A 246,007-nucleotide genomic window follows, 5' to 3' on the forward strand; every position below is an offset into this window, starting at 1 on the left:
AAAAGGCAAGAAAACAGATTTTCCACTCACAACCTCCAGATTCAGGAATCAACTGTGCTTATATGTTGACTTTGGTCTAAAGAAACTGACTTGGACTTTTGAACTCCAGGGCTGCAAGAAAATAAATCAGTGTTGTTTTAAGTTATTAAGTTTGTGGTAGTCTGTTACAGTGGCATCAGAAAATCAGTACACTCACAAACACAATAGGCAAAAAAAGTAGTATATTATGTATGATTGCATCTACATAAATTAAAAGATAGACAAATCAGCCCTTGCTGGCGTAGCTCAGTGGATTGAGCTCGGGCTGCGAACCAAAGTGTCGCAAGTTCGATTCCCAGTCAGGGTACATGCCTGGGTTGCAGGCCATGACCCCAGCAACCGCACATTGATGTTTCTCTCTCTCTCTCTTTCTCCCTCCCTTCCCTCTCTAAAAATGAAAATAAATAAAATCTTTTTAAAAAAGATAGATAAATCTAATCCATGGTTTTATTAGTCTGAATATAGTCACTTCTGGGGAGGAAAAAGACAACAATGTTAAGATGGGCAAAAGGAAGGCTTCTGGGATGCTCATAATGCTCTGCATGTTGGTCTGAGGGCTGGCAATGTGAGTATGCTAAATTTGTGAAAACCCCTATATGTGTATTCTTCTATGTGTATGGTATATGCAGTTTTAGAATTGGTGCCTTTTCAACATTTAACAATCTGACAGTCTGCTAAAAAAGACAGATATATATTTAAAAAGGTGGGAAAAACACTCACTGAAAAATAACTTTATTTCTCAAGAATGCTAAAGATCTATTTCACTCTCTAAATGATTAAAAAATATCAACAGACAAGTTAGTGACTTTAAATGCTAAAAAAAACAAGCTAACAGTAAAACACTGCTTAATTAGCTTTGTTATACCTGGACCCTAGGACTGTAAATTACCAAAATACAAGTAAAACCCCATTTTCTAAAATAACAGTAAACAAAGGAGAAAGTCAGGTACTACATAGCAAATGATCAAAATGTCTTTTGGGCCTAAGATTCCTGAAACTAGCAAAAATGTTAGTAACAGAAACCTGCCATTAATCTATATAGATCATTAAATATAAAAACAATGTATAAAACACATCAGAATTTTATTGCTTGAAGAATACAGCATATGAAATCACAAGAATGTCCAAATGCAAAGTCACTAGGCTTCAAACATATAATACATTATCAGATGCAGTAAAATATTAATTAACCTGAACTCTGCATCAGAAAAAAAAAAGGTATGGAAAAATATCTAGGTTGTTTACTTAAGAAACAGATATACTTAAAATAGCAAGTATAAGGATGTTACAGTACAAATTAGAAAAGCCAACACTCATTAACTTATTGTTTCTCAGACTAGACTACCTTTGGTGCTTAAACTTCAAAAAAAAAAAAAGATCCCTTCTATCTTGTCCAAAACACTTCATAGATAGAATATTAACTTCAACTTAAAAACATTCAGCAAAATTAACCTTTTTCTGGCATGAGGAAACAGTATTTAATGAATGTATAACAGTATTTCACTTTTTCTAAAACTGCAAAATATGATTGTTAAGAAATCTAATACTTGTAAACTTTACTTACTTAGCTCTCCAATTAAAATTAGAATCCTGGCAGCCACAAACTATCCTTGGGCTTGGTGAATATAGAAATTTAAATGATTTGGCAACTGACAAAGAAATTGAGATTACATCATACTATCTTAAGTGGCTTTTTCATTTTGTTTCCAAAATACAAACAAGATGCCATTTCTTCAACACATTGGATTCCTATAAAAATCATTACCATACATTCTTAGAACCAAATTAAAGCTTCCTCCCTTTTAATGAGCAGGCTGAAACTACTTTTTATGTTTCATATAGGACTGATTAGTTATTACATGCCTTTTAAAACAAAACAAATCATTTTTTTAAAGCTATTGCTCTATGATGGAGACAATGATGCCATTTCAAAGGAAGCATTGGACACTGCAGGACATCTAGTCAAGAAAATGTAAGAGTAATGCTAAAAACAAATAATAAGTAAACTATAAGTTAAATTACAAAAAAAAAATCCCTCTTTTATAGCAAGCATGCTCATTAACTTCCATTCCTTTCCCCCAGCAAAGGTTTGAATATTCATTAACCTCAGTTAAACTGATGGAACCTAGGCAATTGTTTCACAAGTTCCAATAAACATGAATAGACTAAGCAAGTAATACTATTGACAATTATTGGAGTGAAATAGTAAGAATCATGACAGTCCTCAAAACTGGACAGTCTTTGAAATGTGATAGTTTAGCTCAAGATGAATTAAGCCATAATAAAACAGTAGTTTTTATCTCTACATAAAACAAAATTGAAAATATAACCCACCAAATTTATACAACTAGTATAGAATATACCCCCCTTCCTGTTTCTGAATGTCGTTTTGAAATTTTTTCAAACAAGTATATTTATTTGAGTGTATATGTGTTGCTGTATATATATAGCCTGTAGATATACTCATTTTAAAAGACAAAAAAGTCAGCTATTATAGAATTGAAGTCTTTGTTTTTTTTTCACCAATCTGATCTAATGTCTATTGCATTGCACAGTACCCCCAACCCAATAATTTAAAATTCCCAATTTTTAGTTTAGTTAAAAGGGCAGAGGAAATGAAAAATGTAGATTTAGAATTTCTGTATAAATTTCACTATATTTTTATAAACTTGAAGTTTCCTTTAACACTGTTTACTGATCAATAAAGGACTCACTGCTATCTAAAATCTCATAAACACCATTAAAAATTCAAAATTGATATTATACTGAGCCTAAATTTTCAACAGCTCAAAGAGACAATTTTTACATGAATAGCACACAATAGATGAAAGTTAACAGCAGACATCCCTAGAATACCAGTGGTGAGTCCACCAAGATGCATACAAAATTACAGATAAGCATTTCTTTCACTGTTTTCTTGTGCAGAGAGAAACATTTATAGAGGAAACAAAACCTCAGCTGGTGAATTTCAGATATCATCATCATCTTCTTCATCCTGAGAAGATCCTGCCTGGTTAGATGCACTGGCTGAGGCAGCAGCAAGCTGTGCTTGTTGGGCAGCCAGCTGCATTTGAAGCCATTCTTGCTGGGCCAGTTCTGCTTGTTGCTGTCTGGCCTAAACACCAAAAACATAAAAACAAATAATTTTTTAAAAGCCTACAACATACACACTTTGCTTAAATGCAGATTAAGTCAATTGCAGACTGAGTCATCAAATCTGGATATTTCCCAACTACTTATACAGGGTAGCCCAAAAGGTGTACAGTTGTGAGTATATAAAACTGAGTTTATTATTGTAGTATTTATTAATTATGATATTATTTTCCATATGAACTATAAACCTACTTTTGCCCTATCCTGTATAATGCTGTACATCTGAAGAACAGAAGGAACTCTATGAGGCTGATTCTCTTATAGATAGTCACCCTTTATGTCACATAATTTATGACCTTTGGTTTAACTAGAGAGGCTGAAAAAGTTGACAGAAAAATCACAATATTCTCTCTTTGGTTCCTTTACCTGTGTTTCTCTCTCCCTTTTGTTTCACTTGATTCTTCTGTCCTCTCAACTTATGATTTTGATGTAAACACTTTTCAATCCACAATTGTTTTGATAGTTTTGAAGCTCTCTAGTACAGTACCCCTAACTCTTAGGGAAAAATACAATACATAAATGCAATAGCTATCTTGATATTTCTTTTGAGTTTCTATCACAGCTAGTGATATATACATCTCTGTAAACATACATTTCTCTTTTTCTGTCTCCTTCCTTTCTAAATACACATATGTGCACAACTCTCACACACATTCCTATATACACATTAGTGAAAAGATACTGACCAAGTACTGAATTTAAATGGGATAGTTAAAATCCATTCATTTGATATATCTATCCTCTATAACAGGGGTATCAAACTCATTTTTATGGGGGGCCACATCAGCCTCACAGTTGCCTTCAAAGGGCCAAAATAATTTTAGGACTGTATAAATGTAACTACTCCTTAACTGTTAGGGAGTTGAGATTACAATTCAGCCCTTTGAAGGCAACCATGAGGCTGATGTGGCCCTCCATGAAAATGAGTTTGATACCCCTGCTCTATAAAAGCCACAGGAATTTAGAAACCAAGATGCATACATACGCAGTACATGCATTGTGGCAACAGATAATATTCCTTCTCAATTTACATGCACTGTCAACAACAGATGAGACTCTTCCCAATTTATTTTCATCCATTAGCAGAAAAACCCCATCAAGGGAAAAAGGGAAAAAATAAATGTTCTTGAAAAGATCATATAATTTCCCATTAAAAGCTATCAAAACAATGCTGTTTCTCCCTCTCTGACTTTCATCACAATTGTTCCTTAAGCGGGGATCATACCCTCCTTTATGCATGACTGATTCCTAGTCATCAATTAAAACACAAATCAGGCTTTCTTGCTCTATTTCCCATATGCCATAATTCTCTATGCATTTCCATAGTTTGTTCTCTAATTATCTAAGTATATATCTTTTTTCTCCACTAGACTTGAGAACAGAAACTGTTTTCATATTCATTACTGTATTCCCAATACATAGGCCCCCAGTATTTTCTGAGTGAATGATTCGTGAAAAAAACATGATGCACAGTGTAAGCTCTACACGCCTAACTTTTCTTAATAATCTGTTATGAATTTATTATCCAAATATTCTTAGAGGAGAATTTTAATCAGATCATTATTATACCATATTTTTCAGACTATAAGATGCACCCCCCCCCCAAATTTGGGAGAAATAATGGTTGTTAATACTGCTGTTGAGTTCTGTTTACACTTATATTGGTGAAATATTATGTCATTTATGTTACTAAATAGTTTACCCCATTTTTTGCTTCAAAAATTTTTTTCCTATTTTCCTCCTCTAAAACCTAGGTACATCTTGCCCTGGCTGGTGTGGCTCAGTGGATTGAGCACCAGCCTGAAAACCAAGGGATCACCAGTTAGATTTCCAGTCAGGGCACATGTCTGGGTTGCAGGCCAGGACAGGCCCCCAGTGGCGGGCATGGGAGAGGCAACCACACATTGATGTTTCTCTCCCTTTCTCCTTCCATTCCCCTCTTTCGAAAAATAAATAAATAAAATATTTAACAAGGGAAAACAAAATAAATAAATAAAACCTAGGTGTGTCTTATGGTCTGAAAAATATGGTACTTTTAAAAATCACTTACTGGTAATTGTTACCATTTAAGTCTAAATTTCTCAGCCTGTAGTTCAAGGTACTCCAAATTACTGCCTACTCTAATCTATTGCTCTAATCTTTTTTTTTGTACCATCTACCTTGTACTTAAAAAAAAAAATCTAGAACATAAAATGTTTCCCAAACATACACCATCCCTCACATTTTTGCTACCTTTACTCATGCTGATATTCATTCTATTTGAAATTTCCTGATTTTCACTTACTAAAATTCCACTCTTTCTTCAGATTAAACCAAAATATTATTTTTCCATTAAGTTTTTTCCTGATTCCTCCCAGTAATATTTGGGTAGTCTAATCAGGAGATAGAAGTAACACTAGGTAGGAAAACAGAAAAATATAATATTTGTTAACCAAGTATAAAGTTGTTAACTAGGTAAGTGAAAAGGCAAGAAAAAAAACACAAAAGTATCATGCAGGTGGCAACTAGAGAGAGCAGCCACCAACCCTCAAACAGAGGGACAAGGGAAAAGCCTGGAATTCTTAAAATTGAGGAGCTTAGAGGAGCAACCCATGGAACTAAAATCCAGACCTCTGAAAAAGGGGCATAGATTGACTGGTACTAGAATTTCTGAGCTTGGAGGAGAGCCCCAAAGTTTGAGAGTCACATCCTTGAAGAAGGAGATGAATGTTCAGGCTGGTTCTGTATGTATTAGAGGATCTGTAAACTATATTCAATTCCTGCTGCAGGAAAAAAACTGATGCAGCCAGGATTGCTAGCTTGCTCAAAGGAACTCAAAATTAACAGGAAGTAAAAGAAAGAAGTCCAAGTGCTGCCTTCCTCCTCCAGCCTGGCAATCTCCCTCAGAGCTCCACTTCTGGCAGTAGAGTCTAACAGTAGTAAGCTAGAAAGGAGGAAATGCGGTTCGGGGAGTACTGGGCCTTGTCACAAACTGGAGCTTAGAAAGGTGGGTTTCAGGCTGAGACAATGGCTTAGTAACTGGCACACACCCATAACCATCAAAATTGAGTATGACGTCTCTGTACTTGGGTTCTTTTTATATCTTCCTCATGAAAGCAGTCAGCCTCATATTACAGTTGTTAGTGTACCTGTATTATACCTCCCCCAGAAAAACTTCTTTTGTTCAGGAAATTACAAACCATACATTGTCTCTAATAACTACTTTTCCCACTTTTATGAAGAAATATGGAAAATAGTTATTCTAACACACAGGCATATTTACTTTTATGACAGGAATGCCCAGAGTTCAAAATAGACTAAGAGTGCCTCACAAAAAATGTTTTAAGAGTTCATAAGAAAATTGTAGGGCAAAATAAATATACGAATTTATCAACTTAAGAATACCTATTTTGTGGCCTAATCAATTTTAAATACATATAATTTCATAGCACAGAAAAAACTCAAATAATACCAAGTCTCTCCATAGGTTTTATTTCAAAGGTGCATAATCTCACAGTTTATTCAATGATCTGCAAAGGCATGTGCTGGTTATATTTAAAATTTAACTGACTTTTAGGTACCATGGCCCCATATCATCTTCCATACTTTTCTCTCCAAACATGAAAGCATTCCTATGCCCTCAAAATCATTCTTGACTGATAAATTTTATTTATATTCATTTCCACAAATTAAAGTTTTCAATAATATTAATTCCAATTTCCTTTTCCCCTCCTGCCTCTTACCCAGTCCATCCCAAGTATTTTCTTTCTGAAACGTGAGTGCGAGAGGTAAGTAGGCATATACTTCCTAATTCATGTCTTTTGTTGGAAGTTTTTATTCTTTTAAGATTCTCACTTTCACATACTAAAATGCCTCATTTATAATTTATAGTTAACTTCTATCTTGATTTTTAATGTTTCCCCCTTTCCAAATAATTGCTGCTAGCAGTAAAAAGACAGCCTCAAATAAGGCTACTATTATGTATTTAAAATAAAGTCTAAAAGAAGACATGAAATAAAAGTGATGAAAAGATGCTGTATTTACTTGTTAGTTCCTTTCAGATTTAGGACCTGAGTACTTTGTGCTCTAGGGAAGAAGTACTAGGCAGCTGCTAAAATTTTACCTCTGCTAATTTTCTTCACTAGACCAAAGAATCTTCACACACAGATCAGGGCAAGAAAAAAGAGTCACAAGGAGGGGGAACTAAAAAGCAGATGACAAGGAGAGAGAGTGAAGATAAATTTGTCAGGCAGTCAATTATTTCTTTCATTCATCTTTTTGCCCTGGAAAGGATAAAGCATGATCCACTTAAAAATTCCAAAATAAATTTAAGTAGATAAAATGGTAGCTAGAGAATTAGCATGGTATTGTAGAAAGAGCACAGGTTTTGGAGTCAGAAAATATGAGTTTGAATCAAGACTTTAACACTTCCTAACTATATGAACTTCCCCATTTTATTTGTTTAACTCAATCCTTCTTAGTAAACTAAGCTCCGTAATGGCAGGAACTATGTCTCTTTTGTATGATGCTGTAAGCCTCGCACTTAGCACTATGTCTGGTAAATGGTGAGGACTTTAGTATAAATACCTGTAGAACAAATGAATGAATAATCTCATGCAAGTTGCTCCATCTCTGAGTCTATTTCTTAATGTATAAATAGATATAATAAAATTTATATTATACACAAAAACTCTACAAAGTGCCCTGACCAGGTGGCTCAGTTGGAGTGTTGTCCTGAGTACACCAAAAGGTTGCAGGTTCAATCCCCAGTAGGGGCACATACAGGAGGCAACCAATTGATGTCTGTCTGTCTGTCTGTCTGTCTCTTTCCTTCCCCCATGCCCCTCTTCCCGCCACCTTTCTCTCTCTCTGAAAAACAAAATAAATAAATAAACAAACATATCTTTGGGTGAGGATTAAAAAACAAACAAACAACCCTCCGCAAATATGTTAAGTATCTAACAGAGCATCTTTTTCCTTTCATCAAATATTTAATTTAGTACCCTCTAAGTGATTTGCAATAGTAAAGAATCAATAAATGATAGTCATTAAGGGTTTAAAAAAAATCATTGCTCCTTCTTTGCTACTTTATATTCATATGGGTTATAACACTGTTTGCATGTGTTCACAACTGCCCCAGACTTAGAGACTTTACCGAGTACATTCATAGGTTATCTCATAACTTGTTGTGAGGATTAAATAAAACAATAATTAAATTACTTGGTAACATAATTAACACATGGTTAGAACTCAATAAATGTTAATAAGCTTTTATTTTCTTATTATGGTGCTAATCTAGAATAGATTACCTAAAATGACACTTCCCAGTTCTAATAGTAACTTACAGTAATTGGTAGGAAATCTTATTTCTATTCAACCCAAAACTGTCTTTCAATTTCAAATGAGAGGCCAGATCTTAGTAGGGGGTAAAAACAGCCTCACTTTCTTCCTTGGTTTTTTTTTTTTTTAAATAGGGGGAATATCAGTACTTTGATACTAATCCTTGACAGAACTATATAAAGTAAGAAAAAGTTTTCTCCCTTTCTCTGCTTCATTGGCCCTTCAAAAATATTTTAAGATTAGAGTGTTTTAAAGGTGTATTAAAGACCTAATTTAAGTACATGGTAGATGTAAAGTAGATGGTAATCAGATTTTCCTTTTATGCCATTCATCATAAATTTTGACAGAGTATTTTCTCACCAACCCATCATTTTCTTTTTTAAAGTATATTTTACTGATTACGCTATTACAGTTGTCCCATTCCCCCCCTCTTATTCCCCTCTGCCTTGCACCTCACCTCCCAACAGCATCCCCCCCCTTAGTTCACATGTCATACATGTGAGTTCTTAGGCTTCTCCATTTCCTATACTATTACCAACCCATCATTTTGAATCTTAAGAATATTTAGGTTTACTTTTCATTCTTGTAAATAATCATTCTGCCTGGAAAAAAAATCAAAGTAAAATCTCAGTAGTTATTTACAGTCATTCTCCTTAGAAAACAAATTGCTATAAATGTTTACTTTTACATGAAGTAAATAACTGTCCTAATAGAGTCAAACTGGCCATGTCTAAACATCAGACTCTGTGATGAAATAATCAGCCACAGAAAAAAAATCTTCTGGGGTATGTTGATTTAGGAAATCATTTAAGAAACCAGTCTTATTTCTATTAGCAAACAGGGTAAGATTCAGATGAAAATAATTTAAAATGCATCACTTACTTTTGCAAATAATTCCTGTTGCTGCCTCAATAACTCTTCTTCAGGGATGCCAAGGTTTTCCAAACGAGAACTGGCCTTTCTTCTTTTTAATGCTACAGTCTTGCATTCTTGTAAAACTTCTTTTACTTCACTAATATAAGAGCCAAAGCCCAAACTTTCTAGGGCTAGGGAAATGAAAATATGAAAACATGAAAGAATGATAGAACATAACTTATCCTCTACATATGGCATTTTAAGTTTTTGTGGATTTTTTTTTTGAGGAGATTGTTGTTTTCCAATAATTTTACCTATTTTTTAGTTGCATAGCAATTATCAGGATGGCTATGATAAAATATTTTATTAACATTCTTAATATGAGATTGGAAATTAGTTAAAACTTAAGAAACATTTCAAGTCACAAGCCTCCTTCATTTTCCCTTTCTTTCTGACTAATTTTTAAAAAACCAAAACTTCCACTTCCTGTGAGGAAAAAAAAGTCCAATGTAAGAACACATAATTTTAGTAAGAAAACACTTTTCCTATGCCACTCATAGTAAATCAAACATCATTAAGTTAATCACTTTCTCAAAGGACAGAAAGAAAGCAAATATTTGGAATATATTTGTTAATAACACATATTGTGCCTTTTGGCTTAGAAAAAGAAAGCTTTGGTAACACATGTTCTAAATTTCAAGAGGATAGGATGAAAGAATAGATAAGTTCTTTTGTCCAATATACCAACAGAAACTATTTTTAGCAAAGACACTCAAACTGCCAAGTTAAGAAATACTGGTGGAAATAACTTAGGAAATTCAGCACTTATATTCAGCCAACAAGTTTCTCTTGAAAAATTAAACTTAACAGGAAACACTATTAAAACATTTCAAGTGTTGTGGCAGAAAAACTGGGATAAAAGACAATTGTAAGGATCGAAGACATGTTAATAAAAAATTTTTACACTTAAAAAAAAAGTTTTACAAGAAAATTCACTCTTTAAATGCTTTATATAATTGAGAAAAACAAGGCATAAAATTTCCTTTTGGCTCATGGTATTTAAAATTATATTGTATAGTCCCATATGTTGAACTAAGATCCTAAAGGCATATTTTTGTTTTCTGAGCCAATGATGAAATAGAGATAGTGAAAAACACAGTAATGAACTTAATTTAGTTCATCAGTTCTTGTCATCTTTTAACAATTATGATGAACCAGACTGCCCTCAGTAAAGATGCCCTAAATTCTAACTTCAGGGATTTGTTCTTCAGGGAGAATACCAAATATACCTTTACAAACCCACATTCCCACTGTAAGCTGTAGTTTTAAGACATTAAGCCCTGGCTGGTGTGGCTGGTGTGGCTGCTGTGGACTCAGTGCCAGCCTGTGAACCAAAAGGTTGTTGGTTCAATTCCTAGTAAGGGTACATGCAGGCTAGGGTTGCAGGTCAGGTCCCCAGTTGGGGGTGGGCAAGAGGCAACCTATCAATGTGTCTCTGGCACATCGATGTTTCTCTCCCTCTCTTTCTCCCTCCCTCTCTCTCTAAAAATAAATAAATAAATAAAGTCTTTTTTAAAAAGACATTATTAATGATTTCAACTTCACTTCAAATGTTAAACTAGTTTAATCTTCTTTAGAAATAATCCGATGCCACAAAGTAGAGTACTATTATTTGAATTTTAATGAAGTTAACCCACTGACCCCACCTTGCCACTCAGAAAACTTCAGTAATGCATTATTCTGATTCTGTATATCAGATTAACCACTGTATAATTCTTGGCCTGAAGGAGGTTGGGGTATAGTGGGAAATTAAGTGAAGGTCAGGAAGCCTGCATTTTTTAACTTGAATTAACAGACTGACTATTTTTTAAGTGTTATTGATAGATGCAAATGGTTTTTTTTCTTTTTTAAAGGCACAAGAATTATAGTGTATTTTCAAAAATATTGACTGGAGACAATACCAAAAGAAACCAAGCAAATGGTTTGGATTTCCTGTCACATTCTACAGAAAATCTTACTTCCTTAGCCCTCTACCAAAGTCCCTCAGGATCTAGCCCACCAACCTTTCCAGCTTTATGTCTGCCATTATTAAATCCCTGCATACTTCTACTAAATCTGCCTGCTCAGTGTTTTCCAGCAGGCACCAGTTTCCCACATTCGTGCTGACAGTAATGCGTTCAAGGCCCAGATCAAATTCCATCTTCAAATTAAGCTTGCTTGATCCTCCTAGACAGAAGTAATTTCCCCTTTTTAAAATCAGATAGATGTAGAATTTCAAGCTTTGTTGTCACTACATTTGTACTGTAGGACCTTGGTTATGTTGCTTAACATCTCTAAGTTTCAGTTTTCCATCTCTAAAATGAGAACAGCACTTGTTCCATAGTATCTTCCTACACCCAGAAACAGTGGAGTGACTGTTAAGCATACAGGCCAGAAGGCTGCCAGGGACTGACCCCCTAGCTCTACCTCATATTAGCTGTGTGACCCTACAAAAGTTCCTTCACCTTTGCCTGTAAAATAAGAGTAACAGTACCTGTATCTCAGCAGATCAGGTTGCTGTGAAGAATAAATTAATATAAATAAGGAGCTTATAACAGAGAGTAGCCCACAGAAGGAACAAAATAAAATATTCATTATTATATTTGTATTAGTTCTAGGGTTACAGGAACCAATAAGTAATTAATTTAAGGCATTTAATACAGCGTCTAGTACATAGGAGTAGCTTAACTGACTTAGACTATGTATTATTCATATTTATTTTTCCCTTACTCATAAGGATACAGGACCTAAGTACACATATAGTTATGCATTATACACCTAAATTCATGTTGAACAAGTATATTTAAAATATAAAATAGTAAATTTACAAAATTAACAAATGAACACAATGGACAGACACCTCTTTGAAATGTTATGAATTACTAGACTAAATATTTATTTGAAGATTTTATTTATTTATCTTTAGAGAGGGAAGGGAGGGAGAACGAGAGAGAGAAAAACATCAATGTGCAGTTGCTGGGGGTCATGGCCTGCAACCCAGGCATGTACCCTGACTGGGAATCGAACCTGTGATGCTTTGGTTCGCAGCCCGCCCTCAATCCACTGAGCTACGCCAGCTAGGTAGACTAAATATTTTTAAAAATTCATTCCAAACTACCTTTAAGCATAGGGATGTTTTTTAATAAAAATTAAAAATTCACCTTTAAAAACATTTAAAGAGCACTGCTTTCAAAAAAAAATATGCAAGTAAATCCAAGGTTAATATTTAATATTATGCAATGACCTGCTATATACAAGTACTATATTCTTAATAAAATGATTTAACAGGAACAGCCATAAATTTAAATTAAAAAACTAAATTGACTTTAATCCAAATTTTAAATACACTTTGGCTAACATATTAATAACTGGATATAGTAACTTCTAAACAGGAAGATATATTACATCATTTCTTACCATGTAATAGTAATCATTCCCATTTCACACAAAGGAGAATCTTAAAGGATAAAGGAAATGGCTCTTAAGAAGGGTCACTGTCTATTTTCATGCAGATTATTTAATGCACAACAGTACCATATCTAAGGAAGGCCATTCATACTGTAAACATCATAGATTTGTATGTTTACAATATAATGTTATAATTTGTATGTTAAAATATGTGCTTTTTTTGGCAGATGGTAGTCAAGGTTTTTAAGGAAGGAGTGCTTTTTTCCTAATATGTACAAAAGGACTTTATGAATTGTTCATGGCTCTGGCTCTAAGGACCTCAGAGTAAAAGCCAAAAAAGAAAAATAATTTTTAAAAAAGTTGTGGATAAAACACACACATTACTTGTTCCTCTGAGGTTCTGGCTGCTACCCTCTGCCATTTATCTTAAAACTATACCCACAAAAATGCATGGTATATTATGGGAAAAAATTACTTAGCACTCCTTTCAATTTGAAAGAGAGATGTTAATAAGATACCCACTTAGAGGAAAAAAAAAAAAAACAACTTCCACCAGCAATAATAATTGTAATACAGGCTTATCTTATTGTGCAAAAATGATGTAATCCGGAAAGGTTTTGTTACAACAAGAATTTGGTTTATGAACTTTATACTTCAAAACATAATGCATTTTTCATTAATATAAAATAACATTCTGTAATTTCTCAATTTTAGTTGGTTTGTATGTTGGAAAGGGAGGCATGTGATATAGTTCACTCAAAACACGTTAAAAGGGCCTTGGATGGTGTGGCTCAGTGGATTGAGCACTGGACCATGAACCCAAAGGTCGCCGGTTCAATTCCCAATCAGGACACATGCCTGGGTTGAAGGCCAGACCTCCATTGAAGGTATGCAAGAGGCAACAGATGGATGTATCTGTCACACATTGATGTTTCTCTCCCTCTCTTTCCCCCTCCCTTCCCCTTGCTCCAAAAGTAGATAAATAAAATCTTTAAAACAAACATTAAAAGGATGTAGGCCAAAGTGACTTTTTGGCTTATTAGCCTGGCAAGGTTTCTGAAGACCCTTATGAACCATGTCCTCTATGGTATCACTACTCCTGGAAATTTGGGACAATGAGACTGACAGCAGAGCGGGAATCAAACATCACTCGTCTTTACACACTTAGCTGCACCTAGCACAGTGCCAAGTACATAGTAGTATCCAAAAGCAATTGTTGAGTAACGGAAGAAAAACAAAAGATATATCAATTTTAAGAAAAATAGTAAAATCCTAACTTGAAAAAGTACTGATTATGTGATAAACTGTACGGTGCAAATTACATGTGTCTCTCAAGAAAAAATATCAGTATGGATGATTATTTAAGGAATACAGTCTCATTCTCATTCTCATTATTACCACAACTCTGCAATCACTCAGATCCTCTGATTTCAAAACTACTTCACATCCACTTTCCAAAACAGACTGTGGTTTAGGCTATAGCAAAGCTACTTAAAGAGTAGTAGTCCATAGACTTATGCCAGAATTGCTTGTAATGTTCCATGATAAGTAAAGTATGAAAAATCAAAGTAAGCATTTAAGAAACTTCACAGCAAAACTGCAACTATACGAGTGATGGATGTGTTAACTAGCCTTATTGTGGTAATCATTTCACATTATACAACCTAAGAATATATAATCATTACATTATACAACCTAAACTTACATAATGTCATATGTCACTTATATCTCAATAAAGGGGAAAAAAACCTTTATATTTCAATTTGACAGAGTAATTTTATGTCTATTGAATGTAACAACAGAAAATATAAACATTTATTTATACCTTTTTTCTTATTTTTCTAGTGATCCATTTTTATTGTATTTTACAAAAATATCAGTATGAGAGGAACTAGAATTTTTAAAAAGGGACTCAACATAGATAGCTTGGAGCAACTCAATCGCTGAAGAAGCAATTCTCAAAGACTTTTTCAAACTTTCACTGCTTTCAGTTACTATTCTCATAAATGTGAAAAAATGTACCAAGAAGTTAAATGTGCAGAAAGAAAATAATACCACTTAAAATACTCTTGCTTACACTTTAAGGTTCAATATAACAGACTTTCACCTTTGTATTTTAATCAGAAACATTATATGAATTTTTAAAATTATTATTTATGCCCTGGTTGGTGTGTCTCAGTGGATTGATTGCTGGCCTATGAACGGAAGGGTTGCTAGTTCAACTGTGGGTTCAATTCCCAGTTGGGGCACATGCCAGGGTTGAGGGACAGGTTCCCGGTTGGGGGCAACTGATATGTCTTGCACACTGATGTTTCTCTCCCTCTCTCCCTCCCTTCCCCTTTCTCTAAAGGTAAACAAATAAAATCTTTTGAAAAAATTATTAATTATTGTAACATATTTCCTGTAAGGTTCTCAACCCTGACTGACTCTCAGTAAATTGCAAGTTATACCTGAAACCATTAAGTATTATTTATACACAAATGGGGAAACATTTAACAGATATGCCTAAGGTGAAACACTTTCCAGTTGCAGAACTTGCAGCTCTTCACTCTCAGTGTCAACAGTGTCTTCCATAATGTAACAGAACATGTTAAAATTCACTGAAGAAGATGTGTTCATTGAAACCAGCAATGGAATAAATGAAACACTTTAGAACTCCTGCTATTTGTGTATCTGTGATCATCACTATGAAGTCTATTTTCTTAAACTTGAAATAAGCAAGACATTCAGAAAAATAATTTAAATTTAACTTTATAGTTATAGCATTTCACAGATTTACTGGCAATAAAATTAACTTCAGCTTTAACTTGAATTTTACATAACTGATTCAAATGCTTAATTTGCTCTGACAAAATAAAGCAAAGTAGCAAGTGAACAAGTGAAATGTCCTGAAGCGAAGTCTAGCTCATTAAACTTATTAGTTAAATCTCCAAACTTCAGCCCTGATCAGTGTGGCTCGGTTGGTTGGGCATTATCATCCTGCAAGGCGAAAGGTCTGGGGGTTGATTCCTAGTCAGTGCACATGCCTGGATTGCGGGCGTCTGAGAGGCAACTGATCTATATTTCTCTCACATCCATGTGTGTGTCTCTCTCTTTCTCCCTCCCTTCACCCCTCTCTAAAAATAAATGAGTAAATTTTTTTTAAAAATCCCCATACTATTTTAAAATGAAAATATTATTATTCCACTTGGATATACCCTATATTCCCAAATAATCAGTGCTGACAGAAAGTATAAAAAATGTTATATCTACCATGATTTACTTTGCTTTCCAGAGTTAGTCTGTAAAACCACTTTAAACACCTAAAATGTACACACATTAAACATTTCTTTTTTTTAAGATTCTATTTTTTTTAAGAGAGAATGGAAGGGAGGGAGAAACAGAGGGAGAGAAAAATTGATGGGCAAAAGATACATGAATGGGTTGTTTTCCAATGCCCCTAACTGGGCACTTGGCCACAACCCAGGCATGTGCCCTGACTAGGAACCAAACTGGCGACCTTTTGTGACCTTTCAGTTCACAGGTTGTCGCTCAATCTACTAAGCCACACTAGCCAGGGGTTTAACATTTCTTTAAAAAAATGTAAGCTCTCAAGACCAAAAAAATCTTTAAAATTATTAATATGGAACTAATATGAGATTATAAATATATAAAATCTATTCCCCTAATTGGGGAGGATTTGGGGCAAAAATGGTACCTTATCCACTAAACAATGTCAGTGTTACAGGGAAGGAAAAGATAAATTTATAAGACTATATCAGGTCAATACATGATTTTTTAAAATAAATCATACTCAGTACACAAAGGAAACTTTTCTTTGGAACTTCCTGACTTATCCCATAAACTGAATTATCATACTCCAAGTTGAGGCATTTAACACACTGCTTGCTACAGCTGCACTTTTATTCCATCATGTCAATCAGAAATCTAAATATATCCTAGAAAAGAATAAACTCTACCCAAGACGACAGATTGTAATATGTTATTAGGTTTGGAACAATCCTCACTTCTGTGGTATAAACAAATGTTTAAGCAGATCCTTTAGAAATTTTTTGCAATTTTCATTAGAAAGGCAATGTTGATAGAAGAACCTTTTTCTTTTTTATGAGTTGTAAAAGGAAATTATAGCTATCTGTGTTGAATAATCTTGTGAAGGACTGATGACAACAATCACACATACAGTGTAAAAATAAAAACACAAGAGGAAAAATAGACAAATTGGCCTTCATCTTACTTGTCAGTGTATTCAGCATACCAAAAAAGTAGAAAAAAAAATAGTAGCTTAAAAATCAAATATGCTTTTTCCTAGGGATTTATTTTCTCCTTACGTACTAAAACGAAAACAGCAGAGTGTATTTTAAATCTACCTTCCACACATCATTAAGGACAGAAGTGAATCATTTAATCCTTTTGTCAATATTGACAGTAAAATATTGGATATGGGGAATATGAGCAGATGTGTTCTCTACTTCAGAACAACAGGAAACTCACCCTTTGAAAAGTTAAATTATAAAAATAAATCGGCAGACATCCACTTGTCTACCAAAATGATAAAGATTAATCATGACTTTTTCTTCAAAGGAATCAAGAAATTAATAAAATTTTAATTGGATTATTACAAGAGACAAGTTATCACCTCAAGCAGAACAAAACTACTTTTTTTTAAAGAGTATATATAAGCACTTCCCAAAACATTATGACTAGGACATGTCTCCCCATCCCTAAAACAAATCATCGGAATGTGGTCTTCAAGTCCCTATTACGGGACTAAATCCTTTTTAATTTAAGAGAGGAGAAATTGTTGAAACTTTCAGAAGTGCTGTTCAATAAAAGCTTAAGTGTGTACATCTAAATGGTAATGGCAGCAGGAAAGAACACGGAAATGTTCCATGAAAAAAAATCTATTACAACCTGATAATACAAGCTTTAAAAATGTATCTCCATAGAACAAGGGAAGCTACACTGAAGGAAAAGAAAAAGAAAGTAAGAAAGAGAAAGAAAGAAAAGAGAAAAAGAAAATCCACCCTTTTTTTTACAGAATAGAACTGGAGTGCTTTTGGTAACTAGGACCATTAAACCATTTTTATTAAAAACATTCTTAATATATTGATTTGAGAGAGAGAGAAGAAGGGGAAAGAGAGATGGAGGGAGGGACAGGGGAGGGGGCAGAGACAGAAAGAGACTGAGACAGAAAAAGACAGAGAGATAGAGTAATCAGTTATTTTTTTCTCACTTATTGACACATTCATTGGTTGATTCTTGTATTGTGTGTGTACCCTGACCCGGGATGAACCTGCAACCTTGCTGTATGCAGGAGGGTGCTCTAACAACTGAACTACCCGGCCAAGGCCATTAAACCATTTTTAAAGCAAGAAATATACTCTTTTTTCAACACCAATAAACTTCATAACGTTGAACACATTCATGTTAAGATTTTTTTACTCGTATGCTCACAAAGTTCAACTTTTTCCCCAAACTAGTGAAAAGATGGGTGAGGAAGGGGTGCTGTCCCCCCTCCTGCTGGAAGTTCCTGTCTGAATTTCAATTTTCCAAGGGAGCACTTCTGGGTTCTTTTCTCAGTTGTCATGGTCTACATTTCACTGTAGGCAAGCGATTTCTCATTTGTCATGTCTAGGTTCCACTTTAGCCAGGCAAAATTCTTTTTTCTTCGGCTTACCTGGCTGTAGGAAAATTAAGACTACTAACACTTTACCTGTGGGGATGTTAGCTAACCTAAATGCTTACAATCCTTACTCGCTGGATTAAAAGTACCACGAGAATGCTACACAGGGATTTTTTTAAGGCATCCGCTGCCTCCATGCCCGCGTGGTTATTTCATTTCCCAGTACAGATCACGGGAGAGGCATCAAGGCTTTGACATGCACGGGTGAAGCGACTAGAAAGCTGTCTCCAGACCCTCATTTAAACAAAATCCCACACGTAACACTTACCTTGTATGACATGCTCTGGCGAGATGGTCTTTTTTTCCGATTTGTTGCAAATCTCATTGGCTTCAGAAGATATAAGATGAATGAATTCAGTGCAGCAGTTCACCACCAGCTCCCGGGCATCGTTGGCCACCCGGACATTAGGAAGAGTCTCTTTGATCATCTTATTGATAGCAGCTCTGGGTATAGTCAGATCATCATCGTTGCCAGATGAGGAAGCCATCGTATCTTCCTACCTCTTGCGCTCCGTCTTTTAAAAACTCCCCAGTTCTGGTCCACTACTCCACAAAGATTTTTCAAAAGGCCGCCCTCAGCGTGATCCCAGAAGCACTACGAGTAGAGGGTGCAGAAAATGAAGGGGTAGAGGGTTGGCACTAGAGGGCGGGTAACACCCGTTTGTGAGATTTGGGGCAAGGTTGGGAAAAAATCGTGGGGCCAAGGGTTCTGGGGACAGCACTGCCCAAGTCCGGAAAGGAAAGCAAGGTGGTCAGGAATTTGAGCACCGGGGAACCACCTCGGTGTATCCTCAGAGAGGAGGGCGCTGTCGCCAAACCGGTCCCCAACGGCGCCGGAGCACAGGCAACGTCCAGGGACACGGGCCTTGCTGCGGTACCGGTCGGACACACAGAGGACTTGGCTCTACAGAGCCCGAGCCCCCGCTGCCGCCGCCGCCAGCAGCCGTTGCCGCCGCTTCGGCCAAACCATCCTTCCGACACCCACGCCGCCGCCTCACAACATGGCCGCAGCCGCTGCTGGAACCCGGGCGGGCGCCTGGGAACGAATTGGGACAGAGTCGGGCACAAGGGAAACGGCACTGGAGGCCGCCGTAGCCGTTTAGCCCGGACGCAGATCGTGGGAGCCGAAACCGCGGCAACTGTGGACCCTCAAGAGGCCAGGGAAGAAGGTTTGGGGGAAGCCTCTCCCGACACCCTTTGCGCTACCGGAAGCCTCACCTCCCCCCCAGGCCCCCCTCCCTTACCGACCGAGTTCCGGGCGTGACTGCTACCCTTCCCCCACCCGGGCCGGCGGGAACCGCTGGACTTCACGGCCCTCCGCTTCTTCCTGCAGCGTCCTGCACGCCCCTGCAATCCTGAACCTGTACGGAGACCGTAGCGGGGCGAGCGCGCGCCTCCCGGTACCGGAAAACTTCGAGCACGCGCTTGCTCTGGGGCTGCTGCACCAGACTGTGCTTTGGGTAGGCGTTCGCCTCAACAGCTGGGACCTTGAGACCCTCTCTCTCCCAGCGATGTTCTGGGACAAAGGAGCGCTGGATTTCGTTAAAAGAAACTTTTAGCTGTTCCTCAAAGAGCCGTAATTGGGATTGAAGAAAAGCGAGGCCTGGGCTCTGGGGAAAGCGGAAACCCGCGTGCCTGCCTGTTCAGCACAGTCCGGAGGAAAAGCTTCTGATGGTACCTAGTAGACGTTATTGGGATCAAAGATCTCAGTTGTCCTCCACAGTTTCATTTTATGGGAAACAAAACATGCAGAGAAGTGACTTGGCGCTCCAAGTCACTACTAATGGCTAAAACCGGAAACTGGAAACGATACCGTGCAGTGGAAATAATGCGTTGCGTACAATGAGCCACATTAAGAGGTTCCAACTTAGCCATTATTCATGGTATATTTGCACTTTGGCTTCTGGAGAGGGGGCGGGGGGGGGGGAGTGTGAAAGTAAGCAGCTCTGAGCTTTGCGTCTGTCCAGAGTTGACTAGTAATATCAACGTGTGTCAAGTTCTTCACAAATATTGCATTATTTTTTTAAAAATTAAGCTTGTCACATTGTCATTTGGAGGAAGAGTCAATGAATAGTGGGGTGTTGCAATTTCTAAAAAGTAAGCCAGACACCATTTAAATCAGTTTTGCACTTTAGTTAATCAGATACATTATTCTTGATACATTGAACAGCAGCGGGCTTGTTTGAAATGTTTTCTTTAAACGATTTTATTTAAGAAAGACCTAGATGTGGTACCTCAAGGAGACCTTGGTTAATGACACTTTTTTTTTTCCATTTAGCATTTTCTCCAGTACATTTGTGGGTTAATTTCTAAAGTGCAGATGCTTCTTCAATGCTGCTAAGTTTAACCAAACCATTTTTTTGATAAAACAATCTTAAAATATTCTTCAAAATAGGAATGCCCAGGTTTTCAGCTAAATTTACAATAACTTATAACATTTGTAATTTGAAACTTAACATTAAAAAAGCAAATAATACTAGTGTTTATGTTCATTTGTCATTGCTAACACACCAATTGCTAGTTGGTGGTAATACAAATTAAAAATAACTAACGTCTATTTTGTACTGCTTTTATGATTAGCACTGCTAAGCACTTAAGTATTATTTAGTACTCAGTAACCTTATTTAATAGATACTGTTTTAATCTCCATTTTACAGATAAGAAAAGGGAAGCTGGGAGAAGCTAAATAACTTTCCTAAAGTCAGTGTAGCAGTTAGTAGTCTAGAGTATGTTGTAAGAAGGAACAACCCCCAAATCTCAAAGGGTTTATTTCCTGCTCATTTTATGGGTTCATCTTGAGTCTGCAAGAGGATTTCTCACACAGTAATCACTAAAGAATCCACTGGAACTGTTGGGAAGAAATAATGAAGGTGCCTTGAAATTTAGGCTTTTGACAGCTGGAAAGAGTGAATTTGTGTTCAAAGTAATAAAGTTGTAGAGACAGAAATTGTTCTGGGAACAGTGAGGAGATCACCTTAATTGAAGTAAAGCATTTGTTTACAGTAGTGAGAGAGAAGTAAGAAAGCCAAATACACAAGGCACCAGAAGTCATGAAGTAACAGAAGCCAAGAAATAGAAAAGTCAGTTGTAACAAGCAATAGAAGAAAGGTAAGAAGCTTGCTTTAGGCCTCAAAAAATGTCAGAGCTCAACAAAACTGGATCACTAGAGTGTTAGTGTATTCTGCTTTTTTTTTTTTTTTAAAGATGTTATTTATTTTTAGAGGGGAAAGGAGGGAGAGAAACATAGATCCATTACCTCGGTCGTGCCCCCAAGTGGAGATGTGGTCTACAGCCCAGGCAGGTGCTCATCCACTGAGCCACACCAGTCAGGGCTGTATTTTGCTTTTGAAATGGACAATAGACCTCCATGAAACATTTTCCTATGCTTATTTAATTCCTGTGTATCTTCATAATACTCTTCTGAAATTCCCTCTTTTTTTTGTTTTTGTTTTTTTTTGTTTTACACAACTTGAAAGGGCCCAACTCATTCAAAGGTTTTGGCTTCAGATTTGGGTTTGATGCCCAACCTGCCACTTAACTAACTTGGACAGGGTATTTAAGCTAGAGCTTGATTTTTACTCTATAAAATAAGGATGAGAATACCTACTTTACAGGGTATTTTAAAGCTCAAATTACATAAAATATACAAAATATTTAGCCCAGAATTTACATGCTAAATAAATAGTGATTGTTGTAAAAAAATTATTATTGCACTGATGAATATTGCTCATAGGAATGGAATAAAGGAATTTAAAAGAAAGGTGATTTCAAAAACTTTCACAGAAAGAATTGAAGGAAATTTATGGTTTGGATCCAAGATAGTCAAGGAAACAGACGAGTCAGGTACAATTACAAGATTTTTATCCCCAGAAACGGATTAGGGATTAGGGTGGTGCCATAAACAGCAAAACTGAAAGGGAGCAGTTTAGAGGCAGGGTGCTTGCTCTTGCATGTTTGGGTCTGAGACAACAGTAGGCATTTCAGGAAGTGACATAGGCAGTAGAGAAAATAGCATCTGATTCCTACATTCATTCATCACCTGAGTGTTTACTGTCCTAAGTATGCTATGGAAGAAATAAAGGTAACTATAACATTATTCTAGTTTTTAAGGATCCTACAACCTGTTGGGAGAACCACAATATAAAGAAGGAAATAAAATACTGTGATAAACATATAATCTAAGAGTGTGAAGAGGAAGGATTGATTAACACGCCACTTGTGAGATACAGAGGGCTTCAGGGAGGACTCAACATTTTAACTGAGCCTTAAAGATTGAGTAGAATTTTGACAGAGAAGGAAAAGATATACAGCTGAAGAAACACAAAAGAATGTGGTATGATATGGAAAAATCAAGTAGCCTAGAGTGGCTCTGTCTATAGGATTTGTAAAGAGGAATAGTGGGATGAGCTGCAAGAAAAGTAAATTAGGCTCAAAACAATAAATCAGTGCCTATTATGTATTCCATGCCTTGCTAATAATTTTCATATTCACTTTATCATTTAATAACCATACAAAACAGGTTTTTTGATAACTAGGAAACCCTTTTTAGAGAGATTTACTAATTTGTTCAAAGTCTCACAAATAATAGTATTGAAGCTAGAATTTGAAACTAGATTGTTGTTTAACTCTGAAGCTTAGGCTATTTTCAATGGTAACTATCTCTAAGTTTTTAAAAAATGATATTTTTATTTTAACACCTTAAAATTAAAAAGCACTTTCACATGTATTTGGTCTTTATTACTAGTCATCAATCTCTTTTTGTAGATGGGAAAATCAAAATGCAGCAAGGCTATCCAAGGTCACAGAGTGAGTAAACAGTAGATTGGGAAAGCAATCCAAGCTTTCTGAATCTAAAGCTTCAGATCTCTCCAGGATCATTTTGAGGAGTCTGGAGTTTCTTCTGTAGGCAGTAGAAAGAGCCAGTGAACATTTTGGAGGAGGATGGCATACATGTTTAAAAAGATTAGTCTGGGATAGCATGTGAGATGGACCAGAATGGAGAAGACAAGGACACAAGTTATTAGGCTATTGCAAAAGCAAGTTGATAATGAGGAAGACCTGAACAAAGAGAGTTCAGTGATTATGAGATAGAGGGAACAAATCAGAGACATTTGGAAAAAGAATTTACTCATATAGGATTTAGCTCCTAACTGCATGTGCAGTGAGGTAGGAGAAATAAGTACTGCAGGGGGTAATGAGTGTCTGGTTTGCTCATCCCTCCCTGTCTCCCCAGGGCCAACACAGTTCCAGGCACATTTTAGGCACTTAATGAATATTCATTAACTCTGAAAGTGGGTGAGGACCTTTAAGGATGAAAGAGTGAAAAAGAAGTCCAAAGACAAAAAGCAAAAAGAAGAAAATATGTCAAGGAGTACTTGATAGGAACCAAGAAAGCAAAAGTGGAGAGGGAACTGAGGGGAGGATTGCAAGACTGAGATACCAGAGAGGCACTGTTAGAAGAGGATCAGACACTGTTCCTGCGGTAAAAGATCAGTAGAAGAGAGCAGATGTCAACATGCAAACAGTTAAGAGAGCAATAGTGGAAGAACTGGAGCCAAGGAACATAGAATATACTTTCAAAAACTTTGATGGTGAAGGGAAAGTGAGCAATGGGATGACCGTTTGAAGAAATGGGGCCAAGGAAGAATTGCATAGGCTAGAAGACACATGTAGTTCAAGTGAAAAAAAGCCAGAGTGGGGTAGATTTAAAAAAAAATAAGAAAATAAGGGTTTAAGGAAATGAAGGTGGATGAGATTGAAAAAACACAGATGGAGTCATCAGGATTAGATGTACAGATCTGGGCATGCTTCACACAGGAGAGGTTGAAGACAAGATTATAGGCGAGTGATTAGACAGTGATTGCAAAAGGGGATGAGCAGAAGACTAAGGGGATCTTTAGAAAATGACCACTGGCAAGGACAAAGGAGTGATCAGAGAAAAAACAGGAGTTGTACAAATTCACTTGTCATATAAACTGATACACTAACTGACAGACTTCGAGAAAAGTAGCCAAAAGTGTCATGTGTAGCCAAGTAGGGAACAGATAGTGTTCTCCAGTGACATGAGTACAAGCAATTCATGAAAACCTTGGAATTCCTTCTATTAGTTAAAGCTGATAAATTTCCACGGGTCAACTTTGCAAGTAACTCAGAAATTTTAAGGTAAATGATAAATCCCCTGGTCTATAGGTAATAAATTTAACATCTGATGCAAATCAATTTTTCTTTCAAATGATGTCAATTTTTAATTAATTCAACCATGCTAATTCAGTTTAAAAGCATTTGAAGCAGATGAAACTAGGAAGCCTACTTTTGTAAATCCCACTTACTCATTTACACACTTGCTTTCATTCAACAAATGTTTATTGGGTGTCTAACATATACTTCGCTAGGTACTGGGGATATGACAATAAATAAGAAAGACACCATCCTAGGCTTCATACCTAAAGAAATAATACTAAAGAAGGAGGAGGAAGCTGTATTTTGTCACATTGTTGACAATAGGAAAAAATAAAAATCTAATAAATGATTATGGTATGACTGAAGAATTATTTAATGTAACTGAAGAACTATTAAGTAGGCATTAAAATTATTATGTATGAATATGGTACTTTTCCTCTCATATTAAAGCAAAATACAACATTGTTATTAGAACTATGTAAAAATACATATACATCTTGGTAAAGGCTTATAGAAACATGTAAAGTAATTAGCATAGGTGTGTTGGAAAAGAGAAAAATACTGGTTATTTTCCATCTTTATGATGGAATATTATTTTATTTTAAAGTATATTTTATTGATTATGCTATTACAGTTCTCCCATTTTTTTCTCCTCTTTATCCTTCTCCACCTGGTACCCCTCCTCTAGCATTCTTCCCCCTCCTTAGTTCATGTCCATGGGTTGTACATATTAGTTCTTTGGCTTCTCCATTTCCTATACTATTCTTAACCTCCCCCTGTCTATTTTGTACCTACCATTTATGCTGCTTATTCCCTGTACCTTTTCCCCCATACCCCTTTCCCCTTCCTGCTAACCCTCCATGTGATCTCCATTTCTATGATTCTCTTCCTGTTCTAATTACTTAGTTTGTTTTCTTTTTAGGTTCAGTTGTTGATAGTTGTGAGTTTGTTGTCATTTTACTGTTCATAGTTTTGATATTTTTCTTAGATAAGTCCCTTTAACATGTGATATAATAAGGGCTTGGTGATGATGCTTTAACTTGATCTTATCTGGGAAGCACTTTTTCTGCCCTTCCATTCTAAATGATAGTTTTGCTGGAAAGAGTAATTTTGGATGTAGGTCCTTGCCTTTCATGACTTTAAATACTTCTTTCCAGCCCCTTCTTGCCTGCAAGATTCCTTCTGTGAAATCAGCTAATAATCTTAATGGGAACTCCTTTGTATGTAACTGTGTCCTTTTCTCGTGCAGCTTTTCAGATTCTCTCCTTTTCTTTAATCTTGAGTAATTTAATTATGATGTGTTTTGTTGTATTCCTCCTTGGACCCTACTTGTTGGGGAGACTCTGAGCCTTCTGGACTTGCATGTCTATTTCCTTCACCAAATCAGGGAAGTTCTCCATTATTTTTTCCAGTAAGTTTTCAACTTCTTGCTCTTCCTCTTCTCCTGGCAACTCTATGATTCCCATGTTGGAACATTGAATGTTGTCCTGGAGGTTCCTAATTCTCTCCTCATTTTTTAAAATTCTTGTTTCTTCATTCTGTTCCAATTGAATGTTTATTTCTTCCTTCTTTTCCAAATTGTTGGTTTGAGTCCCGGTTTCCTTCCCCTCACTGTTGGTTCCTTGTATATTTTTCTTTATTTAACTTTACATAGCCTTCACTTTTTCCTTTATTTTGTGTCCATACTCAATCATTTCTGTGAGCATCCTGATGACCAGTGTTTTGAACTCTGCATCTGATAGGTTGGCTATCTCCTCATTGCTTAGTTCTTTTTCTGGAGTTTTGATCTTTCTTTCATTTGGGCCATATTTCTTTGTCTTGGCACACCTGTTACGTTGTAATGAGTGGAGACTTAGGTGTTTGTCAGGGCAGGGCAACCCACATTGCTGCGTTGTGGTGCTGTATGTGGGAGAGAGGTCAGAGAGAGAGAGAAATGGTACTTGCTCCACTCTTGCCCCACTTTCAGTCACTTCCCCTGCTTCCCACAAGTGAATTTCACCCTTTCAGGTGCTGTCCTGGTGCTGATTCCGGAGTAGGTGGGCTTGTGTACATTCTAGGACCCCTTGGACCCCTCCAACAGACTCTCCTGAGAGACTTGGGAGTTTCATCTGTTACCACAACCCTCACAGATTTTTACAGCCAGAGATTCTGAGGCTTTTTTTTTTTCAGTGCTGGAACCCTGGGTTGTCTGGTCTGCCTCGCTCTTCCATAGTTCCTCCCGGTTCTTATCCACTGTGAATGTGGGACCACCTGGTTCGCCAGCTGCCTCCTCACCACACGTCCTCTCCACCCAGGCTGCCTGACTCCTACCCTCCTACTGGTCTGAACGAATGTTTCTTCTTTAACTCCTTGGTTGTCAGACTTCCATACAGTTCAATTTTCTGGCAGTTCTGGCTGTTTTTGTTTTTAAATTTGCTGTTATCCCTCCTTTGGTTTTGTGAAGTGTACCTACCTATGCCTCCATATTAGCCAGAGGCCTCTCCCTAGTTATTTTACTTCTAATTTTTCCTTAGAGATTTTTGTAAATTTTTAAATAATCTAGGTTTTGAAATGTCTTATACTAATCTTTAAAAGAATTATTTATTTTCAGAGAGAGGGGGAAGGAGAGAGAGGGAGAGAAACATCAATGTGCGAGAGATATATTGCCTCTCATGTGCCCCCAATTGGGGACCTGGCCCACAACCTAGACATGTGCCCTGGCCGGGAATTGAATTGGCGACCTTTCAGTTCGTGGGCCAGCACTCAATCCACTGAGCCACACCAGCCAGGACATTATATTAATCTTAAAACATTAGCAAGTAGTGAGAAATTTTATGTTGACTGATTTATAAATATCTCTATTCTTAATAATTCACAGTCGGACTTGTTAAAGCCGTTGTTGGATTTTAAATCTATTTAGTGCAGGGGTGTCAAACTCATTTTCACCAGGGGGCCACATTAGCTTCTTGGTTGCCTTCAAAGGGCCGAATGCAATTTTAGGACTTTATAAATGTAACTACTCCTTAACTAGGGGCAAGGAGCTTGGAGCTGCCGCCGGGTAGAAACAAGGTGCCGGGCAGATAAAACCAGGTGGAATGCTGGATTCAGCCCACAGGCCTTGTGTTTGCCACATGTGATTTAGCTAGTAAAGTTCTCAAGTTCCTTATTCCAGGTGAAATCTAAATCACAGATATTGTACCAGATATTTATTGCCACAAAAATTCTGCTAACAAGACACCCCAGAGGTCAGTGGATTTAAAACAATAACCATTTATTGTTTCCTACAAGTAGAGGTGTTGTCAGTTGGGCAGTTCTTTTGGAATTAGCTGGGCTCATTCGTTTTCTGAGTCAGGTGTGGGTGGGGTAAGTGGCTCTCCTATTTTTGGCTGGACCAGCTGTTTGTATCAGGTCTAGAAGTTCTTGGTTCTTTCCCATGGTCTCTCAGATTCTTCTAGCAGGTCAGCCTGGGCATGTTCTCGTGATGAAGTGGACAATGTTTACTCATTTACCCATTTACTTAATGAGTCTCCTATGTGCCAGACACTGTAACAAGGAACTAGAGATATAAAGTTAAATGGGAAGCTTCCTTCTCTATTGAGGAGCTTGCCATCTAATGGGAAAGACAAACAAGAAAACCAGGAACTACAATGCAATATTGTTTTAAGTGCATGCTTCTGGCATGACAGGCCCTATGGGTACAGTGGAGGACCTTCCAAATCAAAACAGGTAAGTATGGAGTGACCATCTTAAGTGTTGTAGAGGAGGTAACACCTTTTCCCCCAGTGGATTTCCAAGGGGAGGTAATCCTTGAGTAAATTTTCAGGGAGAAGGGAAAGGGAATTTTGTGCAGGGAACAGCAAAAGCTCAGTGAGACAGAAAACAGCATTCTTGGTGAACTACGATATTTTGGTGGCGGGAAAGGAACATATGATAGAGTTGCATGAGAGAAAACTATTCAGGGAACTGTAGTAGTTAAGGTTCTTGTGATTGCAAATAGCAACTCCAGCTAGTTAAGCTGACTTTTCCAGAAGGATATTGGGGTATCTTACAGAATTTTGGGAATTGTTAAACCAGGAAATTCAGTAGTAGGAATCCATAAACTGTCCTCTTGGTGGACTGTAAACAACTCCCATCTCTTTGCATCTCGATTCAAAATTTCTGTTTCCTAGGAGAGCAAGTCTGGCCATTTGGGGGAGATTTCTACTCCGATGTCAGTCATGACTATCCTGCAAGTTACATGTGTGGATGTTTGTGACTATTCTGTCCCTATGCTGGGGAGGGAGGTGTCACTGTGAGCTATGTGGCTGGTCCAAGAGATATCTGTTGTGTTTTATTATTTAGTTGCCTTTCCTCGTGTGTACAATGACAAAAATGTTGCCAGCCTATTTGATCCAGCCTTTAGTACAAAAGCCCCTGCGCTTGCCCTCTTTCCAAGCTCAAATGTATATCCAGCTGGTGGAACATCTCTGGGTTATTGTTCTCTTAGTCCTGACCTCGGGATATGAAATGACCATTCTTCTTTCAGGTTTGGAACAGTCTCATCTAGATGTGGTTCCTCATGGTCTTGAAATCCAAGGACTAAGTGATGAGTGTAATTACTACCAGTATACTCTGTAAATAGGTTTTGGAGCCAGAGATGGCAATGGTTGCTACAGAAAGAAAGGAAGGAAATGACAACAGTTGTCATTTTTATTTTAAGAGGGAAAGAATAGGGTAATTTTTCAGTGTTCAGCTATTCTCACAATATATGCACAGACTACTCATTCTTGCTATTGTAAATGAGACTGTAACTGATAAATATGACTACCTATTCCAACTTTCTTTGCTTGCAGCTAATGTCATAGCTGACTGAAGACTTTGCCTACTAGGGTGATTTAAGCCTTCGTTTCTTGAGATCTAAGCCCTTGGGAATCATCAGTGTGAACTGTGTCAAACTAAACAAAGGGAATGTAGCAGATTGGAGTACAACTCTGAGGTTGAAATGACTGGGAACCAATCAATATTTGTTCAATAAATGGTCTCTACTTTACAGATGATGAAACTGAAGCACAACAAATTTATATTAAATCTTAAGTGACAGGATTTAAACCCGTGCTGTGTGGCTCCGGAACAACCCCTGTACAGAGTTATGTTATACGACATCTGCACTCTCAGTGGGGAGACGGAATGTGGGCGCTGGGCCTTCCATATCCAAGACTTAGTCATGTTTTGGCTCTTCAACTTTAACTAGCCTTGTGACCAAGAACAAGTTACTTAATTTATCTGTTTCAGCATTTTTATCTATACAATGGAGGAACCGTTTGAGCTAAGATGTTGGCTATTATTAACTCAATAAAAACTTAGTGGGCATACTGTGGTAGGCACTGTATGTATGGTGGCATATAAGATAGACATAATTCCTGTGCTCATGGGTCTTTCAATAAAAAGGACCTGCACTGAGCCATAAAATAGAAATAGCAATGTGTGGTCCATTCATCTGCCTCTCTCTCCTTAGGTTATGAATACCAAGACTGATATATGGGAACAAAACAACGACTATGAACAGAAGAGGACAGATCAGGAAAGAAAACAAGCCTGGAACAATCAAAAGTAAAGGGAGCAAGACAAGGAGTGAAATCAGAAAAATTTCCAAGAAAAAGATTATCACCCAATTTTCCTAAGCCTAGCATGTAAGTCTGGATTTTACAAGAAAAGGAGAGGGAATTGATCAAGAGATTCTTGTCATAGAACAGAAAGTTAGTAGGTGAAATGAGAAATGATCTGTGTGAGCCCTGTGGAGGTAACATGGTAAATACTCTCAATATACTGTAAAAAGTGTGATTAAAGGGAAGAAACATTGAAAGAAAATTATCCACATGTGCTGATTTGGAGAACAGCCACACTTTGTAATATGAACCAAGAGATAAAATCAAATTTGTTTCTCAGTGGGGAAACATAAGCCTTTTTTCAGGCTGTATTCCTCTGCTACCTGCCTTGTTTTCTTCACTATAAATGAGCATTGGGAAAAGAACAGGCTTTAGAGATTCTGCCCAAGCAATTCACAGACCGTCTTCTTGGTAATCACTAGGTAGCTCTTTTTAATTTTTTTTTCAGTAAAGTTCACAGGATTTAACCTTGGTTTTTGATAGCAAGTATTATTTTTAATATTTATCAAGCTACCAAAATATCTCTAAAGTTATCTTAGAATATATGTAGAGAAGGAAAAGTGAATATATACATGTATATATGTGTATATATGTATATATATGAACATACAGATATTTCAATCCTTAGGGTGATGTAAATTCTGCAGATTTTACTTATGCACATTATTTTGTAATTTGACCTAAATAATTATCAGGGTAAGACCAGCATTTGCCATAATAAGATAGTACATGGATTAATTGACCAATTATAGTATTTTCAGCAGCACCTCATGGCAAATGGCTTAATTGTGGCTAAATTACAGGCAAAGTGATTGACAAAAATTGTTCCCAAGTAAATCTCAGTTTGCAGTGTTCATCATCAAACTTGTCATCTTTACTAAAACTAAAGGTAAGGTTATTGTTTAGATCAGAAATACCTGTTTTTGTGATTTTTTTTTTGTTTAGGCTAAAGGGACATCTATAAGTACAAAGATAAATCCATCTTTCACACAGATACCTTTTTATGTGTTTGCAGTTTCAATTTAAAGGATAACAAGTTTATTTCAATTTCTATGGTGCAATTATGTTGACTGTATTGGGAAAACATGAACCAATACATTTAACTTTAAGATCTATAGCTAATTATAAAAAGTCATGTATATGACATTTTTTGAGGATTTCAAATTCAAAAATAATATTTAACTTCTGAATAATATATATTCATGCATATATCATAATAATATAGTAACAATATCTTATTGACTTACTGAGCAAAATATGATCATAAAATATGTCATTACAGCCCAGAAACACAGCAATAAAAATTTAGATCAAAATATCTAACAACATCAATCTATTAGCAATGATATTGTTATAAAATATTTATGACACTTTGATTTAAAAAAACCTGAGATTCATTCAGTATCCTTTTGGCATTTGAACTGACATCTCTTCATCTTCTACACAATTGCTGATTCAGAGAGTAAATGGTTAGATCTGTCAGGCAGCTTTATACTTTCACATTAAAATTCAATATTATTTAGACCCAAGTAGATAGATTAAAAAATAGCACTTCTGATCAGGAAGGAAACGTATAAATTATGAAGTAAGTGAAGGAGTCACTGGCCAATTGTTTGAAGAAAAAAATACACCATGTACCAAAATAAACGCCTGGTGGGTAAAGAGTTTAATGTAAAACTGAATCCATAAAATTACTACAAGAAAATATAGAGAAATACTCACATAATCTTGGGAGTAGGAATTATATTGCATGAAATGTAAAGTAAAAGGATGACTTTTAAAAGGCATGAAAAACTAAAAAGTGATTTTAAAAATCACCAAAAAATTAAATGGCAAGTACCAAATTGAAAGGAAACAAAAATCTTCTTCAAAAAGTTGAAGGGCAGTTGCCAAACTGGAATGGAAAAAGGGACAAAGGAGTAGGAAGTCTTACAAATCAGTTAGAAAAAGATAAATAGCTAAATAGAAAAATGGGCAAAGGACTTCTGCAGGTAAATCAAAAAAGAAGGAATAAAAGTCAAAAAGATAAATTTTTTCATTTTTGTCAGTAATAAAAAATGCAAATTAAAAAGATTAAAACACTACCTTTGCCTATCTAATTGGTAAGGATTATTTTAAAAGATAATAACCTGTATTAGAATACTACATCTGTTCTCCATTGCTCTTTGACAAAATATCTGTAAAGTACATACCTTTTAACCAGCAATTCCACTTCAAAATAATGCTAAGGAAATAATTAATGATATGTGCCATAAGATGTTTACTGCAATTTCCTTCCTTGCTCACCTTCCTCTCTATCTTCCTTATGTTTGATATTGATGAAAAAGGGAAAAGATTAAAATGTCCCCCCAAAAGGAGACTGGTTAAATTAAGTATGGTAGATTCATTCAACAAAAAACCCACAATATTTCACCAATAAAAATGACCAACCACAGTAAATGTATTTGAAAAGATGTTCATAATATATTGTTAATAAGGAAAATCAGAATACAAAGCAAAATGTACTGGGGGAGAGTCTTTTCTTTCTCTCTCACTCTTGCTCCCTCCCCACCTCCCACCACCACTATACACCTACACCCACATATATATATATGCTTACTGGAAAGGTATTGGAAAAACATAATTAACTGTGGGAAGGGACATTACCAGATTGTTAAATGTTCTTCTTTTCTCCAGTTTTATATTATTTTCTAACATCACTACAATGAACAGGAATTAATTTTTTGATATGTAAAACTATTTAAAAATTAAACATATAATGTTACTTAGTGGTTGCCTTTTCAAAATATATATGAATCATCAGTTAGTCAGATGGTTATATATGCTTTAATTCCAACATCTTGATAATTGTGACATAAAATTGAGGGAAATTTGTTTTTAAGATTTTATTTATTTATTTTTAGGCAGTGCGGAAGGGAGGGAAAAAGAGAGGGAGAAAAACATCAAAGAGTAGTTGACTCTCACACACCACCTACTGGGGACCTGGCCTGCAACCCAGGCATGTGCCCTGACTGGGAATCGAACCAGCAACCCTTTGGTTCTCAGGCTGAACCAAAGTGGACTGGTGTGACTCAATCTACTGAGCCACACCAGCCAGGGTGAAAATTTTTTTTGAATCCTAAAATGCTATAGAATTGGCAGATCATTTTTCATTTCATAAGGTATTTATAGCCACTATTTTTGTTGTTACTATAGCAATGTTTTATACACATAATGGCTGAGGTTAGGAATTTGTGTCCTTAAAAACATATCAGAATAACAAATCTGAAGTAAATAATGATTTCCTCCTTTAACAAAGATGTGGGGAGAAATAGAAGGCAAGAGGCTCTGTGTTGTCATGGGGATGACTAAGTTTTCGATGGTACAAACCAACCCCATTCCAGCCTCAAGGTCAGTGACTCACTAGCTCATAGGGAAGTCAAAATGACTGAAGTACATACCTACTATCTGTGCAAAGTGATTTTCATTACCCAGAGAACTGCTGTAAACTATTATTCAGGGAAATTAAAGAAAAACAATCTAAATTAGTATTTTAAAAATTATAATTGGGCAGTATTTTAAGATGCATAAGAAGGAAAATTCTTATCTAGGTCACTCCAGAACTGTTATGTACAGTTTAAGAATAGATACATATACTAATTAAAATCATTAAAGTAAAAATTGAAAAAACTTCTGTTAGTACTTCATTTACTTTTTAAAACAGTATTTCTTAAAATAATCCCCAGGGTAGTCTTATAATTTGTTACTTTTTATTTTTTTAGGTTTTTTTTTAAGATTTTATTTATTTATTTTTAGAGAGAGAGGGAAGGGAGAAAGAGAGGGAGAGAAACATCAATGTGCAGTTGCTGGGGGTCATGGCCTGCAACCCAGGCATGTGCCCTGACTGGGAATCAAACCTGCAATGCTTTGGTTTGCAGCCCACACTCAATCCACTGAGCTACGCCAGCCAGGCGTAATCTGTTACTTTTAAGCATCTATGTTAAACTCTGGGGCCAACCAAAGGATCCTACAGTCTAGTGGAGAAGCCAAGATAGCCATTCATCAATTCATTCATTCATTCAGTAAAATGTATTGAGAACTTACCTGTCCCTAGCAATGTGCAGGGCATTAAGCATTAAATAATACTTAAAACATGCCTCCTACTCTCAAAAGCTCACATTTAGAAGGAGAATTAGATTTGTAAATAGACCTCTGTTATCAAGCCAATTTCAGTGATTGCCAGACCCGCTGTTCCCTAGAAGAACTCTGGCTGTAGCCCCTGAAGAATGAGTAGCCCTGGGTGATCATGTTCAACACAGACTAATCAACTCACTTCCTTTTGTCACCTGCTCTCCCTGCCTTAGTTAGGAAAAAAGTGTTGGGCCAAAAAGTTCCTCCCAGAGAGGGCCAGGGTAGCAATCAGGTTTTTTTTTTAGTTCCAACATGGGATACAGAGGGTGATTTAGTAGTTGATAGTAGGAGCTGAAATTGAAGCTGAAAGGGTTCATAGAGACCACTATAAGCCTTCAGTAGATCAAAGTTATGAAAAAAGAGAAGCATTGCAGTACATAATACAGAGGAAATGCAGAGGGAGTTAATGGTAGCAGCAAAATAGGAAAAACAGAATTGTGGTTACCTCTATGGTGAAGGATTAATGACCTATAGCTGAAGAAAGGCCAGTTCTATTAACCAGGTTTTAGATCTGTGTTGTTCCCTGGAAGTTTATTTAATGTAAGACAATCCTTAGCATATGGCATTAAGGAAGAAAAATAGGATTCAAAGTTTCATAGAGACTTCTGGTTTGGCCATGACAGAATAATGCATTTACCTTCCCACAATAAACAACAAAAAAACGATGAAATAAATGAAGCAACTGTTTTCAGACATTAGACAGTAGATAACAGAACTGTAATCCTTGAGAGAAGGGGAACAAAGGAGGTGTTGATTACAGAGCAATAGCAAGGGAAATGTTATATATCTATTTAGGAATAGTTTGCATGAATCCTCTTAATATTCACTTTATTTCTAGAATCATCCATATATAATACTGAAGCTCTCACATGTAATCCAACACTAATGTACTATGATAGTGCATCAGTGTAATATACAAGGTCTGTCTGGAAAAAGTCCAGCCATTGTTAATATAACCAGAATGGTTTGCGTGTCATCAATGTAGAAGAACTCTGGCTGTAGCCCCTGAAGAATGAATAGCCCTGGGTGATCATGTTTGGCACAGACTAATCAACTCACTTCCTTTTGTCACCTGCTGTCCCTGCCTTAGGAAAAAAGCGTTGGGCCAAAAAGTACATAATACAGAGGAGAATGGACTGGAATGAGCATGCATGAATTATGATGACTTCACTGTACTAGTCAGTGGGGGCAGTAGACGCCACTGAGTAAGCATGTGGCCATTGCTTTTAAAAGGACTGAGTGAGTAGAGCAACGAATCTGCATGAAATTTTGCATTAAGCTTGAACATTCCTCTGCAGAAACTATTCAGATGATCCAGAAGGCTGCAGCTATAGGCAACTGGTGACTGGCACCTTGATCATGACAATGTGCCTGCTCATGCATCAAGTCGTGAGCAGAGGTTTTTGGCACATATATGAGTATATATGCATATATACACACAACAGAATATTATTCAGCCATAAAAAAAAACAAGGAAATCCTACCATTTGCAACAACCTTGAAGATATTATGCTAAGTGAAATAAGCCAAAGACAAATACCATATGATTTTACTTATATATGGAATCTAAACAAACCAAACCAAAACCAACAAAACCCCCTACCAAATCATAGAAAAAGATATCAGATTTGTGATTGTCAGAGGCAGGGAAGAGGGAATTGAAGGAAGATGGTCAAAAGGTACAAACTTCTAGTTATGAGATAAGTAAGTACTAAGGATGTAATATACAGCATGATGACTATAACTTACACTGTTGCATGGTATAGAGGAAAGTTGTTAAGAGAATAGATCTTAAGAATTCTCATCATAAAAACAAATTGTTCTTTTTTAAAATTGTATCTATATGAGATGATGAATGTTAACTAACCTATTGTGGCAATCACTTCACAATGCATGTAAATCAAATCATTGTGCTATACACTTTAAACTTACATAGTGATGTATGCCAATTATTTCCTTTTTAGAACAATTTTTAAGAGTTTAATTATTTATTTTTAGAGAGAGGGAAAGGAAAGGAGAGAGAGAAACATCAGTCAGTTGCCTCTCGTGCACCCCCTACTGGGGACCTGGCCCACAACCCAGGCATGTGCCCTCATTGGGAATCACAACAGTGACCCTTTAGTTCTCAAGGCATCACTCAATCCACTGAACCACACCAGCCAGGACATCAATTATTTTTCAATGAAACTGGTAAGAAAGATATAGGCTGAGATTCTGTAGCATAGAATCACTTCTCTAACAAGTTGGAGGTGAGTGCTCCAGTCTACTGAGGGTGTGGGTGTATGCTCCATGAAGTTGTTCAGGGTCCCAAAGTCCTTCAGTGTTTTTGCTCTACTGTCTCCTAGGGTATTGTTCTCACTTACATGTCCTAATTGGGTTTGAATTCCAGCCAATGGGGAAGCAGAAAGAGAGGCACTCGAGGGCCAGCAGTTTCCTTTTAAGTAAATGATGTTGTAGTTGCAAATCTCATGGCGCAATGGTTAGAACTTAGTTTCATGGTTGCACTTGATGGCAAGGGAAGCTGGTAACATGGATAGCCTGGGAAGCCATGTACTCAGTTAAAACTCAGTTATTATAGAACAAAGGGATTTGGGACAAATGACATGCAGGCATACACAAGGCATAGGTGTAATTTGGTTTAGTTTTGGGGGGAAGAATTTTGGCAATATGCATTAAGAGCCAGGGCAACATACCTGGGGTTTGGCTTTAGAGAAATTTATCCTAAAAAAATAAGTATGTGCATAAAGATTTGGTTGTAGGAATGCTCATTGTAGAGTAATGTTAATAAGAGAAAACTGAAAACCATCTAACTACCTCATTGTTTACTATGGAGGAATGTTTTATATGTCCCTGAGTACTGAGGGACAATATCACCACAGTGACTAAGCCAAGAACCATAATACTTATAGGTCACCATTCCATGCTTTATCTGTGGCCATCAGACTTTGAGTGCCTACTCTGTGCCTCACCCTGCTCTAGAATTTTTACAAGCTTGATTTTATTTAATCAACCCTGCAAAGCAGGTGTTAATTTATTAATAAGTGGAGGCTCAAAGAGCTTAAGGAACTTGTTTAAGGTCAAACAGCAAATAAATGATGTGGTTAGATTGTAATTCAGTTCTGTCCAGTTCTTCCCACTCTGCTTCATTCATTTTTCTCATCTGATTTGCCCAGCAGGATTGCTGAGTGGAGCACATTGCTAAGGAAAGTGCAGTGTGCACACCATAGGGTGACTCTGGAGGAACAACTGTTTCACAGGACAGGTTTGTGGAGACAGAATGCTTAACGCTAAGCATTCATCAGGATGTTTGTTTACAAGTAGAAGACACAATCTTGAACTATTTTAAGTAGAAGAGGGGAAATTGTAAGAAAGTAGGGGTGTTTCACTGAGCCCAGGGCAGGGATGTAATTAACCAGGCATCAGAAGAACTAGAATTGGAATAAGAAGGTCAACAGAATTCAGAGAAATCACTACAAGGTGGGTGGGAACCCCCATAAAACAAGAACTATCTTCTGGAGGGTGAGCCCCTTGTAGCACAGGCTTCCCCCATTAGTGAGTGTTCTAGGAACCCATCTGTATCAGTGTACCAGCTGGCATTATCATGAGAGGCTGAATTTGGCTTCAGTGAATTTTTTGTAAACTCAACAAAATTTGCCCATTTCATGATGGGTGATTTATGAGTGCACCTGCCCATACTGTGCTGATTGTCCAGCAGTTTTTGATGAAACAGCATGACCCCTGTGCCCCACCCTCCCTATTCACCCAATACCCCCCTGAGCAACTTCTTTTTGTTTTTCCAGATGAAAAATGTCCTCAAAGGGAAACATTTTGTCAATGTGGAAGAGGTGAAACAAAAAATAGCAAAAACACTAAACAGCATCAAAATAGACAAGTTCAAAAACTGTTCTGAGCAGTGGAAAAAATATCTCAATAGGTATATTGCATCAAATAGAGAGTACTTTGGGGCTGACAGGATGGTGGCACAGTGGGAGAATATATTGCATACCACCTCCCAGAACCAGACTGGAAATAAAATTAAAGAGGAGAACAATCATCTGAGTTAAGCCAAAGGCTACTGGAAAAAGACTTTTAGCTAAAACTCTGATGGACTGGTAGGAAGAACAGGGACATTTTAAAGGGGCCAACTCCCACACACAGGCAGCAGGCAGAGGTGGCAGGGTGATGGACAGGAGTGGCGGGACAGTTGTCCAAGGTGGCAGCATGGCTGTGGGAGCTACCCCTTGAGAATAGTAAAGCCAGGACAACAGACCATGCTCCCAAGCACAGAGAGCCAGTCCCGAGATCAGCCCACAATGCATTATACACCAGTGAAAGGCTGCAAGGGCTCTCTGTGCTGAGGAGAGATAAAAACTGCTGGAGAAAACCCCACAATCTTTCTTTTTCCTTAAAGGGGCAAAGCACAGGTTTGTGTCTGTGGTTACTTACCTTGGGCCCCAGCAAAGGGAGGGTGGCACCGACTGGAGTTGTGCAAGGAGAGGCACGAGTGGGAGCCAGCCTCTGGGGAGAGGGATGGGGGAGCAACTGTAGGACTTTTAGGGCCCAGATATACCTGGACTCCACAGCAGCCATCGTTCTTGAAAAGAGCTAGCCCCTTTCAGGGAAAAATCAATTACCTTACCTTGTGGGATACTGCTCCCACCACCCTCTGAAATCACACTCACTACACCCTCTGAAATCCTGTTCATTCCACCCTGCACAGAAACTTTTTCAGTTTCTCTCTGTCTTGGTATTTTGTGTTGTTTTTTTTTTTCTTTTCTCCCATCCTGCACCTTAACCCTTGTTGAGGAGACACCAACATAAACAGACTCAGGGATTGTCACAGACTGGCTATAGGATGCAGCCAATCCATACACTTTTCTGGGAAACAGACTGGTGCTTCTCCCTCATGGGGGAACCACAGACATACCCTCCCAGCATCCGGCAAACCAAAAATCTGGGCTCTGGAGGCCTACTAGGTGCCCTACTCTGCTGAGTACAAGAAAATAATCCTGGACAGACTCAGACTAGTGGCTTGGGGGAGGGGAAACACACCCAACATCTTCCCTGAAGTCTGAAAGGCACCTGCCACTGGAGATCTAGGAATCACAGCCCCCATTTCTGCCAAAAGCCCTCTCAGAAATAGTTGGGTCAGCAACTAGTCTGATTGACAGCAGGCCAGCAGGCCAGCAGGCAGAGACAGGCAGAGGTGGATCCTGTGGTGACTTGCTTTGTTTGCTGACAAGACCATAGACCCAGTGCTGATAAAAGCCAGCTTTGCAGAGCCACTTGGCCCACTCTGGGGGCAGCTATGCCCAGAGGATTGAGCCACAAAGTGTGGATCACTTGTAGCATTGAAAAGGCTGCTGAGGGCCAGACAGGGACAGCACCTGACATTGGCTTACACCAGATTCAGACATCAGAGTGGTAGCGAAAGGGAAAAACTAGCAGGCAAACACTAAATTCTGCTTGGTTCAAACAGACAAATCCACTTGGTTCTTTTTTCATTATATTTGCTATTGTTTATTTTTTCACAGCCTTTTAATTATTTTTATCTATTTTTTCTTTTTCTTTTATTTTTGGTACTCTCGTTTTTCTTTCATATCTCATATTTTACTCTTATCTTTGATTATGCTTTTATTCCCTTCTCTCCTTTTGTTATTTTTGTTACTTTTTCTGTGTTCCTTTTCCCCATTTACATCTTTCAATTCATTACTAGTATTTGTTCTCTTCCCCTTTATCATCTTATAATCACTTTTCTTTCCTTTGGTCTTCTCATATTCCTTTTCCTTTTCCCCTTTCTCTATTATTCCATTTCTCCTCCTGCTTTTATTATTCTTTACTTTCTTGTCTGTGATATTGCTGTTGTGTGTGTGTGTGGGGGGGGGGTTGTTGCTTGTTTTTGGGTTGTTTTGCTTTGTTCTGCCAGCACCTATACAACAGTATACAAGACATGGTGGGCACTGAGCCTCTTGGTCAGCCAAACCAAGGGAGTTCCCACCAACAAATGGGCCAATAATAATCAAGACCCAAATACATCAGGAGAGTCCACATAACCCAGATGAAGCACATTTCTAGAACATACACATCAGGAGATTGAGGAGTCTGCACCACAGGGTCCCCCTGGACTCCTAACACACAAGGCCACTCCACAAGACAGAGAGTCAAAGCAGATGTATCTAATACATAGAAACAAGCACAAAAAGACAACTAAAATGGGGAAACAAAGAAAGAATCCCTAAATGAAAGAAAAGGTGAAATCTGCAGAAAAAGAGCTAAATGAAATCCAGGCAAGCAATTTATCAGACATAGAGTTCAAAGTAATGGTTATAAGGATGTTCAAGGAACTCAATGAGAACTCTAAGGAACTTGGTGGGAACTACATCAGCATGAAAAAAAGACATAGAAACCTTGAATAAGAAACCAGCTGAAAATGAAGAATGTAGTACTTGAAGAATACACTAGAAAGAATAAAAAACAGGCTAGACAAGCAGAAGATCAAATGGCAAGTTGGGAGACTTGCTGGTAGAAAAAAACACCCAGTCAAAGCAACAAAAAGAAAAAAGACTCAAGAAGAATGAGGATAGTTTAAGGAAGCTTTAACATAACAGTATTTCCATCGTAGGGATACCAGAAAGAGAAGAGAAGGAACCTGTTTGAAGAAATAATGATAGAAAACTTCCCTAATTTGTTGAGGGAGAGAGTCATACAAGTTCAGGAGCACAGAGTCCTAATCAAGATGAACCCAAAGAGGCCCACATCAAGGCACATCACAATTAAAATGGCAAAATTTAAAGACAAAGAAAGAATCTTAAAGGCAGCAAGAGAAAACAGCTTTTACCTACAAAAGAGGTCCAATAAGGCTATCAGCTGATTTCTCAACAGAAACACTATAAGCCAGAATGGACTGACATTAAATATTCCAGGTAATGAAAAGCAAGAACCTGCAAATAAGAATATTCTATAAAGCAAGGCTCTCATTCAAAATGGAAGGCAAAATAAAGATCTTCCCAAATTAAAAAGCTAAAGGAATACATTTCCACCAAACCTGCATTGCAAGAGATGCAAAAAGGGACTGTGTTAAGAAGAAGAAATAGAGAGAGAGAGGAACACAGGTACAAAGGAAAAAAAATGACAATGAATAAGTACCTATCAATAATAACCTTAAATGTAAATAGATTAATTGCTCCCATCAAAAGGCATAAGGCAGGGGAATGGATAAGAAAACACAACTCACAAATATGCTGTCTACAAGAAACCCACCTCAACAAAAGATTTACACAGGCTAAAAGTGAAGGGATGGAAAAAAGTATTCCATGCAAATGAACATTTAAAAAAAAAGCTGGAGTAGCAATACTTACATCAGACAAAATAGACTTCAAAACAAAGGCCATAACAAGAGGTAAAGAAGGTCACTGCCTAATATTTAAGGTGGCAAACCAACAAGAGGATATAACCATTGTAAACATATATGCACCTAATATAGGAGCACCTAAATATATAAAGAAAATCTTGGAGAACTTTAAAAAAGAGACCAACAGCAATACAGTCATTGCAGGGGATTTTAATACCTCGATATCAACAATGGACAGATCTTCCAGACAAAAATTCAACAAGGACACAATGGCATTAACACACTACATCAAATGGACTTAATTGATATTTACAGAACATTTCATCTGAAAGAAGCAAAATATACATTTTTCTCAAATGCACATGGATCATTTTCAAAATGGACCACGTGGCAAGACACAAAATAAACTTTAACAAATTCAAGAAAATCATATCAAGCATCTTCTTGGATCACAATAGCTTGAAACCAGTAATCAACCTCAAGAAAAAACTCAAAAACATTCAAATACATGGAGGCTGAATAGCATGTTATTAAACAATGAGTGGGTTAACAATGAGATCAAGGAAGAAATCAAAAAGTGCCTGGAAACAAATGAGAATGAACACATAGCATTCCAAAAACTGTAAGACACAGCAAAGGCAGTCCTGAGAGGGAAGTTCATAGCAATACAGACCTACCTAAAAAAGAAAATTTTCAAATACATGACTTAACCCTGTATCTACATAACTAGAGGAACAACAACAAACAAAGCCCAGAGGGAGTAGAAGGAAGGAAATAATCAAGATCAGAGCAGAAGTAAATAATATAGAGACTAAAAAAAAAAACACAAAAGGATCAATGAATCTAGGAGCTGGTTCTTTGAAAAGATCAATAAAATTGACAAACCCTTAACTAGACTTATCAAGAAAAATGAGAGGAACCAAATAAATAAAATCAGAAATGAAAGAGAAGTAACAAGAAGTACAAAGGACTGTAGGAAATTACTATGAACAACTATATGCCAAGAAATTGGACAATCTGGGCGAAATGGATAAATTTCTAGAAACATACACTCTTCCAAAACTGAAACTAGAAGATGCAGAAAATCTGAATAGACTGATAACAAGTAGCAAAATTGAAACAGTAAAAAAAAAACCCCACAAAAAATAAACGAATAACAACAACAACAACAAAAAACTACTGGCATGCAAAAGTCCAAAGGGCTTCATAGGTAAATTTTACTAAACATTCAAAGAAGAACTAACAACTATCTTCCTCAAACTACTCCAAAAAAATTCAAGAAGAAGGAAGACTCCCAAACTCATTTTACAAGGCCAGTATTATCCCCAAACCAGATAAAGACACAAGAAAGAAATACAGGCCAATATCTCTAATGAACATAGATACTAAAATCCTCAACAAAATACTAGCAAACCAGATCCAACAATACATATAAAAGATCTGACTTCCAGCAAGATGGAGGAATAGGTGGACGCACCGTACCTCCTCGCACAACCAAGATTAGAACAACAATAATTTACAGATAGAATAACACTCAGAACTGATAGAGGATTTATCTGAATGGAAGTCGGACAGCCAAGAAGTTGAAGTAGACCCATATATCCAGACTGGTAGGAGACGACGAGCTGGGCGGGCCTGGGCTGGCGCAGGTCAGCGGCACGCGGAGGTCAGGGAAAATTTGGCGCGAAATCGGCGCGACAGCCATCCGGGGTGCAAGAACGCAGTGGTGATCCCTGAGTACGCAAGCTGCGGCTGGCGGACCCAGTGAGGCAACGATTGTGGACCAGGGCAGAGCTTGCAGCCCAGGATCCCAGAGAAGGGTTTGAGCCCAGGAGAACAGAACTACCGCCATTGTTCCCTCCCGTCCCCGCTCCCACCCCCGCCCCCACATATAACGTCACAATCTAGAGACTAGGGTGCCCAGCCCCGGTGAACACCTAAGGCTCCACCCCCCACCGTAACAAGAGCGACCAGACCGGGAGGAGAGACAGGGAAAGACATAAGACATGTTTCCAACAGAACAGATCAGTCCCCCCAGGACTCATCCTTTTGAGCGACCAAGAAATAGCCAATCTATCAGATGCACAGTTCAAAACACTGGTGATCAGAAAGCTCACGGAATTGGTTGATTTTGGGTGCAAATTAGATGAAAGGATGCAGGTTACCATAAAAGAGATGCAGGAAGATATATGGAGGAGAGCCAATAGTGAAAGGAAGGAATCTGAGTCTCAAAACAATACAGTGGACCAGAAGGAAGATAGAATCAACCAAGTAGGAAAGCATGATGAAATAAGAATTCAAAAAAAAACGAGGAGAAGCTTAAGAGCATCCAGGACACCTTTAAACGTTCCAACATCCGAATTATAGGGGTACCAGAATGGGGAGGGGAAAAGCAACAAATTGAGTACGTATTTGAACAAATAATAAAGGAGAACTTCCCCAATCTGGCAAAGGGAACAGTCTTCCAAGAAATCCAAGAAGCTGAGAGAGCCCCAAAGAAGTTGGACCCAAGAAGAAACACACCAAGGCACATCATAATTACATTAGCCAAGGTAAAAACGAAGGAGAGAATCCTAGAAGCAGCAAGAGATAAGGGGACAGTAGCCTACAAAGGAGTTCCCATCACACTGTCAGCTGATTTCTCCAAAGAGACCTTACAGGCAAGAAGGGGCTGGAAAGAAATATTCCAAGTCATGAAAGACAAGGAACTACATCCCAGATTGCTGTATCCAGCAAAGCTCTCATTTAGAATGGAAGGGAAGATACAGTGCTTTTCAGATAGGGTCAAGTTAAAGGAGTTCATCATCACCAAGCCCCTATTTTATGAAATGTTAAAGGGACTTATCTAAGAAAAGAAGATAAAAGACATGTATAGTAAAAGGACAGCAAACTCACAATTATTAACAACCACACCTAAAGCAAAACCAAAAGAAACTAAGTAAACAACTAGAACAGGAACAGAACCACAGAAATGGAGGGCACATGGAGGGCTAGCAGCAGGGGGGTGGGAGGAGGAGAGAGGGGGAAAAGGTATAGAGAATAAGTAGCATAGAATGTAGGTTGAAAATTAGATAGGGGGAGGGCAAGAATAGTACGGGAAATGTAGAAGCTAAAGAACTCATAAGTATGACACATGGACATGAACTAAAGGGGGGGAACGTGGGTGGGAGAGGGTACAGGGTGGGGGGGAGAGAAGGGGGGAAATGGGACAACTGTAATAGCATAATCAATAAAATATATTAAAAAATAGATATAAAAGGTCTACACCATGATCAAGTGGGAGTTATTCCAGGGATGCAAGGATGATACAATATTTGCAAATCAATAAGTGTGATGCATCACATAAACAAAATGAAAGACAAAAATTACATGATCATATCAATATATGCAGAAAAAGCATTTGATGAGATCCAGCACTCATTTATGATAAAAACATTAAGCAAAGTGAAGGTAGAGGAAGCATTCCTCAACATAATAAAGGCCATATTGAAAGACCTATTACTAACATCATGCCCAATGGGCAACAACTAAAAGCATTTCCCTTAAGATCAGGAACAAGACAAAGGTGTCCACTTTCACCACTTTTATTCAACAGAACTGGGAAGCCTAGCCACAGTGATCAAACAAGAAGAAATAAAGAGCATCCAAACTGGAAAGGAGGAAGTAAAACTGCCATTATTTACAGGCAACAAGATAGTGTGCATTGGAAAGCCCTACAGGCTCCACCAAAAAACTACTCGACCTAATAAATGAATTAGGCAAAATACTGGGATACAAAGTCAATATTCAAAAATTGGTGGCATTTTTGTACACCAATGATGAATTATCAGAAAGAGAAACTAAGAAAAAATCCCATTTATTATAGCAACAACAAAAAAATTACCTAGAATAAACTTAAAGAAGGAGGGAAAAGACCTATAGTTGGAAAACTATAGGTCATTGTAGAAAGAAACTGAGCAAGATAAAAATAAATGGAAGCACATACTCCGTTCATGGAATGGAAGAATTTACCTCATTAAAATGTCCATACTATCCAAAGCAATCTACAGATTCAATGCAATTCCTATTAAAATATCAATGGCATACTTCACAGATCTAGAACAAATATTCCAAAAATTTATATGGAACCAAAAAAAAGACTCAGAATAGCCTCGGCAATCTTGAGAAAGTAGAACAAAGTTGGAGGAATCACGATACCTGACACCAAACTATATTGCAAGTCCACTGGAATCAAAACAGTCTGGTACTGGCATAAGAACACACACATAGATCAATGAAACACAACAGAGAGCCTAGAAATAAACTCTTGTCTTTATGGTCAATTAATATTTTACAAAGGGGGGATGAGCATATGATGGATAAAGACAGTTTCTTCAATAAATGGTGTTGGGAGAAGTGGACTGGTACATGCAAAAAAAAAAAATTAAACTAGACCACCAACTTACACCTCACACCAGAATAAACTCAAAATGGATAAAGGATTTACCTGTATTTTTTGGACTATAAGACGCATCCCCCCAAATCTTGAGGGGAATAGGGGTGCATCTTAGAGTCTGAATGTAGCTTTACATTTACATTGGTGAAATATTATGTTATTTATGTTATTAAATATTTGACCTTTGCTTTAAAATTTTTTGCTTGAAAAATTTTTTTCCTATTTTCCTCCTCTAAAACCTAGGTGCATCATATGGTCCAAAAAATATGGTAAATATAAGTCATGATACCATAAAATTCTAGAGGAAAACATAGGCAGTAAAATTTCAGATATCTCGCATAGCAATATTTTTATCAATATATCTTCTAGGGCAAGGAAAAAAATGGGACTACATCAAGTTAAAAAGCTTCCGCACAGCTAAAGAAACCAACATCAAAACAAAAAAGGAACCAATTGTATGGGAGAACATATTTGCCAATTATACATCAGACAAGGGTTTAATCTCCAAAATATATAAAGAACTCTTAAGACTCAACACCAGAAAGACAAACAATCCAATTAAAAAAATGGACAAAAGACCTGAATGGACACTTCTTCAAGGAGGACATACATATGGTCCATATACATGTGAAAAGATGCTCAACATCACTATCCATCAGAGAGATGCAAATTAAAGCCACAATGAGATATTACCTCACACCTGCCAAAATGGCTATCATTAATAAATCTCAAAACAAGTGCTGATGAGGATGTGGAGAAAAGGGCACCCTAGTGCACTGTTGGTGGGAATGCAGACTGGTGCAGCCACTGAGGAAAACAGTATGGAGTTTCTTCAAAAATTAATAACAGAATTGCCTTTTGACTCAGCTATTCCACTGCTGGGAATACACTCTAAGAATCTCAAAACACCAATTCAAAAGAATTTATGCACCGTTATATTTATAGCAGTGCTATTCACAATAGCCAAGATTTGGAAACAGACTAAGTGTCCATCAGTGGATGAGTGAATAAAAAAAACTGTGGCACATGTACACAATGGAATACTATGCAGCAGGAAAAAAAAAAAGAAAGAATTCCTGCCATTTGTGACAGCATGGATGGAACTGGAGACTATTATGCTAAGTGAAATAAGTCTGTCGGTGACAGACTTATATGACAAATATCATATATCTCAATTATAAGAGGAATGTAATGAACAAAATAAACTAATGAGCAAAATAGAACCAGAGGCATGGAATCATGGAATAGACTGACAGACAGCCATAACAGGAGGTGGGAGGTTGAGACTGTTTGAAAGTAAGTGAAGGGATCAGTCCAAGAACATATATGAGGGACCCATAGACATGGACAGTGGTGTGAGGATTGAGTATGAAAGTGGGAGTGGGCTGGGTGGAGGGGGAAAAGAGGGAAAAATGGAACAATAGTAGTAGCATAAACAAAAAAAAACATTAAAAAAATAAAGGTGATTGTGGAAACAAAACCTTCATGATTCTTAGCTCTAATAAGAAAACAAAAGGAGAATATTTTGAAGGTGTCTTAAATTTAAACATGTACAAATAAATACACAATTCTTGATAAATAAATTCCATTTTTGGGGGTCCCCCCTTGTATTTCTCACTTCATTGTTTTCCTCAGCATCTGGCCACATGGCAGAAGGCAGACAGCAGTCACAGTTCCCAAATTTAGTTTTACAGATCCAGGCACATGGAAAGACTTATTCTTTCCCTCTCATCCTCATTCCAAATTCCCTGGAAGGGAATTGGCACAGTTTGAGTCAACGGGATTTTTCCAGTCCAATCACTGTGGCCAAGGGCTGGGCGATGTACATAATTCTACCACAGGTGAAGAACTGGTTAAAGGGCTTGTTGTAAGCTGTCTAGATTTTCCAGAACATTCCCTGGCTGGTGTGGTTTAGTTGGTTGGAGCGTCATCCTGTATGCCAAAATGTTATGGATTCGATCTCCAGTCAGGGCACGTACCTAGGTTTTGGGTTCAATCCCCAGTCAGGTGTTTACGGGAGGCAATCAACTGATGTTTCTCTCTCTCATCAATTTTTCTCTCTCCCTCCCCCTTCCTCTCTCTCTAAAATTAATAAACATATTTTTAAAGGGTGTTCCAGAATGTGTCCTCTACACATGGATAGTGCTATACAGATAGATCTTACGGCTGCTGGCAGGAATGACTCTCCTCCCTTGGAGAAGGCATATGAGCTGAGGGCAGCCAGGCATATGATTGTCTGCAGTTATACACATACCTTGTTGAGATGTCTCTTGACCTTGTTGGAGGTCAGACTAAAAGAGAATGGAAAGGGGTATTGTTTTGGGGGGTATTTTTTTGCGTTTTTGTTTTTTGTCTGTGACTTAGTTACCTAGAAAAATAAGCAGTTATCTTTCTCTACAAGTGACAGTGACAAATTTGGTCAAAAGGATTAATATTACCACTTAAACATCTTGCCCAACTCATTTGATGATAACTAGTTTAGTGATTTTTAAAATTTATTTATTTTTAGACAGAGGGGAAGGGAAGGAGGAGAGGGAGAGAAACACCAATGTGTGGTTGTTTTTCAAGCGCCCCCCCACTGGGGACTTGTCTTGCAACCCAGGCATGTGCCCTGACTGAGAATCCAACCTGGGGCCCTTTGGTTTGCAGGCCGGCACTTAATCCACTGAGCCACACCAGCCGGGACAGGTGGTAACAAGTTTAAATGCTTGTAAATGGGCTGATTAAAATAATCTATTCACTAAAAAATTCAGAAGTATATTCTGGTATTTCTAGTACCACTTATAGAGAAGTAGTAAGGGTTTGTTTGTTGTTTTCCCCAGAAACATCTGGTATTCTTACAATGTGCATTAGTCAAAAATAGCACTGGAAGAAAGACAGAGAAAGAAGAGACTCAGGCAAGGGAAAGACTGGGATAGCATTTCTGGCATATTGAAGAAAAAGTCCTTTTTTAAAAAATCCAAAAAGTCATGGATTTGGATAATATACATAATTCATTTTGAAAATTATATCACCAGGCCCTGGCTGGCGTAGCTCAGTGGATTGAGCGCGGGCTGCAAACCAGGCATCGCAGGTTCGATTCCCAGTCAGGGCACATGCCTAGGTTGCAGGCCATGCCTAGGTTGCAGGCCATGACCCCCAGCAACCACACATTGATGCTTCTCTCTCTCTCTCTCTCTCCCTCTCCCTCTCTCTCTCTCCTTCCCTTCCCTCTCTAAAAATAAATAAATAAAATCTTTAAAAAAAAAAAGAAAGAAAATTGTATCACCAGTAAATGGGTTGTGCAGCCTAAATGGGTATGGAGACAAGAGGTAAAACTCTGTAACCCAGGAAGTCATTGTAACCTAGAAAGAGATTTAGAATAAGTTATGTGACAGCCATTTTCTGTCAAATGAGGACAAAGAATTTTCAAGCTAGACTCCAATTTGAAAGTCATTCTTTTTACATAAATAGTTTAAAAGACATTCACCTCTTCTTGCTGTGGGAAGAACACTTTGCAAAAAATAGTAGCCACATCCCAAGAACTGGCAGAAGGCATTTTGCAGAAAGAATTGAATCCTACTTAGCAACACCACTGATAAGAATTTGACACACAAACATTTTGGTTTCATTTTAAATGTCTCTTCTTCCAGGAAGCCTTTTCTAATCTCCTTATACTAGGTTAAAAGCTCCTGCTCTAAATTTCCACAGGATTGCAGATAGCATGGGGCCTACTTATACAAGTACATTAAAATTTATCTGAAATCCAAATTTAACTGAGTATTCTGCATTTTATCTGACAACTGTACCTATAGTTCGCCTTATCTTTTTTAAGCACTTACTGCAATTCATTGTGACTGCTTATTAAAGAGAGTAAGCTCTGGAAGAGGAGGGACTATTTTTATCTGGTTTGCTTTGCATCGCTAGGGCCAAGCATGGTGCTGGTCACGTAACAGGCATTTCATGAAAATATATCGAATGAAAGAAAAAGTTATTGCAAATGAACACAAACTATAGAAGAAGCATTTTTGTAGATGTTTATAAAGATTCAGATTCAACAAGATACACATCTTAAGGTGAAACATCTTGAGATAAAAACAACTGATTACACAAAAGAGGATTAACTGAATCTGGATTTGATTAATGCAAGAAAAGAAGACATCCTATTAGACTAGACCAGAAATAAGTCCCGAGCTATACTGGCTATTCATTGAGGAGAAATATAAATCCCTCCACTGAATATTAATATGGTTTGCTAGTATATTCTGGAATTTTGCTGAAATTATCTAGTGAACTTTTTATAGTGGTCACTCCATAAGGGGGACTCAGCCTTTTTCCAGCTATTTCCAGTCATTGTTATTATAAAAAGCCCTCCTGGTGTTGTGATACTCGAGCAGAGGAGGACGAGTCAGACACACCTAAATGACTCTTGTGGAAGGGATTCTGCACCCTAGAGTAAGAAGACCCAGGGGAGCAGCTGACATTAAGCCTCTTTATCTCAGTGTGGTATGTTATACATTTCACTTGCAAGAGGAGAGTGCCAGATTATTTCTCAGTTTTCTGGGTACACAATGAAGCCAAATGAATTGCTTCTTATTTCTAAAACATTTTTAAGGTATATTTACATATCACTCAATTCCAAGCACTCAAATATTTCTTATGCTGTTTAGTCGCCCTAAGCAGAACTTTCCTTTCATCTGTGGTAAAATTAACTCTCTGACTACTGCATGCTGGCATCCCCCAGCTGACCCACTTTTCAATACACATCCCTTGGCTGCCCACACTCATGCTGCATTTCCTTCATCCATTCATGGTCCCACTACTTCGTGCCCTCTCCTCCCCTCAAACCTTCAGAACCTCCTCCTGCCCTCATTGACAGTGGATGATCTTACTTTCTATTTCATCGTAAAAGGAGAAGCCATGAGAAGAAAAATGGCACAAAAAGGAAAACCCACAATGTTCTTTTGGGGCCTGAATTTTGGACCTCTTCACTCATTTCCCCTCCACGCCAACTCTTACCAGACTCCTGGCCATTTTGGCTCTAATCTGTTGGGCCAAAGCTATTTTGATATAGGAATAGAGAAGAAAAGTAACAGATAACTAATAAAATAATGATGTATTTGTAGATTATTTCAAATAGCTTATGTGCCCCCCATACTTACATTAGAAAATTTTCAAAGCGTTTGCAGGCAACAAGGTGGATAGTGCTTTCATTAAGAAGTATGGCAGAGCCCTGGCCGGGTGGGTGCCTCAGTTGTTTAGAGCAATGCCCCCCACACAAAGACAGCTGTGGGTCAGTCCCCAGTCTGGGCATGTACGGTAGGCAGCCAATTGATGTCTCTCACATTGATGTTTCTCTTTCCCTCCCCCTCTCTCTGAAATTAGTAAACATATCCTCTGGTGAGGAATTTTTTTTTAAGTATAGCAGAATTATTACTCTCATCCACCTCAATCCCGAAGAGCCTCAGAGCTCTGGCTAAAGAGGTTCCAGGAGGTCAACCCAAATGCCGTCCTAGGACCATCAGATGGCCTCCATTCACTATAAGACACTCGATGTACATTTACACAGTGGCTTCCAGACTTTTAGTTGTTGTTCTTTTCCACAGTAAGAAATATATGTGACATGGAGACACAGTACACACACATATACAGTGACTGATGACTGAAACAAAAGTTTCACTAGATAGTACTTACCTTTACAATGTGGAATACACTCACATTTTCTGATTTATTTTTTCAAATGCTGATTGTGATATAATAAATATATTTCATTACTCACTAATGAGTCAAAGCCCATGGTTTGGAAAATACTTCATTAGGGCTAATTAGGTGTTAACAGATAAAATCTTTAGGATTCCATGAACAAATAGGTGAACATTAATCAAGAATCCACTCAACTAGAATGCGCTCCTGCCCCCACCCCCAACAAAAGGGCAGCCACATGATTAACTGCTCATCTAAGAATAAATGACTCATATGACTACTTGTCTTTGTGGTAAGAAGCAAAGCTGATGTCAGAACAAATAAGGCAAAATCAATTAGGAAAAGGGAACGGCTCCTTCCCTCCATCTTTTTGTCCACCAGCACAAACACCACTATTTAAATAACCTCTGTATTAGAAAAGGCTGATAATGAAGCCATGGATTGGAGTAAGGGACAAGATTAACTGACTCCTAACTCCCTCTAACCCTAAAACTTTATTTCTTCAGTAAGCATTTACTAATTGCCCAGTGTATATGCCAGCCACTGTACCAGGATACGGAGACCCAACAGTGAACACGACAAACAATGCTGGTACTGTTGAGAAGCTACCATCCAAGATGAGGAGACAGATAACAAACAAACAAATAGAATACAACTAAGTTTTGAAGGAAATAAAGTTCAATGATAGAGAATAATAGGGGTGACCTACTATTCTTCTTATCTGTTCTTATTAGTTATGATACTATTACTATTACTGTAAAAGTAGTAGTGATGTAAAAATTATCATTATTATGACAGAGTTGTCAGGAAAGGTCCATCTGGGAATGTGACATTTAATCTGAAACCTGAAGAACGAGAAGGATCCAGCTATGGACTGAACCAATACAGCCTCTCCAGGCAGTGGAACAGCAAGTACAAAGGTCCTAATCAGGATATAGATTTTTAGGTCATAGCAACTGACAGAGGACTGGTATCACTCAGGCAGATTCAGTGAGGGAAGAGAGCACAAGATGAGTTTGGAGAGGTGGGCCGAACAGGATCTTGGAGGCCAGAGTATGCAGTTTGGATTCTGTTTTATGTCAAATGGGCAGCCATCTAAAGAATTTAAACAAGGAAGCAATATGACATCATTTTAAAAGAACAATGGATATTGTGTGGACAGTGTTAAAGGTAGGGAAGAGTAGAAGTATGGAAATTGTTTCAGGTGTCCAGGCAAGAGGTGATGGGGGCTTGGATTATGGTGGTGGTAAATCTAAAATCCTGTTTTGTGTGCAATTAATTGGCAATAAGAAAAAAGTCCTAAATGTTGACTTGAAAGTGTTGCCTATTTTGCACACATTTTTCCATCTTTGTTAAATAATTTATACCTAAGGGCCTCAAACTGTGTGTGTGTGTGTGTGTGTGTGTGTGTGTGTGTAGGAGTTGGTTGAGGGTAGAAGGACTGTAGGAAGTTCAGACTTAGTGGAAAGAGGAGGCTGAGGCCACACCACTGTGTAGAGTAAGGCAGAGGCATGTAACTTGCTGCTCCCTGGGAATTCCGCCACACTTGGGAAAGTGTTAAAGACATTGTATAGTCCCATCTTGGTCAAACTGGGGGAAAGAAAGATGAATAAACTATACGTTTGCTTTGGAAAGTGATGCTTTGTAAGATATCAGAGCAAGAGGATATTATTTGTATGAGGGTCTCAAAGCCTCAAAGCCTCTTGGAAAAAATAACAAGAATTTAGGACTGGTCAATCCCCTAGAATACCATGATTTTACTTCCTAAACCACATAAGAAGAAAGAGACTTTTTCTAACAATTTGGTGGGGCGGGGGGGTGGGGGCGGCGAGTGGAGGGGTTGGGCAGGGAGGGGAAGATGGGGCTGCCAGGGAGGGCAGGGAATTCATCTGAAGGTAGGACACTAAGAGATGCGGCTATCTGCCTGTGAGGAATTACTTATTATGACACCAATGAAAGCTTCTTTGGCCTCCTCTCTGAAGAAACTTGTTTTAAAGTCCTTAACAAAAAGACTAGTGCAACTGACAATAAAAAGGCTTAAATTGCATTAGCCTGAAGCCTAGTTTACAGCTAAAATGCTGTATTAATCACCAGAAGGAAGGGGTAGGAGCCCCACCAATTTTGAGCAGAGCCCCCACGGGACTAGGAGAGACTGCTGAAGTCTTGGCTGGAGCCCCAGCAGGAGGCTGACCCTGCAGGGGCAAGAAGAAAGTTCTCAGGGCCCATGAGACTACTTGGGGCCCATGCGAATGAGAGAAACGTGAAAGTCAGGTGTCCTTACAAAAAAAAAAAAAAACAACACAGAATGGGAACTTAGAGCCAAATACCACGGATCTTATTATCTACATACTCAAAAACCCCAAAGCACAGCCTGAGAAAATAAAGGTTACATTTGGTGGGATTGAGTGAGAATTGCTGCATCCTAAAGCAAGCTGTGGAATCTTCTTTGGAGATTTACAAGAATTAATTAAATCAATATTTAGCCTAGAAATAGTTTACATCTAGATCTGCTTGAAAGAGAGAAAATAGATCAGGGAAATTCCCAGCCCCCAACTGCTGCTCAACAAGAGAGAACAATCATAGTCACACATTCAGAGTGATATTGTGTTCCTTCCTTTCTCACACGTGGTTGACCAAATGTAGGCAACTCTGAAAATAAGCTCTCTAATCAAGATTTCAGATAAGGTGCAGATTAAAAGAGGTTTCAGCAATGTTTAATTTCTTTTTTTTAAGATCTTATTTATTTACTATTAGAGAGAGTGGAAGGGAGGGAGAAATTAAGGAAAACATCAGTGTGTGAGAGCTACATCAATGGGTTGCCTCTCGCACACCCTTAACCAGGGAACTGGCCCCAAAACCCAAGCATGTGCCCTGACTGGGAATTGAACCAGTGACCTTTTGGTTTGCAGGCCAGCACTCAATCCACTGAGTCACACTAGCCAGGTCATCAATGTTTAATTTCTTAGAGCTCCTGGTTTTAAAAGCCCTTTGTTAGGCCAGGTGCAAGGGCCCTACAAGTGTGTACCTGACCAGTTGCTGTAGCATGTTGATGTCCATTCTGGCTCTTTAGCCACACTTGTAAACATAAAAATTTTCCCCAAAAAGCAAGTCAAAAGCCCTCATGAAGTTACTGACATGCTATAGCACATAGAAACACATTTGGCTTTCTAAAATATCTCAGGAATGAATCACACATGTTGTTTTCCATTTTTGGAATGGACAAGAGCTAGTTCAGCACGTCCAGCAGTCTTGTCTGGCTTCCAAAATCTGTGTTGCTGTGTACATTTGTGCATTTCTCTAAGGAAAAATAATTTGCAGTACTTTCATCTGTCAGCAGTTCCTTGTTTAATTACTCTTTGCATCACCTTTATAAATTCACATCTAGTTCACAGCAATACTGTGGAGGAGTAGTATATGTGAACCAATAAAAATAAATAATGAAAAAGTGTTAGAATGGCATTTTAAGAAAACATTAAAAAGTTGAATCAGAAAATAAATTTTGCAGCCAAGATATACCTTGAATACAACTTTTTGTTCAAATGTAAAGAACAAAAAACACATACAAGAAAATTATGCCGATTTAATTCTTGCAAAAGACATAGACTTTGCCAATGGAAAAGAGAGACAGAAGCATGGATATTGAAACATGAATTAAATTCTTGCAAAACACCAATACTTTATGATGGGAAACACAGAAGTGTGGACATGGGACATGAGAAGGACTTACTTAAGGCTATAATGAAAGGACACGGTGACAGAAAGCATTGACATTTGTCCTTTCCTAAACTGATCCTGTGTTGTCAAGGCCAGATATAGCAGACCCTCTAAAGAGACAGAAGAAAACAAAAACAAAAACAAAACAATGGATTAAGGGAAATCAGTATTAGGCCAGAGGTGTAACAAATGTGACATTGGTGTTTTTAAAGCCAATGCTATCTAAATGGGTAAAAAATCAAATTCTTTGTCCCATAAAATTACTTTTAAAGAAGTGTTCATTATAATTGAAACAACGAAACTTTCAACTATTGATTTCTTTAAAAAAAAAAAAAACATTCCAAGAGAGTCTGGAATGATTCATTACCCTTCTGAAATCTCTACCTGCTTCTATCAGCCAAACACTTTATGTCCCATATCAAAGGGAAGACAGTTTTCATGCCTCTCCCTACCTTCTCTCAACCTACTTGTAAAATAAGGAAAGAGCCAATTTAAACGAACATTTATCATGTATGTATTTTCAAGCCTACAATGTGCTAAGCACTAGAAAAATCAGCTGTGAAGAACACAGACAGTAACAGTGCCCCCAAGGAGTTTACATTCTAGTGTCACATATAAAAAGGAAATGAGTATGAACTTGAACTTCAAGTACTGATAAGTGTTATGAAGAAGCTGTAACAGGATATTGTGATGCAGGTGACTGGGGGAGATACGGTGCAACTTTAGTTGCAGGGGTTGGGGAGGCCTCTCTGCAAAAGTGACATTTGGGTCATATTTTACCACCTAAATGATAAGAAGGAGAACCACATGGCCCAGGGGAAGAATGGAGGAAGACGCGAGCAGACAGGCAGATAGAGCAAGATCGGGTGGGCTTCACAGACACTGACAAGATGTTATTTTGATTGCAATGTGAAGTCTTTAGATGGTTTTAAGCAGACAATTTATATCACTTGACTTACACTTTACAGAGATTACTCTGGATGGTATGTGGATGAAGGAAAGGCAATGAGGGGTCAAGAGTGCAGCTGGGAGGCCAGGGAAAGGTGAGGGCTAATGGTGGCATTGACTTAGGCGAGGAGAGTGGAGATGAAGTGAAGTGGTCGGGTTCAGGAAATATTTTAGAAGATGGAGCCAGAGTGAATCTGATTTTACAGTAGATACATACTGATGGACTAAATGTGCTGTGTGAGGGAAAGAGAAGAGCCAAGGAGGGCTCCTATGTAGTACCCTGAGAAACTTAATGTACATTTGCATCATTTACTAGCAACAGGAAGGCTGGGGGAAACAGACTTAGGGTAGTATAGAAATCAATAGCTTTGTTTTGGCCATGTTAAAATTGTGATGTTTACTAGACATCCTAGTGGATATGTTGAGTAGGGACCTGTATATACACATCTGGAGCTCAGGTGAGAGTTTTAGGTCCAGAGATATAAACTTGAAAGTCATCAGTATATCAAAGTCTTTGAAGCAACAGGACTAGATGAGATCATGTAGGGGGACAGTATATATAGAGAAAGCTGAGGACAGAGTTCTGGAAACTCTAACATTTAGAGGTACATGAAGGTGGCAAGGACTCATGGCAAGGTGACGGCTGGAGGACCAGGGTGGGCAAGACAGCAGCTGGTGGACCCAGCGAGGAGGCAGCTGGTGGAGTGGGTGGTCCCACATTCCCGTGCAGATAAACTGGGAGGAACAACTGGGGAATGAGACAGACTGCAAAACCCAGGGCTCCAGTGTGCAGAAATAAAGCCTCCAAGCCTCTGACTGAAAATACCAGTGGGGGTTGAGGCAGCAGTGGGAGAAACTCCCAGCCTCATAGGAGAGTTCTTTGGAGAGACCCACAGGGTCCTAGAATGTACACAAACCCACCCACATGGGAATCAGCACCAGAAGGGCCCACTTTGCTTGTGGGTATTGGGACAAGTGACTGAAATTCGGCAGAGAGTGGAGCAAGCGCCATTGTTCCCTCTTGGACCCCTCCCCCACATATAGTGTTACAAAGCAGTGACATGAGTTGCCCCACCCTGGTGAACACCTAAGGCTCCACCCCTTATACGTAACAAGCGTGCCAAGACAAAAAAAAAAAAAAATGGCCCAAATTAAAGAACAGATCAAAGCTTCAGAAAAAATACAACTAAGCAAGGAAGAGATAGCCAGCTTATCAGATGCATAGTTCAAAACAGTGGTAATCAAGATGCTCACAGAATTGGTTGAATATGGTCACAAATTAGATGAGAAAATGAAGGCTATGCTAAGTGAAATAAAGGAAAATGTACAGGGAACCAACAATGATGGGAAGGAAGCTGGGACTCGAATCAATGGTGTGGACAGAAGGAAGAAAGAAATATTCAACCAGAAAAAATGAAGAAACAAGAGTTCAAAAAAATGAGGAGAGGCTTAGGAACCTCCAGGACATTTTTAAATGTTCCAACATCTGATTCACACGAGTACCAGAAGGAGAAGAGGAGCAGCAACAAATTGAAAACTTATTTGAACACATAATGAAGGAGAACTTCCCCAATCTGTCAACGGAAATAGACTTCCAGGAAGTCCAGGAAGCTCAGAGATTCCCAAAGAAATTGGACCCAAGGAGGAACACACCAAGGCACATCATAATTACATTACCTGAGATTAAAATGAAGGAGAGAATCCTAGAAGCAGCAAGAGAAAAGGAGACAGTTACCTACAAAGGAGTTCCCATCAGACTGTCAGCCAATTTCTCAAAAGAGACCTTACAGGCAAGAAGGGGCTGGGAAGAAGTATTCAAAGTCATGAAAGACAACGACCTATATCCCAGACTACTCTATCCAGCAAAGCTTTCATTTAGAATGAAAGGACAGATGAAGTGCTTTTCAGATAACGTCAAATTAAAAGAGTTCATCATCACCAAGCCCTTATTTTATGAAATGTTAAAGGGACTTATCTAAGAAAAAGATAATAAAAAATATGAACAATAACATGACAGCAAACTCACAGTTATTAACAACTACACCTAAAACAAAAACAAAAACAGACTAAGCAAACAATTAGAACAGGAACAGAACCACAGAAATGGAGATCACATGGAGGGTTAGCAATAGGGGAGTGGGAGGAGGAGAAAGGGGGAAAAGTTACAGAGAATAAGTAGCATAAATGGTAGGTAGAAAATAGACAGAGGGAGGTTAAGAATAGTATAGGAAATGTAAAAGCCAAAGAACTTCTGTGTATGACCCATGGACATGAACTGAAGTTGGGGAATGTGGGTGGGTGGGGTGTGCAAAGTGAAGGGGAATAAAGTGAGGGGAAATGGGACAACTGTAATAGCATAATCAATAAAATATATATTTTTAAAAAGCTTAAAAATTTCTCTTTCAAATAAACACTCCAGGTTATTCTGAGACAGACAGTCTTCAGGCCATACTTTGAGAAACACTACCTAAAGCAGGGAGGTCTTGGCTAGGGTGTTTCAGAAGAAATTTGGCTATTTTTTCTTTACCTGATTAGTTAACTCATAACTTGCTTATGACCACATAATGTGTGCTGGGCTCAGCTGGGACACTGGGACAACTGAGCTGGGTTTCCCTCTCTCTCCATGTGGTTCCAGGGCCTTTTCTTCTCTGCATGGATTCTCTCCATGCAGAATCTGCAGCAGTGTAGCCAGACTTCTTGCAGGGTGTGTTAAGACTCCCAGTAGCACAAAATGGAAGCTGCTAGGCCTCCTTAAAGTTGAGGTCTGGGACTAGCAGTGTCACTTTTGCTTTATGTTATTGGTTGAAGCAAGTCACAGGCTTACTTTGAATTTAAGGGAAAGGGACTACGCATGTGTGAACACTGGGAGATAGAAGCATAATGTAACAGATTAACAGGGAAAATAAGGAAGAAAAAATAGGATAGAGCTGCAAATGTCGGGAGCAGGGATGTTAGTGTAGGGTGTGACAGGCACACCACAAGGCATACTCACTTTTTAAAGGTAAACTACGAACTGCAAATAGGACTCTGGGCACATCCCACAGCCAAGAAGACCAGTTAGGATTAAATGACTAAAGAATTCCAAGCAGCCCTGATACACACTAAGGTATCATTATTAATATAATGAATCACAATAATATTAATTATTATAATTGCAGTGATAATGAGTATAGGACTAGGATGGGAATAAGATACAAAAAAAAGAGAGAAAGATTTGGCTTCTAATTAGATGTGCAAAGTAAGGGAGACAGGATTATCATTAATTTCATTACATATAGATCCTTATTTTTCTTTAAGTAATTTTATTTATTTATTTTTAGAGAGAGGGGAAGGGAAGGAGAGAAACATTGATGTGAGGATGTGAGAGATAAACATCAATTGGTTACCTCGTGTACACTCCCTGACCAGGGACCAAACTGCAACCCAACCCAGGCATGTGCCCTGACAGGGAATCAAACCAGCGACCTTTTGTTTTGTAGGATGACACCCAACCCACTGAGCCACACCAGTCAGGCAGAGATGTCATTATTTTTAAGAGATGTATAATGAAGTATAGGAATTACCCATCGTGACCTCTATAATTTATTTGAAATGCTGTAGCAAAAAATATAGAAAAATAAATGACAAAATACTAATAATTATTAAATTAAAATGACCATTATTGGTTTATTATACTGTCTTCTCTGCTTTTCTCATATTTGAAATGCCTACTAATGAAAAATAAGACAAATACACCCAATATTTATTAATTACTTTTTACATTCTAGGTTCTGTGTTAGGGGCTTGTGAGTATCAGCAAATAGAATAGATCAAAATCACACTATAGTAGAGAAAAACAGGTAATAAATAGTAAAGGAAATTTAAAAAGGCAAAAGATTTATACAATCTGAAGAGAAACCACAGTATAATAGTAAAGGAAATAAAGAAGAACCTACACATATCTAAGAGGATCTAAGTGCTATGAAAAATAGCAGGATTAGGAAGACTGGGAGTACAAAGATGGGGAGCAAGTACAATTTTCCACATTGCAGTTAAGGTCAGCATCATTGAGAAAGAGACAGTTAAAGACTTGAAGGGTAGGAGGGAATTTTTCATATGTATATCTGGAAAAAGCATTTGAGACAGAGGAAACAGGTACAAAGGCCTGGGAGTATCTCGTGTGTTCACACCTATGAACAGCAAAGAGGCCGATGTGAGTGAAGCAGAGTGAGCCGGAAGGGGGCGTAAGCTGAGTAGGAGAGTAGTAAGAGGCTTGGAATCTGGCTTTTATGTGAAAGAATGGGGAGTCACCAGAATTTCTGATCAGAGGAATGACATCTGAATGTTGTTTTTAAAGAGTCACTATGATATCTAGGTTGAGAAGGGTCAGTAGGGAGAATAAGGATGGAAGCAAGGAGACAAGTTAAGAGACAACTGCAATATCCAAGTGACTGATGATGGTCTTAGAACCAGCATTGTGCAACTCAATGTGAAGTAAAACCGTAAGTGTTCTTAGAGAAAACATAGGGGCAAAACCACACTGCCTTGGCATAGGCAAAGCCTGGTGTTCTTAGGACACAAAGGAATTAGCTACAAATGAAAAGCTGATAATTTTTTCTTCATCAACATTTAAAATCTCAGCTTACCAAAATATGTCATTAAGAAAGTAAAAAGGTGTCCTGACCTGTGTGGCTCGGTGGTTCGGGCATCGTTCCACAAACCGGAAAGGTCACTGGTTCGATTCCCAGTCAGGGCACATGTTTGGGTTGTTGGCCAAGTCCCAGGTTGGGGCTCATGTGAGAGGCAACTGATCAATGTTTCTCTTGCACACCAATGTTTTTCTCCTTCCCTTCCCCTCTCTCTGAAACTTAAAAAAATTTAATGAAAAATAAAGTAAAAAGGCAAACTACAAATGGGAGAAAATATTTACAGTATCTATATCTGACAAAGGATTCATATTCAGAGTCCTGTAAGTCAACAAATAAACTGTAAATATATGCAAAAAATGTAAACCATCATTTCATAAATAAGATATTCAAATGGTGGACAAACTTATGAAAAAGTGCTTAACATCGTCATCAGAAAAATTCAAATTAAAACTGCAATGAGCACCACTACAGAGCCACCAGAATGACTAATATGGGAGGGGGGGTGTTCAGGGGACCGAGGAGGCAAGCCGGTGAGGCAGCAGGGAGGCCAGGCCTGCCCCATTACCACGCATTGGCAAGAACGTGGCGTAACTGAAACTATCATACAGTCCTAGTTGAAAAGGGAAGAGAGGAAGCTCTATCCGGAAAGGGACTACATCTATTTTATCCATGAATATATCCTCAGTAACTAGCTCAATGCCTAGCGCATGGTAGGCATGCAAGAGGAACAAAAGAAACAAAATGGCTAAGCTTGTCAGATGGGAATGATAAGGCTGAGACATCTCTTTAGAAAGATTTAAGTCCTAATCCATGGGAAGTTGGGGTTTATGGGCAGAGGTCAGGGCCCAGGTGAGTAAATCTGTACTGAGGCCTCAATGCTCCAGGGTTAGTTTCTAGTGGGTCTCACTGCTTGTCTCCAGTGCTTCTATTTAGAGATGCTCAGACCTGCCCCTGCGGGACTAGGTGGGGGCCGAAACAGTTGCATAAGCCTCAGTCACTCAAGCTCTTGATAGTGGGTTGAATCAAGTACAGATGATTCCTTTTAGCCTCAGAAGTTTCTTTATTGGGATGGTCCTAAAAACAGAACCAATGAACAAATTTTGACACATCGTCAGGGTATTCCCAACAAACGTGAAAAAAAGTCACTAAGATGTCAAATTTAGGAAGATTTTTAAATGTCCACTCCACCCCTAGCTCCTGCTTATTGGTACTAGACCATGTGACCCCTTACCTCTCACCTCACCTCTGCCACTACTGACTGGATCCAGGTTAACAGCTGCTCTAAACTAGGCTCACGAGATTCCCTCTCCCAGGAATGTGGGATGAGCAGTGGAGAGACCTTTGAGGACAGGGCACGAATTGAATGCACTGTGTTTGGGGATAAGAAATGTTCTAAGTACTTTATAGAAGCTGGTCAATGATTTTCTGAGTTGAAATTCCTTTTAATATTATAAATTGACATAGATCTGGGATACTTATAGGCTATTCTTTGATTATTTAGATAAAATGATTTTCCCTGAGGATAAAACTTAGTACATTCCAAAGAGGAGAATCCTGTAGGATAGCCATTCCCAAACTTTTTGGAACACCATTCATAGTAAGAAACGCATTTTATGTTTCAACACATACATGCACAATTGAAGCAAAAGTTTCACAACACTGTTAACCCTTAATATGTGTGATACACCCTCATATTTTCTATTCTATTTTCTGTTTTAAAAATGCTGCTCAAAAGCTCTGGCTGGCGTAGCTCAGTGGATTGAGCTTGGGCTTCGAACCAAAGTGTCGCAGATTTGATTCCCAGTCAGGGTACATGCCTGGGTTGCAGGCCATGACCCTCAGCAACCGCACATTGATGTTTCTCTCTCTTTCTCCCTCCCTTCCCTCTCTGAAAATAAATAAATAAAATCTTTAAAATACAAATAAAAAAAATTTTTTTAAATGCTGCTCAAAAAACACCAAATCGATTTCCCAGCTCACTAAGGAGTTGTGTCCTAGAGTTTGAATAGGTATATGCCTTAGTTCGTTTGGGCTGCTGTAACAAAATACCATAAACTGGGCAATTATACACAACATAAATTTATTTCTCACTGTTCTGGCAGCTGGGAAGTCCCAAATCAAGGCACTGGAAGACTCGGTGTCCTTTCACGGTAACCTCACCTGGCAGAGGGCTAAGTGGTATTTCTTATAAGGGTGCCAATCCCATTCATGACCTCGTCACCTCCCACAGCTTTCTCCTCTGAATACCACCCCCCGGGGGGGTGGTGGTGGTGGTTAGGATTTCAACACTGAATGGGGGGGGCACAAACATCTGTCCATTACAGTGTAATAGGCAGGATAATAGTTCAGCAGATCTGTTTCCAACAAACTTCAGCTACAAAAAGAGAAGTACACCAAAGATTAAACAAAATGAAAGAAATTAATCAGTTTCACTGACAAAATGTTACATTATAATTTAAAAGAGAAGTAACAAGCAATAAGAGCCTAGAGAAAATATCTGCAAAAAGGGACTCGAAGAAACCCCCAAGCGACAGACAGTTAAGATTAGATGCATCATGTCTACTTTGAAAGAGATAAATGTCATACTGAAGGCCCTCAAAGGCTATGATAACAGGCTATAGCATTCTGGTAAATGCTGAATGAACTAAAAATAGTATCAAAAACTACCCAGTATTTAACAAGACTCACAGAGTTCATGATGCCAGTAGGAGTAAAACATAGTGGAGGTAAAACAAAACATTAAATACCCTTCCCCCACCTATAGAGCACGAGACCAGAGGCCCTATGGAATGGGTCCCAATTTAGGAGTGGAGTTTTGGCTTCTGAAAGCCACAGTCCTGTGGCTTTGAGCAAGGGAAGGGAGCTGGCCCTACCACATACTAGCCATGTGACTTTCACAAACTTCTCTAAACATCTCCTTCCTCATGTGAGTATCAGCAATTGCTGCACTATAGCTACAGTGTGGTTCTCACAACTAAATGATATAATGCATTAAAACATTTAGGAAAGTTCCTGGCATATAGTAAAGATTGAAAAACTAGCTGTTATTTGTGAATCAGTCACAAAACAGACAGTGAAGTTTGGTGCCCAAGTTCAAATGTGGCGGGAAGAAAGGGGAGAGCCAAGGTAGGAAGCCAAGAGGGCCCAGGACTCAAGGAGTCGGCACCGAAGGGATGGCAGCTTCCATAAGTATCACAGTTCGAAGGAGAATTTCCCTGAAGAATAGAGGGTGCTGCTCTGGAAAGACAAAACAAGCCTTTCAGGACATTTGGTCCTGTCCAAAACGTCTGCCAAACCATTTGGTCAGCACCTAAAGGTCCTTGGAATTTGATCCTGCCCTAAATGTCCTTGCCAAACAGTCCTTGATGTTTGGTCCTGCCCCAAATTTCCATACCTAAGAAAATATTTCTGGTTCAAACAGCTCATAATGTTTATTTCTACGTTGGGTTTACAGGGTGAATCAGAAAAAATACCATCATGTGTTCTTGGTCCAATACTTGTGTTGTGGCTGTATTGCCAATAATAACCCTTCTTGCCCTGGTAGCCTAGCTGGTAATGGCACATGGGGTTAGGCAGGTGGGTTGGGGTTCAAATCTTGCAGGAAAATAGGATTTATATGAACTATGGACTAAGTGTCGCCATGAATATCTTAGACAGGATCAAATGTCTGCTGATCCAAAACAACAAATGTCCACAACAGCTGAGTCCATGTTACTCCTGGTCTAGAGCTGGTGTTCTTAATCAATGTATTATCCCATCTTAAAATTTTACTTGGGATATTACAATCAATAAAGTTGAACACACATAAAATATGTGTGAAGAAAACTAAAAAACAGACTTGTGAAATAACTCCACAATAAAATACAATATGCGCTTATGTTTCAGAGAGTTTTCACAGTCTAACAAAACTTGCCCTCTTTCTAAAGACAACGAAAACAAGCTCACGCCCTGTTCTTTCACCTGATCTGTTATTTTCCCTTCGACAGAAAAATGTATCGTATTCACCTTAGGATCCACAGGAAGACAATGGGGACTCAATAAATGTTTATTTAATAAACCCAAAATGTCTCCCAGAAAACCATATTTCTGAATATAATACCTCAAAATGCAGTTGTCACAGAAAGATACAAATGGATGAGCAAAGTACAATATAGCCACACAATGGAATACTACTCAGCAATACACAGGGATGACCACGCATGAAGCAGGAATGAATCTCGACAGCATTTTCAAAAAATCTAAAGAATATATAATTCCATTCTGGAAAAAATAAAACTATACAGACAGAAAACAAATCAGTAGTAGACAGGGGGAGGGGACTGATTACAAAAAGGCAAGAGGAAAATTTGGGCTGATGGAAATGTTCTGTATCTTCATGAGGTGGTGGCTACATCTGTACACTGTCAAAATTCATAAAACTGTGAACATAAAAGGGTAAACTTTACTGTATATAAATTAGGCCTCAATAAACCTGACAAAAAATAACGGAAGACCTGAACATCATGACATATGAAACTCTTTGGTAGTTTACTTAAAATATACCTATTAATTTTGAGGTGACTATTAGAGTATTTCACAAAAATCATGAAAGCAATTTTCCTGTTATTAACAAAGTTTAAAACATCATTTGTCTATAGCTTCTCAAAGATACAGATAACTGTAACTACTCATTTGCTGTTGTTTTTGTGAAGTGCTTGTTGTGGAAGCCTGAAGAGGGAGTGAGGAACAAGATACGGGCCACAATTTGGAAGAATCGCATGAAGCTGTAAAGTGGAAAGGGGGTAAAACGTGAGGTTTCCTGTATGAAAGGTATTTAGTTTAACTATTTTTAAATATATGTGATCTGAACGATAAAAATGTAATCTTGCATTTTCAAGGTATATAAAAACAATCCAGGAATCAGATGGCTGCTTACCTTTATGGCTCACTTCCTTGTTTGATCATCTCTGTCACAGTTCACATCACTGACAGCTGTTATATGCTAACTTTCATATCTTCTCGCTCATTCATTCATTCAATTTTTCATTCATTTAATACCAGTAAGTGTTTAATGAACATCTCTCTATGCCAGATACTGGGGATGCAGGGGTGAGTAAAACACATGAGAGCCCTGACCTTTACCTTACATTCTAGTGACGAATGAAACCAAAATGGTGGACAAATAAATACGTTAGGGCGATGGTAAGCCTTACGAAAATAAAACAGGGTAATGGGGTATAGAATGCCTTTGGAGGTAGGCAGGATACTCTTTGGATAGATTGGTGAGGGGATCTAAGGCCATTTTCACTGACAACTCTGGGAAGTGAATAATGAATGAGAAGTCAGCTAGAGAAGAGATCTGTGACAAGAGTATTCCAGGCAGCACAGGGAACAGTAAGAGCAAAGGCCTGAGCCAGAAATGCATTTGTCATTAAATGAGGGCTCCCCCCTGTGGTCAGAATGCAGTGAACAAGGTGAGGGCATTAGTGGATGAGCCCAGAAAGTACTGCAGGTCTCAGAGGGCTTGCAAAGGCGCTTCTGTTGTATTCTAATAGAAATGGGAAATCATCAGAGGGTTGTGATTTTCCTTTAAAAAGTACCTCTGGCTTGTCCAGTGGTGCACATGAAGATAAACTAAGGGAACAGTCAGATGGCCACTGTAGTCATCCAGGCAAGACAGGAGGGCGGTGTGGACCAAGGCAATAGCAACCTGGTGTAGAGAGGAGGATTGACTGAGGCTCCACTTTGCAGACAGAGCTAACAAGACTTGCTTGATGGCTTGGGTGGGACAGTGAGAGAAAGCACTGGGTGCATGGGGGTGCCTTACCCAAGATCAAGAAAACTGGGATAGGGGAAAAATTCTGAAGGGAACCAGTAATACTGCTTTGGTCTTGTTATTTTTGAGATGCACTAAGAGATACAAGTGAATATGAAATAAGGCAGTTAAATATTCAAGTATGGAGATCTGGGGAGAGATCAGAGCTAAACACAGAATTTTGTAATTTATCAGCATGTAGATTGTATTTAAAGCAATGAAACTGGATATAATTACCTATGGAGCAAACTTAAATGCAGAAGCAAAGATGTCTTAGAGACCTTTAATATCTAGAAGTAGAGTAAGGGGAAGAGTAACCCAGAAGAAACTCCAGTGACATAGGAGGAAAACTGAGAGCACATGGTAGCAGAAGGCATCAATACAATGTGTTTTAAATAGGAGGAAATGTTCATCTGTGCCAAATCCTGCAGAAAGGTCAAATCAGAGAGGACTGAGAACTGCCATTGTATTTGGCAAGGTTACATCATTGGTGACAGATAGGATGAAGGTCATTTCAGCAAATGTGCTGAACACGTGATTAGAGTGAACTGAACAGAGAATAAGAAGGGAGGAAGTAGAGAGAGCAAGTATAGGCAATTTTGATAAGTCTCACCTTGAAAGGATGCCGAGATGCAGGGTAGAAGCTGGCAAGGAGATGGACTATAGGGAGAGCTTACTTGAGGGCAATACTAAAGCATGATGCAGAAAAGGGAGCAGACAATGGAAGGAGTGAAATCCTCAAGTAGGCAAGCTTGACATCCAGAGCCCTAGGGAGAAGAGTGCACGATTCTTCATTGTGGAAGGAGGGATGGCATGTGTTCAGTTAGCAGGTTAGTAGACTGGGTGAGAAAATGAGGTAATTACTGCCTGCTGGTTTCTGGTCCTTCGGTGAAGCATGAGATTACCACTTGAACCTGAGGGGTGATGAAATGTTGTAGGTTTAAGGAGAAAGGAGATGTGAAATAACTTGGAGAGTTAGAGGCAATGTCTTACTCATATTTGCAATCTACCTAGCATAGAGCCGGGCACATAGGCACTGAAAAAATATTTGAGGAGTGACTGAAGGTAAAAATCAGAAAGGAAAGGAAGAACTGTGATATGCAAACACTTACATCCTCAAGCCCTGGCCAGCATGGCTAAGTTGGTTGGAGCATAATCCCCTACACCAAAAGGTTGCAGGTTCGATCTCTGGTCAGGGCACATGCCTAGGGTTGCCCAATCGATGTTTCTCACATTGACGTTTCTCTCTCTCTCTCTCCATTTCTCTCTAAAACCAATAAACATTTTTAAGAACTTACATCTTCATAACAAGAGTAATATATTTGCAGGGTACTTTGGGTTACAAATGGTATAGTCTACTAGAACTTATTCAATAAATTCTAGAATACTAGAGGAAGGAGGCAATCTTACAAAAGGTAATTTAGGACAAGATTACTACTTTATGAGGTCACCTTTCCCACTACGCTAATCCTTTTAAGGGTGAGGAGATTTTTGTCCTTTCTTCTTTATATTCTTGGGCTGTACATAAAACAGTGCTCGCACAGAGTAAGTGCACGGTAATGCTTTTTAAAAAAATAAATGACTATAAACATGAAGAGCTTTTAATTCCAAAAGGATTTAAATACTTCAGGGATGAAAAGCTGTAGTGGATTATAAAGCTAAAAGGGTGTTTAGGGACATTTTGAGGGAGTCACACAACTTTCTTTGAAACATTTTTTTCAAGAATGAACAATGATTTAAATGCATTTTTGATCTCCTTAATGTGGCAACTCTTTTGCTTGAGTATACAGACTCTTTGATCTTTTTCCATAACAGTAAGAAATTTTGGCTTGTTCAGGTAGCATTGTGCATTGTGAACTATATTCCCAAATGCTCCAGAACCATCCATTTGCTTACTTTCCTCCTCCAGGAAGACTCGGAGAGACCTCTTTTTTGTCCAGCTGGTGAAGAACCACATGCCCCTGTGCCTGTTGTGGAAGCCCAGCCTCAAGGGGGCGGGGCGGTTAGGCTAAGCAGGCAGATCTGGCTCCACTTGACTCCTATGTCAGGCTTTTCTTACTCCTAGGCTTTTGTATAGCATGGCCTCCCCATGTGTTGTAATATTGCTTTCAGGAGTAAAATATTTCAAAATAGTAATATAAGTAGGAAAAATATGCTTGAGGGTAGAATATATGAGGGTAGAAAAGGGAGGGAAGGTAGAAAACCAGAAACAGAGAAAAAAGGGAAAAGAGAAATCTGATCACTTTAAAGTCAGTTAATATAATTACAGTCATCCTATTGAACAATAAAAAAAGATAAACTTCACGGGTGCACAAAACAATACAAAACAAAGTCATGGCAGAGGGGCAGAAAAGCTGAGAAAGGACGTAACTCCGAACTGGTCTTCTTGCCCTATAATGACCACACAAGCAATTTTTATGCTGGGGAGAAATATGTGTGGCCACAGAAAGCTCTGGTTTCATGTTTATATATCACTTCAAATCACAAAGCAGAGACAATATAAAAAATTTCTTAAGGCTTTTACCAAGAACACATGACTGCTCTGATTAGAAATAGTTCAGAAGAGAGAAAGGGGTGACAGGTCTGGGGCGAGAACCATTACTTAGTTATTGTGTAAGTGGCTGGCGCCCTCTGGTGGCTATTTAGATTCCAAGTATGTGGATCCTAAAATGCATTTCTGAGGAGGAAAGAACTTTAGGGGAAAAACTAACTAAATTTTTAGGAAAAACAAAACAAAAACCCTACTTTGTTTGATGTCCTGATGTTTTTTCAGTGTGTTCTGGCAGTAAAACTAAATTTTAAAATTGGGGAAAATAAAATATTTGCCTGTAATATAATTATTAAAAATAAGTCACCTTTGACAAAATAAAAATGGCAGTTAAAAAGACGATAGCAATGAGTCCTTTGAGGGCGAATTTCTCCTGACCACTTGCCAATATATTCCTCCAACCCTAGAGAATGTGCACAACCCAAATGAACCTGGAAGTAAATTCTTCTCCAAACCTTCCAGAGAAGCTCATAGTCCCACCAACACTTGGATTTGGCATCATAAGACCCTGAGACCAGAGATTCTCGCCACTCCATGTCAGACTCTGACCTAAAAAACTTTAAGATAATAAATGGGTGCTGTTTTAAGCCTCTATAACAAATTTATGATAGCTTGTGGCAACAGAAAAACACAAAAATCAAATAAACATGAAATGTTTTCCCACATAGGATTTTAAAATAGGGTCCCAATGAAACCAAGGGTTCTTAAAACTTTAATTAAATTTAGCTTTAAATCCTAGTTCTAGAAATCATACCTCTCTCCCCTTTCTCCTCTCTATCTATATACATATATATATATATCTGTACATGTATCTAGATATGTAGACATATATACATATAGATATAATAGGCCCCTCTTAGAGTGAGCCTTTTCCCTGGACAATTGGAGAGCCAGCACCCCCATGGCGGCCGCAGACAACAGTCAGGACCTGACCGACGGCCACCAGGTCTGGATTACTGTCTCACCTGTTGCTGGACAGACTTTAGAAGGATATAAAGTTTGAAAATACAGTTTTGAAGGAATCAAGGATAGTGGTTCAGTCCTGAAAACTTCTGTCTGTTCAGACTTGTAAACTCTGGACAGACAGAAAAGGATAAAACTAAGAAGGACTAAGGAAGTGGTAGAATGTCTGTGGAAAGTAATTTTGAGAAAAGGTGTTGTGATGGAAAACCTTATGTCTAACCCAGTACCCCAATCCAGCTTCCTGGGTGCATCGTACAAAACTGGGCCATGTTTAGCTATGAACCAATGAAAAGAAAACAGAATGCTCTTTCTTTACAGCGTGGCATGGCCACAGTATAATTTAGGATCAGGAAAACACTGGCCAGAAAAGGGGTCCTTAAATTACACTAACATCCTGCAATTTGAATTATTGGGTTGGCCAAAAAGTTTGTGTGCTTTTTTTCCCGTAAAATAAAAGCCACATTTTTCATTTTCACCAATAACTTTAGTGAAGTTAAGTTTAGTGATTTGGATATTTTGAGTATATTGGCTATCTCCCACATGGTATAATGTTGGTTTTTCTCATTTAATGTCTCCATTTGATTGCCATCAACTTCAACTGGTCTATCCGACCGTGGAGCATTGTCTAGCAAGAAATCTCCAGTACGAAACTTCACAAACCACTTTTGACACATTCTCTCAGTTATAGCACCTTCTCCATACACTGCACAAATCGTTGTGTGTCAGTTGAATTTTTACCTTTCTTGAAATATAAAGCATAACATGCCAAAAATGTCACTTATTTTCTTTCATCTTGAATATTAAAATGACTACACAAAACTTACCAGTTTTGATAAGTTTTTTTAATGCACACTGATATGACAGCTGTCACAATACAATCTAACAAAATTGTTTTTGAATGAAGTTAAAGACAACTAAGCACTACAAGAGCCATAGTATGAAAAAAAGCACACGAACCTTTTGGCCAACCTAATATTTTGTAAAACAGAAAAAAAGGGATGGAATTGCTTCTGTAGAAGCATTTATGCTTTTATATCAGAATAAGCCTGCTCAAATGGAATGTAAAATTATAGTACAGCAAATAGCCTGTTAGGCCAGTTCTGCTAGAGTCACCAGAGAGTGAAGATGATTCATTTTTACTCCGGCGTAATGTCCCTGCCACTGCCCCTGCTCCACCACCACAGGGGGATGAAACTGCAGCTCCTCCCCACAGCCTCCAGCCAGAAGGGGGTCTCTACGGTCCGGGGACTGCCCTCCCCCTCAAACCCAAAGGAGTACTAGATTTGGTCAGAAGTTTGCTCCAATCTGGACAGGGCAGCTCCCATTAAGACAGTGCCAATACAAGGACTTGATGTTAATGGACAACCAGCAGGGATGATCTGGATGTACATTCCTTTTATGGCTTCTGACCTTTTTAATTGGAAGAATATTATGCCTACCTATAGGGAGGATACAAGACAGACAGAAACCCTTCACCTCCCATAACCCTAACTGGATAGACATTCAACATTTGTTTTAATACCTTCCTCGTGGCTGAGGAAGGAGGGGTTGTCTTAGATAAGGCCAGAGAAGAGGTTAATTGCCTTCACAATAAGACACCCCACCCCAGAACCTAATACAGGCAGAGGCCTCAATGGCCATCCCCACTACCAGTCCACAATGGAATGTCTATAATGGGGATCTGGCCACACTCGAGCATTACCAAAAATGCATCCTAGTGTGATTAAGAAAGGGAGTGCACAAATAGAGGAGTTTCAATAAAGTCTGGCAGCTAAAGCCACGACAGATGAGAATCCTTCAGAATTCTTAAAATGGATCTTTGAGACCTCTCACCAATATACTGAGAATTTGAAGGTTGTGAACATGACCTTCATTGCACAAAATGCTCCTGACATTCAGAAAAAGCTTCAGGAGGTTGTGGGTAACTTTGGAATGCACATGTCACAGCTAGTAGAATTTGCTTCTAAGATCTTCAACAGTAGAGACCAGGCCTCAGAGGAAAAGGAGGCAGCAGGCCAGCATGCAGGGTTCAACCAATGGGTTAACCCACCCCTATGCCATGAGTCGTTGGGAACTTTTGCCCTGACTAAAGATGGCAGCTGAAAGACGGTCGAAGACACTGGGAAACTGACAAAAATGGTGGACACTAACACACTATAGGAAGGGCCGGATATGAGGTCACATAGGAAGTTCTGAGCAGAGTGTTTAAATTAGGGCAGGCTGAAGGTCAGAAGGGAAAGGAAAGCCATGAGGTCTGTCTGCCTGGAGAAGATGGGGGCAGAGCAGGTGGAAGTGTGGGGACCTGCCTAGTCACCCAGACTCACGAGTGATGCTTGGAGTTGAATTGTGGCTGGGAATGCTGAGCTGCAGACTTCTGCCTCTCTGAAGGACGCATGGGTAAGTCACTCCTGGTACAGGACTTGAGAGCTTGGTGTAAGCTCTCTCCCTCTGGGATTTTGGCATTTGGTCAACCTGGGCTTCTGGCCCTCTTCCCCACAGAGGATGGGAGCCCACTCCTGGAAGGAGGGTCCCTGCTCAGATCGTGTAAAATGGCACATGGTTTCTTGAACCAGTACATGGAGGCAGAGAGCAGCGTACCCCAGATCCTGAAGGAGAGAGCTGCTGTGAGAGGATGGTAACTCTGAAACCCACAAGTGCACAATCTGGAGAGGATGGAGATCTGTTTGCACAGCCAATTTAAGGACAGATAAGAAAATGGGGAACTTCTGGGCATGATTTCGGCTTGTACCCTTTTGGGGTCCAAGGGAACTTCTGGGTCCAAGGGAACCCTCTCATGGGAGAGGAGGGCTCTGAGCAGCATTGCTCTCAGCCTCACTCTCAAAATTGGAGCCCTGTTAATAAAAACCTGGTTTCTTCCACACAAATCACTGGGTCATGTAGAATGAAGGCGCCAAGTAGCCGAGCCCTGGTTTGCTCAGTTACAGAAGGACAAATGAATCTCAATCTCAATCTCTGTCTGTCTCTCTCTCACGCACACGTGTGTGCACACACACACAGAACTGCTGGACTGTTCTTCTCCAGGGGTTCAAAAACTCCCCTCCCTGTTTTGAGAGAGTTTAGCCAAAGATTTAGGGAAACTTCAGCTGAGTATTAAGGCACTGATCCAATACATTGGTGACATTTCACCACCAGGCTCAGCAAAGAGGTTTCCGACAAAAATACCATTGTAACTTAGAACTTCCTGGTTGAACAGGGACATAAAGTCTCCCAAAAGAAAGCCAAAATATCCAAACCCTCTGTGAAATATTTGGGATTTGAACCATCTTGAGGACAAAGAACTTGATCCCAGAAGGAAGAGAAGCCTCAGCTAAGGTGGAAATGCCCACCATCTGCTGACAGCTAAGGGGGTTCTTAGGAATGGCTGGCTTTTGTGGAATCTGGATTCCAAACTTTGGTTTCATTGAAAAACCATTATATAAGCAACCATTATATAAAAGGAACAGTTCAAGAACCTTTGATTTGGACTGGGGAATGGCAAAAGACCTTCCAGACTATTAAGGAAAAGTTATTGATGGACCCAGCCCCAGGCCTCCAGGACTCAAGAAAGCCATTTGACTTATTTGTACATGAAGGACAAGGAATGGGACTGGGGATTTTGACCCAAAATCTAGGAAATATTAAAAGGCCAGTGTTCTACTTCTCAAACAGCCAGACATGGTAGCTCAGGGTTGGCCAGTGTGTCTGAGGACCACAGCTGTTCCCTCTACAGGAGGCTGAGTTCATCCTGGGACCGCCCACCACAGTGTGTACCCCACATTGTGTGTTGCCCTCACCAGAACTAAAGGGAGGATACCTGCTGACCTCTGGTCCACTGGGAAAATACCAGGCGACCCTTTTAGACAATCCTAATATCACTCCCAGGACTCTATCTCTACTCTAAACCCAGCCACACTGCTTCCACACTGTGCCAGAAGGACCCAAACATGACTGTATTCAAATAATTGAACAAGGGCCTTCTAGCCAACCAGACTTGTGCTACAGAATGCTGATCTAGAGATGTTCACTGATGGAAGCAGCTTCATGGACACAGGAAACCAGGAAGCAGGATATGTGCAGTGTCTCTCCAGGAAACCTTGGAAGCTGAGGCCTACTGACAGGCACTTCAGTCCAGAAGGCCGAACTATTGGCCCTGACCTGATAGGTAAAAGGGAAAGGTAAGAAAGTCAACATCTTACATGGGTTCCAAATATGCATTCACAGTAGTGCATGCCCATTGAGCTATTTGGAAAGAAAGGACACTTAACATCAGGAGGAAAAGCAATGCTCAGGAGATATTAGGTTTCTAAAAGCAGTTATAGAACCTACAGAGGTTGCCATCATGCACTGCCCAGGTCATCAGAAGATCAATGGCTTAATCTCCCAGGGAAATAATAAAGCAGGGTCAAGTTGCCAAGTTGGTGGCCCAAACTAAACTCCCAGTGTCCTTGGTAGCAGCTCTTATTCCTGACATTGACTTAAAGGTAGCCCAGCCTGAATATTCCTCAGAAGACTTAGAAAGAGTAAAAGAATGTGGGTGTTCTACTCACCAGATAGATTGATTAGTAATAAATGGATCATTCTGATCTCAACACTTCTAATGGAGGAAATAGTCAGCCTCGAGCCACCAGAGCACCCTTTGTGGATGGGATGCGACACTCCAATGGTTGCAGAAATGTATCACTAGGCCAGATACACAAAGAACTGTTCAAAAGATAATTAAGAAATGAGTTATCTGTGCCAGAAATAATCTTAAAACAGGACCTCACCCAGAGACAAAAGGGTCCAGAGCCAAGGACTAGGTCCTGGAGAAGGTTGGCAAGTTGATCTCACTGGGATGACTAAAACAACTGGAAGTTACTGATTCCTGCCGGTCTTTGTGGGTACTTTCACAGGATGGTTCAAAGCATTTCCTGCAGCTCAGAGAAGACTTAAGCAGTAGTAAAAGCCTTATTAGAAGAAACGATTCCGACTTGGACTGCCCTCCTCTATTCAGAGTGACAAAGGGAGCAAGTGCCTTGATTGCCACGGAGACCCAGGAAGTTTCCCAACTCTTAGGAATACAAAGAACACTTCACACTTCCTGGAGGCCACAATCTACTGGAAAAAAAATGGAGGAGATGAACCACACTTGAAAGGAAACCATTGCTAAACTTTGCCAAGAAACTCACCTGAAATGGGATAAGGCGTTGCCTATTATCTTATCTCACAAGGATTTGAGTAATATGAAATACTATAGGGAGGCCCTTCCTATGTCTTAGAAAAAAATCTTAGAAACACTGAAAACCTAAAAATTAAATAATTAGACATGCTAATATATGTATAATCCTTGGAAGTGAATTTACCTGCTATTCATAAACTTGTTTCTAATAGGGTAAGAACCCCACAGATGTTCTGTTACACCATTTCAATCCCAGAGACTGGCTACTTTTAAAATCCTGCAAAATTAAGCATTCTGATGATCAACTTAACCCTAAATGGGTGGGACTTTATCAGATTTTATTAACCACTCCTTCTTCTGCTAAACTCGGAGTCAAACCCTGGATTCACCACTCTCTGGTTAAGCCTGCTCCACACTTGCCGTCCCCCACCTGAGCAGTGAAACCATTGAAACTGCTGCTCAGGTGCCCCAGTATTCGTGTCAGCTCATCTCAGACTGTAAGATACTCCAGAAAAAAGGCATCTGAAAACCCAAACTGGACATTGCCAAAAGGAAGAACACCCTTTGATTGAGATCCAAAATAATTGTCTGTTTCCTAATCTTTAATTTTCTCGTTTCAATTTCTGCCTGTGACAGGTTACGCTGTCCTGTCCTGGGCTGCCACCGACATGGAAATACACAACCAGTCAGACTGCTGAGTCTATAGACTACCGCCTACATTTAGTACAGAAGGAATGCCTTGGATTATACTTCCATTCAACATCTTGAACTGGGAATGATGGGTGGAACAAGTCACCAAAGTTAAGTTGGGGTTCCTCTTCCCCACCCCACATCCAGGAAAACCAGTTCAGTGGCATTAAGCACATTCACATTGTTGTGCAACGATTGTGACTATTCATCTCCAGAACTTTTTCATTATCCCAAACTGAAACTCTATACCTACTAAACAATACATTTCCATTCCCCTCTTCTCCCAGCCCTGGTAACCACCATTTTACTTTCTGTCTCCACAAATTTGCCTAGACTAGGTAGTCATATTAGCAGAACCATAGAATATTTGTCCTTTTGCTTCTGGCTTATTTCATTTAGCATAGCAATTTCTAGGTTCATCCAAGATGAGCATAAATCAGAATTTTCTCCCTTATTGAGGCTGAATAATATTCCATTGTAGGTGTATACAATATTTTACTTCTTGATTCATCTATCAATGGACACTTTGCTTCCATCTTGTGGCAATTGTGAATAATGCTGTTATGATCATTGTGTTAAATTATCTGTTTAGTCCTTGCTTTCAATTCTTTTGGATATATACGCAGAAGTGTGACTGCTGGATAATATGGTAATTCAAGTTTTAATATTTTGAAAAACTGTCATGCTGTTTTCCATAGCAGCGAAAACATTTTACATTCCTATCAGTAATGCACAAGGGTTCCAATTTCTTTCATCCTCACCAACACTTGTTATTTTTTGTTTGCTGTTTATTTGTTTGAAGTAAGAGCCATCCTAATGGATTTGAATTGGTATCTCATTGTGGAATTGATCTGCAATCCTCTAATGATTAGTAAGCATCTTTTCATGTGCTTATTGGCCATCAGTATATCTTCTTCACAAAAATATCTATTCAAGTTTTTTGCCCATTTTAATTAGATTTTGTTGTTGCTGATTTTTAATATTTCTTTATATATTCTAGATATTAATCCCTTATTAAATGTATAATTTGCAAATTTTTTTCCTAGTTTTTCTTTCTAATCTGGAATAGATTTTGAATTTTATTAAATGATTTTTCCTTTTTTAAAAAATGTATTGTTATTCAATTATAGTTGTCCCAACTTTTTCCCCATTGTTCTCCCCTACCCTGCCCCTCCTCTACACTCAATTCCACCCCTACTGTCCATGCCCATGAGTCCTCTATTCGAGTTCTTTGCTTGCCCCTTCTCCTTCTTTCCCCAGTTATTTCCCTCCCCTTCCCTCTGGTCACTGTCAATTTGTTTTTTATCTCCAAGTCTCTGGTTCTATTTTCTTTGTTTATTTTTTTGTTTGTTTTGATTAGGTTCCTCTTATAGGTGAGATCATATGGTATTTGTCTTTCAACACCAGGCTTATTTCACTTAGCATAATGCTCTCCAGTTTCATCCATGCTGTTGCGAAGCATAGGAGTTTCTTCTTTCTTTCTGCTGCATAGAATTCCATTGTGTAACTACACCACAGTTTTTTGATCCACTCACTTACTGATGGGCACTTAGGCTGTTTCCAGCACTTGATTCTTTTGATTGGTGATTCAGGATTCTTAGGGTATAATCCCAGCAGTGGGATCACTGGATCAAAAGGCAGTTTCATCTGTAGTTTTCTGAGGAGATTCCATACTGTTTTCCACAGTGGCTGCACCAGTCTGCATTTCCACCAGCAGTGCACTAGTGTTCCCTTTTCTGCACATCCTCACCAGCACTTGTTTGTTGATTAATGATGGCCATTCTGATACTACTTTGGTGCAAAGTAGTATCTCATTGTGGTTTTCAATTGTATCTGTGTAATGGCTAGTATGTTGAGCATTTTCTCATGTGTCTATGGGCTCTCTGTATGTCTTCCTTGGAGAAGTGTCTGTTCAGGTCCTTTGCCCATTTCTTAATTGGATTGCTTGTCTTTCTGGTGTGGAGTCATGTGAGTTCTATATATATTTTGGAGATCAAATTCTTGTCCAAGGTATCATTAGCAAATGTTTTCCCATGTGATTGGTTCCCTTTCCATTTTGTTGATGTTTCTTTTAGCCATGAAGAAGCTTTTTAGTTTGATGCACTCTCATTTCATTATTCTTTGCTTTACATCCCTTGCCCTAGGGGATGTATTGGTAAAAGTATTACTCCATGGGATAACTGAAAATTTCCTGCCTATGTTTTCCTCTAGGACTTTTATGGTGGCATGACCTATATTTAAGTCTTTTTCTGTCTTGAGTTTATTTTGTTGTATGGTGTAAATTGGTGGTCTAGTTTCATTTTTTTTTTGTATGTACTTGTCCAGATCTCCCAGAAACATTTATTGAAGAGGCTATTTTTATTCCATTTTATGTTCCTGGCCCCCTTTGTCAAATAGTAACTGACTATATTGATGTGGGTTTATTTCTGGGCTCTCTATTCTGTTCCATTGATCTATGTTTGCTCTTATGCCAGTACCAGACTGTTTTGATTACGGTAGTCTTGTAATATAGTTTGATGTCAGATATTGTGAAACCTCCTACTTTGTTCTTCTTTCTCAAAATTGCTGAGGCTATTCGGGGTCATTTATGGTTCCATATAAATTTTTGAAATATCTGTTCTACATCTGTGAAATACATCATTGATATTTTGGTAAGGATTGCATTGAATCTATAGATTGCTTTGGGTAGTATGGACATTTTAATGATGTTAATTCTTTCAATCCATGAACATGGTATATGCTTCCATTTATTTGTGTCTTCCTTAATTTCTTCCTTCAGTGTTGTGTAGTTTTCTGAGTACAGGTCTTTTACCTCCTTGGTTAAGTTTATTCCTAAGCATTTTATTTTTCTTGTTGCTATAGTAAATGAATTTTTTTCTAATTACTGTTTCTGATATTTCCTTGTTGTTGTACAAAAATGCCTTTGATATCTGAATGTTGACTTTTCCCCACTGTTTTGCTAAATTCATTTATTAGGTTGAGCAGTTTTTTGGTGGAGTCTATAGGGTTTTCTATGTGCACTATCATGTCATCTGCAAACATTGACAGTTTTACTTCCTTCTTTCCAATTTACTTGTCTGATCACTGTAACTAGAACTTCCAATACTATGTTGAATAGAAGTGGTGAAAGCAGACACCTTTGTCTTGTGCCTGATCTTAGAGGAAAGATTTTAGTTTTTGACTCTGGAGTATGATGTTAGTTGTAGGTTTCTTGTATGTGGTCTTTATTATGTTGAGGTATGCTTCCTCTATTCCCATTTTACTGAGTGATTTTATCATAAATGGGTACTGTACTTTGTCAAATGCTTTTTCAGCATCTACTGATATGATCATGTGGTTTTCATCTTTCATATTTTTTACATGATATATTACATTTATTGATTTGTGTAAATTGTACCATCCTTGCACCCCTGAGATGAATTCCACTTGATCATGATGCATGTTCTCTTTAATGTATTGCTGGATCCGGTTTGCCAATATTTTGTTGAGGATTTTAGTATCTATATTCATCAGCAATATTGGCCTGTAGTTTTCTTTTTGTTGAGTCTTTATCTGGTTTTAGAAGTAGGATAATGCTGACCTCATAAAAAGAGGTTGGGAGTCTTCCCTCTTCTTGGATTTTTTGGAACAGTTTGAATTGGGGTTAGCTCTTCTCTAAATGTTTGGTAAATTTCTCCTGTGACTCTATCCAGTCCAGGGCTTCTGTGTGCCAGAATTTTTTGGTTACTGCTTCAATTTCACCAGCTGTTATCTGTCTATTCAGGCTTTCTGCTTCTTCTTGACTAAATTTTGGAGGATTATATATTTCTAAAAATTTGCTCATTTCAGCCAGGTTTTCAAATGTCTTGGCATATAGTTGTTTATAGTAATTTCTTATGATCCTTTGTATTTCTGTAGTATGGGTAGTAATTTCACCTCTTTCATTTCTGATTTTATTTATTTGGGTCATCTCTCTTCTTTTCTTGATGAGTCTGGTTAAAGGCTTGTTGATTTTGTTTACCTTTTCAAAGAACCAGCTCCTGGATTTATTGATCCTTTGGAATGTTCTGTTAGTCTCTATGTCATTTAATTCTGCTCTGATCTTGATTATTTCATTCCTTCTACTCCCTTTGGGCTTTGTTTGTTGTTCCTCTAGTTATTGTAGGTGCAGGGTTAGGTCATGTATTTGAAATTTTTCTGTATTTTTTAGGTAGGCCTGTATTGCTATGAACTTCCCTCTCAAGACTGCCTTCACTGTGTCCCATAGTTTTTGGGTTGTTGTGTGTTAATTTTTATTTGTTTCCAGAAACTTTTTGATTTCTTCCTTGATCTCGTTGTTTACCCATTCATTGTTTAATAACATGCTATTCAGTCTCCATGTATTTCAATGTTTTTGAGTTTTTTTTCTTTGAGGTTGGTTTCTAGTTTCAAGCCATTGTGGCCTGAGAAAATGCTTGACATGATTTCAATTTTCTTGAATTTGTTGAGGTATGTTTTGTATCCTATCATGTGGTCTACCTTTGAAAATGTTCCATGTGCACTTGAAAAGAATGTATGTTTTGCTTTTGGGGGTGGTGAAAGATTCTGTATACATCAGTTAACCCCATTTGACTTAGCGTGTTGTTCAATGCCACAAAATTCTTGTTATTTTATTTGGAAGATTTGTCCATTGTTGACAGTGTGGTGTTAAAATCCCTAACAATAAGTGTGTTGCTGTCTGTATTTTTCTTGAAGCCAACCAAGATTTTCCTTACATAGTTGGGTGCTCCTATGTTGGGTACATACATGTTTACAATGTTTATAGCTTCCTGGTGGATTCTTCCTTTTAGAATTACAAAATTCTTTGTCTCTTTTTATGGCTTTTGTTTTGAAATCTATTTTATCTGGTACAAGAATTGCTCCCCCAGCTTTTTCTCCTGTCCATTTGCTTGGTATATTTTCACCCAACCTTTCACTTTCAGTCTGTGTAGATCTTTTGTTCTGAGGTGGGCCCTCGTGGGTAGCATATATGCAGGTCATGTTTTCTTCAGCTACCCTATGTCTTTTGACTGGAACATTTAATCCATTTACATTTAAGGTTACTATTGATAGGTACTTATTGCCATTTTTCCCTTTTGTACCTGTGTTCCTCTCTCTCTTACTCTATACCTTCATCTTCTTAAAGTAGTCCCTTTAGCATGTCTTACAAAGCTGGTTTGGTGGAGGTGTATTATTTTAACTTTTTTTTTTGGTCTGGAAAACTCTTTATTTCACCTTCCATTTTAAATGACAGCCTTGCTGCATAGTCTTGGTTGCAGGCCTTTGCTTTTCATTATTTGGAATATTTCTTGCCATTCTGTTCTAGTTTGTAGTGTTTCCATTGAGAAATCAGCTGCTAGCCTTATCAGAGCTCCTATGTATGTTACTGTTGGTGACCGCCCTGCCTGGTTTCCGGAGCTGTAACCCCCCATGGCTAAGGCTGAGTGAGAGACCTCTGGACCAGGAGACACTAAGGAGACAAGCTTATCTCCTTGGCAGGAGTGCTGCCTGCTCCTTGCCTGGCCTCCATTGCTTGGTCGGTTAGCCAATGACGGGTAAGATTCCTTGCAGGAGGATGGATCTAAGACAGGCACGATCACATAGGAAGGCCCTCAGGGAAGCACTTGAAGGGCTGTGGAAAATGGGGGTGATCAATCCCTGTCCCTCGGCTTTGACAAAGCCTGAGTCATCATTCTGCCTACGAGAAGTCTCCTAATCTCTTGGCTGCCTTGTCTCCTCTGCCTGACTCAAGCCTGTAACAATGACAAGGGGTGGTGCAGCCCTGTGCTGGAAACAGTGGGATTCCTGGGATAATTAGGCCTGAGGTAGGATAGGTAAAATCCCGTGAAACCTGCTTTGCTGAGGATGCTCATAATTAGATTATGAAGGCCCAGGCAGGAAATGAATTTAGCCCCTTAAGTTCTGTAGTTTTCTAGGTGATAAGACCGAAACTCAGTGGGAGCCCTTTTTAGCCCTTTGAACGTTATCTATCTGTTTGATCCTCACTGCCAGGCAATGGTTAATAAGCTGTATCCATGTTCCTACCCAAAACTACCTAATAAAAGCCTGCTCAGGCAAGGCGGTGGGGCACTCCCTCTCCTTCAGAGAGAGTGGCCGTGCCGTCCCTATTCCTCCACAGGACTCAGTAGTCCGTGTGTATTTCCCTCGTATCTCGACCATCTGCAGCACCACAGATATTGCTGGCTGGTCTCTGCGCCATGTTACTACCTGTTTCTCCCTTGCTGTTTTTAAGATTCTCTCTTTGTCTTTAAAATTTGGCATTTTAATTATGATGTGTCTTACAGTGGGCCTCTTTGGTTTCATCTTGATTGGGACTCTCTGTGCTTCTTGACCTAGCATGGTTTTTCCCCTCTCCAAGGTTGGGAAGTTTTCTGTCATTATTTTTTTTCAAACAGGTTTTCTATCCCTCACTCCTTTTCTTCTTCTGGTGTCAAACAATTTTTATGTCTGTATTGATGATCATACTTTTGCTTTATCTTATTAATATGATAAATTCGGATTGATTTTTTAAAAGTTTTCTTGAGACATAATGCATATCCCATAAAATTCACCCATTTAAAGTATACAACTCAATGGTTTATAGCATCCACAGAGTTATATAATCATTACCACAATCAAATTTAAAGCTTTTAATCACTCCAAAAAGAAACCCTGTATCTAACAGTGGTTACATCCCATTTCCCTCTGTATTAGTCAGCTAGGGCTGCCATAACAAAATACCACAGGCTGGGTGGCTTAAAGGACAGAAATTTATTCGCTCATAATTCTGGAAGCTGAAAGTTCGAGATCAAGGTGCTGGCTGGGTTGGTTTCTGGTAGGAATTCTTTCCTTGGTCTGTAGATGGCTGTTTTTGTGCTGTGTCCCCATGTCCCCATTGTGACCCCCCCCATTGGTATGGACTCCTGACATCTCTTCCTCTTTTCATAAGGACACCCATCCTATTGAATTAAGGCATCACCCTTGTACCTAAATTAACCTTAATTATCTCTTTAAAGGCCCTAGCTCCAAATACAGTTTTTATCAGGGGTTAGGACCTCAACCTATGAATGCCAAGAAAACAGAATTCAGTCCATAACATTCTGGACACTTCCCCCTCAAATCATGTCTTTCTTTCTTGTGTGTAAAACACACTCACCCCATCTCAATAGCCTCAAAAGTATTAACCCATTCCAGCATCAATTCTACCTCCAAAGTCTCATCTAAAGCATACCAAAATCAGCTAAGTGTGAGTTTCAAGGTATAACATATCCTGAGGCACAGTACCTCTCCAGTTGCGAACCTGGGAAACCAGACAAGTTATATGCTTCCAAAATACAGTGGTAGGACAGGCATTCCCATTCAAAGAGCAGAAATGGTAAAGAAAACAAAGGTCACAGTTTCCAAGAAAGTCCAAAACCTAGCAAGGCAAATTCATTTAGATCTAAAGCTCAAAAATAATCCTCTTTGCCTCAGTTATTACCCCAAGCTCAGCTCAGAGGGAGCAAGCAAAGACACCCAGTATCTAGTTTCTCTCTGGAGGGGTTAAAACTACATACTGTCCCAGCTGCCTGGATCCTAATCAGACTGCATCTGAGAACTGAATGAGATCCTCCCAGGAGCCTGTAAGAGCTTTTGGACATGTCCCCTGACTTTTCCCCCAAGTTTGCTCCAAGAGTAAAACCAAGTCTCCAGCTTCTCCATGTTCATTCTCTGATTGATTGGATTATCCCCAGAATCTGTTGAGATGGGTTAGAGCTGAGTCATGTGGCTATTGCTGGATTCATAGTGGAGTCTGTTGTTGATAGGCCTGTTATCAGGGTCTTGGGCAGGTGTAAATCCTACATTGTCCTTGGGTGGATGAAACTGCCTCCAGGACCCTGTTCAGTAGGGCTACTTCAGGGACAAGGGTCCACTTCAGGGTCTGCAGTTAAGTCTGCAAACAATGAGCCTGTTACCGAGTACAGATGGTCCCGGTTCATGCCAGGTGCCTAGAAGGACCCCATCTAGTTCACTGGTGGGTTCCTCCTTGGGCAGGCAGAACTGCCCTACATCATGGCTGAAGGGGTTTGAACTAAGTCCCAGGATGCTTCAGCATCCACAACTGGGACTAAATTCTACAGTCCTGGCTCTAGAGGGACGGATGGCAAAGTCTTCCAACAGTTCCCTGGGCTGGCAAGAATGCTAGGAGGCTGCAGCTGAGAGCATCAGGAGCTGTTATAGGGCCATTTCAGGATCTCCAAGGTCACACACAGGAATGTCTTCCTATGCTAGCAGGACTGGGCTAGTAGGGTTGCTCATAGACTGTGACTGGGAGGGTCTGAAGCCAAGTCACAGAGCTGTTTCAGGATCTGTAGTTTGACTGAGTTTGGACTTCTCTCCAGGGACTCCTACACTGTGGGTAAGAGGGGCTGGAGCCAAATCATGAACCACTTCAAAGTCCACAGGAGGGACCCAGGTCTCTGGGCCTATTACTCAAGGGAGAGGCAGGTGTAACTCCTCTTACGAACCTTGTCATGTGGTTCTGGGTGAAGAACTAAGGCCAAATGGGGCTACGGCTGAGTCCATAGGGCAATAAGCTATTTCTGGGTCTGTAGCTGGGACCATAGTGACAAGCCAGCCATCTGGGTGCAGGTCTCCCTTTTCAAAATCATCCTCTTTGGTCTTGGATTCCACTAGAGTTTCACAATCTCCTACCTAGATGCCAAAGCACCCACAGTCAGTTTTTTCTTTTGATGACTGCCAAATTATTGTTGCTGGGAGGGGATAGGAGTGGGGTACCCCCAGAACCCTAGGGGTTTGTGCTACAGCTCTCCTATTAGGGCTTGTGAGAGATTCCTCCTACTGTTTTTATGTACCATGGACCTTCTAATACCAAGGGCTCTGACAAGCACATAATCTGAGCAGGAGGGCAATTTGTACTGCAGCCTGGCCTGCAGCAGAGCCACCTTCACCCAAAACTGACAGCCTCCTAAATTCCCCAATAAGTGGTCTGGAGTAGCATATGCTGTTTCCAAAATCCAAATAGGTCTGTCAGTTGTGTCTCCTTCTTAGAGGTATGGAGTGCAAGGTATAATAATTCACCCTTCATTTAGAAGGATCATTCCATCATTCTGAGACCACTGGACCTTTGAAAATGTCAATGACGTGGCAGGTGGCTGAATCTTTATAGGGACTTACCCTTCATTCTCTGGCAAGCATCAAGAGTATTTGTCATTTCCTGCTTGCCAAGTCTGATTAGTATGTAATCAATATATTACATATACAATATCATAGACCAGTATAAAGGTGAAAATGACCAAGGTTCCTGCAGGTTATTTTGACAAAATGTAGGAGAGTTAACAAGGATCTAAGACAAGATACTTTGTATGTACTGGTGAGCTTTCCATTTAAAAGCTAGCTGGTCTTTAAAAAAAGTAAAATAATATAAAAAGGGAGCCTGGTCTTGACTTATTTATTTAAGACATAAACATTCAGCCCTGGCTGGTGTGGCTCAGTGGATTGAGCACTGACCTGTGAACCAAAGGGTAGCTGGTTCAATTCCCAGTCAGGGCACATGCCTGGGTTACAGGCCAGGTCCCCAGGAGGGGGCATGCGAGAGGCAACCATACATTGATGTTTCTCTCCCTCTCTTTCTCCCTCCCTTTCCCCTCTCTAAAAATAAATAAAATCTTTAAACAAACAAACAAAAATAAACATTCAACCAGAACAGAATGAAGAAACAAAAATTCAAAAAAAGGAGGAGAGACTTAGGAACCTCCAGGACAACTTTACACATTCCATCATCTGAATCATAGGGTATCAGAAGGAGAAGAGGAAGAGCAGGAAATTGAAAATTTATTTGAAGAAATAATGAAGAACTTTCCCAATCTGGCCAAGGAAATAGACTTCTAGGAAGTCCAGGAAGCTCAGAGAGCCCCAAAGAAGTTGGACCCAAGGAAGCCCACACCAAGGCACATCATAATTCCATTATCCAAGGTTAAAGATAAGGAGAGAATCTTAAAAGCAGCAAGAGAAAAGGAGACAGGTACCTACAAAGGAGTTCCCATAAGACTCTAAGATGATTTCTCAAAAGAAACTGGTAGGCAAGGGCCTGGAAAGAAGTATTCAAAGTCAAGAACAGCAAGGACCTACATCCAAGATTACTCTATCCAGCAAAACTATCATTTAGAATGAAACAGCAGATAAAATGCTTCCCAGATAAGGTCAAGTTAAAGGAGTTCATCATCACCAACCCCTTATTATATGAAATGTTAAAGGGACTTATCTAAGAAAAAGAAGATAAAAAATATGAACAGTAAAATACAAAAAGCTCACAGCTACTAACAACCAAACCTAAAAATAAAAACAACAACCCCAAAATAGAACCAAATTAAGCAAACAACTAAAACCGTAACAGAATCACGGAAGTGAAGATCACATGGAGGGTTATCAAAGGGGAGTTGGAGTGAGGAGAATGGGAGATAAGATACAGGGAATAAGAAGCAGAAATGGTAGTTACAAAACAGACAGGGGATGTTAAGAATAGTATGGGAAATGGAGAAGCCAAAGAACTTATATGTATGATCCATGGACATGAACTAAAGGGGGTGGTGCTGGTTGGGGGGGGGGGTGTAGGGGCATAAAGGGGAGAAAAAAATGGGACAACTATAATAGCATAATCAATAAAAAATATTTTAAAAAAGAAAAAAGAAAAGAAAGAATTGCTCACAAGTAATTGGGGTGACCTACAGCATCTCCTACAGTTAAATCATTTATCTGTTCTTTAATCCTCACTGAAATGTATTCTATCACACTTCCTCTCTCAGGTTTCATTTAGTAGTATAACTTCTTAAGCTACTTTAGTTTTGTACAACTATTCCTGAACAAGGTATTCAATAAGTATCCACTGCTATATTTCATAAATGAATCATATTCCACCAAGCCTCAGCGAAACTTCTTAATACTGTTCTCTGAAAAAGTAGTTAAAAAATGTCCTTAGAAGTTTAGCCATAGTAGCAAAACTAGGACCCCAGAACCTGAGGCTGTTAGAATGCCTTCTACCCAACTTCTGTCACTTTCCTCCAGCCCCACATGTCTGCTTTGCACAAGGAAGCCAGGTAAATACCATTGAATCACATGGTTCTTTCAAAGGCTCATCATCATTCTGTTTGCTTAAGAAACTTAATCTGCTAAGTAACCTTCAAGCCTTCATAGAGGCAATGGTGTACTTTATGAGACAGAGTAAAATGAAATTTTGATATTTTCATTACTGTATTTATATTTTTCACTTTGATTAAACATCTCCCTTAATAGCTACAGTTTGTCTTATTTCAGACTGGGCCTAGATTCTTTTAGAGTTGGTCTTATGGGCCCATGTTGGTTTTTATTACTTGGCTAAATAACCAGAGTAATAAAAAGGTTCCTGCAGGTAATAGGGTTTGAAATTATTATACCAACTCTTTCTGATGACAGCTCAGCCTGGTTTACAATGTATTATTTTTACAATTTGTCAGTACTCCCTCCCCCTTTAAATTATACTTTGCTTTTGTTCTGTAATTTATTTATTTTTTTGCTAATCCCGTAAGTACAAATGTCTCCAAGATCTTAAAAATCTATTCTTCCCACGAGATGAACAGATTTAAGAACAATACCTTCTGCCAATAAAAAATTGTTTTATTTATTCTGAGTAAGGTTACAATGTGTTCACTCTGCCTATTAGTGTACACTTAAAAAAAACTTTATGTGTACATCAAGCTGTAGGGCTGTATTTTCAGACACCAGGCAGTCCCTCAAAAGAGTCATGTCATGGCATTACCTCATACAGCCATTGTGGCCAAGGATTTGCTGCTCAGCTTTGTAGGTAACAAAGTCATGTATCATCCAGAAAAACTGATTCATGGCAACCATTCATGAAAGACTGATATTTACGCAAATGCTAAGTTATAAATAAAAGTGTATTAGATGGTCATACTAGCCCATTATCACATTCTAATTTTACTAAAAGTTGGGTGGGAAACACATGTATAATGACAAGATTACATGGTAACCATGGAATCAGAATAAAGTAGAATACTCTAAACAAAATAATATGGTCTCATCTGTCATGCATGCATCTCCTATAAATCAATGTTTAGAATGACCAGTAGGATATTTCTCTCAGGCTAAAGTGACAACTGACAACCAGGGTGGATTTATGGGACCTAAACTATTCCTGAGCTATTCTGGGATATGCATGAGATAGATAACTACCCCCAAATGGGACTTGTTGCAGGCACTTGAGAAGGGAGGGGAAATGAAGAAGTGGCTAGTTTAATGAACTCTTTCAAGAATCTGGGTCATGTAAGTAAGTGCATGACCAGACAGGTAGTTAGACTGAGGATATGAGATGGAGAAAAAAAGACTTTTTTTTTAGGTTAGGAAAGACTTACATATGTTTAATGTTGTGTGTGTTTTGTTTTTTAATTGAAATATAATTGGTATATAATATCCTATTACTTTCAGGTGTACATCATGATTCACTATTTATGGACATTATGAAATGACCAGCTAAGTCTAGTTACCATCTGTCGCCACACAAAGTTACTAACTGTATTCCCTACACTATACATTACATTTCCATGACTTATTTTATATCTGTAAGTTTGCACTGCTTAATCCCCTTTACCTATTCCACCTGCCTCTCAGGTAGTTAACCTACGTCTGTTAACTACCAGTTGTTTCCCCTATCTACAAGTCTGCTTGTTTTATTCTGTTCATTTGTTTTGTTTTTTTAGATTGCCAAGTGAAGCCATACATAGTATTTGTCTTTCTCTGACTTCACTTACCATAATACCCTCTTGGTCCATCCATATGGTTGCAAATGGTAAGGTTTCATTTTTTAAATCTGAGTAACATTCCACCATGTATACACATATGTGTACACACACTTCTTTATCCATTCCTCTATTGACGGACACTTAGGTTGCTTCTGTAGCTTGGTTATTGTAAATACTGCTGCAATAAACAGGGGTGCATGTATCTCTTCAAATTAAGAAATTTCATTTTCTTTGGATACTCAGAAATTGAATTACTGAATTGTGTGGTAGTTCTATTTTTAATTTTTCGAGAAACCTCCATACTGTTTTCAATAGTGTCTACACCAGAAATATATTGAATATGGATGGAGAAAAGCTGGAACACAGGAAAATACTGATGATATAGATGAGAAAAAATAACTAACGAAGGGAAGTTCCTGAGGAGACAGAAAGGGATGCAAAATGCAGGTACAAAGATTACTGAGAGGGAAACCTAGGCTTCACTGAGATGATAAAAAGATAAACTGAGTGCAGATTAGGTTTGTGAATTCAAGGGCAGGGCATTATAGGAACTCTTTTCCGACAGCTGCCATTCTCTCTTTGAAGCAGGTGAAGTCACCTGCTAAGTGCATCTGTGTGGGGGTGTCATCACAGACTTAGGAGAAGTAGCCAAGATTTGACCCAGGTGGAGATAAAGTTGAATTCCAAGAAGGACTTTTAGATAATGGTGTAGAATCACAAATGGTTACATTACGGTTAGGTAACACTACTTTACAAAGAGATCCTCAAAATTCAGTGGCTTTTATTAAAAAGACAAACATTTATTTCTCTCTCATGTAATAGTCCAAGGAGAATGCTCCAGGTCACTTAGACACCCAGGTTCCTTCTACTCTGTTTTTCTGCCATCCCCTTAGGTGTTTCCCCATCTGCATGGCTGAGGTTGGGTTGCAGGCAATTCCAGCTCTAGGGAAAGGGAAAACATTGGAGGACCTTGGAGGAGCATGTATGTAATATTTTCATGTCCAGGCCTGAAGTTGTTGTATACATCATTTCCGCTTGTATTTTTCTGGTGAGAACTTAATCACTGGAGAGGTCAGGAAAGACAGTGTCTGGTCACGGGCCCAGCTAAAACTCTGTAATTATATAAAAAGGAGAAAGCTGATTTTGGTGAAAAATTAGTAGTCTTCACCATCGCATAATTGTCTCTTTTCTGTAACAATATATAACAACTTAAACATTAGGAGAACAATGGACATTTAATGAGTTCAGTACAGTTTATCGTTGAAACTAAAGGAGTAAAAATTTTAGGGTGATGGCAAAAAAAAAAGTGATTTGAAGTGATAGGCCTTCACAGTATGTAGGCTGAATAAGAAAAAAAAAGTATTTACTGATCACCTACTGTGTGACAGGTAGTATTCTAAGTGATCTGAGTGTACTGACGTGTTTAATACTCATAGTAACTATTTTAGGTAGGAAACATTATTCTATTTTTATAATAGAGGAAACAAAGGCAGAGAGATTAAGTAACTTGCCCAAAATGACACAGTGAATTCCGGGCAAGGCCAGACTCTCAACTGATCCAGAAGTAATCTGGTTCCAGGGTCCACATTCTCGACTCAGTCATTAGACTGCCTCCATGGCAGCAGTTACTGTCTACTGAGTCCTTGCTCCACTCAGGTAGTATACTGCTATTTCATATGCCTCACTTAACTTTACCCTCACCAGAAATTTCTGAGATAGCTACTGTTCTATTTTACATTTAAGGAGACCGAAGTTCAGTTATTCAATAAGGGCACATTCTTATAAAAGTGGAAAAACCAAGATCAACCCCAGATCTGTGTGAACTCAAAGCCCATTTCTTATTTTTAAATATATAAATTTTTACTATTAACATAGATTTTTGAATAGCAAAATTCAGCTATTGTAAGTATATAATTCAATAAGTTTTGACAAATGTAAATACCTGTGTAGTAAATAACTTGAGAGAACATTTCTATTATCACAGAAAGTTTGCTCCTGTTCTTTTCCATTCAATTCTCCACCCACAAGAGACAACTACTGTTCTGATGTGTATTATCACACCTTGGTTCTATGTCTGTTCTTAAAATTCATATAAATGGAATCACATACTATTCACTTTTGTGTATAGCTTTTTTCATTCAGTGTATTTTTGAGATTTATCCATGTTATTGTTTGTAACAGTTTATTCTCTTTATGTTATATAAATATATGCATGTATCAAGTTGCTTATTCATTCTTCTGGTGGACATTTGACTTTTTTTAGTTTGGGGCTATAAATGAGAAAAGTAATATGAACATTAATGTAAAGTCTTTGGTAGACATAAATTTTAATTTCTTTTGGCTAAATACACAGGAGTGGTATTGCTGGATCATATAGTAAATGTATGTACAACATTAAAAGGAACTGCCAAAATTTTTTCCAAAGTCATTCCAGATGCTCTGCATAATTTGGTGTTGTTGGCCATCTTATTATCAGCTATTCCAAAGGGCATCCCATGTGTTTTTCAATTTCCCTGGTGACTAAAAATGTTCAACACTTTTAAATGAGCACATAACCAATCACATATACTATTCTGTTAAGTCTCTGTTTAAGTCTTTTACCTATTTTTAAATTGAGATGTTTGTCTTTTTACTTTTTATTTCCAGTGAGTTAAGTTTTCTGTCCTATGTATTTATAGCTCTTGCTCTGCAGTATGTCTTTCATTTTCTTAATAATGAATTTTGAGAGTTGTTTTAAATTTTTTTCAAGTCTAGACTATTAACTTTTTCTTTCATATTAGTGCTTTCTGGGCCATCAGAAATCTCTACCTACTTCAAGGTCATAAAGTGATTCTCCTATATTTCTTCTAGAATCTTTATAGTTTAGCTTTTTGTTTTTTAATTTTGTTTGTTAGTTTATTTTATTCATTAGAGTCCACATATAAGTGAAATCATATGGTATTTGTATTTCTGACTGGCTTATTTCACTTAGCATAATACTATCCAGGTCCTTCCATACTGTCACAAAAGGTAAGATTTCATTCTTTTTTTATGGCCAAGTAGTATGTCATTGTGTGTATGTACCACAGCTTTTTAATCCACTCATCTACTGGTGGGCACTTGGGCTGCTTCCAAATCTTGGCTCTTGTAAATAACACTGCAGTGAATATAGGGGTGCACACATTCTTTTGAATCAGTGTTCTGGGTTTCTTCAGATATATTCCTGGAAGTGGAATCACTGGGTCAACATATTAACGGCTTTAATGATTAAATATTACTGTAGACAAGATTAACTATTATTTTTTTAAAGATCATTTATATTCACTTACAAATTAAATGTGGTTTAAAGACAGCAAGTCCAAACTTTTGAGAAATCTGTAAATTCAAATGTTTAAATTTCATCTTAATTTTGTTGTATTATTTTTATTCTACCTTAAGCTAACCATGTGTAAATGGAGTCACTAATTCAAGTCCCTGTTTTGATGCTTACATCAAATCAATTACTTTGCAGCACACACTTGTTATACAATTTCACTAGTAAAACAGGAATAATGATAATAGCTACTTCACATGATTGTCATGTGGATTAAATGCATTAACAAATATAAAGTATCTAGAGTAGTGCCTGATAAATGGTAAACACTTAACAGAAGCCTGCTATTATTAGTACAATTATGAATCTGTGGCAGAATGACCTCTAAATTCAAGGTTTATTTTAAAAATAAAGTATTATTATAAAAATAAACATACTATGGCAGTTTGATTAAAAATACAACTGACTCAATGTATTTATGCATTTTAACAATAATTTTTATATAAAAAACAAAGATAAGGAAAGCAGCAAATTTAAACCAAAAATAATGAAAAACATGAATTTTCAGAAAAAGTATAAATAAGCTTCAGAAGAAAGAACTTTGTCTTTAAAATTATTGAAATAGGGGGTGGGTAGGGCACGGGAGAGTAATGGAGGAAAAATGGGGACGAGTGTAATGGAACAACAATAAAAATACTGAAACATAAAATTTATTCAAAAGCAGTAAAATAACAACATCTACAAAGTATGAGCTACATATAAGAAGAAAACACAGCATAGTACCACAATCCCATTTTTCACCACATTGACATCTTCTTTTAATTATAATTTTTCTCCCTGGAATAATGCAAAATAGTAAGTTAATACTTAAAGTATTCTTACATTGATTTAGCATTAAAAGTCTACTGTAACAAATCAGGAGCATAATTTAAGGTAAGGGTGGGGAATTCTAAGTTAACTGAAATATATGATTCGGAAAAAGTCAGTAATGGGCCACATGAATGTAAAAAGCAAATAATTCTGGTTGGGGATGAGGAAGGAGTGCAATATCAAATTAAATTGATTTTAAAAACAAAAAGAGGGACATAATAAACATAAGATATTTAGCTACTGGTGTCATCTAGTTCAAATGAAGGCAGAAGACAGATGGAAGATTACATGGAAAAAAGTCAGTGGAAAAGAAAGAAGAAAAACAGAGCAGGAAAGGAAAAAAAACGAGAAAAAATGTTTGCACAAAGAAGAGGCAACACATAAAGAAGTAGAAAAATACAGGGAAAAGCTCAGAAGACTAAAAATGCAAGTCGAATACTCTCGTCATACCTTGGACCTTGGGCCAAAAACCTGAAAATGTTATCACATCTCTAAGTATTTATTACCTGGACCCCTGCTTCATCTTAGTTTTTTTTTCCATCTTTCCCCCCACTATAGCTGACTTTCCCAATTCTTATTTTTCATTTTATTGCATGGTATACAGACCATATTTTGTAAATTAATTTTCCTTTTTAGAAATAAGATGAATATAAATGCTACTTCTCACAAACACTCTAACAAACTATGAATTTGCTAATCAATCAGTATTCACAACATTTCCACTGCTCTAATCCAGCGAGTTTCAACCAGTGTGTTGCGGCAGGCACAGGGGTGTGCTGTGAGAAGTTTTAAAACATGCAATACCTGATTATTTAGCCAGGGGCGCTGACTGACAAAAAATATACATATATTTTTGGTGTGCTGCAGAATTTTAGTAATTAGTTTATGTGTGCCATGAGATGAGAAAGGTTGAAAATTACTGCTCTAATATAAAACTTGAAGCCTGTGAATGTCTTGAAATATTTCAAAATTGTGTGAGTGTAATATTTGGTGAATTCTGAAGCTTTTTCAGAGTGTGAAAGCAGAATACAGCTGTGTTAGAAGCTTTATTGTGAATGAAGTTGCCAACATAGTTAACTGTGTTAATTTAGTATTAGTATTAGGAAATTTAGTATTTGGGCTGCAATGGAAAAAAGTAACACTTATTAAGCACTTTTCACACACCAATTTCTATGCTCCGTGCCAGTGGATTTTTAAGACTGCACTCTCTGAAGCAGGACTTGATTAGGTCCAAATGATGCCCTAAGTACAGGTCCACAGGCCCCTGGCCCTTCCATTTCTTACAATAATGAGTTTAAGGGTCCTTTACACAAATCAGCTGATGAGTTAAATGCTATCTAGATTCAGCCAGCTGGTTTTACTTTCTACAGAAGTGAAACTCATACAATGAGTCAGAAACAAATGTAATACCTGAAGACACCTCAAACCAAACTTTTAACCTTTACATTCACAATACCAAAGAAAAAGAATTTTTAACAGAGCAAATTAAATTGGAACATGGCAGGTAAATGTAATTACAAAATATTCTACTCTAGTTAGGTGTGGCAGTGAAAGAGTTAAAGGCGTGATATCTAGGACAAAAAACTCTGTGGAGCTCCACTTCCCTTGGGGCCTTAAGCTTGTGCTTACTTTCCTGAGAGGTTAATCCAGGGCTGCCCTGGAGTCTGCATAAGTAGCCATGAAACAGGGTGAGCAAGTAACTGGATAAAATCAGACACAACCCTCCCTCAATCAAATAAATTACCTTTGCATCTGATTGACATATTTGGATTTCTTTATAACATTTCATTTAAACAAGTTTTCTTGCCTTAAAAGAGTTTAAAACTTCTTGTGAATCAGAGACCAATGCAATGTAATACTTTAGTAGTAGGTGAATAAGCTGAGGACCAGGACTACTCTATGTTCAACCTGTGGCCCACAGGCTGCACGCGGAACAGGAAGTCTACGAATGAGACCCAACACAAAATTATAAATTTACTTAAAACATTATGTAATTTTTTTGTGATTACGTGTCACAATGTATCTAATGTGTAGCTCGAGACAACTCTTCTTCCACTGTGGTCTTGGACACCCCTGCTGCAGATAATGGTTTTACAACCCAATTTAAGATATCTCATGTAAAATTTTACAGAGCAATACACATTTACTAATGTAATGTACATGTAAATGACCATGAACAGTAAAACCATAGCAAATCAAAATTTCCATAGTAGCAATCTTCGCTCTGAATTTTCTCACCTTCCATTAAAATAAAACCCAACAGTGGCCCTGGCCAGGTGGCTCAGTTGGTTGGAGCATCACCCCATACACCAAGGTTTCATCACCTCATACATTTTCAGGTTTCAGGTTCTATCCTGGTCAGGGCACACATGGGAGGCAACCGATGGATGTTTCTTTCTCGCATCAATATTGTTCTCTCTTTCCCTTTCTCCCTCTCTCAAAAAATCAATAGGCATATCCTCCATAAGGATTTAAAGAAAAAAAAAAAAGAGTGAAACTAGGAAAGAAAAACAAAGGAGGCCATACAGAAAAAGCAATGAAATGTCTTTGTTACCTTTCCCTTAAGATTAAAGTATAATATACAAGTAATAACCACCAGGGAATTAAATAAAACCCACAGATAAGCATTTGTCATGCATAAGTCCTGGCATGGGTCTCAAAGGAGCAATAAATTGAGTTCTGAGCAACCCAAAGAGCAAGTCCCTTTTATCCAAGACAAAATTAAGTCAACACAGGTAATGCATTTGAGGCTCATGAATTATAGAGAGTCCCATGTGAGCTTCAAGTTATGAGTACTGACCATGGTTAATGCAAATTTAAAACTCAATAGAGTATTAATAGCAATAAAATCATATGTGTATAGAATTTAACTTTGGCTGGATTTTCTTAAGAACTGGCTATAGTATTTGCATATTTTAATTTGGCATGAGCTTCTGTGATAATAAAATAGGAAAAATAGCTTGAAATATTCAAATCATCTCTCTATTCCAATGGCCTATATGATGAGAAATCATCCTATCAGTTGCACAGTAACTTTTTAAGTCATACTCTCTTAATTGACTAAGCAGTTGCAAGACCAAGCTATTTAATTAGACAGTACTGAAGAAAATATAAATGCAATTATATAAATAGGATATCAACAGTGGTTAAGGACAGAGACTCAGCTTTTTCATCTAAACAATGGGCATAATAACAGTACCCACTACAACAGAAGAACTATTTGGTACTATTAGGATAATGCTACATATTGTAGGGTTGTTGATTAAGATTAAACGAGTTAATTTCTTTAGAGCATTTACAATAGTGCCCAGCATATAGTAAATGCCATGTATTATAATAATCACAATCTGTCACTGTGCTTATCAAACTTATCTTATATATAATAAATTAAGTTCTAGTTTACCAAAAATAGACTTCTGCACACCAATGACTCTAAGGGCCATTGATATACAGCAGAAGTATTAAAGGGAGCAGCAGTACTCTTCTCTAGGGAACATTCTGGAAATTTGTAAGAGTACTTTTTGGTTGTCACTATGATGGGGAGAAAGAGACATCCCGTTGCTGGCATATAACAGACAAGGACAAAAAGATGTCAGATGTCATATATTCTTCAGGGCCATTCCATACAACAAAACTACCTACCAGGCAATCTTACCAGACTTCCCTAACCCATTTATATTTTCCCACTCTTTAAGATAACTATTTCATCTATCTTCCCTGTTCTTAAACCTCCAAAACCTCGCCCGCCATAGATGATAAAATTTCTTATTTCATTAAGAAAATAAAAGCAATCAATAAAGAAATTCTTCCCCTCCCACCAAATCTCCCTCTTCCTGAGTTTCTGGACCCATGCAGTCTACCCTCTTTCCCACTGCAGTGGACTGGCCTTCTATTCAAGGCCAACTGTGCCTCTCTATTGGATCATTTCTCCTTCAGCCTACCTTAAGGATTTTATTCCTTCCACTCTCTGTCTTGAATTATCAGTTTCCCGTCTACTGGACCATTCATACTAATACGTAAAATGCTGGTTTATCTCTTACCCTAAAAAAACGAAACAAAAACCTCTCCCTTGACACCATATCCCCCATCTCTCTGCTTTATTCTATACCAAAAGAGTTGTTTATTCTTGATATTTCCATTTCTTCTCCCATTCTCTGCTGATCGCACTCTACTTAGGCTTTTATTCCCACGATTACTCCTAAGTCATTCCTATAAAGACATTAACAGCTGTCATAGCACCAAATATGACGTCCATTATGAGTCTTTATTTAGCAACATTTGATACTGCTGATCTCACCTTCCTACTTAAAGCACATTCTTCACTTGGCTTATGGGATATTATATTCTCTTAATTTTTCTCTTTTACTTTACTCCTTTACTTTTACCACTTTACTTCTCAGTTAGCTTAATTGGGTCCTCAGCTTCTTGATTACTAAAAGCAATTTAACTTTATAAATTAGGCTTGGTTTTTGGACTTCTTTTTCTACCTCCATTAATTCCCTTGATTTAATACAGCACTATGGATTTAACTACCATTTATATGCTGATGATATCTAAACTTAAAACTTCAAAATGAAACCAGGTGACATCAGAAGAACGGTGGTGTGAGAGATTCCCTTGGTCTCTTCCCTTTAAGTTACAAGTTCAACAGCTATGATCCACCAGAGGATTCCCTACTTAACACACAAACATGGCTGAGAGATCTGCACATTAAAACACCTGAAGGTGGGTGACACAGATGTAGCCCAGTGCTCACTGTGGGTCTCAGGAGAGGCTGCCACCTGTACTTCCTGCAACCCCAAGGAGCAGAGAGATACAGTGAGCATTCCTGAGTGGTTGATACGAGTAGCAGCTGAACCCAGTGGCCACAGTGGAGACAAAGCACAGAGATACAGCCGCAGTTGTCTGGTAGCCACCACTGCGAGGCAGAAAAACAAAGCCGTGGAGCTTGGTCACGTCCCCTCACCTCCAGAGTGAGCAGCAGGCCCCAGAAGAAGCTGTAGCAGTGAGTTTCAAGCTGCAGAGCACATTATCTGTAGCCCTGAGAACTGGAAAGGCAGAAGCATTTTTCTCTAAGTGGCATACACACACTGCAGCTAATCCTAGTGATGGGTGGAGATACAGAGGTGGGTCGCTGAGGTCTGGCAGTTGCTATTACTGGGAACAGAACCAAGCTACAAATGCAGCAATCAGCCTCTCCCAGCTCACCTCCTCCCCACTCATCAAGGCTGAGTGTAATGAAGGCTGGAGGGTTGGGGGTGCAGGGTGGAGGGACGATAGAGGGGAAAAAATTGGGAAAACTATAATAGCATAATCAATAAAAAATATTTTAAAAAATAAAGGAGAGAACCTTAAAAGCAGCAAGAGAAAAGGAGATGTACCTAAAAAGGAGTTCCCATAAGACTGTAAGCTGATTTCTTAAAAGAAACCTTGCAGGCAAGAAGGGGCTGGAAAGAAGTATTCCAAGTCATGAAAGGCAAGGACCTGCAACCAAGATTACTCTATCCAGCAAAGCTTTCATTTAGAATGGAAGGGCAGATAAAGTGCTTCTCAGATAAGGTCAAGTTAAAGGAGTTCATGATCACCAAGCCCTTATTATATGAAATGTTAAAGGGACTTATCTAAGAAAAAGAAGATAAAAAATATGAATAGTAAAATGACAACAAACTCACAATTATTAACAACTGAACCTAAAAACAAAAAGAAACTAAGCAAACAACTAGAACAGGAACAGAACCACAGAAATGAAGATCACATGGAGGGTTATCAGAGTGGAGGTGGAGTGGGGAGAATGGGGGATAAGGTACAGGGATTAAGAAGCATAAATGGTAGTTACACAACTGAGATTCTTCTCAATTAAGAATAGTAAGGGAAATGTAGAAGCCAAAGAACTTATATGTATGACTCATGGACATGAACTAAGGTGGGGGAATGCTAGTGAAAGGGGCGATGCAGGGCAGAGCGCCATAAAGTGGAGTAAAAAATGGGACAACAATAGCATATATATCAGTAACATATATTTAAAAAATTTTTTTTAAAAACCATCTGGATTCAATTCCTGGCTTTGCCCCTTATTAACTGTAATATTGGGTACATTATTTCACTTTTCTGCACCTGTATTACCTCAATAGAAAAGCGAGAATAATAATAATATCCTCAAAAAAAAAGAAACAAGAAAAATCCCAAATAACCTAACAATACCTCTTAAAGAACTAAAAAATACAAGTGCAGCCCAAATCAGCAGAAGAAATAAGATAATAAAATTAGAGCAGAATTAATTAAATGAAATAGAGAACAAAAACATCATACAAAAAATTAATGCAACAGACAGCTGGTTCTTTGAAAAGATTAATAAAATTGACAAATCTCTGGCTAGACTCACTAAAGAAGAGACAAAAGACTCAAAATCTGAAATGAAAGAGAAATTCCGATGGACAACACAGAAATACAAAGGATCATATATGAACACTATGAAAGACTATATGCCATCTAATTCAATAACCTAGAAGAAATGGACAAATTCTTAGAAACATATAACCTTCCTAGAATGAATCACAAAGAACTGGAACATTTAAATAGACCAACCAACAGTAAGAAAATTGAAATAATCATGAAAAACCTCCCCATAAGTAAAAGTCCAGGACTAGATGGCTTCACTAGTAAATTCTATAAAACAGTCAAGATATAATACCTATCCTTCTCGAACTCTTCCAATAAATTCAAGAGGCAATACTTCCTAACATATTTTATGAGGCAAACATTACCCTGAACCCAAAATTGGCAAGAAAAACACACAGAAAACTATACGCTGATATCTCTCATGAATACAGAGGCAAAAATCCTAAACAAAATAATAGCAAATCAAATACAACAATACATTAAAAAGATAATACATCACAATCATGTGGGGTTCATTCCAGGGGCACAGGATGGTTCAATGCATGTAAATCAATGGATGAGATACACCATATTAACAAAATACAAGATAAAATCATATGATCATATCAATAAATGCAGAAAAAGCATTTGACAAGATACAACACCCATTTATGATTCAAACACTAGATAAAATGGGTATAGAAGTACCTCAACAAATTAAAGGCTACCTATGACAAACCCTCAGCTAATATCATAATTGATGGTGAAAAATTGAAAACTTTTCCTCTAAGATCAGGAACAAAACAAGAATGCTCACTCTCACCACTGTTATTTAGCATAGTCCAGGAGTCCTAGCCAGAGCAACCAGGCAAGAGAAGAAATAAAATGCATCCAAATTTTTAATGAATAAGTAAAATTATCACTTTTTCAGGTGACGTGATTCTTTATACAGAAAACCTTACTAACCAAGAAACAATTAGAAACAATAAACAAATACAGTAAAGTTGCAGATACAAAATAAATGTACAAAAATCCACTGCATCCCCATATATGAACAATACAATTTCAGAGAAAGAAATGGGAAAAAAATTTTTTCTTGCATTGCAACAAAAATAAAATGAAACACTTAGGGATAAACTTTTTTTTAAAGATTTTATTTATTTATTCTTAGAGAGGGAATGGAGAGAGAAAGAGAGAGAGAGAGAAACATCAATGTTGTTGGGGGTCATAGCCTGCAACCCAGGCATGTACCCTGACTGGGAATCGAACCTGCGACACTTTGGTTTGCCGCCCGTGCTCAATCCACTGAGCTATGCCAACCAGGGCTAGGGATAAACTTAACAAAGGATGTGAGCACCTATGTACTGAAAATCACAAGGCATTATTAAAGAAAGTGAAGAAGACACAAATAAATGGAAAGGTATTTTGTGTTCATGGATTGGAAGAAACAGCATAGTTAAAATGGTCATACTACCCAAAGCAGTATACAGATTTAATGCAATCCCCATCAAAATCCTAATGGCATTCTTAAAAGAAATAGAACAAAAAATCCTCAGATATGAATGGAACCACAGAAGACCCTGAACAGCTAAAGCAATCCTGAAAAATTGAACAAAGCTGAAGGAATCACTCTCCTTGACTTCAAATTATAACAGCAGCAATAAAAAAACCAACACAATACTGGCAGAAAACAGACATAGAACAATGGAAGAGAATTGAGAGCCCACATGTACATAGGCAAATAATTTTCAACAAAGGAACCAAAAACATACAGTGCAGAAAAGAAAGCTTCTTCAATAAATGGTGCTAGGAACATTGGAAAGCTACATGCAAAAGAATAAAACTAGACTGCAATTTGTCACCATATATAAAAATTAACTCAAAATGGATCAAAGAGCTAAATATGAGACCTAAAACAATAAATTACATAGAAGAAAAACAGGTAGTAAAATATGGAAGTTGATCGTATAGAGGATTTTATGAATTTGACCTCAAAGGCAATGGAAGCAAAGGCAAAAATAAATGAATGGGACTGTATCAAACCAAGAAGCTTCTACACAGCAAAAGAAACCATTAGCAAAACAAAAAGGTAACCAACCAAATGGGAGAAGACATTTGCAAACGACACTTCTGATTAAGGGTTATCCAAAAAATATAAAGAACTCATACAACTCAACAACAACAACAACAACAAAGACAACAAATCCATTTAAAAAACGGGCAGAGGATATGAACAGACACTTCTACCAGAAAGACTCACAAATGGCCAACAGATAAATGAAAAGATGTTCAACCACACTAGCTATTAGGGTAATGCAAATCAAAAGTACAATGAAGTACCACCTCACACCTGTTAGAAAGGCTATTATCAACAAGACAAGTAATAAGTGTCAGAGAGGTTGTGGAGATAAAAGAACCCTCATTCACTGCTGGTGGGAATGTAAAGTGGTACAACCACTATGGAAACTAGTATTTTTTGAGGTTTCTCAAAAAATTAAGAATAGAGTTACCATAAGACCCAACAACCTCTCTTCTGGGTATCTTCCCCAAAAACTTGAAAACATTTATTCATATAGATATAGTACCCCTATGTTCAGTGCAGCATTACTCATGGTGGCCAAGACATGGTAACAACTCAAGTGTCTTTCAATAATAGGTGATTGCATAAAGAAGATGTAGTACATATATACAATGGAATACTACTCAACCACAAAAAGATGACCTACTGCCATTTGTGACAACACAAATATCTTGCTAAACAAAATAAGTCACACACAAAAAGTCAAGAACCATATGATTTCATTCACATGCGGGATATAAAACTGAAAGCAACAAAGGAACATGCAACCCAAACAAACAGACAAAAACTCAGACACAGACAACAGTATGATGGTTACCAGAAGGAAAGCAGAGCGGGGACCTTGTAAAGAGTAAAGGGGGTCTACTACATAGTGACAAAAGGAGATTTGACTTTGAGTGGTGAACACACAATGCAATGCACAGATGATGTATTACACAATTGTACACTTGAAACCTATCTAATTTTATTAGTGTCACTCCAATAAATTTAGTAAAAACTAAAACAAACAATTATAACTTCAGCCCTGACTGGTGTAGTTCAGTGGATTGAGCACTGGCGTGAGAATCAAAGGATGGCTGGTTGAATTCTCAATCAGGGCACATGCAGGCCAGGTCCCCAGTAGGGGGCACGTGAGAGGCAACCACACATTAATGTTTCCCTCTCTTTCTCCTTCCCTTCCCATCTCTCTGAAAATAAATTTTAAAAATCTTTAAAAAGATTGTAACTTCAGTCTCATGCTAATCTCTCTCATTCGTCATCTCCACTTGGACATCTAATGGAAATCTCAAATTTAATATAACTAATAAAATCAAATTCTAGATTCACCCTTTGCCTCCAAATCTGCTCATCTCCTAGTATTCCCCATCTCAGTAAACGGCCAGTTACTCTGGCCAACATCTTTGTAGTCTTTCTTGACTTCTATTTCACTTCAAACCTACATCAAATCCTGTTGGCTCTACTTTCAGAACATATCCAGAAAGTGAACCATTCTCAATAGTTCTACATCCATCTTCCTGCCTATCCAAGATCATCTCTTGCCTGGATTATTACAAGTAGCCTCCTACATGGTCTCTGCTTTTGTCCCTTTATCATCCATTTGTCATAAAGTAGCCAGAGTAATCCTTTAAAAAATAAATCTTCATGTCACATCCCTAAGTTGAACCCTCCAATGGCTTCCCATCACACTTCAAATAAAATCCAAACTTCTTCCAGGAACTATAAGACCCCTAGGACACCCCCCAACATTATCTCTTACCTTATCACTTGCTATTTTCCCTCGTTTACACCGAACCAGCCACACACATCCTTGTTGTTTTTTGAACATGCCAGGCATGCTACCACCACAGCATTTTAGTAGCTGTTGTTCCCTATCCTCCAATGCTCTTCCTCTAGATACTGAGATAGTGATTTCCTTACTACCTTCAGGACTCTGATCAAATGTCGCCTTCTTGTGAGGTCTTTCCTGACCAGTCTATCTAAAATAGTACCCCTGTCACACTGTATCTTCTTACTAACTTTTCTTCATAACACTTATTTTCACCTGGCTTTGGAACATAACACTTATTTTCACCTATTTACTTGTGTATTGATAGTCTCTCCACTAAAATGTAAGTTCTGTTTGGATAGGTTCTTGGTCATTTTTATTTATTTCTATAATCCCAGTGCCTGACTATACAAATAGATACTCAATAAATTATAAATTAATCAAATGGCTAAATAAATGACATACAGAAAACACAACTATAATTTTAAAGGCTAGATAAAAACATTTTATCAGGCTTTAATAGAAGATTGTCTTAATTATTATACCACAATTTGATAATGTGAAAATTTTGTTTTACCCACAAAATTATTACATTCATATAGTTTTCTACTTATAAATAGTAGATTAAGCTCTTTGTAATTTAAGGAGTGAATATGAAGAAATAAAAAGAAACTCCAAAATTTTTGTCTTGCATTCATTCTAAAAACTCTTTTTAAATTGATTAGGTCACTAAACCTATTTTAATGTGTTTGAAAATGAGGCAAATAAGCACTTATAAAAAGCTAAATTACCTGGAAGTAATTCTTTATTTCCATATGCAAACTACAGATTAAATGCTTATACACAATGTTGAGTGTAGTAGGAGTAAAGTTGCCTATACAAGCTGATATGCCCAAAGAATAAAGGGAGTAGATAAATCATGTGAATGACATATTCTGAGCCACTGTGGAAGTTTATGAACTAAACACCAGTTATTTTAATTTTTGCTAGAATGGTTTGCAGGAAGTCTAGAAACAAACTAATTTTCAAGCTCCAGAGGCATTTTTTAATATCTAGAGTTAAAAATACTTTCCTAACATGAGGAAGAAGCAGTTACTTAATCAAACATAGAGATTATATTTAATAAAAGATATAGGCTATTTTAACAAAGGTTATTTTTCAAAGCTAAATTTTCAACTCTACTTGTCTGTTGTAAAATAAATTCCAAACTTAAGAGTGAATGTTTTTTGTACTTACAATATTTGTGTATATCATCTAATAGCATGCTTCATTTAAATATATGAATTTTCTACAATAAAATGATATTCAATAGAGACAAATTATTATAACTCCCAATGTATGAAATACATACCTGAGTTAAACCAGCACCTGTTTGCATAGAAGACTTTTTTAATAGTCTCACTTCTTTGTTTATGTATCTTAGCATTCCACTAAGAGTACTGAAGTCATTATTTTCAGAGCTGTCATCTTCTAGGTCATATGTGAGAGGTTTAAATGAGTCTGACTGGGTATAAGTCAGATCCTTCTGGCTTTCTTCTAATGTTGAAGGTTGTTCTAACTGCATTTTTTTTAAGTCCTGTAGTAATTCTTCAGAAAGATCTTCATCACTACGACTTTTAAAACTAAGGTCACTGGCACTAATAGAGCGACGTAGTTTTCTACACTTGAAAAAAGCTGTGTGAGCATACTTAGCAAATTTTGGATCTTGAATACCAGGAATAATGGCTACTGGAGATGAAAATGGGTCTGGTAGAAATTTGATGTCTTCTGCCTTTTCATGTCTAGAAATTTTGGCTTGTAATCTGGTTAATTCTGATTCCTGTAGAAAAAATGGTACACAGTAGGTGATCGATACACTTTGTTAAGTGAATTACTTAGAAAATCCCAGATTCTTATCAGTCATCTAAGTCAACCTTCCTCCCAGCATAGTAATTCCTTTTATAACAACTCATCCAGGTTTTCCCAGCTCTGTTTCAACCCTTCATTTGTGGACAATTACATATTTTCACTTGAAGTATGTTTAATTACTCTCCTAAGTAACTCCATAAAAATTAGATTTCCCTTAAAGAATTTTTTTTCTTCTTGATGTTAATGGCAATATCATTTTCTAGTCAAGACTTAAATCTTGCACCTAAAAATTTTTCTACATATTGTAAAGATACACTATCTTTTGTCCATCTAATATATATATACACACACACACACAAAACTCTCTTCAGAATTTCTATTAGGAAATAAATGTATATTAGCTACTACTCTGCTTTATATGTCCTCATTACAAGAAAGCTTTAGTATGCTAGACATTTTTCAAAGAAAAATCTTTAAAGTGATTAATAATATTTAATAAATCAATCCTTATTAAATGAACTTTTCATTTCTATTATTTTTATGTCCTTTATTTGGGTCTTCTGGCCCAATTAGGGGACCCTAAGGATGAGACTGCATACATTAAAAAATCATAGTGCCTAAGAAAGTTAAGAGAAGACATTTTAATTTTAAAAATTCAGTAATATGTGTAGTAGTCTCCAAATACATTCTCCTTTTCTTATGAGTATCCATAAGATATAAATTTCTAAATCAGCTACTTTTACTCTAATACTTTCTATTTTCCTAAAAATACTGTTCATAACTGTCATAATCATAGCATATATTACAAAATGAAAAGTTTAACCTATATTTCAATTCTTTGATGTCTTTATATCATTTTACCTAGATTAACTTTCTAAGTGGCTACACAGCCATTTTTTTTGTAGTAAGTCTTGTGTTCACATTCTTATAATTAATAAAGTAGTTATAGAGTTGATACATATATTAAGGTTATGTGAGGAGTTTTTTTCTTTTATCTTCACCAGAGGACATGCTCATTAATTTTAGAGAGAGGGGAAGGGAAGGCAAGAGAGAGGGAGAGAAATATTGATGTGAGAGAGAAAAAATAATCAGCTTCCTCTTGTACACACCCCAACTGGGACCAGACATGCAACTCAGGAATCAAACTTCCTAACTGGGAATTGAACCAGTGATGACCACCAACCAACTGAGCCATGCTGGCCAGTGATTATGGAGAGTTTTGTTTTTATTTTAAACTCTTGTGTGTTATCTAGCCATAATTGAGAAATGTAGTATCTCAGAGAATAGGATTCCATTTAACTTACAGTTTAACATCTAACTTTTATAATAAAATGTACTATATTGAATACATTAAACATCATTCAACTTTTTCTTAAGACTCAAAGAAGGTCACTGTTGTAATCATTACTGTAGTGTGCCATAATATAATAATGTCTTTAGGGCTCTCAGAAAAAGGTCTTAGCTTTGCTCTGGCTCCAGTTGCACTCAAATACTAGGCATTTATTAGGGTACTAAAGAAAGTGAGATGGAAAGATCAATTGCTTCTAATACTGTTATTCTCCTCTCTCTCACTTCTTTTTCTGTTCTCTGTATTTAATGTTGCTATTAATGGAAATGCTTTCCATTATTTACAGCTACTTCTAATTGTTATAGTTATGCCAGCTTCTGCTCTTCAATTAGTTTTTCTTATTTCTTTCTCCCTTATTCTCTCAAACTCCTTTTCAGTCTAAATTTAAAGCCAGTTCATATTGACTCTGAGAGCTAGTGTCAGAAAAAAAAGAAATTCTATTTTTCTGACTGGAATATTAGCTAATCATGGTACAATCTCTACATGTATAGTTCATTTTATACTTGCTGCTATTTTGGTAATTTTCAAAGTAGTTGAACTTAAAAACTTCTGAATAATAGATAAGGGCAATACAATTATATTTATTTCATTGATAATATCTAACAAATGGGCAGAGATAACTACTGTGACAAGAAATACACAACACAGAATCTTTAAAATTTTAGTCAGTTTTTCACAGTGAAGTTTTATAATTCTGTATAAATGTTATCAATCCCCAGAATACTAGCTCTATTAATGTTTCAATAAAAGCAGAGTGTTCAATCAAAACACTTTTAGATTTTGTCTCTTCAGCTTTCCTCTGGTACTGTGCATATCAAGGTATGTTAAATCAGAAATTTAAGTGCTCAGCTTAGTAACTAGAATATTCTAAGGTATTATTATTTGACTGAGATTTTTGGCTTTTCAGTAACTTCCATTTTGATATAAAATCATTTATTTTTACAACTAACAGTGGGATTGTTCTTTTTTTAAGGTCTTGACTGACCATGTCAAACATACATATTGGCAATTTTGAAGTAATATTAACATTTTTCTCTCTATACATCAATACTAGTATTAATTTCAAATCCCAGAATAAACTGCCATTATCAGCAGGGGCAAATAAGTAGCAATGGACTATTTGAAAAGGGACATACATACTCAAGTCCAGTAAAAAAGATTTTTTAATACAATCTTGCATTTCTTAATTTATGATTTTTAAAGGAACTTCAGTGATTTTGAAAAATGCTCCTACTTTTTAAATATATCAATTATAAAACCCTCTAAAATAAACAATATGATTAAGTCTGTATTTGTAAAAGTTCAGGTCCAAGATGGCAACATAGGAGGCTCCTCCCATGACACACCAAATCTACAACTACACAAGGAGCTATAAACCCTACACCCATCATAAAGCCATACAATGGGACTGACCACCTGATTCCCAGGTTCTCCCAGAAAAGTAAATGGTTTGGACCTCAAATCTAGTTCTCCAACTTTTAAGACTCCCACCTAAAGGATGGCCCCCAAAACACCTGGCTCTGAAAGCCAAAAGGGCTTCATCCATGAGACCCATAAGACTATATAGCAAACAAGCAGTTAACAGGCTTGTGAGAATGGACCATGGTTATACCCATAGGACTCAGCAAAGAAGCAAGCAAAAAAAAGCCCATCTCCCAGTTATTCCCTGAAAGGAGCCTATTTTCATACTTGAAAAGCTGTTGCCTGAGGGTCAGACTGTGATCCTTTCCAGAGATGGGGGAAGCTGATGGACACATCCTCTGCTTTCTCTCTTGAGTCTGCTTCAAATTGCCAGCATCTTCTTGGAAGGAGCTTGTACACATGTCTGGTGCCCCAGATTTTGAAGCTGCTGTCCCTGGGACAGACCCTTGGATTGTATGGCTCTGACAGCCAACTCATGCATTCATGAGTCCAACAGAATGTAGCAAATAAAGAAGCAGTTCTTAATGGGCACAGGAGCAATCCCTTGCAGCTATATACATAGGCCCAGTGCTGACGAAGCAGGCAAAAAGCCCGTATCCGAGTTTCTCCCTGGAAGAGCCCTGACTACATACTTTTCCAACTGCTGCTTGAGAGCCCAGTTTCCAATCAGCCTGGATGGAGGATCTTCCTCTTGTGCATACTGACACGTCTTAGCACATCCTCAGCTACTGAGAGCCACTAACAGCAAAGAATGCTATTTGGACAATCACAAAGGTTTAAAAGACAACAAAAAGCTCAGGCCAGGCTGAATGATAAAATACATCTCCTGCATGAGACCACTCTATTAAGACTAGGGAAAGTAGCTCTTTTAACTAATGCGCAGGAACCAACACAGAGAGTCAAGAAAAATGAAGAAACAAGAATGTGCTCTAAACAAAAGAATAAGCTAAAACTCCGGAAACATATCCTAATGAAACACCTGATAGAAAATACCTAAGAAACACCTAAAGAGACAGGTGATTTACTTGACAATGAGTTCAAATAACCAACATAAAGAGGCTTACCAAAGTGAGGAGAATAATGAGCATATTGATAATTTCAACAAAGAGACAAAAAATACCAAACAGAAATCACAGAGTAAAGAATACAAAAATTGAACTGAACAATTCAGTAGAGAAGTTCAACAGAAGACACAATCAAGTAGAAGAAAGGATCAGTGAACTCAAAAAGAAGGCAGTGGAATTCAACCAATCAGAGAAACAAAAATAAAAAAGAGTGAAGATAGCTTAAGGAACTAATGGGAACCATCAAGCAAATGAACATACAAATTACAGGGACCCTAAAGGAGAGAAGAGAAAAAGGCAGGCACAAAGCTTATTCAAATAAATGGAGGGCTTTCCAGTCAAGAGAGAAGTTTAAGTTATATGGCTCGTCTCCTCACACAACCACATCAAAATTACAACTATACTATAGGAAAACCACCACTCGGCACTGTCAGAAATCGAGCTGCATGGAAGTCTGACAACTATGAAATTAAAGAAACCACATCCATCCAGACTGGTAGGAGGGGCACAGATGTGGAACAGACTGGTCCCACACCCATGTGTGGTGGATGAAAATTTGGGAGGGATATCTCAGGAGTGAGGAGTCCCAGCCCATGCCAGGAAACCTAACCCAGGGTTCCAATGCCAGGAAGATAAGTACCCATAACTTCTGGCTACAAAAACCAGCAGGAATTTAATCAGTGGAAAAAACTTCTAGAGTCCCAAGCAGTTCTTCTTAAAGAACCCACACACAGTTTAATCAGACTCACTCCTGGTAAGTTCCAGCACTGGGGTAGCAGCTTCAAAGGCACCAGTGGCATATGGGGAAGAACTGAAGTGTCTGGCATCAAGGCAACAGGTGGTGGATACCTTTCTCCCAGAGGAAAGGCAAGCAGAAGCCAATGTTTCTTTTCTGAACCTTCTCACCACAGAGCCACACATCCAGCAGGTGGGTGCCATATCTGAGATTCCATCAACCTGGCTAACACTGTTTGCCCTGCTTTGGAGATCTCCTGAGCCTCCAGCCTACCCAACTTATGGGCCCAACCATGCTTCACAACTTCCTAAATCCTCTGAAACAAGCAACAGCAGGCTTCAGTGAGCCCCTGGCCCCTTTACCTCTTGCTAAGTGGCCGCAGGCCCAGCAATAGCAGTAGCTAGTCTAGGTTCATAGCTTGGCTTCTCCTGGAAACCTCCAAGCCCAGCACAACTAGCAGCCATTTGCAGATTGCTTTGCAGCTCTTGCAGGGTGGCCCTAGGGAAAACATGGTGGGGGCACTGACCTACACCTGCACCATCAGGGAAACCACAGAGCATGTGCGGCCAGTGAACATCTATGGACCATACTGGAATACTACTACCCTGCTCCTGCACAGTTGGTCTTCATGGAGGGTGGAGATTGGTGTTCAGTGCTCATAGCCAGTCCTTATGGCTGACTGGCCTGGGTAAATCCCTAGCACTGACCTGCCAACAGCAATCAAGGCTCAACCACAAGAGGAGGGTGTACTCAGCCCACACGAACAGCAATCCTCGAGTACCCAGCATGGGTGATAGGGGAGACTGTGCCAATGGACCCTGTAGGACACCTCTACATTAGGCCGTTCTACCAGGACAGGGAGTCACGGCAACTCTAGCTAATACATAGAAACAAACACAGGGAGGCTACCAAAATGAGACAAAGAAACATGGCCCAAATGAAAAAAAAAACAACAACAACAAAAAACCGTATCAAAACTCTAGAAAAAGAACTAAACAAAATGGAGATAAGCATTCTGTCAGATGCAAAGTTCAAAACATTGTTTATAAGGATGCTCAAGGAACCTAGTGAGGACCTCAACAGCATAAAAAGATCCAGTCAAAAACGAAGGACACATTAATTGAAATAAAGAACAACATACAGGAAACAGCCTTGGCTGGTGTAGCTCAGTGGATTGAGCACAGGCCTGCAAACCAAAGGGTTGCTGGTTTGATTCCCAAAGGGGCACATGCCTGCATTGTGGGCGAGGTCCCAGTAGTGGGTGTATGAGAGGCAACCACACATTTATGTTTCTTTCTCTCTCCTTCTCCTTCCCTGCCCCCTCTCTAAACACACACACACACACACACACACGGAAACAACAGTAGGGTGAATGAGGCCAAGAATAAAATCAATGATTGAAACATAAGGAAGCAAAAAACAAGCAATCAGAACAAGAAAAAAAAGAATCCAAAAAACATGGACAGTGTAAGGAGCCTCTGGGACAACTTTAAGCATTCCAACACTTGCATGATAGGTGTGCCAGAAGGAGAAAAGAAAGAATAAGCAATTGGAAATGTGTTTGAAAAAATATGAAAGAAAACTTCACTATCCTGCCTGGTGTGGCTTGCTGGATTGAGCACCAGCCTGTGAACCAAAAGGTCACTGGTTTGATTCCCAGTCAGGGCACATGACTAGGTTACGGGCCTGGTCCCCAGTTGGGGGTATGTGAAAGGCAACTGATTGAGAGAGGCAGCCAGTTGATAATATCTCTCACACACTGATACTTCTCTCCCTCTCTTCTCTCTCTAAAAGTAAATAAATTACAAAGTTTTTAAAAAATAAAAATAAATAAAATTTTGTATTAAAGAAAAATAAGAAAAGTTCCCTAATTTGGTGAAGGAAATAGACATGCAATTCCAGGAAGCAGAGAGTTCCAAACAAGATGGATACAAAGATGCCCACTCTAAGGCACATCATAATTCCATTACCCAAGATTCAAGATAAGGAGAGAATCTTAAAAGCAGCAAGAGAAAAGTAGTTAATTCCCTACAGGGGAGTTCTCATAAGACTGTCAGCTGTTTTCTCAAAAGAAACTTTGCAGGCTAGAAAAGATTGACAAGAAATATTCAAATTCACGAAAAATGGGGACCTACAGCCATGATTGCTCTACGCAGCAAATATATCATTTAGAATTGAAGGGCAGACAAAGAGTTTCCCAAACAAACAAACAAAAACCTAAAGGAGTTCATCTTCAGCAAACCATTATTATCTAGAATGTTCAAGGGACTTATGTAAGAAAAAGAAAATCAAAACTATGAACAATAAAATGGCAATAAATACATATCTATCAACAAATTAATCTAAAAAACAAACTAAGTAAACAAGAACAGAGGCGGAATCATGGATGGAGAGTGTTTTGATGGTTGCCAGATGGGAGGGTAGTGTGGAGGAATGGTGAAGAAGCAAGGGGATGAAGTACAAATTGGTAATTAGAGAATAGCCACAGGGATGTGAAGTACAGTGTATGAAATAGTGTAGCCAAAGAACTTACCTGCATGACCAAAGGACATGAAGAAAGCTGTGAAGATTTCCTGAGGGTGTGGGGGTGCTAGGTAGAGGAAGGCAAAGGAGGAAAAATTGGGACAATTGTAACAGCATAATCAATAAAATATAATTTAAAAAACCCCAAAGAAATAATGGATGAAAACTTCCCTAACTTGAGGAAAGAAACAGACATCCAGATCCAGGAAGCCCATAAATTTTGAAATATAATGAATCCAAAGTGACCCACACTGAGACACATTATAATGTAATCCTCAAAAATTGAAGACAAGGAGAGAACCTAAAAGCCACAAGAGAAAAACGACTTGTTACATACAAGGGAAACCCACTTACACAGTCAGAGAAACTTTACATGCCAGAAAGGAAGGCATGACATATTGAAAACCCTAAAAGAAAAAAAAATCCAAGAAAGAAAACTATTCCTAGCAAAGTTGCCTTTCAGAACTGAAAAAGAGATAGTTTTCTATATAAATAAAAGCTGAAGAAATCCATCTCCACTAGATTGGCCTTACAGGAAATGTTACAGTGACTTCACACTGAACTGAAAGGACACTATTTGTTAGCAAGAAAACACATGAAACTTTAAATCTCACTGATAAACATACAGTTAACTTTAATAATACTCTAATGTAATGGTAGTAGGTAAATGACTTATAATTCTAGAATGAAGGTTAAAAGACAAAAGTATTAAAATAACAACGGCTACAATACTTTGTTAATGGACACTAATGACATCAAAAATGTAAAATTGAGTCCCTGACCAGTGTGTCTCAGTGGGTTGAACATCATCCCACAAACCAAAAGGTTGCCGGTTCAATGACCACTCAGGGTTTATGCCTGGGTTGCAGGCCAGGTCCCCTGTGGGGGGCATGCAAGAGGCAACTGATCAATGTTTCTCTTACATGTCAATGTTTCTCTCCCTCTCATTCTCTCTCCCTTCCCCTGTCTCTAAAGATAAATAAGTAAAACCTTAAAAAAAAAAGGCTTTGTGCTATATGACTGAGCTAGCTATCACTAACACATAACATGCATAGTTTGGCTACTGCTGGCCTCTGACCCTGGGTAAATCTTACTTCCTTCCATCACAATGCCCCTTCCTCCAGGGAAGAAACAATGGGAGTTCTACAGAAATCAGACAAAATCTTCCCTTTCATCCTCATACAGCTTAAATCCTACTCCTTCTTAAACCTCAAGGCTACTGCAACCATCCACAAACTCTCAACTTTCCATCCAAAAAAGGAAAATTGAGGAGGCTATAGTAAAATGTAAAGCTTTAATATGTGTTTGTAGTTAAGTTCTTATCAGCTTAACACAGACTTGTAAGATACTGTGGGTAAGCTTCATGGTATCCACAAAAGAAAAACCTACAGTAAATACAAAAATGAGAGAGAGAGAGAGAGAGAAAGGAATCTAAGCATACCTCTGCAGAAAATCATCAAATCACAAGAGCAAAAGAAGAAAGGAACAAAAGAACTAACAACAGCTGGAAAACAATTAACAAAATGGAAGTAGTAGGTCCATACCCATCAATAACTACTTTAAATATAGATAGACTAAATTCTCCAATCAAATGAGAGAGAAAGAATGGATTTAAAAAATAAGACTCGACTATATACTGCCTAGAGAAACTTCAGTCTTAAGGACACACAAAGACTTAAAGTGAAGAGATATAAAAATACCTTCCATGTAAATGGAAACCAAAAGAAACTGGTGTATTTTATACTTTTATCAGGAAAAAAAAAACCAAGATGATGAATGCCATTATAAAATGATAAACGTGTAAATCTAATGAGAGATTTAACATTTGTAAATATTTAGGTACTTAAAAAACATAGGGGCACCTAAATATATAAAGCAAATATTAACAAACCTGAAGGGACAAATAGACAGCAATATAATAATGGCAGGGTACTTCAATATCCCACTTTCATTGATAGATAAATCATGATGACAGAAAATCAATAAGGAAACACTGGGGTTGAACTACACATTTGATCAAATGGACTTAACAGACGTTTACAAACATTTCATCCAACACAAGAATATACACATTCTTCTCAAGCACACGATGGAACATTCTCCAGGATAGATCATACATTAGGTCAAAATAAGACTTACTATATTTTCAAAAAACTAAACTCATATCAAACATCTTCCAACCACAATGGTATAAAGTTAGAAATCAATTTTAAGATGAAAACTGGAAAACTATAGTCATGTGAAGGTTAAACAAACCACAGAACAACTAATGGGTGAAAGAAGAATTCAAAAGCTATCATTTAGATTGGAAGGGTAGATAAAATGCTGTCAAGATAAGGTAAAGGTAAAGGAGTTCATTATCACCATATGAAATGTTAAAGGGACTCTCCTCCCCCACTCCCCTGCTTTCTCTAAAAGAAAACTAAAACAATTTAAAAAGCAGACTGCTGTTCATTAAAAAATAATCTTTTAAATGAACAGGTAAACTACAGAATGGGAGAAAATACTTGCAAATCATATATCTGATATGGGATTAGTTACCAAAATATAAAAAAACTTATACAACTCAATAGCAAAAAACAATCTCAATTAAAAACAGGTAAAGGAACTAAGTAGATATGCATTTTTCCAAAGACATACAAATGGCCAACAGGTACATAAAATGGTTCTCTGGGAAATGCGGACCAAAACTATTCTGGGATAGGCAACCCTGGGCTAGGGGGTAAGAGGTAAAAGCAGACATCCCTGTCTCGTTCCCAACTAATGGGAATGCCTGTAGTTTTTACCCTTTGAGTATAATGATGGCAGTGAGTTTGTCATATATGGCCTTTATTATGTTTAGGTATGTTTCCTCTTGCTGAGAGTTTTTATCATAAATGGGTGCTGGATTTTATCAAATGCTTTTTCTGCACCTGTTGATATGATCTTGTGGTTTTTATCCTTCATTTTGTTTATGCGGTCTATCACATTTATTGACTTGCAAATGTGGTACCAACCCTGCATTCCTGGGATAAATTCCACTTGATCATGGTGTATGATCTTTTTGATGCATTGCTGCATTCAGTTTGCTAATATTTTGTTGAGGATTTTAGCATCTAAATTCATGAAGGATAATGGTCTATTATTATTTTCTTTTTTTGTAGTGTCTTTATCTGGTTTTGGTATTAGGATAATGCTGGCCTCATGTAATGAGCGTGGGAGCCTTTGCTCCTCTTGAATTTTTTGAAATAGTTTGAGAAGCAAAGGTGCTAGTTTTTCTTGGAATATTTGGTAAAACTCATCTGTGAAACCATCAGGTCCACTGCTTTTTTTTTGTTGGGAATTTTTTGATTACTGCTTCAATTTCACTAGCTATAGGCTTTTTCTGCCTATTCAGACTCTCTGATTGTTCTTGATTTAGCTTTGGAAGATTGTATGTTTCTAAGATTTTATCTATTAGTCCACGCTGTCTATTTTGTTGGCATATAGTTGTTCATAATACTTCCTTACAGCCCTTTGTTTTTCTTTCGTGTCTGTTGTTATTTCTCCTCTTCCATTTGTGACTGTATTCATTTGTATCCTCTCTCTTTTTTTCTTGATGAGTCTGGTTAAAGGTTTGTTAATATTGTTAGCTTTTCAAAGAACCAGCTCTTGGATTCATTGATCTTTCATGTCACTTTTTCAGACTCTATCTCATTTATTTTTGCTCTGATCTTCCTTCATTCTACTCACTTTGCATTTTGTTTCTTGTTCTTTTTCAAGTTCCTTTAAGGGTAAATTTAGATTGTTTATTTGATCTTTTTGTTTATGATTATCTTTTTTTGTTTTGTTTTTATTTTTGCTATAGTCCTGTAATGCTATGAACTTCCCTATTACTATTGCTTATACCTGTGTCACACAGATTTTGGATTGTTCTGTCCTCATTTTCAATTGTCTCAAGGTATATTTTGATTTCTTCCTTGATCTCTCTGTTGACCCATTCATTGTATAATAACATGTTCCATGTCTTTGCGTGTTTTTCAGTGTTCTTGTGATTTATTTTTCGTTTCATAGCATTGTAGTCAGAGGAGATACTTCATATAATTTCAATCTTCTTAAATTTACTGAGACTTGTTTTGTGTCCTAACATGTGGTCTATTCTAGAAAATGTTCCATGTGCACTTGAAATGTATGTACATTCTGCTGCTTTGGAATGAAATGCTATGAAGATATCAATTAAATCCATTTAATCTTAATTTAAGGCTGCTGTCTCCTTGCTAATTTTCTGTTTGGAAGATCTATTCATTGAAGTCAATGGGGTGTTAAAATCCCCAACTGTGACTGTATTTCTGTTGATCTCTCCATTTATGTCCATCAAGATTTGCTTCACATATTTAGGTGCTTCTATGTTGGATGCATAACTGTTCAGTAGGGTTAGTAGGATTATATCTTCTTATTGGATTGTTCCCTTTATCATTATGTAGTTTAAAGTCTATTTTGTCTCATACAAGTACTGCTACCATAGTTTTTTTCTTTTCCACTTGCATGAAATATCTTTTTCCATTCCTTTACTTTTAGTTTGTATCTTTCAATCTGAGATGGGCCTCCTGGAGGCAGCATATATATATATGGGGTCTGGTTTTCTGCCATATATTTACCATATATGTTTTGGTTGGAGCATTTAAGCCATTCATTAAGGTGATTATTGATAGGTACATATTTAGTACCATTTTGTTGTTAGGCCTTCTCCTCTCCCCTCGTTCCCCCTCTTCCTCCCCCTTCTTCTTAATGCAGGCTCTTTTTTGTTACAGTACTGGTTTGGTGTTTTGGTGTTTTTCTTGTCTGGGAAGTCCCTTACAATTTTTCTTTTAAGGTTTTACTTATAAAAAGAGAGAGAGGGAGAGAAACATCAGTGTGTGGTTGCCTCTCACGTGCTTCCCACTGGGGACCTGGCCTGCAACCCAGGAATGTGCCCTGACTGGGAATCGAACCAGCAACCCTTTGCTTCACAGTCCAGCACTCAATCCAATGAGCCACACCAGCCGGGGTCATCTCCTTCAATTTTAAATGATAGACTTGCTGGGTAAAGTAGCTTTGGTTGTAGGCCCTTACTTTATTACCTTGAATATTTCATGTCACTTTCTTCAGGACTGAAATGTTTCCTTTGAGAAATCAGAGAGTTTAATTTATGTTCCTTTGTATGTAATTATCTGCTTTTCTTTTACAGCTTTTAGGCTTGTCATTTTTCTGTATTTTGCCATGTATAATGCGTAATTTTTTCACCCAAATTATTGAGGGAAAAATAAGGATTCACATTATTCATGGGCATAATAATAATCTCATGTATAATGCACACAAAACATGGGTGCACATTATACACAGCAAAATACAGTAATTATGATGTATCTCAGTGTAGTCCTCTTTGGGTCCAACTTGTTTGGGATTCTCTGAGCTTCCTGGACTTGTGTTTCTCTTTCCTTTACCAGACTAGGGAAGCTTTCAGTCATTATTCCTTCAAATAGGTTTTTGATCCCTTTCTCACTCTTATCCTTCTGGTATTCCCATGATGCAGATGTTGTTATACTTCATGTTGTCCAAAATGTTTCTTAAGCTGTCATTTTTTTAAATTCTTTTTTCTTTTTGCTGTTCTGCCTGTGTTTTTTCGTGCTGTGTCTTCCAAATCACTGATTCAATGCTCTGCTTCATTTAACCTAATGTTTATTCCTTCCAGTGTATTATTTATTCCAGCTATTGCATTCTTTATTTCTAAGTGGTCTTTTTTTTATGGTTTCTATGTCTTTTTTCATGCTATTGAGTATCCTTATAATTATTACTCTAAACTCTCTATCTGATAAAATGCTCACCTCAATTTCATCTAGTTGTTCTTCTGGAGAATTCTCTTGTTCTTTCATTTGGGGTCTGTTTGTTTGCCTTCACATTTTGGCTACTTTGTGTCTTCTACCATAGTTGTTAAACTAATCAGTGATGTAGCCTCAGGCTGTAATCAGCAGCCTGGCATAAGCTTCACAGGGTAGGACAGAGTAATCCCTGCAGGTGGGGTACTGCTTCTCCTCGGGCTGATGCCACTTCAAGGGGGAGTGCTCTGCCTGAGAAAGATGGCTTCTGCAGTATGGGGAATGACTTAATACAGGGATCCTGGCCACTGTTCCTTCAGCTCTCTCCCCAAAGCCACTAACCCCAAACTCTCCTCAAGTGTCTCAAGTCCACTCTGCACTCCCTCTGCCTGGGCCTAGGGTAAGTGGCTGTGAACAAAATTTTGTATCTTGGCCCTTTAAGAGGCTCTCTGTATCTCCAGTAGTCTCTCCTTGGCAAATGGAACTCTGCTGTTTTTCACAGCTAGATGTTATCTGGGTTCCTTTCTGGCTCTGGTGCTATAGGCTGGGGAGCCCAGATTGCAGTTTAGACCCCACAGTTCTCATGGGGAACCCGCTGGCTACTCAAATATCCTTCTGGAACTCCAGGTGCCACCCATGGAAGCCCAGCTAACCCTCTCCCACCACCTCTGCACTCTTTGCCAATCTCTTTGTAGTTAAGTGGTTTCTTCCAACTCTCTGTGGTTATAAGTCTTCACTGTAGCTCAGGGGTGTCAAACTCATTTTCACCGGGGGCCACATCGGCCTCAAGGTTGCCTTCAAAGGGCTGAACATAATTTTAGGACTGTGTAAATATAACTACTCTTTAACAAGGGGAAAGGAGCTCAGCACTGCCACTGGGTAGAAACAAGGTGCTGGGCCAAATAAAGCAAGGTGGAGGGCTGGATTCAGCCCACATGCCTTGTGTTAGCCACCTGTGCTCTAGCTAGTGTTCAGCTGGTTACTCAGGATTCCTCTACAACTTAGTTGTAATTCCAGATTGGTCCTGGGAGGAGGTTAGTGTAGCTTCCACTTATTCCTCCATCATCTTGGATCCCCCAAGTAATTATCTTTTTTAGATCCCTGGGCAGCACTGCCACCCTGAGGAAAACACGTAATCTTGTTAACTACCCTGTAATGCAATCATAGAGTTTTCCCTGTTGCTTTCTCCCACATTCAGGTAATATTCCTTAGTTTCCCTCCTTAACTACAAATGTATAAGAGAAACTGCAAAGTATCACTCAGAGAAGCATTTATCTCAGTCTGTTGAGATTTTGCTTTTAGGCACGTCCTCTGTTTGGCTCAAATGAATCTTATAAAAATTTTCTACAGGTTTCGATATTCTTACATCGACATATGCTTTATATACTTTTATATGTTTACTTACTTTAATAAGTAATGCTTCATTTGTAGCTTCAATTACTTCATTCCTGTCTTGGACTTGTTGATGCAAACTGCTTACAGTATCCTGAGCTTCTTCTAATTCTAATTTTGCCTTCTCTAACTGTTCATTTAGTTGCTGAACAGATGTCTTTTGAGAGTCAGCAGAAATCTTCCATTTTGCATGATTCTCTTGATGTGAGATCATCTATATAGTCCCAAAATTAAAAAGAAAAAGAAAAAAGAAAATAGAGTGGCATTGGTCTGAACAATATTCTACTACTTTTAACCTGTATTTAAATAAAAGTAAATTGTTTTTAAATACAAACATCTGATTTCTCAACAAATAACACAGTAGAGGGAAAAAGGGGGAGAAGAAACTTACAGTCTTAAATTTACTTAAGAACAGTTAACCAGCCCTGACTGGTGTGGCTCAGTGGACTGAATGATGGCCTGTGGACCAAAAAATTGCTGGTTCGATTCCTGGTCGGGGAGCATGCCTGGGTTGCGGGCCAGATCCCCAGTTGTGGGTGTGCAAGAGGCAACTGGATTCGTGTTTCTCTCGCACATTGATGTTTCTCTCCTTTCTCTCCCACCTTTCCCCTATCTCTAAAAATAAATAAATAACAAATCTTAAAAGAAACGAATAATTAAATAAATTCAACGGACCATTTCTGCATCCTGATGGGAACAAATCAAGTATAAAGACATTTTTGTGACAACTGGGGAAATTTGAACTATGACTGAATAGTTAAGGATATTAAAGAATTACTGCCAATTTTAGGTGTGATAATAGTACTGTGGTTATATTAAAAAAAATCCTTTTAAAAAAGGATTTTTAAATCCTCTTAAAAAAGAATCTAATGAATCTTTTATTCATTAGATTCCACATGTAAGTGAGGTCAGACGGTATTTTTCTTTCTCTGACTGGCTTATTTCACTTAGCATAATGTTCTCCAGGTCTATCCATGCTGCCACAAAAGTTAACATTTCCTTCTTTTTTAATGGCCCAGTAGTATTCCATTGTGTAAATATGCCACATCTTTTCTATCCACTCATTTCCTGATGGCACTTGTAGGGATACATGTATTCTTTCAAATTAATGTTTCAGGTTTCTTTAGATATATTACAAGAAGTGGGATCACTGGGTCAAAAGGCAGTTCAATTTTTATTTTTTTAAGGAAAATCCATACTGTTTTTCACAGTGGCTACACCAGCTTGCATTCTGACCAACAGTGTACAAGGGTTTCCTTTTCTTCATACCCTTGCCACAACTTGTTTTATTGGTCTATTGATGATAGCCATTCTGACAGGTGTGAGATGATATCTCATTGTAATAACCCTTATCTTTTAGAGACAGTTACTGAAATGTTTACTGATGAAACAATGATATCAGGGATTTGCTCTGAAATAATAAGTGATATGTGGAGGGGGGAAGGGAAGTGAGTGAGGTTAAAAGTATAGGGACCACCACACTTCCCAGTTTGCCTATGACAGTATGGGTTTTATGCCTTAGTATCCTCATTAGTTAGTAACAGCATCCCATTTCATTCTCAAACGTATTTCCTTTTAAAGAAATGGTCAATATACTTATCCAAAAGAAGCCAGAATTTATTTATTAAAAATGTGTATTTTTAAATGATTTTATTTACTTATTTTTTAGAGAGGGGAAGGGAGGGAGAAAGAGAGAGAGGGAGAAACATCAATGTGTGGTTGCCTCCCATGTGGCCCCCACTGGGGACCTGGCCTGCAACCCAGGCATGCACCCTGACTGGGAATTGAACCTGTGATGTTTCAGTTCGCAGCCCTCGCTCAATCCACTGAGCTACGCCAGCCAGAGCAAAAATGTGTATTACTCTTACGTGTTTAAACTCACCTTCCAAGTACTCTCAATCTGATGCAATACACCAATCAAGACATTTTTTCCCAGTGCTCAAACCAGTTTTTGAACTTGTCAATTTTGATGCCTTTTAGCGCTGCTTGTTTTTTGTTTCACCTGTTTCACATCAGCAAAACATTTCCCTCTGAGGACTTTTTTTATCCAGGGAAACAAAAAATAGTTGCTTGGAGCAACACTGGGAGAATAGGGAGGGTGGGGCATGGGGTTCATGCTGTTTTTGATCAAAAACTGCTGAACACCCAGTGTGGTGTGGGCAAGTGTGTTCATGAACCCATCATGAAATGGGCAAATGAATTCAAAAAGTCTTCAAAAAACATTCATGGAAACCAAAAACAGCCTCTCACCACAGTGTCCGCTGGTACACTGATACGATGGGTTCCTAGAACACTCACCTGTACTACAAGGAACACACCCTCCAGAAGCTAATTCTGTGTTTTTGGGGTTTCCACTTGTAGATGAAATCAAATTTGGGACAAGAGTTGTTAATTATTTAAGTTGAATAATAAAGATGGGAGAATTTATACTATTCTCTCTACTTTTGAATATGTTTAGAATTTTCCACAATAAAAAGTTTTAAAAAATCTTTTTCATGAAAAAAATCAGTTTTACAATTATTAAGTGACTTTTCTGACAATTCTGAAACCTATATTTTGAAAAATACTTTTTAAATTTACTGATCCTTTTTTCTATTACTTTAATGACATATTCTCTCATTTTTATATTCAAACAATATACACACTTCAAGTACCAAGGAGAAAAACATTACATTTTTTTTTAGCATTCAGGTATTTATGAAACAAAAATTTGAAATTTGTGCTGCCTGTCACTATCAGAACTAATAAGTAGAGACAAGGACTGAGTCTTTATGGGTGCTTTATTCCGATATCAGTGATCTGAGAAGACAGCAAATTATATACACTGAAATTTGTCTTAAGCCGACCTTTTTTATAGCTATAAAAAGTGGTCAGACCTGACAAAGTTGAATATCCTATACCATCTGCCAAAGAGGCCCATCCAAAGAAAAAAAATTCCAGGAGTTTCTTGAATAAAGATCAAGCATTATTATTCCTATAATAGAAAAGACATCTTTAGGTATCTTCCTTAAGAACTTTAGAATATGCCCTATATGAATTTATAGACTCTCTGTGTTATCACTGACTTTAAAGGAACACCTTGTTGCAGAAGCAGGAACTGGTTCTAGGAGTTTTACTGTCAAGCCATAGAAAAATGCTTCACAGTAGCCCTTGAGCCATTTAATATATTCTTTACTGATAATTCTGGTCTTTCCCAGAGATCCAATGCACTGTATATAAAAACTATGTTTCTCTAGGGAGAGTGTCTTTCTTTAAGGATCATTGAAAAAGTGTTTAAAGTCTTGGAGAGTCTCTAAATGTGAGGTGATCCAATCTAATTGCAAATGCAAGGTATTGGGTCCAAAGAGATCACTGTACAGCTGGAAGACTTTGTTCATCAAATGCTGCACCCCAGATCTCACTTCTCATACTGTGATACAAGTGCTAGGTTCTTTGAGAGGAGAGCTGTTTTTATTTTATTTATTTATTTATTTATTTATTTATTTATTTATTTATTTATTTATTTTTAGACAGAGGGGAAGGGAGCGCTTGAGAGGAACCGCATGTATGCTTGCCTCTTGTGTGCTCCCCACTGGGGCCCTGGCCTGCAACCCAGGCATGTGCCCTGAGTGGGAATAGAACCGGTAACCCTTCGGTTTGCAGACCGGTGCTCAATCCACTGAGCCACACCAGCCAGGGCAAGAACTGTTTTTAGTATCTGTTCAGAATGCCATACTGTTTGCATAATGAGAGGTCTCTTCCATTTACATCATGTTCTTATTTAGTGCTTTCATTCTTCTGTTGAATGGGTCTAACAGCTGTTCCACCATAAGACTTACGAGAACGGGCATTTTGGGCTTGGCCAGAAAAGTGTTGTACCTCAGTGCCTTCACACTTGAGGGGCCTTGACACCACCCATAGTGGCTCCTGCACACATGCCTATATTACATATTTTTATGTCATACATATAAAAATTAGCACCAAATAGTATACAGGAATACTAGAACCAATTTTTATATTTCACTTTATGTATTATCTGCTTATAAATAATTTCAGGTTGCTTAAAAAACTAAAAATAAAAAATGAATTAAAAATAAAAGTAGAATAGACACTATATACTAAAAGTGTAATGAATAGTCACTAGCAGACACCTGAGATGGATTATTACTAATGATCACTAAGTTGAGCAGCTAATATCAATTAAATAATTATGCTGAATCCAATAGCACCACACTTATCTCTAAAGACCAAACGTTGTAATTTCTTAGATTTAGCTTGCAAATGTGTTTTGTTTGGCAAACACCATGTTTTCAAATAGATCTGAATATAAATGAATATAAGCAAGGCATGGTGACCACATGCCCAACCAGTCCTTCAAAAGATGTTACCAAACTCCCTTGAAAGGTATTTTACATAAATGTATTTACAAGCCTTGCCACATAGAAAAATGCTTTATTAGAACTTCATAAGTAGTCTAGTTAGATCTTATTTATAAATTTATACATAAATTTTAAACATTTTTTAAAAAGTATTATTTATTTATTTTTAGACAGAGGGGCAGGGAGGGAGAAAGAAAGAGAAACATCAATGTGTGGTTGTCTCTTGCATGCCTCCAACTGGGGACCTGGCCCATAACTCAGACATGTGCCCCAATTGGGAACTAAACCAGCCACCTTTCGGTTTGCAAGCCGGCACTCAGTCCACTGAGCCACACCAGCCAGGACTGATCTTATACATAAATTTTATATAACATCTTCAGATGTAGTTATTAAAAATATAAGAAATACTATTCTACTTGATAATACTGCCCATTTCTATAAAGGCTCACACAGACTAATAGATAAAAAACAGAGTATCAGGTTCTGGTATTGCCTCTCTAAGTTAATATCAGAACAAATGCTGGAAATTACAAAGCATTATAGATTCATGTCACACATCACATGAAAATGCTTATACTGGATTTTAAATACTCCAGTTAGTTCTGGCAAGTACTATTTTACTGTCAATAAAGATGATGATGATGACGATAAACCACACTTTGGTGTAAGAACTTTAATTGTATTAATTCATGTAATCCTCTATGAGATATGTATCATTATTATATCCATTTTAGACAGAGATGTTAATTGCCCAAAGTCATGTAAGAGCTGACTGATGAGCTGAGATTTGTAACCAAGCTGCCTGGGCTCAAAAATTCAAGCTCTTAGCCCTGGCTGGCGTAGCTCAGTGGATTGAGCACGAGCTGCGAACCAAAGTGTCGCAGGTTCGATTCCCAGTCAGGGTACATGTGTGGGCTGCAGACCATAACCCCCAGCAACCACACATTGATGTCTCTCTCTCTTTCTCTCTCTTTCTCCCTCCCATCCCTCCCTAAAAAATAAAGATTTTAAATAAAAGATTTTATTTAAGATTTTAAATAAAAGATTTTATTTAAGATTTTAAATAAAAGATTTTATTTAAGATTTTAAATAAAATCTTAAAAAAAAAAGAAGAAGAATTCAAGCTCTTAACCCCACAGTATATAGTTCACTGGATGTGAAGTAAAAGTTAGATATGTAGGCTATGAGAAATAAAAACCACATTGTTATTCTATTATGAACACTTAAGAGCTAGATTTATACCCAACCCATTTCAGCAGGGTGTAATGGTAGAAATTAAAATTTTCTTTACCTCCAGATGATAAGCTTCTTTGAGAGATTCTACTTCTGCTGACAATTTCTTGATTTCTGCTTGCATTCTTGCTTCTAAATGAGCTTCACGTACTTGAGAAGCCCCCAATTCTTCAACTAAATGGTTTCCATGAGCTTCCTTAAAAATGACATATTAAGTAAAGACTATATAATTTATTTATTTGGTTACTACAGCCAAGTCAATCTACTGTATTTACGAAAATACTTTAATCTCTACTGTATTAATAAAGATTCATATACTAAATTAACTTTTTAAAGGTACACTTTAAAATCTAGCCATTTAAGAAACTACTAATAGGAATATATTGGTTTATTGTTACTGTAAGTTCATTGATCAATGCTTTCTGTAAAACAAACTAATAACCACAGTATGCTGAACTTTGGCAGATAATAGTCTACTTTTAGGTATGCCCACACAATTTTGTTTACCAGAAATGCTATTTGTTTATCAAAAGTCAATTATGTATTTATCCAAACCTATTTATGCTAATTGTGCTTATAACTGTAATAATGTCATTTTATTATACATTATGAACAATCATGAAATATGCAAGCAAAAGGAAAGTTTATATGCAAACTAAGTTATATGCTTTGAAAGCACTCAATAAATAAATCACAAACTTTTGCTCCTCATCAAGAAGCAGTCAAGATAGTTGTAAAATATGATAGGAAACCTCAAAAATATGAGATATACTGGTTTTCAAATGTTTTGTAATTCTTCCACTGTGTTTTTTTTTGACATCTACTTTCTTTTAATTTTTCAATTAGCATTGACATTCAATCTTATTTTACTTAGTTTCAGATATATAGCACATAGTAGTTACACATTTATATAATTTACGAAGTGATCCCTCCAATAATTGGAGGGATCACAATAATACCCACCTAGCACTATACATAATTATTACAATATTATTGACTATATTACCTATGCTTTACTTTATATTCCTGTGACTATTTTGTTACTACCAATTTGTACTTCTTAATCCCTTCACCTTTTCACCCAGCCCTCCAACACCCTTCTCATCTGGCAACTATCAGATTGTTCTCCGTATCTATGTGTCTGTTTTTGTTTTGTTTGTTCATTTGTTTTGTTCTTTAGATTCCATACATAAATGAAATCATATGGTATTTGTCTTTCTGTTTCTTCTTCAACTTTAAAGAAACCAAAATTGAAAACTATAGATGATGGAATATGAGTACGGTTTGTTCAAGAAAGACCAGGCAGAATTCTAATCTAAATAATCCTACCCATACACAAAGAACCAAGATTTGGTCCCACATTAAAAGATTAACATACACATTTATATTTAGAGTTTTGGGGTTAAAATATAGTATTTTAAATACTCATTTTCAATAATATCCCACATTCACTTATTTTTTGATTAATTGAGCTTATCAGATAAAATCAACTCTATTATACTTAGATACCATTGATACAGACAGAAGTGAGATAGAAGTAGACAGCGTCCCCTCTCCTGGTAGACTCCCAAATACCTTATTAATTTAATAAAAATTCCCTAACTATTCTTTATTAGACTAACCGCCCAGAATGTAAATTATAAAACATTGTTAGGTTAATCAAAATTAAACATAAAAATACTTTAACTCCACTCCTGTACTGAATTAGTAACCATAATAAAAAGCATATACAAAAAAACCCATAAGAACTTTTCTAGAATACCAATAAATATATTTTTCTCAACATCTGAGCAATCAATCCAAGTGTACTAATTTCAATATTTTTAAGCCAAGTTATTTGCCTTCTACCAAATATTGTGCAGATAAAATATATAAATGTATTTATTTATTTATATTGTTGTTCAAGTACATTGTTTCCATTTCCCCTCCACCACTCTCTCCTGTCCCACTCACCCTTAAAATTTATATTAGTGTTCTTGCTTTTTAAAAACACTATAACTCCCCAAGTTTTCTGGACTACACATTTCCTAACAGTCATAAATTTAAATCACCAGTTTTCACTTATATGAGTGCCTACAAATGTAAAAACTCTCACTCAAAAAAAGACTTATGAGCTTTATTTTTTCCTTCAAAGTGATAGCTTAAACTCACCTAAAAAGTCTGTAAGTGCTTTGTCACTCAATTTATTAAAAACTAATTATATTGGCCAAAACTCAGTTCTGAGGAACTTCCTAGCTACATTACAAAGCTATGCTAAATATAACACATTTTATTTTCTCTTTATATAACATAAAATTTACCACTTTGACCATTTTTTAAGTGTATACTTTAGTAGCATTAAGTACATTCACAATGTTGTGCAACACTGACTTTCACAAAAACTATATTCTACAGTTCAAAAAATAGTAACATTTTTAAGATTTTCAGTAAGGTAAAATTATTTAAAATAGGGACTACCTTCTCTTTAAAGAGTTGCTTTATTTCCTCCAGTTCACTTGAAAGCCTTTCTATTTCTCTCTGTGCTTGGATTTGTTGATGATGAGCCTCCACCAATTCTGTATGAGAGCTCTGCATCTGCTCCCGGGTTAGCCTCAATTCTTGCTCCAAATCTATGGCCCCTTTATACTGAGTTGCAATGTATTGTTCCTGCTCTTTGATAACCTGAAATACACAAGGTATCTGTAAGTTTGGAAATGAAATGATACAAATGACCAATATCTTATTTTTATTGTTTTAATAAGTGGCTTTACCCCTCCCAACTAAATCTCTATAGAATTTAATAGACAATAAATATTGTACACTGTGAAACTGATATTCAGAAAATGTTTTTTTACTTTTTTAATGACAAGAAAATAAATGTACTATAATAAGTCTGGGATTCACTGGTATATTTTGTATGACTTTAATATGCAAGCTGTATAATCCTTTATTATTATGAATATCACATGACAGAACACACAATAATATAGAGAAAAAAGAAGTTAATATTTGATTATTCATGTCAAATACAGAAAATATATTAGCATGAATAATCAAAACTCACTGTTAATTCACACAGCTGGATTAAGATTATGACTTATTCCCTGTGAGGTAAAATGTGTCACCGAGACTGCTATTCTTTCTGAAACACTTTTATTTTACTCAGTTAAGTCCCTAGTATTGTTTTAGTCAGTGAAAAGTTAAGTTAGTTCTAAATTAGCTTGATATGGTGGGAGGTAATGACATTTGATTTTAGGACTGATAAGAAGGAAAGAAACCTGTACAAATCACTAGGACCCTGATGTCTGGAATGGGGAATGGGGGGCCCAGGGTCCAACTCTGTTGCATGTCAACACTTAGTGACTCAATGACTGAGCCAGTAATAATATCTTTCCCCAATGGAGCCCAAACTTGTTCTCAGAGACCCTGCTTAATTTAGTATATAATTCAACTAATATTTATTCATGCTTACTATGGGATATGTACTATTCCAGGTGTTGATACAAGAGTGAACATAGGAGACAGAGTGGCCCCCCCCCTTATGGATTTTATAGTCTACTGGAAGAGACAGATAATCAGTTAGTCAAATACAATAGAGAGCAATATGCAGGATCCAGCACATATAATGCTCCTTTTTTATTACATAGAAATCTTTTATTATAAAACCATAAGCATATAATTCTTTAACATAACAATATCACACTAAAGCACACCATATGACATTTTAGGTGAAATGTTCAAATTGCTGTCCATCTCATGCAAGACATTCATGTACACTACTAACACTCTCAGTGGCGTTACTTCTGCTGGACCCTGTATAAAGTTTTAAAGTTGAGTATAGTATTTAAAAACAAGAGGAAGTACGTCTACAAGAGCTCTTAGAAGCAATTTCAGTTTTGTTTTGTTTTTCAAGATCCATTTATTTATTTCTAAAAAGAGGGGAAGTGAGGGAGAAGGAGAGGGAAAGAAACATCGATGTGAGAGAGAAACATCGACTGGCTGCTTCTTGCATGCCCCCAACCTGGGACCTGGCCCACAACCAAAGAATGTGCCCTGACCAGTAATCAAACTGGAGACCTTTCAGTTCATGAGACAACATCCAACCCCTAAGCTACACCAGTCAGGGCAGGAATTTCAGTTTTTTAAAAGCAAGCTGGTAAATGGATTCACAACTCAATACACATACAAACTAGTAATAATTCATCTGGCAACTCACTAGAATGTCATAATAAAATATTTAATAAGGTCAAAGAAACTAATAAGCATCAGGCCCAAATAATTAGCCTAAAAATATTTATGACACAGTTTCTGTATACTAAAACCAAGCAATTTAAAATATAAAATAAATAAATTAATTAATTAAATAAAATATAAAGATTTGTTGCAGGTTCAATTCCCAGTCAGGGTACATGCCTGGGTTGCAGGCCATGACCACCAGCAACCGCACATTGATGTTTCTCTCTCTCTCTCTTTCTCCCCCCATTCCCTCTCTAAAAATAAATAAATAAAATCTTTAAAAATATATAAAGATTTATATTGCTCTTCAGATCACGTACTACATGTTCCTTAGGAGGAAAATAATTTGCTCACACTTTCCATTTCTTTCATCTTTTGTTGTGTTCTTTCAGATTCCTTTTTCAGTTGACTGATCTCCTGGTCATTTTGTAGTGTTATAAACTCTTTTTCTCGGAGCTGATCTTTGGCGTTTTGCAATTTTTCATTCAAATTTTCTATCTGAATTTTAAACAGAACAATATTAATGTAACTAAATATAAAAATGTTTTTTAAGACAATTGCAACTTAGATATAAATGTCAGAATTCTTGTGCCTAATAAGATGCTTATATGTATACCTAACTATGCTAAAAGAGATGAAGATCAATCATATTTGTATAACAAAAGAAAATTAGGGCACATTAAAACAGCAAATGTTACATGGCCTTTAAAAAAGGTTTATAGGTATCATGTGCATGAGGTAAAACATATGATTAGTGAAAAAGTCCACTTTGCACTGTGTTCCTTCCTTCGCCACAACCAGTTAACAGAATTACCTGCAAATTCTTTCAGACATATGTTATACATATTCAGACATGCACACCTTATAAGTTTGTGGACACAATGACCCAATAAAAATTGCATTCAAAATAACACTAAGGGGGTAGTCACCAAAGGCTAGGGAGTGGGGGAAATATTGAAATGTCAGTTATAGGGTACAAAATTACAGTTATGCAAGATGAATTAAGTTCTGGAGATCTAATATAAAGCATTTTGACTATAGTTAATAATATTGTATAGCATACTTGAGATTTGCAAAGAGAATACATCTTAAATGTTGTCACCAAAATAAAAACAAAAAAACAAAGAAACCTAAGTGAGGTGAAGATACATTAATAAGCTTGATTGTATAATTATTTCACAATGTATATGTCTATCAAACATCATGTGCCACACCTTAAATATATGCTATTTTTGAAATATTTTATTTATTTTTTAAAAAGATTTATTTATTTATTTATTCATTTATTTATTTATTTATTTAGAGGGAAGGGAGGGAGAAAGAGAGAAACATCAATGTGTGGTTGTTAGGGGCCGTGGCCTGCAACCCAGGCATGTGCCCTGACTGGGAATTGAACCTGCGACACTTTGGTTCGCAGCCCATGCTCAATCCACTGAGCTATGCCAGCCAGGGCTTAAATATTTTATTTATTTTTATATAGAGGGGAAGGGAGGAAGAAAGAGAAGGAGAGAAACATCGATGTGTGGTTGTCTCTCACAGGCGCCCAACTAGGTACCTGGCCCATAACCCAGTCATGTGCTTTGACTGAGAATTGAACCGGCGACCATTTGGTTTACAGGCCAGTACTGGTTCATGGGCCAGCCAGAGCTCAATCCACTGAGCCACACCAGCCAGGGCAATATGTGCAATTTTTATTTGTCAGTAATACCTTAATAAAACTGGGGAAAAATATTAAGAGGAGAAAAAGAAACATAAAGTAGCATGTACAAGATACTTATAATTTTTCTTACACATAATCTATTAAAAATCATGTTATATAAATAATGGATGCTTAAAGTGAAGAATTTTTTAAAACAAATTAAAATATGTAATTTTTATAATTAACCTGTTTGTTGCATTCTTTAACTTCCAATTCTGATTTTTCCAGGGTACCCTCTAATTTAATTATTTTCTGTTCCATTTCTCCTCTGTGCTCACGAATAGTCATATCCAAATGTGTAACCTAAATACAAAAGTAACATTAAACTGTCATTCAATTTTATTCTAATGTGGAAAATTATATGCTTTGAATGTGTTTTAGAATTATTTATAGTGGGTATAACTGAAACAAATTCATGTCAAATAAATTATTAAAAATAAGAAAAATAATTATTTTTTACGAATACTGGATCTTGAGTCTTATATATATTATAAAAACTTAAACAAAAATTATGTTTATAAATGAAAGAATGATTCAGACTTCATTTTATGCCATAAAAGCAGCTAAATACAATACAATATAAAAATTGTGAAATGCAGCAAAAGCAAATGCTTGGAGGAAATTTACAGCATTAAATGCATATATCAGAAAAGAAAAATGATCTAAAATCAATCATCTAAACTTCTACCTTGGGAAACTAGAAAAAGAAGAGCAAATTAAATACAAAGTAAACAGAAGGAAAGAAATATTATGAATTAGAGCAGGAATCAGTGAAATTAAAATTAGGAAATCAATGGAGAAAAATCAATAAAATCAAAAGCTGTTTCTTTGAAAAGATCAATAAAATTGATAAGTAACTAACCAAGCTAAAAAAAAGAGTCATAAATTGCTAATTCAGAAATGAAAAAGGAGACATTATTATAAATCTCATGGACATTGAAAAAAAATAAAGGAATACTATTAACAACTCTCTGTCCATGAATTTAATAAAACTAGATGAAAAAAATTAACAACCTTGAAAATGGCAACATAGGCAGACATGGCTCACCTCTTCACACAACCACATCAAAATTACAACCAAAATAGAGAACAACCATCACTCAAGAATGTCAGAAATCAAGCTGAGAAGTCTAACAATTACGGAATTGAAGAAACCACACCCATCCAGACTGGTAGGAGGGGTGCAGACACCAAACAGGCTGGGCCCACACCCACGTGGATAAAAACTGGGGAGGGATATCTCAGGAATGAGGAGTCCCAGACCCACACCAGGCTCCCCAGCCCAGGAATTTAGGGCCAGGGAGATAAGTTCCACAATTTCTGGCTGCAAAAACCAGCAGGGATTGAGTAGGTGAAGGAGGCTGCCCTAAGTAGTTCCTCTTAAGGAACCCACACATGGACTCACCTACTCAACTCACTTCCTCTGAGCTCCAGCACAGGGTGGCAGCTTGAAGGGCACCAGTGGTATACAGGGAGAGACTGAAGTGTCTGGCACTGGGGCAAGCAGAGGCCATTGTCCCTTTGCTGAGCCCTCCCTGAACAGAGCCAGAAGGCTAGTACCATATCTGAGACTCCATTAACCTGGCTAACACTGTGTGACCCACCTTGGAGGTCCACAGAGGCTCGACCCCACCCAATTTATGGGCACACCCAAACTACTTTTCCATAAGAATAGATGGTCTTGGCTCCTAAATTCTATCAAACAAGAAATAGCTGGTTTTAGTGAGCCCTAGCAGCAGCCAGATTAGAGTCACAGCTTGGCTTCATCTGGGAATCTCCAAGCCTAGCACAAGCAGCGTCCATTTCAGATTGCTTCTCAGGCAGGGTATCCTGGGAAAAACACAGGTGGGGTCTGACCTTGGTCTGCACCACCCAGGAAACCCCAAGGCCAACGCACCCAGTGTAGAACTACAGACCATGTTGGAGCACCACAACCCTGCCCCTGCACAACTGATCCTTCACAGAGGGTGGAGGTTGGTCATCAGTAGTCACAGCCAGTTCTTGCAGCTGACTGGCCTAGGTTAAATCTCTCGCATTGGCCTGCCAAGAGCAACCAAGGCTCTAGTACAAGAGGAGGGTGTACTCACCCCACAAAAAGGATGCACCTCAAGTACCCAGCTTGGGTGACAGGAGAGGCTGTGCCACTGGACCCTACAGGACACCTACTACATTAGGCCACACTACCAAGACACGGAGTCAAAGCAGTTCTACCTAATATATACAAACAAACACAGGCAGGCTGCCAAAACGAGGAGACAAAGAAACATGGCCCAAATGAAAGAACAGATCAAAACTCCAGAAAAAGAGCTAAACAAAATGGAGATAAGCAATCTAGCAGATGCACAGTTAAAAACACTGCTTATAAGGATGCTCAAGGAACATCATGAGGACCTCAACAGCATAAAAGAGATCCAGTTAGAAATGAAGAATACACTAACTGAAATAAGGAACAATTTATAGGGAAACAACAGTAAAATGGGTGAAGCCGGGAATCAAATCAATGATTTGGAACATAAGGAAGCAAAAACAACCATGCAGAACAAGAAGAAAAAAGAATCCAAAACAATGAGGATAGTACAAACAGCCTCTGCGACAACTTTAAGAGGTCCAGCATTTGCCTCATAGGGGTGCCATAAGGAGAAGAGAAAGAGCAAAAAATTGGAAATCTATCTGAAAAAAAAAAAAAACAGTGAAAAAAATTTTCTCTAAGCACAGAGAATCCCAATTATGAAGAATGCAAAAATGTAAAAAGGCCCACTCCAAGACATCATTATTAAAAGGCCAAAGGTTAAAGATAAAGAGAGACTCTAAAAAGCAAGAGAAGAGAAGTTAGTTACTGGAAGACTGCCAGATGGAAGGGGAAAGAGAGGTTTTGGGTGAAGAGGTAAGAGGATTAAGAAGTACAAATAGGTAGTTACAGAATAGCCCTGGAGGTGTAAAGTACAGTATGGGAAATGGAGTAGGCAAAGAACTTATCCATATGACCTGTGGACATGAACAATAGTCAGGGGATTGCCTGAGGGAGTTGGGGGTGCTAGGTGGAAAAGACAAATGGGGAAAAATCAGAATAACTACAATAGCATAATCAATAAAATATAATTGTTTAAAAAACTAGATGGCCCTGAATGGTGTGGCTCAGTGGATTGAGTGCCAGCCTATGAATCAAAGGGTCGCTGGTTTGATTCCCCGTCAGGCCAGGTCTCCAGTGGGGGTGTGTGAGGGGCAACCACACATTGATGTTTCTCTCCCCCCCTTTTGCTCCTCCTGCCCCTCTCTCTAAAAATAAATAAATAAAATCTTTAAAAAAAACTAGACAAAAAAGAACCACTACTTGGAAGGCACATACTGCCAAAACTCACACAAAAAGTAGACAATCTATTAAAGATACTGAATCAACGATTAATAACTTTTCAAAACAAAGCACCAGGCCCAGATAGGTGCACTGGTATGTATGAATTCTATCATACAGTTAAGGAAGAAATTATAATAATCTCTTACAGTCTTGTTCAGAGACAGAAGCAGAAGAAATACTTCCTAAATCATTCTGTGAGGCCCGCATTACCCTAATGCCAAATAAGACAAAGACATTATTAGGAGAGAAAATTATAGACCAACATCTTTCATGAACATAACTGTAAAATTCTCAACATAATATTACCAAATCACAGCCAACAAAGTATAAGAAAAATTATATACCCCAACAGGTGGGATTTATTCTATGTATCAAAAGCTGGTTCAAAATTTGAAAATCATTGAATGTAATCTATGACATCAAAAGGCTAAATAAGTTCTTGACAAAATCCAATACCCAATCATGATAAGAATTTTTGGTAAACTAGAAATAGAGGGTAACTTCCTCAACTTGATAAAAAAAATCTACAAAAAACTCAACAGCTAATATCATATTTAATGGTGAGAAGAACTTTAAGCTTTCCCACTAAGATCAAATAAACACAAGGCAAAATTATTCCCTATGACCAGTATTTTCAACATTGTACTAGAAATCTTAGCTAATGCAAAAAGACAAGTAAAGGAAATAAAAGGTATACATATTGGGAAGGAAGACATAAAATTGTCTGTGTTTGCAGAGAACATGATCATCTAGGTAGAAAAATCCAAAAAATTTAACAAAAAGTTTCTGGAACTAATAAGCAATTATAGCAGGGTTTAGGGTATGAAGTTACTACACTAAAGCCAATTGTTGTCCTATAAACTAGCATGAACAAGAGGAATTTGAAATTATACTAGCAACCCCACAAAAGAACTGCTTAGGTATAAATCTAACAAAATATACAAGATCTATATAAGGAAAACTACAAAATCCAACACAAGAAATCAAAGAATTAAATAAATGGAGAAAGAGTCCATGTTCATGGGAGAAAGACTCGATAACATCAAGATATCAGTTCTTCCCAATTTGATCTACAAATTCAAGGAAATCTCAATCAAAACCCCAGCAAGTTATTTTGTGTCTACCAACAAACGGATTCTAAAGTTTATATGGAGAGTCAAAATACTAAGAATAGCCAACACAATATTGAAAGAGAATAACAAAGTTGGGGGACTGATGTTACCTGACTTCAAGACTTACTACTACAAAGCTAACTAATTAGGAAAATGTGGTACTGGTGAATGGAACAGAATAGAGAACACAGAAACAAACATACATAAATATAATCAATTGATCTTTGACAAAGGAGCAAAGCCAATACAATGGAAAAAGATATTCTTTTTTTTTTAATTTATTTATTTTTAGAGAGGGAAGGGAGGGAGAAAGAGAGAGAGAGAGAAACATCAATGTGCGGTTGCTGGTGGTCATGGCCTGCAACCCAGGCATGTACCCTGACTGGGAATCAAACTTGCGACATTTTGGTTCGCAGCCCAAGCTCAATCCACTGAGCTATGCCAGCCAGGGCCCGAAAAAGATATTCTTTTCAACAAATGGGGCTGGATTAAGTGGACATCCACATGCAAAAAAAAAAAAAAAGGAATCCAGACACAGACATTACACCTGTCACAAAAATTAATACAAAATGGATCACATACCAAAATGTAAAATACAAAACTATAAAACTCCTAAGATAACACAGAAGAAAGCCAAGATGACCTTAGGTACAGCTATAATTTTTAAAATGAAACACCAAAGCACAATCCATGAAAGAAATAATTGATGAGCTGGACTTCATCAAAATGAAAAAATTTTACTCTGTGAAAGTTAATTTCCAAAGAATGAGAAGAAAAAACACACGCTAAGAGAAAATATTTACAAAAGACAAATCTGATACAGGACTGGTATCCAAAATATACAAAGAACTCTTAAAACTCACCAACAGAAAAAACCAATCCACTCAGTTAAAAAATAAAAGACACCTTACCAAAGAAGATAAACAGTTGGCAAATAAGTAGAGAAAACGGTACTCCATACCATGTCGTTAGGGAAATAGAAATTAAAACAAGGAGATATTAGTACACTAACACTCAACGTTAGCCAGCATGTGTAGAAACAGGAGCGGTCATTCATTGCTGGTGGGAATGCAAAATGGTACAGCCACTTTGGAAGGCAGTTTGGAAGTGTCTTACAAAATTAAACATATACTTACCACATGATCCAGCAATCACTCTCCTTTGTATTTACCCAAAGGGGTTGAAAACTTATTCTCACACAAAAAGCTACACATGAATGTTTATAGCAGCTTCATTTATAACTGCCAAAACTTGGAAGAAACCAAGACAGCCTTCAGTAGGAGAAAACAAATAAATTAGCTGCAGTATATCCAGAATATGGAACATTATTTAGTACGAAAAAGAAATGAACCATCAAGGTAAGAAATGACATGGAGGAACCTTAAACACATATTACTAACTGGTAGGAGGGGAAACACATATTACTAACTTTTCAGATTACTAACTAATCTGAAAAGGCTACATGCTATGATTCAAAGCATGTGTGTGATATTCTGGAATAGGAAAAACTATTGAGACAATAAAAAGATCAGTGGTTGTTAGGACTGAGGGAAGAGAAAGAGGAATGAATAGGTGGATCACAGAAGTTTGTAGTGTAGTGAAAACACTATAATGGTGGACAACTATCATATGTTCCTTCTATAGAATGTGCAAAACCAAGAGTAGTATAGATTCTGGACTCTGGGAGATTATGATGCTTCAATGTAGGTTCACAACTGTAACAAATGCACTACCTGTGGTGGAAAATGTTGATAATGTGGATGGTTGCGCATTTGTGGGGGTAGGTCATACATAAGAAATATCTGTACCTTCTGCTCAATCTTTCTGTGAACCAAACACTGCTGTAAATAGTAAAGTCTTTAAAAAAGATGATAATAAGTAATACCTTCTGAATATTTTTGCTCCTCTAACAAATACTAGTTGAGCAAGAAATTCCTTTAGTCCCATTTTCCTGATATACAGTAATAAACAGATCAAAAGGTTCAGATGCTAAGGTAACTTTCATTCTCAAAAATTCACTTGCTGTAAAAAATAGCAAGATAAAGAAAGATGACATATTTCTAATTTTTCAAAAATATTTATGTGGAAAAACCCCAAATGTTATAAAAAGTCCATCTACCAAAATATGTGACCTGTGAAACACTGTGTGATTGTATTTTAACAGAAAATTTCACTAAAATATAATTAGTAAGACTAGCGGCCAAGAGGTAGGCATAGGTAGGTATACTTTGACTCCTCACACAATCAAAAGAAGGACAACAAATTTAGAAACAAAAAATAACCAGAACTGCCAGAAAACAAAACTGTGTGGAAGTCCAACAACCAAGAAGTTGAAGAAACATTCATCCAGACTGGTAGGAGGGGCAGAGAGGACACACAGCAAGACCAAGGCTGGAGGATGAGGTGGGTGAGGTGGTGGGTGGGGAAGCAAGCAGATAAACCAGGAGGAACAAATGGGGAGAGACACAGACCATACAACCCAGGGTTCCCTTGCAGGGAAATAAAGCCTCCAACCTCTGACTGAAAAAACCTGTGGGGGTTGCAGTGGTGGGAGAAACTCCCAACCTCAAAGGAGAGTTCATTGGAGAGACCCACAGGGTCCTAGAACATACACAAGCCCACTAGCCTGGGAATAAGCACCAGAAGGGCACAATTTGCTTGTGGGTGGCAGGGGAAGTGACTAAAAGCCAGTGGAGAGAGCTGAGCAAGGGGCATTGTTCCCTCTAGGACCCCTCCCCTACATACAGCAGCACAATGCAGCACAGTAGGTTGCTCTGCCCTGGAGAATACCTAAGGCTTTACCACTCACTATGTAACAGGCGTGCCCAGACAAAAAAGTATGGCCCAAATGAAATAACTAGATCAAAACTCCAAAATTAGAACTAAGCAATGAAGAGACAGTCAACCTATCAGATGCACAGTTCAAAAGACTGGTAGTCAGGACACTCACAGAAATGGTTCAGTATGGTTGTAAAATAGAGCAAAAAGTGAAGGCTATGAAAAGTGAAGTAAAGAAAAATGTACAGGGAACCACCAGTGATGGGAAGGAAACCGAGACTCAAATCAATGATCTGGACCAGAAGGAAGAAAGAAACATTCAACCAGAACAGAATGAAGAAATAAGAATTCAAAAAAAGGAGGAGAGGCTTAGGAACCTCCAGGACAACTTTACACATTCCATCATCCGAATCATAGGGTATCAGAAGAAGAGGAAGAGCAGGAAATTGAAAATTTATTTGAAGACATAATGAAGAACTTCACTAATCTGACAAAGGAAATAGATTTCCAGGAAGTCCAGAAAGCTCAGAGAGTCCCAAAGAAGTTGGACCGAAGGAAACACACAAGGCACATCATAATTACATTAGCCAAGATTAAAATGAAGAAGAGAATCTTAAAAGCAGCAAGAGAAAAGGAGATAGTTACCTACAAAGGAGTTCCCATCAGACTGTCAGCTGATTTCTCAAAAGAAACCTTGCAGGCAAGAAGGGGCTGGAAAGAAGTATTCCAAGTCATGAAAGGCAAGGACCTACATCCAAGATTGCTCTATCCAGCAAAGCTATCATTTAGAATGGAAGGGCAGATAAAGTGCTTCTCAGATAAGGTCAAGTTAAAGGAGTTCATCATCACCAAGCCCTTATTTTATAAAATGTCAAAGGGACTTATCTAAGAAAAAGAAGATGATCAAAAATATGAACAGTAAAATGATAACAATCTCACAGCTATCAACAACTGAACCTAAAAAACAAAAATAAAAACTAAGCAAACAACTAGAACAGGAACAGAAGCACAGAAATGGAGATCACATGGAGGGTTATCAGTGGGGAGGGGAAGACGAAAGAATGGGGGAAAAAGTACAGGGAATAAGAAGCATAATTGTCAGTACAAAATAGACAAGGGGAGGTAAGAACAGTATGGGAAATAGAGAAGCCGAAAAACTTATATATACAACCCATGGACATGAACTAAGGGGGGGGGGGGGTGGTAATGCTGGTGGGAGGTGCGGTGCAGGGTGGAGGAGAATAAAGGGGAGAAAAAATGGGACAACTGTAATAGCATGATCAATAAAATATATTTAAAGTATATATAATTAATAAAACCAACTTGAGCTGCTCTTTGCTTTAGCTCCCAATTTCTCTCCTTAAGTGCCTGATCCATTTCAAGGAGTTCTTGCTTTTTATCTTCAATCTCCATCTTGCATTCTCTGAAATTTATCAAAGAAAAGATCAAAGCATATATCAGAAATATTACAGTTTTTAAAAATTAAGTCAACTGGGTTAACTCTCATGTCAGTTAAAAGTGATAGCATATATGCAATTATTTCAAATTGAAAGGGCTCAAATTAAAGGAATAATGTATAGGAAAAATAGTTGATATTAATAAATTAGTTTAATAGAGTACCCTAAAAAGTCAAAAGGTAACTTAAATTCTACTATTATAGACAACTTAAGCTAAATGTAAAGCACTCCCAGGAAATTAGATTGAATTATAAGAAATTTAAAATACATACCCATAGTTTTCCATCTACAGATCAAGGGAATGTTTGAAAGTCTTTTCTATATAATAACTATGAGTTTATTACAACTGAATGAGGCATTTATCTCGAGGTTGGTATCCCTGATACCCACAGCTCAGTAAATAACTGATGTATTTCTCAAAATAAAATTTTACTCAAAATGATGGCTTACATATAGTGATATAATGAAGTCTACTATAAAAATATTTTTATAAATAGAAATAAATATATTTCATATAATTTTATTTTATGTAGATTTTATAAATTCCCATCCTCCTTACATACAATTTTGCATTATAAAAATGCTTAGTACAACACAGTTTTAAGACTTCTACTACTCTGAAGCCTGTGATCAGAGAATTTTTTTAAATTTTATTTTAATCATTGTTCAAATACAGTTTTCTCCCTTTTACTCCCAGTCCAGCCCCCCCTCCCAACCCTCCCCACTTCCCTCCCATTATCACCCTCCTCCTAGTTTTTATCCATGTGTCCTTTAAGTTTGTTCCCGTGAACCCTTCCCAATGCCCCCTGAAATTCCCTCTTCTCTACCCTGTGGTCACTGTCAGCCTGTCCTCTATTTCAGTGTCTTTGGTTGTATTTTGCTTGTTTCTTTGTTTTGTTGTTTAGGTTCCTGTTAAAGGTGAGATCATATGGTATTTGTCTTTCACTGACTGGCTTGTTTCGCTTAGCATAATGTTTTCCAGCTCCATCCAAGCTGTTGCAAAGAGTAGGAGCTCCTTCTTTCTTTCTGCTGCATAGAATTCCATTGTGTAAATGTACCATAGTTTTTTGATCCATTCATTTACTGATGGGCATCTTGGTGCGATCAGAGAATTTTAACTTGAACTCTAAGTTCTGATATGACAAAGCCTGAAAATGGTGTGTTGATCTCGAAAATCTTCAAATGATTTTCCAGTCTTAAATATGAAACAATACTGAATAAAGGTACTCATTTTAAGAAATAGATTCTGAACTTCTTTAATGAGCTGTTTATTATTCTCCTAAGTTAAAAGTTATAAAATACAAGACTAAATTAATATTCTAAATGTGATATGAAATTAATTCTAATGATAACTGTAACTGATGTCTATGCAAATAATTGAGTTTCTAAAATTAAGCTATTAGCTAAAACTTCAGATTTCATTTTTACATTTTTCATCCAATCATTCACTTAACCATTTACCAAGTATTTACTGGATGCTTCCCCTATGTCCGGGTTCTATGTACTGTGGACTTCATAGTTAACAAGATAGATGTCCTTCATCACATCGATCTTGATAGGTAATAAATAATAAACAACGCAACAAGAAAGATGCAAATCACAATGCAAAGTGCTATGTCAGGGCATTAAATACTAACTAAATAGTAACTGGGTGGCTACTTTGGAGTAGGTGGCCAGGGAAGGGCCCTTTGAGGTAATGCAAAGGGCAAGAAGCTAGTCATAAAACCATTCTTTTCAGGCCACAGAAACAGCTATGGCAAGTAGGAGGGTGGGGGAAAAACTTGGGAAGGAAAATAAAAAGGCCATGCCCTAGATGGTGTGGCTCAATTAGTTGGAGTTCTGTCCCGTAAACCAAAAGGTCGCAGGTTCAATATCCAGTCAAGGCACATACCTAGGTTGAGAATTCAGTCCCTGGTCAGGACATGTGTGGAAAGCAACCCATCAATGTTTCTCTCATATGGATGTTTCTCTCTGTCCCCCCTCCCTCTCTCTCTGGAATCAATAAATATATCCTTAGGTGAGAATTAAAAATAATACTAATAATAATATAAATAAGTAAGTAAATACATAAATAAATAAATAGGCAGGCCAAGAAGGAGAACAGTATGAAATGAGGTAGGGAAGTAGACAGGAACCTTGTCATATAGGATTTTGTATTCCAGAAATAAGGAGCCTGAATTTTTTAAAAATCATGCATACAAGATTTACCCTTTTAACCACTTTAAACAATTCAGTTACATTAAGTACATTCACAGTGTTGTTACCATCAGCACTATCTATTTCTAATACTTCTTTATCACTTCAAATGAAAATTCCATATCTGTTTGTAGTTATTTTCTATTCCCCCCCGCCACCAGTTCCTGGCAACAGCTAATCTGCCTTCTATCACTATAGATGTGTGAATTCTTGATATTTTATATAAATGGAATTATGTAGTATGCGTCTGGTTTCTTTCATTCAGCATAATGTTTTCAAGGTTCATCCATGTGTAGCATATATCAGTACTTTGTTTTCATGGCTGAATAATATTCCTTACATGATATACCACCACATTGTGTTTATCCACTCAACTATTAATGAACATTTGGGCTGTTTCCACTTAGTAGCTATTGTGAAGAACTGCTATGAACATCTGTGTAAAATTTTTGTTTGAACACCTGTTTTCACTTATTTCTAGGTACGTATCTAAGGGTGAAATTACTAAGTTATATAATAATTCCATGTGTAACTTATTAAGGAACTGCCAAACTGTTTTGTGCAATAGCTATACCATTTTAGTTTCCCACCAGCAATGTATAAGGGTTCCAATTTCTCCACCCGCTTTCTAGGACTTGTTATTTTCTGTTCTGGTTTTTGTTTGTTTTTATTATGGCCATTCATACATTATGGTGTAAGTGTTATTTCATTGTGGCTTTAATTTATATTTCTCAACTACCTTGGGTGCTATTCTGAATCATTTAGAAAGCCATTAGAAGGTTTAAGTAGGGAAGTAATATGATCTGATTGATGTTTTAAATCATAAACTTAAAACCATTCTGAGGAGAACAGGTTGTGGGGAGGGTCAAGAATTTAAACTGGGAAACCAGTTGGGAAGTCACAGAAACAGACCAGGTAAGAGACGATGATGACTTCTGCTAAGGTGGTAATAGAAAAGAGGCCAAGAAATCAATGGATTTCAGAATATATTTTGGAAACAGAATTGACATGACTAATAGCTTAAATTTTATAAAAAAGGAGGGCAAGTGATAAAATAATCATAGACTTTTGGTTAAAGCTATTATATAATACCGAGAGAGGAAGGGCAGGGAAAAACATGAGTTTTGTTTTGGCCAAGCTTAAGAAGCCTCTTAAAAATATCAAAGTCGAGATAACAAGACATTAGATATTTGAGTCTGGAGTTTGGGAAATAGGTTATTACTGGAAATAGGGGTTTGAAAGTCTGACACATACTATTTAAAGTTACATGAAATTTACTAAAAATGATTTTGTGGGTAGAAAAGAGAAAGAGGCCCTACAGTAAATCATGAGACACATTTAAGTTTTTGGGTCATCTTACTGCTCTCTACCCTATTCTGTCATTCAACATTTCACATTCTGGATTGGAATTCTGTTTTCCTTTTCAGAATCTATTTCCCAACCTTTGGATCTGGTCTGGTCTCCATCTCCACTCACCATACATGTGGTGAACTTAGCTGCTAACCTAAGAACTTTAGATTTTAGAGTTGGACAGACTTGTGTTTAATTCTCTTCTCTGAACACTCTATCTTCTTTGGATATTTTACTTAATTTTCCAAAGCCTCAGTTTTCTCAAGGGTAAAAAGGTGATGTATGTACCTGAAAGGTTTGTTATAAAGAAATGAGTAAGATCATATATGAAGTCCCTGGAGTAGTACTGGCACAAATAATGGCTTAGTACAAAGAACAATACTGTTATTATTAATATTACTTTGCTGTTAAACACTGCTGTATGCTAGCCCAATCATATTTTTAACCACTATAGAATATAGGAGTGGACCAGTGTAAAATGGTCCAAAGGCTAAAGATAAAATATTAGCTAACAGCAGTTACTGCATTTATTAGGTGGTGCATGGGAATAGGCTGACTGAGAAGTTTAGACATCTAGAATTTAACAACAAACTTTATTGTATGACCCAAAGATTCAGAATAATAAAGTGAAATACTTGTAATTGTGGTATCATTTCTTTGTATTTAACTGACCTAAGTTCAGCTGTGAGATCCTTTATAGTGGTGTATTTTTCCTCTAACGATAATTGAGCCTTCTGTAGCACATCTCTCAATTCCTGGAGTTGTCTTAAAGTACTTTTTAATTCTCCATGAGCATTTTGTAGTTCAGCCTCTAGTACTTCCCGTTTCTGCAAGGTTTCTGTTAGTTCAGTTTCAGTGTGGTGCTGTAACTTTTCTAACTCCTTAACTGTTAAGACAAGAGAATAATTTTGGAACTATATATAAACCATTTATTAATAAGAAATTTGTAAATAATTAGGAATATCCAATTTTATTCATCTATCAGAGGCAAGGTATTGACTATTCATTGTCCTTTTCAACTCCATTGTCCGAAATTCTTACTTTAGTCTACTTCTTTAAATATAAATACAAAGGCAGTAAGGCTCAGCGAACCTATTGCTTACCAGCATTTGTTTTCTTCTCTAGTTCTGTCCTTGTCTGTTCTAGGATCATATCTAACTGAGAGATATGCATTGCTTTATTTTCTCCATCTCGTTTTAGGTACATTACTTCTTTTTCCATTTTAGACAGCTCTTCTTTGTATTGATCCATCTCAAGTTTTACTTGTCTAATTAAAAAGAAAAAATAAAACAAATGATAATTCAAAAACTTAAAAACCAACTGATTGTCTCTGACTAAACAAAGACTTCCAGTTATATAAGGACAAATATCAGCAAAATGTCTAGTCAGAATCTCAAATCACTTATTTTATTGTTAAATGTTTGACTTAAAGATTGTAATTCTGCACCAATTACATACCGCTAAATACAACTGTATTACCTAGCAGTATTTAGCAAGGTTAGCATTCTTTTTTTTCTTTTTTTAATCCTCACTGAGGACATGAATGTTGATTTGAGAGAGAAGGGAGGTGAGGGAGATAGGGGGAAAAAAACATCAATCAGTTGCCTATCCCATGTGCACAGCCTGACCGTGGACCAAACCATAACCCGAGCATGTGCACTGACCAGGAATGGAACCCGCAATCCTTTGGTTTATGAAACAGTGCTCCAACCAACTGAACCGCACTGGTTAGGGCTAGCATTCTTTTCAACCTAACTATAATGAACTTTTATAAAGCTGTATAGGGATTAAGAACATCCATAAAGAGGTGTCTCATTCATCTGTAAATTCTACAATCTGGAACACAGAAAATAAAGAACCAACAATCAAAATATTTGTCACTGAGACCACACTACTCATCGGAGAGCAAAATCAGTCATTTTACTCAGGCATTTCCTCTTTTTAAGTATATTTTATTGATTATGCTGCTACAGTTGTACCATGTTTTTCTCCCCCTTTATTTCCCTCCACTCTGCACCCCCTACCCCCAGCATCCACCCCCTTTAGTTCATGTCCATGGGTCGTACATACAAGTTCTTTGGCTTCTACATTTCCTATACCACACTTAACCTCCCACTGTTTATTTTATACCTTCCAATCATACTTCTTTTTCCCTGTACCTTTTCCCCCATTTCCCCCCTTCCTCCTCCCTGCTGATAACTCTCCATATGATCTCCATTTCTGTGACTCTGCTCCTGTTCAGGTTGTTTGCTTAGTTTGTTTTTGTTGTTGTTTCTTAGGTTCAGGTGTTGATACTTAGGAGTTTGTTGTCATTTTAATGTTCATAGTTTTGATCTTCTTCTTCTTAGGTAAATCCCTTTAACATTTCATATAAGGGCTTGGTAAGCACTTTATCTGCCCTTCCATTCTAAATAATAGCTTTACTGGAGAGAATAATCTTGGATACAGATTTTTGTCTTTCATGACTTTGAATACTTCTTTCTGGTCCCTTCTTGCCTCTAAGGCAACCGAGAAACTCAAAAAAGAAACTCTCAGTTTCTTTTGAGAAATCAGCTGAAAGTCTATGGGAACTCCTTTGCAGGTAACTGTCTCCTTTTCTCTTGCTGCTTTCAAGATTCTCTCCTACCCTGGCTGGTGTAGCTCAGTGGACTGAGTGCAGGCCTGTGAACCAAAGGATTGCCGGTTCAATTCCCAGTCAGGGCACATCCTGGGTTGCAGGCCAGGTCCTCCGGTAAGGGGCATGCCAGAAGCAACCACACATTGATGTTTCTCTCCCTCTCTTTCTTCCTCCCTTCCCCTCTTTCTACAATAAATAATGAAAACTTTTTTTAAAAAAAGATTCTCTCCTTATCTTTAACTTTGTGTTAACTTATGATGTGTCTTGATGTGTTCCTCCTTGGGTCCAACTTCTTTGGGACTCTCTGAGCTTCCTGGAAGTCTATTTCCTTTGCCAGATTACAGTAGTTCTTTATTTTTTCAAATAAGTTTTCAATGTTTTGCTCTTCCTCTTTTCCTTCTGGAATCCCTATGATTTAGATGTTGAAAAGTTGTCCCAGAGGTTCCTAAGCCTCTCGTTCTTTTTCTGCATTATTATTTCTTCATTCTGTTCTGGTTGAATGTTTATTTCTTCCTTCTGGTCCAAATCACTGATATGAGTCTTGGTTTCCTTCCCATCACTGTTGGTTTCCTGTATATTTTTGTTTCACTTTGCGGCCATACTCAGTCATTTCTGTGAGCATCCTGATTACCAGTGTTTTGAATTCTGCACCTGATAGGTTGCCTATGTCCTCGTCACTTAGTTCTTTTTCTGGAGTTTTGATCTGTTCTTTCATTTGGGCCATATTTCTTTGTCTCAGGCATCTGTTATGTCATAAGGGAGGAGCCTTACGTATTCACCATGGCAGGGCAACCCATTTCACTGTGTTGTGGTGCTGTATATGGGGAAGGGAACAATGCTGCTTGGCTCTCATCCCACTTTCAGTCACTTCCCTCGTTTTCTACAAGCGTATTATGCCCTTTCAGGTGCTGATTCCTGGATGAGTGGGCTTTTGTTCCTTCTAGGATCCTGTGGGCTCCTCCGATAGATTCTCCTGTGAGACTGGCAGTTTCTCCCACCACTGCATCCCCAACATGATCTTATAGTCAAAGGTTTTGAGCTTTATTCCCCCGTGCTGAAACCTGGTTTGCACTGTCAGTCTCGCTCCCCAGTTGTTCCACCTGGTTTATCCACATGCAGATGTGGGACTACTGGTTCACTAGCCACCACCTTGCCTCATGTCCTCTCCACCCCGGCTGCCTATCTCCACCCCTTCTACCAGTCTAGATAAATATTTCTTCTTTGACTCTTTGGTGGTTAGACTTGCATACAGTTCAATTTTCTGGCAATTCTGGTTGTTTTGGTTTTTAAATTGGTTGTTGTTATTTTTTTGGTTGTGCAAGGAAGCAAAGTGTTTCTATCTACGCCTCCATCTTGGCTGGAAGTACCTCCTCAGACATTTCTTAATAATGTTATATTTTTAGCTTTAAAAGGGACTAGAAATTCTTAGACTAGTACAACTTCCTTGCTTAACAGATGATGAAGCTGGAAGATTAAGTACATTGTCTGAGACAACAATTTTCAATCTTTTTCCCCCCTAATTACTGAGTAATTAGATAAAATTCATAATCTCCTAATTACTAAATATCTGTAGCACCCCCCCAAAATATATTTTTTGCCAGCTCTGACAAAAAAGTATAGGTATAATTTTGATCCATTCACACTGAACGGGTATTACTGCATTGGCTGCTATCATTTCTTTATTTGACAATCTAAAGGAAAAGAGGTCAGTGCCCCTAACTAGTCAGATGTTACATATATTAAAAATCTTAGCCCTGGCTGGTGTAGCTCAATGGATTGAGCGCGGGCTGCGAACCAAAGTGTCACAGGTTCGATTCCCAGTCAGGGTACATGCCTGGGTTGCAGGCCACGGCTCCCAGTAACTGCACATTGATGTTTCTCTCTCTCTCTCTCTCTCTCTCTCTCTCTCTCTCTCTCTCTCTCTCTACCTATCTACCTCCCTTCCCTCTCTAAAAGTAAATAAATAAAATAAAATAAAAAATCTTGCCACAGCACACTGGTTGAAAACTGATGGCCTAGGATAATACAAATAATTATTAATCATGAAAATTTATTAACTTTCAGGCTGCCCTGGGCTCATTCTACTATGGAAGTTCCACTATTTATTGCTAATCAACATGGTGAGAGGAAGTTTTAAGCCCATCTGTTGGTAATTCCAAAGTGATATTCACTAATTAAACAATTGTTAAGGTCATCCACAATAGTGGGTAGAGCTAATATTCTTTTGCATCAGCATTTTTGTTATTGTTGTAGTCAAACAATAACAAAACTTTGGACTTTGACATTGACATTGGACTTTGACATTTTATAAACTGAGGTTGCAAATGGAAGCATTGATTTTTTAAAAATATTTTATTTATTTATTTTTAGAGAGGGAAGGGAGGGAGAGAGAGAGAGAGAGAGAGAGAGACATCAATGTGCGGTTGCTGGGGGTTATGGCCTGCAACCCAGGCATGTACCCTGGCTGGGAATCAAACCTGGGACACTTTGGTTCCCAGCCCGTGCTCAATCCACTGAGCTACGCCAGCCAGGGCTGAAGCATTGATTTTTTAATAAATGTAACGTAAACAAAATTGTATTTTTCAAGATTTGTTTTCAGTGTCCATAAGTGAACTTCAGGAAAACTAAAACCCCCTTGAAATAATCTGCAAAATTATGTATGCATATGTTATGTCTATGTACAGGAAATGATCCATATCCTTAAACATGACCATGGTCCAACAAGGTTAAGAACTGTTAGATTAGACAAATGCTAATGACTCTTTTACATGTCTAAAATCCTAGGTAAATGACTTTTAACTTGGCTAATTTTTCTCTTATGTTAGAGTAGATAGAAAACATAATTTTACAATAATAATTCAAAGAGGTTGGCCTACAGTACCAAGAGGTCACAGCTCATCAGTTAAAAAGTTGGAGAAAATTATTTTTTAAAAATACTCAAAAAGCACAGCTATTAAGTAAAAAATAAATAGAGCTCTACACTCCTAAAGGTTTCATCTCATTACTATGGTATAATAAGTGACGTATGTAATTTTAACCCTGATGCACCCAAAGAAGGTAAAAATAACAAGAACATATACATTTTGGAAAACTTCTATCAAAAAACTTTTTGTTTTGTTTTAAAGTTTCCCTACTTGGTAAAGATAAATTCCACTCTTATTTATTTATGAGCAACCATGCATTATTTCCTGATGCTACATAAATGAGGCATTACTATAATATAACAAATATTTAAGGGTTTAAGATTTTAACTCTTACATAGATAATCCAATACTAAAAATTTCTCCGTAACTTTCAAAATTTTACAAGACTTGAAACCCACAGTTTTTTCCAGAAATCATCTTACAGTTGCAGAGTTATTGTGGACAATCAAGCCTGAGATTAGAAACAGGCCCAAAGGAAGGATTTTGCAAAAATACTACTAAACTTTTAGAACATAGCTGCTGAACAAATGGCTTCTTCAAATGTGAAAAAAAGGTTTTCAAGTGGCTAAAGAGGCAGTTTGAGAAATCTAGCAAGTGCCATATGTGCCTCAGCACTAAAAAAACAGGGTTAGGATCATTCATATGCAGTGACATTTACATATAACACCAAGAGAACATTTTAGTAGTGGTGTAACAGGAAAAAAATCTTGGTTTTAGAGCACATTGAAATTGTGCATCTCATACCTTAACCTCTTTGACTTTCAGCTTCATTCTAAAAACTGAGATAATAAAAACTGATAGGGCTATTTTTTCCAATCTTTTAAAATAATAGGTTTTATTATATCTAAAGTCATAAATATTAATTACAAAATGAGAAGAGGTTGCATTTTTTAATTGTATTTTGTTTATGCTATTATTGTTGTCCCTGCTTTTTCCTCCTTTGCACGCCCCCCTCCACCCAGCCCTGGCTCTCCCTCAGGCATTCCCCACACAGTTGTCTGTGTCCATAGGTCATGAATATATGTTCTTTGGCTAAACCCGTCACCTTCCAGCTTCAGGGGTGGTGGGGAGGGAACGTGGATCCTAGGGCTGTTTTGAAGATTGAGTTAATGTGTTTACTTCGCACACTGCCTGGCACACAGAATGTGTTCAATAAATTAGTTTCCTTTCTTTCTATCTGAAGATATTTTAATGCTAAAACACACTGGAGGAGATATATAAGAGATATATTTTAACTCTAATACCTTTTGGCAGAGGAAAACAGTTTCATAAATTGTAGTTCCAGAAGTGATAGTGAGAACAGAGAAACAGAGAAAACACTGCTTCAGGAAGAGATTTCTTGGAACTAGGATGTGTCCTATAAAGTTTAACTATCTTCCTGTTAGTATTTAGGACTTACATTTACTACTAAATGTGACTACAACTATAATCATAAAGAGTTTTTGTCTTGAAGTCAAATTGTAGGGGCAAGAAAAGAAAGAAACTATTACTTTAATTTTCTCAGTAAAACAGAAAGCAATACTGGAGAGGTGTTGTTGGAATTTTGAAAGAAAAGGCAAAGGTGTGTACTACCAGGTAGCATTAAGGGAACACTTAAAATTTGAAGTTATTATGTTAGGGTAAGATTGATCAGCATGGTTAGATTTTTCTCCAGCCTCTGGAGATGCAAACATGGTGTAGTCTGAGTTGATTTTTTGGCTGTGTACCACAAAGTGAGAGAGAATTGTGGTTATATGCGAAGTAAAGGAATTGTGGATATATACAAATCAGTAATTTTAATGACTAAAGAATTTAAGTTAGATAAAGAGAGAAGAGAGGATATTAAGAGAATGAGACAGTGGTGGAATGACAGATTAGAGGTCCTGGTAAGATCAAAGAATTATTGAAACTGGGGTATTAAAAGGGAATGAGAATAATAGGGGGTAGATGCATAGTATTCAGATTACACTGAAATATAAATGACAAGATCAAGGGCAAATTATGTGAGTGAGTGGCTGAGGTATGATAAAGATCAAGATCACTAAAGGAGAATTAAAAAAAAAACACTAGGGTGTCAAAGGATCAGCTAGATAGATATGCAGTATTTTGAAATCTCCAAGAATAATTACATAAGTGGTTTTAGACAGAGCAACACTAAGTTGGGTGGCCTGTAGGTGTCAGCAACAGCGAGGGATAAAATGATCTGATGACATGAGGTTCCTGGAGTATAGTACACTATTCCACATTTTAACCCTGTGGTACAAGAACTGTGAAGAAAAGTTTTTACTTTAGAGGACTGCAGGGAAAGAAGTAACATCCTCAGGGGAGAGTCAGATTTCTACTACAGTAAGAGAAAAGAAGTAGAGAGTATAGGGGATGTCTCTCAGGATGGATTGTGAATTCCAGTGGACATAGTAGAAGTCTTCTAGAAGGTGAAATGAGGTGGGAGAAGGAAAGAGAATAAATGGAGAGGTTAGTATCAGAGATGAAGGGTGACCTGAAAATCTACAGCTTCTAGTGGTGTTTTGCATAAGCAAGGATAAAATTATGATATGACTAATCTTTGAGGAATTAAGGTACACACTGGTGGTGAGGCTGTATAGTTGATAGACATCTGTCAATAGGAGAAAGATGGTCTAAAGAACTGTGGTCTTAGTTTTAAACACAGGACACCCTTTTGACCCTGTTGAGAAAGTTGAGGACATATGGGGAAGCAAGTTGCACTTAAGGCACAAAGACTTTATATTTATCAAAGACTTCTGTCGGTAGGGGAGAGGAAGCAGGGCAACATGTGGTTTTAGTTCAAGTGCATAAGTTAGCTCTTGCTTCCTGTCAGTAGGATGATAGTCTAATTATAAGCATATTATTAATTATGTCAACTTCTGCTGATAAAGTAGAAGAGGTCTGGGAAGGCTGGGTATAGTTTTTAGCTCAGGGGGCCCTCTCCTGACTAACTGATGCCTAGACCCAGCCCAGCCAAATTAAATCAGAATCTTCAGAGGTGAGACCTAGGCATCAGTATTTTTTTATATCTCCTCAGATGATTTTAATGTTCAGTCAAGGTGGAGAACCACTGCTTTATTCTGTTAAGTTACTCCCTCCCATAAACAATTTGACCACATTCCTGTATGAGTACATCTTTGCTTGCAACTTTTAAGGTCTTCCACAATTTAATTCACTAAAACAGTTGCTAAGTGCCTATGAGGTATAAGGCATTGTTGTGGGAGGACCCTTAAAATAAACCAGATATCTTGGTCTTAAGGAACTTACAATAGGAGGTATATGTGGGAGGTAAAAACAAAATGCTATAGGAATACAGACCGTAGAGAAATTAATCCCTCAAACAAAAGCTTCACTGAACATTATCTGATATGGAAACTCAGACACTATTAATGTTGAAAGAGGAAGACAAATCAAAACTATCATAATAATTTTACCTGGCAGTGCCAGTAAGCTCAATAACTTTCTGCTTTTTCAAATCCACTTCATGCATGGCTGCATCACATTTCTCCTCCATTTTTCTCAACTTTTCAGCTGAATTTTCCCTTTGTTTTTGAAGCTCTTGTTCCAGTTTTGATACCTTGTAAAGCAGTTTTCATTAAGTATTTAAAATTCAGTCACAGTTCAACATTCTTCAGAGGAAAAATATTTACTGGCATATAAATTTGTTTCCTAGCTTATCATTTTAAGATGTATTACAAAAATCAAATAGACAAGGAATTACAGCAGGTCTTTGAATAATGTTATTTCATCCAATGTTGTTTTATCATAACATTGTGGAGTTACATAGGAACCTAACTCTTCTTTATAACAGTTAGCCTATGATAAAATTGGTTTTGTTATTTGTCATTTCACTTAAAGTCACAGAACTTATCAACAATGTTAAATGAGAACTTACTATGTTTTGAAATATATAAAAAAAGTTTTTAATAATAAAGATGTCACTCATATACATATTTATAGAAATGGCCATATCATAACATTAAAATAAGATTTACAAGAATTGAACAAAACAATGGTAAATATTATCCATTTTATTATCCCCATTTGAAATGGTTTTTCTTCTCTTGTCAAACCATATTCCTCTCCTTCACAAATTGGCTCATTCAGTGAAGGATTCCTAGATCCCTCACTACCCTCAAACATTATAACTTGCTTTTGCTCCCAACATAACTTTCATTTGCTCCTATTCATTCTTCCTTCTGTTTTGCTACAGTAGAGGAAATATTTTTCCTCCTACACAACTCAAATTACTGCACAGGTATTCTGGATTCAATTCCTAACCACTTCCTCAGGAACCTCATACTGACTGTCTCTACTCTTTGCTGTACCTTCAATCTATCTTTCCTCAGGTTTCTTTATATCAGCATGTATACATGTTCAAAACCTTCCCATAGTAAAAAACTTTCCTTCATACCTTCATACCTCTAACTCCCTCCAACTACTACCCTTTCTTTCCTCCTCTCTGTAGCTCAACTTCTGAGAGTTTTCTATGCCTGTTGCATTTCTCATTCATTCTTCAACCTGTAGCAATCTACAGAAACTGTGCAATGTCATCAATCACCCCCACGTTGCTAATTCCAATGGATGTTTCTCAACACTCAATTTACTTGACATGTGACATTGACTGCAGCAGCCCATGACACCAACTATCGTTCCTTACTTCATGAAATACTTACTTTGGCTTCCTTGTACTACACACCTCAGAGATCTGTCCGAGTCAATCTTCTCACCCCTCATTATATATCCTCTCCCTAGTTAATCTCAGCCACTCCATGTTTTCAATGAACATTTACATGACTGGGATCTCAAAGCTAATGACTTTGATATCCTCCCAGCTCTCCTAAAACCTATCACTGAAGAACTAAATACAGGTTATGAATCATTACTATCAAACCCCCACTCAAGTTCCAAGAATAAAATTAAAATAGTACCTGGGTAAAAAGGGAAGAATCCCATGAAAAATCTACTTACTCTCTGCTTAATTAAATAGCACACTTACAAGCAGGAAGAATCTAAAGATGAAAAAATCGGAAATAATATGGCATAGAACCTATGCAATAATGGAATAGAAATGAAAGCTAGAAAAATATTTGCTAAAAAATTTACTCCAAATACTGAAGAAATTTTTAGATATAAACTACTTTAGACCCTCAAAGAAATTAAAGAGAACACAAAAAAATCTCTTAAAATAAAGATCATGAAGAATAAAATTACCAAATGAAAAATACAAATGAACTGGCAGACTTAGGAGAAAAAAAAACAGAAAAAGAAACATAAGATCATTGGAGAAATGAAAACAACTTTAGAGGGGACAAGAATTATAATCAATCCTGCAAAACCCAGAGTCAATGACAAGAAATCTAGGAACTGGGACTCTCATACAGATGAGATGAAGAAATGCGTCAGGATAAGGCTGTATATATAACAGGCATATCAAGCAATAGGTCTAGATTTTAGCAAAAGGGACAGAGAGTTATAGGAATGAGGTCTCTAAAAAAGAAAATACATAATACCTGACTGATAAGTTTGAATTTACTGACAGGAGATTCTTTAGCTCCACTGGAGATGTTGAGAATGAATTCAGAATACATAGGTAGTGAGATTACACAGAACCATCATTTTCTAATGTGTACGTTTCTGTAAAGTTTGAAAGAAAGAACAAAAGGTGTGAAATATCTGTCTGAAGAATTCAGATGAATTTGGTAATAAATGAAAGAGCAAAGATTAGATACTAGTATAAATTTTCGTAGGACTCTTTCTTTGGAATAATAACTTATTAGAAATAAGTAGTTCCCTAGGGATTTTTCTTTCAGGGCATTGCTTTGGAATTTCTTTAGGGACTATCACACATGCCCTGATCCAAAAAGAAGAAACTGGAAGGTATGATGATTCATATTGGTATTATATTCAGGTCCAAGAAGAAAGGAGAGGTAGAAAAAGAAGTCTAAATTATAACCAAGTTATATGGAATGACAAAATGGGCTTATGGGATTACATGGCCACATTACACAGGAATAGAACTTTATCCATTTAACAATGTTAATATAGAATATTTCTTATAATATAAACTCTCTGAGGTCAAGCAGCAATTTATATAACAAAAAAGTATTATCAATTGTAAAAATTTCTATTTCATACAAGTATAATAATTCTGACCAATAATATATACCTGTTTTTCAAGTTTCGTTTGAATGTCTTCTAGCTCTCCATTTCTTATTGTCTCTTGTTGTAACATTTGCTGCTGTTGCTGAAGAGTATGCTGTAGAATAACATTTTGCTCAGAAGTCTCTTGAACACTGTGATTTCTCATCTTTAGCTCTTTCTGTAAACAATACACCTAACAAATACATACATTTCTCATTATAATGACATGTTTCAAATAAAAAGCAACACAATGTCTAAGCTGTCTTGCCTCATTAGATAATGATCCCACTTGTCATGTGGGACAATTGTATTTATGGCTATAGGTTATCATGTGGAAGGGAAGGGCCCATTTTTCTAAGGAGATATGTTAGAAGGGTGTACTTATAGAGTTGGCTCTTGGCTGGTGTCTGGAAAGGTGAATTTTGACATTCCCTAAGAAATGAGATTGTTTTGCCTGGCTAGGGCATTAAATCGTTGTTTCCTTCCGTGAGTCTGGAATTTTAATATTTATGGCTGTTCCTATGTAACCAACCCCCCTAAAATATCTTGACCTTTTGAGTCATAAGCAGGCTTCCCTGGGCAGGAATACTGCAGATGTTACCATATTTCACTGCTGCAGAATGAAGCAAGTTCTATGTGACCCCTCCCAGAATAAGGAAGAAAATATAGGAAGCCATGGATTTCTCTATAATCCCATTGATGTATCTTTTCTCCTTCTTGGTAACAAATTACAGCCATGAAAGCACTACATGTTAGTGCTATTTATAACATTACTGTTGCTATTACTGCTATTGTTTGTAAAAACATATACTAGCGCTGCACTTTTGAATATTCATGATCCAAAAAACACCCAAAGGAATGACAAAATAAGAAATCAGACTCATTCATTCCAAATATTTAAAACTTCAATACTGGGTTCCCCCAAAACTGCTTTAAAATATACCTTTGAGGTTATCTGAAGGCATGTGTTAACAGGGGGAAAAAATGTCCTTTGTCCTAAAAGTCCAAATTCTAAAAATCTGCCCAAAAGAGGTTATTGTTAAAATTGTATAATGTAGAATATTTAATGTACATTTTATAATATTGTTCACCTGCTCCCCAAAGGAGGTTAAATAAATGATAATATAACATCTGATTTAAAGTGATGACACCAATTTAAAACTCAGTAGCAAGTATAAAATTTTACAAAATGAAACTAAGTGAAAAAAGCAATTATGTTGTACTAATGTAATTATGAAAACACATAGGCAAATAGAAAAGTGAAAATGTAAGTATTAGAGAGTGGACTGTAGGTAAATCTTCTTTAAAAGATTTGTTACTGCTCTTCTCCCATAAGCAGCCTGAGGGACATGACCTCTGAAAATCGTCCGATATTCACTTGACCCAACCACTTCCACAAAATCATGCAAATCAAGAGGATCAAATATTTTTAATATATTTTATTGATTATGCTATTACAGTTGTCCCATTTCATCCCCTTCATTCCCCTCCACTCTGCACACCCTCTCCCACCCACACTCCCCCACTTTAGTTCATGTCCCTGCATTATAAGTCCTTTAGCATCTACATTTCCCATACTATTCTTGCCCTCTCCCTGTCTATTTTCTACCTACCATCTATGCTACTTATTCTCTTTACTTTTCCTCCCTCTCTCCTCCTCCCAATCCCCTGTTGCTAATCCTCCATGTGATCTCCATTTCTGTGATTCTGTTCCTGTTCTAGTTGTTTGCTTAGTTTCTTTTGGTTTTGTTTTAGGTGTGGTTGTTAATAATTGTGAGTTTGCTGTCATTTTACAATACATGCTTTTTAATCTTCTTTTTCTTAGATAAGTCCCTTTAACATTTCATAAAATAAGGGCTTGGTGATGAAGAACTCCTTTAACTTGACCTTATCTGGGAAGCACTTTATCTGCCCTTCCATTCTAAATGAAAGCTTTGCTGGATAGAGCAATCTTGGATGTAGGTCCTTGCCTTTCATGACTTGGAATACTTCTTCCCAGCCCCTTCTTGCCTGCAAGGTCTCTTTTGAGAAATCAGCTGACAGTCTGATGGGAACTTCTTTGTAGGTTACTATCTTCTTATCTTTTGCTGCTTCTAGGATTCTCTCCTTCATTTTAATCTTGGCTAATGGAATTATGATGTGCCTTGGTGTGTTCCTCCTTGGGTCCAACTTCTTTGGGACTCTTTGAGCTTCCTGGACTTTCTGGAAGTCTATTTCCTTTGCCAGAATGGGGAAGTTCTCCTTTATTATTTGTTTAAATAACTTTTCCACTTGTTGCTCTTCCTGTTCCCCTTCTGGTACCCCTATAATTCAGATGCTGGAATGTTTAAAGATGTCCTAGAGGTTCCTATGCCTCCTCATTTTTTTGAATTCTTATTTCTTCCTTCTTTTCTGTTTGGTTGTTTCTTTCTTCCTTCTGGTCCACTCCATTGATTTGAATCCCAGTTTTCTTCCCATCACTATTGTTCCCTGTGAATTTTCCTTCATTTCACTTAGCATAGCCTTCATTTTTTCATCTAATTTGTGACCAAATTCAACCAATTGTGTGAGCATCCTGATCACCAGTGCTTTGAACTATGCATCTGATAGGTTGGCTATCTCTTGGTTGCTTAATTGTATTTGCTGTGGAGCTTTGATCTGTTCTTCTGTTTGGGCCATTTTTTTTTTTTTTTTTGTCTTGTCGTGCCTGTTAGGAACGACGGGAGGAGCCTTAGGTGTTCACCAGGGCGGGGCAACCCAGTTGCTGGGTTGTGTCACTGTATGTGGGGGCGAGGTCAGAGAGGGAACAATGGCACTTGCTCTGCAGTCTGTCGGATTTCAGTGCCTTCCACCACTTCCCCCAAGCAAACTGGGCCTTTCTGGTGCTGATTCCCACGTGGGTGGGCTTGTGTATGTTCTAGAACCCTGTGCGTCTCTCCAATGAACTCTCCTGTGAGGCTGGGAGTCTCTCCCTGTACCTCAACCCCCACAGGTGTTTTCAATCAGTGTTTGAGGCTTTATTTCCCGGTGCTGGGACCCTGGGTTGCACATTCTGCCTCGCTCCCCAGTTTCACCTGGTTTATCTGCACACAAATGTGGGACCGCCTGGTCAGCCAGCCACCTTATGCGCAGTGCCTTGCTTCACAATTGCCACCTGACTGAGTCTGCCTGTTGCCACCCCGCGCCTGGGGTCTGCCAGCCACCGCCTGTGCACCCAGGGTCTGTCCACTGCCATCTTGCATGCCCGGGGTGTCTTGCGTGCCCAGTGCCACTGCTTTTTGTGTTGTGATCCCTCTCCGCCCAGCTGCTGGACTCTGCCCCTCCTACCGGTGTGAATGAATGTGTCTATTTTAACTCCTTGGTTGTCTGACTTCCATACAGTTCAATTTTCTGTCAGTTCTGGTTGTTATTTTATTTCTAAATTGTTGTTGTCCTTATTCTCGTTGTGCCAGGAGGCACAGTGTGTCTACCTAAGCCTCCATCTTGGCCAGAAGTCAAGAGGATCAAATCTTCATGTCCACTTTAAGAACACTCATGAAACTGCCCAGCCATCAAGGTTATGCATATATGAAAAGTCAATGAGCATCAGTAGGATGTCGCTTTGCAGAAGCAATGTATGCCATTCTGTAGTTATAATGGTGGAGTTGGTAGGTGTGCTCAGGCCAAACAGTGGGGCTGGACACAGGATCGGTAGCCCAGAAAGAGGGCTGAATTTTTCCTGCACATGCTCAAACACACAAAGAGCAATGCTGAGCTTAAGGGTTTAGATGTAGTTTCTCTGGTCATTAAGCACATACAGGTGAACAAAACTCCCAAGATGAAGAACTTACAGACCTCAGGGGAGGGTTAACCCATACATGAGCTCTGCCTGCCACACTGGCATGATCCTTACTGAAAAAAGAGCACAGTGTTCCTAAGCCAGAAGAGGAGGTTGCAGAGAACAAAAAGATATCCCATTATAAACTAAAGAAAAAAGTACTTAGGGCCTGGCAGTAAATTCAGCAAAAAAGACATGCTAATAAAAGTAAAAAAAAAAAAATCTTACTGTTGCTTCTGTAATAAGTATTTTAAAATGAAGGAAAATAAAGCCATTCCTTTAGAGCAAAGAATCTTTCCAATAATTATCATTCCAGAAAAAAAAAAGGAATTTCAAACTTGTAAGAAATAGTAGAAGAGAATACTGACTTAGTTATTTTTTCTAATTGTCCAAAAGATGAACACTCATACTTGAAATATAACCTCTTATATTTCAAACTTCTTCATTATACGATGATGTTGTAAACTTGAAGAACTTTAGATATCACATGCAACTAATCAATTTCTAATCCTATTATTATAGTCCTTAGGATAATCTTTTTTACTTAATTTTGTCTGTAGGAAAATAATTTACCACAAATATGTATCAATATCACCTACTTTCTTTGTTTTCCCTCTGCTATCTCCTGAGAAAACTGCAAATCACACTTTAACAGTTTATTTAACATAGAACTGACTTGCCTTCAAGATAAGTTTAAATACTATTTTTTCTCTACTGGTACATTGTTTTATACTTACTTCCCTGTTCAGAAAAATAAATAAATAAAATATGAAAACAGACAAAGCAACAGAAAAAAAATAAGGCCTTACCAAAACACTAAGAAAGCCATAATAACAATAAAAAAATTATTTTAGTAACCAAGCCACTGGCAAAATAACTTAAATTAAAAATTTTGAAGTATCTAATATGTTGGTTGTATCACAAATATAATTAAAAAAATTAACCTGTATCTATCAAATTTATATTACCATTTATTTCATTGCACTAACATTTAACTTCCATTTAACTTTAAAAGTTCATACTATATGACAAATAGTGTTTAGGTTATAATTTCTAAGTTATTACATTCAGAGAATAAGGTTTTCCTAAAGGAGTCATTATTCTATAATTAAAGTCAAAATTTTACATTATAAAATCTACTTTACAATTAAGTTTATCTAGTATAAATGTATAATCCAGAGAAAAGACACTCTCATAATTATTACTTAAATAAAATACAATAAGCCCTGGCTAGTATTACTCAGTGGACTGAGTACTGGCCTGTAAACTGAAAGGCTGCCAATTTGATTCCCATTCAGGGCACATGCCTGGGTTGCAGGTCTCCAGTTGGGGGCATGTGAGAAGAAACCGATGGATATATCTCTTGCACATGGATGTTTCCCTCCCTCTATTTCTCTCTCTCTTCCCCTCTCTCTAAAAATAAATAAATAAAATCTTTAAAAAAATACAATACAAATATTTTTATATATTAATATAAACTAGAAAATATAACTATAATCCAAAAAAGTTATGACATGATTCTAACTGTTCAAAATTTAAGTCTATCAATTTGAATAAAGATATTTATTATTAAAATGATTGATTTTAATAAATGAATGCTTTATGTAGAAAATGTTTAGGCTTATTTACATCAATTTTGTGTTTATTTTCTTCTAGCATGTTGACAATGTAATTTTGCATGAACACATACTTTTATCACTTTAAGGCATATTAATATGGAATTAAAATATTTTCAAAATAATTCAGGACCCCCAAAGTCACTATTATTTTAATCATAAATTTACTTATTTTCAACATATGGAAAAGAATATTCGTTGAGTAATACCCCCAGAGGAATATTTATTAGCTTTTTGTCATGCGTAAACAAAAGGAGGTTTGTATAACTGGCTAACTTTCTACCAATATGTTTTGGGGCCACTTAATTATTCAGGTAGTATGTGATTTGGAAATATGCGCTTATTTAAAAGATTAAAACATCTTTATAATATCCTCTATTATTAACAGAATAGATGTACTAAGAATTAAATCAAATTTACTAAAACCTAACTATATATGATGAAAACCTCACAACTTTGCTGTAATAGTAATTATATTAACCATCATTAGTTTTCTTTGTAAGACATTATAATTTGTTCTGAAGACAAATAAGTCAAAAGTAAGTAAATGTAAGAGTCAGTGCTTTAAAAAAAGTAAATAGTAATTGGATTTGTCTATATGTTTCATATCAATATACACGAAAAAATGAAAGATGGGCTTTTAAGTAAGCCAATGCACATGTACTTAAGCAAAATAAGGTTTTCCTAAAGGATTCATTATTCTATAATTAAAGAGTAGAAATAAATCAGTAGTAAATAAATAAAGAGTAGTAAAATAAATCAGTAGAAATAAAAGAGCTTACAAATCTTTCTTATTCTCTAGTAAGGTTGTACATACCTGACTACCGCTTCTGATTTCTAATTCAGTTAGCAAATTTTTAAAGATTTTATTTATTTATTTATTTATTTTAGAAAGAGGGGAAGAAAGGGAGAAAAATAAGTAGAGAAACACTGATGTGAGAGAAAAAACATCGATCAGTTGCCTGCCTTATGCACCCTGACCAGGGACCAAACCCACAACCCAGGCATGTGTCCTGACCAGGAATAAAACAGAACTCTCAGTTGCGGGATGATGAGCAACCAACTGAGCCACACTAAGGTCAGGGCTAAATTTATTTTTAATTATTGATGACTTTAGAGAGAAGGGAAGTGAACAAAGGAGAGGGAAGGACGGAAGGGTAGGGGGAAGGAGGAAGAGAGAGAGAGAGATTGATTTGTTTTATTGATTGATTGATTGATTGATTGCTTCTTATATGTTCCCTGACTGAAGATTGAACACCAAACCTTGACAAATTGGGACAACACTCTAACCAACTGAGCCACCCAGCCAGGGCTTCTAATTCAGTTTGAACCTCGGTTCATATTTTTCGCTATTTTGAAAAAAAGCTGTGAGTTAATTTTGGGTAAATGTCAATAATCTACCTAGTCTCTTTTTTTTAAAGATCTTATTTATTTATTTTTAGAGAGAGGGGAAGGAAGGGAGAAAGAGAGGGAGAGAAACATCAATGTGAGGTTGCCTCTCACGTGGCCCCAACTGGGGACCCGGCCTGCAACCCAGGCATGTGTCCTGACTGGGAATCGAACTGAAGACCCTTTGGTTCTTAGTCCGCGCTCAATCCACTGAGCTACACTAGCCAGGGCTCTACCTTGTCTTTTGATGCTATTTGTAAGAACAATCTTATTACAAACACTGCCTATCTCCAGATTCCATCTCTCCTAAGTCCTTATATACTATAGTATAACTGAGGGCTCTAGAGCAAATGCCTAAACAATATCTTAAAGGAGATTGTGGCCAAAAAAAAAAAAAAAAGACATTTGTATTTTAAAAAGTCAAGGTATCCACAGTTTAGGCTTGGAGTGGAGAAATACATACATTTCCGTATATTGGAGTGGAGAAATACATATGTCCATCTGTCAAAGATGACATAAAAATCTTTATGAAGAGAAGTGGAAGATAAAATATAATGGTTCCTTCTTCTTCTTCTTCTTTTTTTTACATCTGAAGTTATATAATTACGTGGTGCATCTAAGTCTGAAATGCTGGCCTTAGAGCTACCCTGATTTCCCCCTGCTCTGCTCTGTGTATTGCAGGAAACTGCCCTCTGGGTAACAGAGATTTGGCCACTGGGAGGGGCCAGTAGTAGAGTTCTCCTTTATGGCCCAATTTCTACTAGACAGACTCTTTCTCTGTGACCCTAGCTCCACCAAGCAGACCTGCTACCCAACTATCATCACATCAACTCTCCTTGATGTTCATCTAGCCCTAAGGATATTAAGGGGATCCTTGCTATGATACCCTGAATCACCTTAGCATGCTTCAATTGGCTTTTCTCCTCTTTCATCACCTGTGTACCTACTTCTCTGTAAAAAAAAATCCCTCCATTTTAAAGATACAGAAGAGTTTCTGCTTTTCTGGTTGGACTTTTCTGCTACATTCAAGTCGACTTAACAAAGACTTATAGGAGGCTATTTCTAATCATAATTTTAAGGTTCAAATATATAATACAGGGGTTGGCAAAAGTACATTTACAGTTGTTTCTATGGAAAATAACACAATAATACATACTAATACAAGAATAAACTGTATTTCACATAGTCACAACTGTAAACCTACTTTTGCCCATCCTGTATTATAACTTCTAGTAAAGAAATATAGGAATTCCTCAAAGATTATTCTGAGCAAACATTTACTGAGTACCTATTATGTTGAAAGCAAAGTGATACAAAATGAAGATACGAATAGATAATTCAATAATAGACACAGATAACTCAAGAAAAATCTTCTAACGTCTGAGAAACTCATCTCAATAAAGTTAACTTCTAATTCTCAATCCTTCAGACAACTAGAAAAAATAAAAACAAAATGGAAAATATTTTAAGAATTTTATACTTCTAAGTCTCAAACAGTGTTCTAAGTATTAATCATCTATATTAGACTTACTTTGTGATATTAATAATTAATTTTCTGATTCCCTAAAAATATGTAAAAGTACCAATTTTAAGATGTCATATTTTGTACCGCACTGAAATAATGTTTACTTTTTAAAGATTTTATTTATTTATTTTTACAGAGGGAAAGGGAAGGAGAAAGAGAAGGAGAGAAACATCAATGCAGGTCCTACTGGGTACCTGACCTGCAACCCAAGCATGTGCCCTGACTGGGAATGGAATGGGCAACCCTTTGGTTCACAGGCCGGTGCTCAATCCACTGAGCCACACCAGTCAGGGCAATAATGTTCATTTTTAAAAGAATATAAAATTAAAATATCCACTTTATTGAAGAGATCTTCTATATGAGCTACATAAAGATGTACTCATAAAGCACCTTGAAAATAGTGTCTCAAAAAAACTTGAAAAATATTCCATATATGAAGAAAACATTCATTTACCTCTTCAGATTTCTTCTTTAGCTGTTTTTCAAACTTTTCCTTATTTCCTTCCAATTGATTCAAATGCAAGGCAAGTTCTTCCTTACAAATTTCCAATGCTGAATCTAACTGTCTGACCTAAGCAGGAAAAATGCAAAAAAGAAAAATCAACTTAACAGTAAGTGTTTATTATATACTCAATACTTTACAGATTTGCATCCTAATGTTAACTCACTGCTTCAAACAGTGACTATACAGTCAAACATAGGATATGAAATGCTATTACAGATTTACTTAAAAGAGATTTAAGTAATTTCTCTTACTTAAGAGATTTACTTAAAAACTAATTTTTCATAGGAAACTAGTGAACCAGAGACTGCAATCTTAAAAAACAAACAGGACTTGAACAAGTGAAAAAGAGTATTCCAGGATGAGGAAGTATGTTCAGAGTTAGGTTACTATAAAATGGAATGGTGAGAAGCTGGCAGGAGCTCTGCGTATCAAGAGTATAAATTTGTTGGAGATCGGTACTTAGGTGATAAGTTTGGCAAGACAGATGGGCCAACTACCAAGAATCTGTAAGGTAAATACTTTTTTAACTGAAAAAGATAAGCTTAATCCTTAAGTTCCCTTGATTAAGAAAAATGGAAAAGCGAATACAAACTGGTATATCATGCTAACAATGCTATGGCGTGAATATTTTCAATTTGCTGAAGTCAGTAAGAAAATGAAAATATGTTTTTTTAGTGAAGGGAAGGAAACCGGGACCCAAATCAATGATTTAGAACAAAAGGAAGAAATAAACATTCAACCAGAACAGAATGAAGAAATAAGAATTCAAAAAAAGGACAGGCTTAAGAACTTCTGGGACAACTTTAAACATTCCAACATACAAATCATAGGGGTACCAGAGAAGAGGAAGAGCAAGAAGTTGAAAACTTGATTGAAAAAATAATGAAGGAAAACTTCCCCAATTTGGCAAAGGAAAGACATGTAAGTCCAGGGAGCTCAGAGAGTCCCAAAGAAGTTGGACCCAAGGAGGAACACACCAAGACACATCATAATTCCATTACCCAAGGTTAAAGATATGGAGAGACTCTTAAAAGCAGCAAGAGAAAAGGAGACAGTTACCTACAAAGGAGTTCCCATCAGACTGTCAGCTGATTTCTCAAAAGAGATCTTGTAGGCAAGAAGGGTCTGGGAAGAAGCATTCCAAGTCATGAAAGGCAAGGACCTATATCCAAGATTGCTCTATCCAGCAAAGCTTTCATTTAGAATGGAAGGGCAGATAAAGTGCTTCTCAGATAAGGTCAAGTTAAAAGAGTTCATCATTACCAAGCCTTTATTATAGGAAATGTTAAAGGGACTTATCTAAGAAAAAGAAGAATATCAAAAATATGAACAGTAAAATGACAACAAACTCACAGTTATTAACAATCAAACCTAAAGGAAAAACAAACTAAGCAAACAACTAGAATAGGAACAGAATCACAGAAATGGAAATCACATGGAGGGTTAGCAACAGGGGAGTGGGTAGGGAGAGAGGGGGAAAAGGTACAGAGAATAAGTAGCCTAAATGGTAGGTAGAAGATAGACAGGGAGAGGTTAAGAATAGCATAGGAAATGTAGAAGCCAAAGAATTTATATATATGACTCATGGATATAAACTAAAGGGGAGGAATGTGGGTGGGAGGGTGTGTGCAGGGTGGAGGGGAATAAAGGAGAGGGGGAATGGGACAACTGTAATAGCATAATCAATAAAATATATTAAAAAATAAAAAAACATTTTTAAATAATTGCAAAAATTTCAGCATGGACTGTGTATTGAATGATGTTACTGAATTATAGTTTATTTTCTCTGGTAAGTATAGGTGGTGTGGTCATGTAAGAGAAAGTTTCTGTTCATAGGAGATATAGCTTTAAGTATTAAGGGTATACAATGTTATGATATCTGCAACCTTTTCCCAGGCGGTCTGGAAAAAAGAGAGTGTGTGAGCAGGGGTGGGATTAGGTGGGTGCAAACACAAGTGGGCATGTGCATGTGTGTGCAGAAAGAGATGAAGTGAGTATAGATAAAGTTTAACAAACAGTGAATCTAGGTGAGGGGTACAAAGATATTCTGTACACTATTCTTTCAATAATTTTGTAGGATGGAATTTAATTAAAATTAATAAACCATTAAAATAAATAAATATTAATAAAAAACAAACTACTACTCTGAATCTCAAATAAATAAATGTCATTACTTTACACAAACCACTTACAAATATAAGTATTTGTACTGCTCTTATGAACCTCCTTAGGGGCACAGTCTGGGGGCAACCAGATGGGAGTTCTAGGCTACCCTTTCTTCAACAAAAGCACCTAAGCTCTTCTTTTTTGTTTGTGTTTTTCCACTTATAATTTTCTTTGGGGGGAGAAAAAGAATCTGGAGTAGTAAATAAAACCAAAACAAAGCAAAATTAAATAAAATCTCTAAATCTACTAAGTATGTTCTCAACTTTGTATTTAATAGAAGTCAAGGGAAGACAACATAATGGCTTTAGTTTACTGGTTTCTTGTTACCTGTTTGGAATTTACATCAATCTTCTAGCTTTCATTAAGCTAAAAGCTACATCACACTTTTATAAGTGACATAACTGTAAACTGATCCCTGTAACTCTCCTACAGATAGAAAATTCATAATTTTTTTTATGCAGAGAACAAACTGAGACATGCAAAAGGACATGGCCAAAAGTCAGGAAAGGTGGTAATGACATAATCAAGAAAAGAGAACTAGATTTCAAACTTCTACTTTGTTGCTACAAATATCCTATATGTTAAGAACCATTTAGTATAGCTTGAGTCGTATGATTTTTGTTTCTTATTTTGACTTTTTCTCCAATAACAGCGTACTTATTAAAGGTACCAAGGGAATAAGACCCAACATCATAATTTATTCTTTCACTGATTTCCTTCCTGTTTCATATCTGGTTATTAACAAGAAGAAATAACTTACCAAGTGGTTGGCCAGATGTGTTAGGTAGTTTAAAGAAAAACAGGAGTTAAGTGGCAATATCAACTTTATTTAATAAAATTATTTCAAGCCTACAACCTTTGTACGGTAATATTTTTTAATGTTAATGATCTTAGAGATTAATTTTACATGAAGAAATAAATTGATATGGCACGAAATATTAAAAGTTTTGGAAAATACTATAGGAAAGTTATGGATAAACCTATAACTGTGTTTACAAAGGTACACAAGGTCACAAAATGGATTAAAAAACATAGTAGTAGGGAAAAAGTACTGAACAACACAGACTTTTAAAAATCCATTATACTCAAGCTATCTATGACAGAATAAAGATAGCCATATGCTTGGATTTATATTTAACACTAAAAATGGAAATGAGAAAATATTGAATACATAGTAATTACTTATTAAACTTTGAGTAACTTAGTATATGCTAGACATTTTATGTACCTCATTAATTTAATTCTCACACTATTGTTATCCTTATTTTACAGATAAAAAATAAAATTTCAGAGGGCATAAATAACCCAGGCAGGGTTATAATCAGTTAGTAAACACACTGAAGCAAGAACTGAAACCCAAGTTAATTCAGATCCAAATCCCAGGCTTTTAAGCATAAAGATATATTAGCCACAAAACTGTATTTTATTTGGAAATTCTGAATTTATCCCCTAATTAATCCTAGAACAGATTCAAAGAAACAAAAGTGGACTATATGTAGTTTCATCTTCCTTCACTCTGTTAATTCTTTACTTGTAATGTTAGTAAGTAGCTAATGTTAAAAAAAAAAAGAAACAGAGGTTAAAGGCAAAAAAAGAGGTTAGATATTATACAAACTAAATTATTAACTATCAAATAACTAAGATCACATTAAAGAAAATATACTTATAGAAACTAAGTCCACTGATCTAGGTAAAATATTTACCATTTAATTGATTTTTACAATTTATAGGGAAAAGCAAAAAAGCTACAGGAATGACTCCATTATGAAAAAAAATTTTTTTAATTAAAAAAATTTTTTAAAGTATTAGTCTCCTAACCTTGATTGTTTCTTCTGATACTTGGTTCTGTAATGTTTTCAAAGCTTCATCTTTCTTCAGATTCTCCTTTTCCATTTCCTGAAATCATACATATTAGTAAGCAAAAGTGTAAGTATGCATACAAATATTTTAGCATTACCCATGTGCTGTTAAACAATTGATAGAATTAAAGGTATGTTACAGAAACATAAACTAAATGTACCTCTCAGCTTTTTTTTTAAATACTCACTTGAGGATATATTTTTACTGGTTTTAGACAGAGAGGAAGGCAGGGGAGAGAGAGAGAAAAACACTGATATGCAAAACATACATTGATTGCCTCCTACACCCGCCCGGACTGAGGATCAAACCCAAAATCTAGGTTATGTGCCCTGATCAGGAATTGAACCCACAACCTTTTAGTATAGCAGACAATGCTCCAACCAGCCAAGCCACCCACCAAGGGCTATCAGTCAGCTCTTAAACGGCATTTTTATAAAGATGGTTTACCCCTTTGCTTTCTGTCAAGAGTCTGTCTAGTGATTCAAGATGATGTTGTTTGCACATTATGTCTTGCTGCAAAATGGACATAGTCTTTTCTTGTTCTTTAAATTGCTCATCTTTTTTCTCTAGTTGAGATTCAAGCTAAACATAAAAATGAGATGTATTAATTTTTATCTCAAATTTAAAACATTTTTAAATTTAAATATACAAAGAGATATAATACTCTCATGTTGAATTACTACTGAAATTACATACATTTTTTGCATTTTGCCAAATTTCCTTTAGTTTTTCTCCTTTTAGAGAAGAAATGAAATCACATACCTGTGTCTTATTCCTTTACTCCTTCACCAATACTATGCTGAAAATGACCTGTATTATTCTGTGGTGTGTTTCATTCTTATACACACTTTTTGTGCTTTTAAATACTACATTTGTAGATCCATGAACAATATGTAATGAAATTCTGTCAAGTATTTTTGCTTCAATGTTCATAAGGTACGTTAGTCTATGTTTCTTTTCTGATACTGTTTATGCCTTAATTTGATATCATGGTAATGCTAGCCTCATCAAATAAGTTGCGAAGTAATCCTTCCTCTTTATTCTGGAAGAGATTGTATAGAATTGTTACTAGTTCCTTAAATGTTTGTTAAGAATTTATCAGTGAAAGCATATGGGCCTGCAACTTTATTTTTTTGAAAGCTTTTAAACTACAAATCCAATTTTTTAAATATATGTAGAACTATTCAGATAATCTGTCTTACAAAGTATGATTAGTGTCTTTTGAAGAACTGGTTTGTTTCATAGAAGTTGTCAAATTAATATGCACAGACCTGTTTGTAGTACTCTTTTATTAACCTTTAATATCATCAGGGTCTGTAGTTCTATATACCCATATCATTCCAGATACAGGGAATTTGTGTTTTCTCTCCTTTTTTCTTGGTCAGACTGGCTACAGGTTTATAAATTTGTTGATCTTATCAAAGAATCAGCTTTGGTTTTCACTGATTTTTTTCTACATTCTCTTTTCAACTTCAGTTATTTGAAATATGCCTTTTATTACTTCCATGTTTCAGCTTCTTTTGGGCTGATTTTGCTCTTCCTTTCGTAGTTTCTGAAGGTGGAAGTTTAGATTACTGACACTCTTCACTTTCTTTTAATATATGCATTTAATGCTATAAGCTTCACAGAACTGCCCTAGCTGCATCCCACAAATTTTTATGTCATGTTCTCATTTTCATTCAGTTTCAAGTGTTTTAATTGCCCTTGAGACTTACTCTTTGATCCATGGATTATTTAGAAGTGTGTTATTTAGCTTCAAATATTTGAAGATTTTTTTCAGATATCTTAATGGTTTCTAGTTTAATTCCACTGGGGTCAGAGAACATTCTCTGTATGGTTTTATTTTTTACATTTGATAAAGTTTATTCTGACCTGGTGTGCAGTATACCTTGGTGAATATTTCAGGTGTACTGGAGAAGAATGTATATAACATCTGCATGGAAAAAGCCCAACCATTGTTAATATAACAAGAATGGTTTGTGTGACATCAATGTAACCTGGCAGCCAAGGAGAGTGAACTAGAATGCACATGCGTGAACAATGATGCTTCACTGTACTAGTCAGTGGTGGCAGCAGACACCACTGAATGAGCATGTGTACTGTGTGGCCATCACATTGAAATGACTGAGCCAGTAGAGCAATGAATCTGCATCAAATTTTGCATTAAGCTTGAACATTCCTCTGCAGAAACTATTCAGATGATTCAGGAGGCCACAGCTATGGGCAACTGGTGATTGGCAGCTTAATCGCAACAAAGCACCCACTCATGCATCACATCTCATGCAGACTTTTGGGGGGAAACATCAAATCACCCAGGTGACTCAGCCCCACAACAGGCCAGATATGGCACCCCATGACTTCTGGCTTTTCCCAAAACTAAAATCACCTTTGAAAGGGAAGAGATTTCAGACCATCGATAAGATTCAGAAAAATCTGACAGGGTAGCTGATGGTGACTGGGAACACTGTGTAAGGTCCCAAAGTGCTTACTTTGAAGGGGACTGAGACAGTGTCATTGTCCTATATACAATGTTTCTGGTATCTTGTATCTTCTTCAATAAATATCTGTTTTTCATATTACCTGGCTGGATACCTTCTGGACAGACCTCATATTCTGTTGCTGGGTGGAATATTTCACAAATGTTCATTAGGCTAAGTTGACTGACACTGTTGTTCAAGTGAGTTCTAGATCCTTGATTTTTTTGTCTACTTATTCTATTGATCACATAAAAGAGTAGTGTCGATGTCTGCAACTATAATTATGGATTAATTTCTTTCTCCTTTCAGACCTCTTCACATTTACTTCATGTATTTTCAAATTCTAGTGTTAGGTACCTACACATTTAAGACTGTTATGAATTCTTGGTAAATTGAGCCTTTTATCATTATGTAATGTTCCTCTTTATTCATTGTCATTTTCTTTCCTCTGACGTCTACTCTGATTTTCATATGGCTTCTGCAGCTTCCTTTTCTTTGCCTGGTACATGTTTTTTTAACCATTTATAGTTAACCTATCTATCTTTATGTTTAATGGATTTCTTGAAGAGCACATATATCTGAATCTTAATTTTTAATCCAATCTCACAGGTCTTTATTTGGTATATTTAGCATACGTTAGTCTAAAGTAGTATTTGATATGACTCAATTTTTTAACAGTCCCAGAGTATTTTATTGTATATATGTTTCAGAACTTACATAGCTATTTCTGAATTTTTTTAAGATATATTTTATTGATTATACTATTACAGTTGTCCCATTTCCCCCTTTCACTCCCCTCCACCCTGCACACCCTCTCCCACCCACTTCCCCCCCTTTAGTTCATGTCCATGTGTCATACTTATGACAGCTTCTACATTTCTCATACTATTCTCACCCTCCCCCTGTCTATTTTCTACCTACAATCTATGCTTATTCTCTGCACCTTTTCCCCCTCTCTCCTCCTCCCACTCCCCTGTTGCTAACCCTCCATGTGATCTCCATTTCTGTGGTTCTATTCCTGTTCTAGCTGTTTGCTTAGTTTCTTTTGGTTTTGCTTTAGGTGTGGTTGTTAATAATTGTGAGTTTGCTGTCCTTTTACTATACATGTTTTTTTTTAATCTTCTTTTCTTAGATAAGTCCCTTTAACATTTCATAAAATAAGGGCTTGGTGATGATGAACTCCTCTAACTTGACCTTATCTGAGAAGCACTTGATCTGCCCTTCCACTCTAAATGAAAGCTTTGCTGGATAGAGTAGCCTGGGGTATAGGTCCTTGTCTTTCATGACTTGGAATACTTCTTCCCAGCCCCTTCTTGCCTGTAAGGTCTCTTTTGAGAAATCAGCTGACAGTCTGATGGGAACTTCTTTGTAGGTGACTATCTTCTTATCTTTTGCTGCTTCTAGGATTCTCTCCTTCATTTTAATCTTGGCTAATGTAATTATGATGTGCCTTGGTGTGTTTCTTCTTGGGTCCAACTTCTTTGGGACTCTTTGAGCTTCCTGGACTTCCTGGAAGTCTATTTCCTTTGCCAGAATGGGAAAGTTATACTTGCTGCTCTTCCTGTTCCCCTTCTGGTACCCCTACAATTCGGATGTTGGAACGTTTAAAGATGTCCTGGAGGCTCCTAAGCTTCTCCTTGTTTTTTTGAATTCTTATTTCTCCATTCTTTCCTGTTTAGTTGTTTCTTTCTTCCTTCTGGTCTCCTCTACTGTTTTGAGTCCCAGTTTCCTTCCCATCACTATTGGTTCTCTATGCATTTTCCTTCATTTCTTTTATGGTAACCTGCATTTGTTCATCTAATTTGTGACCAAAATCAACCAATTCTGTGAGCTTCCTGATCACCAGTGTTTTGAACTGTGCATCTGATAGGTTAGCTATCTCTTAGTTGCTCAAAAGGATGAGTTTTGGGGCACTGATTTGTTCTTCTGTTTGAGCCATCTCCCTCTCTCTTTTTTTTTTGGGGGGGGGGGTCTGGTCACTCCTGTTATGGTGAGGGGCAGAGCCTTAGGTGTTCACCAGGGCTGGGCACCCCAGTCGCTAGATTGTGACATTGTATGTGGGGGTGGGGTCGAGGGAACAATGGTGGTAGCTCCATTTTCTGTGGGACCTCAGTCCGTTCCCTGGGATCCTTGGTTGCGCGCTCTGCCCTGGTCAACAATCGTCGCCTCACTGGGTCTGCCAGCTGCTGCTTGCATACTCAGGGTCCACTGCTGCCATCTTGCACACCCTAGATGCCTTACATGCTCCCAGTTGCCTTTTGCGCCCAATTCTCCCAGTTCTCTGCGCCTCGACCCAAGCCCGGCTGCTTGGCTCTGCCTCTCCTACCAGTCTGGATAAATGGGTCTGTTTCAACTTCTTGGCTGTCCGACTTCCATTCAGATAAATTTTCTATCAGTTCTGGGTGTTATTCTGCCTCTAAATTGTTGTTGTTCCAGTCTTGGTTGTGCGTTGAGGTATGGTGTGTCCACCTATGCCTCCATCTTGCCAGAAGTCTGGTATGACTCAAGTTAAACATATAATTTCATTATAATTTTTAATTATTTAATTAAATTATTTATTTAATTATTATATTATATAATTTTATTATATGTTGTTAGTTTTCTCTTTCTCTCCTGTTTTTCATTCCAGTTTTTCCTTTCCAGCCTTCTTTTAAATATATGAGTATCTTCAGAATTCTATTTCATCTATTGGCTTTTTAACTATATCTGTATTGTTTTTAGTGGTTTTTCTGGGAATTATAATATACGTATTTAATTTTTCAAAGCTTACTGAAAATTAAGATTTTGCCACTTGAAATTAAGTACAGAAGCTTTACATAATCAGAGATCCCTTGACCCTCCCTCTTTCATACTGTAGTTTCCAATGTATTACACCAACATATATTAAAAACCTCACTAGATGTTATAATTTTTTCTTTCAACTGTAATACAACCTTTAGAGAAAACAAATAGTTCATACTATATCTAACCAAAAAGTTACTGTGTTTGTTGCTCTTCACCCCTGAGATTCCAAGTTTACTTCTGATATTATTTCTTTTTGCCTGAAGAATTTTATTTTAGAACAAGTCACCTGGTGACAAATTTTCTAAACTGTCCTCATTCTAAGAATGTTTTAATATTTCCTAAAGAATATTTTTACTGGATATAGAATTATAGGTTAATGGATTTTCTCTTTCAGCACCAGAAAAAAAAGTTTTCTGTCTTCTAACCTTCAGTTCTTGATGAGAATTCTACAGTATTTTTAATCTTTGTTCCTCTAAATGTAATGTGTTATTTATCTCTGGATGCTTTTAAGACATTTTTGTTTTGGTTTTCCACAAGAACTTTGGTATATTGGAAAGTTGTTTTCTTTGACTTTACCCCACTGAGCTTGTTGAATTTGTAAATTTATTTCCTTCAATAAAATTGTGAAGTTTACTGTCATTATTCCTTCAAATATTTTTTTGCACCAACCTTATTCTCTTCTCTGGGACTCTGCAAACATGAATGTTAGATATTTATGATATTGTCCCACATGTCTCTGAGGCTCTGTTCATTTTCTTCCAAAATTTTTTTCTCTCTGTTGCTCAGACTGAATAGTGTCTATTGCTCTATATTTCAAGCTCATATATTTTTCCCTCAGTAGCTCCATTCTGAATTTAAGCATATACACATGATCAATTTTTTTATTAAATCTTGAGTTCTTGGTCTCACACCTTTTTCTTTACTTTTGTTTTGTCTGTCTATTTTTCACTCAGGGTTAAGAGTGCTTCTATTCTCAACCAGTCTTGAAACAACTTACATCTCTAGTGGAAAGAGTCTACAGAATTACTCTTAGTTTGATAACTTCAAAAAATGATGATTAAAACTGAAACAGCAGCAGTACTACATAAGAAAGCATTATAAAATGATCCAGAGTAATGGAATTCTAATTATAACACTTGCCAATAACTTTTGTGTCTTTATTTCCTCATATATCAAAAAAATAAAGAAGGCTGGGCTAGTAATGTTTAAGATAATTTTTAGCATCTATATTCTAACTATACATCACATATACTGGTAAAAAATATTAATATCTTACTCTTTCAATCTGCTTCTCCATTTCTTTATGCTGTTCAAGATGAATTTTCTTTGCCTTTTCAAAAGCTAAACAAATTTTCTCATGCTCTGTATTGATATTGGTTTCTAGACTTCTTATCTTTTCATTCTTTTCCTAGAAATACAAAAACAATTAAGAATATAACCGAGGGCCAGTTTTACATAAAAGTACATAAGTAAAGCATTAGTGATAATCTATGCTTTTAAAAAATCCATAGTACTTAATATGTCAAACTTCAAAAATATTTAAATATTTATGAAAAAGACAAAATGGTTATTTTAAAAATTATATCAAAATGAGAAAATTACACTACTTTAAAATACTGAGAATGTCAAAGAGCTACTACCACTTCCTTCAGCTCTACTAGGATAAAAATGAGAAAATGTAAAAAAGAAGAAAATGGAGGTAACAGTTGCATATAAGCCTATTAACCTAAAAAACACAGATCAACAAAAAAGAAATAAGAAGAGTTTACTAGAATTCACACTTTCCTATATGGTACATTTTATAATAATGATACTAAAACAAACAGGCTGTCACAAATTAAGTGCCTTCAAGTCATGGTAAATTTGTAGTGAAAAATAAAAAGGGGGGTAGGGTAATTTTTACCATAAGCTCCTGTTCAAGTTCCGCATTTTTTGCAGCAATAGAGGAATAAGCAACTATTTTTTCCTCCAGTTGTTTCTCTAGAGTTAAAAGTTGAGAACATTTCTTTGTCATCTGAAAACAAATAAAAATAAATGAAAAATTATTTTTAAAAGTTACTTTAAAAAAGTGACAATTTAGAAGAAAAACAAATAGTGGAGGACTGACTAGAGATACAACACAGCTTGTTCCATCCATGTAATATACAAGTAATTTAATTCTGACTCCTATGTCCCAAAAGGACTGTACCCTAACCCAATTCTTAAAAGTAGCAATGAAAAACTAAAATTAGTATAATAAAATGTTAACAATAGTTATTTCTGGTAGTAGAATTATCAATGATTAATTTTTTCATTCTCCCTTTCTATATTTTCAACAAGATGTGCTCATTTTGTAATTTTAATTTTTTTAAATTTTTTTCCCTTTTATTTTTAAGACAGAGAGAGAAAGCAATCAGTTGACACTCATAGCTGCCCTGACCAGGGACCAAACCTGCAACCCAGGCATGTGCCCTGACTGGGAATTGAATGGGAGACCTTTCAGTTTGCCAGATGACACCCAAACAACTGAGCCATACTGATCAGGGCTAATTTCATAATTTTTTAAAAAGTTATTAATTTCAGTACTTGACAATTTTCTATGTAAGTTAACGCTGTAATTATAGACTGACTAGTATATTTTGCCATGTACATTGTGTACTTTTTTGCCCAAATTTTTGAGGGAAAAATGAAGGTGTGCATTATACATGGGTATAAAGATTATATACCATGGGTATAATAATGGATATAATAATCCCATGTATAATGCACACAAAAACATGGGTGTGCATTATACACAGCAAAATATGGTAAAGCTCCTATTCCATTACTTAAGTAAGCTCCTATGCTACAGGTCTTTTCCTTAGCTATAAACTTTAAGGTAACTCAAGTGGTTAGAGGCTTAGCCTGATAAGCCAACACAGGAGTTCAATCCAGGTCAGGGCACATATAAGAATCAACCAATGAAGGCATAAATAAGTAGAACAGAAAAATCAATGTTTCTCTCACTCCCTTTCTCTCTCTCTGAAGTCAATTAAGAAATACATATATCTATAAAAACAAGATGAGAATTCAGACATTTAAAATTGTCCCCCTAGATAGCTGCAGCCTCTGGTTTGAAGGCTAAGTATAAAATACACATGGGATCTGGGTCCACAATTATCTACTGAAGCACCTTGCTCTGTCTTCACTGGCAATGAAGATCAGATATTCACAAAACACATTATTCCCTTTTCAGAATGTAATCCATAGCATATCTGCACTAGATTCACATCAGTGCTTAAAAACGCAGATTCCTGAGCATTACTTGGTATCTGCTGAATCAAAATCACTAGGGTAGAATCCAGAAATGTGCATGCTTAACAGGCTTCTCAGGTGGTCCTGCTATTTGCTAAAATTTGAAATACACTATTACCACTGCTTTTCTTCCATTTACATAATACAAATAATTTTACTTGTATATGTATACTATCTATATTAAATTTGAAGAAATAATGAAGTACAGTACAGTTTAAGTTCCACTAAATTTAGATCTTTTAGCACCCTAGAGTATATTTTCCTACTTATAGGTTAAAATGCAAAGGTTTCCAAATATAAATTTAAAAGAATTTATAACTATCCTAACCAGTGTGGCTCATTTGGTTGGGCTTTGTTCTTCGGACCAAAGCTTAGGGGTTTGATTCCAGGTGAGGGCACACGCCTGGATTGCCGGTTTTGTCCCTGGTCGGGTGCCTTCTAGAGGCAACTAATTGATGTTTCTCTCCCTCCCTTCTCCCCGCTCTAAAAAAAAATCTTAAAAGAAATATTTTAATGTGTAAAACTGGGCTTAAACATACCATTTTTAATAAAACCCTACAACATCTTTTGTGTTGTATGGAAATTTAGTACATATAAACAGTTAATTCTCGCTTACTTCACTTTCAAGTTTGCTAGAATTTGCAGCTTTCTCTAGCAGTTCTTCTTGAATCAGCTGAAACTGGCTAGTTCTATGGGCCATGTTAACTTTCAAATCAGAATTCTCAGCTTCTATTTGCATCAACTTAGTACGTAGTTCCTCTATTCCAGAAGCAAGTTTTTGCCTTTCTTTTTCGTATTGCTTGTTAACAGTAGGCTGATTTTGCTCTTTTATACTTTCCACTAGTAAAAATAAAGGAAAATTGTTCTGTATAAACTTCAAGAAAAATCTTATTACAATGTTAAAAGATTTCATCATAAAGATTAGTTTCTGATCTAAAGACCAGTAAAGGGAATAGAGAATGAGACATATATTAAGGTAAGTATAATGAAGGAACATGGAAAGTAAGGTCCTTTCTCAATTGAGTACATAAAGTGGGAATAAGTTCTTCTGAATCACTCACTTTTCTAGACTATTCCTTCAAACTAGAAAAACTATTCCTTCGTAACAGAAAGAGTCCTTCTCCACCTTTAAAAATCCCATACTTTGGACAGATTCATTTTTTAAAAAAATCATTGTACTCTGGCTGGTGTGGCTTAGTGGACTGAGCACCAGCCTGCAAACGAAAGGTTGCCAGTTTGATTTCCAGTCAGGGCACGTGCCTGGGTTGTAGGCCAGGTGCCCAGTTGGGGGTGTGTGAGAGGCAACCAACAAATGTTTCTCTCACTCTTTAAGATTTCTCTCCCTCTGTTTCTCCCTCCCATCCTCACTCTCTGAAAATAAATGATATCTTTTTAAAAGCTGTTAAAACAAAAAACAAAATACCTTGTCAAGTCTCCTTAGACTGAAATTAATCATAAAATGTATTTAAAGCCCTGGCTGGTATGGCTCAGGTGGTTGGAGCGTCGACCTGTAGCCAAATGGTTGCAGGTTCAATTCCTGGTCAGGGCACATACCTAGGTTATAGGTTCAATTCTTGATCCCCAATCCCCGGTCCAGGTGAGTATAACCCCTGGTTTGGGCGTGTACAGGAAGCAAATAATTGATGCTTCCTTCTCACATTGATGTTTCTCTGTCTCCCTTCCTCTCCCTCTGGAAGCAGTGAAAAAAATAATGTCCTCCAGTGAGGATAAAAAAACACTTTTTTGATAACTTGAGATCATTAAGAATATTTTAATAAATTGGTGCTTCTAGCCAAGATGGAGGCATAGGTAGATATACTTCATGTCCCCTCATAACCAAAAGAAGGATAACAACCTATTTAAAAATAAAAAACAACCAGAACTTCCAGAAAATTGAACTGTATGGAAGTCTGACAACCAAGGAGTTAAAGAAGAAACATTCACCCAGACTGGTAGAAAGGGCAGAGATGGGCAGCCAGGGTGGAGAGGAGGAGAGGCAAGGCAGTGGCAGGTGGTCCAACATTTGCATGTGGATAAACAGGGAGGAACAACTGGGGAGCGAGACAGACCAGGCAACTCAGGGCTCCAATACCAGGAAAGAAAGCTTCAAAGCCTCTGACTGTAAAAATCTGTGGCAGTTCCGGCTGCAGTGGAAACTGCCAGTCTCACAAGAGAATCCTTTGGAGGGGCCTATGGGGTCCTAGAATGTACACAACCCCACCCACCCAGGAATCAGCACCAGAAGGGCACAATTCACTTGTGGAAAGAGAGGGAAGTTACTGAAAGTGGGCAAGAACGAGGCAAGCATCATTGTTCTCTCTGACCCCTCCCCACATACAGCACCACAATGCAGACAAGTAGGTTGCCTCACTCTAGTGAATATCTTAGGCTCCACCCTTTACAATGTAACAGATGAGCCAAGACAAAGAAATATGGCCCAAATGAAAGAACATATCAAAACTCCAGAAAAAGAACTAAGCAACAAGGAGATAGTCAACCTATCAAATGCAGAGTTCAAAACACTGGTAATCAGGATGTTCACAGAAATGGTTGACTACTGTCACAAAACAGAGGAAAAGTGAAGAACATACAATGTGAAATAAAGAAGAATATACAGGGAACCAACAGTGAAGGGGAGAAAACTGGGACTCAAGAGAAAGAAATAAACATTCAACTGGAATAGAGAGAAAAAAACAAGAATTCAAAAACATGAGGAATAGCTTAGGAAATTCTGGGACAACTTTATTCTTTCCAATATCTGAATTATAGGGATGCCAGAAGGAGAAGAACAAGAACAAGAAATTAAAAACTTGTTGGAAAAATAATGAAAGAAAACTTCCCCAATCTGGTGAAGGAAACAAACATACAAGTCCAGAAAGCTCAGAGAGTCCCAAAGAAGTTGGACCCAAAGAGGAACACACCAAGGCACATCATAATTAAATTGCCAAAGATTAAAGACAAGGAGAGAATCTCAAAAGCAACAAGAGAAAAGGAGACAGTTACCTACAAAGGAGTTCCCATAAGACTGTCAGCTGATTTCTCAAAAGAAACCTTACAGACAAGAAGGGGCTGGAAAGTAGTATTCCAAGTCATGAAAGGCAAGGACCTATGTCCATGATTACCCAGCAAAGCTATCATTTAGAATGGAAGGGCAGATAAAGTGCTTCCCAGATGAGATAAAGTTCAAGGAGTTCATCATCACCAAGCCCTTACTACATGAAATGTTAAAGGGACTTATCTAAGAAAAAGATAAAAAATATAAACATTAAAATGACAACAAACTCCAACTATCAACAACGGAACCTAAAACAAAAATAGAAACAATCACAATATGTAAAAATTAGTGGGATGCAGCTAACATATTACCTAAAGGGAACTGTATATCCTTCAATACTTGCATTACAAAATAAGTTGAAAATCAATAATCTAAGTTTTCACTTTAAGATAAGTTGAAAAAAGGAAGAGAAAATTAAATGCAAAGTAAACTGGGAAGAAGTATGAAGCATTAATTGTGGTGATGGTAAGAAGGGTATAGACATGAAAAACAAACATTTGACAGAATGTATCAAATGTTTGTTTATTAGGTACATTTTACTGCAAGAAAATTTTACTTCAAAAAAGTACATTTTTAAGGAATGATGAAAAGTTGAAGAATTTTAAAATAATTTTTGCTGACTCATCAACCCATAACTAGTAGTTAACATGTTTGATAACAGAAACCAAACAGTTCATAATCCATTTATTTTTTAGGAAAACTATCTTAAAGAACTCTGATCATAATTTATTATAAAAATTCAAGAAAATATACTCACCTACTTGACTACCTCCTAGTTTTACAGGTTCTGTTTCTAAACTGTTTAATTTGCCACTTTCTTTGTCATTACGAGAAATAAGACTCTGAGATAACTGATTCGCAGTCAGATTTGCCTGAAGCTTTTGAATTTCCGCCTCTTTTATTGCAAGCTTAATCCTAGCACAGAGAAAAAAAGTAAAAAAATATAAAGTGGTAAAAATTTTAAAACTCAACTATTGGCCAGGATATGCAAACTCTTTTAAGTCATTGATTGGACTATACGCTGGTTCAGCTAATTTAAAAATTTGGTAATACCTAATAAAATTGAAAATGTACACACCCTATGACCCAGATTTTGACTTTTAGGAATGTACACTTGAGAAACTCGCCCATTTGCAGTTAACGTGTATAAGTATGTATTTTACAGCACTGTTTGTAATAGTTGGAAAAGAGAAACATGGTAAAAATCAATAAAGGAACAGATAAATTGTGACATATTTATAGGATAGACTCTTACACAGTTATGAAAATTAAACTAACAATAAAGAAATGGATAAATCGTGACATAGTTACAGTATATACTCTTATACATCTATAAAAACTAAACTAACCACACTAATCCATGCATTAATCAATCACTCTACTTACTTCAACACGGATAAAATTTAAAATGATGTTGAGTGAAAAAACAAACAATATAAACATACAGTATATTTTTGTGAGTGCAAACATATACAAAATGGATTAAAGAATATATACCCAGTTCATGGTGGTGGATACTAAAGAGAAGAATGGGACTAGTGGTAAGAATCAACATGTATCATCTATTCTGAATGTTTTACTTTTTATTTAAAGAAACAGACTTGAAACAAATATCACAAAACATTAAGAACTGATTTTTAGTTTGAAAACACAGATATTTGTTAAAATAGTCTCTGGGCTTTTTGAATATTTTTCAATATTTAATTAAAGATCTTACTTTAATTAGCAAATTTTTAAAACATTGTATTTGCTATGACTTCAGAACCTGAAAACCATACCTTAATTCCGAAATCATCATTTTATTTGCCTCACAACAGCCAATGTAATTGTCTTCCTTGTTTGGCAAACTACTCATCTGGTGCTTAGAAAGAGATGATTTAAAACCAAACATTTCTCTTTTTAACTGTAAGTTTAAAAACAAACATATAAATTTAAAATATCTAGGATGCGATTTTTTATTTAGAGCTCCAAGTCTGAAAAATTGTGTGAATTTAATACAAACAACTTAATGTCCATCAATAAGAGACTGCATAAATATATTAAGAAACAGTAAGATAATGGGAAAACTACAATAGTTAAATAAACTTGCATTACTTAGATCATTATGGAGATGACCCATAACATAAAACTGAGTGAAAAACAACAATGGCACAAGTATCATTTGTTAAAATGCACTAAACTATATATATTTATTCTAGATGTATATGTATTGACAATATTTCAAATATGGACAAGAAGTATACACATAATTTCAGAAGAGTCACTACCTCTGAAGAGAGAGGGAGAAAACTGTATCTGATAAGTATATAAAGAGGCTTCATTTACCTGTAAAATTTTATTCTAAAAAATTCTGAAGTAGATATCACAAAATGTTATACAGACTTAGCAAATTCTATGCGACATTGGTCTCTGTGCTTGAATAACACAGAATTTTTAAATTAGTTGTAAAAAGGGGCAAGGAAGCACTAATGACCACTACCTTCAAAATATCACCAAAGCACACTTTCTAGAAATGAAAAAAAACTCATATTTCCAAACCATGTTATTCTTAGCAGTGCATGAAACACAGGATCAAACATATATGACCATACCACCTTCAGAATCACATATCAAGTAATTCTTGATACTGAGTAAAATGAAAACATCAATTTAAAATGAATGCTACCTGCATGTGATTACTATCAGATTTCAAAATGAAATCTGTGCATTAAAAATCTAAGCAAATAATCAATAATCAGCACCCTAGGAAAGTAGATATAGCAGAGGGCTGGAACCAAGAATCACCAATTTAATTCTGCTACAAGTCATTCACTTCCTTGGGTCTACATTTCTTCACCAATAAAATGATGGTATTGAATCAAATAATTTCTAAGGTCCCTCTCAGATTCATAATTCCATGACAGTTTAAAATTGGTAATCCATACATATGTAAAACCAACCACAACACATTTATTTGCAGCTTTCTCCTGATCTTACCTTTATTTCACACCTACCAGAAACAAATTTCTGATGCAGATATACTTACCTCCTTCCTAATCTCACTTATAAATATGATCATATACGTATATAACTCAAAGAGAAAAAGTGGCTGGCTACATCTAAAAACATTTTAAGGTTCTTTATCATAAGTACGTGAAAAGTTGCTTAACATTATTAGTAATTAGGGAAACGCAAATTAAAACCACAATGTGATACCACTTCATACACACCAAGATGGACAGAATCAAAAAGACAAACAATAACAAATGTTGGCAATGATGTAGAGAAATAGGACCCCTCATGTGTTGTTGGTAAGGATGTAAAATTGGGCAGCCACACTGAAAAACATTTTGGCATAAAATCACTGTATGACCCAGCAATTCTATTCCAACTCAAGAGAAATGAAAATATATCCACACAAAGACTTATATGCAAATGTCCACTGCAGTGTTATTCATAATAGTCCAAAAGTAGAAATAATTCAAATGTCCATCTATCAGTGAATAAATAAAATGTGGTATATCCACGCAATGAAAAAACCAACAATAAAAAAAGTGAAATACTGATATCCATCACAAAGAACAATCCTCAAAAGCATTAAGAATGTGAAAGACATGATGCAAAAGAGCATATACTGTAGAATTTAATTTATGTGAAATGTCAGAAAAAGACAAATCTCTAGATGCAGAAAGTAGATTAGTGGTTCCCTCACAGCGAAGGTGGGTACAGAAACTAATTATAAATGGACACAAGGGATCTTCTGGGGATGAAACAAATGTTTGATACTGGATTGTGGTCACTGTTCTAAAACTTGTAAATTACTAAAAATCATTGAACAGTATACTTAAAATGGGTAAATTTTGTGGTACATAGATGTTACTTCAATAAGGCTGTTTTTTGTTTTTTAATTGTGTGCCATTCTTATATATAACATCTGAGAGACTGAGAAAGGCTAAACACCAGAAAGTTAAATACAAAAAAAAAGGCGGGGGAGAGGAATTAGATAGAATTAGAAAAGAAATTGATGACTGAAAGTACAGAGATACAAGAAAAAAACTTAACCTAATAAAATAACCACAAAGCAATGATCTCTTATAAAGCACATCAGTAACATTTCCCTTTTCACACATACTTACTGGTAACTGGGACATAATTTTATCCAAACGTCTCAGTTCCACCCTTGAACTTTCTATTTCTTGCTGACATATATCCAGTCGCTCATTCTGTGTTGCAACACGAACCTTTAATTCTCGGTTTTCATTCATTAGAGAAAATTTTTCTCGAAGTACTTTGTCTTTGTCCTCTAAATCACTCTCTAGCTTCAGAATAATTTGTCTAGATTCAGTTAGTTGTGCCATAACTTCTGAATTTTTCACTGCCATGATTCTTAATTTTTCTTTTCCATTGTTATTTTCTTCTTTTAACTGCCTATGAAAAAAAGTACAAAAGTGAAAATACATATTCATTTGCAATAATCATATTTAGTTAATCTCACTTATAAAATATTTTAAAGTTTAATTCTGAAATAATACCTGCTCATGGCACCTGCATGCCAGCTTTTTGCATGCCAGGTACACACAACTTTAGGTAGCTAGCAATTCCCTCTTTATAGATGAGAAAATTGAGGCACAGAAAGCTTATGAAACTTGCCCAGTATATCACAATAAGTAGAGGACAGAATTACCCCACTATCTCGGAAGCATTTCTGTTCCTTTTTTAAAATAGGAGATCTAACTCCAAAATCCTGACACAACATTTTGCAACATCAAGAAGGTTTTAGATCATATAAGGAAAAATTATGAAGTACCAGACACAACTCTAAAAGGTAAAATCTAATCAGCCATTAGCAGATTACTAGGTATTAATATTTTCAAATATATATACCTATAAAAACATGTCAAACATTAGAACAATCCAATCTTTAGAACTATTACTTGTATTTCATCAGTTCCCTTTCTTACATTTTTAAGGTCTGAATGTGAGAAGGTTGAACTAGGTGATTCTTCATGATTTGAAGAATACATATTTTACTAACTAGCTAATGTGGTCACACTATAAGAACATTATGTTAGTGTTAATTTACTCTAAACAAATGCAAAGCAAAAATTTTGATTACATTACATTTACAAGAATATTAACATCAACATACACTTCATTCATTTAAAATCCTAACTTCATTATACCCAGAAAACAAATTGTTATGAAGCCTATCTTTCTACATAGTTTAAGGCCACAATTACAATATATAAAACATTCCATTAGGAAATGTTTCAGTTTTTTTCTTTGTTTCCACCCAAAAATCCTTGTTCTACAATAGAATACTGTACCTTAATTTCTCTTTCAGAATTTCAAGGTCACTTTTATATAGACCACACTTTTCCTGTAGCCTTTTATTTTCCTTTTCACAGTTAATTAGATTTTTCTCTAATATTTCTTCTTCAGCTTGAACCTAAAACAATAATTTAAGTGGGCATACTAATAATGTCATAGGTTTTAGGTTTTTCAAACTAAAAAAAAAGTGATTTTAGAAATCAGCAGAAGAGTGAAGTAGGTATTCCACCCATTTAAGTCCCCAACCTCAAAGTAAAGGGAGGAAAGTGAACTTCCTGGACAAAGAGTGGGATTCTACTACCTATTCAGAAATGCTTAAGAGCCTGTGACACAGCAGCAACAGCAAATGGGGTTCTGACCTCACATGGACAAGGCAAGCAACTCATGCAGGGACTCTGCAGGAAGTAGAGGCTAACTTTAGTACAAATGTTCCAGAGAAGTAATTTTTGAAATTTTAGCCACAAAATGCTCCCAGTGAAATCATAGTCCAAATCTTAAAACAAAAGCCAAGCACCCAGGATGAACGGTGGGAGCAGAAGACTGGGCAAATCTGCCTCACTTCCTTTGTTACATCTACCTAACTAAAGGGCCCTGCTGAACAGTATGAAATTGATAATCCTAAGGAGAGGTATGAAAAAACTCATCTCTTATATTTCCCTCTCTTTCCTCTATAAAGCCCTCCCTCTCCTCGAGGATACCCTCCGTGAGTTATTCTACCTCCCCCTACACATTCTTATTAAAAATCCCTTCTATGATATTTCATTCCCACAGGGAACTTCTCCAAGCCTTTCAAAACAGTAATATTAATTCACATGAAAGATTCTGGTATTAAATAGGATCTTGATTTCTTAAACTTTAATAATATTTCTTTCTTTTACCATTCTACCTTTCTTTAAACAGAATCATTAACTTCCTCTGTTTCAATTATTGTCTCAAGATGGAAGTCTCTCATATCAGTATCTGTTGACCAGACCACTCTTCTGAGTTCATGAATATACAACATGTGCCCTTCCTCCAAATGGGTTTTATTCTCACATCGTATTACTTGAAGATAGTAAATGAATGTAATAGAGCCACTATATTACTATGAAGAATCTGTCCAGGAACCTTCACTTTCAGAGGCAGAAGTGAGCCCCTCTCAGGGTGGTAGGTCCAGGGAGATCAACTGAAGGCTACATAATCTACTCTGCCTTCATTTTCACTAAGGTGATGGGAACAAATTTCCTGCTTCTATTTCTATAGCTCCAACTTATGCTCACTCACCCCATCTTTCTCTGTATTTTGCTCCTTTTCTTGCTTCCACTCTTTTCTCTCTTTGGATAAAAATGTTTTTGCTTATTAAAAAAGATTGTGAACATCATCCTTAATTGATATTTATAAATTCTTTATTCCAATGATTTTATTATGAATGAGATCATAAAAATTACTCCCTGCTTTAATCATAAATATATTCTATTTATGTCTATATTTTTAGAATATGGACAGTAATACAAAATGCTAAATTTGTACAACTGCCCCTTACCTTTTCCAGCTTTTCAGCCACTTTTTCTTTATAGTGTTGGAAAGCTTTACTCAGCTCCTCAGCATTATACAGTGCTTCATTCCTTTGTCGTTCAGCTCTAAAATTTAAAAATGAATAATTAATAAAAACAAAGAATGATCTGTGTTTGAATAGTTAAGTCCAAAAGTACCTTATATTTTATTTAATTTTAGGGACTAATTAGAAAGAAGCATATTTCTCTGTACTAAAAAAAAGAATATCAGACTTAAATTGCAAAATAAAGAATAAAGATTAGACTACAGTAATTTCCTCACTATATCAGTATAAAAGATAATACATAACAAAATATATATAAACTTTAAAACACATAAACAGTCTTATGTGTTGGCAACATTTTTCCTCAGTCCTGAAAAGATAGATAAGGGAAGTAGCCCTGTATATCAAAAATACTTGGTAAATCCTGTAACCTTTACGAAGGTCAGGTAAATATTCAAAACGGTATTCTAAAAGACAGTAACTTCTACTAATACAAGATATAAAAATTTGAACAACAAAATCCAACCACTACCAAGCACTGTCTTAAGCCCAACCATGCTGCCTCATCTTTTAGCTGACCCTGACCTTTCATCATATAATACTTCTCACACTGAATGGAGACTACTGGGCTGGAACTTGGTCAATTTCATCTCCACATCTAAAACTTTTCTATATTTAAACCCATTTTCATCAAATCCTTTCCAGTATAAAAGTGAAGTTTGTGACTCTTCTCTCATCCAAGGTGAATTCCTTTATCTATACTATGGATCTTAGCTCTACTTGTATCTTCTGTATATTTTCTCTACTGGTTTACAAAGTAAGTGAAAGTAACCCTTACTTCCTGAATATGTGGTTTTTAAGTTTGGATAGCACCTATGCATATTGGAGATGTCTATTTGGTTCCAAAGTTTCAGATAAAAAAAATAGAAAGAGTTTAAATGATAAGGGATTTATCTGAAAATCTAAGAAAACATATCCTATTCCTTAATTTGCAAAGCTAGAATTCAGAGAGCAAAGGATATGTGTATTTCTCACTTAAAGAAACACAACTCCCATAGATACTGTGCTTTCCTCTGTAATCCTTCCTTTCTGGCCAAACTTACCCGCTTTATACTTATCTATTCCTCTTCAGCACCAATTTAAAAAAAAAGTCATAACATATTTCAACCACACAGAACAGAATGGATATAAAGTTGGGTACTTTTACCCCAGTTTTAATGAATCTTAACCCTGCTATTTTTGCCTCATGTCGACTTTTTTAAGCAAATAAAACATTAGACACATTACAGAGTTAAGGTTCCTGTGAATCTTTTCTAAATCCCATTCCCCTGACTTCTTCCACAAAGGTAACCCTAGTAGTACCACTTTTTTTTTAAATTACCAAACATGTTGTATATTCATATGTTAACCCAAACCCACAAATTTACCTCATAATTAATCTATTCTAAGAGGCAGATGGCTTTTACATATTTAACATCTCTAAAATTGATATGAATTTTGCAATTCACAGTATCTCAGTTTCATGGTGATATTTTTTTCTTAGTGATTACTAAAATAATACTGTACCTTAAAAATCTGTGTAATCATTCATTTAATAAAATATCAGTCTTTTTTCATGTTTTTATGCTTTCTATAAGTGGCATTACACTGTATCCTACTGCGGACTGCTTTTGTTCAATATCATTCAAGACCTATGTTTACCTATGTGACTATATTCTTTTTAAAAAATCTATTATATAATATTTGATGGTATTAAAATACTGTAATTTATTTATCCATTTATCAGTTGACATACATTGGGGTTTTTCCCAGTAACACAAACAACGCTGCAGCAAACATCATAGTGCATACCTTCCTGGCAATATGTCTGAGAGTTTAAGATAAGTAAGTAGGAGCTGAATTGCTAGATATTTTCCAAAAGGTATTTCAAAATTGAAGGAACTATGTAGTTATACCTTCAACTTTATTAAATCTTTTAAAAAATTTGTAAAGCAGCTGTACCAATTACACTCCCAACCAGAAACATGAGAGTTTGTTATACTACACCCTCACCTATGCTTAAAGAACTAGAATAATAAAATAATAATTCATTTAAGTCTCCCAACAATCCATAATAAAGATAAATGCCAAAAATAAGGCCCTAAGAGATTAAGTAACTTGCTCAAAATTTCACAAGTTACAGTGAGTGTAACCTATTTCCAAAACCTCTTTACTTAATATTTTGCACTTCTACCTCTGGCATGGAATTCAATCCAATAGACCCTACAGGCACAGTGTCTGAATTTAAACTCTATCTCTATTACTTTCTGTGTAATCTCAACTTCTCTCTAATTCAGTTTCCTCCTCTGTAAAGTGAGGATATTATTTGATAATTATTAAGCTAATTATCATATTAAAAACTTTTACTCAATGAAGTTTTGATTTGCAGTTTTGATGATGGTAAGGCTGAACAATTTTCTAAGTTTTATTGGCCATCTGTGTTTCCTGTCCTTTACCAGCTTAGTGTCTTTGATCTTTTATCACTGGATTTTCCCCCTTTTCTCTTATTGATTTGTTAGAGTTGCTTCTCAATCCTGGATACTAATCTTTGTGAATTACCTTATCTGTACATATTTCCCCAAGTATCTGTCTTGCCCTTTACACTTCTTAAATGATGTGTTTTGCAGAACAGAACGTTTTTAATTTAATGGAGTAAACATTTGGCAATCTTTCCCTATAATACTTATGCTGTTCGAGTTTCATTTAAATACATTCTTCCCTACCATGAAACATAATGGAAACTATCCCCCTATATTTTCTCTGAAAGTTTTACTTTTCACAAGTGGATTTTTAATCCATCTGGAATCCTTTTAAATGTGCAGGTATGGTATGAGGCAGGAATCTAATTTAATTTTTAAAATCAATTCTCCCAGCATCATTTTCTGAACTTTTTGTTCTAAAATGTTCAAATCGGTATACCCTGAACGTAGATTCACCAATTTTTAACAGTTTGCCACAACTGCTTTGTCTCCCACTGGGCATTATTTTTTTTTTTCGCACTGAACTATACTCTAGAATAATCACTAACTTTCATCCCTAAAACACTTTAGCATGTATCTTCTCAGATCACGGACACTGCTTCATATAACCACAGCACAACTATCAAATTCAAGGAATCTAAAATTGATATAATACTGCCTTGGCTGTGTGGCTCAGTTGTTAGAGCATCGTCCCATACACCTAAAAGTTGCAAGTTCAATTCCTGGTCAGTGCACATACCTAGGTCGTGGGGTCAATCCCCAAATGGGGCACATATGAGAGGCAACCAATCAATGTTTCTCACATCCATGTTCCTCTCTCTCTCTGTTTCCCTTCCTGTCTCTGTAAAATCAAACATATCCTTGGGTGAAGATTTTTAAAAATAAATAAATGATCAAATTGATATACAGTCATCCCTCACTCTATTGTGGCTCACTTATTGTGGCTTCACTGTATCGCAGGGGTTTTTTAAAAAAGATTGTATTTATTTATATTTAGAGAGGGAAGGGAGAGAGAAACATCAATGTGCGGTCACTGGGGGTTATGGCCTGCAACCCAGGCATGTATCCTGACTGAGAATCGAACCTGAGACACTTTGGTTCACAGCCTGTGTATCGCAGGTTTTTAAAAAAATATATCTAATTCTGTATCACAGTTTTTGCTATATTGCGGGAGTTTGCAGTATATAGGTATTTATAGATATTTATGATTTTATTTTTGCCTAAAAAATTTAAAGTAATATAAAGAAATATAAAAAATGTTAATTCAAACATATTAAAAGAATATTAAATTGAAATAAAATACAGTATGCATTTCATCAATGGATGAATACTGTACTGTACACAATGGAAATGCAGTACGCCACTACCACTTGCGCAAGTTTGCCAACATGAGATTGTACACAGCACACTATTGGCTGATGGGATGGAAGGAGACCAACCACAGCACTGTGTTCTGTATCCTGGGCACTGATTGGCTCAATGACCATAGCATCAGTCTGTTTGCGCGCCCGCACTGTCCTCATATGTGCAGCATCTCTCCTCGTCTACTTCACATTGATGTCTGATTGCTGTGTGTAGTCTTGCTCTGCGGTGTTGTGTTTTTGTGAAATTTTCGTAAAAGTTTGAATTTATTTCAAGCCCTATGATGCCACCCAAATGTTCTGCACGTTCTAAGGCTTCTGGCAGTGAACCCAAGTACCAGAAGAATATGCTTACCATCAAAGAAAAGGTGGAATTTCTTGACATGTTAAAGGAAGGCAAAAGCTACACGGCCATAGGCCACCATTATGGGATCAACAAATCTACTGTTCGCCACATAAAGACGAGAAGATTATTAGGTCTATGGCAACAATTGTTACAGGGTGCAGCCAAGAAGGGGGACCCCAAATGGGCATTTAAAATGGGGTCCAGAACTCAAGGTGTCTAGGAGATTTTAGGATGTCTTCACCCCTGCCTCCCCAGGGTATGGGTTGGGGGAAGGGACAAATGGAGCAGGGCCTTTGAGAGCTGTTTCGCATAGCAACAGCCTTGTAGCTAACCTCTGGCATGGTCATTTAACATATCTATAGCCTTTGGCTGGTCGCTTAGATATGTTAAATAGCTGTGGCCAGGCTCTGAGCCAGGGGGATGGAAGTAACTACCCCACCAAGGTGTAACTAGGGGGCAGGTCCCCCGAGTTACAGCACCTGTGTGGGAGCTTGGAGATGATTGGCTCCATGACATGGGGCCACACCTGCCCAGACTCATGATGGCAGTCCAGTAAAGCTGGAAGGGTATGAGTTCTGGCATGTGAGGCCGAGTGTAGGAGGAGTCAGAAATGGGGCTGCAGAGGAGAAGATTGGCGCAGGGATTTAAACCCAGACACGGCAGCCATTGAGGGGGAGAACCACGCAGCCTTGACAGAGTGGTGACTCCTGCAGCCCCGAGAGAGAGAATCACCATGCAGCTTTAGCCGAGAACCGTCACTCGGCTTCGGCAGAGTGGCGACCACCCCCCCACCCTTGCAGCCATTGCGCAGGGGGAGAAGCACGCGGTTTTGGCTGAATGGGGACTCCCGTGGCCCTGGGAGAGAGGAGCACATGCCTTTGGCAGAGTGGGGACCCCCACAGCTTTAGAAGAGGGAACCACCACCTGGTTTTAGCAGAGATCCCGGCAACTCAGCCAGGAACCGAGGGAGGTCTCTCAGTCGAGATGGAGTACTAACTGGGAATAACCAGAGGGCTGCCTGAGCCATGGACTTCTATTTCCTTTCCTGAGATACAGTACTTTGGACTGGGAAAAGAGGGAAGGAAGGAAGGACTGTGTCTGTTTGTGGGTGTTTTAAGGGACTTTAGGATTTTGTGATAAAGACATTAGGTCACTACTTTAAGTTTGTATAGCATTAAATAAACATTTCCTTTCCTTTTCATGAATCTCTGGCATTGAGAGATGTCTTTCCTCTGGCGGCAGACATAACGGACCTGGGGGCTTCTTTCAGTAATAATATATCGTCCCAGGCCCCCTTGTTGTGCTCTGTAACACAATGACTTTTAATAAGACTGCAAAGAGAGTGCTCACATCCCACAATAGGGCCATTGTGAGGATGGAGTCTGCATTGGCCCTGTGGATAAATGACTGCAGGAAGAATATCTCACTGGATACCAACACCGTCCGGATGAAGGCCAAGAAACTTTATGATAGTTTTGCAGGAAGCACAGACATTCACGACGGTGACGAGGATGAAGATGAGGACGATGACAATGATGCAGAAGCAGGACCATCGAGTGCTTCTCCACCAGAGCAACCCCATTCAGTGCCAGCAAGGGCTGGTTTGACAAATTTCAGAGATGCTTTGGACTCAAGAGCATTTCTCTGCATGGAGAAGCTGCCTCTGCAGATAAAAAGCAGTGCCAGCAACTCCCCATAACTATGTTCATCACTCAGACGAAGAGATCAGTTATGCCTACACCTTTAGTGGAAATAGAAGTTAGAGCCCAGGGTGAAGATACTGCACCACCTGATGAAGTGCCTGATGAAGTGGTGCCTTCAGAAGAGCTGTAATGCTCTTCTTGGCTTTGCAGTACATTCATTTCATTGTCATCACATTCATCGCCATCAGTACTGCACAGCTACATAATTCACAATCTTCATCATTCAAGTTGTAGTATACTTCACTGGTGCATACCCATATAGAATTTTATGTGTTGTTAAAATTACATAGGTTTAAGACTGTAGAAAGTGTTTAAGAGCATATGAAGTGTTTATAAGAGTATGGGAAGGGTTTATAAAGCCTTAAAATATATATAAATAATACAATAAATACAACGCCCCTACTTCCTGGATTTTTATCTATCTCGGGGGTCTCTGGAACGTAACTCCCGAGATAGGTGAGGGATCACTGTACTATTATCTAATTACACTTCATATAAGTTTCATCAATTATTCCAATAATGTTTTTTATAAATTTTTTTCTTCTGATCCAGAATCACACACTGCTTTTAGTTATCAAGTTTCTTTAGTCTCTATAATCTGGGACTAATATACATTCATTAAATCAAGATTATTATCCTTCAATTCTTCAACTTCTTACTTTTTTTTGTTTATTCTAATAATTCCTAGAAAATGTATAATGCTCTGTATAAGATTTGTTCTTTTCTACTTAAATTTTGTCATTTTCTTTATATATACTGTGACTAGATTAGATACATGTAAGTTTAGAATTTTATAGCTTCTTCCTTAAGAGTTACTTAAACATATACGTATTATATGAGTTACTTTTAACTCTAGTAATGCTTATTGTACTTAAATTTATCATGTGATATTAATATAGTTATATATACTTTGAGACTATTCGCTTGAAATAGATCCTTCCATCCCTCTGCTTTCAACTTTTATCTGTCCTTATGATTTAGGTATGTCTCTTATAAACAGCATAAAGCTAAACAACCTCTGCCTTTATAGTGGCTTTTTAATCCATTACGATGAATCTTCTGTACCCCCCAAAAATACTTTTGCAAAGGTTTCAATCTTCAATTTCACAATGTCAACATTCATTCTAGCTCTTCAAAAACTCCAAGAGTCTCCATGTCACACCTCCACATAAAAATCTTAATTGCCTATTTATGCTTTCCAGGTTAAAATACAAATCTTTCTGCATAACACAAAAAGCTATTTACAGTCTGGACAGAGCCTGTCTTCCTTGCCTTATATTCTATTACACCTATCCATTTATTAAGTACATAAAACTCCTCAGTGTTCTTCAGCAATGATACTCTTTTATATTTCTATGCCTTTGTACATGCTGTCCAGACTGTGCCCACCTCCACTTACCCTGTGAAAGCAAAGTCAATACTTTCCCCTAAAAACCATCTTATTTAAGTTTTACAGAGACTACCTTTGTACATTTTCATGAATTATTATCTTACTATTTTAAATAACTATGTACAAAAAGCATGTATGAATAAAGCTGAATTTCAGAATAACCATATATTCAATAGTTTACACTTACAAAAAGTACATTTGTTAATGTTCATTATTTAAGAAGTACCTAACTTTAATCCTTATAACAAGATAGTAACATTTTTTTTTACTGGTATTATTTTTTAAGGTATATTTTATTGATTATGTTGCTACAGTTGTCCCAGTTTTTCTCCTTTGTTCCTCTCCACCCAGTATCCCCCTTCCCTCCAGCAATCTCCCCAGCTTGGTTCATGTCCATGGGTCATGAATATAAGTTCATAAGCTTCACAAATCCCTATACTATTTTTAACATCCCCCTATTTTGTACCTACCAGTTACGCTTTTTAATCCCTGCACCTTTTCCTCCATTCTCCCTCTTTACCGTCTTTAGCATCTCATATAATAAGAGCCTGGTGGTGATGAACTCCTTTAGCTTCACCTTGTCTAGAAAGCACATTATCTGTCCTTCCACTCTAAGTGATAGCTTTGCTGGATAGGGTAATCTTGGATGTAGGTCTTTGCTTTTCAACACTTTGAATACTTCTGGCCTGCAAAGTTTCTTTTGAGATATCAGCTGATAGTTTTATGGGAACTCCTTTGTAGGTAGCTCTCCGCTTTTCTCTTGCTGCTTTTAAGACTGTCTCTCTATCTTTACCATTTGGCATTGTAATTATGATGTGTCTTGGTGTGGTCTTCTTTAGCTCCAACTTTTTTGGGGCTCTGTGCTTCCTGGACTTTTATGTCTATTTCCTTTGCCAAATTAGGGAAGTTTTCTTTCATTATTATTTCAAATAAGTTTTTAATTTCTTGTTCTTCTGCTTCTCCTTCTGCATTCCTATGATTTTGGTATTGGCATGTTTGGAGATGTCCCCGAGTCTTCTTATACTACCCTCCTTTTTTAAATTCTTTTTTCTCCTTTCTATTCTGGCTGAATGTTTATATCTTCCTTGTGTTCCAAATCTTTGATTTGAATCCTGGCTGCCTTCCCTTCACTGTTGGTTCCCTGTAGATTTTTCTTTATTTTATCTAGTGTAACCTTCATTTCTTTATGTTGTTTCCATACTCAATGAATACTTTGAGCATCCTGATCACCAGTGTTTTGAACTATGCACCTGATAGGTTGGCTATCTCTGTTTCATTTAGTACTTTTCCTGGGGTTTTGTTCTGCTCTTTCATTTGGGCCATATTTTTTTATCTCCTCAATTTGGCAGCCTCCCTGTGTTTGTTTCTGTGTATAAGGTGGAACTGCTTTGATTCCCTCTCTTGGTAGCATGGCCTATTGTCAAAAAGGAATCTGTAAATTGTGTGTGGAAGAGCCAGGCTACAGCAACCTGCTTTACCACTTTGTGGTTCTAAATGGGAGGAGGACTTGGAGAAGGGATTGTGCCACTGCCTGGTTTCTGGAGATGAGCCTGGCACTCATCCTGTTTCTGGTCACTTCGCACACTCCCTGTATTTGACTGGCACCCTTCTAGCTGTTGCCTAGGTGTTGAATCCCAGAGTGGGTGGATTTGCGAATGTTTCAAGACGGTGCAGGCCTTTTATGTGGAGTTTCCTGAAAATCCAGCCATTTATTCCCCTCCCAAACCCCACTAGTTTTTACAGCCAGAAGTTGTGGAGGCTTACCTCTTGGCACTGGGACCTGGGCTGTACAGTCTGGCCTGGGGCTCGGATCACTCGCTCCCAAGGTATCCCTCCCAATTTTTATTTGCTACATATGAATGCAGGACTACCCATGCCCGTTCCACTGCCACTACCACCTCTCCACACCACACTGTATCTCCTCACCTCTCTGTCCAGTATCTGAGTCTATGCCCCTCCTACCCATCTAGAAAAATCTGGCTTCTTTAAATCCTTGGTTGTTGGACTTCTATACAGTTCAATCTTCTGATAGTTCTGGGTGTTATTTGTTTTGAGATTTAGTTGTAATTCTTTTTGTGGTTGCCCAAGGAAGTGAAGCATATCTACCTACACTTCCATCTTGACTGGAAATTGTTTACTAGTCAAGATAATATTATCGTGATTTAGCAGATAAGCAAAATGAGATTCAGGAAGGTTAGATCATTTGCCCATGGTAACACAGTCACTGAGAGGTAAAATCTGGCTATTTGACTCCAAATCCTGATTATTAACCACTAAGTAATACTGCACACCAAATATGTATATTGTAACTGGAAACAGAATAACCAAATGCTGATGAAATAATATTCTTCCAAACCCATTTTAATGAAAAAATGACTTACAGATGAGTTGTAAGAGGTTTTTAGAAGTTTAAGTGCAAATGCAAACAAATATTTAACCTATTTATGACAACTTTTCAAAATATATTCTTCGTAACCTTATTTACATGATAGTATACATTTTTAAAATATTTTTATTGTAAAATATAATACAGATTATGATTTTACTCCATGTAAAGACTGTTATAATCATATTATCATATTGTAAGGTCTCACTAATATAAAATAAAACATTTTAAATATTATTTTAAAAATTAATTGACATTCACAATTAGTGGTTCCTGGGTCTGGCTACCTGAAAAACTTTATCTTAAGATATGATTTAAATAAAATATATTTTTTACATTACTTATGTATTCCCCAAGGAAGACCCAAAGACATTTTCTCGTGAATTTTATATAAGTTATGCAACGTAATTTCAGAAATAAGTATCATTACACTGATATAGCAGACTACTAGGAATTAATCCCAGTCAAGAATGCCAATAACATAAAACCCACACATGAACATTTTAATGGAAAATAAAAATCAGAATGGATGAAAAAGAAAATCAAATCATTCTACTGCCAAATTTCTGCAAATTTTTCACTTCAAAACTTAGTTAGAATTTTGAACGGGTAATACATTCTTTTATCCCTTACCCCCCAAAAATTACTTCCTTTAAAAACACATACCTCTTTCCTTGTTTACTTTGTTCAAGTAAGTCCACCTTCAACTTTATACATTCCTCTTGGGACTTCTGCAAACTCTGTTCCTTTTCGATCACCATTTTCTGACTCTGCTCCAATTTATCTTCTGCCTCTCTATAAAATAAAGGATATTTTCTAAAGGCTATTAAAGAGATTATGCCAGTATGCAAAAATAGTTCAATATTAGAAATTCTGTTAGTTGAAACCACTGAGTTAAGAGAAATGAATATTTACTTAGAGAAAAAAAGGCATACTTATCATTTACCAACTAAGTTTTAATAAGGAATAAAAGAGTACATCCATCAAATTATAAATATATAGCTTATATTTCATGGTTGGAGACTAAGAGCATTAAGATATAGTTTAGGGTCAAGCTTAGAATGACTGTTATCAACACTATATCCAATGATTTTTTTACTGAGAGTTGAAAAAAAGCAAAAATGAAAATGTAATAAACATAAATATATGAAAAAGACAAAACATTCTTTTTTTGCTAATATCATTAGCTACCTGGAAAATCCAAGAAAATCAAATGAAAAATTATTAGACAATAAAAGAGTATGACAAATAGTCTAATTACAAAACAATTATATTACAGGCCTTCCCATATACCATCAACAAACAAAAGAACAAATTCACAACCAAAAATATATAATACCTAATATTAAACATAACATATGTATCACAAAGAAAATTGTAAAATTCTGATGGTCATGAAAGACAACTTTAGTGTACATCTGAATCATCTACAGGACTTGTTAAAACATAAGATTTTTCCCTGACCAGTATGGCTCAGTTGGTCCCACAAAGCAGAAGGTTGCTGGTTCAATTCCCAGGCAGGGCACATACCTACGTTGTAGATTCAGTCCCCACCCTGCCTCCCCATTTCAGGGCCAGTGTGAAAGGTAGCCAATCAATATTTTTCTCATCAATGTTTCTCTCCCTCTCTTTCTCCCTCCCTTTCCCCCTCTCTAAAAATAAATAAATAAAATCTTTAAAAAAATAAGGTTTCTGGGTTCCACTTCTCACAGTTTATGATTCAGTAAGTATTCAACAGGACCTGAGATCTGCATTTCAAACAAGTTCCTAAATGATGCTAATATTGCTGGTCCCAGAACTACACTTTGAGAGTCATTAAAATAAAGTAATGTACTATTTAGTATGTATGTATTTGTCATTTCAAAGCAAAACAAGATAAATTATATATTGTCTTATTCCTTGCATTTTATTTCTTGAACTCCCATTTAAGTACTGGGTATATAATACTATGTAGGACAAGAAATGAACTAGTTCATATTTAATAAAAACATGTAAATAAGCATCTCAACTTAGATTTACTCCTCTTTTAGTCCTCATATACTGCATGCATCCTGTAGCCAAGTGGTGTTATGATAGACCGAACACAGATTGAAAACACTAGCCCTGGCTGGTGTGGCTCAGTGGATGAGCACTGGCCTGCGAACCAAAGGGTCGCCAGTTTGATTCCCAGTAGGGGCACATGCCTGGGTTGTAGGCCAGGTCCCCAGTTGGCGGTGCTCAAGAGGCAACCACACATTGATGTTTCTCTCCCCCTCTCCCTCCCTTTATCTATAAATAAATAAATAAAATAAAATATTTTTCAAAAAAGAAATCATTCCAATAGCTCACTACAGATTTATTGGGGGCACAGAACAAGATGTAACAAGATATATCAAAAGGCAGAAGTAAAAAATGAAAATTTTAAAGCTATAAAAATTATACTTACCTCAAAACTTTATCTTGGGCTGAAACTTCTGCTTCCAAATTTATAATCTGTTCTTCTAAGATCGGAACATTGGCTGCCTGTTGTTGTGCAGATTCAAGCATAGACACCTAAAACAAATAAGACAGCCTACATGGTGGAACTGGGTGATCTTTCTGCCTCTTCTTTTTTCTCTTTTTAAAGTCTTCTTTTTTTTAAAGAAGTTTTCAACAAACATTATTTTTTAAAAAAGTTAAATGTCTTATTTCCTTTATATAATAAAACCACACAAATTGGTAATCTTAAGATTTTAAGAAGTTCTGACTTACCTAAATACACAGATGATACAAGTTTCCCTGAATCATTTTCAGATACTAAACTCATATAAAATTGATTCCACAACATACTGATACTACATTATCATAATAACTATACATAACACATTAAAGTAATATAAGGAATATTTTTGCAATTATTAAGTCTTTATATGATTATAATGATTTTCTGTTGGCATAGTCACCACTTCAAGAAACATACTTTTGCTCTTGACTGTGTTAATTCAAAGTGGACAGATTCTATTTTAGTCATTAAAGAATGATTTTGTGACACCAAACAGGCATTCTGTTGTCTAAGTTTATTAAGTTTCTCTCGAAGACTTTTGATCTCCTGATCCATGGGGGTAGATGATGAAAAAGATATCTGAAAAATGCAAAAGGTCAATTTTGATTAGTTCATTAAACATTTATATACAATTAATGGAAAATGATGAATAATCATCTATAAAATAAGTAGCTCAAAAAATGAGTTAAGATATTTCATGAGAGTTGGTGAGGAGATGTGGAAAAATCAGCATTCTCTCCACCACTGCTGGTGGACATGTACATAAATAAGCACAGCTTGGAACTTTGGAAAAGTTCTTAGTATTACTCAGTAAGCTGAACATGCTGAGACTCAATGGTTTTACTTCTGGGTATAAATCTGACAGAAATTTTTTTTATTTTTGTACCTGAAGAAATAAAAATACTCATACCTACATTGTTCATAAGAGACAATTAATAGAGACAACCCAAATGTCCACCAACAATAAAATGAATATTAGATAAAATATTCTTTGAACAACATACATATTTCTTTTACACGCTTTTGAAAATATATTGTACAATTATTTTTTTACTTCTCGTGAGGGTTGAGGTTTTCAAAATCTGATTATTTTTGAATAACATATTATGCAGTTCAAAAGTTAAAACTATATAAAATAAAAAGTACACAAAAGAACTCTCATACCTGTATTTAATACTTACATACCCCGTTTTATAAGTTTCTCATTGATACATATTTAACACTACTCATACAGCAAAAAAGAGTAAACACCTTATACAGGAGTTATTAACTTTGAGTCTTAGTTAAACCTATCCTTCTAGTGTTTCCACGTGCATATGCAAGCAATACAAATTAACCACGGCCTCACTGCCTAATGTAAAAATTAGCATATTATATAGCAGAGGTGTCAAACTCATTTTCACCATGGGCCATGTTAGCTTCGCAGTTGCCTTCAAAGGGCAGAGTGTAATTTTAGGACTGTATAAATGTAAATACTCCTTAACACTTAAGCAAGAGCTCAGCACTGCTGCCAGGTAGAAACAAGGTAGAGGGGCCCCAGGCCTTATGTTCAGCACCTGTGCTATACAGCGTTAACCCTCCATATCTACTGCTCTCGTACCCACAGAGTCAACCGAGGATCAAAGATATTGGAAAAGGACTTTTGGTCAAGATGGCAGCTTAGGTAAACACAGCTCACCTCCTCAGACAAACACATCAAAATTACAACTAAAATATAGAACAACCATCACCCAGAATTGTCAAAAATCAAATTGAATGGAAGTCTGATAACTATGGATTAAAGAAACCACATCCATCCAGATTGGTAGGAGGGGCAGAGATGCAGAACTGGCTGGTTCCACACACATGTGTGATGGATGAAAATTTGGGAGGGATACATCAGGAGTGAGGAGCCCCAGCCCCATACCAGGCACCCCAACCCAGGGTTCCAGTGCCGGGAATATAAGTACCCACAACTCCTGGCTGCAAAAAGCAGCAGAGACTGAGTCGGGGGAAGAAACTTCTGGAGTCCCAAGCAGTTCCTTTTAAAGAACCCACACATAGACTTAATCAGACTCACTCCCTCTGAGCTCCAGCACTGAGGTAGCAGCTTGAAAGGCACCAGTGGCACACAGGGGGGAGTTGAAGTGTCTGGCATCAAGGTGAGAACAGGGGGATAGCTTTCTCCCAGATAGAAAGGCAGGCAGAGGCCACTGTCCCTTTCTCAACTCCCCCTAGGTACCCGCCCCCTGAACACAGCCTTAGAGCCAGCAGGTGGGTGCCATATCTGAAACTCCATCACTTGGCTAACACTGTCCCACCTAATTTACCAGCACACTCAAAGTGTTAAGTTACTTTTCCATATGAATGGCTGGTCTTGGCTCACCCTTCACAACTTCCTAAATCCTATCAAACAAGCAACAGCAGGCTTCAGTAAGCGTCCTAGCCTCCCCACCCCACACCTCTTGCTAAGTGGCCCCAGGCCTAGCACTAGCAGCAGCCAGCATAGATCCACAGTTTAGCTTCTCCTGTGAATCTCCAAGACCAGCACAAGTAACAGCCATCTCAGATTTCTTTATAGGTCACGCAGGGTAGTACCAGGCAAAACACAGGACAGGGCTGACCTCAACCTGTACCAACAGGGAAACCCTAGAGCCTGTGCACCCTGTGGACAGCTATAGACCACTTCAGAGCACCACCACCCTGCCCCTGCACAGCTGATCCTCCAGAGGGTGGAGGTTGGTGGTCAGTGGTCACAGCCAATCCTTGCAGCTGACTGCCCTGGGCAAATTCCTCTCATTGACCTGCCAACAGCAACCAAGGCTCAACTGCAAGAGGAGGATGTAGTCAGCCCACAGAGATGGTGCACTTCAAGTAAACAGCTTGGGTAATAGGGATGTCTGTGCCACTGAACCCTACAAGGCACCTCTACGTTAAGCCACACTTCCAAGAAAGGGAGTCATAGTAGCTCAACCTAATACATAGAAATAAACACAGGGAGGCTGCCAAAATGAAGAGACAAAGAAACATGACCCAAATGAAAGAACAGATCAAAACTCCAGAAAAAGAACTAAACAAAATGGAGATAAGCAATCTGTCAGATGCAGAGTTCAAAACACTGGTTATAAGGATGCTCAAGGAACTTAGTGAGGACCTCAATAGCATAAAAAAGATCCAGTCAGAAATGAAGGGTTCACTAATTGAAATAAAGAACAATGTACAGGGAAACAGCAGTAGAGTGATGAAGCCAAGAATCAAATCAATGATTTGGAACATAAAGAAGCAAAAAAAAAAAAAAAACAAAAACCAAAAAACAACCACAAAACACAACCATACAGAAGAGAATCCAAAAAACTGAATTTAGTATAAGCAGCCTCTAGGACAACTTTAAGCATTCCAGTATTCATATTATAAGGGTGCTAGGAAAAGAGAAAGAGCAAGAAATTGGAAATCTATTTGAAAAAGTAATGAAGGAAAACTAATTTGATGACGAAAACAGACATGCAAGTCCAGGAAGCACAGAGAGGCCCAAACAAGATGGATACAAAGAGTCCCAGTCCAAGACAAATCATGATTAAAATCCCAAAGGTTAAAGATAAAGAGAGAATGTTAAAAGCAATAAGAGAAGTTAGTTGCTTAGAAAGGAGTTCCCATAACACTGTCAGCTGATTTCTCAAAAGAAACTGTGCAGGCTAGAAAGGATGGCAAGAAATATTCAGTCATGTAAAGCAGGGACCTAGAGTCAAGATTGCTCTACCCAGCAAAGCTATGATTTAGAATTGAAGGGCAGATAAAAAAAAATCCCCAACAAGAAAAATCTGAAGGAGTTCATCACTGAACCATTATTTTATGAAATGTAAAAGGGACTTAAGAAAAAGATCAAAACTATGAACAATAAAATGGTTATACATATGTATCAACAATTGAATCTAAAAAACAATCTAAGCAAGCAAGAACAGAGACAGAATCAAGGCTACGGAGAGCATTTTGATAGTTGACAGACTGCAAGGGGTAAGGGGATTAAGAAGTACAAATAGTTACAGAATAGCATTGGGAATATACATTACTGTATAAGAAATAGAACAGCCAAAGAATTTATACATATGACCCATGGACATGAACAATGGTGTGGGAATTGCCTGAGGGAGTCGGGGACAGCTGGGTGGAAGCAGGCAAAGGGATAAAAATTGGGACAACTCTAATAGCATAATCAATAAAATACAATGTAATATATATTTTGGAAAAAATAAGTTACCCATTTGCTAATATGTACAATGTAGTTAGGCCTACAATATTTGTATCTGTACTGAACATGTACCTTTTTTTATTATCCCCTAAACAATTCAACTGTTTCCACAGCATTTACATTGTATTAGGTATTATACATAATCTAACTTTAAAGTAAATGGACGTGCATAGGTATGTGTAAATACTGTACCATTTTATATAAGGTACATGAGCATTTGCAGATTTTGATATCTGCAAGGTATCCTGAAACCAATTCCCCAAGGATTCCAAGGGATGACTGTGTATCATTCTGTAGCATTTTTCGATTAAATGATACATACTGGCAATCTCTCCATAATGAACTCAGGGATTTTTTTTTCATCAGCTGTAGTGTCTGTTGCATGTTTACCCCACCAATTTCCTATTACTGAACACTTGAGATCTGTTAAGAGAAACAATGTCTCATTTTGTACCTAGGCATGAGTACCTGTAGGATGATTTTCTAGAAATGGGATTTATCAGTCAAGGGTAAACACATCCGTGATTCTGGCAAACATGAAAAAAAGCATCCCCATACTGATTGTATGATTTTGCATTTCTACCAGGAATGGACCTAGAGCCAAGAGTATCTATTTGTCCCTAATTCTATCAACAAAACAGTATCAAACATGTAGATGTTTAATAATCTGTTAGGTAAGAAATGGTACCTAAGTATAGTTTCACTGTGATTTTCTCTTATGAATGAGATTGAACATCTTATTTGTTTGGAGATCACTTTAATTTCCTTTTCCATACATGTCTTTTCCTTATTTTTCTTTATACAGGGGTTGTTGATCTTTTCTTCTTTTTAGGAGCTCTTTACATATTCAAGAGATTGGCCCCTTGTCTTTAATAGGCATTACCAATATTTTTTCCCCTCCAATTTGTCATTGGTTTTTTTTATTTTGCTTAGGGTAAAACAACATGATTTCAACTAAAGCATAAATATGATGAAAAATAATCAGCTATTTGAATTAGGATAGAGATCAAATTTCCCAGAATGAAGTAATCTTCATAGATACAGAATTTGAATTCATTTTCTAAAATATGGGCTCAGTCATACAGCTTTATTATGCAGCTTCCTTACTTAAAGAAAGTCTCTCAATTGTTGGCTTTCTGAAGTGGTAATAGCAAATTTTTATCAAAAAACATCACGATGTGTATGTGTAATATTGTGCATATATTATCTGTGCTGACAGTGGGGTAATAAAGAACAGGAAGAAGAGTGGAAAGGGAGATAAAAGAGTTGAGTAAGAAAGAGGAGTAAACACTGGGGGATAGATGATATGACTAAGTAAGAAAGAGGAAGAGAGTAAGTTCCAGACCAGAGAAGATATCTAAGATCATCCACAAAATTTAGGGACAATGAGAGAAGAATAAATGTCATGCTGTCATATAGCACTCTGATCTAGGTTAAACAGTAAGTATGTTTTAACCACTTAATAAATCATTGATTGCCTATTATATACATGATATAGTGCTAAAATCAAGGGGTTATAATTTATTTGAGAAAACAAGACATTTAATTTTGAAAAGCAATAAATACATAAGTTTAAAAATATAATGATATACCAAATTAACTACTTTCTTCTTAAGATGAAACAAGAACCATTATATTTAAATTTAAATTCAACACGTCTTGAGCACTGTAGTAAAAGACTGTGTAAAACATGCATAAGGCATGTTTTAAAGAAAAAAGTATTTTAAGTAGTTCAAAAACTAAATCACTTTTAAGTAGAGAGGTCTAAAAATAATAACCTTATCTCTTGGTTGTTTTTGAAAATCAGTACTGCTACTGGGCATTTTATAAACTTTTTTATAAGGTGAGTAATTCAAAAGTCCAAGATGGCTAGGCTGAGAAAGATCTTCCAAAATCACCCTTTCAGACCTTGAGGGATTAGAGGCATAATCAGAATTTTCGCTTGGACTGACACTGGAGAAAAAAGAAAAAAATTTATTTTAGTTCTTAAACAGCTTATGCATTCAATCCAAATTTCTATTACATTAAATAAGAATACCTGAAATGCTGCTGGAAGTCAGATTCACACTTATGAACTTAAGGCAATGCTTCAACTAAATTTTTAAATAAACCATAATTAATTTTAAACTAGCAATCTATGTATTTCTAGAGCTTCTATGCTAGAATTACTTAAGTTTCAGAGAGCATAGAAATAGATAAAGCCCAAAATATATATTTCATATTGTTTTTATATCTATAAGGTGTTTTCTTAATATGTAAATGATTCTCTAATACTTCTATTTTTTCCCTAAACTGAGTTATATTCAAAATTATAAGACATTATTTCCTATTCTAGAGACATATTAGAAACACAATAATAATAAAATCCAGCCCTGGCTGGTATGGCTCAGTGGACTGAGCCCCAGCCTGTGAAACAAGGGGTCATGGGTTCCATTCCCAGTCAGGGCACATGCCTGGGTTGCAGGCCAGGTTCCCAGTTGGTTGCGCTCGAGAAGCAACCACACACTGAAGTTTCTCTCCCTCTTTCACCTTTCCCCTCTCTAAAAATAAATAAATCTTTAAAAATAATAATATTCATACATTTTACATTCATAAATTAAAGTCATACTCTGAATTCTATGTGATTTTCCTTACATACCTGGATAACTCTTCCCCTAAATTCTGCAAACTCCATTCTGTTATCTTCAGTTCATGTCTTAAAGAAGCAACATTTGCAAGCAAATTTTCTTCTTCGTTGTCGTTCTTATAGTAGTTTGAAGAATTAGGTTCCATTTCTTAAAAAAAGAAATGAATTTCTACTACCTTGCAGGAAAGAACCTGTGGTGTCATTCAAGATACTCTCACACTAATAGAGTTTAACTCATTATTTTTCTATTTCAAATGTTGTGAAAAGTGCAATGGTGATTTAAAACAAAACAAAAAAAAGTTAACAATTTCACCCCAGCTGGTGTGGCCCAGTGGATTTAGCTCCAGCCTGTGAACCAAAGGGTCACTGGTTTGATTCCCAGTCAGGGCACATGCCTGGGTTGCGGGCCAGGTCTCCAGTGGGGGACACATGAGAGGCAACCACACACTGATGTTTCTCTCCCACTTTCTCCCTCCCTTCCTGTGTGTCTAAAAATAAATAAATAAAGTATTTTTTTTTAAGTTAACAATTTCTCTGCAATGTAAGGCCACAATGGAAAGTTCTATAGAGTTTTTTATTTTATTTTAATCATTGTTCAAGTACAGTTTTCTCCCTTTTACTCCCATTCCAGCCCACCCACCCATCCCTCCCCACTTCCCTCCCATTACCACCCTCCCCCTAGTTTTTGTCCATGTGTCCTTTAAATTTGTTCCTGTAAACCGTTCCCATTCTCCCCTGAAATTCCCTCTTCTCTCCCCTCTGGTCACTGTCAGCCTGTCCTCTATTTCAATGAATCAATTTTTCATTATAGCTAGGGTCTAGTTATTATAGTTCCCCTTTTCTAAGCACATTTAATCTTTCAAACAATTGCATAAACTAAGTATTTTTATTCCATGTTAAAGATGAAGAAAATAATTCTGGCTGGTATGGCTTGGTGGATTGAGTGCCAGCTTGGAAAGCAAAAGGTCACCAGTTTGATTCCCAGTCAGGGCACATGCCTGAGTTTCAGGCCAGGTCTCAAGTTGGGGGCATGTGTGAGGCAACTATTTGATGTTTCTCTCCCTCTCTTTCTCCCTCCCTTCCCCTCTCTCTCTAAAAATAAAATAAAATCCTTAAAAATAAATAAAGATGAGGAAAAGAAGAATAAAACAAACTAAATAATATTCTCAAGGTCACACAAACTAAATGGTGGAACCAAGGTTTGAACCTAAGTCATCAAGATCCAAAGACCTTTTAACTGTCACACTGCAATTTTCTTATTATACATCAATTTCAATGAGGTGTTTGAACTTACATAATCACATTACAAGCTCAGGACATCTCATAAAACTGGGATCATTACAGTCATTCATTTTCTTAAAGGCAATTTATTACCAGATAAAGAAATATCCCCTTCTCCCATTCCTAATGGCCTAAAATTTAAAAGCAGATTCATATCACAAGCACATAGATCAAAATGATCTTCGGCAGGTACACTCACAGAAATATAAGATAGAAAGCTTTTGTTTCTTCAACTAAAGTGTATCTCTAGAGCCCTGGCTGATGTAGCTCAGTGGATTGCACGTGGGCTGCGAACCAAAGGGTCGCAGGTTCAATTCCCAGTCAGGGCACATGCCTGGATTACAGGCCAGGTTCCCAGTGGGGGCCACATGAGAGGCAACCACATATTGATGTTTCTCTCTCTCTCTTTCTTCCTCCCTTCCCTTCTCTAAAAATAAATAAATATAATCTTTTTTAAAAAGTGTATCTCTAGGGTTGTAAAGTTTAAAGGGCCACAACTTTTAAAAATACATATTCATAATTAATACAATTAAATGAAGGTTTTATAATCTCTACCATTTCTTACTTTCTGTATCATCTTAAAAGTACATTCCTTTAAGATCCCATTTACCTTTGTCATTGTAGCATCTCTCTTTTACCACCCTTCTAGAATTTTGACCACATCCCAAACTTCAAATGACTAGAAGTCCTGTGAATTACGTTCAGGACTGTAAGACACTTAGATAAGTTCAGTATTTTCAGTGAATAAATGATTACTAAACTGCCCTTCCTTCCCCCTCTTCAGCTAAAATAGTATGACAAGTTATTCTCAGATGTGAGGAGAAAGACTGAAAAAAAAAAACACCCCAAAAAACTCTCACCTTATTGGAAGAAACTATGGCAAGAAATTGAGATACTAAGCAGTCTTAGAGAAAATGTTTCTATCCTCTTTCCCCTTTTGTTTCCACAAATTTGCTTCTACTTAAGTGAGAAGACTCTCCCAGACAAAAGTCAATCAATCAGGTCCCCATTCTGCTTTATCTTTTCAACATCTCTAGCTTCCTACAGGATGGTGAAGGAAAAAAAGCTAAAGAAAATTTGGGTAGTGCTCGCTTTGGCAGCACATATACTAAAATTGGAAAGATACAGAGAAGATTAGCATGGCCCCTGCACAAGGATGACAAGCAAATTCGTGAAGCGTTCCACATTTTTAAGTCTAAAAGAATACACCTCCACCAAACCAGCTCTGCAAGAGATGCTAAAGGGACTGCTTTAAGGAAAGGAAGGAAAAGACAGAGAGAGGAACACAGGAACGTAAAGGGCAATGAATAAGTACCTATCAATAATAACCTTAAACGTAAATGAATTAAATGCTCCAATCAAAAGGCATAGAATAGCTGAATGGATAAGAAAGCATGACCAACACATATGCTGCCTACAAGAGACCCACCTCAGGATAAAGGACCTACACAGGCTGAAAGTGAAGGGCTGGAAACAAATTTTCCAAGCAAACAGACAGGGAAAAAAAGCTGGGGTAGCAATACTCATATCAGACAAAATAAACTTCCAAAAAAGGGCCATAAAGAGAGACCCAGAAGGTCACTTCATAATACTCAAGGGAAGACTCCACCAAGAAAACATAAACATTGTAAACATACATGTACCCAAAAAAGGAGTACCCAAATACATACAGAAAATCTTAGAGGACTTCAAGAAAGATACTGACAGCAACACAATTATAGTGGAGGACTTTAACACCCCACTGTCAAAAATGGACAGATCTTCCAAACAAAATATCAACAAAAATACTGTGGCACTGAACAATACCCTAGAGGAAATGGACTTAACTGATATATATGAGCCCTCCATCCCAAAGAAGCTAAATACACATTCTTTTCAAATGCACATGAAACATTTTCAAAGATAGACCACATGATAGGACACAAAACAAGCCTTAATAAATGAAGAAAATTGAAATCATACCAAGCATTTTCTTGGATCACAAGGGACTGAAACTAGAAACCAACCCCAAGGACAAAAATCAAAAACACTCAAAATCATGGAGATTAAATAGCATGCTATTAAACCATGAATGGGTCAAGAATGAAATTAGGGAAGAAATCAAAAAGTTTCTGAAAACAAATGAAAATAAACTCACAACAACCCAAAACCGATGGGACACAGCCAAGGCAGTTCTGAGAGGGAAGTTTATAGTGATACAGGCATACCTAAAAAAGATAGAAACATTTCAAACAAACAACCTAACCCTACGTCTACAAGAACTCGAGGAACAACAACAAAGACAGCCCAGAGCAAGTAGAAGGAAGGAAATAACCAAGATCAGAGCAGAATTAAATGACATAGAGACTAAAAGCACAATTCTAAGGATCAATGAATCCAGGAGCTGGTTCTTTGAAAAGATAAACAAAATTGACAAGCCTTTAAGCACACTCATCAATAAAAAAAGAGAGAAGACCCAAATAAACACAATCAGAAATGAAAGAGGAGAGATTACAACGGATACCACAGAAATACAAAGGATTGTAAGAAATTAGTATGAAGAACCATATGCCAAGAAATTTGAAAATCTACATGAAATGGACAAATTTCTAGAAAAACATACTCTTCCAAAACTCAATGAAAAAGAAGCAGAAATCCTGAACAGACCAATAACAGCAAATGAAATTGAAGCAGTAATCAAAAAAATCCCAACACACAAAAACCTGGGACCAGATGGTTTCACAGGAGAATTGTACAAAGCATTTAAGGAAGAGCTAAACCTTATCCTTCACAGACTATTCCAAAAAATCCAAAAAGATGGGAGACTCCCAAACTCTTTTTATGAGGCCAACATCATCCTAATTCCAAAACCAGATAAAGACACAATGAAGAAAGAAAACTTCAGACCAATATCGCTGATGAACATACATGCTAAAATCCTCAACAAAATATTGGCAAACTGCATCCAACAATACATTAAAAAGATCATACACCATGACCAAATGGGATTCATCCCAGGGATGCAAGGATGGTACAATATTCGCAAATCAGTAAATGTAATACACCACATAAACAAAAGCAAAGACAAAAATCACATGATCATAACAATAGATGCAGAAAAAGCATTTAATAAGCTGCAGCACCCATTTACGATAAAAACACTCAACAAAGTGGGAAGAGAGGGAGCATTCCTCAACATAATAAAGGCCATATATGAGAGATCTACAGCCAACATCATACTCAATGGGTAAAAACTAAAATCTTTTCCACTAAGATCAGGAACAAGACAAGGTTGTCCACTTTCACCACTTCTATTCAATATAGTACTGGAAGTTTTAGCCACTGACCAGACAAGAAAAAGAAATAAAAGGCATCTGAATCAGAAAGGAGGAAACAAAACTGTCACTGTTTGCAGATGACATGATAATGTACATAGAAAATCCTATAGACTTGGCCAAAAACTGGACTGCAAAAACTGCTAATAAATGAATTTGGCAAAACAGCAGGATACAAAGTCAATACCCAGAAATCAAAGGCATTTCTGTACACCAACAATGAAACTGCAGAAGCAGAAATCAAGAAAAAAAATCCCATTTGAAATAGCAAAAAGAAATATAAAATACCTAGGAATAAACCTAACCAAAGAGGTGAAAGATCTGTATTCAGAAAACTACATAATACTGAAGAAAGAAATCAAGGAAGACACAAACAAATGGAAACATATACCGTGTTCATGGACTGGAAGAAATAACATCATCAAAATGTCCATACTATGCAAAGCAATTTACACATTCAATGCAATACCTATTAAAATACCAATAGCATATTTTGCAGACATAGAACACTTCAAAAATTTATATGGAACCATAAACGACCCCAAGTAGCTGTTGCAATTTTGAGAAAGAAGAGTAAAGTAGGAGGGATCACAATACATGATACTAAACTATATTACAAGGCCACTGTAATCAAAACAGCCTGGTACTGGCATAAAAACAGGCACATGGACCAATGGGAAGAGAAGAGAAAGCCCAGAAATAAATCCAAGTCTCTATGGTCAATTAATATTTGACAAAAGGGGCAGCAACAGAAAATGAAGTAAAAATAGCCTCTTCAACAAATGGTGTTGGGAGAACTGGACAGCTACATGCAAAAAAATGAAACTAGAGCACCAACTTACACCTTACACAAAAATAAATTCAAGGTGGATAAAAGACTTAAATATAAACTGTGACACTATTAAGGTCCTAGAGGAGAACATAGGCAAGAAAATCTCAGATATTTCATGCAGAAACATTTTTACTGACATGTCCCCTAGAGCAAGGGACATAAAGGAAAGAATAAACAAATGGGACCTCATCAAAATAAAAAGTTTCTGCACAGCTAAAGAAAACAGTATCAAAAGAAAAAGAGAACCAACTGTATGGGAAAACATATTTGCCAATGATACCTCAGACAATATATAAAGAACTTACATGGCTCCACTCTAAGAAGACAAGCAACCCAATTAAAAAATGGGCAAAGGACTTGAACAATTCTCCAAGGAGGACATACAGAGGATCCAGAGACACATGAAAAGATGTTCAATATCGCTAGCTCAGAGAGATGCAAATTAAAACCACAATGAGGTACCACTTCACATCAGTCAGAATGGCCATCATAAACAAAGCAACAAACAACAAGTGTTGGAGAGGTTGTGGAGAAAAGGGGGCCCTAGTGCACTGCTGGTGGGACTGCAGACTGGTACAACCACTATGGAAAGCAGTATGGAACTTCCTCAGAAAACTAAAAATGGATCTGCCTTTTGACCTAGCAATTCCACTGCTGGGACTATATCCTAAGAACCCTGAAACACCAATCCAAAAGAACCTGTGCACCCCAATGTTCATAGCAGCACAGTTTACAATAGCTAAGTGCTGGAAGCAATCTAGGTGCCCATCAGTAAATGAATGGATCAAAAAACTCTGGTACATTTACACAATGGAATTCTATGCATCAGAGGGAAAGGAGCGCCTACCCTTTGCAACAGCATGGATGGAGCTGGAAAGCATTATGCTAAGCGAATTAAGCCAGACAGTGAAAGAAAATTCCATATGATCTCACCTTTAACAGGAACCTAAACGACAAAACAAAGAAACAAGCAAAATATAGTCAAAGACACTGAAATAGAGAACAGGCTGACAGAGACCAGAGGGGAAAGGGGAGGGAATTTCAGGGGAATTTCAGGGGAGAATGGGAAGGGTTTACAGGAACAAATATAAAGGACACATGGACAAAAACTGGGGGGGGGGGGAATGGGAGGAAGGTGAGGAGGGATAGGTGGGTGGACTGGAATGGGAGTAAAGGACAGAAAAATACTTGAACAATGATTAAAATTTTTTAAAAAGAAAATTTAGGTAAATTCTAAAATGTCATTCAATATTGTGGTTCAACTAAATCAGAATGTCCAACATCTTCCATGTATTTTAACGTAAAAATTCTCTAACACTTCTGAAGTATCAATGAATTCATTTGATATTCAGATTTTTTTCCTAGTGGGCCATTTCTTGTCAAATGAAGATTCCTCCTCCCTTCAGTAGTCATAAAAGTCTGTCTTCATTGCCTGTACATATGTGGAAAAGCACATGCTATCTACCGACCCTGACGTCATCTTTTGGCACGAATAACGCGTCTGTAGCTCTTCACAAGCACAACCATGGCAACGAAGAACAAGTGCTCTTTATACCCTCTGTATATAATAGGATGGGCTATAGTCGAAAAAAGATTTTTGTATCAAAACCACTCATCTGGACAAAATTATTCCTACGTTCATCTGAATGTGGCAAATAAGACATCTTCCTCTTCATTTTTTCCCTCAACTAAAATACAAGCCGGCAGAGCAGCGTACGCAGCACAGGAGGTCTAGACTAAGCGCTCCGAGGGTGCCTGGACGGAACAGAACACAACCGCCGCAGGTAGGCCAGTTTCTGCTCACAAAGAAGTCGCCCACCACCCAAGTGTTAGCTGGCAGAGACACCCACCCGTCGACAGCGCCCGCCGCGCTCTCCTTTGCGTTCGGAAGCCACGGACCCTCTCGCGGGCCCTGGGCGTGGGAACAGCAGACACAACACGCCGAGAACCCACGAACTCCGAAGAGTTCGAACCGTCGCGGGAACCGTTGAGGTCCCGCCTCCCGGGTCGCAGCACCTCCCCCTCCACCCCTCCGCGTAGTGTGGGCCTGAGGAAGCCGGAAGCGCGGGGCCTGTCGGGTATCGTGGTCTGAGAGCGTGTCTGAGCCGGCTCCCTCGGAACTACGTTGCTCACGTGGGGCCTGGGGGAGGCGAGACCTAGGACGGTGCGGAAAGGGACTGCCGGCCCCACCCTCAGTTCTTACACTTGGGAGGCTGGCGTAACACGTTCTCTGGGAGTGTCTGCATTCACGGCCACCTCCTGGAATTTCCTCTAGGTTTACCAGCCAACCACGAGGAGTCCTTGGAGGAAACTTGGCGCCTACGTGCGGACCACTCACACCTCCCAACACCACATCCCGAGAGCGCCCGGGCAGGGATGGGCGGCAAGACCGGGCTGCCCTTCTCGGTGCTCCTGCTGGCCGCTCTGCCCACAGTGCTGCTGCCGGGAGTGGTTGGCTTCACGCATTCCTTAGACAGCGACTTCACGTTTACCCTTCAGGCCGGCCGGAAGGAGTGTTTCTACCAGCCCATGCCTCTGAAGGCCTCTCTGGAGATCGAGTACCAAGTAAGTGTGGAAGGTGACCCAGCCTCTTTCCCTTAGCTCCGCTGCACCACATTGTCGCCTCTCACCCGTTTGGAAACTTCCTATGCACAGCCTGGCTGGTGAAGAGGTGAGGGCCGCGCCGGCAGCGGGCCAGCTCCGCGCAGGCGCGCGAGGCTGCGCTTGGTGGGGCAGGGAACTGGCAAGTTAAGCAAGACCTGAAATTGACTCTTTGCCCTCTCCCCTTTCCTCCCGTGGGAGAAAGGCCAGCGCTGCTAATGTCTGTGGGTTTTTTCTGCGTGTCATAATTCGGCCATCGCTTTGCTAGCCAGTTCATGTTCCAATACTGAGAATTTCACAATACAGGACTGACACACGTTTTCCTTTATCATTGGAAGAAATGATATTTGTTCAATTCACGCCACCACCCTCACCCAGCCTCAGTGTTATAAATCTTAACTGCCATTGCTTCAGTTAAGGGTTTTTGCATCGTGACCGTGTGATTATCACTAAATTCGATTTTGGAATATTGTGAAAGGGGTTATTGATGTATATGTAATGAATGGTACGTTTCCTTATCTGTTACATCTTTAATCAAATAAGATCTAATTGTATATGAAAACACTGTAACCTTTCACCCAGCACTGTAAGCCCTTTTTTTATATATTATTGGCTTCTTTTTAGTATCTGCATAATATATAGGAAATTGCCTTAGTTTAATGTAGTCCTCCTGATAGAGGGTAATTTCTTGGAAGAAATCTTGTTAGTTCCACACGGCTAATTTCAATGTCTCTAGGTAGCACTGCAAAAAGAAGTGTGTTGGTGTGGTTCATCTTTTAATCTTTTTACAAGTTACTTAATTTATAATCACTGGTCAATTTTTTTTTAAGTTGTAGGGGATCTTTTTCAGTAACAAGTACTGTCACATGTAGAGCAAAATAAAGAGTTATGTAGAATTTTCATCCAGAGGGACTAGAATTAGGTTATTTATAGATTTATAAGGTAAGCATAGAGTGTATCTAAAAGTTACATAGTTAGCAAAACCAAATCTAGAACTCAACATTTTTAAACTTCCAGTCTAGGTCAAAAGTTCTCTTATTGAACAAGTACCATGTGCCAGTAATGGGGGTGTAGGGTTAAAAACAAAAAGAGTCCCTGTTTTCAAGGGGTACTTGAAATACTAAGAGGTACTGGCTCATAAACAAGTAATGTCAATAAAGTACGATTAAGTGCTAATAGAGGAGGACCACTTTTCTAGGGTTTCAAAAAAAGATTCCTGGATAAAAAATTTGAATCTAGAAAGATGCTTAAGTTAAGAATGCAAGGAAGGGAGGACATTTCAGGAAAAGGAACAAAATGAATAGATGGGTCTGAAGATGCATAGTGGGAGTGTTTTGGCAGTGGGCAGTATGTAGTGGACACTACAAGTGCTGAGTTTTTATTAGACTAAGTCTAGAAAGTTGAGTGGGAGTAAAAGAAAAAAGATCAGGAGGCTTGATCATGGATCATTATTATCTTAACCTTGTGCACCATATTAAGTAGCTGTGCACTTATTCTGTGCAAGAGCCATTGAAAATTTAAGCAGTATGGTAACAGTCAAAAGTGTTTTTCAGATAGATCACTGGGTAGTGTGGAAGGTGGGTTTAAGGAGGTCAAAATTAGAGGCAGGGAAATTAGTGGAATGGTACACATAAGAAAGCAATTTGTATTACTCAAAAATTCCTCAGTATTTACCCAGGTATTAGGGAGGAAATCTATTTTAACTACTGACCTCTTATGATTAAGACTTCTTGCTCAAGAGATAAAATGACTGGGTTGAAATCCTCTCAATTACTACCTGTGTGATTTTGAACAAGTTACTTAACCTCTGATTTGTAAAATAGAGATAATAGGGGGCACTGGTGTTTCAGTGATAAAATAGAGGTAACAGTAATTACCTCTGAGATTTGAAAAAATGAGTTAATAAGTGTGTCCATAAACTGTCTCTGACACATACTAAATATTAAATGAATGTTAATTTTTTTTTTTACATTTACAGTGCTAGTATTATATTGATGGCTTGGTTTAGCTTTATACTTTGTATATTTAGTCACTCTTAAAGGGACTGTTCCTCCAAAGCATTCATTCTCCCTAAACAGTTTAATTGATAAGAAAAGTGAAATCATTTAATGTCTATAATCCTAGACAATGTTGGAGGAGTGTGTAGGGTAGAGATCATCTTCGGCCCTTTGTCTGCCTTTTCCTACTCTGTGATTAACTTTGCATTAACTTTAAAAATTAAGACAAAAACCAGTAGCTTAAAGTTTCAGAGAACCCAGGTTCCAAACATTGCCATTGGACAAACTGAAAATTTTAACCATTTCTTACTTTTCAGGGTTAGGAGGACACTTTCAGGATATTTGATAAGCGCTACATTATATTCTCAAAAATTTTAAATGTCAGTATATATATTCTGTGAATAAAATAGATCATTTAAAAATTTAAATCTTTACTGAGTGCTTAATTTGTATAAGCACTCTGCTAGGTGCTTTGAATAGTTCATACTCTTACACAGTCTTGTATGGGGATAGATGTTAATTAAATTACTACACAAACAAATGAAATTACAATTCTAACACATGCTATGAAGGTAAATGTATACAGTTATGAGAGCATTTAAAGGGAGGACTTGATTTCATCTAGGAATTGGGAGAAAACATTCCAGAGGAAGTAGAATTCAGATCTGTAGAAGAATCAGGCTTACTAGGCATAAGGGAGTCAGTAGAACAAGGTGATGGGTCAAAAGAACATTATGTGACCAGGCTCTGAGGAATAAGACAGAAGACAGCTTTTGAGGGATTGAAACACTGTTACCATAGTATACAGACTGGGGGAGTGGCACTGGCCCATCATGTTCCATTAAAATCATCCAGAAGTTTAGTTTTGGATTATGGTGCTTTTTAAAAGAAATAATTTGTATTTTAAGTATATATTTTATATATTTTTAAGTTAATGTCTATTCTTTAGGACCATATTTAACAATTTCACTAAGCCTGATAGCCTCTATCAAAAATATCTTTTAAACTTAATTTTATTGAAATCTGCTTAGTTTTGTTATAGTTCATTTTCTGATTTAATGGATACCTTTTTTTGGAGGATAGCCTTAAGTAATTCTCTTAGAATGTTTTGAGTCCTCAAATAATATGAAAATGGCTTTACTTTTTGCTTTCACTTCAGTAAACTGTATAATTTTTTACTCGGGAACACTGAAGACATGGCTCCATTGTGGGGGTTTTTCCATCTTATATGTAAGAATTCTGTCACCAATCCCAATTCTTGTTTGTTTTTGTTTATTTTGGGGTGGTGGTGGGGTTTTTTGTTTTTGTTTTTGGCAGTTCTCTACTAGTCTGTAAGACTTAACTAGTTTCTAGTTTGTTCTTTTTAAATCCTTTTAGAAAGATGGTAGGATTTTTAGATCTTTTATTCTGCTTCAGTCTAATGAATTTTATTTTTTGAAACAGGAATTTTTATTCTTATTTGATAATTTCCTCCCTTCATTTCTCGTTTCTCTCCTTTTGAACTGCTTATTAGATAATTTCAAATCTTTAGCTCTGTCCTTCATGAAGGGTCTTACTATTTTCCTCATACTTTTTCATTTATACTTTTTCATCCTGTTCTGAGAATTCCTTGGCTCCTTCTAGTTCTCTGATTTTCAGTCTCCATCCATGTTCATTCTGCTAACATCACATTTGTTTGTAATGTACATTTAATTGAGAGTTTTGAGATCAGTAGATACCTGTAGCTAGACATAGCCTTTGCTCAGTGGAGTTATCTTCTAGAAATTCCTTCCTCTTCAAGTCTGTTAACAGGCTTTTGAGATTTCCAGTATTGTTATGGATTATTTGTATTATGTTTTCTTCATTTCATTGGGATTTAAAGAGGAGAAAGAATTGTGTATATTTAGCCATTTGAAACAGGTTCTTTTGATTAATAAGTAGAGAGCAGGAGTAGGTAATCTTTTATATTATCCCATTAAAGCCACCAAGAAAAATAAGATGGAGTGTTATATAAGAAAAAGAGTAGCCACTGGAGAGAGATTGCTGAGTTCGTATTGTGGCCGTGCCACTTATTTGCTGTATTGCCTCAGGAAAATAACTTCTTTGAACCTCAGTTTTTACTTTTTATTAAAATGAGAATAATAGGACCTACTTTTTAGAGTCGTGAGGAATAAATTAATCCACATAAAGCACTTAGAAGACAATGTATGGCTCTGGCTGGGTGTCTCAGTTAGTTGGAGCATGATCCTGTAGACCAAAACAGTTCAGTTGCTGGCTTGATCTCGGTCAGGGTGCAATACCTGGGTTGTGGATTCAATCCCCAGTCAGAACATGTATGGGAGGCAACTGATCAATGTTTCTCTCTCTCTCAAATCAATAAACATATCCTCAGGTGAGGATTGTAAATAAATAAATAACCAACTGTGTGGCATAAACTGTAACTGTGAGCGGCTATCTTCTCGGCAGCAGCAGCAGGAAGAGGTCAATTTGGGGATTGTAAAGGAACAGATAGTGTTCATTGGTCAGTAAGTAAACAGCCTACCTTGAATATACGGTTCATATTGGGAGCAATAGATAAATCTGTTGAAGAAGTCAGTTGGAATCAGATCATGGAGGTCTTGAATTCTAGGCTAAGAAATAGCTAATTCTTATTCTTACTGTATTGAAGAGAAAACAAACTCAGAAAAGTTACATAGCATACCCTAAATTGCCTAAGTAAAAGGTCCTAGATTTGAACTCTCCTCTATCTCTTTTTACTCTACAGGATTCTCAGTGAAGGCACTGCTTTTAGGAAGATTGTTTCATTAGTACTGTTACAGTACAAAAGGGGGGTGCCAAGGGCAGCCAAGGCAATATACTATTACTTGAAAGGAACCCCCAGGTTCGTTATGTCCGCTGCCAGAGGAAAGACATCTCTCAATGCCCGAGATTCGTGAAAAGGAAAGGAATTTATTACTCATTTGAAATAACACAAACTAAAGTTCCCCACAAATGCACACAGTCCTCCCAGCACCCTCCACGTGGCAAAAGGGAGCACCTCCAAAGCTTCAGTCCTGACTCTCACCCAAGCCTCATGGTCCCAACCAAGACACCAAAGCCGCGTGGTCCTAAACAGATGCGTGGTCCCAAAAAGAGAGACGCCTAATGGCTGCTGTGGCTCTGTTTAATTCCCAGCGCTGATCTTCCTCTGCAGCCCTCTTTCCGGCTCCTCTCACAAATTGTCCACTGCTGCCCGCATTCTGGGCAGGTGTGGCCCTGTGGTGTGGAGCCAATTATCTCCAAGCTCTCCTGGACCCCATTACAAATCCCTATTTGGGGCTCCCCTCTTGGCTGCACCCTGTTACAGTACCTATAAGGTCTAAATTTCCATGATAGCCAACGGGAATTGGTAAGAAAGGGACCAGTTCCAAAAATTACTGGAATTGAACTGGATGATCTTTCTGCTTCTTTCTAGCACTAATGAGTCCATTGGCTTTCTTTCCCCTCTAGGTTTATAAAGACATTTTTTAATCATCTACCTTATAATATATGTTCTTCTCTTCTGAACTATTCTACAGGTTTTAGATGGAGCAGGATTAGATATTGATTTCCATCTTGTTTCTCCAGAAGGAAGAACCTTAGTTTTTGAGCAAAGAAAATCAGATGGAGTTCACATGTAAGTAATCTCTTAGTTGATTCTCTGGGCTAAATAATACCAGTGGGCTCTCTGTGGGGCAGGGAAATTTACCACATTTGGTACTAAATATCAATTTAGCACATTTTGATACTATATAGCACATTTGATACTAAATTTAAATTCTATACGAATATTTTAAACAGTCCTTGATAGTAATCTGCCTTAAAAGCTACAGTATTTTCCATTGACCTCTTTCTTTTTGCTTAGGCATTTTGTGTTGATCCTGACTAAACTTTTTCCTTGCTCTGGTTAAATAGATGAGCGTTCCCTAGGTATTGCATTCAATCTATTTTGGCAATTTTAACCTGCCTTTCCGGCTAGTGCAGGCTTTCTGTTCTAACTTTAAGTTACCGTTCTGGGTGTGTATCCTAAAAGTTTCTTGAGCTGCTTGCTATCATCTTGGCCATTCTTTTCTTCCTTAAAACAACAGTAAAATACATTTGTGTGTGTATATGTAAAAATTGGTTTTTTACTCAGACCTCACTTTTTTTACACCAATAGAAGACCCAAAAGTAAAAAATCTGACCATAGAAAACCATATAAAAAGATACTTGTTATAACACTTTCAGTTTAAATTTGACAACACACCATATATTAGCTTCTTATTTCCTTTTTTAAAATCTGTCACTGATGTTTCAGTGTTCCTTTCTAGTATTTTACGTTAGCATTTTTGTTACTCAGTATTGTTTTTAAAACAAAACTCTTTGAGTTTACAGGAAGAAGAATGAGTACAGAGTATCTAATATTTGCCATAAACTAGGCTTTGCATTTGTTTTAATGTATCTTCCTGAAGTTTCTGCCCATTAGTATGGCTTTCCTTGCTTTTTTTCATGGGATAACTTCAAATATTTGAAGACAGATACCATGTTCCCTTCAAGTTATCTTTGTACCAAGTGAATCATTCTTCATTCCCTCCACCATTTTTTTTGTATGACAAGACTGTGAATTCTTTTACCTTCGTTGGAAGATGCTCTAAGCTGCTCTTAAAGTGTAGTACCAGAGAAACCAAAACAGTTCCTCGGATATGGTCAGTTTGCCCATCAAGAAAAGCAGAATGAGAATTATCTCCTGTCTTACTCAGCTATGGCATCCTCAGAACTGTGCTCTTCTCTCAGTTGTGAGGTTATAATAATAAATATTGTAACAACTATTTATTTAATGCTAGACATTATACCAAAAGAGAAAATTTTGTGACTTGAGTGGAATTTTTTCCTAAGGCTTTGCATTTTATATGCTTCTAAATTAATTATTCCAATCCACTGTGAGAAAGATTCTTTGATTCCCTAATTCCCATTTTACAGACAAGGAATCTTTACAGACAAGGAAGCTCAGAGAAGTTAAATAAGTCTGCAGGGATATACATTTATTAAGAGGAGGCAGGATGGACCAAAGTTCTTACTTTCTACCATATGATGCTTAGAACATCTCTGGCACATAGCACTGTGTAAGTATTAGCTATTATTACAATTATTGGTCTTTGGTAATGAAAGTACCTGGCATGTAATTGATAGTAAAAACTGAATACATGTATGAATGAATGAGGGGGAAAATATCTCCATCATAATTTAAGGTATTAATTTCAGAGTGCTTTGTAAAAAGGCATTTTAGCTATGTAGAGCTCAGAAAAAAATATTTGCATAAATGATTAATATATAAAATAGGGAAAGTTGTCATTTACTTTTTAAAAATATTTACTTTTAGGAAGGGGGTAAGGGAGGGAGAAAGGGAGGGAAAGAAACAGCGATTTCTGAGAAATGCATTGATATACATCGATCAGTTGCTTCTCGCATGACCCCAACCCAAGACCTGGCCTGCAACCCAGGCTTGTGCCCTGGCTAGGAATTGCGCCGACAACCTTTCGGTTCACAGGCCAGTGCTCAATCCACTAACCACACCAGCCAGGGTGAGAAATAGTAATTTAAAAAGTCAATTTAGATTGATATACTTGGGATTAACAACCATATTTTGCTCTATATAATGCACACTAATGTGTTTTTGGCCAAAACTTTCAGGAAAAAAATAATTTCATCTTAACTTTTAATTCAGTTATTTATTTACTTACTTATATTTAGGAACAAAACTGATTAATCATATTCTGGGATTTTATTTTGCAAACGGATATTGTTAACTGCTTTCTAGAGTTACACTTTTAACACATAAGCATAAATAAAAGAATTTAAAACATTTATATAGATATGAAATTAGTATTGCTCATGGGTAATGCGCATCCTTATTTTTCCCTCAAAAATTTGGGCAAAAAAAGTACGCATTATACACAACAAAATACAGTATACTTTCTCTTTGATAGATATATGAACAAGAACTAAAAATGTAGTTTATCTTTAAATTTCTGAGTATAAAAAATGTGTAGAATTTGTTAGTTTTTGTTGTTCTTCAATTTAATGCTGTCCTTTAGTGATATTGACTCTTAGAGGGAAAAAGTATTTTACTGCTTTAGTGCATAGAATTACCTCTCATTAAAACATTAGGAGATAAAAATTAGTTTATAAGAGTTCACATTTACTGAGTTCTTTTTTTGATGTGCCAAGACACTGTTCTAAGCACTGTACATGAACTTATATGTTTCACTCTTTACCACAGTCCTTTGAAGTACATGATATAATCATCATTTTACCAGTGAGGAAAGCGGGGCCTAGAGCTGTTCGGTAAACTGATGGAAGGTTCCACAGCTAGTGATCATTGAAACCCAGGCAGTCCAACTCAATCTTAATCACTATACCATATTTACAAATCATTTTTGTCAAAATTAGATTATAACAAAAATTGTATCTTTAGCTATATTAACTTTTTAAAGGCAACTAAAACCTCATTTATGACATTGAAATCTTTTTTCTAAGTTAAATTTTTAAAACAAATACTGCCCTTCTAGAAGTCAGGGTTAGTAAAAATTTCTCCAAATACAGCCTTAAATAGTTTAAATAATATCTATTGTCCAGCACTGCCTGTAATGAGGAGTTACATGTAAATGTATTTTTCTAGACAACTGAATTACTATTACCCTAACTATATTCCAAAAATGCACTCAATTGGTAGGAAAGAAAGCATTTAAATACATCACTGCTTTTGAAAACAAAACTCACTTTACAGATTAATCTCAATTGAAGGGGAGGTTTCTAGTCATATTTCTATATGAATTGAACTCATGATAAATTACTTTTTATAACATATAAGTCTCGAAATTTTCGCCCTGGCTGGCGTAGCTCAGTGGATTGAGTGAGGACTGCGAACCAAAGCATCACAGGTTCGATTCCCAGTTAGGGCACATGCCTGGGTTGCAGGCTATGGCCCCCAGCAACCGCACATTGATGTTTCTCTCTCTCTTTCTCCCTCCCTTCCCTCTCTAAAGAAAAATAAATAAAATCTTAAAAAAAAAAGAAATTCATTGTGAGGTATCATGTATCTAGATTTTTAATTCTATTATTTTCCAAAAATTAGGTCAGGATCATTTACCATAATGCTAAGCACATGTAGATTTCAAGTACCTGAATGTACAAGAGTGGGCAAAGGTAGATTTACAGTTGTGAGTACATGAAACAGTTTATTATCGCATTATTATTTATTTTATATTTTGTATTATAACTGTAACCCTATTTTTGCCCACACCTGTATATTTTCGGGTTGCCTCTTTCCAAAGGAATTATAAATTATCTTTGAATACTAAGGAAGTCTATCAGTAAGCTGCCCAATTATTATAAACCATTACTGCTTCTATGTGTAGGTGTTTTTTTTTATCTAAAATGTAAGTACAAATAACTGAAGATGTACTTTTTTAAATACAGGGTAGAGACTGAAGTTGGTGACTACATGTTCTGCTTTGATAATACATTCAGCACCATTTCTGAGAAGGTGATTTTCTTTGAACTAATCCTGGATAATATGGGAGAACAGGAGCAAGAACAAGAGGACTGGAAGAAATATATTACTGGCACAGACATGTTGGATATGAAACTGGAAGATATCCTGGTCAGTATGGTCTTTTAATAGAATAAAAATTATTAACATCCAGTGGCCTTACTATGTGACAGGCACTGAGCTAAGTATTTCAGTTGCACTATCTCATGTAGTCCTTCCTTAACTCTATCAGGATTACCTCCATCTTTCCACTGAGGAAATTGTTATCTTTGGGAGATTAGGTGATGTTTCTGTCATATAACCAGAGAGAGGGAGAACTAGAATTGAATACAGGTTCTTAACTACAAAACTCCCTTAGAATGTTCACTAATAGAAGAATGTAATGATGTATAGTATACTTGCACATAGAATAATCCTGAGTAATTTGTAAAAACTTAAGATGTACAGACATAGTTCCCCATAGTTTTTATAACATGAGATTTCACATTATTTGATTAATTTGGGAACACTGTTTTCATTACTCAAACCAAAGCTAGCAGTTAACAGAAACTAGCATTACACTCAGGAGTAAAAACTTCAGATATGGCTTCTTTGCTTGAATTGCTTTATGCTTCATTTATTATAAACATGCATATGAAATGTACATGTATAAGAACCTATTTGCATTTAATAATAGTACTGCCAACAATAGAGGGAAGGGTTATAACCCTTCAGCCACAGCTAGATGTAATCAAACATCACCGGTTCCATTCCCAGTCAGGTACCTGGGTTGTTGGTTCTGTTCCTTGGGCCAGGGCACGTATGAGAAGCAACGGATCAGTGTTTCTCTCTGACATCAGTGTTTCTCTCCCTATCTCCCTCCCTTCCCCTGTCTCTAAAAATAATTAAGTAAAACGTTTTTTTTTAAAAAGGGAATTTACTCAGTGATATATGTAAATAGCATGTATAACTTTATCATAGAGATTTCTACAAGAGAAATGACATTGTTATTGCAAGTTTGAAATGGTATAACCTCTATATTCTTCTCACCTGAACTTTCTTTTTATAATGTGATATTTTGGTCATATCAAGTTTCTTAGGAAAGGAACAAATTATAGCAGAAGAGATATAAATCAGTTAGCTTAAGTTGGAATATTAAGTGGTCCTATTATATGCATAATTCCTTGATGACTGAGCTCTCTGAGCCTGGGTTTCCTACCTGCAAAAATGGGGACAACACCTCACGAGTGTGAGGATGAAATAAGTGCTTTAAGCAGTGTCTGGTGCACAACAAATGTCAGTTTTCTTCCCTTTTCCACTGATGTTACTGTGAACACAAACTTAAAGTATTAAATTCGACTGGCATGAATTTTTACCGTGACAGTTTTTGATCTCACCCTGATTTCATATGTGCATTAAACTTAGCTGAAGTTTAGAGCCAGAAGATGACTTATTATTAGTCTAGTTCCAGTCTTTCTTTCCCCTTCCATTCCATTTTTTAGATAAGGAACTGGCTTAAATTAAAATGGAAATGATGTATCTATACTTTCACTATAATCCAGTCTTCTTCACACCCATTTTTATTTGTTTATTTTTAAAGTGAGAGAAAGAGAGGGAGAGAAACATCTATGTGTGAGAGAGAAACATGGATCAGTTGCCTCTTGCATGCCCGCTGCCAAGGACCTGGCCCTGCAACCCAGGCATGTGCCCTGACCGGGAATCAAACTGGCAACCTTTCATTTGCAGGCCAGTGCTTAACCCACTGAGCCACACCAGCCAGGGTTCTTCACACCCATTTTAAAAATCTCAATCATATATCTATATTATTCCATTTAAAATTTATCTTGCCAGTAGGAACAAGATACAAGTAATTATAAATCTTACTAGTGCTTCACTGCATTCTCAAGAGATTGACTTTATTCACATAGTTAAATAAAATGACTAGAAAGTTCAGGTTTAAATATGGCTTAAAATACTTCCAAATCTCTTTTTCAGGAAAAAAAAGTGTCTTTCAGGAACTTTTTCACATTTACTTCCCCCAAATTTTGTGTCACAATAGCAAACTGGAACAAATAATTGTATGTATGATTATCATCATTATGCTATTAAAAAGAATTATACATTCTCTTTGAGGAGCTGAGCCCCCTTATTTTTCTGGAAAATATCTGTATTCCTTTACAAATATGATCATGATAAATATTATATTGTGTGGTTTTGTAAAATTAACACAGCAGTCTGAAATTTTGAGTATATTTCTTGCTTAAATGAGGATTTTTAAGCAAAGTGATTCTCCAAAAAAATTTGTTTCTTGAATTTTCTTATTTTTGCCATAAATACTTTGACATCATTTCAAATCTCAACTTAATTTTCTTATGTTCATATAATCTGTAGTTAGTTTTCAAATGATTTCTGACCACGTCCCTCCTATAAAATAGCTTTTTTAGAGATACATAACTTAGAATGCATCCTGGTAAGTTTGTTTAATGAATGTGATGTTGGAATGTTTTTATTTCTTTTTATTTTTTAAGAAGATTTGTTTGTTTGTTTATTCACTTCTTTATTTAGAGGGGGGACGGAGGGAGAGAGGGAGAGAAACATCAGTGTGTGGTTGCCCCTCACATGCCTGCAACTGGGGACCTGACCCAAAACTCAGGCACGTGCCCTGACTGGAAATCGAACCAGCAACCCTTTGGTTTGCAGACTGGCATTCAGTCCACTGAACCACACCAGCCAGGGCTGGAGTATGTTTTTATTAAAAATACGGTACACGTTTATATGTATAGAATGCACATGTAAAATTGAAGTATTTTTTTTATTTCATTTATATTTAGAGAGAGGGGAAAGCAAGGAGAAAGAGGAGAGAAATATCAGTGTATGGTTGCCTCTAGTGTGCCCACAAATGGGGACCTGGCTTGCAACTCAGGCATGTGACCTGACTGGGAATAGAACCTACGACCCTTTGGTTCACAGGCCTGCACTCCGTCCACTGAGCTACACCATCCAGGGCAAATTGAAGAATTTTCTAATTTCACTGCTTTGTGAGAAAAAAACATTGGGTGTTTTGCTAAATACTAATTTGGACCAGACTAACCAGATTAAAGGGAAAAATATTAACATACAATGTATTATATAGAAGTAAATATCTAAAAACTTATCAGTTCAGTTTTTTAAAACTTCCTTATGGTTGTGAGGGCTAAAAAAGAAATAATGTATGTAAAATTCCTGATATTATGCCATTTGAATGTATTTTCATACTATTTATTTTAAGATTTTATTTATTTATTTATAGAGAGGGAAGGGAGAGAGAGAGACAACAGACAGACAGACAGACAGACACATCAATGTGCATTTGCTGGAGGTCATGGCCTGCAACCCAGGCATGTACCCTGACTGGGAATCGAACCTGCGACGCTTTGGTTCACAGCCCGCGCTCAGTCTACTGAGCTACGCCAGCCAGGGCATCATACTATTTATTTTCAATTCACAGTAGCTTTGCTCCTTTGTTAAATAATTTTGTAAACAATAAAGTATCAGAACTATTACATAAACTTACAAAAGAAGAGCTTTAGGTAATCTAAGTAGCATCTGTCCCTTAATTAACATTGTATCTAGCCCTAGCTGATGTAGTTTAATGGATTGAGCATGGGCGTGCAAACCAAAAGGTTGCTGGTTCGATTCCCAGTCAGAGCACATGCCTGGGTTGTGGTCCAGGTCCCCAGTTGGGAGCACATAAGGGGCAACCACACATTGATGTTTCTCTCTCTCTCTTTTTCTCCTTCCCTTCCCTTCCCTCTAAAAAATAAATAAATAAAATCTTTTTTTAAAAACACCCTGGCTGGTGTAGCTCAGTGGATTGAGCGCGGGCTGCGAACCAAAGCATCGCAGGTTCAATTCCCAGTCAGGGTACATGCCTGGGTTGCAGGCCATGACCCCCAGCAACTGCACATTGATGTTTCTCTCTCTCTCCCCATCTCCCTCCCCTTCCCTCTCTAGAAATGAATAAATAAAATCTTTTAAAAAAAAACAAACAACACTGTGTTTAGATATAAAACTATTTGAATATTGGGGTGTTGTGAAACACATTTTAAATTTAAATTAAAATATAGTAAAACTGTTTTCTTTATCTCCAGGAATCCATCAACAGTATCAAGTCCAGACTAAGCAAAAGTGGTCATATCCAAACTCTGCTTAGAGCATTTGAAGCTCGTGATCGAAATATACAAGAAAGCAACTTTGATAGAGTCAATTTCTGGTCTATGGTTAATTTAGCGGTTATGGTGGTGGTGTCAGCCATTCAGGTTTATATGCTGAAGAGTCTATTTGAAGATAAAAGGAAAAGCAGAACTTAAAACTCCAAATCAGAGTACCTAATACTGAAAAAGAGAGACAAAAAATGCAATAAACTGTTATAGTCAAGACCATTAATAGTATTTTCCAAAATATTTTCAGTTACTACCATAAGTGTGAAACAATTATAATTTTAATGTGAAAGTCTTCGCTTTTTTCTGTGCAAGTAATCTTATTGCTCCAAATAGTCCTTAAGTGTATAACAAAATTTTACAGAATATAGGTATTATTGAATTAAGCCATATTAATAATTGAATTTTCCTAAGTGTAAAAAATTTTTTACAAATGTGTCATGGGTGATTTAAATAAATGAACTTTGGGCTTAAATGCAACACCAAACAATGTTTTTTAAAAGATTCTCTTACCCAGAAGTTTCTTTGTGAATGTGGCAATTACAAATTAATTGTAGAAGTTTTCAATATGTTAAGTTATAAATCATCTGAGAATTACTTAATCATGGATTGAATATATCTTTAGAAGACAAAGACCCGACTTTTCTGTTTTTTACAGATGCATCTCTAATGTGAGGAGAAGCATAGCTGTGAAAAACAGATTCATGAGACTTTTATAACCAACTATATTTCAACTTAAAATACTAACAAAAAGTTTTAGTTTTATATACTTGTCTTACATTCCCAAAAGCTGATATTGTGGTAATTCTTAAAAATGCTAAGTCATACTTACTAAAATTAGGACAAATTATCTCTTTGAAGTAAAATAGCTATAGGTTGCTCGGTTTCCTTAAGGATACATTCATTCTGTCTAGGGCAGGGGTGTCACACTCATTTTCACCGGGGGCCACATCAGCCTCGTGGTCACCTTCAAAGGGCCGAATGTAATTTCAACTCCTTAACAGTTAAGGAGTAGTTACATTTGTACAGTCTTAAAATTATTTCAGCCCTTTGAAGGCAACCATGAGGCTGATATGGCCCCCAGTGAAAATGAGTTTACACCCCTGGTCTAAGGTATGGAAATTTAAAATTAAATGAGGGAAATAATTTTGTTTTATTTTTTGTTAAGAGTGTTAATGTAAATTTTAACATGATTATTGAGTTGGATACATTATTACCAGCAGTTGTGAAGGAAATATTGCTAAAAGAATCTGGGCCTAACATAAATAAATATCTCCTTTTCTGAGTTCTCAAAGTCAGTAAAAAAGAACTAATAAAATCAGTTAGAAAGGGACTTAATTAAGTATCTCTAATCTTATTTGCTCACATAATGATCCGATCCTAATACAAATCATAATTTCCAGTTAACTAGAAGAAACATTACCTGGCTATGAGTTTTATTTTTTTACAACTGTTTTATTCTATTTTCAATTATCTAAGTACCATATTCAGGTATATTTTATGAAATATAAGGCCTACTGTAGTTTAGCACTGGGTATACATATTTATTACAATTTTTATTATAACTTTCATAAAATAACTTCTCTGGTCATTTTATTGGCATTCAAGTGAGATTAGAAACCCACAGAATCCTAAATTTGAATACTACATGTGTTAGTAACTATGTAAATAAAGTCTGTGCCATCCTAGCTTACTGCAGTCTGTGGAGTATTACTCAGATACTAGTAATTCAGCTACATCATGAATGGAATAGAATTTTTAGTGTATAGCTACTTGTAACATTGTTTATGACAAATATGATTAAAAACAATCAACTTTTAAATTCAAGTATAGAACCCCTCTGTAGGTCAGTACTGTTGGAATTCTTAAGCAATAATTAATAGCCAGAGAGAATGGTTTCATTTGTAATTTACAATCAGAGTGGTGCAGAAAGAGATTTATTTTCCTCTTTATGCTTTTGGAAGAACAGACACTTAGATTTCCCTACTTTGTAGCTTTTAAAAAACGAGATAAATGCCATATATGATCAGTTACCTTCATTGGTAAGTGCACTCAGTGTCCAGGAATCGTCCCTGTAACACTTGAAAACAAGGACCAATAAGGTTATTCATTGCCTCTGAGGAGCCCTCCCATATACCCTACTGTTAACCTTATAATGGGAAGCAAACTTACTAATAACTAATATACTTACTATAACTAGTAAGACAGTACAGATACAAACTACTGCATCTTTTTATAAAACTGTGATTAAGAATTCTACCTCTAAAGAATGACTAGTTACTATACTGTACTCTGATTCCTTACCTAACAATGAATTTGTTACAACTTCACATATTTCAACACTGATGTAAAATTAAACCTGTGATTCAATAATGTTTTACCATGTAACAATAGCCTTATTTGGAAAAGAGAATTTAGGGATACTGAGGACAATTTTATTTTTATAGACACAAAGTGGAGAGATTTAAGAAACATGTTACGTGTATTAACCAAAAACAAAATTTGTAAGCAAGGACTAAGTTCTTCAATATTTCTAAGGATGTATTATTTGCTTCATGGTTTTTTTAATGTCAGTATTCAATTTCCAAATTAAGATTTGTTAAAACTGAGTAAGCTACTTATAAATCAACAGCTTTTTATCATTGGTTTTTAATTAAGCTTTTAAAATACTACAATATTTAACTAAGGCCTACCATTTCACTCTGGTTTGCATTTAGATCATTTATAAATAGTATGCTGTTGTTTCATGTGAATATCGACATAGAGGGTAAATAAGTGGTTGAAATAGCCTTGAAATCACAAATTCTAATGTAATTTCATATTATGTTCATCTTTCTTAAGCATTGTTATTATGTCTTAAATTGACAGACTGAGGGCCTATAACTGTATGCCTCCCCAAATGAAATTTTAAAAGAAACTGATACAGCACGTAATGGTTTTTCATCTGAAGTATAATGATGCAGAGTTGTTCAAATTGCTTTTGTAGTTGTGAACAGCCTTATTAAATGAGAAATGAATACTGCACTAAGTATATATAATAAAAACTAAAAGTAAAAAAATTTAACTTATCTACCAGTCATTGTAAGTGCTGTCTAATCCTTCAAGTCTTTATTTATCTCCTCTTAGCCAAGTGTGCTCTCCCTTCCATTTAAAAAGCCATAGTTCAGAAGCCCCAGTGGCCTAACAGATAAGGCATCGGCCTCCTATAAAGCCATAGTTCACTATTGCCTTCTACCTTGCATTAGCATTCTCTTTACATGTATAGTTATTCATCTGTTGTCCAAACATGCATTGTAACTAAAAGGTGCTCAAAATACTTGTAGAGGCAAAAATCATCAGTTCTGAAAGTTAGGAATGCTAAATAAGCATCCATGGAGCTTGCTCCACTCCTCTACCCCACCCCAGAAATTGTTTAGGTCTGGAATGTGACTCCAGAATCTTAAATTAGCAACATAATTTGGGGTTCGGGTGTCCATTATCCTTGGACTGTTAACTGGGTGATCTTGGGAATTCAAGACTCATTTGAGTCTGTTCATTTATAGAAATACTTTAAGAAAGATCTTAAAACTCAATCAAAAGAGCGTATCATCCAGTCCATTTCTTTCACCTAATCTAGATAAGTCGCTCAACCCTACAAGCTAATGCACCTTTCTACTTCACTCTCATCACTTTCAGGTGTTTGGGCTCTGGAAGGCTGGTGTCATTAGAAACTAGAGTCATACTATGTTTACTGTATGTATGTCTGGCAGAAGGGCACAGGATAAAGAATCCATACCTAGGATGCTATGTGAAAGTGAGAACTTTGAGATGATGGACTCCATCCTTGAATCTGAACAAGAAAGGCAAGAAAATGCAGGGCAGGATAAGTATTAGGATGGGTTTTTTTGCCAAGGCTAATGTGGCTCAGTAGATTTGAGTGCTGGCCTGCGAATCAAGGGGTCTGAGCACATGCCTGGGTTTCCAGCCAGGTCCCCAGTAGGGGGCGCGTGAGAGGCAACCACACATTGATGTTTCCCTCCCTCCCTTCCCCTAGCTCTAAAATATTTTTTTTAATTGGAGGTTTTTAATTACCGTGAGTCAACAGGAAAATGAACAATGACAATCAGTTAACTAACACTAAAATGAGCTCCTTTATATATAGAGACTACTTCCCCATCCTGAAAGTTTTCAAGTGGCAATAATGATCAGGTATTATCAAAAGGGATTATTTCTACATCTGATATCAACTGGGAGGATGGACTAATTATCCTATTCTTTCTACCCTTATTTCAAATCTAAACTAGTATTGGGTTGATCAAAAAGTCTGTATGGTTTTTTTCATAAAAGACACAGTTTTCATTTTCACCAATAACTTCATTGGTTTGGATATTTTGATCATGTTGGCTATTCCCCACATGGTATAATGTTGATTCTTCTCAATGTCTCCATTTGATCGCTATTAACTTCAAATGGTCTACCCAACCTTGGAGCATGGTCCAGCAAGGAATGTCCAGCACAAAACTTCACAAACCACTTTTGACACATTTCGATCAGCCACAGCACCTTCTCCACACACTGCACAAATCTTTTTATGTGTTTTCAGTTGCATTTTTACCTTTCTTGAAATAATAAAGTATAAAATGCTGAAAATGTTGCATATTTTCTTCCATCTTCAAAATTAAAGTGGCCACACAGAAATTCACCAATTTTGATCTTTTTTAATGCAGGCTGTCACGACAGCTGTCACAATACAATCTAACAAAATTGTTTCAAATGAAGTTGAAGACAACTAAATGCGACTAGAGCCACCTTAAGTGGGGAAAGAACAAACTTTTTGGCCAACCCAATAATACCGTATGTAGGAAAAAGCTTAAAGATATGCCACAGCTTCAAGAAATACACTTTAGAGTTGTATTTTGCTGGATTCTTGCTTGACACTACAAAACAAACTGGAAATGAAAAACAGTACCATTTACAATCATTTCAAAGAAAATTACATATGTTGGTATAAATCTAACAAGACGTACAGGATCTGTATGCTGAAAACTATTAAAGAAAGGTCAAAGACCTAAATAAATGGAGAAAAATGCCATGTTCATGGATTGGAAGTCTCAACATAGTAAAAAGTTCAATTCTTCCTAAATCTATAAATTTAACATTCCTATCAAAATCCTGGAGGATTTGTTTTTATAGACATTCTAAAACATATGTAAAGACAAAAGACTAAGAACAGGGGGGTAAATGCAGTCAACTGTACCTGGACAACAATAATTTTTTTTTAAAAGGCCAAGAACAGCTAGGACAACTTTGGAAAAGAATAAAAACTGCCTAAGTTAAGGCTTACTATTTAGCTACAGTAATCAACATTGTGATGCTGGTGGAGGGAACGATGGAACAAATAGGTCAATGGAACAAATTTTAGAAATACACCAAAACAAGCCCAACTGATTTTTGACAAAGGTGTCAAAGCAATTCAATAAGGGAAAAGACAGCCTTTTAAAGAAATAGTGCTGGAGCAACTGGGACAAACATAGGCAAAAACATGAACTTAAATATTAAAAAAAAAAACCTATAAAGCATTTCAAAATAAAATGAGAAAATCTTAAGGACTCATGGGTAGACAAAGAGTTTTTACACTTGACACTAAATGCTTGACCCATGAAAGGAAAAACGAACTGGACCTCATCAAAAGTAAAAACTTTTACTGTATCAAAGACTTTGTTAAGGGTATGAAAAATAAAGCTACAGATAGGGAAAATATATGCAAACCACATATCCAAAAAAGGACTAGAATATACAGAAGAATTCGCAAAGTTCAATAGTAAAAAATAAAATCAATTAGAAAATGGGCAAACAGGAACAGATATGCAGATGGCAAATAAGCATGTAAAGGATTGTTCGATATCATTAGCCATTAGGGAAATTTGAGTTAAAACCAGTGAGATTATCACAACACACATACCTGAGTGGCTGAAATAAAAACACAACACCTGATGCTAGGATGCAAGAAAAATTGGGTCACTCATATATTGCTAGTGGAGCATAAAACGGTAGTCACTCTGGAAAATATTTGTCAGTTTCTTATAAAATTCAAAATGAAGTTACCATGCAAACCATCATTTTTACTATTGGACACTTATCCCTGAGAAATGAAAAGATGTTCACATAAAATCCTGTACATGTTATGTAAGCAGCTTCACTTGTAACCGCCCAAACCTGTAGGTAACACAAATGTCCTAGAAAGAGTGAATGGTTAAACTTTCATTCATCTACACCATGGAATACTATGCAGCAATACAAATGAACAAACTTGATACATGCAACAATTTGGATGGACCCCAAGAGAATTAGGTTAGTCGGGGGGAGCAATCTTAAAAGGTTATACACTGTATGGTTCCTTTTATGTAACATTCTTGAAATAACAAAGTTACAGAAATGGAAAACAGGTTAGTGGTCCTCAGGTGTTAGGAACAGAGAGAAGAAAGGGAATGTGAATGGAGGGAAGAAAGGAAATGTGGCTATAAAGGCAGTTTTGTGATAGAATAATTCTGTCTTAATTGTGGTTATATAAGTATACAGGTGGTAAAATTACATATACAAATGAATGCTTGTAAAACTGGTGAAATCTGAATAAACTCTGAATTGTACTGATGACAATTTTCTGGACTTGATATTGTACTATATGCAAAATGTTTCCCTGGCTGGTGTAGCTCAGTGGATTGAACACGGGCTGTGAACCAAAGGGTTGCCAGTTCAATTCCCAGTCAGGGCACATGCCTGGGTTGCAGGCCAGGTCCCCAGTAGGGGGTGCACAAGAGGCAACCACACATTGATATTTCTCTCCCTCTTTCTCCTTCCCTTCCCCCCTTTCTATAAAAAAAAATGAATGAAAGACAGAAAGAAAAGAAAGAGAAAGAAAGTAAATGTAAGCACTGCTATGTCCAGGCCATTGAGAACAGAAAAGCAAAGAATCTACCCTTAAAGAATTCATTACTAGGGTAGTAATTACTACATTACTACAGAAGTATTACTAGGGAGAGACTAGTATTTAGGAATCATCAACCTCTTTCTCATTCATTGCTTCGGGAAGTTTGATGAGATCCCTCAAATTTAGGTTGTGCCCCTATCATGTGCTCCATCTATACTTTGCTTTCAGAGCACTGATCACATCATAGCATATTTAACGTATATAAACCCTTTACTAGACTCTGAACAAAATATCTGAAGGCAGAGAACACAGACATGTTCAATCCATCGCACCCGGTGGTTAGGCCACAGTATTTGTTGGGCAGAGGTCAGGCACACTGCATATTATTAAGTAAAAAATAAGACATACATACCATTTTCTTTTGGATTGTAGATCTGGGAGGATTTTCAAAATATTTTATATTTTTGTGTTGCCTGAATTTTTCCACTGAGAAATATTTGTATATCATACTTAGGAAACAGTAAAGCTTTTTCATTTTGCTGGGGGAAACACTTGCTGTAAAACCTCCTCCCTTTTTTCTCAACTACTTCCTCCATTCTCCCCTATCATTGCCCCTTTCTTTTACACTGCATCTTCACTCTCTTGGAACTGCTTAACCAAGTCTTTTTGTTGACAGCTAAGATACAATTTAAGCTTAAGAAGAAAAACAGTACTTTCAGGACAAATTAGCATTACTTCCTTCTAAGTCAAGTTTAGCTGAGTAAAGGAGTATTTTTCATCCCAGATGTGAATAGTTTCTAGTGCAAGAAAATCCAGAATTGGAGACTATTGCAGTTGCCTTAGGAAGGGGGTAAATTAATTGGTGAGTGTAACAGTAAGTCTCCAAGGTCTCCCTGTTATTGGACTACAGCAAATATTTCGTATTTTTTTAACCTTAAGTTGTATTTTTCAATACAAAAGATGAAGTAGTGTCACAGTATAATTTTTTAAAGGTCAATTTCATCCCTGGCCAGGCAGCTCAGTTGGTTGCAGTGTCATCCCAATAACCAGTGTTGCAGGTTCAATCCTGTCAGGGCGCATACAAGAATCAACCAATGAATGCATACATAAGTGGAAAAACAAATCGATGTTTCCCTCTCTCATTCTAAAATCAATAAATATTTAAAAAAATAAAAACAAAAGGTCAATTTTACTACTTGAAACATTTTAATGCTGCTTTCCAGTGTTAGCCAAGAAAACCATTTGACATTTTTACTCATCACTCTGTATGTCTTATATTTTGTGTGTTACTGTGCATTTTCCTTCCAGGACAAAATCTTTTCCTCATCCATTTAAAAACTTACATTATTTGTACATTAGTTTACTTCAATTTTTTTCACAAAATATTTTCAGGCTTGATTTTTGTAACAACCTGCTTTCTATACAACACCACTTTTAAATACAGTATGGGCTTTTGGATCCCTAACAGATTGTCCACCTAGAAAGCCCCAGAGTCTTCTCTTGAAAACACTTCCAAGTGCTTTTGCCTCAGGATAAGCTTTTAAATAAAACAACACAATGATTTCTCACTACAAATATAGGTACTAATGCTTCAAAAAACAAATACTTTTCTAGTTCAGCTAATAATCTTAAATCTTTTCTAAATTATTATTCCAATATTATGGTGGCAGGCAAGAAAGAAAAATTCAGTTTTACAGAAAATTTTCTACATACCTGCCACAGTAAAGAAACTGAGCTCAAAGAATGGTAACAGGCAAGTTTTTAATGACAGAATGCAGAAGCTTCTGGGAAGTGCCTGACAGAAGCAATGGCTGCTAATGTGTGTTGTTTCACAATCCAATCCTGTTCCACATCTTACTTCTTCCACTACTTTCAAGCATATGTTATTCCTTCCTGTCCTCTGAACAGGTCTCCTCCTCTTGTTTCCTCCGTGTAATGACATCACTAGCCTCCCAGGCCCTCAAAACTTAAAGACCTCTTACCTGCTCAGTCCTTTCCCAAAATCTCTCATATGTATTCTTAACATTCCTACTGCTTCTACTACCTCAGATCTGCCTAGATTTAGATGAGGCCTTCCTGGCTTTGCACCTCACATCACTTCCCACTGAATCATCCAACACATAGACCAGTGCCAAATTAACTTAAAAAGACACCTTAGCTAGAAGTCCTATCAGAATCCAAATCATTCCAGCCTCAGGCATGCTACACACTACCCAACCTCAACTGTTCTTTTCTGTGTGTGGACTTTCCTTACTCTTCCTGCACTTGAATGTCTCAATGTGTTCCCTTCTCTACAGGCCCGTAAACTTCATTCTCATTTACCTTCACAAAATCTTCCATAATAGAGTATTTTGCTGTGTATGATGTGCTCCCATGTATAAGGTGCACCCCCATTTCTGGCCCAAACTTTCAGGAAAAGGACTCTCATTTTAATTTTTTAATTCAATTATTATATTTAGATACTATTTTTTTGTGTTATAAAGGAATTTAGCATTTTTGAACATATTATGGCACAAGAAATTTTATGTAATGAATCATTACAAAACACAAGAACAGATAACAAGGTATTTCGGGCACTACACATCTGTGATGTGCACCCTTATTTTTCCTTCAAAAACTTGGGCAAAATGTGCACATTATACATGGCAAAATACAGCAATTCATTTTTCCCAAATGTCTTCTATAGTCAGGCCCCATGCAAAAGTAATCTCTCCTTTACACCCTCTTGCCACTGTGACCCTTCTAAATTGCTAACCATATATTGTCATCTTCCCAGCTGAGAACACTAAAGGAGTTAATCATGCCTATTTCACATTTTCCTCCCAGTAGTGTCTTGGAAAACAATAGTACTTCCCATACTGAGTGAGACGTTACTTCTCAGCTACAAGCCCATTCTTACACTGCTCCCTCATTTTGCTCATTTTGAACCAAACTTTTTCTCTCCTTTCAAAAACCCTGTAATAATACTAAAGTGGATTAAATTGTGCCCCGCCCCCCAAAAAGATATTCCCAAGTCTTAACTCCAAGTACTTGTAAATGTGACCTTATGGGAAACAGGATCTTTGCAGATGTGATTAAGTTAAGACCTTGAGACAAGATCATCCTGGACTTAGGGTGGTATCCTTACGAAAGGAGAGGGAGATTTGACACAGGAGGTGTAAATTGGAAGTGAAAATGCAGTAATGCTTGTCTGTAGCTAAGGAACACCAAGGACTGCTGGCTGCCACCAGAAGCTAAAAAAGAGGCATGGAATAGCTTCTCTCTGAGCCTCCAGAAGTAACCAACCATGCCATCGCTCTGATCTCATTCTTCCAGCCTCTAGAACCGAGATGAATTGCTGTTGTTTTATGGAATAAAGTATGTAGTCATTTCTTATGGTAGTCCTAAGCAACAATACATATACCTCAATAATATACCTTTTTAAACATTCAGAAAAATAAATTCTTTATCTGTAAAAATAAGGCTAAGAAATAAACAGTTTTAAAATTAAAACCATATTTTATCTAAACTTATATAAAATGGATTGTTTATAATTAAGCAGTGGCTTATGTTACACTGAATTCAGTAAAACCTCTAAATATGGAATGTGTTAAGTTTTAAAAGATGTAAAACCAAAGTTATATTCATATATACTGTAACTATAAAAATTCATGCTTCTAAAGAAAATAATCCTGGTGAATAGATGTTCTATTTTATTGGTATTTTTACTACAATATAAATCTTTCTTTTTTAAATCCACACCTGAGGATGTGTTTATTGATTTTTAGAGAGGAAACGGAAGAGAGAGACGATGGCAGGGAGGGAAGGGGAGAGACAGGAGAGGGAGTGAGAGAGAAAACATCGATTGGTTGCTTCCTGTACACACCCCAACTGCGGATCAAACCTGCAACCCTTTGGTGTACAGGATGATACTCCAACCACCTGAGGCACCCAGCCAGGGATACAATATAAATCTTAAACATTGTTCTTAATGGAGAAGGTTCATATGATCAATGTACTTTGATATTAGGTATGAGTTGGTATTTTGCTTACTTTGTGTGAAAAATTTAATCCAGTGCTCCCCTTTAATCCTTATGCCATGTTTCTAAGTTATCCAACTTTTGCTTTTTTAAGTCACAGTATGCTTGAAGAATACAAAACAATTTAAAGGAGCCTAAGTGAATAATAAAGTGCTCCAATTCCAGCGCTGGCTGAGTAGCTCAGATGGTTAGAGTGTCATCCCAATGTGCCAAGGTGGAGGGTTTGATCCCCAGTTATAGTTCATACAAGAATCAACCAATGAATGCACAAGAGTGGAACAAATGGACTTTTTCTCTCTTTCTCAAATCAATTTTTTAAAAAAGCCCTTCAATTCCAAATATAATAGAAATGATTAGGTATTTTGCTGAGTTTACTTATCTATAACACTGATATCATCTTCAATTAGCAAATAAAATTTGATTGTAACATTGCTGCCAACATATTTTGTCTAAAAAGAGCCCCAAAATAAATATAAATTATATTTTCAAGTACATGAGCATTTATACTAAGGACTACTTTTTAATAAAAGTACAAATTTTTAAATTATTTTCAAAATTTTGAAAATTATTTCAAACTAATTTCAAAAAAATAGAAGCTTGACCCTACTGACACATACATTTTAAACTATACCTTCCATATACATGCTATAACCAGCACAGGTGACTTAATTTTTACTCATTTCCCTGACTTAGCTGGCCAAGATCAAACATTATTACATAAATTTGGTAAAACAACTATTTTCTTAGGAATTAGGATCCTCTGAATTTTGACATTTTACACTTACTTGCAGTTCACTCAGTTTCAGCACTTAAAAAGTACTGAAGTTAAGTTACTATTATCAGTTAAGTTCGCTAACCTATGTGGTCATTGGAATTAGCACTGTATTATTGTTCTGATGGACATATCATCTCCCTCTCTATTCCTTTACACTACTTTTCTATTAACAATTCTTTATATTTCAATTATATTTGACATACATATTATACTGTTTCAGGGGTACACACCAGTGACCAGACACATGACCCACCAATTGCTAATCCTGATAAATCCCACACCCATCTGACACCACACACAGCGACCACAATACCATTGACTATTCCCTATGCTGTGCTCCACATCCCCAAGACCATTCCGTAACGAACAATATGTACTTCTATTATTTTTTAATTCCTTCCCCTTCTTCCCCCTCCCCACTGGCAACCATTAAAGTGTTCCCTGTATCTGTGTCTGTTTCTGTTCTGCTTCTTAGTTTGCTTTTTAGATTCAATTGTTGAGACCTTGAGGCTATTTTTTTTTACTATTAAATATATGCATGTAAAAAAACACGTCAATATGCTATTATCTAAAATGATATTATTCTTATAAGTCCATGATAGACAACATACACCTGAGACTTAGGTGAGCCACTAGGCCTCTCCTATCAAAACTCCAACAAGCTTCATTTCCTAAACTTTCATGTCTCCTCAGGGAAAAGTTTAACTTCAGGGATATCTAAACAAGCTTTACACCTTCTCAAAGACAGAAATTCTCACAAAATCTGGTTTTTGCCTCAAATTCTGCACGGGAAAATTTCCTCACATTCCACTAATTCTATATGGGAAAAATTTCCTTACAGTGGAATGTGAAGTCAATTATTGATCAAAACAATCATAATCCTTTACTAAGTATACAAAGGCCTGTCCAGAAAAAGTCCAGCTATTGTTAATATAATGAAAATGGTTTGTGCGACATCAATGTAACATGGCAGCCAAGAGAGTGGACTGGAATGCACATGTGTGAACAATGATTTCACTGTACTTGTCAGTGGGGGTGGTAGACGCCATTGAGGGAGCATGTGTACCGTGTGCCAGTTGCATTCAATATGACTGAGTAGAGCAACAAATTGCACCAAACCTTGTGTTAGGCTTGAACATCCTCCACAGAAACTATTAGAATGATTCAGAAGCCCGAAGCTATGGGTGACTGGTGATTGGCAGCTTTACCACTGAAAAGGCACCTGCTCATGCATCATGTCTCGTACAATTTTGGGGGAAAACATCAAATCACCCAGGTGACCCAGGCCCCCAACAACCCAGATTTGGTGCCCAGCGACTTCTGGGTTTTCCAAAAAACCTAAAATCACCTTTGAAAGGGAAGAGATTTCAGGCTGTTTATGAGATTCAGGAAAACAGAGTGGGACAGCTGATGGCAATTGGGAAAACTGTGTGAAGTCCCAAGCTGCCTACTTTGAGGGAGACTGAGGCATTATTGTCCTATGTACAATGTTTATTGTATCTTCAATAAATGTCTTTTTTATCTTTTATTTATTTGTATTTTTAGAGGGAGGGAAAGGGATGGAGGAAGAGAAACATCAATGTGCAAGAGATACATCAATTGGTTGCTTCTCGCAAGCCCAACTGGGGACCTAGCACACAACCCAGGCATGTGACCTGACTGGGAATCGAACCGGTGACCTTTCAGTTGGCAGGCTAGCACTCAATCCACTGAGCTACACCAGCCAGGGCAGACTTCATATATTATTAATACTGCTATTAACACCTAACTTCAATTTACAACTTCATTTTGTATATCTTCCACTGTAATTTTATTTATTTAAATTGTGGTGTATCTAAGATCACACATGCAGGTTACCAATTTACATAAATAGCAATGTAACAAATATTTAAGAATGACTCAAAAATATTTCTCCAGAAGTAAAACATTTGAAAAACATTTTATTTTATTGATTATGCTATTACAGTTGTTCCATTTTTTACTCCTCTATATCCCCCTCTGCCCAGTAGCCCCATTCCCTCCAGCACCAGCTTTCCCCCCAAATTTAGTTCATGTCCATGGGTCATACATATAAAGTTCTTTGGCTTCTCCATTTCCTATATTATTCTTACCTCCCCCTATTTTGTATCTACCAATTATGCTTCTTATTGCCTGTACCTTTTCCATTATTCCTCCTCTCCCTCCCCACTGATAACCCTCCATGTGATCTCCATTTCTGTGATTCTGTTCCTGTTCTAGTTGTTTCCTTAGTTTTTATTTTTGGGTTCAGTTGTTGACAGTTGTGAGTTTGTTGTCTTTTTACTGTTCATAGTTGTGATTTTCTTCTTCTTAAACATTTCATATAATAAGGGTTTGATGATGATGATGAACTCCTTTAACTTGACCTTATCTGAGAAGCACTTTATCTGTCATTCCATTCTAAGGATAGCTTTGTTGGATAGAGAAATCTTGGATGTAGGCCCTTGCCTTTTGTGACTTTGAATACTTCTTTCCAGTTCCTTCTTGCCTGCAAGGTTTCTTTTGAGAAATCAGCTGACAGTCTTACAGGAACTCTTCTGTCTCCTTTTCTCTTGCTGCTTTTTAAGATTCTCTAATTTTTAAGCTTGGGTAACTTATGTGTCTTGGTGTGTTCCTCTTTGGGTCCAACTTATTTGGGACTCTTGGAGCTTCCTGGACTTGGTAAGTCTATTTCCTCTGCCAGATTGGCGAAATTCTCATTCATTTTTTCACATAAGTTTTCAATTTCTTGTTCTTCCTCTTCTCCTTCTGACACCCATATAAGTCAGATATTGGGAAGTATAAAGTTGTCCCAGAGGTTCCTAAGCCTCCCAACTTTTGGAATTCTTGTTTCTTCCTTCTGGTTCAAATTGTTGATTTGAGTACCAGTTTCCTTCCCGTCACCGTTGGTTCCCTGTACATTTTCCTTTATTTCACTTTGCATAGGCTACACTTTCTTCCTCTAATTTTCAACCACACTGAACCATTTCTGTGAGCATCCTGATTACCAGTCTTTTGAACTCTGCATCTAATAGATGGCTATCTCTTCATAGCTTAGTTCTATTTTTGGAGTTTTTAGCTTTTTTTTTTTAATTTTGGGCCATATTTCTTTGTCTCAGATGCCTGTTACATGTTAAAATATAAAGCCTTAGGTATTTGCAAGGCAGAGCAACACTTTGCTGCATTGTGGTGCTCTAAGTGGTGGAGGAATCAGAGAGAACAATGTTGCTTGCTTGGCTCTCACCCTGCTTTCAGTCACTTCTCTTGCTTCCCACAAGCAAATTGTGCCCTTCTAGTTGCTGCCCTGGTACTGATTCCCAGGTGGGTGGGCTTGTGTATGTTCTAGGACCCGATGGGCCTCTCCAGTGGATTCTCCTGCCACCACAACCCCCACAGGTTTTTACAGTTAGAGGTTTTGAGGCTTTATTTTCACATGCTGGGACGCTGGGCTGTGTGGTCTGTCTAACCCCCCAGTTGTTCCTCCTGGTTTATCTTCACATGAATATGGGACCACCCAGTCCACCAGCCACTGCCTTGCTACACATTCTCCCTACTCCAGCTGCCTGGCTCCACCCCTCCTCCCAGCCTGGATGAACATTTCTTCTTTAACTCCTTTGTTGTTAAGACTTCCATACAGTTGTTGGGTTGTTTTTTGTTTTTAAATTGGTTATTAGCCTTCTTTTGGTTGTGTGAGGAAGTGAAGCATATCTACCTAGGCCTCTATCTTCAAGAAACTTAATTTCTTTCATACAAATTTTTCTGGTGAGCTTACGTTTAACTTCTGATATAATAAACTACTTTTAACTACCTGCTAGACATTCATTCAAATATTGTCAACATTTTTTCTTTTCAGCACTTGACATAATTAATAATGGGCTGAATAACCTTGGTTGAATACATAACAAAATATGAACTAGCTTTATTTAATTCTCAAAGCCCAGGTCACAAACAAAAAGCAGTGAGGATCAAACATAACCATCTACAAGAGAGTCAATAGAGGACAATAGGCATGTACAGACCCACCCCTGACTCAATGACCTCAAGACTGAACCATACAAGTTCTCAAAAACATAGCTATCCATTCGCTAGTTTCATAGCACCAATCTTGCACACACTGTGTATGTTCCATGAATTCAATGTCAGTGCTGCTCTTGTGATACTCAAGAACACTCAATGATACCACCAAACCAATATTATAAGAAATGTTAAAAAAAACTTCTTTAAGAAAAGACCAAGAATATTAACAATAAAATGGTAACAACTACATGTCTATCAACAATTATTTTAAGTGCAAATGCTTAAATGTTCCAGTCAAAAGACAGCAGGGTTGAATGGATAAGAAAACAAGACCCTTGCATATGAAGCCTACAAGAAATTCATTTCAGATCAAAAGGCACACATGGGCTAAAAGTAAATGAGTGGAAAAAGATATTTCATGAAAATGGAAATGAATAAGAAAGGTGGGTAGGAATATTTATACCAGATGAAATGGACTTAAAAACAAAGGCTATATTAAGAGACAAAGAAGGACCCAGCAATTCCACTTTTAGGATTTATCTGAAGGAACCCAAAACACTAATTCAGAAATACATATGCATCCATATGTTTACTGTAGCATTATTTATCACAGGCAAGATATGGAAGCAACCTAAGTGGCTATCAATAGATGAATGAAGAAATGGTGCAGAAGAAATGGTGCATATATACAGTAGATTATTAGTCACAAGAATGAAATTTTGTCATCTGCAACAACATATGGACCTACAGGATATTATGCTAAATAAGTCAGAGGAAGAAAAATGCTATATTATTTTACTTATATGTAGAATCTAAAAACAAAGCAGAAAGAAACTCAGAACATTTTGATGGTTACCAGATGGGAGGAGGGTAGAGGGAATGGTGAAAAGGGGGAAGGGATAAAGAAGTACAAATTGGTAGTTACACAATAGTCATGGAGATGTGAAGTATTAACACAGGGAATATAATCAGTAATATAATGCCATGAATATACGGCTTAGTGGGTTGAGCATCATCCCACAGCATGAAAGGACATCAGTTCAACTTCCAGTCAGAGCACATGCCTGGTTGTGCATCAGGTCCCCAGTTGGGAGTGTGTGAGTAGCAACCAATCAATGTTTCTCTCACATCCATGCTTCTCTCCCTTTCTCTCTCCCTCCTCCCCTCTCTAAAAATAAATAAAATCTTTAAAAAATGATAACAATATTGTAATAATTATATATGGTGTCAGATGGGTACTAGATTTATCAGGGTAATCATGTCATAAACCATTTTGTAAGATTTCCTTGCCCCTCATGAAACTGTGTGCCAGTTTATGGACTACATTACCCTTATTGTTAAACAAGTTAGGGTTCAAAAAAAAAAAATAAAGATTGAATACCATGGGAATAGAAATTACATTAATGATAATGACAAAATATATTTTTATCTTTTTTAATATGTATAGTTTATCATCTATGGCAGTTTTGTTCATTTGCATGCTTGCTTAAATGCAAAGGGAAGTTTTCCTGAATGAGACATCACATTACTTGAAGATGCTGCAAAAATGAGGAGCTCTTACTAACTAACCATCCAGCTCCAATACTCATTATCTCCAAAGGGAACGAGCAAAGAGGGATTGTGTTGGGTAGAAGTGAGGGGAGAGGAGAAAAAAAGAGGGAGCCTGCTCATTTGCACTCCTATTCTAATTTCAAATATAAAGGCAACATAGTTTTTTTTATCTATTTCTCCAAGACATGTTGCTATTATAACTTAAAGGCTACACATAATGTACTTCTTTCCATCTATTTGTTATTCCAAGAGCCAGTTTGCTTTCACAGCAAATGATAACCCATCTACAAATGATTATCAGACATCTGGTATTTTAACTGTCATTAATTAGAAAAGAATCCATGATCAGATAAAATTCTCACTTTACATTTAACTGTCAAGATTTTATTTTCCTGAGGAAAGGACACAACCCACCAATTGCCATGGAGGAAACCAAGGGAGGCTTTTGGGAATGTGTATTCATGAAGATACTCAAATATAATTAAAGAGGAAACATCCTCACACACAGGCCATTTTTTTTTTTTTTTACTATTTCCCAAAGTTGCACGGACATCTTCCTTTGCCATCACATCATCAAACAACTCTAGAACCACATTATAAAACAGTGTGCTACAACACTGCAAAGCCAGATTGTGTTCCAATCAAAATTTAATAGTATCTAATAGAAACTCAATCAAGTAGCCCCCCCAAAACAGAATTCGTTCTACCCCCCAAAACTGCTAATAGAAATCTTCTATATTCACAATAGAAACTAAACATGCCTACTTGGACATATCTTGCAAAATAAGGAGAGGTATCCTCAACTCACATATCTGTCAACACTCACTTCTGTTGAACATTTAGAAATAAAATATAACTAGCAAGATCTGACTTCATCATCCCCACATTAGAACTTATACATTAACTCTGATAGCTCATGTTCTGACCTTGTTTGGTAACCTAAGGGCCTAAGAACCCATATTTATCATTTTTTATCAGGGTATTTATACATATGTATTTGTTTGAAACAAAAATGGAATTAAAAGAGTAAGGTGTATTATTTTTACATCTTTTCTTTCTAGAGCCTAGGTACTAAGCTTTTTAGAAGGAAAAAAAATAAAGAAATTCTTTTATATGATCCCTGACACCTTCTATGTAAGTAAGAAAAAAAAAAACAGTTGAAAAGTCTAAATTTTGTTCAAGTTCAGGGATAGGGCAGAGAGAGGGAGGTATACTGTCTTTCAAGTATAAAGTGTACAACCTGGCTAAACAGGTAAATTTTTAAGGATCATTTAAGATTATTGTGCAACAATTATTAATATTATTAGGGGGGGCAAGAAAAATGAAAGCGAAGTTTTATGAAGATTAATTCAAGTGAACATTTTTATAATGGAATTGGAAAATCCTTAGCTCCCTGGCAAAATAAAAGTAGTCATCTGCTGTACTAGTGTGTATTTTCAAGCAAATACAGAACCAAAACTCATTAGCTCTTTAAAAAATACACACATTTAATGGTCTGTTTTAATTCTAAGTAAAGCAAT

The 246,007-nt window shown here is 36.9% G+C and overlaps 3 protein-coding genes, 1 long non-coding RNA gene, 1 other non-coding gene and 2 pseudogenes across 6 annotated transcripts; 4 read left to right on the forward strand and 3 right to left on the reverse strand.

The window, feature by feature from the left end:
* Nucleotides 1-1,105: 1,105 nt before the first annotated feature.
* DR1 (down-regulator of transcription 1) lies at nt 1,106-20,332 on the reverse strand. The gene is made up of 4 exons (XM_045847015.1): nt 19,741-20,332; nt 18,765-19,091; nt 9,394-9,557; nt 1,106-3,154 (listed from the first exon to the last, which is right to left on the reverse strand). The coding sequence occupies exons 2-4, from the start codon at nt 18,982-18,984 to the stop codon at nt 3,008-3,010; spliced, it is 531 nt and encodes a 176-aa protein (XP_045702971.1). The 5' UTR covers nt 18,985-19,091; nt 19,741-20,332; the 3' UTR covers nt 1,106-3,007.
* LOC123823947 lies at nt 20,247-33,064 on the forward strand. The gene is made up of 2 exons (XR_006786632.1): nt 20,247-20,379; nt 30,150-33,064. It is a non-coding gene; the product is annotated as an uncharacterized LOC123823947 (long non-coding RNA).
* A 57,060-nt stretch (nt 33,065-90,124) lies between these two features.
* Nucleotides 90,125-212,980, reverse strand: CCDC18 (coiled-coil domain containing 18). Its single transcript, XM_045847044.1, has 29 exons — nt 212,768-212,980; nt 205,503-205,638; nt 204,643-204,817; nt 199,057-199,218; nt 198,544-198,650; nt 196,785-196,913; nt 186,399-186,495; nt 184,873-184,994; nt 183,682-183,973; nt 181,345-181,469; nt 180,324-180,481; nt 177,128-177,351; nt 175,142-175,252; nt 174,515-174,646; nt 168,425-168,559; nt 167,936-168,013; nt 163,901-164,017; nt 155,146-155,313; nt 152,411-152,553; nt 144,557-144,720; nt 144,126-144,339; nt 139,774-139,873; nt 131,395-131,511; nt 129,864-130,007; nt 127,752-127,955; nt 125,353-125,490; nt 119,717-119,917; nt 104,909-105,376; nt 90,125-90,284 (listed from the first exon to the last, which is right to left on the reverse strand). Exons 2-29 carry the CDS (start codon nt 205,634-205,636, stop codon nt 90,198-90,200), a joined length of 4,446 nt encoding a protein of 1,481 aa, XP_045703000.1. The 5' UTR covers nt 205,637-205,638; nt 212,768-212,980; the 3' UTR covers nt 90,125-90,197.
* Nucleotides 120,370-123,427, reverse strand: LOC123823953 (annotated as a pseudogene).
* Nucleotides 156,489-159,095, forward strand: LOC123823989 (annotated as a pseudogene).
* LOC123824081 lies at nt 207,856-207,962 on the forward strand. Its single transcript, XR_006786645.1, has one exon. It is a non-coding gene; the product is annotated as a U6 spliceosomal RNA (small nuclear RNA).
* Nucleotides 212,981-213,021: 41 nt separating the features above from the next.
* Nucleotides 213,022-228,256, forward strand: TMED5 (transmembrane p24 trafficking protein 5). Of its 2 annotated transcripts, XM_045847047.1 has the most exons (5): nt 213,022-213,482; nt 219,052-219,149; nt 222,971-223,154; nt 224,277-224,286; nt 227,129-227,364. In XM_045847047.1, the coding sequence occupies exons 1-5, from the start codon at nt 213,294-213,296 to the stop codon at nt 227,212-227,214; spliced, it is 567 nt and encodes a 188-aa protein (XP_045703003.1). In that variant the 5' UTR covers nt 213,022-213,293; the 3' UTR covers nt 227,215-227,364. The 2 variants fall into 2 exon arrangements, with proteins under 2 accessions (XP_045703003.1, XP_045703002.1); XM_045847046.1 differs by lacking the exon at nt 224,277-224,286 and having other exon boundaries at nt 213,036-213,482; nt 227,153-228,256.
* The last annotated feature ends 17,751 nt before the right edge of the window (nt 228,257-246,007 follow it).

The sequence above is a fragment of the Phyllostomus hastatus genome, unplaced genomic scaffold (assembly GCF_019186645.2).
Source record: "Phyllostomus hastatus isolate PE091 unplaced genomic scaffold, TTU_PhHast_1.1 phas_contig_524, whole genome shotgun sequence".
Taxonomy (NCBI): Eukaryota; Metazoa; Chordata; class Mammalia; order Chiroptera; family Phyllostomidae; genus Phyllostomus; species Phyllostomus hastatus.

What these genes read in the sequence shown, in the direction of transcription:
- DR1 (XM_045847015.1), bottom strand. Translation starts at nt 18,984, where the DNA reads ATGGCTTCCTCATCTGGCAACGATGATGATCTGACTATACCCAGAGCT. An exon ending in GCCAGAGCATGTCATACAAG is followed by an intron (nt 9,558 to 18,764) that starts GTAAGTGTTACG and finishes TCATTTCCCTAG; the next exon opens with CCCTAGAAAGTTTGGGCTTT. An exon ending in AACAGGAATTATTTGCAAAA is followed by an intron (nt 3,155 to 9,393) that starts GTAAGTGATGCA and finishes TTTGGTGTTTAG; the next exon opens with GCCAGACAGCAACAAGCAGA.
- CCDC18 (XM_045847044.1), bottom strand. Translation starts at nt 205,636, where the DNA reads ATGGAACCTAATTCTTCAAACTACTATAAGAACGACAACGAAGAAGAA. An exon ending in TAACACAGTCAAGAGCAAAA is followed by an intron (nt 198,651 to 199,056) that starts GTATGTTTCTTG and finishes TATTTGTTTTAG; the next exon opens with GTGTCTATGCTTGAATCTGC. An exon ending in AGATGAAAGAAATGGAAAGT is followed by an intron (nt 127,956 to 129,863) that starts GTGAGCAAATTA and finishes TGTGTATTTCAG; the next exon opens with GTTATCAAAGAGCAGGAACA.
- TMED5 (XM_045847046.1), top strand. Translation starts at nt 213,294, where the DNA reads ATGGGCGGCAAGACCGGGCTGCCCTTCTCGGTGCTCCTGCTGGCCGCT. An exon ending in AAATCAGATGGAGTTCACAT is followed by an intron (nt 219,150 to 222,970) that starts GTAAGTAATCTC and finishes TTTTAAATACAG; the next exon opens with GGTAGAGACTGAAGTTGGTG. An exon ending in TGAAACTGGAAGATATCCTG is followed by an intron (nt 223,155 to 227,152) that starts GTCAGTATGGTC and finishes CTTTATCTCCAG; the next exon opens with GAATCCATCAACAGTATCAA.